The following is a 255,398-nucleotide window of genomic DNA, read 5'->3' as shown; positions in this document are numbered from 1 at the left end:
ACATAGCTTTTGTCTTGCCTTTATGGCCCAAATCCCCAGGGCCTCCACATTGAAAGGACTGTATAATAAACAGCCTCCCAACTCACTGTGTGCAGCTAGGCTATTACTAGAACCCAGACAAAGAGTGCAAACCCATGGACTCATCCTAAAGAGTCTTAACAGACTTATAGCACAATAAAAAAATAACAATAATAAAAAAAATACAGTAAATGTGAGGTGTGGAATTTCGGCTACAGTAGGAATTGCTAAGTTAATCACAGGTTTCAGACAGGATTCTTAAGCAATCCCCTATTTTGCCACTGGTTAGCACAAACATATTGTCCCACCCCAAACTCACACCATTGATCGTGCTGTTTGGGACACTCAAACAAACATTGTATTGATAGCACCACAGAGCAACTCTGTTTATATTTTTCAAGGAAATCAACCAAATGCCTTACTTGTCTATCCACATAAAGCTGGGATAGGAGGGAATACTTTAACATTGAAAAAATTACAATCATCACCTTCAAGCAATTTCAGATACTTTTTGTTTGTTTGTTTGTTATATTGAGATGGTCTAAAGTAAGAAAACAAAGTCTAATCTGTTCTTATGCTTTTCAGATTTTTTAATGCATTTGAGCTGAATCAATATTTAATCAGCCAAACTGTTGAAAATATTGCAAATCTAAGATGAGTTATCATGTTTTCACGCTGAAATATGATGTGAAAATTAACATTAAGTTAAATAAAACAACAAATCATTTACTAACAAATGCACAAGAGCCTGATCTATGCACACAGAAGTATGAGAAATATTTTTCAGACCAACTCTTCTGTATAATAAATGAGATAAATACTGTTTTAAAATCTTTCCCAGAATAAAACAATTCTATCTCCAGTAGCATATGCAATCTCCCGGCATGAAGCTAAGAGGATCTCTCTACAGACATGTCATAAGGCCTTAAAGTACTGACTATTGCAATATAGCCCCTCAGCATTTGTATCTTTATATGAGGCTTTTTATATATATATATATATATATACACTTGGCAACATACTACTAGTCTTCAGGTAGGCACACTTAATATTTATATGAGTTTGCTCACAAATGTATTTATCCCACATTTGCTAATGAAATCATGGCAGAGGTATGTGTGGAAACTACTGGATATGACAAACATGCCCTGGCACATTCTTTATTTTTTACAGGTTTTAAATGTAAATGTATTGCAAAATCATGGAGATATGAGCTATACAGCTATTCCCAGTAGGAAACATTAGCGTGTGTCCTCCATGGTGATTTTCCCCTCTCAATGTATGCAGTCCTCAGAGATGGCGGCACAACCTGGGTATTATGATTAAGACAATTTAATAAAGACCATATGCGGAATGGTTGTGGCATTTCAGGGAGAGTAGTTTAGAAAGATCATTAATAAAATCCCTGACAGAAAGAGAGAGGGGGGAGAGAGAGAGAGAGAGAGAGACACAACAACCTGATCTTGTATTTAAGTAAACATGAGCAAAGTAGACACCTCTTGACATAATATAAATTGAGCAATCATTTCACAGTTATAAATTTGGACATTTTGGGGTATTACTGTATGCAAAATTAACTGGAAAGATGCCAATGTTGAAACCTGAAACCCCCAGGTAAACGAGGAAATATAAATCAGGATTATCGCGGATACCCCAGATTACACTGTGTAACAGATTTTCAACATGTCTGGCTCATATCACAAACAGATGCTAAACATGTAAAAAGGAAAATCCCTACTGTAAGTACAGGATTGTATAACAACTACCTGCAGCAACAGTAATGACTAAAACAAACCTGCTCACATAATTAACTCAACAGCTGTGCAACACATTCAAAGAATGCCTGCTAGGATGTGGAAAAAGTTTTTAAAATGACCCCAGAGGAAAAGACCCTTGTAGGATTCACACACCAACTGAGGGAGGGGCTCCTATGGGAGTGTAATTAAATTACAGAGCTTGTGTATATTTCTCATTCATGTAGATCATTTGTATGATGATATTAAACCGAGAAGATCTCAGACCATATGTGTGATTAGTTCGATCACTTCCTGTGGCAGGCATTAATAAAGTTGCCATACACAGAGTCACTGGATCCTCTGAAATCAGTGGTGTAGAGTATTGTCTTTTTGCCTCTGGAATGATATACAATAGAAAGAAAAAAGTGTCCATCTAAATGTCCCTTTCAACAGTATCTTGGTACTGCATGCATAAACTATATATGTATATAAGAAAAAGGAGAAGGAAAGTAACAATCACACCACCAGAGAGGAAATCACTTTACTGGAATCATGCATTTGATGTCTTAATGATATTTTTGTTTTACCACAGTTTTATTGAATCTTATTTGTGACAAACTCAGAGATAAACTGGTTATAGTTAGAGAAACTGGTTGTGGTATCTAGTAAAGTTATTGGGGTGAGTCAGGCACAGCTGTTATTTATTTTTGAGAGACATATCCTTAGGAGTTAATGGCATTGTCAACTGCCATGGCCACCCCCATACAGACAATTTGATCTGATGCTCTCTGGTTGCTGTTTTAGAGCACTGAAGTTAAAGACCCTCTCAGTATACCACAGCAATTAGGATGCTGAATCTTGAGAGAAAAGACAAACCATGTCTTGTGACATGTCACAATAACTGTAAGAGCTGGCATGTACAAAATCATATGGCTTTTATTCACAGAGAAAAATAAACAAACCACCAAACAATGTTAACACGAAGTTTAATTCCTAATGCAAACCTGAACCTAATCATAAAGTCTAACTCCTTATCCAAACCCTAACCATGGTTTTAATAGGAAAATAACATGTGTACCACAGAAGGAAAACATAGAGGTCTGAAAAGAGATGAGGGTAGCATACATTTGTTTTGCATAAATATGTCATAAGTAACCAAATTTGTTAACAGACTCAAAATAGGTTCCTTTTTTAGTGCTGAATAGAAGGCTAGCGAAAATGTTATGCCTGTATTTTTATTTATTTGAAATTGTTTATTGGTTGGCCTTTATGGGACTAAAAGTCATACCTTTTCATCCAAGCCAAGTTACATGACATCTTACAATTTTGTTATGTTGTCATGAGACTATGTTGAAAAGACAGAAGGAAGTGTTGTACTTGTTTGAAAAGTGTCTATTCCATCTTTGTTTCGGAAGTATGTGAACACCGGTGTGATAATAGACGCTTTAACTTTTTTATTTAGGTTCAGTGTAGTGTTTCTGCCAGCAAACCAAATTTCACTGTTAGATAGTAAAATTGGACTTGATTAAGGGAGCTGGAAATGATGAGGTAATGGCACAAACCAGGTTTTATTAAAATAAAACACTTCTCTAGCACTATTCCTCACATTGGTTTTGATATTGCTTTCAGGATGTCTTGTTTGAAGCTGCAGCACAGCAGAGACTCTGATGAGGTACCCTCACTCACACTTCAAAAGGGCAAAGCAATGATGATGAACTAATGTCAATTTACCTGTAAGGCAGTACTCACTGGGTAATGACAGCTTTCGCCCTTTATGGGAGACAACGTTTACATAACTTAATGTGAAATAAATTAGAGAGTCTCATCTTTCTTCCTCAACTTAGCACATCAGCTATTTAAAAAAATACAACTTCAATAAAGAATGCTGAATCACCAGTGTCTGTAAACAAGTGTTCAATACATTTGTTTGTGAGAAATTTGATCAACCTCTTTTTTTACTTACCTGGAAATGTTTGAACTGATTTTATAGGAAATTGAATTCAACAGCACGATGGGCTGATAAGAAGGCCTCAGGCAGAGTTTAAACTTGTGTGCTGATGGTATGAAAAATCTTTGGGTTGTCCTTCAGCCATGAGCTTTAGTTTTATGTTTCTGCTCTCAAAGTGAAGACATCTTCTGGAAACTTTGCCAGAATACATTTAACTTCATCCAGAGCATGACTCACTTGAGTACCTGAGTATGTCAGTGTGTCAAGGGCTGATGGGCATTCTATAGGGGCTTATAGTAGAAATGACAGCTGGGAACTGAACAGTGAATCATCATATTGAATTATAATGTAGAGATGTTGGTTACACTATATTGCAGCATTGATGTTATTCTGTATTTACATACTTTAGAACTTTATTATTGTACCATGTAATATGCATAACTTTAACATGTTTTGTTATTTGGTATTGCCATTTGTTCGGTTATTTTGGTATTGTGTTATGTGGGCATATTCTATTGGTATGCATGCATTTGTGGCGATTCCAATAAATGTTTCAAATACAGTTTTCATGTGCTCTTATGAAATTCTGTTTCCCATGTTTTTGATTGTACCTAGGTGGTTTTTGTTTGCAAATTACTCACCGTATACTGTATGTAGCCCTCTTTGCCTTGGTCAGATCTTGTGTGCTTTCCGTTAAGAAGTGATCATCTCTAGGCACTATTCCCTTTGAAAACTTTACTATTCACTGTGAGAGTTTGGGAAGGCTGAAAGGTGTTGGACTCAGAAATTACAGTGATTCAAAACTCAAAGTTTTTTTTTATTGAAAATTCTGTTTTAAAATAAAGATCTTACTGTATGGGTATCATGATCATTCTCCCTTCAAATTGCACTTCAAAAGGAATCATTTATGCCATTTAGAACCCAGGGCTTGTCCTTTGTAAATTAAAAATACTGGTGCGTTCTTGTTCCATGGATTCTTGGTTTCCTTGAGAACGAGTGGAAAAATAAGATGTTCAAGCAAGCAATGCCTGCTGGTATGATGAGAACAAATGCCAGTACCTCAAGTGGAGTGCGTTAAAAACACATTGTCCAGAGCCACCATGCCACAAAATGCCTCCATCCTGGACTTGGCTGAATCTGCACAACAGCAGCAGCTTGTGAAATTTTTTTATAAATCCAGGAATGTCTATTTATTGATGTGTGTACTATGAGGGAGACATTTTAGATTAAAGAAAAGGAAAACAAAAGATAAAGCGGCAGCCTATATGTGGTGCAGAAGGTGAGAGATTCACTAAACTGTGAAATGTAGCCAACTACACCACCTAGGGACCCTCACCCAATAATTTTTTTTTAAGTAAAACGGGCACTCCAATGGTCACAGGTTTGTTATACCCAGTGATGACTGAGACGGTTTAAATAAAAGCTTCATACTAAAAGAAACAAAAACATCAGGAGTCACCAGTGAAACACTTAATACCTTTTAATTACCTGCAAACAGTTACACAGAACAAAATACGTTGCTTTGGAGCTGTTGACAACCCCCAGATAGGCAAGAGTACTAAAAAGGAAGGTCCCCAGACCAACCCAAAGAAAGAGGACCATGCCCTACACTCACTAGTGCCCCACTACACAACCAAATAAACTTGTATTCAAAAGTTGAATCTCACAACACACAATGACAGGAGAGGGGGCCAAAATACCCTCTAATAGCCTCCCTTGGGGCAGACCCACAGCACTCCCTAAAAAGAGATGGATATTAAGAGTGTGAATGAATATTTTCACATTACCGCCAAACTGCTCCATCAAAACAGCAGAAAATTGAGCACTATTTGGGCTGACAAAAACAGAAACACTTTAAAAAACAAAAAATCCCACCACACACACACACACTAATTACCTTTATACAACCAAATTCAAAACAAACAATTCCAAAAGAACCAAGCACGAGGAGAAAGCCAGCAATGCCCAGGCATCAAACACATCATGGCACGTTTGCATGGTCTGTTTTTATTGTCTGCGCAATCAACTTAATTAAAGACCAGCCGGTGACTGCAATGTTTGGGCATAAGGGGCAAACCATCCATGCTATCTGCCTAGGGAGGAGGGGGGTATATGTTAACACCTAAGTTTGGCTACATATACATCCAGGACCACTGGGACCAATAAGAGCCAGTGATGTAAACAAAAAATTAGTTCACCTTTAAATATTCATTCAAAAGTATCAGTCCTCTTGTGGAAAATGCTTCTGTTTTGCAATTTTCTCATTTAATGCAGTTTTTTCTTCATTACAAGTAACAATTTGACATTTCGGAAAAATAAACAAATAAATAAAAAATAACATGGATTTTAGAATTTCTTAGTATTTTGTATGTCTCCCTTTTGCTTCAATGATAGTGTGCACTCGAGCTGGCATCATACAGTTGTACCTCATAAAATTTCTTTGTTTTAAATTTATCAAAATACTAAAACATTCTGTTTATTTCCAGGTTTCAATTAGATTTTGAATCCTAGATTTCCAATGTGGACTTTTGAATAACACTTAATATAATAATCATTTAAATGAAATATGTTTAGATTTCTGTGTGCAGTTTTTAATATCATACATCTTGATCTTATTTAAACAGGCAAACATTGTGACGCCTACTATCACAAACAAGAACAAAGATGAGACATATCATCTTTCCACAAAGTAAGTTTTCCATTATAAATAAAACTAGCCAAACTATTAATCTGCAATAGAGGCTTGCAGAGATTTTAGAAGACTTTGGGACAACAACTGTTAAAATGGTTTGCTGAATTGTTTGTGTCATCCACGTGTGGCTGCTTTTCTTTAAAGTCTGAAGACCAGTTCATGTTGAAGTTCAAGTCCAGTTGATTCAATCCTTTTAACAATTCCAATAAAAAAAAACTAAAAAAGTCAAACACTGAATGAACAATGAAGCAATCTGGTTCACATAAGGCCCAAGGCAAAGCATTAGAGAATTAATTATAGTTGGATAAGTGTTAAGTGATTTGGATCAATGTTTGTACCAAAGTCCAAATCTTTCTGACAGTTACAGCTATAAATCATAAATATATACAGTATGTTCACATAAAAGTCTCCTCTGTTCTTCAAAGTAGCTGAAATGCTGAACAACTTGAATAAGACACATCCAGTGAAATATCACTTCAATAAGATATTTTTCTCCATGCAAGTAGATCCCCCTCTAATTTGATTCTCATTTCCATGCAAAGACGTCCTATTTAATCAGACTGCTAGATTGCAATCACAAGAGTGGCAGTTCACCCTTTCCTGAAAGGTCCTGTAAATGGACGTTCAGATCTGAGTAAGCATATTTGTGCAATGACCATCATCAGAGAGGCCTGCTCTAAATTCAGCTGCCATTACACACAACAGCTGGTTAATCAAGAAATATTACAGGATTGCCAGTGTTAAAATGGGAGATCTTGGCTGACCTAGTTATGGTCTTTATCTGCTGACCTTAACTGTCCCTCAGAAACTGTCCCACAAAACAAGGGTATGATAGTGTTAATATGCTTCATGCTTCTACTGACACCTTTAGGGAATAGTTAAACAAAAAAATAAAAATGCTGTCATTATTTTATTTACTCACTCTCATGTTGAGTAAACCCGTATGACATTCTTTCTGTTCCAGAACACGAAAGGATATATTTCAAGGAATTATGTCACAAGAGCCTATTTCCATACAATAGCAGTTGATAGTTACTTACTTTAAAGCTTAAAAAAGCACCTTAAAATCTCACAAAAGATGTCTTTATGACTCATGCGTCCTATTCCAAGTCTTGTGAATGTATACAATCAGTGTGATGAACCAACCAAATTTTTAAGTCATTATTCACTCTCAAATCAAATCATTGATCAACTCGTGTATACACCCCCATGTTGTCCAAACTTATATGACTTTCTTTCAAATCAAATATGGTGACACGTCAGTGTCATTAAACGTCATTGCTTCTTGTGTCTCATGACCAAACGTCATGACACAAGAACCACTGAGGTTTGATGGTATTGACCATACTTGAGTTGAAAGAAAGTCATATAAGTTTGGACAACATGGGGGTGAGTAAATTATGACAGAATTTAAATTTTGGGGTAAACTACTCCTTTGATCCTGGGATGGCAGTGTAATAGCAGTTTGAATACATTTTTGGAATATAAATGTGTTAGACTTACATGTTTGTTCAAACTAAAGTGTGCGACTTCACAAATAGTTTTTTCAGTAAACCATGCCTTGTCTAGAAGAGCAGTTACATTAGATTGTGTTTACCTTTGTCGTCCACAGTGTGCAGGGATGTTGATATTATCAGTAGATAAAAGCAATCAGTGCATGACATAGATGCATTCTGAGTTAATCTTGATTTGCTATCCAGAGAAGAATGACATTCAGCTGTCTCATTTCTTTGTTTACTTTAAGCAAATCTCCAAGAAGTAGGTTCCAAAGCATGCAAAAAAAAAAAAAATTGTTATAACTATCTACCAAAATTTGATTGATGATTTGCAGAGATTATTGTTGGCTTCATTATACTTTATTGATGTCCTTTCCTTCTAAAGTCCTTACAATACAATTCCCAATTCACATTACTGGAAATATCAGGACAGGCTGTTGAGAATACACTTAATAAGATAGGCCTTAAAGGTGCTGTAAGCATATATTTTGGAATACCAGGCCTAAAATGTCCCTACTACCTTATAGATGTTACTGTATTAGGTGTCCTGAGAAATCACACCTGTCTCTGTGACAGCCCTACACACAGTAAATAAAGTATTAAGAAGAGAGGGTAGAAAAATATTGGAAGTTTGAAAAGCAACTGAAATCAACAACATTTTGAATTGCCAAGAAGAATCTGACAACTACACTTAAGACCTGCAAGTAATTCCTACAGTAAAAGGAAACTAATCTTGTCAGGATCTTGCTGTGCAATTATACCAGTGCTGACATGTATCTGTATAGATGCACACATATTCCTATGTTACTCAAAATGTAATCCACTACAAATAGCTGATTACTTCTCAAGAATGTAATTAGATAACTGATAACTTCATCGAAAAATAGTTATATTACTAAATACTTTACTTTTAAGTTACTTTCTAAAACACTTTTCACAGTTTGTTTTTCCATGCAACAAAACCAAATTAATGTCTTTGCAGTATTTCCTCTTTAGTAAATAGTATTTGAGAAAAACTGTGTGTAACTTGTGTAATGTACTTACAAGTAATGGAACCACTTTACAATAAGGTTGTATTTTCTTTACATTAGTACATTACATGAACTAACAACGGACAGTTATTTTACAGCATCTGTTTATCTAGGTAAATGTTCATTTCAACATACTAATGAATTTTATTTATTAAAAGTTGCATACAATATTAGTTAATGCATTATCAACTTACAATGAAAATGTTATTTTCATAAATCGACATGGTAACATTTACAATAAGGTTTCATTTGTTAACATTAGTTAACAACATTAGGTAACATGAACTAACAATGAACAATACTTTTACAGCATTTATACATCTCAGTTAATGTTAATTTCAATACTTATACATTTTTAAAATCAAAAGTTGTATTTGTTAACATTAATTAATGCACAATGAGCTAACATGAACTAACAATGGACAATTGTATTTTAATTTACTGACAATAACAAAGATTAATTAATGCTGTAGAAATATATATCGTTAATTGTTTGTTCATGATCCCAAACTAATTTTAACGTACGGAACCATGTTGTAAAGTGTTACCATCAACATTTTCCAAGATTAATAAATGCTGTAAAAAGTGTTACCAAAGTATTTCACTTAACTGAAGGTCAGTAACTATGATCTGATTGCAAAAATTTTAAATGCAATGTGTTTCAATGTCAAGTAAAATGAAGAGTTGCCAGACCAAGTGCTGCTGGACCTGAACAATGCGAAGCTCCTCCAAGAGACTGACTTTCAGCCAAATCTGCGATAAACCATCACTGTTTTTCTGTGGACCGAGACACAGACTCTTAGACGGTGAGTTTTCCGAAGTACAAGAAGGTGTGTCAGTGAAAAACCTGCACATAAAACAGCTGCACAGAACAAGTTGTGATCAGAACCAAAGACAGACTTGAGACCAGTATATGCAGGCAGCACAAATACAGTCACGGATCTCTTTCAAACGAATGTCATTTGTTATGGGGGTACCCCTGTGACCAAAGACTGGTGTGTGAAGCGTGGGCTGTGGGAGATGAGGGCTGGTGTTAGTTCTGGGGTCTGATGGTGTTGGGTATAATTGAATAGAAATGAATGCATGCATATAATGGAAGTGTATGATTTGACTGAGTAATGTGTAATAAATGTGTAAAGTTGTGATGTGTACTGTTTGACAGGTATTAATGTATAAGTGCTGTATGTGTTGGGAAGACAGTATGTGGAGGGGGGAAGAATGTAGGCTGAAATGATTCATGAATGTTTTTATAATGTGTATAAAATATCCATAGCTATGATGCATACCACAACCATCAGGGAGTGGCAATTCAAACTCTGCAGTTATTATGCCTTTCATGACACATTATACACTGTGAAAAATTAAATATCATTTTATCCAACTTATGGACGTTTCTGAGTCACAGAAACTCAAAATGTGAATTACTTTGCTTACTTTTGTCTACATAAAAACACATTAGACCAACAATATTCCCCCAGATGTTGTCCCACTAGCAGAGTCGTTGAACAATGTCATTTTGAACAATTTTGTTGATTTGCAAGTTCCCAGCATGTAATGCAACATGAATAAATTATGTGGTTAGTGTTAAAGGCTTATTTTTTTTTTTTTGCTTTATTTATGCTGCTTTTTTTTTTTTTTTTTTTTTTTTTGTAGCCACTGTTAGTCAGTTGTTGTGTGGTGATGTAGGAGCTCATCTTTTAACTTAATGAGGTTTGTTGATTGTCACTGTTATCGAGGTTTGTGTGTTAAAGGTTGAGGTCTATTCTGTGTTTATATCAAACAATTTAATGTACTGCCTTGCCTTGAAAGACACATCTCTTCAGAGGCAAAGATCACCGTTATCTTCATATAAAAATCACTGAAATGGTAACACAATGAAAATTCTCATAATGCGAATTGATAGTTGACGGAACAATAAATTAGTAGTTCTCTCAACAAGCACTTTTGCATTTAGTGAACAAACAAATTCACATTGACTAAATACATATATGTTACTTAGGACAATTATTAAACAGTTGTTGAGAGAACCCAAAAATCTCACTGCATCATGTTGCTTTGAATTTTTAAGTTTGCTCAATTCTTTTTTTTTTTTTTACGGTGTATGTCAGAATAAAGCCATTGAAAATGAGGCTGTGAGGGATACACTTGCCAGCTACTTGCCCAGCTGATGACAGTTGGTATCAGAAGTGGGACTCAGCCACGCTTTCTTTGTGTAGCCCACTATGGCTTTCTTTAATGATGTCCTGATGACATATTCTCTCATAAATGTGAAATTCTGTTAATGTACCCTGTTACAGTAAGCAAAGCAGCATCAAAATATGTATAGATAATCTGGGATTTATAAGTCAAGCAGCTAACACAGCCATAATCTAATATTACTTTCTTCCTTTCATATTGTAAAGGGCACACCTATCGGTTCGGAGTGGAACTTCAATAAATTGCCCTTTGAAGGTCTCTGTGTTGTTCCGTCTTTTCTGAGTGCTGAAGTAAAGTAATTATTGTTAATTTACACTTTACATTTTGATTCTGTTATTAATTTATCTGACTCCAATATAAATTGACCTCTAATTTAGATTACAGCTCTAATTAACTTATGATCATTCTTTTAATTTGATATTTTTAAGTTATTGATTACTCTAAATCCTCTTCTATTCAATGACTTTTCGATCTTTGGAGTCTTATGCCAGCCGTTATTAAATTACGTAAACCTCCCAAAAAAGATAGCCAGTTCCGTTCTTAGTCAGCGGTTGTAGGGTTTACTAATATCGTCTGGTTTGGCTTGTCTCATAACCAGATGATATTGCCACTTAGTCACGTACATACAACTTGCTAAGACAGGCGGTGAGCAGTGACTGAGAGTCTTTATATGGCTTTCTCCTAACCGGATGTCCTGGGTGGTTGTCCTACCTGGTTGTCCTAGGTGGTTTCAATTTATTGGTCAGGTAGGATATAAAACATCGTTACAGAAATTCAAATCAAAGCCAATTTCACACATGATCAGAATAAACAAGCATTACTAAAAATAAGATAAGAATCAAGAGACCTACCTGACAATGAGAAAACTACATGCAACGGCAAGGCATGGGAGATCTGGCTTACAGATTCCCTGAGCTTCTTGCCAACTTTCCTTAAATACAGAGACAGAATAAACATTGTGTCCCAAATGGTATTATCCTTTGAACAATGAGAATTTGGGGGTGAATGGGTTCTTGACTTCCTGGGATTTAACCTTATTAACATACAGGAGATCATTTAAATTGTAGGTCAAGGAGGGGGATAGACCTCCAGAATAATACAGTATTTGGCAAAGACCTTATAACTTTGTCACCATTAGTTTTACCAACATGGGAAAGAGACCATTATACCAGTCTCACAGAGACCTACTTAAATTATATCAAACACATACAGTTGCATTCTTTGTTTTCATTGTTTTCTTTGTTACATTTTCACATATACATCTTGTGTGTGTGGACCTTGTGGGAGAGACAAGGGGGAGAGAGAACAGCTGGAGTTTGTGGGGGTAAGCTGGGTTTTTCACACAGTGATGTCTTTGTTTTCTCAGGTGCAGATCCTACTTGTGAGAAAGTTTGAGCGTTGTTTTTCCCAGAAGTCTTTCGTTGTTTCATGTGGCCGTGTGCTGGGTTACATTTCTCTTGGCACCTAGCCTTACAATATCACGATGAGTTCGGCATTAAGGACAGGAAGGTGTCTGATATATAGCTGTTAGGTTAGGGGTTTCCTCTATCATAGTACCTTATTTTGGGTGTGTTGGTGGTCTGATGACAGGACTCTTTGATGAAAATCTATAGCTGTTTACATCAGTGACTGCAGTTATCTGTCATTACAAGGTGTCGGGCCAATAGTTTTGTTTCTAAATGGAGGTACTTGGGGTGTTTTTGACCTGTTTACTCTAGCAGGTGAGGGGTTAAGTGAGTGCCATTTGGGTTAATGAGTGAATAATGGTAGGTTAAAAGGCTTTTTTTTCTCTATTATGAGGTAGATTCCACCACACTCAGCACAGCTTGTCTTGAAATGGTCTCTGCCTAAAGCATCATGAGCAGTCAGGGTTGGGGAGTAACGGAATACATGTAATGGGATTACGTATTTAAAATACAAAATATTAGTAACTGTATTTCACTGAGTTACAATTGAAATCATTGGTAATTAGAATACAGTTACATTCAAAAAGTATTTTGATTACTGAAGAGATTACTTTGCATTTTATTGTCATTTGTTTCATTTAATATTTAGTCCTTTCAGATGGAAAACATTTATACAAAGAAATTATGCGAGCCAAAGTGCATTTGAACAGCGGTGAAACACTTTCTTATGATGTGTTACATTCATACGAGCAGACTGAGAAGTAAGTTTGAAGTAAGTTTGGAGCAGAAGAAATAGAAATAAACATTGTGTAAATTGTCAGCTTTATGTTAAGTTAAAATGCTATTTCTAGCCATTTTTACATGCACGTTACGAGGCACGATCATATTTTTTTATCAAGAATATTCACGTTAGATCATAATTTCTTTTCTTCTAGTAAGACCTTTGATATTAGGGCAAAAATCGTATTCTTGATATGTATTGTTTTCCTGTAAAAATATTTAAAAATCCTTAAAACAAGATCAATTAGATTTATCTTGTTTTAGAAACAACACTGCATAAGATATTTAGGTTTTTCAGAGAATGTATTTTTAACGTGTATTTTGTCTTATTGAGTTTTTATAGTCAAAACAAGTGAAAAAATCTACCAGAAGTAATCCAAAGTATTTAGAATACATTACTGACCTTGAGTAATCTAATGGAATATGTGACAAATTACATTTTACAGCATGTATTCTGTAAACTGTAGTGGAATACATTTCAAAAGTAACCCTCCCAACCATGTGAGCATTATTGTTCAAAGTTCGGTATCTCTGTGATTTGTTTCTTTTTCCTTTTAAGAAATCGATATTTTTATTCAAGGTTGCCTTAAATTGACCAAAAACACAGAAAATATGACAATTATAATGTTGCAAATGACTATTTCTGTTTTGAATAAAACTACGGCATATTTTCTTCATCTACCTTTCTGTTGTTTAAAGAAACTGTAAGGACCTGTTAGCTGTCAGTTTTACAAAAGACTCTCTGATATACTAGATAAAGTTTGCTTTCTTCTTTCGAGACAGCAGCACATGGAATACCCTTAATCTCTCAAAAGAACAATAGAGTTTCTAGATGAAGTTAGTTCTTTTTTGGCCATTTTTTAAAACAAAATTGGACTTTAGATATGCAAGTGTACTTAATATGCAACTCAAGCAGAGAAAAACAATGTGTTGCAATTTCCTCTTCAAAAACTCTTCAATAACAATACCACATTAAAATGATTTCTTAAAGATAAGGCAACAATGTTTTCTTATAGTAAACTAGCTGCTGAAAATGTGGGATTTGACCCCATTTGAAGTGTGAATGACATTATTATTTCAAACAGTAATAATTTGAAACCTTATTAATATTTGGACAGTATTTTTGATTAAATAAAAGCTACCTTGGTGAGCACAACTATCACTTTATTTCAAATCCATAATGTCTGAACAATCCATAATGTCTGAACAGTATATAGTCCACTGTCACCATCTGCATGTCCAAGTCAAGTTCCAACACAGCAGCAATGAATCTGTAATATATTTTGCTATTAAAGAAATGTTTCTCCGAATTCAGTGAGCTAAACTCAGTCTTCTTTACCCACAGTCCCACTATGGGACAAAGGGAGAATAGAGAAAATGATTCAATACCTCTGTCGGAGCCAAACATTGTCAGGAGGTAAGTGCTGCATTGACAGTTCTAAGACAGCTGAACCTTTTTCACATTGCTGCTCCAGAGAATATCTTTCAACAGTATCTATTGAAATTCAGTTGGATCTTAGCAACACAAATATACAAATGTCCAAATGATTGTTGAATATCCACCAGATTACAGTCTAGTTTTGTGATTAAATGGGAATTTTCATCGTAAGAGTGCTTTCCTGTCACTTGTGGGAATGTATTACACAGAACTGCGAAACCACAGAGTTGTTCACACACTCTGCCATTCATGCCATACATTAAAACATTAGTTTGGGGTCAGACCAATTATTAAGTGAAATGAGTCTGTCCTGTGGTGTGTCTGACAGGACTAAACATCATTAAAATGTTTAAACTGCAGTCAAATTTTACAAGGAGCAGAGCGAAGAAAGTTATGTTTGAACACTTGCAGAGGTCTGACCACAGGGGTTAGTGCATGAAATAAACGTTTTAAATTGAATAGTCTCATGTAACCTTAATACATGACATCATTCATCTACTTCTGCAGGAAATGATTGATGCTAATTTCTTCTGTTAACTGCTAAGATTAATACTTTAAGAAAATAAACTGTTAAGGGCCCATTGTAGAGGAATAAAAGTATATGAAAATTTGGCAAAATATAACTCAAAAACATAATTGTGTGTATATAGGAAAATTAGAACATATTAAACTCTTTGAATCTTACAGTAAATTGTCTAATAATTTCCAGTAAGGCTCCAGAGGCTAGTGTAAATCAGTCCACTTAGAGTGTATGGTCTGGTGCCATCAGACTGAGAGAAGTCCAACAACTCAGTAAGTTCTCAACAAGTTTGGTCAAAGTATACAATGAAGTTATAACAGGTTTTGCTCAAAAGGAAAGTTCGGTTTATTTTTTATGTTTGTCGTTTTTGCAGATATTCCCCCCCCATAACAGCATAGTTACAGGGAACATTGCACTTGTACCCTCTCAAATACTTAATGCTCAGAAGGCAATAAAAGGAAAGGTGCCTACTAATAAACAACAACAACAGCAAAAAAAAACAACAAAAAAACAAAAACAAAAGTACAATTAAAAATCAGTATAAAAATCATATGCTGGGTTTGTGTCGATGTTTAAGTTCATGGAACTTCATTTTAATTTTTGCTGTTGCAAACTATATAAAATACAAACTTTTTTCAAAATAGTAAAAAAAAACAAAAAACAACTCAAAATTGAGAACATAGCAAAATTGTTCACACAGGATCAAATGACATATAAACATCATAAAAAAAAAGAAAGAAAAAAAAACAGCAACACAAAAACCTCTTTATATATCTCACTGACTGTAAATGGTAAAAGGCAGAGAATGCTTAAACTGTAAAGGACCATATTACTAGTCCATAGGAAATCTGCAAGTTGGTTTCCTTCGTATAAAATTGCATTTGCAATTTAAAATCAACAGTTCTAACAAAAACATTTTTTTTAAATTTATTTTTTTTTAAGAAATTACCCCAAAGAAATGAATTTCAATAGACAATTTACAATGATATATCACTGCTTCAGACAAACGTAGTCAATAAAGTGAGAGTGGTTAAGAAAGAGGAAGAATTGATTTAAACATACACAACAAAAGACACAGTACACAGCTCTAAAGTACTTCACAAAATAGACAGTTATCATCCCTTTAAGCAAGGCTTTGAATATGCCAAACATTCTTTACATGTATGAAGTACCTTTACAACATACTAAATAATGTAAACTGTGTGCTAAATTCACCCCCATATCAATGCAAGGCAACTTAAGACAAGCACCAGGCTAATAAATATGAAGTGTTTATGCATTTTAACCAATTAGAAAACACATACTAAACAAGATGCATCACACAGCACAAAAGCCAAAGTATTTGAACCAAGACCAAGCATTAATGCTAATTCATTAGTCATCAATAGTTTAGTGAGGTCAAGTTTGATTAGGTAAGTGCTACTTCTACCTTACTTAGTAATCTCAGTCTGAGATCCTAGCAGGAATCTGTTGGAAAACTCTTTGGATTCTTATATGTTTTGATTTATAAAGACAGACACCATATGAGTTTTATATGGTCAAAAGATTGGGGATCAACACAGCAAGTTCAGATAAATAACGTTTTTTTTTTTTTTTTTTTTAAATAAATAAAAAATTAGTCAGGCTAAACACGCTGATCCAGTAAGCTTTTCAAGTCATAAAGTCATCACAAAAACATGACCATACACTCAGGTAAGCTAAGACATTGTCCTGACCCAGCAAAAGGAACCTTAAACAGAACACTGATATTGCTAATTTAAACAGATATTGAAAAACATTTTTTTTTTGTTGTTGTTGCATAATATAAACTTCAATAACAAAATTAAGTTATTAATTACTTAGCAGGCTCTGAAGAGATAAATAGTTTCCTCCATTTTTGTTTGACGATGATAATGATATCCGGTATATTGGTGATCATGATGAAGTTAGTCCTCACACAAAATGGCTATATTTGTTTTCATAGTTTGCAGAGTAGGACTCAGCAAGACATGCCTTTATTGATGAAACTATGACCTTTAACTGAAACCTGAATGGTTAGATTAAAACTTTAGTTCTTTGTAATCTTTTCCAGTCTTGTCTTTCAACTCGTTAGGAAGAAAATCCTTTCAGAAGTTCTTGAAAATTTCCAGATCCTTAGCTGGTACTGGTGTGTCCTTCTTCCAATCATCCTCAGGATAGGTATCAAAGTTAGATGTGTCGCCTTCGTGAGATACCTTTGGAACTATAGGTGGCTGTCACAGGATATATTGGGAGTTATGAAAAAGGCTTCAGAGATCATGAAGGCAAAAACACAATACAGTGGCTCTAAAGAAGTATTTGGGCACTTTTGAACACTTAAGACACACTTACAAATGTATGAATTCCATTGGATTAATGGGCTTGGGCTATCAATCTTTAAAGTAAATGATAATTATTATTATTATATATATATATATATATATATATATATATATATATATATATATATAGACACACACACACACACACACACACACACTGTCGGCCAAAAGTTTGGAATAATGTACAGAGTTTGCTGTTTCGGAAGGAAATTGGTACTTTAATTCACCAAAGTGGCATTCAACTGATCACTAAGTATTGTCAGGACATTACTTGATGTAAAAAAACAGCACCATCACTATTTGAAAAAAGTCATTTTTGATCAAATCTAAACAGGCCCCATTTCCAGCAACCATCACTCCAACACCTTATCCTTGAGTAATCATGCTAAATTGCTTATTTGGTATTAGAAAATCACTTGCCATTATATCAAATACAACTGAAAGCTATTTGGTTCGTTAAATGAATCTTAACATTGTCTTTGTGTTTGTTTTTGAGTTGCCACAGTATGCAATAGACTGGCAGGTCTTAAGTTCAATATTAGGTCAATAATTGCAAAAAAGAAACAGTTTTCTCTAGAAACTCGACACTCAATCATTGTTTTGAGGAATGAAGGCTATACAATGCTTGAAATTGCCAAAAAACTGAAGATTTCATACAAAGGTGTACACTACAGTCTCCAAAGACAAAGGACAACTGGCTCTAATAAGGACAAAAAGAGATGCGGAAGGTCAGATATACAACTAAACAAGAGGATAAGTACATCAGAGTCTCTAGTTTGAGAAATAGACGCCTCACTGTCCTCAGCTGACAGCTTCATTGAATTCTACCCACTCAACACCAGTTTCATGTACAACAGTAAAGAGAAGACTCAGGGGTGCAGGCCTTATGGGAAGAATTGCAAAGAAAAAGCCACTTTTGAAACAGATTAACAAAAATAAATGGTTAGAGTGGGCAAAGAAACACAGACATTGGACAACAGATAACTGGAAAAGAGTGTTATGGATCTTAACCCCATTGAGCTTTTGTGGGATCAGCTAGACTGTAGGGTGCATGAGAAGAGCCCAACAAGACAGCCACATCTATGGCAAGTGCTACAGGAAGCATAGGGTGAAATGTCACCTGAGTATCTGGACAAACTGACAGCTGGAATGCCAAGGATCTGCAATGCTGTCATTGCTGCACATGGAGGATTTTTTGATGACAAAGTAGTTTTGAAGTAGTTTAAGAATTAACATGTAATTTTTCATGTTATTAATGTCCTGACTATACATTGTAATCAGTTGAATGCCACTTTGGTGAATAAAAGTACCAATTTCTTTCCATAAGAGCAAAATCTGTACAGTATTCCAAACTTTAGCCACCAGTGTATATATATATATATATATATATATATATATATATATATATATATATATATATATATATATATATACTCAGCAAAGAAAGAAACATCCCTTTTTCAGGACACTGTATTTTAAAGATAATTTTGTAAAAATCCAAATGACTAAACAGATCTTTATTGTAAAGGGGTTACACAATGTTTTCCATGATTGTTCAATGAACCATAAACAATTAATGAACATGCACCTGTGGAATGGTCGTTAAGACACTAACAGCTTAAAGACGGTACGCAATTAAGGTCACAGTTATAAAAACTTAGGACACTAAAGAGAGCTTTCTACTGACTCTGAAAAACACCAAAAGAAAGATGCCCAGGGTCCCTGCTCATCTGCGTGAATGTGCCTTAGGCATGCTGCATGGAGGCATGAGGACTGCAGATGTGACCAGGGCAATAATTTGCTATGTCCGTACTGTAAGACGCCTAAGATAGTGCTACAGGGAGACAGGAAGGACAGCTGATCGTCCTTGCAGTGGCTGACCACGTGTAATAACACCTGCACAGGATCGGTACATCCAAATATCACACCTGCGGGACAGGTACAGGATGGCAACAACAACTGCCCGAGTTACACCAGGAATGCACAATCCCTCCATCAGTGCTCAGACAGTCCGCAATAGGCTGAGAGAGGCTAGACTGAGGGCTTGTAGGCCTGTTGTATGGCAGGTCCTTACCAGACCTCACCGGTAACAACGTCGCCTATGGGAACAAACCCACCTTCACTGGACCGGACAGGACTGGCAAAAAGTGCTCTTTACTGAGAGTCGCGGTTTTGTTTCACCAGGGGTGATGGTCGGACTCGCGTTTATCGTCGAAGGAATGCGTGTTACATCGAGGCCTGTACTCTGGAGCGGGATTGATTTGGAGGTGGAGGGTCTGTCATGGCCTGGGGTGGTGTGTCAGCATCATCGGACTGCGCCTGTTGTCATTGCAGGCAATCTCAACGCTGTTAAGTTTTAGGGAAGACATCCTCCTCCCTCATGTGGTACCCTTCCTGCAGGCTCATCTTGACATGACCCTCCAGCATGACAATGCCACCAGCCCTACTGCTCGTTCTGTGCATGATTTCCTGCAAGACAGGAACGTCAGTGTTCTGCCATGGCCAGTGAAGAGCCCCGATGAGGGCTAGGGCCATTCCCCCCAGAAATGTCCGGGAACTTCAAGTGCCTTGGTGGAAGAGTGGGGTAACATCTCACAGCAAGAACTGGCAAATCTGGTGCAGTTCATGAGGAGGAGATGCACTGCAGTCCTTAATGAAGCTGGTGGCCACACCAGATACTGACTGTTACTTTTGATTTTGACCCCTCCTTTGTTCAGGGACACATTATTCCATTTCTGTTAGTCAAATGTCTGAGAAACTTGTTCAGTTTATGTCTTAGTTGTTGAATCTTTTTATGTTCATTCAAATATTTACACGTTAAATTAGCTGAAAATAAAAGCAGTTGAAAGTGAGAGGACGTTACTTTTTTGCTGAGTTTATATATAATACAAAATCTGTACATATTTTGAGTGGATTAAGTGTCCAAATACCTTTTTGGGGACACTGTACATGCTTCCTACTATCCAGCCAGCATAGATCTCTGGGAAACTATTCAATAGTAGACCTTGTGGAATGTTCTGGCTATATAATACCAATAGAAAACTATGTAAAATACTGAAAATGATCACATTTTAATAAGGCTTTGACACTGTTATTTGGCAATTAATACCTAGCTGAGTTCCTCTTTTTTAAAGTTCTTCTAATAATGAATCTTATGATAATGAAAAACATTATAAAATTAATTTTAATAGAGCATTTTCTAAAATTCTATGCAACATAACTATTGTGCTTACCTTGAGTCTTCTACATGGCACAGACTCCCAGTCTACTGACTTAAACCATCTGTGCTTTTTTACATCATCTGCTCCATTCTGGAAGAAACAAATTCACAAGAATGTGATGGATTATCACAGCTAAATGAAAAGAAAAGTAGAATGAGGGGCGTCAACTTCAGGAACACATTTTTATGACACAATCACCACAGATTTTGTACAGATTTTAAAACTTGAAATTGTGTTCCAAGAAATTGTGTTTTAATGAATAATGTCTATCAATACATATAATATGCATTATAAAATGAATAGTTTCAACTCTAAATTCTGACTGGATGTGCATTTTAAGCTGGCGCCACACCAGCAAATTCAAAAGAACTCTATTTTGGCTGAGGGTGTCACACATGCCGACTGTTTTGTTGAGATCTTGCTCTCTTCAGTCGGAGGTATGACACACTTGCCGATTAAGAATGGTGGAAGGGTGACAACCATACCAACTCAGAGCAACTCTATCTGCTTGATTGCCTTTCACATGGAGCTCACTGGAATAACAACAGGAGTACCACGTGAGCATTAACAATTGTAAAATAGTGATTTAGGAAGCGATTCATACCTGGTGAAATTGAGACTTGCCGTAGAACACATGTCCATATGCAGCTTTCAGTGAGTAAAGAAATTGCGTTCAATAAAAACAGACTGTTGTACCTCCGCTTTTTGATTTCATTATTCATTTTACTGTTGGATAAAAACCCTTGGTGACAGAATAACTACAGTTGTGCTCAAAAGTTTGCATACCCTTAGAGAATTGGTATTTTTAAAGAAAACATAAGTGAGCAGGCAAAACACATTTCTTTTATTTCTTATGGGATTCATATTCAACTGTAGGTTATAACAGAATGGCACAATCATAAAACAAAACATGGCAACTAAGAAAAAAAATGAAATGACCCTGTTCAGAAGTCTGCATACCCTTAGTTCTTAATACTGTGTATTGCCCCCTTTAGCATCAATGACAGCATAGTGTAATAGTTGTCTATGAGGCTCCAAATTCTTGCAGGTTGTATAGCCGCCCATTCGTCTTGGCAAAATGCCTCCAGGTCATGCAAAGTCTTTGGTCGTCTTGCATGAACCGCACGTTTGAGATCTCCCCAGAGTGGCTCGATGATATTAAGGTCAGGAGACTGTGATGGCCACTCCAGAAAATGTTTCTGCTGTAACCACTGGAGGGTCAACTTGGCCTTGTGCTTAGGGTCATCGTCGTGCTGAAAAGTAGCTTTCGTGCAGAAGAATGCAAATTATCTGCCAGTTTTTCTGATAACATGCTGCAATCATCTTGCCATCAATTTTCACAAGATTCCCTGTGCCTTTAGAGCTCACACATCCCCAAAACATCAGTGAGCCACCACCATGCTTCACAGTGGGGATGGTACTCTTTTCACTATAGGCCTTGTTGACCCCTCTCCAAACATAGCGCTTATGGTTGTGACCATAAAGCTCTATTTTGGTCTCGTCACTTCAAATTACAGTGTGCCAGAAGCTGTGAGGCATGTCAAGGTGTTGTCGGGCTTATTGTAACCGGGCTTTTTTGTGGCATTAGTGCAATAAAGGCTTCTTTCTGGCAACTCGACCATGCAGCTCATTTTTGTTCAAGTATTGTCGTATTGTGCTCCTTGAAACAACCACACCATCTTTTTCCAAAGCAGCCTGTATTTCTCCTGAGGTTACCTGTGGGTTTTTCTTTGTATCCTGAACAATTCTTCTGGCAGTTGTGGCTGAAATCTTTATTGGTCTACCTGACCTTGGCTTGGTATCAAGAGATCCCCAAATTTTCCACTTCTTAATAAGTGATTGAACAGTACTGACTGGCATTTTCAAGGCTTTGGATATCTTTTTATATCCTTTTCCATCTTTATAAAATTCCATTAGCTTGTTACGCAGGTCTTTTGACAGTTCTTTTCTGCTCCCCACGGCTCAGTATCTAGCCTGATCAGTGCATCCACGTGAGAGCTAACAAATTCATTGACTATATATACACAGACACTAACTGTAATTTAAGAAGCCACAGGTGTGGGAAATTAAACTTTAATTGCCATTTAAACCTGTGTGTGTCACCTTGTGTGTCTGTAACAAGGCCAAACATTCAAGGGTATGTAAACTTTTGACCAGGGCCATTTGGGTGATTTCTGTTATCATTATGATATAAAAAGGAGCCAAACAACTATGTGATAATAAATGGCTTCATATGATCACTATGGCAGTTTTTTTGCATGATCAGTCATATTTTCAAAATCAATGCCAAAATTTCACAATTTCTGCCAGGGTATGCAAAATTTTGAGCACAACTGTATGAATCAAAATCAGCATTTGTGATATGCAGCTCAGTGCGATGAAAATGTTCAGATCTGCTTGATGTCTTGTCAGTTCTTCAGTAAAAGAAAAAGCTCATTGGTCACTTGAAGAGAACACAATACCCCACCTTGACAACAGAATGATTTTTTTCTGTCACATTGGATTCTTTTTCCCCATTGCTGGAACCATTAACTCAGCAGGGAGTCCCAACGATCAAGTGATTAACGACCTCCAGCTGGCAGTCGCTAACGCATGCTTTGTCTCCCTCCGCCTAACCAGGGATTATGTTAAATGTAGCTCAAACCTGAAAGTCACTAGAAAAATAGGCCAGTGTGGTGCTGGCCAAAAGTAATTGTAAAATGACTATAAAACGCAGTTTGAGTGCTCGGTCTATACGTTGCTTGGCAACCGCAAACTCCAACAGTTGGGATAATTAAATACTTGTCAGATGAATTGTTTATTCTGATTATTATAACTTTAATAAATACCTGTTTATTGAGTGTCTTTTATTATATTGATGTTGCCATCATTTTATATAAGCAATAAGCCACATGATTGAGTTACAGTGATTTTACCACAGATACACACACACACACACACACACACACACACACACAAAAAGCTTTCACTAATGTCAGTTTTACTTAATCCTTCTATGTTCAAATTACTCTAAAATGTCATGTAACCAAGTGAACATAAAAAAAAGAAAAAAAAGTGTCTTGTCAGTTTACTTAATCCATTTGGGTTGGGGTAACATTTATATTTTTTGTTTGGTTAACTGTATCTGGGCAGAGGATTTCTAGTTCCCAGCATGCATTGCAGTGGACTTGGCTGCGAGAGTAAATGTCAAATTATTTTAAGTCTTTGTGCAAGATGAATATGAAGGGGGGTTAGATGTGACTTTACAGTACTGTAACATTTTTTTTTTATGTTGAGGTTTAGAAGAATTTCTGTTATGTTTTATTTTTGGGGGTTACCATCAAGATGAAGAGTGGAGTTTGAGCCTAGGTTGAGGACCAATACATTTTGAGTGTTATGTATTTAGCATGCTAACATTTTATGTCACTAGCCAGCATATCACTAAAAGAGTTTCATTTACATGTCACATTTTGTTGGGTTTGCTTGATTCAGTTAAGTTTCCTTTACTTGAATAGTACCATGCAATTTTAATTTAAGAAAACCCATTTCACACATGTGGAACCACTGTCCATGACTGAATCACGATTCATGATTGATTCAGCCAAATAGTTCTTTTTTGAGTTTAGGCAGTCCGATTAATAAGTCCTCTCGTGAGTTATTGCTTTATGACCCACTAGTTCAGGTACCTTTGAGAAAAGGTGTTTAAACAGTCATTTAAAACACTGTATTGTTTCTCTTTTTGTTTGTTATAGAGTAAGAATATAGGGTCTAGATAGATAGATAGGGTCTTATAGGGTATCACTGCTGACCTACTGAAGTCCTCTGCAAACCTCTGAGTTTGGGCCACACATTACACTTTGGGACTATGAGAGATACACAATCACTCAAGTGAAAAAACAGACATCTACACTTGTGAATGAGCGCTGTCAACAAGGCCTGGCCTTGCCTTGGAAACAGTGCAAACACAGCTGTTAGTGGGCTGCCTGCTTTTAAACTCTTTCTTTGTATGGAGTCAGTGGAGAATAAATCATTTTTAAAGCAAGAGAACGAAAGAGAAGTGCTAAATTAACAACATCCAGCTTGAGAACTCCACCCAAAAGTGACATCGTCTGAAAATGGCTTGCCATATTTTTCTCTGACTCTTAGTTATTTTGGAAAGAAAGAATCTGAACAAAAGGAAAATCACAAGAAATTTGATTCGATAAAATGTAAAAAAAAAAAAAAAAAAAAAAAAACAACAAATGGTACATTTTAAAACTCTTAGTACAAAACACCAAACTACCAGTACAGTAACCTAATGAAATTGCCTGATGACATTACAGTGAATTCATAATGTCTGTAATATCAACTAGGGATGTGCGGAACAACTAATCTCACTGACATTTAAATGAAAATTTGGAGTCCACTAGTCTAAAAAGACCCCAATCTCAGAAAACAGTTCAGAAAAATTGTTTATGCGTCCCATTTAAAATACCTAATCTATTACAAATTCGACGCTAGATTCTGCTGAAAAGGGGCATTTATCTGCGAAGTGCTCATCTTGCATTATGATAATTGTACATTAAGTATAGAACATGACACGCATTCACTTTAAGCGAATACAGGTTTATTTATTGAAAACAATTGAATGAAAAGTGCAGGACCAATAGAGCAACCCTAATAGCCTGTTCAAAGCAGAATTCACCAAGTAAAAATTACTTAACTTATTAAAGCAGTCAGGACATTGTTGAAAATAAATAACAGGTAAGCCAAATCTATGAGAGAAAAACAAAAATGCGCTGAAAAATTTGTGTTTCACGATGTGCAGTCGTGCATTAGCCATTGATCTAATATGACAGCTGTTCCGTAAAGAACGTTAACCAATAACAATTATGTTGTATGTAAAAAAAATAAAATAGCTATAGGATAGAAATAATAGGCCTGTGATGTAGCCTACAATAAACATAATGTATTCTAAACATCAATGTGCACACAGAATAAAAGATAGTTAAAACCCATTAAACAGTCGCACCTCATTGAAAATAGCCTTCTTAAAAAAAAAGATTAAAAAAATGTCATTCCTTGCCTAAAACAGTAATTTTCTAGGCTACTTAAAAGCATACATTTTTGATGAGCAAAATTAACACGTCGATATTGTCCGGTGAAAGACGGGACTTGACTCACCTGAGGCGACTCACAGAAGTGATTTCACAGCTACTTTGCTGAGTTTGCTTGTCTAGCAAAGAGGACATTTTCCTGCACGTGCCGCAAGTGAGAGAGCCTGAGGTGAAATTAAACTTTGTATCTGCTCCAGATATCCTCTTTTTTTTAAATGGTATTTGTATTATTAATTATATTTAAAATGTGTAACATTAATATGACAGTAATATAAAGTGCACCTGTTATGGTTTTTAAAAGTGCCTAATTTTGTTTTAAAGGTATCATACAACAGATTTACATGCATCCAAGGTCAAAAAACACTTTAATTTGCTCATAATTTGAATTGCAGCATTACCTTTTTTTCCCCGTGTCAAAAACGACTCCTTCAATGATCCGTTCTAAAGGATTCATTCTAAACTCCTCCTTTCAGAGAGCCTACTCTGCTCTGATTGGTCAGATGTCCCAGTCTGTTGTGATTGGTCTAACACTTACAGCGCGTGTCGGAAAGTAAATGGCCACTACCATATCCGAGTTTCAGCTTGTCTGAAAAACCACCATCGCAAGCACGACGGGAACAGGATGTTTCTCAGTGGTAAGTTTATATGTAGTTTGACAATAACGTTAGTTAGCAGGTTAGCAGAGGCTAACAGCTAACAGGCTAACATTGTGCACTGGCTGTACATGTAAACAGACCAGAGGCGGGTTTTTTGTTACCAAATTATGTAGGTTAGTACAGGAAGTAAGTCTGGAATTACTAAAGACTCGTTTCAGGTGTTCAGAATCGGTTCTTTCTTTTGGGTGCCAATAACTCCATTTATCGTGCACTTTGATTTTTGAAACTTTGCAGGCTTTTTTACATTCACAAACAGCTATATAACACACTACATGACTGGTAATATTTGAAAAACCATAATAGGTGCTCTTTAAGGGCAGCCTCTGTAAAAATATAAAGCCAAACGTAAATGTGTAAAAATGCTGAACAGCATAACAGGGAAAATTATTAAACGACTAGAATTTCCAGTGTTGACTAGCAGCATCAATTGCCTAGTCGACTAGTCTCTCACATCCCTAATATCAACCCAATTTGTAAATGTTTGATCAATGAAGACACACTGACCATGTTTACATGCACTTAAGAAAATGGTTTATTCCAGGGTTTTAGCAGAAATTGGCGTTATGAAACGTCATGTAAACAAGAACGCTGATTTCCTTATGCCATTTAAGGGATTAAGAGAAAGCAGTTTAACACACCTAGGTTTCTTTGTGCTCATGTAAACACATAAGCGGCATTCTGATGGGTATCTGAAGAGTGCGTGTGTGTGGAACAGACCGGCATATCAGACGTCATAGGATGGAGCCCAACAACATATCAACACAGCGGAAAGAATTAAACATTTCTGGGAGTACAGTGGGAAAATCACATACATTATAAACTTTATCCATTTATACACACAAATATAAAATAACAACTGTCTCTACCGTCCGCATATATGTGCAGGTACATTGGGGAATCCTGGAGTTTTTTGTAAGAGGAAAACGCCTAATACTGCATCGCAATGCAGCTGCAGGCCACGATAGTAAGTTAAGGAAACAAACACAGCAACACTTGAAAAAAGCCGCTTTCTGTTGTCCGTATGTAACCGTAGTGAGTGTGACACTGAACTGACATTCTCTTTCAATTCTTAGAGTACAGAGTATGCTGTCAATACTGCAAGTGGTACTGTAAGAATTGTGTACCAAGCACAAGTATGTATTACAGTACTCAGCCTAATCTGAAAAGGTAAACTGTCATTCCTGTACTTGGTACACAATTCTTAGAGTACAGAGTATGCTGTCAATACTGCAAGTGGTACTGTAAGAATTGTGTACCAAGTACAGGTATGTACACTGTAATGTCATTTACTGTACTGTCTCCTACTACTCTTACAGAATTGACAGTTTACCTTTTCAGATTAGGCTGAGTACTGTAATTACAGTTACATTAAGTCAGTTAGCAGACACTTTTAACCAAAGCGACTTAGGAAGTGAGAGAGACTTACACATTTGGCAAAGTCCTATAATTTAGCAGCCTCTGCTTTAGGCCTCCGTTTAGTGTATCACATAATGGAAAATGATAGCCCTGATGTCATTGGGCACAACAGTTCCCTGCCCTCTTCCTCCCTTCCTCTGATGCCCATCTCTTTGACTACTCTGATGGGCCTCCTGTATCCAAATTTATTGATAGGTTCCTCTCCCCAGCAGTCTATCCTGCTGTCACATTTATGTGTTTTGTTCTTGTTTTCATGTCTTTTCTTTTAAAGTTTAGTTCCTGTTCAGGTCATGTGGTTTCATGTCATGTGATTTCCTGTTTCCTCATGTGTTCCTGGTCATGTGATATCCTGTTCCCCTCCATGTTCATTTGTCTTGTTGTCATTGGTTCATGGATCATTGTCTTATTATTAGTTCAGTCTTGTGACTGGTTGTCTTGTTTACTTGTTACCCATGTCTGTGTATTTAAGCCCTCATGTTTGCCATTGTCTCTTGTCAGGTATTGTGTTAATGTAACATTGTTGGTGTAACGTCGTTTCTTGTCAAGTCAAGTCAGGTTTCGTCAAGTCTAGTCAAGTTCATGTTCATGTTCATGTTTTGTTCACGTTTGGATTTACTGTTTTTGGATTTCATGTTTGTATTAAACTGCACTTGGGTTCTTCACATCATCTCGTCTTCGTCTGCCTGTCATTGTTACTGCCAGCCATCGTTACACCTGCACTGTTTTTTTTGGATTTTCTCCCCAATTTGGCATGCCCAATTCCCAATGCACTCTAGGTCCTCATGGTGGTGTAGTGACTCACCTCAATCCAGGTGGCAGAGGACGAATCTCAGTTGCCTCCACGTCTGAGACAGTCAATCCACGCATCTTATCATGTGGCTTGAGCGTGTTACCGCGGAGTCCTAGTGCGTGCGGAGGCTTCACACTATTCCCCGCGGCATCCACGCACAACTCACCATGTGCCCCACTGAGAGCGAGAACCACATTATAGTGACCATGAGGAGTTTAACCCAATGTGACTCTTCCCACCCTAGCAACTGGGCCAATTGGTTGCTGAGGAAGCCTGACTGGAAATCCTGCACTATGTTGACAGATTGCAGATGCTCATAAACACACTCTGAATGTACTGTATATTGTACAAGCAATACTGTAAACAATAGTGGATATATATATATATATATATATATATATATATATATATATATATATATTATATATATAAATTGACAATATTGTAACACAAATTCATTGTTTAATTATCCTCTTTTGATGCTGATATGTTACAAACACAAATAATAATCAAACCAGTTCAAAATCTATAGATATATCAAATGATTCATAGATTAATCATTAAGATCAGTTGGCTGAAATGATAGTCAAATGTATTCAAATGAATGAGAACAGATGCAAATGAAAAGTTTGATGTTTGTAACATTATGAAAAGCAATTAATTTAAATGAAAAGATATATACATATATAGATAATACACTTATTTAGTGTGGTGAAAACATTACTTTGTGGTTTTTGTGAATTGTTCTTAGTCAATTGAAAATATGCTGAAATGTTTGAAAAAAAATGCATTTTGATGATTTGTTTTGATATTAGTACTGAGTTTTGAAGAATTACCATTTAATTATGAAAACAGTGCTAAAGGCATAAAAATACAACAACTGTAAGTGTATTTAGTGCTGCTCACTATTAAGAGTACTTGAATTCCTTAAAAGTTACATGTATGTTGCTCAGTTCATGAAATTAGTGTCACCTGGCAGTATTTATAATGGTAACACACAACGACAACAGGGATTTACTGATTATTTGATTCAACAGATTTTGGCATGGTACGATTATTATTCCAATGCACTTTAAAAATGTCATGACCTTTCCAAAACATCATGTGTTAACTTAAAAAACAATTTCTAAAATTAAATTTTGCCAGGATTTCAATGACTGTACAAACTCTTGACACCTATATGTGCTTGTTGAATATATAATAGAGAATATTTCATAGTTGGATATTTTAGAGCTTTCCACTATTTTCTTTTATCCAGACACAAGAGCATCAGGTTTCCAATTCCAAAAGCATTCAATGGGGTTCAAGTCTGGGCTTTGAGCAGACCAGCTAAGTTCTTCCACACCAGTCAACAAATGTGTTTATGGAGCTCACTTTGTGCACAGAAACATTGTGATGCTGGCACAGATATGGCCCATTGTACTGAAATGTTTGTCTAAGGAGACTGTATGGCTGTCTGCTTTATTTAATATGCACCTGTTCATAATGGGTTTAGCTGAAATACCTAAACCCATAAATTAAAACCCCTTTTTCCACATAATTTTAGCCATTTGGTGTAACTTCTGCTAACACCATGCTTACCTTCATGTTCCCGAGCCTTCTTGCCCGGTCAATCACCAGAAACTTCTTAATTAGGTCCCTAAAAAAAAAAAAATTAAAGGATTACTTTTTAGAACATCAATAGTGGACAGCGGGTCATTTGTTGAATCCTACATCCCTATAGTTCAAAAGCACCAAGAGTAATAGCGTTGAGTAAGTAGACACACTTCTGCCTGTAATCTGGGCAATGCTTCCAGTCCTACAGCCATTAGTGTGCTTAGCTGACATGCTTAGAAGAGTTCATTAGAGGGCATGTGTAAGTGTGTGTAAATGTGTATCTGGTAGAGCATTTCTCTTTAATCTTAATTGTGCATCCAGAGACAACTACAACCTGACACAAATTTGCTGAGGACATGATTTCACTGGACTTGGTGTGTCAGTGTATGTATGATATGGTCAAATATGGCATATGTCATTGGGTTGTGTTTTCTCTATCAAACTCACTTTACATAGAAATCCAGATGCCGCGGAAACTCCAGCTTTCCTGCAAGAATCTTCTGGTAGATGCTAAATGGATTATCATCAAAAAATGGTGGATACCTATGATAGAAAGACAACATAATACAGATTTGTAAGTTTTGTAAACATTTTGTTGGTTTACTGGAATTTAAGTGATGAATCCAATATCTCCAGGCCTTGAAAAAATAGGCCAACCAGAGAGAGACTAAAATATTCTTTCTGCTGACAAATACTTTTTTTTTTTTAAGGCCAAACAATAAATGTGTCAGAATGACACAGAGCAGGAAGATGCTTTTAAGATGTACACTGGTGTTCTCCATCTTCTTGACAGCTAAATGAATTCAATACAGTTCTGCAGCAATGCAGACTGGTTTGAATGGAGTGGAATGGCATGAGTAATATAATGGTAGTATGCCATTTTGAATCGAGCATACTGTATATTTGCACTGTTGTGCTGGGTAGCTCTGCTCACTGTGAAGTCTCATTGGCTTAAAATTCTGTTCCACATAACAGTACATTAAACATCTTCTGATTGGCTGTGCACTGCCATGCAGCAGTTTCGCGTTCAGTTCAGACAGACAAATTGCTTGTCACTGGAAACTTGTCGCATTGCAACTGGTTAAGACACAATGCAAGTGTGTTTCTCTATTCTTGTTTGTGTGAGCCCATGTGATCTCTAATGTCTGGTAGAGTGATTCTCCAGAGTGATTCTCCGGCACACGCTGTGAAAACCATTACACCTGCATTACAATCTTCCAGCTCAGTCCTGTTCTGACTGCACCAATGTATCATCAAACATTCTCTCTCTAAGCAATGAGCTAGTGTTTAATGCCAGTGTCTGACTGGCACATTGGAGAGCAACTAAATGTGAGCCATTAAAGTCTCATGAGAGAGCAGATCACTGAGAATGAAGGAACTTGAATGTCAACAGTGAAGACTGCTCTGCAGTAATTGACACAGAACAATCCATTAGTTCAGAGTCACACAACAGAGAAAGGATAAATGTGTGACAGCTTCCCGTCCTCTTCTTTCCCATCATTTAAAATTTGGTTGTATCCTAAACCAACCTCGTCCCATTTAATCCTTGATAACTATTATCAACTACTACTCTTATAATTATTCACTTACTCTCAAACTAGTTCACAAACCACCAGTGGTACGTGGAGTGCACCCAAAATTTACAATACAAAAACTGTAGCAATCTTATTTTTCATTGGCATCTTTATTTTTCCATGTTTTCAGATCTATATACAATTTTAATATAGTTTTGTGCGTCTAAGGCTCTAATGCATAGCCAACATTCTTCTGCAATGCTGTATGTAAACAGGTAAGGTGTTGACCATTTCAAGCTACTTGCTGGCGTGACAGCACTGATTCTGTAAACCACCACAATTTTATTCTGTTTGCCCTCAAAATGTGTGAGCAGCCTGTAGATTTAAACATTTCATGAAGGCAAGCTTAGAGAATGGCCTATTTTTGACTTTAACACTGGATTCAGCGTTTTGAGCATGGTATATCACCAGTCTGATAGAGAGGTTCTAAGTGCTTCTAGACAAACAGGAGAAGTTTTAAGATCAAATTCAAAATATATTTAGAATGTGATGAATTGGACAGCAAAATGTACATATTACCATGTGAAACTACACTGAAATCCTTTTTAAATGTTATCATTGTAGTGTATGTGTGTTTTTTAGATGCTGCTCTTGTAAAGGCCTGCAAAATGGCTAGTCAAGGGAATGATTCACAGCACCATGATTGAACTACAGGAATATTGTTAGCAATTAAAATATGGTATTGTGACACTCACAGTCCTTTAGCTTGCACAAGCTTTTGAATGAAAATTCTGTTGGGCCTCATGTATTCAGATAGAAGACAAAGGCAGGCCTAACAGTCGTAAAAGCCTGACCACACACTCCGTCATAAATCTTACTGATAAAAACCGCGCCAAAATCAAACAAAGGGAGTCCAAAAAAGACTACAAATCCCATGAAGCCTTGCTCAATAAAGGATCGAACTCTCAACTCCTATTGGATGAGGCACACAACAGAACGGCCCTCAACCATGACGTCATCAGAAGTAGAAATAACTCTGAGATGCTTCCGGGATTTGCTTCCAGCAACTTTGCTCGCCGTGCGTAGACGCAGCTCATCGCTGCTCTCAGGTGTAGCCTCGTTGCACAAGGAAGTAACGTCCGACTTGAAACTGTGGCTATACAATCTCCATTTCGCTGGACGAGTTGAGATTACTCTGTGTTCCACCGAACACTCTAACGGATCCGAAGGAGACCGCCGAGCAATCCACATCTTCATCCATTTGCCTGCAGAAGTGAAGAGAAAAGATTTCTCTTCCCTCTTCAATCAAGTCGACGTCGCTGATTTCTCCACCAGCCCGCCTAGAATCAGCAGCCGTACCGCCCGCCGAAAGAGCGAGGAAACGGCCTCCCGTCATCACCCGAGCCTCGAGGAACCGAGTCAGAGTTAAAGGATGGATGAACACACATTCTACCTGCGTCCTCATGCGATTCAAGTAAGAGATTTACGTCTGGGCAGAGATAGAATATTATAGTGTGTTATTCTTGTGTATCAAGGTTATTGCTTGTACAGTTTACGGACCGCTGAGTCCGCTCATTGCTGCTAATAATACTCAAGGTATTACTGTAATGCACAGTTATCACGAATGAGATCTGCTGTGTTAAAGTCCAACCACATTGGACTGTTGTGTATTTCCGCCATCGCGGGTGAGACCGACACTAAGTTTATCCATTAAAGAATCAAAGACCGCGGGACGTTTTACGAGCCGTCCACCGCATCTCTGAGTGATAAACTAACAGCTGCTTTCTCTCCCACGATCGCGAAACCGGCTTTGGTGCCGCCACTTTACTCTCTCTCCCTCTCGTGCTAACAACACACACACGCGACCCCTCACAAACATTTTTGGCTAGTGGATAAAGCTCAACTTTGTCCCTAAGTTATCGTACAAGCGGAAACACTCGGTAAACTGGCAGACGCCATTGACCGGTTTCTCTCTGCCCACATTCACTGCCATATTCTCTGGCCGGACTCCACGAGAGTCACATCCGCCATTTTGTGCGCGTCCCTCCTTACACACACATATACACACACACACACACACACACACCTTCCTCATGTGTTATAGGATTATTTTGGTTACCATATCTAATCATATCACTGTTTAGTTTGTAGTTGTAAGTCGGAAGTTTATTGACTGCATTGTATTGATTATTAATTGATATTACTGCATAAATAACCTTTGTTATATTTCAAAGAGAAGTGTTTTGGTTTGTTTGCATACACCTATGTCAAATGCTGACGGGATGTCAGTGCTCGGATTCAAGCCTTCATTGTTTTTTTCCGAAAATCGATATTCTTCGGATGTCGATTTTCCTAAGAGAACAATCTTATATTGAGACTGTTATACTATCTGGTTATTAGTCCCTGATTCCAGGGTGGTGCCCCGGCGATATTAATCCTTATTAATATTCTATTGATTTTTGATAATTGATAATTATCTTTGATTATTGTTGAATTTGAAGGATCAATAAACTAGTGTTAATTTTAATCAATGTATCATCGATGTTAAAAATTAATGATTATCTTTGATAATTGTTGATTTAAAGGATTAAAAAAAGCTAACATTGATTCAAATCAGTGTTCTATTGATTTTAATAATTAATAATTATCTTTGATAATTATTAATTATTGCTAATAACCAAACCCGCTCCTGAACGTAGCGCACTACATTTACTGGAGCCCCTTATGAGGTTTTAATGAGACAATTCAAAAAAGGAAAATTATGTCTTTATTTACTCAAATTCATGTTCCAAACCCATATGACTTCCCTTCTTCCACATAAATCAAAAGGTGATACTAGGCAGAATGTTAGCATCAGTCACCATTCAGATTCTCTGTATGGAAAAAAGATGCAAAGATGCCAATTTGATTGATGCTGAAAATAATTAAGAGGGAAATTGTTTTGTCTTGTTGGTACTTGGTGATCAAATTTTAAGAACCACTGAGTTAAGGCCTGAGTATACTTCGGTTATCTGCATTGCAGATTGCTCTACACAGAGTATACGTGATGCAAATTTTTTCATCAGCACAGACTGCGTGGCCCAGATTTTCTCGACCCGCAGACGTGGCCCTCATCTGTGCGCATCGTCAGCGCATGCGGCGGCCATTGACTGTACTAAAAGAGTATAACAAAGCAGCTGTAGTGGGCATGCTTCAAACATGTTCATATTTGCTCGCAGTCAGAAGAGTATACTCAGAAAGGCAATGTAGTCGGCCGGGCATGATCAGATCCAGAACGCAGAAAAATGAAGTCTACCCCGGCCTTTAAAGGAAATATGTGTCCTTTTCAGTTAAAGACCTCTAGATGTGGGGTCTGGGTAGCTCAGCGAGTATTGACGCTGACTACCACCCCTGGAGTCATGAGTTCGAATCCAGGGTGTGCTGAGCGACTCTAGCCAGGTCTCCTAAGCAACCAAATTGGCCTGGTTGCAAGGGAGGGTAGAGTCAAATGGGGTAACCTCCTCGTGGTCGCGATTAGTGGTTCTCGCTCTCAGTGGGGCTCATGATAAGTTGTGTGTGGATCGCGGAGAATAGCATGAGCCTCCACATGCGGTGAGTCTCTGCGGTGTCATGCACAGCGAGCCACATGATAAGATGCACGGATTGAGAAGCGGAGACAACTGAGACTTGTCCTCCGCCACCTGGATTGAGGTGAGTAACCACGCCACCACAAGGACCTAGTAAGTAGTGGGAATTGGGCATGCCAAATTGGGGAGAAAAGGGGATAAAAAAAATAAATAAAAAATACCTCTAGATGTGGCCTTCTGAAATATGTAAAATAATGTGGGTCCACATAATGGATTGAGCAGGAATGACAGTATTAACAGAGTGTGGAAACCATAAAGACAGAGACAAGGAGAAAAGCCAGAGAAAGAAATTTTGCTCAGCTATTCCTTCTCCTGGGTGATGGAAAAGAGAGATAAAGCAAATGTAAGAGAAACAGACAGAGAGAGAGAGAGAGAGCAAGAGAGACTTATTAGTGTTACTGTAAGTAGTGGCTGGTAACAGGGAAGAAGAAGAGAATTATGAAACTGAAACTTTTACATAACACAGGTGAGGCCAAGATTCCACTGAGAATGAGAAATAAGCAGGAGAAAACTATGAGGGGAATGGATTGGTATTCTCTAAAAAAAAAAAAAAAAAGTGGAATCTTATAACACCTTTTGTTTTAAAATGTTCTTGTGATTTTTGAAATAAAATAAAATCTCACTTCTTTTAATGACAGCATTTTTTTAAAGTAAATGAAACTGGTCTTCATAAAAACAAAATAATTAGAAAGCTAATTAGATAATTAGAATTGCTTCTTTTTTTAGTTAGTTGACAGTTATATAAACTTTGGTAGAATGGTTTACATCAAATTTACATGAATTTTGGAGCCAATCAAGGATGTGTTCCACGAAGAGTCTAGAGTGAGACTTCAGTTTCCTCCTAAATTCTCAGAGGAAACTTTGTCAGATGTTGATAAACACAACCTCTCTCTTTGTCTTTCATACACACATACACATGTATACCTAGCTATATAAATGCCATTTAGCCTTAATTGTTCTTGAATTATAAATAGAATAAACACTAACCTAATTCCTAACTCTACAATGCAACTTTTGGCATTTAAGTGTATTAAATCATTGTTTGCCCTCTTCATTGCCCCATTCCTTTAGAAGGCATCTCTAAAAGGAAGTTTTGTTTAGATTTCACCAATATAGTCAGAAACACACACATGTAAGACATCTGCTCACAACTGCACATGGTCACTACGCTGAGGTTGCAAAACCTTTTATTGTTAAGCCCAGTTGGAGTATTTTCATGAAACTCTTGCTAAATTTCCATGAGGCAGAGAGTCACAAGACCTTTGACACACGATGGACAAGCATGCAGACCAAGAGACCAGTGACTAAGCCATGTCTGTGTGTCTGTTTCTTGGAAAAAGAAGGGGGCCAGGTCTCTTTCTCTCTCTCTCTCTCTTACACATTTGCAGGAGCCAACACTTCAAAAGAGGTCTGGGATGAATGAGTAGGGTGTTCACTTTCCCTATCTGTCACTCACTCGACATTGTGTTGATGTAGTGACACTAGGGGTCACTCTTGGGAGCCTGAGACACCTCTGGTCTTTGATAAAAGGCCAATGAAAATTGGCGAGTGGTATGCAACCACTCATTCAGATTTTCTTTTTGGAGCCGAATGGTCGATGCTGACTGAGCTGAATTCCCATGGCTGTTCATTCACCTCTGCTGGATCTGACGGCGCATTTCAGTGGCTTCTCCTCCCTCTGCACTGGTGCACTGCAGAGAACGCCCCTGGGCACTTCGGCAGAATAAAAGATTATATTTCTCTAAAAGAGTGGCACACACGGAACGTCTTTTTAAAGACGCGTCTTTTTAAAGATGCCTTTCCGTTTGTGTGTTATTCCTGGTTGCGCTCGTTATCTCTTGCCCTCTGATGGCCACGATCACTGTCTTTCGTGTCTGGGCACTGCTCACACGGAGACAGCATTCGTGGATGGGTCATGTACTCATTGCGAGAACATGTCCATGGCAATGATGCGGTCGCGGCTTGCCTTCATAAAAAAGCGCTCCCGATGAATGTCACAACTTGTCCGTTGTCTCCTCCTCTGGAGTCAGCAGCACTCAAGTCGCTGCGAGCCACTCACATCCCGGGCGACCTCAACACTGCAGCGGATGCGCTGTCACGGCAGGATACCCTCAGGGGAGAGTGGAGACTCCACCCTCAGGTGGTCCAGCTGATTTGGAGTCGATTCGGGCAGGCACAAGTAGACCTGTTCGCCTCCCAAGAATCCTCCCACTGCCCACTCTGGTACGCCCTGACCGAGGCACCTCTCGGTATAGACGCGCTGGCACACAGCTGGCCCCTGGACTTCGCAAATATGTGTTTCCCCCAGTGAGCCTACTTGCACAGACTCTGTGCAAGGTCAGGGAGGACAAGGAGCAGGTCATCCTGATAGCACCCTACTGGCCCACCCAGACGTGGTTCTAATGGTAGACACGATCACTCAGGCTAGGGCCCCCTCTACGAGGCACCTGTATGCCTTTAAGTGGCGTCTGTTCGCCAAGTGGTGTTCTTCCCAACGGGAAGACCCCCAGAGATGCGCAGTCGGATCGGAGCTTTCCTTCCTGCAGGAGAGGTTGGAAGGGCGGCTGTCCCCCTCCACCTTGAAGGTATATGTAGCCACTATAGTGGCACACCACGACACAGTGGACGGTAAGTCCTTAGGGAAGCACGACCTGATCATCAGGTTCCTGAGAGGCGCCAGGAGGTTGAATCCCTTCAGACCACGCCTCGTTCCCTCATGGGACCTCTCTGTAGTTCTTCAGGGTCTACAGATAGCCCCCTTTGAGCCCTTGCAGTCAGCTGTGCTTAAGGCACTCTCTTTGAAGACTGCCCTCCTGACTGCGCTCACTTCCATCAAGAGGGTAGGAGACCTGCAAGCGTTCTCTGTCAGCAAAACGTGCCTGGAGTTCGGTCCGGGCTACTCTCACGTGATCCTGAGACCCCGACCGGACTATGTGCCCAAGGTTCCCACGACCCCTTTTAGGGACCAGGTGGTGAACCTGCAAGCGCTGCCTCAGGAGGAGGCAGACCCAGCCCTGACGTTGCTGTGTCCGGTGCACGCTTTACGCATCTATTTGGATCGCACGCAGAGCTTTAGAGTCTCTGAGCAGCTCTTTGTCTGCTTTGGTGGACAGCGGAAAGGAAGCACTGTTTCCAAGCAGAGGATCGCCCACTGGCTCATTGATGCCATAACTATGGCATATTACGCCCAGGACGTGCTGCCCCCGGTAGGGCTACAGGGGTGTAGCGGCCTCCTGGGCCTTGACCAGTGGCGCCTCTCTAACAGACATTTGCAGAGTAGCGGGCTGGGCAACACCCAACGCCTTTGCGAGGTTCTACAATCTCCGGGTGGAACCGGTTTCGTCCCGTGTAGTGGCACGCACAAGCAGGTAAGTCCGGGACAGCCGGCCGGTTGTATCGCTTGCGCATAGCGCCTTTCATCTCCCCTGAGCTGAAGACGTGCGCCATTGACTCCTAGTAGTGTTCACAAACTGTGTTCCCTGGTTGATTTCCTCCGAGCCCTGTGGCAGACGAGTTTGCAGAGAAACTCGCAGCCGGTTCATTACAGGTGCTAACTAAGCCCTGTACTGGGGTAGGTGCTCCGCATGTGGTGGTTCCCCGTAGGTAACCCCATGCAACGTATATCTTCCGCTAATTCGTTTCCCTGTTGGCAAACTGCGTCTTCATTGGGCCCCTCTGCCCCAGTCACCATGCTTGTAGTAACTCCTCCCCCATAGGGTAGGACCTAGGGTAGGGACTTCTCCACATGGCATACTTCCGACAAAGCTCGGCAAGACCATGTGACCTATTTCCACTTAAATACACCCCCCCCCCCCCCTGGCGGGGTGTGGTCTCCGCGGTGTCTTCCCCTTGGGAGGAACACCCCCCCGACTAGACCTGGTGGCCCCAGTCGGTTAATTCCCTTTTTTGGGGGGGAGAGGAAAAAAAAGGAGATAAGGGCCCACGACTGGGCTAGCCCGTCTCTATCTTTTGGGTAGTCGACTTGTCTCCAAAGGGTTGTTCGACACTCATAACAGTTTTGGGGGAGGTTACGTGTCAGCCTGGTGCGCTGGCTATGAGGCACACAGTGGTCTGCCCATCACACACCACCAGTTCAGGTAACACAGTTCAGCAAGTTGCGGTGTTTCATATAGGGACCCCTAGTGTCACTACATCAACACAACATCGAGTGAGTGAGAGATAGGGAACGTCCTGGTTACTTGCGTAACCTCCATTCTCTGATGAAGGGAACGAGACCAAGTGTCACTACATCAACACAACGTCTCGTTCCCTCCATTAGGGAATGGAGGTTACGCAAATAACCAGGACGTTTTCCTCCACTTGAGAGGATGTGAAAACTCTGGAGCAGATTTAGAGTAAGCAACAAGCTGGTGGGAGAATGCAGCAGCTTCTACGGTATATACACCACAGCATTCAGAAATACTCGAGGAGAAAAGTGTTTATTTTCACACTGGCTTTAGTCTTTTGGAGTGAATTTCCTCTGCAAGACAGCAGTTACAGTTAGAGTCCATTTTCAGTCTTTAGCTGTCCAGAAATTAGATTCATCTAGAAAATACAAATTCTCATCTATTTTGCCCTACAAAGCCGATACACAGTAACTATGCTAATACTGAAACTCTGTCTGCCATTCACATTAAACTTTGAAAATTAAAGTTTTCCAAAGTTTTTTTATTGCCCAGCCAAATGTGGATCAAAATAGTCTCACTCCACTTTCTTTCTGAATCTAAGCATAGTTGAGCCAAACCTGTCAGTCAAATGACAAATCATAGTTTAAAATACCCATTTTTAATTTTCACAAGATGCGTAGTCAAAGTTATTTGTCTTTGCAGGGTAGTATAAGCCCAATTTACAACAAATTTTGCATGCAATACTAGCACATATAGATGCCCACATGTGTTGCTAATGACAGTTTAATCTTCATATAATCTTTTTTGCAAACAAGATCTATTCCAAAAAACACATCCACCTACAGAGATACTGTAAATGCAGCAGATTATCGGTGTGCATATAAAAATGACAGTTTGTGTACACACCGAAGACAGGCTGCAAAGATAAATACCTAAGCAAATAAGGAAAAATATCAAGATAGCTCTGAAAGAGGCCATCTGCTGTAAAAAATGCTCAAGGACCTTTGGGCTCTTGGCACTAAACATATAATACTGCACTGCTGCCCCCTAGTGCAGTGTCTCTGACATTGTGTGATCTCGCCTGACCGCATGCCAATACAAGCACAGTCTGAGCCACACAGAATGGAATGGCAAATGCCTAGTGCCTTTTTTCCTTAATTTTTATAGTGCATCTATTTATCACTTGTTTTGGTCAAGTACTCCATAGCTGAATGTCAGTTCCATTACACTTGGAAAAAGTTGTCATAAAACAGGGAATTTAAAATACAGAGAAGCTCTTCATATGTTCACATTACACATGAAAGTCACATACACATATCGTGAAGTAGTTTTAACATGTGAAAATAGGATCACTGTTAGTCCATTTAACTGTTTAACAGGAGCTGACCATAGTGTTGTCTTACCCTGCTAGCATTTCAAAGATGAGCACACCCAGAGCCCACCAGTCCACTGCTCGCCCATGACCTTTACTCTGGATGACTTCTGGAGCCAAATACTCAGGAGTGCCACACAGTGTCCATGTCCTAGAGAGAGAGAGAGAGAGAGAGAAAAAAGTGAATGGCTGAAAGAGAAAGATAAAGAGCACTCCCAAAGCTTAAATATACAGCAGACATACAGTAGCCCCATAAAGTATTTGGACACCCATGTCATACTTACAAATGAATACAAATGCATATATTGTTGCATTATTTCTGGTCACAAAATGTATCATGGTCAAAAAAAATAAATAAATGCATTTTTACTGAATATTGATGGAGCAACATAATTTGTGTGAAAAGAAATAATAATGGAAGTTTGTTTTGATTAAAGTTCAGTTTTTAAAAAAAGGTGGTGAGGGAGCCTTTTACCTTTTTAAAGGCTCCCTCACTTGGGGTAAAAGGCCCCAAGGGGGTTTAAAGCGATACTGTGTAGATATAGGGGCAATAGTTATAGTGCAAAATTAGTCAACTAATGCAAATCATTGAGACAACAAGATGCTGTTTTTGAGTTACAAATTAGGATGAAAATAACTACTTCAGAAAAAGTCAACCATTTCCTGTTAATTTCAAACACATTTGGCATTTTATTACATCAAGTATTCTATTAGCAAACCAATCTCTATTATGATTGGATGAATCAATGTGAGGCCACTTTGAACATTTTTCATAACAAATCTATTCCAACCACAAAAAGTTATATAGGGGCCTTTAGCAACAGTTTTACTCCAAATAGCCCCTGCAACAGTTTTACCCCAAATACCATCCTTTCACTTATTGGACAATTATTGAGAAATGTTTGATTTAAAGACCTTAAACAAAATTGATAATGATAAATTAGTATTTTGACTCAAAAGAAATGTGTTAATTTCAGGGATTTTCATTAGCTACATAAATTTACAAAATACAAAATAAAAAAAATAAAAAAAGAGATCAAACTGTCTCAAAATCAACCTTTAGACATTTCATGCAAAGATCTCATGGATCAGGAACATTTAGCAGTGCATATTAACAAACAGGTGTTTAGGAAAGTGATGTGGTAGTTGTTGTTGCTATTTAGTGTTTTGGGAGAAAATAAAATCAATGAAGCCTTAAGCCCCATTGTCTCCTATATATATAGGTTCCCTGCCATCTTACATGTTTGAGATCTGCTGCCTGCTGGCAACTTTTGCTCTGTTTTCTCTCTCTTTCTGTTCAATAAACTACAGATGCAGTACACATGTGCTATCTTGTCAAGGGGAGAGGAGCTCCCCTATAAATCCACAGCAGATTTAGACCTGATCAGGGAAGTGGACATCTACAGTATGTGGCAACTGCTGTGTGGAATTCCAAAGTAACTAGGCACTCAGCATTTTCACTAGCCAAAATCCCCTGCCCCACAAAAAGTGATGAAAGTAAAGCTTGCTATACACTGTAGGATTTTTACAATCCTTTAGGATTGTTGCTTGTCAGACTGTACAATATGAATGCATTGATATCGCCATGGCACACTGTGCGACATTATGCCAGACTGTATGATACACATCGTAGCTGACTGTGGTCCCAATCGTCCTGATCAGTGAACGTGACTCACGTTATGGGAGCGTTGCAGAACAGAAATGAAACGGCGAGATTTGCCCCGGAGGAACATTTTTTTTTCTTTTTCTGAAAGTCAGGATATCAGCATTTCCGTTGCTCCGATACCACTCAATCACGAGCATAGGCTAACATATAAATAGAAAGATGGATTTTGTCAAACAGGCCTATAATAAGACAGCCTGATCACAAATACAGAAAATTACAGATGTTGAGAATGAACACGAGTGCAGGAGGTAGCCTACAGTAATAATTAGCTACCACAAGCAAAGACTCATTGTGGAAATAAAAAGACTTGTGGCCCAAAAAATGACAAACTTCTCTGTTCACATTGGGGAAAACAAAAAAGGTGGGTTATAGTACTCCTCTTTCTCCTCTTTTAGATTAGTAACCTATCGGCCACGCAAAATTTTGAAAACTCATATAGGCTGATAATAAATTGCACTTGCAAATTCTTTATGGATAATGCACAAGCAAGACATACAGTTGAAGTCAGAAGTTTACATACACTTAGGTTGAAGTCATTAAAGCTCATGTTTTAACCTCTCCACAGATTTCATATTAGCAAACTATAGTTTTGGCAAGTTGTTTAGGACATCTACTTTGTGCATGACATGAGTCATTTTTCCAACAATTGTTTACAGACAGATTGTTTCACTTTAAATTGACTAAATCACAATTCCAGTGGGTCAGAAGTTTACATTCACTAAGTTAACTGTGCCTTTAAGCAGCTTGGAAAATTCCAGAAAATGATGTCAAGCCTTTAGGCAATTAGCCAATTAGCTTCTGATAGGCTAACTGGAGTCAATTGGAGGTGTACCTGTAGATGTATTTTAAGGCCTGCCTTCAAACTCTGTGCCTCTTTGCTTGACATCATGGGAAAATCAAAAGAAGTCAGCCAAGACCTAAGAAAAAAAATTAGTGGACCTCCACAAGTCTGGTTCATCCTTGGGAGCAATTTTCAAACACCTGAAGGTACCACGTTCATCTGAACAAACAATAGTACGCAAGTATAAACACTATGGGACCACACAGTCATCATACCATTCAGGAAGAAGATGCATTCTGTCTCCTAGAGATGAACGTAATTTGGTGCGAAAAGTGCAAATCAATCCCAGAACAACAGCAAAGGACCTTGTGAAGATGCTGGAGGAAACAGGTAGACAAGTATCTATATCCACAGTAAAACGAGTCCTATATCAACATAACCTGAAAGGCTACTCAGCAAGGAAGAAGCCACTGCTCCAAAACCACCATAAAAAAGCCAGACTACAGTTTGCAAGTGCACATGGGGACAAAGATCTTACTTTCTGGAGAAATGTCCTCTGGTCTGATGAAACAAAAATGGAACTTTTTGGCCAAAATGACCATCGTTATGTTTGGAGGATAAAGGGTGAGGCTTGCAAGCCGAAGAACACCATCCCAACCATGAAGCATGGGGGTAGCAGCATCATGTTGTGGGGGTGCTTTGTTGCAGAAAGGACTGGTGCTCTTCACAAAATAGATGGCATCATGAGGAAGGAAAATTATGTGGATATATTGAAGCAAAATCTCAAGACATCAGCCATGAAGTTAAAGCTTGGTCGCAAATGGGTGTTCCAAATGGACAATGACCCCAAGCATACCTGAAGTCGTGGCAAAATGGCTTAAGGACATCAAAGTCAAGGTATTTGAGTGGCCTGACCTCAATCTGATGGAAAATTTGTGGGCAGAACTAAAAAAGTGTGTGCGAGCAAGGAGGCCTACAAATCTGACTCAGTTACACCAGTTCTGTCTGGAGGAATGAGCCAAAATTTGATTATTGTGAGAAGCTTGTGGAAGGCTACCCAAAACGTTTGACCCAAGTTAAAAAATTTAAAGGCATACTACCAAATAATTACAAATTGTATGTAAACGTCTGACCCACTGGGAATGTGATGAAAGAAATAAACTGAAATAAATCATTCTCTCTACTGTTATTCTGACATTTCACATTCTTAAAATAAAGTAGTGATCCTAACTGACTTAAGACAGGGAATGTTTTCTATTATTAAATGTCAGGAATTGTGAAAAACTGAGTTTAAATGTATTTGGCTAAGGTGTATACTTCTGACTCAACTGTAGATTTCTATAAATGTATCCAATTGTATCTGCTGATTTGGATTAAAACGTCCCATAAATACTTACCAATATAAATTGTTTTTAAATAAAATTGGAGTGGTGTGAATCTTAACTAAAGAAGTTTACAGACATTTAAATTAAATTTATTAAAAGTAAAATAGTAATTCAAGTTGTAAAGAAAATGCATGATAAATGTAAAGAAAAAACGTGTTAAGAAAATGCAATCATTTATTTTCATTTTGAAGCTCTGTATTTATTTAATTCAGGGAATAATGCTCTCATATTACTGTATTTTCTTAACACATAGTATTTTCTGTTATTTATTTATTAAACCTTTTGATATAAAATGAAAATAAATAGTTTTTTTGAGTAGAGTGATAACTGGGCACAAATGTTGCTATGGTGGGGTAAACGCGGAACAGGTTTCTTTCCAAGTGAATTGGGGTGTGAGATAGTAGTGGAATATCTCATCTGGCCGTTGTAATAGCAGTCACCCTATACGGCTGCGATGCTAAATTTCTGACACTGCCAGAACTTTGTCAGAGGCTAAAGACCATCGCAAAGGCTATTAATTGGCCGTTGGTGAACATGTCACACTGAACGTTGTAAAATTGCCGATTTTGCCCTACGACGACAGAAACCTTTTAGGATTCCTGAAATTTGTCTCAGGCGGCAGAATCGTGGCCAAAATCATACAGTTCGCTCTGGGCTTAACTGGAGACTGTAACTGCAAGCATTTTGTTTAGACATTTTATTTGAACAAGAATGATATGAGTTCAGCAAGACACAGGCTAATGATTTAAGTCATCGATTACAATATCTGAGAGCAAACATGACCAGTTAAAATGAGTACTGAACAGGAGGAAAACTTTGTAAATAATTTGTTGTCCACAGAAGTCCAGATTTTAACCCCTTTAACCATTCTAAATTGTACTTGCCTTAATGGAAATTTACCATTGTTCTTTCATTTTTGAACAGTGACATTTGAAATGATAAGGCCATAACCACAGATCAGACCATGGATGGCTCCACATTGCTGTAGCTAGGCAAATGTCAATACCCTTTCTAAAAAAAAAAAAAAAAAAAACTTTATATTTGTTATGAAAAACTAATAGCCAAAACACATTTAGAAGCCTTTAACTACAACTTTCACAGTTAATACTTCCATGGAGTACAAAAAGATATGCTAGGTAGATTAAACTCAGTCACCATTTACTTTCCTTGCAACTTTTTCCCCATAAATAAAAAAAAATACATGAATCTTTTTTCCATACATAGAAGAAAGTAAGCTCTAAGGGTTTGGATCAAGATCAAGGTGTCAATAATGAGAAAATTATTAACTATTAATAATAGTGATGCATCGCCCACTGTCAGTGCCGTTTGTAACGTAGGGGCTGTCTAGCAGTTTGTGAGGTTCGACATCCTCCACACAGCCCTTTAAAGTAGAACATTCTCTGCAGAACTGAAATAACATAAGTTTTGTGGTCTATGCCAGCTGCCGCTATATCGAGTGAAGCCTGACTGAACCACGCAAGTTTCGCTCTGCACTCTCCCAGAGCTCTGCCGATTTTATCTCTGAAGTATGCTGATGCAAACATTTCTTCAGCGGTTAGCACGAAAGCACGCTTCATTCGCCCCGCAAAGATGCGCGTGTCAGATATTAGAAGCATATTTACCTCTTATAAAGCACTGAATACAATTAAATATGCTTTGGCTGTGGCCACCCGCCAAAGTGGCTAGTATGAGTGACTGAGTTACCCGCCACTGCCGATTTTTACCTGCATTAGGCAGGTGGGTGGGTGTTAATGTCAAGCGCTGGCCATGTTGCTCTTGGCGTCTATTAAAGTTTTTTTCTCTCCCACACAATTTTGCTAATAAAACTAACCTCTTTGAGCCTATATCTTTGTCCTGGTCCATTTATGTTACATCTAGCTGCAGCTGGTTGTAACATAATATCCTGGACAAGCCCCCACTTATGTTACAAACAGATACAGCTAGATGTTGGCCAGACAAACAAAAACACAAACTCAAAATTGAAGATTCTGCAACTAAGTGAAAAGAGGGATATAAATACGGTAAGTGTTAAAAAAAGTAAAAAGTATTATTTCACTTTGTGGTTGTCAAATTTTAGTGGACATTGTTCATATTGATGTGATAAACTCCACCAAGTTTCCTCTGCTAGGACACTTGTGTGAACTTGAGAGGAACTTTATACATATACTTAACAAATTAATAAACATAAAATACATTAAAAAACAAAACAAATTGAAAGTTGGTTTAAAGTCATTGAAAAAGTTACTACAGAGAAAAGGTGTAGCATCACTTGTTTATAGATGCCACTTGGTTTGATATTTTGTTTCTCATTTAATGGAATTCATATACTTCCAAAAGGGGCCATGACATGAGGATTCAAATTTCCCTTGATCTTTTAACATAAGAGGTCAAAGTACTATAAAAACATGCTATAAGTTTCAGAACTCAAAACTTCCTCCTCACTGCATAAAGAGCATTTGTTGAAACCAAGCTGCAAAAACGACTCGCTCTCTACTTCCTCCACATTGTGCTGTCACACTGTGGTAGAAATGTGCATCTGACAGCCTCCACAACAACACATCAATGCCTACTTTACCTTATTACATTCATAGCCCCACCCAGCTGTTAACAATGAGATGGCAAGAAGAGAGCAGGTCAGTCATGAGCAGAGAGTCAGTCATAACAGTGGGCGTTTACTGTCAAGTCTTAAAGGAGAAGCAGCACCAAAACAGAGCATGTCAGACAGTGAGTCAGAATGAGGGTGGAAAATTATCATGTTCTACAAATATATGACTAATATTATAAGTGAACCTCACGGAACATATTAAAATAATTTAAAAAAAGCATGTCATGATCCCTTTAAGTGTCCAAAAGTATCTAAAAGTAGGCTATATATAAGACATACATCATAGAGGGGTGAAAGACTCTTGTACCACACAGTTGGACTCCCATCAGCAACTCAATTAACATGATACAAACATATAGCCCAGCTATATATTTAGCCCAGTACATATACATACAATATACAGTTCAGATACTGCTCTGACTGCTTAAATATAAAAACAGTGTCCACCTGACACTGGCAGCACAAAGTGGAGTGTAATTACAGTACACATTTTGACAGCTGGCTATCTTGACTGGATTGAATTGGCTGGTGTAAGGTAGAGACAGTATATCCACTTCAATCTATGGCTATTAGAGGCATAACAGTATAGAGCTAGAAGCCTGGGTGGGAGCCCACAACTCTGTGTTTTATTTGTAGCAGAGGGTTACTGATTACATGGAGTAGCAGCAGCTCTGTGGGGGTGAAATGACAGACTGGTGTTTGTTTGGGGCCACAGTGCTGGTCGATAAATGAGTCTGTTGACCTGTCCTTCAGCAAACCGCTGCCCTTTGCTTATCTGTCTGGACAGGGCTTGCTAATTTGAAACAGAATTATTGTATCAGTTACTATTGTCACGTGAACATCATTAAGGGGAGAATGAGAGATTGACGAAGAAGAGTTTACACTTTGTACAGTATACAAAAAGCACTTAAAGGAATGTTCCAGGTCCAATGCAAGTTAAGCTCAATTGAGAGCATTTGTGGCAAAATGCTGATTACCACAAAAATTAATTTCGACTCGTCCCTCCTTTTCTTTTTTTTTTTTGTGATTAAATTTTTTTATTGATTCTTCAAAGATAAAGAAAAACAAAACATATATACAATGAATCAACATTTAACTCCCACTACTACCCCTCCCCAATCAAGAACCCCACCCGACCCCAAACAAACATCCCAGTGGTCTTACATAAGTACACACACACACAGAGAATAAAAAAATAAATAAAAAATATAGAATAAAATAAAATATTTATATATGTACACACACACACACACACACATATATATAAATATATATATATATATATATATATATATATATATCACACACACACACACACACATATGCATACATACATACATATACATATATATATATATATATATATATATATATATATATACATAAACATATAATAAACACACAACTCTAAAACTATGCCTCTCACTCCACAGTCCCACTCCGAGACCCCCCCCCCCACACCACCAAAACATCAAATATCTACCCCATTTCCCATTAAAAGAATCCCATATTCCCAGCCATCTACATGTTACCTCTTCGAAGGCTGCCACCCTTCCCATCTCCCCGCACCACTCCCGAATTGAGGGTGCTCCCACCGACTTCCAACCCCTTAAAACAATCTGCCTGCCTATCATTGCACTGGTGAGGACCCAATCTTTTATGCATTTGTCACCTACGTCGATGACCGCCCCATCACGCAAAACACAGAGTCTGGGGGGAAAAAAAATCAGAATGCCCAACACGTCACACACAAAACTCTGTACTTTCAACCAAAATTCCTGAATTTCAGCGCACCACCAAAAAACATGGGCCATGTCTCCAACCTCCGATTGGCAATGCCAGCAGGTGGGTGTGTCTTTAAGACCAAGCCTATACAGTCTAGAGGGGGTCCAGTAGAATCTATGTAGAATCTTGAATTGTATAAGTTGCACCCTTGCATCTCTAGATATAAAACTGACGTTTTTTAGAATCCCAGCCCACACTCCATCCTCCAATACCAAATTAAAATCTTTCTCCCATAATCTCTTGATAGAGGTTAAAGCTCCATCCCCCAGACTGTGAACTAGCAGGGAGTAATACACTGATGTCTCATGACCTTTTCCAAAAGCCATAATCACCACTCCCAGAGTGTCTGCCGCTTTAGGGGGGTGTATGCTACTCCCAAAAATCTCAACACTCCAGTCTCATATACGTCACCGCGTGTAGCAACCCCCCTCACAATCCACTCTGACCAGCAGAAGGGGGACTTATCAATACATAATTTTGGGTTCAGCCATATGCTCGAGGCAGCATTCAAATAAATGTCCGAATTAAACACTCTGGACACTTTTGTCCATACCGATAGCAAATGCGAGATAACGGGGTGTAACTTAGCTTCTCCGGTTAGTTTGATAGAAAGGCTTTATAGGGGCAAGGACTTCCTGTTCAATAGAAAATCAGGGAGGGGCTCTTTCAGGTGGAAGCGACCAATGAGCCAAATATCTGAGACTGAATGCATAATAATAAAACAAAATCTTGGGAAGGCCTAGCCCACCTTTTTCAATCGGCCTATGTAATTTGTTGAAATGTAGTCTGGGACATTTACCATTCCAAATGAAGGACTTCGCTATGCTATCAAATTGCTTGAAATAAGAGAGGAGGACATCTACAGGGAGAGATTGTAGCAGGTAGTTGAATTCTGGAATACAGTTAATTTTAATAACATTAACCTTCCATCGATAAATGTAATGAAGCCCACCTGTCCACGTCGCTCAAACTTTTTTATTAAAGGGTCAAAATTAACTCTAAATCAGACAAATTTGCTGGGAATAAAATCCCTAAATACTTAATGCCCTGTTTGGGCCACTGGAAGGCGCCCAGCTGGAAGGCCATTAGTGGACAGTACGTTGTCAGAGCCAAAGCTTCGGATTTAAACCAACTGTCTTTGTATCCTGAGAACTTGGAAAAGGAATTAATAATTCTGTGGAGGCAAGGCATTGATCTTCTGCGTAAAGCAGAAGCTTATGCGCCACACCTCCCGCCATCACCCCTGGAAAATCATCTTCCTTTCTTATCGTGGTTGCTAATGGTTCCAAGGCAAGACAGAACAATAATGGGGAAAGAGGGCAACCCTGCCGAGTGCCCCTATTCAGAGTAAAATAATCTGAAATTAATCCATTTGATTGTACCGCTACTACAGGGTGTCCATAAAGTAACTTAATCCAACCAATAAATGTACTCCCGAGCCCATACATTTCCAAAATCTTAAAAAGATAATCCCATTCTACAATTTTCGGCATCAAGTGAGATGGCAGCGACCGGAGACTGATCATTCGCTACTGACCACATGATATTGATGAAATGCCTAATGTTATCCGAAGAGCTACGGCCTCGAATAAACCCCACCTGATCTATATGTATAAGAGATGTCATAACTTTACTTAATCGGTTAGCCATAATCTAGCTGAATCAGGGAAATTGGACGGTAACTTTTACACTCGCTTGGATCTTTGTCCTTTTTAAGAATCAGACTGATCCGTGCTTGTGTCATGGTTGGGGGAAGCTTTCAATTCTCTAATGATTCCGTTTAAGCTTCTAACAAAAGTGGAGCCAATTCTTTAGCATAAGATTTAAAAAATTCAGCAGCAAAACCATCTGGCCCCATAAGGCCTTAATTACCTCGTCAAGCTCCTCCAAATTTACTCAGAATTAAGAGAATTTCTTTGCTCAGTCGTCCATTTAGGGAGTTCTAATGGTTCCACAAATGTTCTAATATCTTCATCAGTAGACAAAGACATGGAACTATAAAGACCAAGATAGAATTCTTTAAAATCATTATATCAATGGCCGAGGTAAAAATTTCACCACCAGCAGATTTCACTGAGGGAATGGTAGAAAAAGACTCTCGCTGCTTTATATATCTAGCAAAAAGCTTCCCTGCTTTGTCCCCCGACTCAAAGTATAACTGTCTTGCCTTGAATAACCAAAACTCCACTTTCCGCGACAAAATAGTATTATATCTGTATTTCAATTGGCTCAATTCTCTGAGGCCATCAGACGACATTCGGTACTTGGGTTCAGAAGTCACCAAATATCTGCAAGACCTAAATTTTTACACATACTGTGAAGCGTCAATGTTGCTCTAGGGGGCTTACACACTTTTGCTTCACTATGATCAAGGACTGAGTCCATCAAAAGATTAAAGTCTCCTCCCAATATTATATCATGAGGGGTGCCAGCAGCTTGCAACATCCCTTCAAGATCAATAAAAAAGCCCTGATCATCAATGTTAGGTGTGTAAATATTAGCCAAAACCAACCTTTGCCCCTTAATTTCTGCTAAAACAATAATGATTCTCCCTAATTTATCTTTAATCTGTTTGGGAGATTTGAATTGTAGATGTTTACTTATCAATGTAATGACTCCCCTGCTCTTACTTGAGCCAGCACTAAAAAAAACACGCCCACCCATATTTTCCCAAAATTTTCAGCTTCCTGCGAGGAAAGATTTGTTTCTTGAAGAAACACTATCACATTTTTTATGCTTAAGAAATAACCTTCCTTCTTTTTATGGGGTGCCCCAACCCATTCACATTCCATGTGGAGAGAGACAATCCACTCATATTAACTTTTGACATATTGATATAATAGAAAACATAAATTGTATGTCAAAAACAAGATTATTCAGACCACATTCCAACATTAGTGTAACAATCAAACCCCAAACTCCCCCCCCAAACCAAACAAACAGAAAAACGTGCGCATTAACACCGCGCACGACAGCGCCAACTGGTGTCAATCCCTCTAAACTCAAAAGGTCCATGTATGGATTGCTCAAGTCTAGTGCTTCTGCACAAATTTGAGGCAAAATTACATAACAGAAAATACATTGTAAAACAAACTCCAGCCAATAGGCAGAATAAACACAAAGAATATGTAGATTCATTCACAGAACTGTCTCGAAGGTGTGTTCCTCCACAAAACAAATTCCAGCCGATATAAAGCCGTTCAGTTTCCTCGGACAGACAAACAAGTGTTCAGTGAGCCAGCTGTTTATGAGTGCAGCAGATGACGTAATCATTCCAATGTCCCGCGAAAATAGTCCACAAAACAAATTCCAGCCAACAGGAGGCATTAGCACAAAGAATGAACAGATTCATCCACAACTGTCCCGAAGCAGTGTTATTCCACAAAACAAACTTCAGCCGCTAGGCGGAACCAGCACAAAAAGAAACAAAACAGGCAACCCGGTTCCTCAGATGGTCAAGAGTCAAATTCACTCAGAGGCTGCATAAAAAAAATACACTATGACTTAGTCAGTCAACTTTATAAAAGACATCCTTTGTGTGGGCATGTAGATATTTTGCAGCCATCCTTAATATTCATTCTAAATCTGGTCGGGAACTTCAGTGTAAAAGCGATCTTCCGTCCATGCAAAAGTTTCTTGAAGGAAACAAACTCCAGCCACTAGGCGGAACCAACACAAACTGAAAAAAAACTTTGCGGCCATCCTTCGTATCTATTCTCAGTTTGGCCGGAAACATCAGTACAAAAGCGATCTTCCGTTGATGTAAGAGTTTCTTACATTCTTTGAATTGATCGTGTTTCTCTAGTCGAATTCGCAAAGTCCAGGAACAAGAAAATATTGTGATTCTCCCAAGAAAGCTTTCCTTTGCTCCTCGCCTCGTGCAACGAGATCTTTATCGGATGATCTCAGAAATTTGGCCAGAACCGATCGGGGCCTGTCTCCCTCAGCGGATCTCCGAGCTCGCTTGATTTCCAACTTGTGGCCTGTTATGTCGAGAAGACTCGGGAGGAGCTCGTTTAGGAATTTCACCATATCTCTGCCTTCCTCATACTCAGGAATTCCAACAATCCATATGTTATTTCGTCGGCTCCTATTTTCCAAATATTCCAGTTTTTCCAAAATGCTTTCCACCTCTATTTTGGTCGCTGGCGGATTAATGGATAATTCCCTTTCCGATGACTCCAGATAATCTATCCGTTTCTCAACATCTGCGAGAGAATTTTGTTTCCATCGCCGTAATCGATCGACGTATTACAGCGAGATCTTCCAAGTCAGCAACAACCTTCGTCAGCATCACAGACATGTTGGACAGCTGACACTGGATTTCTCCTGCTGCACAATTCGAATCTCACCAGATTATAACATGAAAATAATAAAAACTAGCAAAGTGCACAGAGCTCGCCGTTTACAAGTCTGCTCCTTGCATGGGGTCACGTGACCCCCCCTCCCGTCCCTCCTTTTCTTAAGAAACTAAAATCTGGGTTACAGTGAACCACTTACAATGGAAGCGAATGGGGGCCATTTTTGAACGTTAAAATACTCACTTTTTCAAAAGTATAGCCACAAGACAAAGGATATGTGTGTAAACATGATTTTAGTGTGATAAAATCGCTTACTACCCTTTTCTGTGTAAAGTTATAGCCAGTTTTACAACTTTGTTACCATGACGATGTAGTCACTAAAATGACTGAACCTAAATCACTAAAATGATTGTAAAAATTACAATTTAAACAACTTTACAGCTCAAATAATACAGAAGAAGTGCTTTTATCAAATTATAAGCTTCACATTTCTGTGTTTAAACCCTTGGCCACAAAATTGGCCACATTCACTTCCATTGTAAGTGCCTCACTGCAACCTCGATTGTTTTGTTTATTATTTTCTTTTTTAGAAAAGGAGGGACAGTCGAAATTATTTTTATGGTAATCAACATTATGCCACAAATAATATCGATTGAGCTTAACTTGTATTGAACCCAGAACATTCCTTTAAGTGAGAGGAAAAAAAAAAGAAAAAAAAAAAACTGGCTTTTACAGAATACTTCTGCTAAGAATATCTATATATGAATATAGATATTCAGATAGCTTGTGATTTCTGTGAAAGCTGGCTGTGTAGTGCAGACAGGTGCATGCTGTAAACAGTATTATGGTCCTCCTTTGAACATGTTAATAGTCCATAAGTCATTCAGGGCAGAGACTAACGATTTGACACTCCAAATCTTGATATACAGGCACCCTTTATACCGGGAATCCTAACTGATGGGTAAATTCTTCAAGTTTTCTTGTTGGGGAGGGGTGTCAAAATCAAATCAGCTAAGCGGGGTACCTCAGGGGTCAGTGCTTGGCCCCCTCCTCTTCTCGATACATATAACATCATTAGGACATACTACTGCTGATACTATCACAGTATTACCAGTGGCGCCTGCAGCTGTACGGCTGTACACACTGTGCGTACCATGAGCACTCCGACTGACCTGAGAAACATTTTCTCTCTGAATATTTCAATCATGAAGTGTGCTAAGTATTTCTGTTGGAGAATGAATAATTCTTTTGAGTTGGTTCTTTTCAGTGAATTGGTCAAACAGGCTTGCAAAACGGTCTGAATCTATTTGTGATTCAGAGCGCTCTCTCACTGAATCATTTGGAACGGTTTCCCACACAATAAAACAGTATTGGGATATTTACAAACACAGAACAAACAGTGCTGGATAAAGTGGAAATTTTCCTACAATCAACTAAAACAAAAGGCTGTCTTTTTGAGAGGTAAGTTTGAGAAACATCAGCTAGTGCTGTGTCATGTGAACAAGGGGCTGTTCAAACTGAACGTCTTTTTGCACCACTCGTGCTGTTTTTCAATCGTTTTCCACATAAATATTCCCTAGATGTCTTTTGACAACTGTGCCACATTTCACTGTGTTTTTAGCATCTCTCACGGGAGCGCTGCATTAAATGGTGTGTCAAGTTAAAAAGAACTGCTTCAACTGATAAAAACTCGTCTCGAGATACCTGCGTTCTGCTCTATTTTTTGTGGTGTGATTTGCTTTTTTTAGTGCGAGAACGCGTTTGTTCTGAATGGTTACTGAAAGAAATGCTTTTAAAGCCAATAGTTACATAAACGCTACTCATATTCGGGGTAAAAAAATGCTTCTCTCAAAGTCACCAGAATTGAATGCTTTGGTGGTGTTTTTGCAAAAATGTTCTCCCGGGGGAGCATGCCCCGGAACTCCCTAGATATAAAGTTGTATAAGCCAGATTTCTGTGCGTAGCCTCAGATGCAATCCTGCAGGCGTCCATGAATACTACCATGGTGACAGTGAACTTGCCGGAACAGGTTGCCTGCCTTCTCGCTTACCTTATTTCTCTTCACTTTCTTCGTTTCTCGCTTTTGTGCTCAACTGACAGGTTTTAGCTCTTTGCTTTGGAATGGAGATGATTAGCCTTCACTGTGTTACCTGGAGGCTCTCAGTACCAGTCTATCAGTGTACAGCATTACAATGAACTGCGAGGGAGGTTTAGGCCCAAAACATACTCTATTCTAGCATATGAACAACACGGACACTTTTAGCAACGCAAAATCAATTTCATGCATCCATATAAAGACCAAAAAATCAGGACACACACAAATAAATGTCTTTTTGTAGGCTTATGTGGTCCAATAGTTTTATTTTATCAACATGAACATAATATTAATAATAATAATGTTTATTTTATATAGCGCCTTTCTACAAACTCAAGGTAATTTTACAAATAGCAAAAAACAAAACAAAAAAAAAAAAACAGAGCAAATCAACTAAGAGTCAGAGTAACATAGGGCAAAGGTGGGTTTTGAAATCATGTATGCTGTTGAGGTCATGGAGGGATTGTGGGATAGAATTCCATAATGTTGGAGCAGTAGTGCTAAAAGCCCTGCCACCCAGTGATGTTAGCTTATAACGTGGGATAAGTAGTCAGAAGACCTGAGTGAGCGAGATGGTGTGTAGGGATGAATAAGATCTTTGATGTAAGGAGGGGAAAGACCACGTAGAGCTTTAAATTTAGTGAGGAGTAATTTATACTGAATGCGGTAAGAGACAGGTAGCCAGTGCAGTCTATGTAAAATGCGGGTGATGTGAGAGGATTTCTTGGAATAAGTGAGAACCAGAGCTGCAGAATTCTGAATGTATTGCAGTTTATTGATTGTTTTGACTGTTTACATCAGTTTTGTCAGTGTTAAGTTTGAGAAAATTATTGGTCATCCAGGTATTGATGTCATTGATACATGCAGATAAGGAGCTTGTGGGTAAGGGAGCAGTGGGTTTTGAACTGATATAAAGATGTGTGTCATCAGCATACAGTGAAAGCTGAGTCTGTGCCGGTGGATGATGAAGAGCAGTGAACTAAGAACAGAACCCTGAGGGACGCCTTGAGGAACAGGAGCTGTAGTAGATTTTGACTGACGAATAATCAAATCAAAATCACTTTTATTGTCACACAACCTTATGCACAAGTGCAACAGTGGGTGAAAGTCTTGGGTGCAGTTCCGAGCAACACAGCAGTCACGACAGTGATAAGACATATACCAATTTACAATAAACATCAGATTTACACAACACAATTTACATATCTAATATACACATAATTACACAACACAATAATAATAGGCTTTGCAGTTGTGGGCGGTGCTATTGCTGTACCAGGCAGTGATGCAGCCAGTCAGGATGCTTTCTACAGTGCTGGTGTAGAACCGTGTGAGGATGTGGTGGTTCATTCCAAACTTCCTCAGCCATCTCAGGAAGAAGAGGCGCTGATGAGCCTTCTTCTCAACGGCCTCACTGTGGAGGACCATGTGAGTTCCTCTGTGATGTGGACAGCGAGGAACTTGAAGCTGCTGACTCTCTCCACCAGTGCACCATTGATGGTGATGGGGCTGTGTTCTCTGTCTTCTGAAGTCCACCACAAGCTCCTTGGTCTTGCTGACGTTGAGGGAGAAGTTGTGCTCCAGACACCAGCGTGTCAGAGTGTGCACCTCCTCTCTGTAGGATGTTTCATCATTGTCAGTGATCAGACCTACCACTGTCGTATCATCAGCAAACGTAATGATGGCACTGGAGCTGTGTGTTGTCACACAGTCATGTGTGTACAGGGAATACAGGAGTGGGCTGAGAACACAGCCCTGTGGGGCTCCAGTGTTGAGGGTCAGTGATGAGATTTTGCTGCCTATTCTAACCACCTGGCATCTGCTTGACAGGAAGTCCAGGATCCAGCTGCACAGCGAGCTGTTTAAGCCCAGAGCCCGGAGTTTCTCATCAAGCTTGGAGGGCACTATGGTGTTGAATGCTGAGCTGTAGTCTACAAACAGCATACAGTTCCTTGAGTGCCCGGTCTGTGCCGGCTTGTGGCGGGATGTACACAGCAGTGATAATGCCCACTGTGAATTCCCTCGGTAGCCAGAATGGTCGACACAGAAGCATGAGAAATTCCAGATCAGGAGAGCAGAAAGACTTGATAGAATGTACATTCCTCTGATCACAACAGGATTTGTTGATCATAAAACATATACCACCACCTCTGCTTTTACCTGAGAGGTCTTTCGCTCTGTCCGCTCGGTGCACGGAGAACCCCGTGGGTTCGATGGCTTAATCTGGAATCTCCGCAGACATCCAAGTTTCTGTAAGGCAGATAATGCAGCAGTCCCTCGTCTCACATTGGAAAGAGATCCATGCTCTCAGCTCGCAGAGCTTTTTGTCCAGAGACTGAACATTTGCCAGTAGAATACTGGGTAGCGGGGGTCAATTTACGTGACGTCTTACTCTGATGAGAACGCCAGCTCTATTTCCCCTTTTCCTTCTGCATTTCCGTGGCCGGACAGCCCAGACAAAGGGCTCTGCTGGCGTGTTTGTAAACAGTGGGTCGGCATTGAGGAATTGGAAGTCCGATTTTCGGTGTGCAATTGCAGAACCAATGTCCAAAATTGTTTCTCTATCATATACAATAAGGCAGACAACATCCAAGACAAAAAAACATAAGAAACTGTAAACAAAACAAACAAAAAACTGCAATGTTGTGTCGGAGCTCGCAACGCAGCTGCCATACACGGCGCCATCTTGAGTCCGAAAAAAAAAAAAAAATACAAAAAATGTAGTGTTGACGGTCAGAGGGATGAGAATTGAACCAGGATAGTACAGTGCTAGAAATGCCAATAGCAGTGAGGCGAGAAATGAGGATGCTGTGTGAGATTGTGGCAAATGCAGAACTGAAATCTAAGAGAACAAGAATAGTGAGCGCACCAGTGTCTGTGGCCATTAGAAGATCATTAACGACTCTAATGAGTGCTTTCTCTGTGCTATGGAGTGGACAGAAACCAGATTGAAAATACTCAGAGATTGTGTGAGGCCAGATAGGATTTTAGCTGAAAGGCAACCACTTTTCCAACAGTTTGGACAGAAAAGGGAGATTTGAAATAGGACAGTAATTTTTAAGGTCAGAGGGGTCTAGGCCGTTTTTGTATTTTTTTTAAACTGGGGTGACAGCTGCAGGTTTTAGTTCTAGAGGGACAATACCAGTACTAAGAAGTCTATTGATGAAGAGGGAAACAGGCACCAAAATGGCAGACAGACAATGTTTAAGCAGTGCGGTGGGGGCCAGGTATAACTGACAGGAAGTAGAATTTGATTTCTTGATTAACTCTGTAATTGCAGGTGGGATAGCAGGGGCAAAGTCAGAAAATGTGCCAATCATGAGGTTAGTGAGGAAATCCTGTGGTGCATCTGGAAATACAATTGGAGGGAAACGTCATTACAGTGAATTAATTTTATTTTGAAAGAAGTGAAGAAATGACTGACAGAGCTCAGCAGAATCGGAAATAACAGACACAGGTGGGTTGGTGAGTTTGTTAACAGTGGAAAAGAGTGTTTTGGATCTGGAAGTGGCATTATTGATAAGGGAACAAAAATATGCAGCGCATGCAGCATTTAATGCAGGTTTGTATACCTGAGAGAGATGTTCAGGTGTAAACCAGGGAGACGAGTGAGTGGAGGGGTCAAGTCTACTCTTAAGAGGGGCATGTAAATCAAGGGCATTAGAAATTGATGTATTGTATCTAGTGAGGATGTCAGTGGGACAGGTAAGTTCAGTAATATCTGTAAGGTATGAGGTTTGCACTGATGCTGGATCAATAGATTTAAAGTTGCAGTAGGTTATAATGGATTTCTGGCATGACCTGGGGAGAGGGGTTTCACAACTTAATTCAATGAATGAATGAATGTTCGATCAAAAGAACTGGACGAAGTTGCAACAAACCTCTTAATCTAATGTTAATAAAACCCATTGTAATAATTGTAAGGGTATCATCACTAAGGGTTTTCTTAGCCTTAGATTAAAGGGTTTCTTGCAAAAGGGCCCTGGTCCTTTAAAATTCGACCTATAGGCAAAAACTGCTGTTCCTTGTTCTGGGTCTAGGGTTCTTCACTTTCCTTCCTCTCCAGGCTACCACTGACCTTATCAATACTACAATAAGAAAATAGAAATCAATTTATAGCAGGGCTGCACGATAATGGTTAAAATGATGATCACGATTATTGTGCTCAAAACTGAAATCACAATTATTAATCATGATTATTCCGTCATTTGAGATATTTTTTTTTATTACACGGCTGCCCGGTTTGAAAAAAAAAAAAAAAAAAAAAAAAAAAGAATTTGCCACTGCTATATCAATTCTTTTAAAAAAAAATATCATAATTTATTAAACAGCAGCTCTCATGTTGAACAAGGTGTTAAAATTACAAACTAGTGAATGATTGCTCATGCATTTCTGCCAATCTAAGAGTTACTCTGTAGGGTGTTCACACTTAAGTCCTTATTAAAAGATTTAAAAAAATATATTATTATTGCGAATACTATTATTTGTTTAGAAACTTGTAACAGCCAAACATATTTGGAATCACCCAAAAGACCAACTGAAGTAAATCTGGAGCACTTTAAATATAACGCGGTTAGCACACGTTAGCGACTCACACGAACTGAACTCAGTGCACAGCTGTTGTGTATATAACATGCAATCAGAGCATGTGATGGAATTCATGTTTATCAAGCACAGAACCACACTGAGACCACCGAAACTCTGCATTAGTATGTGTAAAACACTACAGAACAAAGTGGCGCACAGTAGACAGTTATCCTTAAATGTGTGTCATCTTGGACTTACAGTGACACCAAGTGGTGTGGATGCAGCATCATTCAAAATCAATAGTTTTCAGTTACAGATGCCATTGTAGAAATTCACTATTCAATACAAGTAAAATTTAATCTATAATTTAATCCAAGAGTGAAAGTGTCCAATAAAACGGTTACTGAGATTAACGAGCAGTATTCAGCTGGTCATGTGATTCTAAAATGGCAGCCCCTGTGAGGGCGCCCCTGCCGCATGTAGAATAAAATTAAAGTCCTCATCGCATGTGAGTGGTCATGATTTTATACATATGTTTCAAATTACAATTAATTTCTTTAGGACATAAAACTTTTTTTAATAGGGAAAAAATTACTGAGTGCACTTTTAATTAACTGCGAGAGGCAGAAACCGTGATCGCGGTTAAAATACAATTAATTGTGCAGCCCTAATTTATAATAAGAACAAAGCAAAGGTTTAGCTGACCTTAAATCATCTTAAGATTTCTCCTTCTAGTATTTCTAAGATGACTGGCAATAAAAAAAAGTGTTTCCAAGTGAGGTCATTTTTATAAACTACTGTATTACATAGTTTAAGTTACTTTACCAAATGGTGGCCAATACATAAAAAGCATGTACTGCATTAAAAAAAAAAAAAAAAGAAAATCCACTGAAATGTTTGCCATTTGCGCAATTAGCAGCCCACTACATAGCGAGTAAATCACTGCCATATGCGACTAAATTTCACACTAAGCGACTAAAATATGTATTTTATTAGCCACTGGTGAGTAAATATTGAGATTTTTACTCGCCAGAGATTGAGGTGTGTTGTGACGAAGAAGAACTTGAGCCCCGCAATCTTTTTACTGAAAACGTCAATTAAGAAGCTGGAATCAGCCTCATTTTTTAAAGCGTGTTGTGTCTCGTGATCATGCGCCCTGAAGGAAATTGACCTTATTTGGTTGCAGTGGGTCTAGATCTGTCATGATCGTGCATTCACCATCGCATTTAACGACGTCAACTCCGATTTTGGTAAAACCTTTCCCCGGACTGTTTTCACAACATATACCGTTTTAAAGCATGAACTAGTAACCTGTTGGACGTCTGTTAGAAGGTAAAAGTGTTGCAAAACTGGAGAACTTGTAGATTTGAATTTGAGTACGCGTACAATAAATATTTGTACAAGCAAGTCATACACATTATACAAGTAAAAGTTTCCTTTTGCTTTGTTCCCATTTTCATTTTATGTCTCATTTAATATTCTTCTGTTATTTACAGTCAGGTGGTGATCAAACACATAAAAAGAAAAATTATTTCTAATCATACATTGCATGGATGAGGGGAAAACAACTGTGCAACTTCTCTCCCGTTAATGTGTGCAGCGCGCATTCAGCTGTAAACACCTCGAGGAGCAGCCATTCTATTAAAGATGCAGTACCAATTTAGTGCTTGTTAGACATATAAACATGTAAGTAGATTCCAGGGGGGATGTAAGGGAGGTAACACAATAATCCCAATAATCAAAACAAGCAAGTACAACCCCCCCCCCAATATTTATACCATGATCAATGGAAACATGTAAATTCTTCATACTGCAACCCCGCCCCATGTTCAAGCCAAATCTACGCCCTTGCATATAAATGTAAACTCAATGTAAATAGCACAAGTACATATAAACAAACTGTTACAAAATGTAGTAAGTGTAATAAATGTGCAAATTCATAAATATTTAAAAGGCACAATCATCTTTTTAATATCCTTAAATATCTTTAGTTTTCAGTTGCATTATGCTTATATGTTGTTAAAATTCTGGCAAGTTAAAAAAAATAAACATTTACTAGCCCAGTGGTTCCCAACCCTGTTCCTGGAGGCCCCCCAACACAGCATATTTTGTATATCTCCCTTTTCTGACACACCCAGTTCAGGTCTTGGAGTCTCCAATAACGAGCTGATGAGTTGAATCAGGTGTGTTTGATTAGGGAGATTTGTAAAATGTGTAGTGTTGGGGGACCTCCAGGAACAGGGTTGGGAATCACTGTACTAGCCAATGGCGATAAAGGGTTGATTAGACACATGCTTTCAACTTACCACCAAATTTAAGATGGAAGACGTCCTGAGAATTTCTTGTTTTTTTTTTTTTAATGGACATCTTTAAAAATCTGGATCTCGCAGTAGATAATTTAGAGTATCTGTTTCAGGCTCCTTTCATTGTGAAAAAGACACAAAGCTCAAAGGACATACACTGGCGGCCAAAGGTTTGGAATAATGTACAGATTTTGCTGTTTTGGAAGGAAATTGGTACTTTAATTCACCAAAGTGGCAAAAAACAGCACCATCACTATTTGAAAAGTCATTTTTGATCAAATCTAGACAGGCCCCATTTCCAGCAGCCATCACTCCATCATGCTAAAATGATATTTTGGTACTAGAAAATCACTTGCCATTACATCAAACACAGCTGAAAGCTATTTGGTTCGTTAAATTAAGCTTAACATTGTCTTTGTGTTTGTTTTGACTTGCCACAGTTTGCAACAGACTGGCATGTCTTAAGGTCAATATTAGGTCAAAAATGGCAAAAAAGAAACAGCTTTCTCTAGAAACTCATCAGTCAATCATTGGAATGAAGGCTATACAATGCTTGAAATTGCCAAAAAACTGAAGATTTCATACAAAGGTGTACACTACAGTACAAGGACAGAAGGCCAGATGTACAACTAAACAAGAGGATAAGTACATGAGAGTCTCTATTTTGAGAAATAGATGCCTCACATGTTCTCAGCTGACAGCTTCATTGAATTCTACCTGCTCAACACCAGTTTCATGTACAACACTACAGAGAAGACTCAGGGGTGCAGGCCTTATGGGAAGAATTGCAAAGAAAAAGCCACTTTTGAAACAGAAAATCTAAAAGAAAATGTTAGAGTGGGCAAAGAAACAGATAATTGGAAAAGTGTTATGGATCTTAACCCCGTTGAGTTTTTGTGGGATAAGCTAGACTGTAAGGTGTGTGAGAGTGCCTGACAAGACATCCACATCTATGGCAAGTGCTACAGGAAGCATGGGGTGAAACGTCACCTAAGTATCTGGACAAACTGACAGCTAGAATGCCAAGGATCTGCAAAGCTGTCATTGCTGCTCGTGGTGGATATTTTGATGAGAACTCTTTGAAGTAGTTTAAGAAGTTCTGAATTTTTTTTTTTCAAATTGTAATATTAATTTTTCACGCTATTAATGTCCTGACTATACATTGTGATCAGTTGAATGCCAATTTTTTTTTTTTTTTTTTTTGCAATCCTTACACTTTTACATGCAACAGAAAAGTCTGCTTGGAGTCTGAAAACATCTGCCACCAAGACAGTTTAAGCATCAGTTCAGGAGAAGGCCTATTTGAGTTTATCTCCAGCTTTGAGGGTGCACAAAGAATACTCTTCTGTCAGAGTCTCTGGCTTTTGCTCTCAAGGCCCAACACTATGTTATGGAACAGTTTGAGAATGATCTGCAGGAATAGGAGTGGCCTCCACTTTACTGCACCTTTCTTCACTGTGGCCATTGCCCCTAAACATCTCCCACCTAACTTGTGGCCAGTAGTGCCTATCCAGTAAAAGAAAGTAACTCCGGGCAGCCAGAGCTTAGTAGTCTGTTAATGGCAAGGACTACACTTAGCCAATGAGTTGGGATGTGGCACAGCAAAAATGTCAAAAAAAAAAAAACATGTGCTTCAGTGCCATTGAAATTAGAGCTGTGTTCAAAATATAGATAAAATGATACACTGTCATGTTCTCCTTGCCGATGAGCATATCGATGCAGCTGTGTCCGTATCCGTATTCTATGAAAGGGAAACAATCTTTTAAATATTAGAGTTGTTACAAGGTTAAAAATACACTCTTTTCTACTTTTATTTGTCATTTATCTTTCATAATAACAATGTACCTTAGAATGTCTACAATGAAAATGCATGACAGTGTCATTAATACAGCAATGTTTTTAATTAATTCAAGCTGCGTTTTAATGTGCAAGCTCGTAATTGTGTTTCAGGTTAAGTAATAAGTGTCCCAATGTTTAGTAGATGACCCATGCCAGTGCCCAAATTAGTGTTCACGATATACTGATTCACAACATTGGGTGTTAGGGAACGGATTGAGACACACCCTTCACCTTACCTGTTGCACACTAAACATGATTTGATTTTGAGTCAGAATATTTTAAACTATAGTAAGGGTAGCACAAAAAACTATAAAAGCAGACAGAAAGGGTTAATAAAAGTAATTTGCTTTTTGTTAACATAATTATTTATTTATTTTCTTATCTTTATGGACCTTATTGTGTTTTGAAGGTGCAAAATGATACAGTTTACTGTAAACAACTGTTATACTAATTTATACCTAGGATAAATTCAGTTCAAAATTAACATTTATCGCGATATGTAATGTATCGTGGCCTCTGTATCGTGATGCGTATCGTGATGTTGATGATACTCAGCAGTGGAAATGATGTTTTGTTGATGAGGACGCTTTTCTGATGGACTTGCTTGACTTCTGAATGCCATAGTTGCCACTGTTGACATTTTCATTGACTGCGCAGCATGACGTACATGACTAGCTTGTGTAAACAGATCTTTTGTGCCAGGGTATCACTGATCACATCTGTCTGGTCATAAAAATCTAGAATGTAGTTTTGTATACTCAGGCATGCTGAACTTAACAGGAAAAGGGGAGAAAGGGGAATATGCAAGACATTATGGAAAGGTAAGGGCCACCTAGCTCATAAAGGCCAGTTTCAAAGTCACAAGTTGTGGTTCTTTTTATATACTCTGGCTTTCTGTTTGCCATTTTAATGGTGCTTAAAGGGATAGTGATACCATGGTGTTTATACTTGTGTACTATTGTTTATACAGATGAATGTGGTACCTTCAGGTGTTTGGAAATTGCTCCCAAGGATGAACCAGACTTGTGGAGGTCCACAATTTGTTTTCTGAGGTATTGGCTGATTTCTTTTGATTTTCCCATGATGTCAAGCAAAGAGGCACTGGGTTTGAAGGTAGGCCTTAAAATACATCCACAGGTACACCTCCAATTCAGTACACCTCCTATCAGAAGTTAATTGGCTAATTGTCTAAAGGCCTGACAACATTTTCTGGAATTTTCCAAGCTGCTTAAAGGCACAGTTAACTTAGTGTATGTAAACTTCTGACCCACTGTAATTGTGATATAATCAATTAAAAGTGAAACAATCTGTCTGTAAACAATAGTTGGAAAAATTACTCGTGTCATACACAAAGTAGATGCCCTAAATGACTTGCCAAAACTATAGTTTGCTAATATGAAATCTGTGGAGTGGTTAAAAAATGAGTTTTAATGACTTCAACCTAAGTGTATGTAAACTTCTGACTTCAACTGTGTTTATGAAAAAAAAAAAAAAAAAAAAATACATATAATGATTTAAATAATATTCATATTTTTGCTAAAGTTTATGACGTCATTATGGAGTTAATTAACAGAGGTTCGGGAGGAGCATGTTAATTTTAATCTGACAAATCACAGCCCACGAGCAGGAGTATATAAGCTGCTGCTTACCTGTTTCTTGTGACAACTCTCCTGACATGAGAAACTCTCCTGACATGAGAATCTTTCCAGAATTTGGCCCCGACCTTTTCCCCACGAACAAACCCAGGCAGACGGATCATAGGATGGAACTTCCCTGCAAAGCATTCGGCTTCACCAGAATAGCTCTTCCATCCAAAAAATCTCATTATTCAACAGAAGCTGCCATAGCAGCTCTTTGTTTTTAGCAGTATTGAGGGCTACCACGTTAAGTGTTTTTATATATATATATATATATATTTTTTTTTTATTATTATTTATTTTTTGTCTGTATTTCTATGCTCCATTCGATGAAGCAGTTTATAGTGTGAAGTTGCTGCCGCAAACTGGCTGCTCCTGCACTTAAAAATGTGAAACCGCTCTCTGTGACTGCTCATGTGTTCTCTTATCTAAACTTTCCACCCAGAAAACAGTGCCAGCTGCCTCCATGAACGGGCACCGTTCCAGCTTCATGCCATTAGAGTTCCATTTTTTGAAAGTGAGAGAAACAAAGATTAATAACTATTGGGGGCCTGGGTAGCTCAGTGGTAAAATACGCTGGCTACCACCCCTGGAGTTTGCTAGTTCGAATCCCAGGGCGTGCTGAGTGACTCCAGCCAGGTCTCCTAAGCAACCAAATTGGCCCGGTTGCTAGGGAGGGTAGAGTCACATGGGGTAACCTCCTCGTGGTCGCTATAATGTAGTTTGTTCTCGGTGGGGCGCATGGTGAATTGAGCGTGGTTGCCGCGGTGGATGGCGTGAAGCCTCCACACGCGCTATGTCTCCGTGGCACCGCGCTCAACAAGCCACGTGATAAGATGTGTGGGTTGACTGTCTCAGACGCAGAGGCAACTGGGATTCATCCTCCGCCACCCGGACTGAGGCAAATCACTATGCGACCACAAGGACTTTGAGCGCATTGGGAATTGGGCATTCCAAATTGGGAGGAAAAGTAAAAAAATAAAAAATAAAAGATTAATAACTATTCAATCCAACCACCATTTCAACCCCAGCATGTTTGATCAGGTTCTGCTGCACAGGTGATGCCTCATTACCTTGCCGCAGCTTGTTTAGGGGGCGTGCTCTATTCAGCGATCGTTCCTCATCTTCAAACATGAATATCACGATTTTTTTCTCCCTCCAAAGTACCCTTCGGAGCGTGATTTATTTAATTCTGAACACAGGGGCATCATGCAACACAGAACTCCTTTCAATCGACCGATAATCTAATGACAAATTCTTTTCAAACCAACACAGACATTTTAACGCAAGCTTGCTGCCACGTAGCACTGGCTCTGACCATTCCACAGCACACTACAGTTATACATGGCCTCTGTCCGAACAGACACGAGCCGAATTCGGCTCCGCAAAAGGCGGATCATGCGCCGCGTCCCAACTCTTTCATAAACATCCCGCAACGTGTCTCACTTGCTCTCAGCATTATTGACGTATATTGTAAAGCAGGGGGCAGTCATACTCCTAAGGAGTGAATGACCACAAGTGTATCCTTCAGTAATGATTGGAAGTCCATTTCTCCTGCATATCTGCATGCAGTACAGAGCCAAAGCTCTTATTTCTCAGATAATTTTATGCTGTTTTTTCACATTGTTTATTAAGACGTACTGTATTTCCCAGCACATTTCTCCTGCATTTCTGTATGCAGTGCAGAGCTGCAACGCATTTCTAGATAATTCACACCTATTGCTATGCGATGCATTTCCTGTGCAAGATGTATATTGTACTACAGGTGACAGTTATACTCTTAAGGAACGAATGGCCTAAAGTGAATCTTTCAATGATGATTGCAAGTCCATGCATATCTGTATGCAGTACAGAGTCAAAGCTCTTATTTCTCAGATCATTTTATGCTATTTTTTTCACAATGTTTATGAAGATGTACTGTAATCCCTCGCACATTTTTTTCTAAAGTTTCACCTAAATATGATTCTTTCATCTTTTCTACAGCAATGCCTGAAACTGCACCTTCCGCAGGGTCTCACCAATATTACTTCCAGCAGGTCTCTGCGAGAGCCCATTTAAATTCTTATAACAGGATTGTACGCAGGTTTACCTCTCACGTTCTCTATCTAGGTGTCTTTCCAAGACTTCACCATTACCTACTGAGGAGCCAAATATGGCAACCATTTTAGTTAAGAAAGCACAAATGCAGTGCTTCTGCCTTCGGCTAAAAACATCCCTAAGCAGCACAAAATGTGCTGTCCATGTGCCACAACTGAGGTGTCTTTTGGGTCATAAAACAAACTCCCACCACACCACAAAGCAACGCAAACGTGCTGTACAGGTGCCGCAACTGCGGTGTCCTTCGGACCACGCGACAAACTCCCACCACACCACAAAGCAGTGCAAATGTGTTTTCCAGGTGCCGCAATTGCAGAACATTTCAGGCCGTACCACTAAATCTCCCACAACACCGCAATCATGTTTCCTGTTTCCTCTTATTAAAATTCTAGGGGCACAGCTCATAAATGTATACCCATCACAAACCGCAATTCAGCAAGGTTCTTCCATTCCATTCTAATGCAGCGTGGGCCCTCCCGTTCGAAAGCTATGCAGGTTTCCCATCGAATCGCAGTGTGGGCTGTCTCGTTCGAATGCAGTGTGTTCCTCAGCGCAGTGGTCGCAGGCTCTCCCGTTCAAATCACAGGGTGGGCTCTCCCATTCGAATGCAGTGTGAGATTTCATGCCATTCATTCCGTGGGCTCTCCCGTCCGAAACGCAGTATAAGCTCTCCTGTTCGAGTGCAGTGGTGGTGCAGTAATCTTACGAGCCTTTTAGCTTTTCCCGTTAACCTTGGCATTTCCTTTGCTCATGGTCAAAATGAGCTCAACACACAACAAGGTGTGCCTAAATGTGATAAACCATGTGTGCCCTATTTGATACTGTAGCCACAGTGCCCCACCAGATAATGTGCTTGCAGCGCCCACCCACGCTCGATACTGCCACAGCATTGACCGCATACTCTCGATTATGCCACAGCATCACCCCTTTCGCATTTTGATATTGCCGCAGCAGTGCCCTGCCATGACAAACGTAATAAAGTTGTATTCTTAACTAACCTTTTGCTTCCCTCAAAGCTGCATATAAACGTAATTGACACATTTTCCATAACTAACCTTCTGCTTCCCTTACAGACGTATATAAAGGTAATAAATTGACATATTCCTAACTAACCATTTGCTCCCCCTACAGGTAAGTACAAACTAACCTTTGCTTACCTTACAGGTGTTGATGAATCTAATGAAGAGCAACAGTGCCCCACCCATACCAAATGTGTGTACACGGTTGTTAATATTTTCTCCACAGGCGATTTCAATGTCTAAGTTCCATACTTTCATAGAAGTGCATCTACAGCAACAGAAACACAGCAGTGCTCCCACAGAAGCTCCTTCACTATGACCCCAAATACTCAATCCACTGCCGTAGCAGAGGTTTAAACTCCACTCCTGCAGGAGCACCCCCCCCCCCTTTTTTTTCTTTTTTTTTTTTTTACTATTCCATCTCCTCTACTCCACTGCCACAGCACTGCCTTAACTCAGGAGGCCCACTTTACTCTACTGCCACAGCAGTGTTTTACCATGCTTCTGCCGAAGGCTTTTTGTCTTTGCTTCTCAGCTAGCATTACAGGAGATAGCGGTCACCACCTCCTCTTCTCAAAGCACCATATTTCCCTATCTATGGGTAGTCTATTGAGTGAGGCTACCTCTGCAAACAAGCCCCATTCCTCTAGCTCTTATTTTCCCAGTTTGATTGCTTGCTGGGCTTACCCGTTCGAATGCCGTGAGCGCTCTCTCTCTATAGAGCAGTCTCCCGTTCGAATCGCAGTGTGAGCCCTCCCTTTTGAACACAGCATGACCAACTAGTGCTCACATTCCCTGTTCGATTGCTTGCTGGGCTTACCCGTTCGAATGCCGTGAGTGCTCTCTCTCTCTCTATAGAGCAGTCTCTTGTTCGAATCACAGCGTAGCCCTCTCGACCAGCCATCGTACAAGAACGCACCTTCAACCAAATACTTAAAGCACTCCCTCTATACAGATTTTGGGGGGAAGAACAATTCAGAAGCATCTGCCGAGCCAATTTACTGAATAGAATTGTTGCTGGCTTGCTGTCCTAAATACCTTCCCTACCATAGTCATGGTACTGTTCTTTCATCTTAACGCCTTTTTGGGGGTAATCAGGACTCGAGTTGAGTCTCGAGCTCCGAGCCCTCCAGTATATGGACAGCAAGCCAAATATGTTTACTGCTTCAACACAAGATTACATTAACATACGAACTACTGAAACATTGGTCTGTCGTGTCGCCAACCAATCACTACATTGCTGATCATGGTTTCAAGTATCGATACCCCTTGTCAGTAAACTCAGTGCAATTATCTCAGACAACTCTATCCAGATATACTAATCAAATCCGCTCATGAGTTTGAAGAACATAATTAGCTAGAGAGGAATTATCACGATTAGAATATCTGGAATATGTCATATCATCACAGATGTATTAAGTAAAGTAAGAAGAATGGGCCACAGACTACATGCTAATGGGAACAACATGGATCCGATCCTGTTAAAAGAGACAGCTTATACCAGACAGTCTTTTCCCAGTTTTTGAATATTCAGACGTTCTGCTAGACATTTAAGTTGGAGGCGCGGCTTTGTTGTTCAGGAGACGCAGGCGAGGAAGACAAGCCGGTGCGCTGGTCAAACTCCGTCGGCGGGGCTTTCGAACAACGCTGCCGAGCATTCATCTTGCGAATCTCCGCACTCTTCCTAACAAAACGGACGAACTACATCTCCTCACCCGCACAAACAAGGAGTTTTCAACCTCTGCTGCCTTGTGCTTCACAGAAACCTGGCTGAGTGAAGCCATTCCAGACAGCGCATTTCATCTGCCGGGCTTCCAGCTGTTCAGAGCGGATCGCATCGCAGAGTTAATGGGGAAAACGAGAGGCAGTGGAACATGCTTTTACATCAATGAAAGTTGGTTTACAGATGTAACAACGTTAAAGAGGATGTGCTGTCCTAATTTGGAAGCGCTCTTTATTAACTGTAAGCCTTTCTACTCGCCGCGGGAGTTTTCCTCGTTTATTCTGGTGAGTGTGTATATCGCGCCAAACGCGTTTCAATGCGGCGCTGCAACAGCTGGCTGATGAAATCACAGACACGGAACAACGATACCCGGACTCAGTTATTATTATTCTTGGGGATTTTAACAAAGCAAATCTCACACGTGAACTGCCCAAATACAAACATTACAGCATACAGCACATTACATGCCCCACCAGAGACAGGAACATACTGGATCATTGCTACACAAAAATAAAGGATGCATTTCGCTCTGTCCCTAGAGAAGCTTTGGGACTTTCTGATCACTGTCTGGTTCATCTTCTTCCAACCTACAGGCAGAAATTAAAATCAACCAAGCCAATAGTAAGGACGGTAAAGAGATGGACCAATGAAGCAGAGTGGAAACTACAAGCCTGCTTCGATTGCACGGATTGGAGTGTTTTTGTGGCTGCAGCCACAAACCTGGACGAGCTCACAGATACTGTTACATCATATATCAGTTTCTGTGAGGATATGTGCATTCCTACTAGGACTATTTAAAGTTCATCAACGGCAAACCGTGGTTTGCAGAGCTCAGGCAGCTTCGTCAGGCCAAAGAGGATGCTTACAGGGGTGAGGATAAAGTCTTGTACAATCAGGCCAGGAACACACTGAACTAGGAAACCAGAGTTGCTAAAAGAAGATACTCAGAGAAGCTGAAAAACAAGTTTTCAGCTAATGACCCTTCATCAGTGTGGAGTGGCATGAAACAACTCACAAATTACAGGACTCCTACCCCCAACCCTGTGGTGGACCAACAACTGGCTGACGACCTGAATGTGTTCTACTGCAGATTTGAAAGGCCCAATCTCACACCCCACACCCACTCTGACCTTCACTTCACACAAACACCAACACCTCCTGCAACCCCCCTCCTGCTACTCAACCTGCACTTAAGATCTGTGAAGATGATGTGAGCCACGTCTTTAGGAAACAAAAGACGAGGAAAGCTTCAGGCCCAGATGGCGTCTCACCAGTGTGTCTTCGATCCTGTGCTAACCAGCTGGCCCCCATCTTCACACAGATCTTAACTAGATCACTGGAGCAGTGTGAAGTCCCATGCTGCTTCAAACGCTCAATCATTATCGCTGTCCCAAAGAAACTTTACAGGACTTAATGACTACAGACCTGTCGCCCTGATGTCTGTGGTCATGAAATCATTTGAGAGACTGGTTTTGGCCCACCTGAAGAACATCACTGGACCCTTTCTAGATCCCCTTCAATTTGCTTATTGAGCAAACAGGTCTGTGGATGATGCAGTCAACATGGGATTGCATTATATCCTGCAACATCTGGACAGACCAGGGACATATGCAAGGATCCTTTTTGTGGACTTCAGTTTGGCTTTCAACACCATCATCCCAGCTATACTCCAGAATAAATTACACCAACTCTCTGTTCCCATGTCTATCTGTCAGTGGATTACCAGCTTTCTGATGGACAGGCAGCAGCTTGTGAGACAGGGGAAACTCACTTCCAGCACCTGTACAATCAGCACTGGTGCCCCCCAGGGATGTGTGCTCTCCTCACTACTCTTCTCCCTCTACACCAACGACTGTATCGCCAAGGACCCCTCTGTCAAGCTCCTGAAGTTTGCAGACGACAACACTGTCATCGGCCTCATCCAAGATGACGATGAGTCTGCATACAGAAGGGAGGTTAAACAGCTGGCTGTCTGGTGCAGTCAAAACAACCTTGTGCTGAACATGCTCAAAACGGTGGAGATAATTGTGGACTTTAGGAGGAACACCCCAACACTGACCCCCCTCACCATTCTAAACAGCACTGTGGCAGCAGTGGAGTCATTCAGGTTCCTGGGCACTACCATCTCACAGGACCTGAAGTGGGAGACACACATAGACTCCATTGTGAAAAAGGCCCAGCAGAGGTTGTACTTCCTTCGCCAGTTGAGGAAGTTCAACCTGCCACAGGCTCTACTGATACAGTTCTACTCAGCGGTCATTGAGTCTGTCCTCTGCACTTCAGTAACTATCTGGTTTGGTTCAGCTACAAAATCAGACATCAGAAGACTACAAAGGACAATTCGGGCTGCTGAGAGGATTATTGGTTGCTCCCTGCCTCCCCCAAGAACTATACACTTCCAGAGTGAGGAAAAAGGCTGGAAAAATCACTCTGGACCCCACTCATCCTGCCCATTACCTTTTTGAACTGTTACCTTCTGGCCAACGCTTCAGAGCTCTGAGCACCAGAACCGTCAGGCACAGGAACAGTGTTTTACCTCAGGCTATCCATCTCATGAACAGTTAAATTGCCCCATTGAGCAATAACTATGTGCAATACACAGTTTAGTTGTTTTTTTTATATTTATCCAACATATCCAACCTGTTCTGCCATTTCATTCCTTTGCACTGTACATAACAGATAACAGATTTGTATTAGATTGCACTACATATGTGTATAACTATTTTTAATTTTTTATTATTATCTATGTCTTGCTGCTGTTTTTGTATTGTTTTTGTATCGTTGTACACTTGAAGCTCCTATCACCAAAACATATTCCTTGTATGTGTAAGCATACTTGGCAATAAAGCTGATTCTGATTCTAATTCTGATTGAGATCATAGTGAACAACTGATGAGTCACTTAATAATATGCTTGTGTGCGTGGCTGAGTATGTGTCTGCACAGGAGCATGACTTAAAGCGATAGTTCACCCAAAAATGACAATTCTCTCATCATTTACTCACCATCATGCTATGACATTTTTTCTTCAGCAGAAAACAAAGATTTTTAGAAGAAAATAGCCCAAAGTATCCTTCGATATTGACGCGGAACGCAAGCCTTTCAAAGTATACTCCATTTGACAGTGCGTGAATACACAGACGGTTGGCACATGCGCACTACGACTGTTGTTGTTTTGACCTTCATCTCCTGTTATTTACCGGCGATTACATCTTCTTCTAGCATTTCTTCATGACAATAACGGCTCAAATGTGAGTATCACCACCTTGTGGATCCACTAATTCCCGCAAATACTTACAGGCGCATGCGCATTCTGCTAGATACGACGTTAGAAAAATCAGACTGCACGCGTTCAGTGCTCGCATACTCTGCTGATGACGAGATTTGCGTCACGTGTCCTGTACGCGAACGCTCAGCGTTTGCTTTTGACTGAAGTATACTTTGGGCATATCTCAACTCTGTAGGTCCATGCAATGCAAGTGAATGGTGATCAGAATATCACAAAGGATACAGACGTAATCCATAAGACTCCAGTGGTTAAATCCATATCTTCGGAAGCAACATAATAGATGTGGGTGAGAAACAGATACAAATTTAAGTCCTTTTTAACTCTAAATTTCCACTTTCACTTTTACATCTCAAAGTCACATGTGGTGCCTGTTTAGGTTCACTTTTACATCTGAAAGTGAAAGTGGAGATTAAGAAAAAAACAGGATTTAAATATTGTTCTGTTTCTCACACCTATTGTATTGTTTTGAAAATATGGATTTAAACATTTGAGTCTTATGGATTACTGCTGTTTCCTTTGTGATTTTTTTGGAGTTACAAAAGGTCTGATCACCATTCACTTGTGTTGTATGGACCTACAGAGCTGAGATATTCTTCTAAAAATCTTCTTTTGTGTTCTGCTGAAGAAAGTAAGCCACAAATCTGGGATGGCATGAGGGTGAGCAAATGATGAGAGAATTTTCATGTCTGGGTGAACTATATCTTTAAAAATGGTATCTGTGTGTTTTATAAGAATTCGGAACACTTGTCTCTACCTATCAAAATGAGGGCATCCCTTAGATTTATTTTGTTATTATGTAATTTAACTACAGACTAAACCAAACCCTACTCACACACACATACAAACACATGTCTTTGATGTGACACTGCTGTAACAAGTGCAAAACATCTTAAAATTCATTACCATACTTCCAAAAAGGGCCTTTAAGATGTCAACATTGTTGTGATGGTGACTTTTCTCTTAATTCCCCTTTGTGTTTTTTTTTTTTTTTTTGTGATTGGCCACTCAAAGCCTTTCCACCACTGTCTGACATGTTCCCTCCCTCGCCCCCAAACACGACCACAATAAGCAATTCATCAGTAACACTGACAGAATAATGAGCCCTCATGTTTACCAGACACTGAGAAGAGGATAAAAGAAAAATGAGAAGAGATGGTAAGTAAGATAAACCGTAAAATATACGTAAAAAATTTGTAATATATTTAAAAAGACAATACATGTAGTTTTACAGTAAAATGTTGTAAAAATTAAATTTTTTAGATGCAAAAGTATAATTTTCCCATATAATTAACAGTTAAAATTTATATTATGTTTAACAAGAGAGTACATGTACTTTTTACGGTAAATTATTGTTAAAATTACAGTAAAAAAACAGTAATCGTGCGCTCCCAGAATTCCCTGCTTGACCAATTACATTTCATTATATTTTATGAGAATAGTTATGTTTCCTCTTATTTTGAATATCAGTTATGTACTTTGGGGTGTTCTGTGTTATATTTAATGTAGTTTAGTTGATGTTTATTGCATAATTTTGAATTCACATGTGTTACCCTGTTGGTGTTAAGTGGTGTTTGTGTGAGTGACACTGAGCACTGTTTCTACATGTTTATTGGTCATTGCTCCTAGAAGGGCAACTATTGATGATTAATGTCATCATTCTGTAATTACTTCGGTGATTAACAATACATAATTAAGTGAAAAGCAGATTTTTCCATTTCAGAAGACTAATATATTAGGCTTATCATTTAATAATAAACTATGGTACTGCACCTTAAAATATACCGTAAAAACAACAGTTTTAAACTGTAAAATGCACAGGTTGTTCTGTAAAGTTGTTTACATTTTTACTGTATTTTTTTCATAATTATTCTGGCAACCACAGCTGCCAGTGTTTTTTTTTCTTTTTTTTTTTAAACGACAGAATTTTTTTTACAGTGTAGGACCAGATTTCTAAACCTATGCTCTGTCCTCAACTTACACAATACAGGCTCTTTAAATGGCCATTGATCAATGCAATCAGCTGACAGCCCTGTCCATAAAACTAAATACAGTTACAGCCACCAGGTGGCACTGTTGCCACATGGCAATCGGTGTTGTCATTCACTGCTCAGACTGAAAAAAGCCAAAGCTGTTGCTTGCAAGGACAGTTGTCTTCTCAGTTGCACTGGAGGCAATTGTATTGCTTTCAGTTTCTATATGTGGGTCACTTGCACATTAGAGTCAGACCCCCCTCGTTCCTGCGCCCCTTCCTCGTGCAGAGTGACCGAATCGCAACTCATTCCGTTCACACATCTGAGGGGTGAAGCCTAGCTCTGAAACAGCACCGCAAATCTCTGCACTGCAGATGGATACATGCACATACAAACACACAAGTACACACCCAAACTCCCAATTGTTCTTTTTTATTTGAATGAAACTTTCAGGATGCACTACCAAAGGGGTTTTCGATTTCAGCAAGGTTATTCTTAAATTGGTCCATGCCTGTCTCATTCTGAATTATTAACGGCAGAGTGATAGATGCTCTGGGGCCAAACAGAGGTGCTTTTTTTTGTTGGACAGCCTTAATACCTGCAGAGAAGCAATTCTTAATGTCTTTTGTAGTTGAAGTGATACGGTACACAGTATGAAAGGAGAGTAAATTAAGGAATTTATTCAGTATTTCTAAGGATTGAGAATGGCATGTGGCAGTTTGGTTCGCAACACTTTCTTCATCTTCATTAAGGGGATATTTAAAACTGGTCACTTGCCAGGCTTGCAAGTCTGATGGCTTACAAAAACAAATTAATTTGACAATACAAAACACTAGGAATGTTAAAACATCATGGAACTAAAGGAAAAATCTACAGCATGCCTAATCCTAAAATAAACTTTTATTGTCAAGGACGCACACCTCAGATGACTGCTGCTCTGCTCTCTCTCCTCCCGGTTTATGCACTTAAAAAGAACTTCAAAAGATTTCAAATCATCAACAGACCGGTCTAAGAGTGTCTTGGGAACTGAGAGAAAATTTGAACGTACTAGGGCATCAGCTGAGAAGACATCAACCAACAGCAAAAATCGTGATACCAGCAGTGGAATTTCATAATGCGTTGAGTGCATATGTAGTGTACTAAAATACAGTGGCCCCAAAACTTATTTGAACACTTAAATCACGCTAAAAAATGTATGACTGTCAGAGCTGTGGTGCAGAATGTAGTGCGCTTGCTCCTGACACATATAAGAGCTCATGGGGACCCAGGTTCGACTTTGACCTGGGTCATGTTCAGAATCGATCCCCTCTCTATTCCCCACTTTATTGTCTGCATCTAGCCTATATCATACTGTACCAAGTGGCACAAGCACACTTTAAGCAAAACATTTTACGAAAAACAAGCTTGTTCGATTTAAAAAGAAAAAATGAAAAAATGATGTAAAAAAAAAAAAATGGAAGGTTTTCTGGTTGTCCAAAGATAATGGGAAATTTCAGGCCAAATCCACACTAATACGTTTTCAATTGAAAACGCATCTCTTTCTCTATATTTTGGCATTCCGTCCCCACTGACATGGCATTTTTGTCAGCGAAAATTGAGCTTTTTGAAAACGCTCTCCCAAGTGGATAAATTTGAATACGGAATCTTCGCATTGAAGTGTGGACTGGGAAAATGGATATATTGTATCTGATAACGATGGCATATTTGTTGTCATGTGACGCAATCATGTGATCCATTCAACCAAAACAATCAAGATGGTGGCACGTGATATAGCGGCGCTTTTGTGCCTGATGTTCACTTTGATAGCGTCATTAAAGATAAATGTTACTTTGTACAACATTTACATTCCATTCCTTCAAAGGCAACGTGAAGTTTACTCGGAATTGACCCTTCGCTAAGCTGTGCCCCCCTTGGTTATGGTCACTTGCTCTAACAAGCTCTACAGAACTCCCACTGGAATGAATGGGAGATTGCCGTGAATGACATGGTTTTTGGCTAAATATTCTCATAAATGGAATGGATAATATTTTTCCATGGGCTGGTATGAAGAGTGACATTAACTACGTTTCCATCCAAGGGTTTTTTTTTTTGCGACAAAAAGTGTATCGATATAGCTGATGGTAACATCAAATCACAAAATTTCACAAGTGTCGACATAATGTTTTTCTGTTTAACTCAAGCGCATAAACTCTATGTTGATACTTCAAATGTTGCGAAAAACTGGTTTGGAAACACTTTTTGTCAAGAAAATTGTCAACACAATTGACAATACCCCAATCGCTAGCCTGTGTTAATTATGACAACAAGGTATACATCCTTGAATGCCAGTTTATTGTACATTGCGGCAGGGTGGAGGGCGGGGCTGGGTCGTGATTCCACACACCCGGCCCCTAATTAGACTCATTAAGCCCGAGAGGGATAAGGCCGACCGGAGACGGCAGTGCGAGAGAGAGAGTTACGGACAGCTGTCCAACACCTGTGTGTGTGTTTGTCTTTTTGATTAAGTTTATCATTAAATATTATTTATATTGTTAAGCCGGTTCTCGCCTCCTCCTTTCCATTTACCGTGTTACACTGGTGCCGAAACCCGGGAAGGAGGAGGGATGCACCGTAGTAGAGTCCTCGCCACTACCATCCACCCCAACGGAGCAGCCGCGCCATCCTCCGGGGGACGGAGAAGCCCGGCCGCCTGAGAGCAGAGGAATGGCCACCGACCGCAAGGGGAGGAGGGGCTACTAACCGACCACCTGGAGCGGTCAGGGCCGCTGCCAGGGGCGGAGGAGACCCCTACCAGCCGCTGAAACGTGGTGGGGTCTGAGACCGCCGACCGCGAGTGGGGAGGGGCTCCTGGCCAACCGCCTGGAACGGGAGAACCACTGCCAGGGGCCGGAGGACTGCCTCCGATCCACCTGGGGAGGCGCGGCTGTCGTCCACTAGAGGGTGGAGGAGTGGCCGAGGACCAGGCTACAGCGTATCGGAGAACCGGTGAGTAAATTATTTTGTATTTTCTCTCCTCTCTCCCGCTGCCGCTCCACGTTGGCCTTTCCCTCTCTTTTAAAATATTATTATATTTCAAGTTGGTATAATCACTGTTACGGTGTAAGTACTGTGTTTTTGTTTTTTGTTTTCCTTCCCCTTGTCCCTTCCCAGTTCCAGGAAGATGGGGATGACCTGCCAGCAGAAGGGACCGGAAGGGCAATTTATATTGTTAAGCCGGTTCTAGCCTCCTTCTTCCTGGGTTTCGGCACCAGTGTAACGGGGTAAATGGAAAGGACGCGGCGAGAACCGGCTTAACAATATAAATAATATTTAATGATAAACTTAACCAAAAAGACAAACACACACACAGGTGTCGGACAGCTGTCCGCAACTCTCTCTCTCTCACACTGCCGTCTCCGGTCAGCCTTATCCCTCTCGGGCTTAATAGCCTAATTAGGGGCCGGGTGTGTGGAATCACGACCCGGCCCCGCCCTCCGCCCTGCCACTTACGTGAAGCATTACTCGCACTGTTATGGATTGGTCTTAACAGCATACCTGCACAGATGTGATGCTGCAAACACACCTGTGTCATGATACTTCCAGGAGTGCCAACACAAATATCTCGTACCATGCACCTGTCAATATCGACAAGTGCACGGAGAACAAATGAATGGCCACTCTTTGCGATTAATTTAATCACGGTAGCCATCCGTTTATTTATTAAAGTTGCTTTTCCACACCATTCAAAATAATAGACGGCAGTCATGGAATTAGCCCACAATACAAAAAACATATCATTTCTGTGCACAAAGATGTTTTAAATTAAAAATAAATATACAATACTAGGAGAAAAGCTTCAGTGTGCTTTTTTGGAACACTAACAGCCCAATTCAAATTAGCTTACTTTTTTGCTGGCAAATTCCCTGTATTAAATTAAATAAATTACCAAACTAATAAAGCATTAAATTAAAAATAAATAAATTACCAAACGAAAACATAATATTGTTAGGCTTATATAATTGCCTTTTATTTGCATGAACTTAAATTAGCCTTACCCTGTTCTGTAGATGAAAAAATTCGGCTGAATGACATTCTCAGAATGTTCTATACTTTTTTCAAGACTAGAAAAAACTGTTTGTCCACTGCTGAGTTCACTTTCAGGAAACTAGAACTTAAACATTTTAAAACTTTTAAATATTTTAAATCTAACCCTCGTTACCTCAGATTGCATTTGCTGAGCTATTTTTTACCATATTAATTTATTTCATTATAAAACTAAAATTTAATTAAAAAAAAAACGTTTTTGAAATTGATGACTTGGACCAAATAATAAAGAAAAGCAGCCAATAAGTGCCCAATATAGATGGGAACTCCTTCAATACTGTTTAAAAATCATCCCAGGGTGATACCTCAAGAAGTTGGTTGAGAAAATGTCAAGAGTACATGTCTGCAAATTCTAGGCAAAGGGTGACTACTTTGAAGATGCTAAAATATAACCCAGTTTTGATTTATTTTGGATTTTGTTTAGTCACAGCACAATTCCCATAGTTCCATTAATGTTATTCCATAGTCTTGATGACTTTACAATTATTATAAAATGTGAAAAAAAAAAAAAAATTATAATAAAGAATAAGTGTTTCAAAACTTTTGACCGGTAGTGTATGCAGGACATAATGCAGTTGTGATGGGAACGCTTTAGATTAGATGATTGTTCAAAATAGCCTATTGAATATCAGGAATGTAACATATATATAAACCCTGATATTACACGGCATACATTTTTATTTAATAGCTGTGCACATTGTATATACACATCGATGGATGTTCCTTATACTAAGACCGAAATTTTCCCCCACTACTTCACTTTCGGGTCGGAACCGGTGGCAACCTGCTATACGTGCAACATCAGGAGGACCATTACAGTCCTATCAGAAGGGCAACTGCTCCCTTTAGATTGCAATTCCTCGTCTTCTGATTGCATTTATTTGTGAAATTAAAATGACAGTAAGCTGGCTAATTTCAATGAATTGTCTCAATACTCTCCTCATTTTACAAAGACTTCAGTGGAAAACAAAATAGGGACATCTGGGAGGCGAAAGGTACACAATTAGCGATATCATCATGGTTACCTGTGTAACCTCCGTTCCCTGATGGTGGAAACGAGACGTTGTGTTGATGTAGTGACACTAGGTTTACTCTTGGGAGCCCGAGACACCTCTGGTCTTTGATAAAAGGCCAATGAAAATTGGCGAGTGGTATTTGCATGCCACTCGCCCAAACATATGGTATAAAAGGAGCTATGCAACCACTCATTCAGGTTTTATGCTGAGGAGCCAAGACAAGGTCCGGCCATTTCAGCGGGTAGTTCAGCGTTGTGGCAGAAGGGACACAACGTCTCGTTCCCTCCATCAGGGAATGGAGGTTACGCAAGTAATCATGACATTCCCTATCTGTCACACACTCGACGTTGTGTTGATGTAGTGACACTAGGGGTCCCTATACAAAATGCCACAACTGGCTGAACTGTGTTATGTAAACTGGCGGTGTGTGATGGGCAGACAACTGTGTGACTTGTAGCCAGCGCACCAGGCCGACATGTAACCTCCCTCAACATAGTTATGAGTGTCGAACGGCTCTTTGGGGACAAGTCGACTACCCAAAAGATAGAGAGAGGCTAGCTCAGTCGTGGCCTCTTTTCCCCTTCTTTTTTTTCCCACTCCCTAAAAAAAAGGGGGATTATCCAACTGGGCCGACCAGGTCTAGTCAGGGGGTGTCCCTCCCAAGGGAAGGACACCGCGGAGACAACACCTCGCCCAGAGAGAGGGGGGATATTTAAGTGGAAAATACGTCACATGGTCTTGCCAATCATGTGGAGAAGTCTCATGGTAGATCCTACCCAATGGGGGAGGAGTTACTACAAACATGGAGACTGTGGCAGAGGGGGCCCTGCCCAAGGAAGATGCAGTTTGTCAACAGGGAAACAAATTAGCGGAAGATATACATTGCATAGGGTTACCTTACTGGGAACCGCCACATGCGGAGCACCTACCCCAGAATAGGGCTCTTAGTTAGCATGTGTACTGGGCTGGCAGCGAGTCTCTCCGAAGACTCGACTGCCACAGGGCTCGGAGGAAGTCAACCAGGCAACATAGTTTGTGAACACTACTGGGAGTTAATGGTGCACGTCTTCAGCTAAGAGGAGGTGAAAGGCGATATGTGCAAGCGATACACCTGGCCAGCTATCCCGGGCTTATCCACTTGTATTGCGTGCCACAACCCGGGACAAAACAGGTTCCACACGGAGGTTGTAGAACCTGGCAAAGGTGTTGGGTGTTGCCCAGCCCACTGCTCTGCAAATGTCTGTTAGAGAGGCACCCCTGGCCAGGGTCCAGGAGGCCGCTACACCCCTGGTAGAATGGGCTCGTAGCCCTACCGGGGGCGGCACGTCCTGGGCGTGATATGCCATAGCTATGACGTCAATGAGCCAGTGGGCGATCCTCTGCTTGGAGACAGCGCTTCCTTTCCGCTGTGCACCGAAGCAGACAAAGAGCGGCTCAGAGATCCTAAAGCTCTGTGTGCGATCCAAATAGATGCGTAAAGCGTGCACCGGACACAGCAACGACAGGGCTGGGTCTGCCTCATCCTGGGGCAGCGCTCGCAGGTTCACCACCTGGTCCCTAAAAGGGGTCGTGGGAACCTTGGGCACATAGACCGGTCGGGGTCTCAAGATCACGTGAGAGTAGCCCGGACCAAACTCCAGGCACGTTTTGCTGACAGTAAATGCTTGCATGTCTCCTACTTCTTGATGGAAGTGAGCGCAGTCAAGAGGGCAGTCTTCAAGGAGAGTGCCTTAAGCTCAGCTGACTGCAAAGGCTCAAAGGGGGCTCTCTGTAGACCCTGAAGAACTACAGAGAGGTCCCATGTGGGAACGAGGCGTGGTCTGGAGGGGTTCAGCCTCCTGGCACCTCTCAGGAACCTGATGATCAGGAGGTGCTTCCCTAAGGACTTACCGTCCACTGTGTCGTGGTGTGCTGCTATAGCAGCAATGTACACCTTCAAGGTGGAAGGGGACAGCCGCCCTTCCAACCTCTCCCGCAGGAAGGAAAGCACCGATCCGACTGTGCATCTCTGGGGGTCTTCCTGTCGGGAAGAACACCACTTAGTGAACAGATGCCACTTAAAGGCATACAGGCGCCTTGTAGAGGGGGCCCTAGCCTGAGTGATCGTGTCTACCACCGCGGGTGGTAGACCGCTTAGGTCTTCAGCGTCCTGTCCAGGGGCCAGACATGGAGATTCCAGAGGTCTGTTCACGGGTGCCAGATGGTGTCCCGTCCCTGAGAAAGAAGGTCCTTCCTCAGGGGAATTCACCGGGGAGGGGGGGGGGGGGCTGTCGCCGAGGAGTGTGAGGTCCGAGAACCACGTCTGGGTGGGCCAGTAGGGTGCTATCAGGATGACCTGCTCCTTGTCCTCCCTGACCTTGCACAGAGTCTGTGCAAGTAGGCTCACTGGGGGAAACACATATATGTGCAGGCCAGGGGGCCAGCTGTGTGCCAGCGCGTCTATGCCGAGAGGTGCCTCGGTCAGGGCGTACCAGTGCGGGCAGTGGGAGGATTCTTGGGAGGCGAACAGGTCTACCTGTGCCCGTCCGAATCGACTCCAGATCAGCTGGACCACCTGAGGGTGGAGTCTCCACTCTCCCCTGAGGGTAACCTGCTGTGACAGCGCGTCCGCTGCAGTGTTGAGGTCGCCCGGGATGTGAGTGGCTCGCAGCGACTTGAGGTGCTGCTGACTCCAGAGGAGGAGACGGCGGGCGAGTTGTGACATACAACAAGAGCGCAGACCGCCTTGGCGGTTGAAATATGCTACCGTTGCGGTGTTGTCTGTCCAAACTTACACGTGCTTGCCCTGGATCAACGGCCAGAACCTCCGCAGGGCGAGCAGAATTGCCAGCAACTCGAGGTAGTTGATGTGCCAACGCAGCCACGGGCCAGTCCATAAGCCGGTGGCTGCGTGCCCGTTGCAAACGGCACCCCAGGCCGTTTTGGAGGCTTCTGTCGTGACCACGACGTGCCTGGAGACCTGCTCTAGGGGAATGCCTGCCCGTAGAAACGTGAAGTCGGTCCAATGGCTGAAGAGGCGGTGACAGATTGGCGTGATGGCCATGCGATATGTCCCGCGGTGCCATGCCCATCTCGGGACTCGAGTCTGAAACCAGTGCTGAAGCGGTCTCATATGCATCAACCCCAGCGGGGTGGCCACCGCTATGGATGCCATATGCCCCAGGAGCCTCTGAAAGAGTTTCAGTGGAACCGCTGTTTTCTGTTTGAACGCCTTCAAACAGGTCAGCACCGACTGTGCACACTCATTCATGAGGTGCGTCATCAACGAGACTGAGTCTAATTCCAAACCGAGAAAAGAGATGCTCTGAACCGGGAGGAGCTTGCTCTTTTCCCAGTTGGCCCGAAGCCCTAGTCAGCTGAGGTGCGAGAGCACCAGGTCCCTGTGTGCACACAACACATCCCGAGAGTGAGCTATGATTAGCCAACAGTCGGGATAGTTGAGGATGCGAATGCCCACTTCCCTTAGCGGGGCAAGGGCTGCCTCTGCGACCTTCGTGAAGACGCGAGGGAACAAGGACAGACCGAAAGGGAGGACCTTGTACTGATACGCCCGACCCTCGAATGCAAACCACAGGAAGGGTCTGTGTCGAGGTAGAATCGAGACGTGGAAGTACGCGTCCTTCAGGTCTACCGCCGCGAACCAATCTTGATGCCAGACGCTCGCTATAGTGTGTCTTTGCGTCAACATCTAGGACAGGAGTCTGTGTAAAGCCTAGTTCAGTACTCGCAGGTCCAAGATTGGCCGCAACCACCGCCTTTTTTTGGTACAATGAAGTAGGGGCTGTAAAACCCCTTCTTCATCTCTGCTGGAGGGACAATCTTGTCAGACGTACTGGCGGGTGGGGCCTCGCGGCGGGGCGGAGCCTGAGGTGACACACCATGTCATGGCCGTGCTGAGATCAGGGACATCAAAGTACTTATATGGCTCCTTGTGACCACCCCCGAACAGCCTGGGACGGGGGAGGAAGAGGGCTGTCACATCGGGGGCGGATTTGTGCCACAGCTGGGCGCTCAGGGGCGGAGAGACCGCCGCTGGAGCGCCAAACCTGCCAAATAGAGTGGTGGACGGTGGTCGTGATGATGGCCGTGCACACCGGATATGTGACCCAGGGAATAAAGAAACCACTCTTGCTGAATTCCTGGGTACTGCAGCCACTTGGGCATGCAGCGCAATTAAATGCAAAGGGAACAAAAGATTCTCCTCCCGGCCCTCGACCGGGGAATGGAGTGATCTGCTAACCAGCTCCAGAACAGTGGGTTTCGTCGTCCCTTGGTCGCCAATCTTAGGGGCGCTTCGAAGCCTTTCGCGGGTTCTTGGCGGCCGCGAGACGGGTGGTGTCTGCTTGGGGGACACCCTTGGTGACGAGCAGACAGGGTGCAGGATGTGCCGGATAACCTCCGTCTGCTGCTTCACCACTGAGAACTGCTGGGCAAAGTCCTCGGTGTCGCCGGACTGGCCAACTTGGGAAATGGGGGCAGCAAGGAACCGTGCCTTGTCGGCCTCTCCCATCTCGACCAGGTTGAGCCAAAGGTGGTGCTCCTGGACCACCAAGGTGGACATCGCCCACCCGAGAGACCGCGTTGTGATCTTCGTCGCCCGGAGAGCGAGGTCGGTTGCCTAGCGCAGCTCCTGCATCAATCCCGGGGCGGAACTACCCTCATGCAGTTCCTTAAGGGCCTTGGCAGACTTAAAGGAGAGCCATGGCATGCAGGGCGGAGGCGGCTTGTCCAGCGGCACCATAGGCCTTGTCCGTCAGAGACGACGTAAACCTACAGACCTTGGACGGGAGCTTTGGGCACCCTCGCCAGGTGGCGGCGCTCTGCGGGCATAGGTGCACCGCGAGTGCCTTTATCCACCGGGGGGATTGCCGAATAGCCCTTGGCTACCCCACCATCGAGGGTAGTGAGGGCGGGGAAGCTGAAAGATCGGGACCGGGCAGTAAAAAGTGCCTCCCATGACCTTGACAGCTCTTCATGCACTTCTGGGAAGAAAGGAACGGGGGCGGGGCGTGGCTTTGAGCGGCGCCGCGAGCCCAGGAACCAATCATCGAGCCGCGAGGGTTCAGGGGAGAGTGGAGGGTTCCACTCTAGCCCGACGCTCGCGGCTGCCCGGGAAAGCATGTCGTCATCTCCGTGTCAGCCTGTGACTGGGCGACCGCACCCGAAGGGAGGAGCCCAGCTGAGGCTTCCGTGTCCAACTGGACGAGCCCGCTCGCCGATGCTGCACTCGAAAGCTCATCACTTTCGCGGGCTCCGAATAAGAAGTCGAACTCGCCGTGAGACGAGCCGGCGGACTCATCCGGAAGCCCGATCGGGGCAGACGAGCGTGCTGGGGAATGGGAGGTCCGTGGGGGGATACCCGGCGGAGGTGGTCCCATTGGGTTCCCCAAATCGCCCCCAGTACTAGCCACGCTGGCCTCATACCCGTGGGTAGAAGGACCGAGGCAGGGAGCCTCTGGGGTGGCTTGCTTTCTTACGAAGGTAAGCCGGGACCGCATCGTTGCCATGGACATGTTCTCGCAATGAGTACATGACCCATCCACGAATGCTATCTCCACGTGAGCAGTGCCCAGACACGAAAGACAGTGATCGTGACTGTCAGAAGGCGAGAGATAATGAGCGCAACCAGGAATAACACACAAAGGAAAGGCATCTTTAAAAAGACGTTCCGTGTGTGCCGCTCTTTTAGAGATATATACTCTTTTAGAGAAATATACTCTTTTAGAGAATTATTCTCTTTTATTTGGTGATTAACAGTCGTGGGAATTCAGCTCAGTGAGCATGACCGTTTGGCTCCGAAGAGAAAATCTGAATGAGTGGTTGCATACCAGTTCCTTTTACACCTGTATGTTCGGGGGAGTGGTATGCAATTTTCATTGGCCTTTTATCAAAGACCAGAGGTGTCTCGGGCTCCCAAGAGTGACCCCTAGTGTCACAACATCGACACAACGTCGAGTGAGTGACAGATAGGGAAACACATTTCTGTATGGAAACGGTTTAAGGGCAGGTTCCTTTTGCGATAAACCAAAACTTATGCGACAAAGTGATTTTTTTTAAGCGCACACCATTTTATCAATAAAAGCCAATTTGAATGGAAACAGGCAGAAGACGGCAAATTTCGCAAACTTTTTTTTAACCATTTTCACTTTGTCGATAACAAAACAACGCAAAAAGTGGATGGAAACTAGGTTATTTTAATACATACTTATCTGAAGTTTTCTATTAGTGATATTATCGGCCGATATTAGTCTTTCACCGATATATCGGTAACGGCGTATATGTTTACCGATATGCGCAGATATTAAAACTTTTTTCAGAATATATAATGCAGAAAACAATGCTTTATAATTGGTGTCATTACGTAGTTTGTCCAGCAGAGCGTGCTCCGACTCCACTGTTTACAGAGCTGACGGTGGCTCTGCAGACAGGGCGGAGTTCAGCAGTGTCTTCGCGGTAAGTTACTAAATAGTTTGTGAAATAAATACTGGAAAGTTAATAAACAATGACCCCATCATTATCCCTTTTCAATATAACTAATATAACGTTAACCCTGTCCCTGACAACCATGTCACTCATGTCCGTTTGCTGTTAGCCAGCTATAGTTGCAACTGAGCAGACAACGGTGCAGTGGTGGCTTGTGTCTGTTGAGTGTTGATTTCACGCTACGCTGTTACCTAGTTGGTGAGATGCAATGCTGGTCCATCTTTTACTCTCCGTGACAACGAGCTTATAGCTAACTAGCTAACCACGCAGCTACTTTCATTGCTTGTCAGCTGAGTGGAAGCTAATGTGTAAACATGTATTCACCACACTGTTTTGTTTAGGATTCAAAGTTTGGTACCCCCTTCAACCGAACAATTCCAGTCGTTGCATTTATAAAATGTAATATTTAGAAGTCTGGTTTTCCACCGTTGAAAGTTTCCCCTGAACTTGTATAGCAGAATACGGTGTAACACCGCTGCCACTGTTTTTCTCTTGTCTCGGCAGGTGTAAATGCTTCTTGTGTTACAACCTGCCCCTAATTGACTGGCAGTATTAAAATTGTCAGCATTTAAACAGTACTGATGTTTATTTAGCTATTTATTTTATTTTTATTTATTTAAATGGTCAGTATTTGACTGATACTAAACAGTACTGATGTTTATTTAGCTATTTATTTTATTTTTATTTATCCTTTATTTTAATGGTCAGCATTTGACTGAAACTAAACATACAGTATTGATGTTTAACTATTTATTTTATTTTTATTTATTCTTTATTTTAATGGTCAGCATTTGACTGATACTAAACAGTACTGATGTTTATGTTATTTTTATTTATCCTTTATTTTAATGGTCAGCATTTGACTGATACTAAACAGTACTGATGTTTATTTAGCTATTTATTTTATTTTTATTTATTCTTTATTTTAATGGTCAGCAATCGACTGATACTAAACAGTACTGATGTTTATTTAGCTATTTATTTTGAATTTATTCTTTATTTTAATGGTCAGCATTTGACTGATACTAAACATACAGTACTGATGTTTTTTAAGCTATTTATTGTATTTTTATTTATTCTTTATTTAAATGGTCAGCAACTGACTGATACTGAACATATAGTACTGATGTGTTTTAAGCTATTTATTGTATTTTTTATTTATTCTTTATTTTCTCAGTGGTCATTTCTAGAATTTGTTGACAATGTATAATAATAATGTCAAAAATTCTTTGATAAAAATATTTGTTTAAGAATGCAGCCTTATGAGTACCTTTGCATAATCATATCAAAGCAAATTTGGTGAACAATCCACACAGAAAAGTTCTGTTTTCATTCCAGCTCAAAAATTAACTATATCGGCCACCATATCAGCAATCAGTGAATTTTCCCCCTCTAAAATCGGTATCGGTCTCAAAAATCCCATATTGGTCGGGCTCTATTTTCTATTAAAGAAACTGTTAAATTACACAGTAATTGTATTGGAAACTGTGGAGACTGTGAATCAGAATCAAGGCAAATGATTATTACAGTCACTTGAAAAGAGAAAAACTTCATTTAATAGTGATTACACATCACTAACATTAGCGTAACATTTCATAACACTCATTTTGATGCTGTGAACTGTTTATTTACTATCGCTTTTACTATGACTTGAATCAACACATAAATTAATTAACGTTCAGTTATTAGCATTAATTTACCCTGGAGCAAATGTAGGTGTCGTTGCAGATGTTATATGTTCATTTGGGAATGAGGGCTGACATGCTCTTCTCTAGATTCTTTTAAAGATAATTTTTTTAAAAGAAAGAAAAACACTACAAGTATCCTCTCTGGGTAACTCGTGCAACTATTACAAATGACCCAGCAACAACGTGTTTTAAATTTTTTGGATTATTTTGAAAAAATCCCACTTAAAAGTACTCAAACACACATTACTTCCATAATGTGGCTGTCACTGAAAAATAGCAAATGCATGTCAGAGTAATGACGGCAGGGCAACCGTTGCTAAAACAGGATTGGTCAGAAGCGCTTTTAAGGCGGGGCTTAGTGAAGGGTCAATTGGTATCCGGCGAACATGGGGACAACTGTGTTTCAGACTGTACATGCAACGGCGATTATTGCATGCGCAGTAAGGGAATTTAAGCATTTTCATACGTTTCAGCGTGGATGAGCAACTTTTGGAATGAACTAAACCTGTGGTTGCTCTGCAAAGACACCTTACACATTATGTAAAGGCGATTAAAAACATACACATCATATTCTGAAATGCATAACATATGATCATGCATTTGTTTTCGTATCTCGTTTCACTTCTCGCGTGTACTCTGTTGTGAAACGTAATTTGGAGTCCAGGCAGAGTCGTCAGGGATTCGTCAATAGTGAAATGTTTGGTAATGTGTTCACCCCTGTCGCCGATTCCTCGCGTAATTTGAAAACCCTACGACTTCCATGACAAGACAGACAGTTGTGTAATATGAATGGTACCACAATCCGACGTCTTTGAAAGTCGTGTTGTGTGTAGGAGGCATTAAGTGTATGTGCATGCATGTGTTTAAGACAACTACACAAATATTGTTTGTGCAGCTAACCAATTGCCAACGTACCGTTCTGAGAGCTTTTTAGCAAAGCCAAAATCTGTCAGGCAAATGTGTCCCTCACTGTCCAGCAGTATATTCTCTGGTTTCAGGTCTCTGTAGACGATTTCTTTGGAGTGAAGGTACTCAATGGCACACACAATTTCCGCTGAATAAAAGAGTCCGGTGTTGTTATTGAATTTTCCTCTGCTGCGTAAATAGCTGAAGAGTTCACCGCCATTCACATATTCCATCAGCATGTACAGGAAGCGATCATCATGGTGTGTCCAGAACCTAAGAAAGGTCTCCATTATAAAATAACTCTTGATTTGATTGTACAATGGTATAATGGCCATGTATGTCCAATATCACTATTACATATGGTGGATAATGATCAGCTAATGTACCCGATCTGAGTTCGATGAGACCCATCAAACTGTTAATTTAAAATGTAAAAAATGAACAGGCACTCACAGACACGCTCTAGTGTCTGTTCATATCGAACATGTTTTTGAATTTTTTTATTTTTTTTGCAACCTGGTCTCACTGTGAAAACGTGACTATATACATTTTTGCAAAACTTGTTAAATGTGTCTCCAGGTATAATTCCCTGCAGTTTCCAGGAGAAATGAACACTAGAGGTGCTACAACAACTGTGTTTTATTCACTTTCACTCAAATCATGACTTAAATGGCTGATTATGACTTTCTAAATGTTACTTATTACCTGCTATTTTATGATATCGACACACTTTTACTCAAACATATCTTTTGAAAAACAATATATTTTAATGCTTTTATTTAGGGGTGGGTAAACATATTGTTTTTCCGATGCATCGCAATCTTCATTTGAACGATCTCGATTCTTAAATCCCAAGATCGATCTTTCATTAAATGTGCAACCCTCTACTACAATGAGAGAAAATCACTCGCATTTGCAAATCAACCAAATTCTGCGCTATGCGACTAAAGTGAATATATTTGGCAACTGGCTGGTAAATGTTTACATTTCACTCACCAGTAATTATGTAGTTTAGTCATGAAGTGTTCAGCAGAGAGATCCTTTCACAGCGCGTTGAGAGTAAAAATTGTTCCGGTTAATGTGTTCAAGGACGAGATCCACGCAACCCATTTGTCATTGAAAACGTCCTGGTTACTTGTGTAACCTCCATTCCCTGATGGAGGTAACAAGACGTTGTGTCGATGTAGTGACGCTAGGGGTCACTCTTGGGAGCCCGAGACACCTCTGGTCTTTGATAAAAGGCCACTGAAAATTGCCGAGTGGTATTTGCATACCACTCCCCCGTACATACGGGTATAAAAGGAGCTGGTATGCAACCACTCATTCAGGTTTTATGCTGAGGAGCCGAGACAAGGTCCCGGCCATTTCAGCAGGTAGTTCAGCATTGTGGCAGGAGGGACACAAAGTCTCGTTCCCTCCATCAGGGAACAGACGTTACGCAAGTAACCAGAACATTCCATATCTGTCACTCACTCGACGTTGTGTCGATGTAGTGACACTAGGGGTCCCTATACAAAAACGCCACAACTGGCTGAACTGTGTTATGTGAACTGCCTGTGTGTGACGGGCAGACCACTATGTGCCTCGTAGCCAGCGCACCAGGCCAACACGAAACCTCCCCCTACACAGTTATGAGTGTCGAATGGCCCTTTGGGGACAAGTCAACTACCCAGAAGATAGAGACAGGCTAGCCCAGTCGTGGCCTCTTACCCCCTTTTTTTACCACTCCCTAAAAAAAAGGGGGATTAACCGACTGCCACCAGGTCTAGTCAGGGGGGGTGTCCCTCCCAAGGGGAAGACTCCGCGGCGTATTTAAGTGGAAATACGTCACATGGTCTTGCCGAGCTATGTCAGAAATATGCCATGTGGGGGAGTCCCAAGGTAGGTCCTGCCCTACGGGGGAGGAGTTACTACAAGCATGGTGACTGGGGCAGAGGAGCCTCTGCCCAAGGAAGACGCAGTTTACCAACAGGGAAAAGAATTAGCGGAAGATATACGTCACATGGGGTTACCTACAGGGAACCACCACATGCGGAGCACCTACCTCAGTACAGAGCTTAGTTAACACGTGTACTGAGCCGACAGCGAGTTTCTCCGCCATCTCGTCTGCCACAGGGCTCGGAGGAAATCAACCAGGGAACACAGTTTGTGAACACTACTGGGAGTTAACGGCACACGTCTTAAGCTTAAGGCCCTATGCGCAAGCGATACACCCGGCCGGCTGTCCCGGACTTACCTGCTTGTGTAGCCACTACATGGGACAAAACCTGTTCCACCCGGAGATTGTAGAACCTCGCAAAGGTGTTGGGTGTTGCCCAGCCCGCTGCTCTGCAAATGTCTGTTAGAGAGGCGCCCCTGGTCAAGGCCCAGGAGGCCACTACACCCCTGGTAGAATGGGCCCATAGCCCTACCGGGGGCGGCACTTCCTGGGCGTGATATGCCATAGTTATGGCGTCAATGAGCCAGTGGGCGATCCTCTGCTTGGAGACAGCGCTTCCTTTCCGCTGTGCACCAAAGCAGACAAAGAGCTGCTCAGAGTCTCTAAAACTCTGCGTGCAATCCAAATAGATGCGTAAAGCGTGCACTGGACACAGCAACGTCAGGGCTGGGTCTGCCTCCTCCTGAGGCAGTGCTTGCAGGTTCACCACCTGGTCCCTAAAAGGGGTCGTGGGAACCTTGGGCACACAGCCCGGTCGGGGTCTCAGGATCACGTGAGAGTAACCCAGACTGAACTCCAGGCACGTTTCGCTGACAGAGAACGCTTGCAGGTCTCCTACCCTCTTGATGGAAGTGAGCGCAGTCAGGAGGGCAGTCTTCAAGGAGAGTGCCTTAAGCTCAGCTGACTGCAAAGGCTCAAAGGGGGCTCTCTGTAGACCCTGAAGAACTACAGAGAGGTCCCATGAGGGAACGAGGCACGGTCTGAAGAGATTCAACCTCCTGGCGCCTCTCAGGAACCTGATGATCAGGTCGTGCTTCCCTAAGGACTTACCGTCCACTGTGTCATGGTGTACCGCTATAGCGGCTACATAAACCTTCAAGGTGGAAGGGGACAGCCGCCCTTCCAACCTCTCCTGCAGGAAGGAAAGCACCAATCCGACTGCGCATCTCTGGGGGTCTTCGCGTCGGGAAGAACACCACTTAGTGAACAGACGCCACTTAAAGGCATACAGGCGCCTTGTAGAGGGGGCCCTAGATTGAATGATCGTGTCTACCACTTAGGTCTTCCACATCCCATCCAGGGGCCAGATATGGAGATTCCAGAGGTCTGGTCGCGGGTGCCAGATGGTGCCCCGTCCCTGAGAAAGAAGGTCCTTCCTCAGGGGAATTTTCCGGGGTGGGCTGTCGCGAGGAGCGTGAGGTCCAAGAACCACGTCTGGGTGGGCCAGTAGGGTACTACCAGGATGACCTGCTCCTCATCCTCCCTGACCTTGCACAGGGTCTGTGCAAGTAGGCTCACTGGGGGGAAACGCATATTTGCAAAGTCCAGGGGGCCAGCTGTGTGCCAGCACCTCTATACCGATAGGTGCCACGATCAGGGCATACCAGAGCGGGCAGTGGGAGGAACGCCTGCCCGTAGAAACGTCCAAGGGCTGAAGAGGCGGTGACAGATTGGCGTGATGGCCATGCGATGTGTCCCGCGGCGCCATGCCTATCTCGGACTCGAGTCTGAAACCAGTGCTGAAGCCTTCTCATATGCATCAACCCGAGTGGAGTGGCCACCGCTGAGGATGCCATATGCCCCAGGAGCCTCCGAAAGAGTTTCAGTGGAACCGCTGTTTTCTGTTTGAACGCCTTCAAACAGGTCAGCACCAACTGTGCGCACTTGTTCGTGATGCGCGCCATCAATGAGACTGAGTCCAACACCAAACTGAGAAAAGAGATGCTCTGAACCGGGTGGAGCTTGCTCTTTTCCCAGTTGACCCGAAGCCCTAGTCAGCTGAGGTGCAAGAGCACCAGGTCCCTGTGTGGACAGCATATCCCGAGAGTGGGCTAGGATTAGCCAATCGTCAAGATAGTTGAGAATGCGAATGCCCATTTCCCTTAACGGGGCAAGAGCTGCCTCTGCGACCTTCGTGAGGACGCGAGGGGACAAAGACAGACTGAAAGGGAGGACCATGTACTGATACGCCCGACCCTCGAATACAAACCGCAGGAAGGGTCTGTGTCGAGGTAGAATCGAGACGTGGAAGTACCCGTCCTTCAGGTCTACCGCCGCGAACCAGAATGCGTTTTTGCATCAGCATCTTGAACGGGAGTCTGTGTAAAGCCCAATTCAGTACTCGCAGGTCCAAGATTGGTCGCAACCCACCGCCTTTTTTCGGTACAATGAAGTAGGGCCTGTAAAACTCCTTCTTCATCTCGGCCGGAGGGACAGGCTCTATCGCATCCTTCCGTAGGAGGGTAGCGGTCTCCACGTGCAAGGTAGCAGCGTTCTCGCCCTTCACCGAGGAGTGGATGCTGCTGAACCTGGGCGGACGTCTGGCGAACTGAATCATGTAGCCGAGTCGGACGGTCCGGATCAGCCATCATGACGGATTGGAAAGCGCAAGCCACGCATCAAAGCTCAGAGTGAGGGGGACCAAGGGGACAATCTCATCAGACGTACCGGCAGGTGGGGCCTCGCGGCGGGGCGGAGTTCGAGATGCCACGCCATGTTGTGGCCATGCTGAGTTCAGGGACATCGAAGTACTTACCTGGCTCCTTGTGACCACCCCCGGAACAGCCTGGGATGGGGGAGGAAGAGGCCTGTTCTCGTGACACGTGGAGACTGTCACATCGGGGGCGGATTTGTGCCACAGCTGGGCGCACAGGGGCGGGGAGACCGCCGCTGGAGTGGCAAACCTGCAAGGATGGAAAGGTGGACGGTGGTCGTGATGATGGCCATGCACACCGGGGACGTGACCCAGGGAACGAGGAAACCGTTCTTTTGCTGAACTGTTGGGTACCGCAGCCACTTAGGCATGCGGCGAAATTAAATGAAAAAGCAACAAAAGATTCTCCTCCTGGCCCTCCACTGGGGGATGGAGTGGTCTGCTTACCAGCTCCAAGGTGGGTTTCATTGTCCCTGGTTCACCCGTCTCAGGGGCACTTCGAAGCCTTCCGAGGGTTCTTGGTGGCCGGCCGTGAGACGGGTGGCATCTGCTTCCTGCAGTGGGCTCCACGCCGGGGCCGGGCCGAAGGGGCGGGCTGCGGTGGAGCCGGTGCAGTCACTGCAGGGGGACGCCCTTGGTGACGAGCAGGCAGGGTGTGGGATCTTGAGCCGCGCCGGGGCAGGATGTGCCGGATAGCCTCCATTTGCTGCGACTTTACCCAGCAGTTCTCAACGGTGTCGCCGAATAGGCCAACCTGGGAAATGGGGGCAGCAAGGAACCGTGCCTTGTCGGCCTCACCCGTCTTGACCAGGTTGAGCCAAAGGTGGCGCTCCTGGACCACTAAGGTGGACATCGCCCCCCGAGAGACCGCGCCGTGACCTTCGTTGCCCGGAGAGCGAGGTCGGTCGCCTAGCGCAGCTCCTGCATCAAATCTGGGGCGGAACTGCCCTCGTGCAGTTCCTTTAGCGCCTTGGCTTGGTGGACTTGCAGGAGAGCCATGGCGTGCAGGCTTGTCCAGCGGCACTGTAGGCTTTGGCCGTCAGGGACGACATGAACCTACAGGCCTTGGACGGGAGCTTTGGGTGTCTGCGCCAGGTGGCGGCGCTCTGCGGGCATAGGTGCACCGCGAGTGTCTTATCCACCGGGGAATCACCGAATAGCCCCTGGCTGCCCTGCCATCAAGGGTAGTGAAGGCGGGGGAGCTGAAGGATCGGGACCGGGAAGTAAAAGGTACTTCCCATGATTTTGTCAGCTCCTCATGCACTTCCGGGAAGAAAAGGACTGGAGTGGGGTGTGGCTGCTTTGAGCTTACGAAAGCAAGCCGCGACTGCAACGTTGCCATGGTCATGTTCTCGCAGTGAGTACATGATCCATCCACAAACGCTGTCTCCGCGTGGGTCTCACCCAGACACGAAAGACAGCGATTGTGACCATCAGAAGTTGTGAGGTAACGACCGCAACCAGGAATAACTCACAAACGGAAAGGCATCTTTAAAAAGATGCGTCTTTAAAAAGACGTTCCGTGTGTGCCGCTCTTTTAGAGAAATATACTCTTTTAGGAAAATATACTCTCTTTTTTCTGCCAAAGCGCCCAGGGGCGTTCTCTGCAGTGCACCATTGCAGAGGAGGGAGAAGCTGCTGAAATGCGCCGTCAGATGCAGCAGAGGTGAATGAACATTAAGCTCAGTAAACATCGACCGTCCGGCTCCGAAGAGAAAATCTGAATGAGTGGTTGCATACCAGCTCCTTTTATACCCGTATGTCTGGGGGAGTGGTATGCAAATACCACTCACCAATTTTTATTGGCCTTTTATCAAAGATCAGAGGTGTCTCTGGCTCCCAAGAGTGACCCCTAGTGTCACTACATCGACACAATGTCGAGTGAGTGACAGATAGGGAACTGTCTCTTTTAATACCCTTTCTGTTCTTTACAGTCAGTTGTTGATCAGAAATAACTACAAAAAAAAACAAAACATTTAATTCTAATCATGCATCGCACAGACGAGGTAAAGCCATTCGAGTCCTCTTTAGTTAACACGTATTCAAGAAATCAATGTAAATACTTGTAAATAGTACAAATTATGCAATAAACAAAAATAATATATGAAATATAATATCTTATTTATTGATTGAATGCTTTTATTTGTACATTTAAATGTGACCAAAAAAAAAATAAAAATAAAATATAATTAGTAAAATTAATATTTTCCCAATGAACCTAGTTAAAAGTCCCCTGTATAATTAACAGCATTAGCTGGGAGATAATTTATTTTATATGTAAGCAAAAGGGACATTATAAATGAAATAAACCTAAATTAATCGATATTGAATCTAATCGAAATCAGAATCGAATTGAATAGGGCGTTGGACTTAGAGTTGGAGGACCACAGTTCAAGTCCAGCAATGAACTCAATTTGACACGTGACATTACAGAGTCATAGAAGCAGCACGAAATGAGGTGTTTCTTCAGAAAATTTGCTTTTTCATTTCACTTCTGCATTTTAAAACACTAATTGTTAGATTTAGGCATTGACAAGGTAAGGATGTATTTTTTAAATGTCTCATTTATATTGTAAACATTATTGGTTAGGTTCAGGCAAAAGTATTAGGTTAGGATGTGTTTTAAATTTTTAAAAATCCAAAATTCACCTTAAACTGCGTCTGAATACGACACCATTTTACTTGCTTTTGGCGCCCCCAGATGGACATTTCACTGAAAACCTGCAGCCAAACGTGTTATACAGCACTTCAATTTTGAATTGCAAAAATGTTGTCATGTTCATGTAAATTTCATTATAGCAGGCTGTTTTTTTTTGTTTGTTTTTTTTTTTTTGGTAAAAAACGCACTGGGCATACATTTTAGACTGTTGTGCTTTATATTTTATATTTTTTGTTTGTTTGTTTTTTCAGCATTTTGCAGAGGACTGCCACATTTTTGAACACTGACTGTGTTAAGTTCAAAAGAACTTACATTTTTAAAAACGCATCTCAAGACACCTGCTTTCTGTTCCACAAAGATTCAACATTATAAAGAAGTTCAGGTTGCAAAGAGGGCTTCATTTGACTGTTAATCTTGATTCCAGATTGTTCTTCAATGAGCAAAGTTTCTGCGCTTGATAAATGGTAAGCCAATGTTTGTTTGTTTTGTTTTTTCTGCTTTGGTGTGTGCGGTCTGCTGTGCCTTGATAAAACTGTGTATGTTTACTGTTACTATAGTTCATTCATGAATCTTGCCCACAGTGTTTAAAGAATGCAGCCTACTGCAACAAATTTAGTTGTTTGGAGTAGAAATTATAAAGAGAGTGAGTGATTTTGGGTTCAAATAGGTTTTGGGCTTAAAATTTGACGATACCGGTCGGGTCACACAGGTCTCAGGTACAGACCAGATTCAGGATTCAACTTGCCCGTGCAGACATCTAACAGTGGATAAGCTATGCATTAAAAGACTTACATTAAAAAGCATTTTACGCAAACATACAGTAATTAGGAACTGTAGAATAAAATATATAATTAGACTAGGTTATGGTCATAATGTCCATAATCATGGTTCATAGTATTGAAATGTAGTATAATTCAGTGGTCTGAAGTGATTTAAAAGATCACAAAGCATTTTATAATGACTTTGATATTTTAGTTTAAATATTTTAGCTTATGTTCATTAGCCTACTGTGTTCTATAAGCTTTATGTTAATGTCGTTGTGTGTTCACTCACAGTCTGACGAGGAAAGGATGGTTCACCTCTGTCAAAACCTCTTTCTCATTATGGACATGTTGCTCCTGCTTTAGACGGATTACGTCAAGGATCTTCATCACCTTCAGAGCAAAGAAACCTCTTGTCTTTTTGTCCTTCACCAAAAAAACCCTTCCAAATGTTCCTGTACCTGAAACAGTGGGGAATGAGGAGAGTGAAATTGGCTACTATCATGCAAAACTTAACCTAAACTTAACATAATTCTGACTAAGCTAAAGCCTAACAGAATCCAACAACAAATACATAATATATATATATATATATATATATACAGGTGCATCTCAATAAATTAGAATGTCGTGGAAAAGTTCATTTATTTCAGTAATTCAACGCAAATTGTGAAACTCGTGTATTAAATAAATTCAATGCACACAGACTGAAGTAGTTTAAGTCTTTGGTTCTTTTAATTGTGTTGATTTTGGCTCACATTTAACAAAAACCCACCAATTCACTATCTCAAAAAATTAGAATATGGTGACATGCCAATCAGCTAATCAACTCAAAACACCTGCAAAGGTTTCCTGAGCCTTCAAAATGGTCTCTCAGTTTGCTTCACTAGGCTACACAATCATGGGGAAGACTGCTGATCTGACAGTTGTCCAGAAGACAATCATTGACATCCTTCACAAGGAGGGTAAGCCACAAACATTCATTGCCAAAGAAGCTGGCTGTGCACAGAGTGCTGTATCCAAGCATGTTAACAGAAAGTTGAGTGGAAGGAAAAAGTGTGGAAGAAAAAGATGCACAACCAACCGAGAGAACTGCAGCCTTATGAGGATTGTCAAGCAAAATCGATTCAAGAATTTGGGTGAACTTCACAAGAAATGGACTGAGGCTGGGGTCAAGGCATCAACCACACACAGACATGTCAAGGAATTTGGCTACAGTTGTCGTATTCCTCTTGTTAAGCCACTCCTGAACCACAGACAACGTCAGAGGCGTCTTACCTGGGCTAAGGAGAAGAAAAACTGGACTGTTGCCCAGTGGTCCAAAGTCCTCTTTTCAGATGAGAGCAAGTTTTGTATTTCATTTGGAAACCAAGGTCCTAGAGTCTGGAGGAAGGGTGGAGAAGCTCATAGCCCAAGTTGCTTGAAGTCCAGTGTTAAGTTTCCACAGTCTGTGATGATTTGGGGTGCAATGTCATCTGCTGGTGTTGGTCCATTGTGTTTTTTGAAAACCAAAGTCACTGCACCCGTTTACCAAGAAATTTTGGAGCACTTCATGCTTCCTTCTGCTGACCAGCTTTTTAAAGATGCTGATTTCATTTTCCAGCAGGATTTGGCACCTGCCCACACTGCCAAAAGCACCAAAAGTTGGTTAAATGACCATGGTGTTGGTGTGCTTGACTGGCCAGCAAACTCACCAGACCTGAGCCCCATTGAGAATCTATGGGGTATTGTCAAGAGTAAAATGAGAAACAAGAGACCAATTAATGCAGATGAGCTGAAGGCCACTGTCAAAGAAACCTGGGCTTCCATACCACCTCAGCAGTGCCACAAACTGTTCACCTCCATGCCACGCCGAATTGAGGCAGTAATTAAAGCAAAAGGAGCCCCTACCAAGTATTGAGTACATATACAGTAAATGAACATACTTTCCAGAAGGCCAACAATTCACTAAAAATGTTTTTTTTATTGGTCTTATGATGTATTCTAATTTTTTGAGATAGTGAATTGGTGGGTTTTTGTTAAATGTGAGCAAAATCATCACAATTAAAAGAACCAAAGACTTAAACTACTTCAGTCTGTGTGCACTGAATTTATTTAATACACGAGTTTCACAATTTGAGTTGAATTACTGAAATAAATGAACTTTTCCACGACATTCTAATTTATTGAGATGCACCTGTATATATATATATATATATATATATTTCACTTCTTGAAACGTCACTAATGTTTATCCTCACTTTCTGTGGCTTAAATTGGCATATATACATTTCCAGGAGGTACAAGCTTGACTCGACAGCATAAAAACTGATTGTGTGAAGCATGCTTACTCATTACGTGTGACGCATAATAAACACAGGAGCAGATTTACTGTATGGAGGATGGAGACTTCACTCACAAGCGGTGAGTCAGATGTGGGAGAGATATTGACAAGCTTCCATATCTTGCATATCACATCACTCAAAAACACTCACTCACGGTCATCTGAACCAGTGTCAAAAGCGAAACTGCATGAGAGAGACTCTGCGTGTGCGTGATTGAGACTGAACCGAAACTGAGATTTTAAACTTCAGCAAATTAACTTTCAGCACACAACACGTTTTATATCTGTGTATATATAGTATCTAATAATGCCTTGGCAATGAACATTTAAGGTTAACTTATGTACATATTTAAATAATTAAAATAAATAATGACTGACCAATTTCTGGCAAGTTCTTATAGACAAAGTATAAAGTAAATATATTTATGACAATTTATCTCGATCAATCACAGAAAACTGTGCAATTTAATTAGTTAAAAAATGTAATTGATTCACAGCCCTAGTTAGAACTAAATTTTCTCAGAACTAACTTCAATTTCCTTTTAACCATTGGGTCCAAAGTTCATTTTTAGTGGACGTATAAAGTCAGTTTCCCTCAAGTTCACATAGATGACCTAGAGCAGTGTTTCCCAAATTGGGTTCGAGAGAGAGCGTAGAGGTTGCTTACGAAAAATTTCCGTCATTTACAGATTTTTAAAAACATTGATGGATAATTTAAAATGTTGTCCGTCATTTGACAAATAAAAAACAAAAAACAAGAAAGAACACATTTCAAGGGTCCGTGTACTTTTGCGTCCATTCTTTTTTACTTTTTAAACCCAAAAATGAAAAACTAAAAATGTGTTTTCTTCTTTATTGGTTTTAACACTGATTAATATAATAAGCAGATACAAACTCATTTTCTGTTTAAAAAGGAATAAAGAGAAAGGGGGAAATGGCTCAATTTTCATTTTCTTTCCTTGTTTAAAAAATGTATTTACAGCTTGAATATTAGATACACACATGTGAGCAGCACTGAAACGTCCCTTTTATCTGAATGGTGAACCTGCCCCATCTTCTGTACTTCCTTAATCCTATCAGCCAGAATTAGAGTTGAGATTGCTCTGTAAATTTTGTCTCAGTTTTTATTAAATATTGTCCCAAACCATCACTAACTGTAAACTATGTATGAATCTTCGTTTGTGTTCTGTTGAAGAACGAAAGTCATGCACATCTGGGATGGCATGAAGATGAGTAAATGATGAGAGAATTTTCATTTTTGGGTGAACTATCCCTTTAATGGTATCATTTAGGTGATCGCCTACAATTTAAAAAACTTAATACACAGGTCAATGCATAATTTCCTTTAAAAAAAAAAAAAAAAAGAAGAAGAAAAAGGTGTAATTTCCTATATTTCAAGTAAGGGGTGCATGTCCCCTCATCCCAGACTATAACAGTTGCTTCAGTGAAAAGACATTTTTAATTACTGAAGATGTAAATATTAACTATACCATATCAAGATATCAAATTTACATACACAAATGGAATAACATACGTTTATACAATTTATAAAGTTTTTTTTTTTTTTTTTTTTTTTTTTTTAATGTTACCACTGTGATTGTAGTGCATTCTCTGATTGGGGTAGAAATGCCAATGGTAAATAAAATAAAATGTATAAATATTATAAGAAAAGAACAATAGAGGTTATAAAAGGTAAACATTACTTAAAATATCAGTGGGTACTTCAAGTAATTCATTTAGGTTAAAGGGGTTCGGCTGACAAAACATTTTTGGGAACCCCTGACCTAGAGTTATCACATCTTTTGTTTAATCATTTAAAACATATCAATTTTCTTTTAGTGAAATGTTATGCTTTAAAAGAGTGCTTGTGCCCTCTTAAGCCTTTGCTCATGTCAATTCCTGTTCCTAGTCTTAATGAAACCATCAAATCTGTAAATTCTTTAGTTACATCGATCTCTTTCTCCCCCTTCTAAAATACTGAGACTACAGAAGCATGTTTGTATTTTGTTTACATAGAGCTCTGTTCACTGCATATGAATGGTGCTCAGAGCAGGGAGAGTAAAACTAAGTATTTTGTATCCTAATACATGGGGACACAAGCTTTTCTTAGTAATAGATCTTAAACTACACACATACGGTCAATGACGACGGAGGGAACTCTCCAAAAGGGAGCATGGCACCTTGAACCACCCACAAAATTATAGGCAACTCAGTTTCACAAGAGCACTGTTGCAAGCCTGACAGGTCAATACCTACAGAAGACATTTAGCGGGCTATTTGGACAAATACATCCTCATACTAAATGCTGAACTAATCCTCTACGATAGCCGAAATATAAAACAACAAAAAACTAATTGACAGACATGCCCTGTAATGTATATGTAAGGAGTTGCCATTCTCTGCGGGTACTATTAGCACTTGGGTGGAGCGGCGGAAAACCACAGTCATAGAGTAGCATTTGTAAAGGGGCGTGAAGTGGATCAAAGAGCCATGAGAGACAGCAAAGAGGCTTTTGTTTTATTTGTTTAACTTGTTTACACCAGTATCTACTGTAGCACTGACAACTTGAGATCAGATCAACCATAATGGATGGCAATACCGTGTGCAAACAGGGTCAAAGACACCAGATACACAAACAAAAAGAAAAAAAAAAGAAAAAAAAGACAAAGTGAAGAAATGAAAAGTTGTGACTGAATGCAATGTCATAACAATAATTTAAGGAACAAGTCAAGAAACCTGAACTCTTTCAGAGGATCATATAGCCTGCTATTAAAGGGCTCTCTATCGACATCTAATTTTGATCCCCTTTTCTCCCCAATTTGGAATGCCCAATTCCCACTACTTAGTAGGACCTTGTGGTGCCGCGGTTACTCACCTCAATCCGGGTGCGTAACAAGTCTCAGTTGCCTCCGGTTCTGAGACAGTCAATCCGCGCATATTATCACGTGGCTCGTTGTGCATGACACCATGGAGACTCACTGTGGAGGCTCATGCTACCCTCTGCGATCCACATACAACTTACCACGGGCCCCATTGAGAGCGAGAACCACTAATCACAACCACAAGGAGGTTACCCCATGTGACTCTACCCTCCCTAGCAACCGGGCCAATTTGGTTGATTAGGAGACCTGGCTGGAGTCACTCAGCACACCCTGGATTTGAACTTGTGACTCCAGGGGTGGTAGTCAGCGTCAATACTTGCTGAGCTACCCAGGCCCCCCTCTATCGACATCTGTATATGAAATATAAAACTGCAACTTCCAGAGGAACATGATTTTATTTTGTTTTTTACATCAGTTGTGGTTTGGTAACTTCGGCAATTGGCAGTGCTCTTCTGTGCAGGTGAATTTGATGGTTTGAGATATATCCATGGTTGCCTGTGATAACCATATCAAAGCTGATCTGACTAGCTACACCAAAGTAAGAAAAATAGGAAAAAGGTGCATACAGTATCTGCCGCCGGAGCTTCTTTTCTCTGTTTACGGACATGACATAAACACACAAAGACAAATGACTGAATCTTAAAATGTCCTGCCAAATCAATCCAGACAACTCTAAATGTAAATTATTTCATTGGAACTTATTGTAGGGTTAACCAGAGACTATTTAGCAGAGACAGGCCACTTTTATTAAAATGAATGGGAGAAATTGGAACGCCCAACCAAGGAGCACTAGTGACCAACAGTCAATTGATGTAGAAAGGAAAGAGCCAATCACCTTTTAGATAAAGACATCGCCTGTCAATCAACTCGAGAACGTGCATGTGCATTAGTTATACAAGCCGGGAAAAGTGCGATTTTTACCATAATCTGAAGGAAGCACAATTTATGATACCAGCATTGTGAGATTTTACTGCTGATTTGAAATATGTTCTTTTATCATAATCTTGACCAACCGTTTTGGAGATTTCTGTGTTTCCCCATTCAAGTAGATAGGAGCTGCACTGTAATGACTGGAAATAGCCTCCCAAGAGCGTTCCAAAGAAGGCCGACAGTGGACTGACTTGTTAGAAAGACTTTGGCTTAACATAGTGGCTCGGGGTAAAAGCACAGTCAAATTGAACTTTGAACGGCATAATTCTGCATGTAAAATGTAGTCATCTCAAAGGAAATTAGTGCAATCGGGAATTTCACCTCATTGACTTGGCAAAGAATTTCTCTACGACAATAGTGTGTTGGCAATAACTTATGTTAAGGCAGTGCTTTATACATAGCTAAACTAAATATTCACAGTGTATGAGGAAATCATTTTGGCAGTGAGATTCTTTATAACTTCACTCTCCCAGACTGTAAAGTGCTACATAAATAAGATGGTTCTTGTCAAGTAGTTTTTGTTTCAAACTCGCTTAACATCTGCCCAATCCTTCAACTGCCAAGAATTTTGTTCATATTCTAACAATAAAAATTAACTCTCAGAAATCCTCCATAGTGCTCCTTTAGGTAACAACATTTTTTTTTTTTTTTTCTCAAAGAAATGAGAATAGATAAAATTGTCTAAGCTAAACATTTGACTATTGTACATTTTATCAAACAAAGCTTTGCTCACAGTTTTACTGGGGTTGTTTCTGATGACCCACATTTCCTCATAGTTCCATTATATTGTGACGCATTATTGTACTCGGATCATGGAGACACCTAGAGCTATGACACTGACACAAGAACTGAAATGGAATGTTGCCATTTAACACGTTTACCTCACACAAGGCATCTTTGTTTAGGCACCACTGTGTTGACATGGTTACACAAGCATAGCAGAAAACAAATCCCTTCACTGTCAGAGGGGAGGAAGAGGGATTAGTAATATGTGAAGTAAGACTTGTGATGACACATTATTAGTTCCTGTCTCCCATTACAGGGAAATCTTATTCAGCTGGCTATGAATCAAAAACTTTAAGTTAAAGTTTATTTTGCAATAATAACTGGCACACTGAACATTATCATGCTTTTTACAAGTCTACTTAACAAATAAGCAAATAAATGGGCATGTAAAATTGATTCAATTTAAATTATTTTGTTACATGAGTAGGGAGTCCATAATGCATCACGAGACATGAAACATTTTAAGGCAGGTAAGGAGATTGGTTGCTAGACAACGTTCAAATATGCAGTTTAGTGCAGTTTAGAGACTATTTAGCAAAGACGGACCACTTCAATTAAAATGAATGGGGGAAATTGGAAAGGTCAGCAGATGTAGGAAAGGAAGTTCTGCCTTACTTACAAAAGAGCCAATCACCTTTTAGATACAGACATCGCATGTCAGTAAACTAAAAAAATGTGCATGCACATTAGCTTGACTAGCCGAGAAAAATAGCGTTTTTTTTAGAGTAATCTGAGGTAAAGAAGCACAATTAATGATACCTGTGTTGTCAGATCTCACTGCTGATTTGAAATATGTCCTTTGATCGTAATCTTGGCCAGCCATTTGGAGATTTCAGTGTTCCCCCATTCAAGTAGATTGGAGATGCACTTTCATGACTGGAAATAGCTGCCCGAAGAGAATTCCAAAGATGGCTATGGAGTGACCTGACTTGCCTAAAAATACTTTGTTAGTGGTCATTATAGAAAAATACTGTTTTTGGAAGCAGAATGCCATGATTGACCAATCAGAATCAAGTATTCAAGAGAGTCATGTCTAACATCATGTCTAAAGAGTCACACTTGTTTTGGGTGGTGGATGACCCTTTACCTAGGTTTGAGAATACCCTTACTTACCAATAGGTTTGCCACCCTTCCTGTAAAATACGGGATAGGCCTTTTTCACACTCCGGGTTTTGGAATGTGGAAGTAAACGTTTGCAGGGTAAACTTCGACATCGGTGAATGGGAGTGAATGGGAGATCACAGCAAATATTTTTTTCACTTACCCATATGCTCCAAGACCAAAAGAAAAAAAATCCACTATTACGTTTGAATGACTTTCCAGAAGAGGAAAAAAATAGAGAGCGGTGGATTTAGATGGGAGAAGATGCCAAATTTACTGTCACTCTCTCAGCAACTGTAATAGAAACCCCCTCGCAGCTGTGGTAATTCGTTTTTTAAAACCAGTTCCAGGGTAATATAACACAAAGCATAATGTTAAATAAATTTCCCCTCAATATTTAAAAAATGTATAATATAAAAAACAAAACTGCGAGATTAATGCTGATAAATAAGGCGGAAACCCGTAATCACAGTCTGTGAAAAATGTCTATTGTCCCGTTTTTAAAGATGAAAAGTTGCATCCTCGTATTCAATAGGGGATGCAATTTGTCCCGTATTTTAAGACGGTCAGAAGGTGTCACGGAGAAATTGTTCAAGATCGTTAATTCAACCTTGATATTTGTTGTAAATCGTTGTAAATTGTGGGCAAGGGACCATCTAAAAAGTCCACACATTGTGCTAAAATGTCCTAATACTGTTGCGGGTGTTATAAGGGACTGTCTCAAAAGTCCACACAAGCGAAATCTGCCATCGCAACAAACACAACTTTAGAGAAAGTGTCCTTTATTCTACAGCTCCAAAAGTAGCAACCCTACTTTCCAATTACCTGTCTTAACCATTATCAGGCCATGATTTTGAGACACTGCAAAATGACCTCATTTTGAATAATTTAATCTTAATGGTAAAGCTATACATTTTTAGCTAATGAGATTTTTCATTACTTTATAGATTGCCAAACTACCCTGACATTGTTTAAAAACAATACTATTTTTTGCTGTCTACATGTTCATTTGATATATCCAATAAAGTGTCTCAAATGGTGGTCTTTCATCAAGTCTGAAACCACAGGTTCTTGCCCAAGGCTGTGTGGTTAGCAGCTGTCTCTTGTTTATTACAGAATTTAGGACTGCACTTTAAGTTTGATAAGCTTTTCTTCACTTTGGAGTTTACTCACTAAAACCACTCTTTCGAGAGGCAGTAAAGGTTTTATTTAAAAAGCTGAATGTCATGTCTCAGTATAGCACCACATTTTCATCCCTCCACTACAAAACCTGTGTTCCCTATCTGTCACTCACTCGATGTTGTGTCAATGTAGTGACACTAGGGGTCACTCTTGGGAGCCTGAGACACCTAGAGTGGTCTTTGATAAAAGGCCAATGAAAATTGGCGAGTGGTATTTGCATGCCACTCCCCTGGACATACGGGTATAAAAGGAGCTGGTATGCAACCACTCATTCAGATTTTCACTTCGGAGCTGAATGGTCATGCTCACTGAGATGAATACTACTGTTCATTCACCTCTGCTGGATCTGACGCCGCATTTCAGCGGCTTCTCCCCCCTCTGCACTGGTGCACTGCAGAGAATGCCCCTGGATGCTTCGGCAGAAATAAAAGAGTATATTTCTCTAAAAGAGTATATTTCTCTAAAAGAGCGGCACACACGGAATGTCTTTTTAAAGATGCTTTTCTGATTGTGTGTTATTCCTGGTTGTGCATGTTATCTCTCACCTTCTGATGGTCACAATCACTGTCTTTCGTGTCTGGGCACTGCTCACGCGGAGACAGTGTTCGTGGATGGTCATGTTCTCATTGCGAGGATATGTCCATGGCAACGTTGCGGTCGCGGCTTGCCTTCGTAAGAAAGCAAGCCACCCCAGAGGTTCCCTGCCTCGGTCCTTTTACCCACGGGTATGAGGCCAGCGCGGCTAGCACTGGGGGCGATTTGGGGACCCCAATGGGACCGCCTCCGCCGGGTATCGCCCCGCAGACCTCCCATTCCCCAGCACACTCGTCTGCCCCGATCGGGCTTCCGGATGAGTCCGCCGGCTCGTCTCACGGCGAGTTCGACCTCTTATTCGGAGCCCGCGAAAATGATGAGCTCTCAAGCGCAGCATCGGAGAGCGGGCTCGTCCAGTTGGAAGCCGCAGCTGGGCTCCTCCCTTTGGGGTCGATTGCCCAGTCACAGGCTGACGCGGAGATGACGACATGCTTTCCCGGGCAGCCGCGAGCGTCGGCTAGAGTGGAACTCACTGCTCTTCCCTGAACCCTCGCGGCTCGGTGATTGGTTCCTGGGCTCGCGGCGCCGCTCAAAGCCACGCCCCGCCCCCGTTCCTTTCTTCCTGGAAGTGCATGAAGAGCTGAAAAGATCGCGGGAGGCACTTTCTACTGCCCGGTCCCGATCTTTTCAGCTTCCCCGCCCTCACTACCCTCGATGTTGGGGCGGCCAAGGGCTATTCGGCAATCCCCCGGTGCACCTATGCCCGCAGAGCGCCGCCACCTGGCGTGGGTGCCCAAAGCCCCCGTCCAAGGCCTGTAGGTTTACGTCGTCTCTGACGGCCTATGGTGCCGCTGGACAAGCCGCCTCCGCCTTGCACGCAGTGGCTCTCCTGCAAGTCCGCCAAGGCGCTAAAGGAACTGCACGAGGGTAGTTCCGCCCTGGGATTGATGCAGGAACTGCGCTCGGCGACGGACCTCACTCTCCGAGCGACGGAGGTCACGGCGCGGTCTCTCGGGCGGACGATGGCCACACTAGTCGTCCAGGAGCGCCACCTTTGGCTCAACCTGGATGAGATGGGTGAGGCCAACAAGACACGATTCCTTGCTGCCCCCATTTCCCAGGCAGGCCTATTCGGCGACACCATCGAGGACTTTGCCCAGCAGTTTTTGATGGTAGAGCAGTAGATGGATGCTAGCCGGCATATCCTGCCCTGGCGCGGCTCAAGATCCCACACCCAGTCTACTCATCGCCAAGGGCATCCCCCTGCGGTGACTGCACCGGCTCCGCCGCAGCCCGCCCCTTTGGCCCAGCCCCGGCGTGGAGCCCACCGCAGGAAGCAGACGCCACCCGTCTCGCGGCCGCCCAGAACCCGTGAAAGGCTTCAAAGCGCCCTTGAGATGGGCGACCTAGGGACAACGAAACCCGCTGCTCTGGAGCTGGTTAGCAGATCTCCATCTTTTTGTTACCTTTTGCATTTAATTGCGCTGCATGCCCAAGTGGCTGCAGTACTCCAGAGTTCAGCAAGAGCAGTTTCCTTGTTCCCTGGGTCATGTATCCGGTGTGCACGGCGTCATCACGACCACCGTCCACCACTCTATTTGGCATGTTTGGCACTCCAGCGGCGGTTTCCCGCCCCTGAGCGCCCAGCTGTGGCACAAATCCGCCCCCAATGTGACAGTCTCCACGGGTCACAAGGACAGGCCTCTTCCTCCCCCGTCCCAGGCTGTTTTGGGGGTGGTCACAAGGAGCCAGGTAAGTGCTTCGATGTCCTTAGACTCAACACGGCCACGACGTGGTGTGGCACCTCGAGCTCTGCCCCGCCGCGAGGCCCCACCCGCTGGTACGTCCGATGACATTGTCCCTTTGGTCCCCCTTGCGCGGAACTTGGACGCATGGCTTGTGCTTTCCAATCCGTCGCGAGGGCTGGTCCGGACCGCCTGACTCGGCTGCGCGATTCACTTCGCCGGGCGTCCGCCCAGGTTCAGCGGTGTCCACTTCACCTTGGTGAAGGACGAAAATGCTGCTATCTTGTGCGGAGATCACTACCCTCCTACGGAAGGGCACGATAGAACCTGTCCCTCCAGCTGAGATGAAGAAGGGGTTTTTCAACCCCTACTTCATTGTACCGAAAAAAGGCAGTGGGTTGTGACCAATCTTGGACCTGTGAGTTCTGAACTAGGCTTTACACAGACTCCCGTTCAAGATGCTGATGCAAAAACGCATTCTGGCGAGCGTCCGGCATCAAGATTGGTTCGCGGCGGTAGACCTGAAGTCTTGATCCTTCCTCGACACAGGCCCTTCCTGCGGTTTGTGTCCGAGAGTCAGGCGTATCAGTACAAAGTCCTCCCTTTCGGCCTGTCCCTGTCTCCTCGTGTCTTTTTGAAGGTCGCAGAGGTTGCCCTTGCCCCGTTAAGGGAGGTGGGCATTCGCGTTCTCAACTATCTTGACGACTGGCTAATCCTAGCTCATTCTCGAGACATGATGCATGGTGCTCTCACACCTCAGCCGACTAGGGCTTCGGGTCAACTAGGAAAAGAGCAAGCTCCTCCTGGTTCAGAGCATCTCTTTTCTCGGTTTGGAGTTGGACTCAGTCTCCTTGACGGCATGCCTTATGAACGAGCGCGCCCAGTCGGTGCTGGCCTGTTTGAAGGCGTTCAAACAGAAAACAGCGGTCCCACTGAAACTTTTTCAGAGGCTCTTGGAGCATATGGCATCCTCGGCGGTGGCCACCCCGCTCGGGTTGATGCATATGAGGCCGCTTCAGCATTGGCTCCAGACTCGAGTCCCGAGATGGGCATGGCGCTACGGGACACGTCGCGTGGTCATCACGCCGGTCTGTAACCGTCTTTTCAGCCCTTGGACCGACCTCTCGTTTCTACGGGCAGGTGTTCCTCTAGAACTGGTCTCCAGGCATGTCGTGGTCACGACAGATGCCTCCAAAACGGGCTGGGGTGCTGTTTGCAATGGGCATGCAGCCACCGGCCTCTGGACGGGTCCGCGACTGCATTGGCACATCAACTGCCTCGAGTTGTTGGCAATTCTGCTCGCCCTGCGGAGGTTTCGGCCGTTGACCCAGGGCAAGCACGTGTTAGTTCAGACAGACAACACGACAACGGTAGCATATGTCAACCGCCAAGGCGGTTTGCGCTCTCGTTGTATGTCACAACTCGCCCGCCGTCTCCTCCTCTGGAGTCAGCAGCACTTCAAGTCGCTGCAAGCCACTCACATCCAGGGTAACCTCAACACTACAGCAGATGCGCTGTCATGACAGGTTACCTCAGAGGAGAGTGGAGACTCCACCCTCAGGTGGTCCAGCTGATTTGGAGTCGATTCGACAGGCACAGGTGCACCTGTTCGCCTCCCAAGAATCCTCCCCACTGCCCGCTCTGGTACGCCCTGACCGAGGCCCCCCTCGGCATAGACGCACTGGCACACAGCTGGCCCCCTGGCATGCGCAAATATGCATTTCCCCCAGTGAGCCTGCTTGCACAGACCCTGTGCAAGGTCAGGGAGGATGAGAAGCAGGTCATCCTGCGGTGGTAGACACGATCACTCAGGCTAGGGCCCCCTCTGCAAGGCGCCTATATGCCTTTAAGTGGCGTCTGTTTGCTAAGTGGTGTTCTTCCCGTCGGGAAGACCCCAGAGATGCGCAGTCGGATCAGTGCTTTCCTCCCTTCAGGAGAGGTTGGAAGGGAGGCTGTCCCCTTCCACCTTGAAGGTGTATGTTGCCGCCATAGCAGCACACCACAACGCAGTCGACGGTAAGTCCTTAGGGAAGCACGACTTGATCATCAGGTTCCTAAGAGGTGCCAGGAGGCTGAATCCCTCCAGACCGCGCCACGTTCCCTCATCGGACCTCTCTGTAGTTCTTCAGGGTCTACAGAGAGCCCCCTTTGAGCCTTTGCAGTCAGCCAAGCTTAAGGCACTCTCCTTGAAGACTGCCCTCCTGACTGCAGCCCTGTCGTCGCTGTGTCCGGTGCGCGCTTTACGCATCTATTTGGATCACACGCAGAGCTTTAGAATCTCTGAGCAGCTCTTTGTCTGCTTTGGTGCACAGCAGAAAGGAAGCGCTGTCTCCAAGCAGAGGATCGGCCACTGGCTCATTGATGCCATAACTATGGCATATGTCGCCTAGGACATGCCGCCCCCGGTAGGGCTACAAGCCCATTCTACCAGGGGTGTAGCGGCTTCCTGGGCCTTGGCCAGGGGTGCCTCTCTAACAGACATTTGCAGAGCAGTGGGCAACACCTGTGCAAGGTTCTACAACCTCCGGGTGGAACCAGATTTGTCCCAGGTAGTGGCACGCAACACAAGTGGATAAGCCCGGGATAGCTGGCCGGGTGTATCGCTTGCACATAGCGCCTTCCACCTCCCTTGGAGCTGAAGACGTGCGCCATTAATTCCCAGTAGTGTTCACAAATTTTGTTCCCTGGTTGACTTCCTCCGAGCCCTGTGGCAGTCGAGTTTTCGGAGAGACTCATTGCTGGCCCAGTACACGCACTAAGAGCCCTGTTCTGGGGTAGGTGCTCCACATGTGGAGGTTCCCTGTAAGGCTAACCCCATGCGATATAAATCTTCTGCTAGTTCGTTTCCCTGCTGGCAAACTGCGTCTTCCTTGGGCAGAACCCTTCTGCCCCAGTCTCCATGTTTGTAGTAGCTCCTCCCCCATTGGGCAGGATCTACCTTGAAGGCTCTCCACATGGTTGGAAAGACCATGTGACGTATTCTTCCACTTAAATATCCCCCCCTCTCTTTGGGCGAGGTGTGGTCTCCGCGGTATCTTCCCCTTGGGAGGGACACCCCCCGACTAGACCTGGCGGCCCAGTCGGATAATCCCTCTTCTTTTTTAGGGAGTGGAAAAAAAGAAGGGGAAAAGAGGCCACGACTGGGTAAAGCCTGGGTTAAGCATCTTTTGGGTAGTTGACTTGTCCCCACAAAGGGCCGTTCGACACTCATAAATATGTTGGGGAAGGTTACGTGTCGACCTGGTGTGCTGGCTATGAGGCACGCAGTAGTCTGCCCACCACACACTGCCAGTTCACGTAACAGTTCAGCCAATTGTGGCATTTCGTATAGGGACCCCTAGTGTCACTACATCGACACAACGTCGAGTGAGTGACAGATAGGGAACGTCATGGTTACTTGTGTAACCTCCGTTCCCTGATGGAGGGAACGAGACGTTGTGTCCCTCCTGCCACAATGCTGAACTATCAGCTGAAATGGCCGGACCTTATATCGGCTCCTCAGCATAAAACCTGAATGAGTGGTTGCATACCAGCTCCTTTTATACCCGTATGTCCGGGGGAGTGGCATGCAAATACCACTCGGCAATTTTCATCGGCCTTTTATCAAAGACCAGAGGTGTCTCAGGCTCCAAAGAGTGACCCCTAGTGTCACTACATTGACACAACGTCTCGTTCCCTCCATCAGGGAATGGAGGTTACACAAGTAACCATGACGTTTTCATAATATGCTTCATTTGCATCTGACTTATATTTTTGGGCAGGGACAACCTTCACTGAGATTCATTTAGCCTTGTGGTAACACTGAATGCCTTCAAATTGGTAGAAAATGTTTCAATAAGTATTTGCTCCTATTCAACAAAAGAAAGCTTGGGCTCTATAATCCACATTCAGTCCCTCTTCTGCCATAAATCAAATCAGATCAAAACACAAGAAAAGTTCTGAAGATGATTTTCCTAATTTAATGACAAAGAGCACTGAGATAGGAGCTTAAACCATTCATCACAGGCAGTAAATCTCTACCAACCCACACAAAATGTTCAGCAAACTGGATTATTTATGCTGGACCTAATGCTATAGTATACACTTCAGATCCTCCATATCCATTTGTAAACAGGAGATCTCCTCTCAAAATCCTATGAGAATTTTTTCCCCCCCTAAACCACAAAGCAATTTCCTTGTACAGGCTATAGTGATTTATTAATTTCAGTAAATCAAAGATATGAGAAGATCCTTGTTTCTGGGAAACAGCACTCATGTATGCATGCATAAAAAAATAAAAACTCTGTGGCTGCTCTGATCATTATGCTAGAATAAAGGATTTATTCTTGCCTCAGTATATTAATATTATTCATTATCCCTGTGGTTCATAACACATGTAAATGTAGACATAACCACACCTTGGCTACTGGATATTATTTTGGGGGAGGCTACAACACCCTGTACGTGTTGTAGCCAGTCTCTCTAACATGGCAAAATAGTTGACCTTTTAGACAAGATGTGTTTATGGATTTCATTTTCACTTCACCCTGTCATCAAAACACATGTCTACAATAAAACTCACACTTAAATTATGAAAAGTTATCATGGTTTTCCTACATTAACTATATTATTAACTATGATATTTTGGCAGATATGTTGTAAAACTATTTGAAGATTTAGGGAATCCGTAATTAATTGTTACAAATAGAGCCTAAGTGTGGATGCATATATGCAAACCTTAGTGTTTGTGTGATGATGAGCAAGCCCACATGAAAATGTACAGATTTCTGCAGAATTGGAATGCTAGTCTTTCATAAAATTATAAACATCCCTCATACCTTACATGTTTCTTTTTTCAGTATTTTGGCTAATTTAATAATGCTTTTAGCTAACAATGACCATGTTTACATGCACTTAAGAAAACGGGTTGATCCAGGTTTTTTGCAGAAAGCGGCATTTTGAAACGTCATGTAAACAAGAACACAGATTTCCTAATGAATGATTTCTTAATGAATTAAGAAAAAGCGGTTTAACACACCTGGGTTTCTCCTGGAGAATGCAGCTTATTGTGGCCATGTAAACACATACAGCCTAGTGTACACTACATGACTCAAGCTCATCTCCTTTGATGTTTTGAGTCGGCGACTGGTCTGTGACAAGAAGTCTCAGATCTCATGACAAACTGTCTTGTTGTGTGCGCACTCCTGCAACATGCTGAGACTAGTCCCAAATGCTACGACAGTGTAGCAAAGCTCATTGTTCGGGGCAATGGAGGAGTCAGGAGACAACAAAGCAGGTTCAAGATCAGTTCTTTAATTTGCTGTTTTTCACACAACACACACACAACGGTAACCGTCGTTATAAACATGAAGGGATAATATTTCTCAGAAGCTCTGTCTGTGGTAGCTTTCTGGTCACTCTCTCTCCCCCTCTGATGCTCTGGCGTGCCTTTTAAGTCTCCCTCCGCTATTCACTATAATGAGAGACAGGTGTTAGAGATAATTATGAGCCAGGTGACGAGCCTTACCGCTCTCCCTCTCCCGCAGACCGACACATGACCACGCCCCCCATGCCACAGACAGTTTTCAAAACAGCTTGATATCTAGACATTTTGTCATCAGGTGTGCGCAATGTCCCAATAAGTGAGAGACCAACAATGAGCCAAAGCCAATGAAATACAGAAAAAGTGCAAGATGAACACTAGAAGCTTAGTTACAGGTACTGCACTAAAATAACTCAGAATTCTGCTCTAAACATCATGTTTGCAAATAAGTAAGAGAAACTGTGCCATTTTTTAGTGCTTTCTCTCATCTTTTACTTTTTTGTGCTTTATTATCATTCAATAATACAAAGTCGTAATGACTGATGTGTGTCCTTATGAAATCAGAGACTCTCTCCTTGAAATTCGAACACAAGTGGTCAAAAGAGATGCCCAGGTGTATCAGTGATGTGTCTTGCTTGTACATTTGTGATCGGATCACCCAAAACACATCTTAATACCAGTTTACACATGGTCAGGGAAGAATGGTCATGTAGTTGATACACTACAGTCCTGTAGAGTGTGCCCCAGCACGGCAGAAAATAAGACTGTGAGGTTGCAGGGCGCAGACTGCAAGTCAAGTAGTGTTCACCTGGCTTAAGTGGTGCTCTAACAGGTTTTTGAGGAGTGCGCAAAATGCATTCACTGATTTTGAGTCTTAAGCAGCTTTCTCGCAATAAATGGCTTTCTGGTGTCCATGTAAATGTGGTCAGTATAAGTGTATTATTCTTGGCTAAGTTTACCACATTTTACATGTTTGAATCTATTCAGCATAATTCCACAGAATACGCCTAAAAATCAGAGCAAAAATGCAGGAAAAAGTCAGCAGAATAATTTTAATTTGAATTTAGGTGTACACATAAACACATTTTAAACTCTAGAGAAGCTTGATAATATACAAAACTAACAACAGGAAAGGTTTCAATGCCACTGGACTGAGCATGACCTTTACTGTTGTCAGCATGCTCTAGCTTGCTCTAAACAGGAATCCAAAATGGCAAGTTTATTCTTGTGAAACTGAAACCACTCAAGGTTGTAAGAAAGTCATCTGACTAACTATACCACATGCACAAACTATGCCACAATCAAAAGACAATAATGAAAAATATTTTGACTGCTGACTATGTAAGTCCAGAGAACTCTGGCTAGGGACAGGTTATTATATTTTTTTAATTTTGCATTTAGTTTTTCATAGAGACTTTTTTTTTAATTTGTCCTTTCTTTTATTATTATTTTTTTACTTATTTGTCCTTTCAATTTAGTTATTGCTTGATTTTATATATATATATATATATATATATATATATATATATGTGTATATATATATATATATATATATATATATATATATATATATATATATATATATATATATATAATATTTTTTTTTTTATTATTTTTTTTTTTTAGTATATTTAGTTTTTTTATTTTAGGGCTGCCAAAGTCTTATAATGTTTAATACTGTTTCAATGGGGCTAAAGGCCCCCTTGGGTAAAAGACACATTTGATTTGATTTTCTCCCAAAACACTAAATAGCAACAAAAACTGCCACAGGACTTTCCTAAACACATGTTTGTCACTCTGCACTGCAAAATTTTCCTGATCCATGAGATCACAGCGTGTTATGTCTAAAGGTTGATTTTGAGGCTATTTTATCTAATTTTTAATCATTTTTAAGATATTGCAAATTTATGTAGCTAATGAAAATCCCTGAAATTTTCATATTTATTTTGAGACAAAATATTTGTTATTTTCAGTTTGTTCAAGGTGCTTAAATCAAACGTTTATTTTTTTGTTTTTTTTCAATAACTGTCCAACACGTGAAAGGATAGTATTTGGGGTGAAAAGCCCCCGAGGTTAAAGGTCCCTATAAAACACATTGTTTTTTCTAAAGTGAGGCGAACAGATTTGTTATGAACAATGTTCAAAATGGGCTCACATTGACTGATCCAATCACAGTGGAAATTAATTTGTTTATAGAATACTTGAGATGTTATGAAATGACAAATGTGATTGAAATAAACAAATGGGCACCCTTTGTAAGAGATGTTATTTTGAATAAGAATTATTAGTGCCAAAGCACTGAAAGTGCAGAGGCCCTATTATTTTTCAAAGGATTATTATTATTAATATAGCTGCAAGCAGCGATGACGGGCCCAAGCGCCATGGGTCCATTTCCACTACAAGGTGGAGACAAGCATTTGGCATTTGACATCATTATAAACAATTCTGAAGCAATTTGGGTAAATATAAGAGGACTATTTTAAAGTCTGTTGTAAGAGCCACACTTCCTGCTGCCAGGTGGTGGCGTTATGACCGTGACCCAAAATAGTCACATCCATGTGATTAGCACCAAGACTAAACATACATTTGATCTAAATCACACATTGCACACAGAAGATAAGAGACACTTCCTGTTTCCCATTTTTCACCATTAATTGAATGCCTCACCATGGCACACCATTCGATATATCAAAAATCTTTTCACAATTTAGCATTTTTAATGTATTGCCATAATATTTTCTAAATGTGGTGACAGTCTCATGAATCCCCTAGGAGGAGTATTTAAAAGTTCAGAGACTGCCATATTTAAAAAATCCAAAATGGCCAACTTCCTGTTGGGCGGAGCTAATAACTATAATAATGAAAGTTGTCCGGCTTGATGAGAATTATATATGTATCAATTTTGGTGACTGTGGGTGAAAATGGGGGTGCTACAGAGGCCGTCTTATATGCCGATTTTAAAGGGGGCATAACAAAACAAGCAGAGTCCAGTCAAGTCGAGCCATACCGTGCAGTGGAAAAGCCCCATTAATCTATACAACAGTTTCTATATTATCCCAAATAACTTTTAATTTATGTGTTTCAATGTATTTTGTCCTAATCAGCCTTCCGTAGTGAAAAAGCACCCTCACGCTCGCGCTCCCCATCCTTCCTCTCTGCTCTCACACAAAGTCTAACACACGGACACTCACACATGCTCGGGAGCAAAGTCATTGCACCCCTGTGACTCAGTGGTGTTGTAAACAGTTGTTTAGCAATGGAAAAGCTATATACAAGAACACCAACACTCGCTGCTGTTGAGAAGTATACTTAAACTTACATCTTGGTTATCTGAAGCAGTGTTATTGCTGACAAGAGCCACATCAAACACAGATAATTCCACAAATGTTCTCTCCGTTTTCTTTCTCTCTCACACAAACACACACACACACGCACACTACCTTGTTATTCCAATGCTGAAAGGCAGCGCAAACCTCTGTGCTAGTTCTAAATTATTGAAAAAAAATATATAAATACTCAGCTGTGCGTCGTGGCCACATTACCACCTCGGGTGTGCATTATTTGTGGGTTATGGCCGCATTACCACCTCGGGGTGTGCATTATTTTTGCATTGTGGCCGCATAACCACCTCAGGGTGTACATTATTTTTCAATAATTCAACCGTCTGTCATCTATTTTCCTTTTCAGTTAACAGAAATGTTTCCATTTAGTTTTTGTAATATAAGCACTAGTGGAGGGAATTTTTAACATGCTGAAACTTGTACAAAATGTTTGTGTACCAATTCAGACCTGACCAGGTTGTTTTCCAGAACTGATTTGCTTTCCTCCTCACCCTGAGGCCTTTAAACAATGAGCTGTCCTTTCGGTTTCACACGGACCAACTAAAAGAGGCAGATAACGTCAACAAATCTACTAATAAATCAGGCCTTAAGAAGAATAGCTGGACTAACTTTATATGTAATGTGGATCACCATGATTAGGTCATAAACTCGTATTCAAGATGTATGGAACGGAACACTGCCATCACTTTGGGCTAAACATCGCCAGTGCTAATCTGAACTGACAAAGTGGTGTTTTTCAATGTCACCTTGGTCCTGTTGTTTATGATATAGGTTGTTCTCTTAGTCAAGATGTTTGTTATGTGGCATGAGCAATAACCCTCTCAGTTTCTGCCTGAAATCACATGGTGCTAAAGAGAACCAGAAAGAGACTGATGCACATAAAGAAAAAAAAAACATGCTGTTGCCATGCAATTCAAGAAACATAATAGGGCCTGTCTTAAAATATAAAATGATACATTTTGTACATTATATTCACTCACCGGCCACTTTATTAGGTACACCTGTACATCTACTTATTCATGCGATTATCTAATCAGCCAATTGTGTGGCAGCAGTGTAATGTATAAAATCATTGAGATATGGGTCAGGAGCTTCAGTTAATGTTCACATCAACCATCAGAATGGGGAAAAATGTGATATCAGTGATTTAGACCGTGGCATGATTGTTGGTGCCAGGCGGGCAGGATTGAGTATTTCTGTAACTGCTGATCTCCTGGGATCTGCACGTGCAACATTCTCTAGAGTGTATAGAGAATGGTGTGAAAAACAAAAAACAACCAGTGAGCGGCAGTTCTGTGAACGAAACTGCCTTGTTGACGAGAGAGGTCAATGGAGAATGGCCAGACTGGTTCGAGCTGACAGAAAGGCTATGGTAGACTTGCCACGATATCATAATTTTCACACCATGCGGTGTGTATGTTGTTGTAAAGTTGTAAACCAACTAGTCAACTAGTTGTAAACCAACTAACACCGGTATTACTGCTGATTGGATGCTAAGTGGTACTATGGAGTAATTTTCGTTAAGCAATAGCCTACACAATAACGCAAGGTAGCTTGATTTCAAATTTTTAACTTTATTTTTTTTTTAATTTTAACTACAAATTCTAAAGAAACTGAAAAAATGAAGCAATCAAATTGTGCTGTTCAACTTTATGAAAGATGGCTTTTCAACAGTTGTGAAGGGCAACATTTCTTTGACAAAGAACCTTCATCCATGCATTGTCTCCATCATGGGCTACTGGTCAGGCAAATACATCACTTATTGTGGGTTGTTGAGGGCTTAATGTTGACGTTTTGTTACCTTTCCTCCAAGGACCCAGTTTAGCTGCTTCAGAAGGGTAATGAATTTGTGTGAATAAATTCATTTTGTTCCCTCCTATGGACCGATATGCAAGAAATATGTTCACAATATAGTGTATATATATATATATATATATATATATATATATATATATACACACACACACACAGTTGAAGTCAGAAGTTTACATACACTTAGGTTGAAGTCATTAAAACTAATTTTTTAACCACTCCACAGATTTCATATTAGCAAAATATAGTTTTGGAAAGTCGTTTAGGACATCTACTTTGTGCATGACATGAGTAATATTTCCAACTATTGTTTCCAGACAGATTGTTTCACTTTTAATTGACTACATCACAATTCCAGTGGGTAAGAAGTTTACATTCACTATGTTAACTGTGCCTTTAAGCAGCTTGGAAAATTCCAGAAAATTATGTCAAGTCTAATTTAGCTTCTGATAGGCTGATTGGAGTCAACTGGAGGTGTACCTGTGGATGTATTTTAAGGCCTACCTTCAAACTCAGTGCCTCTTTGCTTGACATCATAGGAAAATCAAAAGAAATCAGCCAAGACCTCAGAAAAAAATTGTGGACCTCCACAAGTCTGGTTCATCCTTGGGAGTAAACAGCAAAGGACCTTGTGAAGATGCTGGAGGAAACAGGTAGACAAGTATCTATATCCACATTATAACGAGTCCTATATCGACATAACCTGAAAGGCTGCTCAGCAAGGAAGAAGCCACTGCTCCAAAACCACCATAAAAAAGCCAGACTACAGTTTGCAAGTGCACATGGGGACAAAGATCTTACTTTTTGGAGAAATGTCCTCTGGTCTGATGAAACAAAAATTGAACTGTTTGGCCATAATGACCATTGTTATGTTTGGAGGAAAAAAGGTGAGGCTTGCAAGCCGAAGAACACCACCCCAACCGTGAAGCATGGGTTTGGCAGCATCGTGTAGTGGGGGTGCTTTGCTGCAGGAGGGACTGGTGTACTTCACAAAATAGATGGCATCATGAGGAAGGAAAATTATGTGGATATATTGAAGCAACATCTTAAGACATCAGCCAGGAAGTTAAAGCTCGGTTACAAATGGGTCTTCCAAATGGACAATGACCCCAAGTATACCTCCAAAGTTGTAGCAAAATGGCTTAAGGACAACAAAGTCAAGGTATTCGAGTGGCCATCACAAAGCCCTGACCTCGACAGACAATTTGTGAGCAGAACTGAAAAAGCGTGTGCGAGCAAGGAGGCCTACAAACCTGAAGCTTGTGGAAGGCTACCCAAAACATTTGACCCAAGTTAAACAAAGTGTATGTAAACTTCTGACTCACTGGGAATGTGATGGAAGAAATAAATGCTGAAATAAATAATTCTCTCTACTATTATTCTGACATTTCACATTCTTAAAATAAAGTAGTGTTCCTAACTTACCTAAGACAGGGAATGTTTTCTACGATTTAGGGGCCGGTTATATGACAACGTTTTCAACTAAAAACGGAAAACTTTTTATGCGTTTTGGCTGTTCGTTTACACGACAACGGCATTTTGGGGCCTGAAAACGCAAACTTTTGAAAACGGGTTTCAAAGTGCAAGTTTATGAAAACGATGACGTCATGCACATGCGTATTACGTGTTTAGTCTATAGGCATGAACTTCGAAAACTTTGTCCTTACCTCCAGGGTGAACAGACCAACATGAGATCACCAGTTGGAGTCCTTAAAAAGGTGGCGTGCTTTATAGTCCGGAGTCACTTGTAGTAATAAAGCAACCTCATCGTCCGTCCAGACAAAATTGCTCTGTTTTCGCCATCTTCATTGTTTGTATTCACTAGTAATGAGTCGTTCATGAAAGATTCATTCATTTTGAACGAATCTTTTATGTGACTCAGTAGAACGAGTAGTCTCAGAGAGTGATTCATTAATTTTATGTTGGCCGCGCATGTGCATTGCGCAACCTCCGTTCGTTTGTTACGTGAAAATATAGGCATATAGGCACTGTACAGGAAACAGAAATTATTAGTTCACCTTTCAACACTTTTGGTCAGAGTCGTTCATTCTATTGTCACGTGACAGCCGTATACGCTATGCACATACGGCTGTCATGAGACAAAATAACAAACGACTCGGACAAGAGTCCAGAGGTGAAATAATCTTTCTGTTTCTCATAATTTGTCCTTGGCTGCATTATCATTTTTTACTTATTGGGACTATAATCAAAGTTTGCATAAGTAGATGTGTTGGGGGGTTTTGGCTATTGAAAATGTAAAATTTTAATTTAATTCTGCTCAAATGATGAAATGACTTGAATAAAGATTCGTTCATTTTGCTGAACGAGACTCAAAATTCAAGTCAGTAAAATGATCCGATCTTCCCATCACTAGTATTCACTGCTCTGTGTAGTGTTTCTTTACAAAGTGACATCGCCAACTACTGGCCTGGCATCCATAATACAGTGTTTTTAGTTGTTTTCGCAGATCCGTGTGAACGGGGATCGTTTTGACAACATTGTCGTCTGTATGCGTAACTTTTCAAAAACGCAAAGGAAAAACGTTTCGGTTTTTATTACATCGTTGTCGTGTAAACGTACCCTAAATGTCAGGAATTGTGAAAAACTGAGTTTAAATGTATTTGGCTAAGGTGTATGTAAACTTCTGACTTCAACTGTTTATATATATATATATATATATATATATATATATATATATATATATATATATATACACACAGTTGAAGTTTAGTTCCGGTCCTCGAATCTGATTGGACGAGAGTAGTTCCATGAGTACTGATGGTCTCGCACCATCAGCACTCGGACGCTTCACTGTGTGTATCACTCCACTTGTGTTCGTGCCGTTCTAAATTAAAGTGTAAGAGCAGTCAGGGCTCCAGACTAAAAAGAGCCAAATGGCTGTTTATAGTAGCCAAATCATAGATCTTCTCAATTTAGATTGCTGTTCAGAAACAAGATAGGAAGCCGAAGAAAAGGAAGTCAGCTGATAACCCATTCATCCATGGTTTAATAAAAAGAACACTACCGGTCAAAAGTTTTGAAACACTTACTCATTCTTTATTATATATATATCTTTTTTTTTTTCACATTTTAGAATGATTGTAAAGTCATCAAAACTATGGAATAACATAAATGGAACTATGGGAATTATGTTGTGACTAAACAAAATCCAAAATAAATCAAAACTGGGTTATATTTTAGCATCTTCAAAGTAGTCACCCTTTGCCTAGAATTTGCAGACATGTACTCTTGACATTTTCTCAACAAACTTCTTGAGGTATCACCCAGGGATGCTTTTTAAACAGTATTGAAGTTCCCATCTAAGTCATCAATTTAAAAAACTTTTATTTTTATTTTTTTATTACATTTTAGTTTTATAATGAAATAAATTAATATGGTAGCACAATTATATTTTTGTCTACGATATATATATATATATATATATATATATATATATATATATATATATATATATATATATATATATATATATAAAACATTTTAATTGTTTTAAAATATTGCCTTAGTCTTTCTTTACTGTTACCGGATGGCCCCAGACACAGAGACTACAAGAGTGCAAATTGAATGAAATCCCAGATGCAGTTTATTGTGCTACTCCAATCACAATCAATAATTACCAGAAGAAAAAAGTGGTACACAATACGGAACTTTTAATTATAAAGAAGCCCGAAATATACATGGGACTCTTAATTTGAAATGTCTGTACTACTAGTGGTGAGCTCACTGACGGTTGATTCACTGAAAAAGTGAGTCTGATTCAAACTGCTAACCTGAGCTCCTGAGTTCAAACCTGCAGTTCTTTTCGGGTGATTCATGAAAAAGATCCAGTTCAAAAGAGTCATTTGTTCACTCTCTCGCTCTGGTTTGTTGTTGAGTGCAATGCAGCGATCTCATCAGAAACAAAACTGTGAAAAGCGGCTCGAGACATACTGGTGGCATGCGCTCTAAAGATGTTTTCAATAACTCACAAGATGATATCTGATGAAACCGCATATGAACGCAAACAACCTGGCTGTCACCAGTGGCGACTAGATTTTAAATTATTGTTGCAATCAATTATTTTTGGTGCATATGCAACCATTTTAGTTGCAGTCTGGAGCCCTGGCAGTGCAGATGTGTTAAGAGCTATCTGTCTCTTTGCATTTAATTTTGTGACATTACATATTTTAGCCAGCAGGTGGAGGAAAAAGACAATTTTTGTGTGTAATATGAGCCAGTTGGTGACACGGAGTCAGCGTCAGTCAACGTTTACATACAACAGCACTCTGCTCGTATTACTACTACACTACTAAAGCTAGGAAATAGGCTCATCACAGCTGAGAGACACAAGGGACTGATTAATTACACAAACTCAAGGCGCTTACCTCTTACCGGAGTAAGAGAGAGAGAAAATACAGTTCAAAATGGCGGCGGAGATTGCGGTAGTGAAAGACTCTTGCACACCAGCTACCTCCACTGAGAAAATAGGATGAATTATCTTCAGACAACTGACTAACAGACTACAGCATCATCAACAAGTGATCGCACTCTCTCTCTTTCTCTCTCTCTCTCACACACACACACACACATCCTTGTTTCTCCAATAACACGTTAGAAACAGCCTGAGCCATGATACTAGTTCTAAAGTGACGTTTTTAAGAGGCTTGGATGCATAATTTGGTTTGAACCAGCAATGGCAGATTCTTACTCGTTGCGTAAGAAAGCAGTTCCATGCACAAATGCGTTTTTTATGACTTTCCTACTTTTTTTTTAATTTACTTGTTCATTGAACTGTTGTATATAAGTAATATCACACTCGCAACCGTGCTATATGGCCCTATATCAGCACTGCTGATGTAAGGCCATATCGCACTCTTGCTCGTGTGATATTGCTTATGTATATATATATATATATATATATATATATATATATATATATATATATATATATATATATATATGTTTATTTATTTATTTATAATTTGATGCCATATCAGCAGCAATGGCTATATTCATGGCAAAAAAAAAAGAGTATTTCAACTGAAACATTGTTTACAATAATTTAACAATTTTGTCTTAAAAACAATCACTATACAAAAATATACATATATAACAATAATAACAATAGTCATAATAACAATTATATAGAATATTTCAGTTTAATATATGATAGAAATTCTAAAATTATTCCAGGAGAAACCTTTTTAAAAATATCCATTAATATATTTTCTGAATAAAAAAGTTGTCTAATATCATTTAGAAATGGACATTCTATTAAAATATGTTTTACCTTAAAGCATTTCTTACATGAATCACAAACAGGTTTCTCTTCCCCTTTCAATTAGTATGAATGAGTGAGTCTTGAGTGACCAATTCGACATCTCGTATATACGACCTGGTCATATCTATTTTCAAAATAATAACAAACTCCTTGATTTAGTACTGGGTTCACCTCATGTAGTTTGTTATACATATACATTCATTCCAAACCATTTGCCATTTGTTGTGAATGTACAGATTCAATATGGGTTTAACGTCAGATGCTGGTATATTACATTCTGTCATTTCCAACTGAAGTGCTTCCTTAGCCGCTTTATCTGCCTGTTCACTGCCAGCCAATCCCACTATATATATATATATATATATATATATATATATATATATATATATATATATACTATATATACATACATACACTATATGGCCAAAAGTTTGTGGACACCCCCTTCTAATTAACATTTGGTTACTCCATTAAATCCAGTAAAGAAAAATCTTAATGTTTCTTTATGTAATGGCTTGGGCTTTGTGTGCTTCCAAATTTGTGGCAACTGTTTGGGGATAGCCCTTTTCTGTTCCAGAATGACAATGCCCCTGTGAACAAAGTGAGGTCCATAAAGAAATGGTTTACTGTGTCTGGCGTGGAAGAAATTGACTGGCCTGCACAAAGCCCAGACCTGAACCCCACTGATCACTTTTGGGGTGAACTGGAACAGCAACTGTAAGTCAGGCCCCATCGACCAACATCAGTTCCTAACCTCACTGATAGCCTTGTGTCTGAATGAGAGCAAATCCCTGCAGCCATGTTACTACATACAGCATAGTGGAAAGCCTTCCCAAAAGAGTGGAATCTGTTATTACAGCAAAGGGGGAAATTTATGCCTTAAGTTTTGAAATCAAATGTTCATCAAGCACATATGGTGTCCACAAACTTTTGGCCATATAGTGTGTGTATATATATATTATATAGTGCTGTGAAAACAGATTTCTTCTGTTTTTGTGTATATCTCATCCTAAATTTTTTAATCTATGAAACTGCATTCATAATGGGGTTCAGCTGGACTAGACACACCCAGGCCCGATTACTGCCAGCCCTGTTCAATCAAATCAACACCTATATAGAACTTTTTCAGCAGCATGAAGTTGGCTAAAAGGTCATACCCAGTAGCACACTAGTCCAAGGTTGAAAGAAAGTCCAGAAATGAAGGTGACTGAAATACATCAGTCTGGGAAGGGTTACAAAGCTATTTCAAAGGCTCTGGGACTCCAAAGAACCACAGTGAGAGCCATTATCTCCAAATGGAGAAAACTTGGCACAGTAGTGAACCTTCCCAGAAGTAGCTGACCTTCCAAAATTCCTCCAAGAGCACAGCGACAACTCATCCAGGAAGTAAAAAAAAAAGCCAAGGGCAACACCCAAGGAACTGCAGGCCTCTCTCACATCAATAAAGGTCACTGTTCATGACTCCACTATCAGAAAGACAATGGCCAAAAATGCCATCCATGGAAGAGTGGCGAGGCGAAAACCACTGCTAACCCTGAAGAACATTAATGCTCGTCTGAATTTTGCCAAAACACACCTTAATGATACTTAAACCTTTTTGGGAGAATGTTCTGTGGACTGATGAGTCAAAAGTGGAACTGTTTGGAAGACAGGAGTCCCGTTACATCTGGCGTAAATCAAACACAGAGTTCCACAAAAAGAACATCATACCTACGGTCAAGCATGGTGGTGGTAGTGTGATGGTGTGGGGATGCTTTGCTGCTTCAGGGCCAGGGCGACTTGCAATAATTGAGGGAACCATGAATTCTGCTCTCCACCAGAAAATCTTAAAGGAGAACATCTGGTCATCAGTCCGTGAGCTGAAGCTCTAGCTAGGGCTGCGCGATTTTTCAGATTTTTCCGATTAATCTGAATTTGCGTTTTAATACGATTTTGTATTTTTTTTTTTAATCGAGAAGTCGAAATTTTGCAAAGAAATATTGCAAACACTAAAGTTAGATATGTTGTAAATCTACCAAAGGCTGAATAAGGAAGAGAAAAATAATTCATAGCACTTGTGTTAATGCCGCTCCCGATCTGATTAGCTGCACGTGTGTGGCGCGCTCCAAATGAACGTGACAGGTTAACAACACAGAGACTGATATAAAAGACAGTGGTAATATTCCCAGTAGAATTGTACACAGTGTGATTGTAGCTCAGCTTCATCCATTATGCAGGTATACACCGGCTTAAGACCATAACTGGCCTCGGCATGCGCATGTTGATGAACGGTCTCCTTTCTTTTCACCCATAAAAAGGGTTAGTTATGTGACAGTTATGGGTGCTTCATTTCAAATCATGGAGAGGCTATATATGGGAGAATCAAACGTCCGCCGCTCCTTTTGCCATGATTCAGATAGATCGCTAATTATTGCTTTCTTCTGTGACATGCTTCAGGTGTACTGCATCTATAGCCAACATTTGGCGAGCGATCATTTTGACAAACTTTGCTAGTTGAATTGTAATGATAAATAATTTCATATTGCTGCACTGCTCCGTGTGATCCGCTAGAGAGCGCGTCTCTATCTGCAGAGGTTTATGAATATATACACAAATTGTTTGATATACAATGAGTACTTTCTAGATAAACTTGATAATTTATAGATAATGATTTATAGATAACTTTCTAGATAGACTTGGTTTAGATCAAATTAATACCTACACTGGCAAAGAATTACTTTTCAGTTTTCTTATTCTATTATTTCTGAACATCTGGGTTTATTAGATTTTAACTGATTTTACATTTACACTCTGTCGACAACTTCCCCCTTAGATTACTCTGATGGCACCGTCTCGATTGCTCCGACCACAGTTTGCTTTTTTTTGCTTTTTTCTCTTGCACTTTAAATTATTTTAATCTTTCTTACTTCTCACCATGGTTACTATCAACTACGACAGACATACTCTTATCTCTATTGGTCTACAACTTACTCACCCATCATTTTTAACACCAGACCCATGCTGGCCAAGTGAGATTGTAAGAAGGACAAAGGACGTGACCGAAACGGCGGCCCCGAGGGAAACGAGCCGGCGTCAGGAACAGACTGAGGACTCGCGCTCACCGCACTCCTTTGTCTAGTATTCTGCTAGCCAACGTTCAGTCACTGGAGAACAAGCTGGATGACCTCAGGGCCAGGGTTAAGTTCCAAAGGGACCTTAGAAACTGCAACCTCCTCTGCTTCACTGAGACATGGCTGAACCCAGCGATTCCGGACCACGCCATCCAGCCGGCCGAGTTCTTTTTGGTTTATCGCATGGACAGAACAATGGAGTCAGGGAAGTCAAGGGGAGGTGGTGTATGTCTGATGGTTAACAACAGCTGGTGGGACAGCACGTGCATTGTTCCTCTCACACGTTCCTGCACACCCAACCTGGAGCTTCTGACCATCAAATGTCTCCCTTTCTACCTTCCTCGAGAATTCACCTCGATCATGGTAAGTGCCATTTATATACCACCTCAGGCGAACACGGACACTGCCTTATGTGAACTACATGAGTCTCTCGTTGTTCATCAGACTCATCACTGTGGCGCTGCGCTCATTGTGATGGGGGACTTTAACAGCGCCAACCTAAAACGCGCAGCGCCAAACTTCCACCAACACATTACCTGCCCTACTAGAGGCAACAGGACTCTAGATCATTGTTACACCCCATTTAAAGAAAGCTACAAAGCAAAGTCTCTACCACCGTTTGGGAAATCGGACCATGTTGCCATCTTCCTCATACCCAAATACAAACAAAGGCTGAAACAAGAAGCTCCGGTTCAGAGGGAGGTCACGCGCTGGACTTACCAATCAGTGGCCACTCTGCAAGACGCTCTAGATGACGTAGATTGGGACATGTTCCGGCGCAGCTCTGATGACATCAACGTGTTTATGGAAGCAGTCATGGGACTGATTGGGAAACTGGTAGATGATACAGTCTGCAAAACCACCATCAGGATGTTTCCCAACCAGAAGCCGTGGGTGGATAAATCCATCTGCAACGCTCTATCATCCCGCACCGCTGCCTATAAAGCGGGGCTCATCACCGCAGAGCGGTGAGGGAGGCAAAGTGGCGCTACAGGAAGAAATTGGGAGTCACAGTTTCAACAGGTGGCTCTAGAAGCCTGTGGCAGGGACTGAGAACAATAACGGACTATAAAACACCATCCCGCAAAATCGCGAACGCTGATGCTTCTCTCGCAGACGAGCTGAACACTTTTACGCTCGCTTCGAGGCTGCAGTTTACTGCGCTAACGGTGCTGACGGCGCCAATAATGATAACGGCTGCTTGTATGCAGAGAGCATTAACGCTGGAAACGCATTCACCATCACAGAGTGCGACGTGAGAAAGGCTTTCTGGTGAGTGAACATCAGGAAGGCAGCAGGACCAGATGGAATATCAGGTCAGGTCCTCAGAGCCTGCACTGACCAGCTAGCACTGGTATTCACAGAGATATTCAACCTCTCCCTGGAACAGTCAGTAATTCCAACCTGCTTTAAACAGTCCGTTATTGTTCCTGTCCCGAAGAAACCCCAACCTTCCTGCCTTAATGACTATCGTCCTGTAGCACTGACCTCAATTGTGATGAAGTGCTTTGAAAGACTGGTCAAAGACTTCATCACCTCCTCACTACCTGACACCCTGGATCTCTTACAGTTCACTTACCGTCCAAATCGCTCAACAGACGATGCCATCACACATCTCCTCCACACAGTCCTAGATCATCTGGACAAGAGGAAGGGAAATTATGTTAAAATGCTGTTTGTTGATTACAGTTCAGCTTTTAATACTATAATTCCCTCTAAACTCACCAGTTGGAGGACCTAGGATTTAGCCCATCTCTGCGTCAGTGGATCTCCAACTTCCTGACTGACAAGCAGTAATGGTGGTCAGACATGTCTCACCCAACCCCCCCCACCCCCACCCCCACTGGAGCCCCCCCAGGGTTGTGATCTAAGCCCCCTGCTGTACTCATTGTACACTTATGACTGTGTGGCCACTTCCAACTCCATCACCATTGTCAAGTTTGCTGACAACACTGTTGTGGTGGGCCTGATCTCTGATAGCGACGAGAGGGCCTATCTGCAGGAGATCAAAGGCCCGGGGGACTGGTGCCAGGAGAACAACCTCCTTTTGAATATCAGCAAGACAAAGGAGCTGATAGTGGACTTCAGCACAAAGCAGGCGAGGAACTACCACCCCATTATGATCAACGGGGCCACAATATAGAGAGTGGACAGTTTCCGTTATCTCAGCATACACATCTCACACGATCTTTCATGGACCTGCCACATTAACACCATGGTGAAGAAGGCCCGTCAGCGTCTTTACCATCTCAGGCGCTTAAAGGACTTTAAACTGCCCTCTATGGTGCTAAAAAACATTTACACCTGCATTATTGAGAGCATCCTGACAAGAAACATCAAAGCCTGGTTTGGAAACTGTACAAAACAAGATAGACTGGCTCTACAAAGAGTGGTGCGATCAGCTGAGCGCATCACCCACATCAAACTCCCTGACCTGCAGTCCATCTACAACAAACAATGCTGGACCAAAGCCAGGAAGATCATGAAAGACCTCAGCCATCCTAATAATGGACTCTTCTCTTTGTTGTGGTCAGGGAAACGCTTCCGCTCCCTGATGGCCAAAATGGAGAGAATGAGAAGGAGCTTCTTTCCACAGGCCATCTGTGTCCTGAACCAAGGACAACACCAGGACTAGGTTCACTATTCAACACCACACACTTGAAGCAATATACACTCTACGTTATCATATTATTATATATCATTATTATACATCTACGACATCACCTCTATAACATTAGCCTGTTGCAGGTCAACATACTGCACAATTGCACTTTACCTTGCACATGTACATATTGCCAGTCAACTGTTGCTGCTATCACCTCTACATCTGTCATTATGCACTTTTTCATACGCATACTTTGTACATACAGTATATTTCTTCTTTCTCCTATTTTATTGTGTATTTTAATTGTTTTTTTTTTACTTCTATTTCTACTCCTTATCTATCTATCTATCTATCTATCTATCTATCTATCTATATATATATATATATATATATATATATATATATATATATATTTTATCGTAAACTGTAAAACTGTGGGGAGAAAAGTCGTACCAAGAATTTCACTACATGTCGTACTGTGTATGGTTATGTATGTGACCAATAAAACTTGAAACTTGAAACTGTGGTGCATTTGTAAATTTTTCTTGCACACCTTTGTTTCCTATAATGAAAATAACTTGGATTACTCTAACCAGGTTGCCTTGCATTCTAATAAAGAACACAATTTGAATCATGTTGGATTACATTTAAAAGTTGAAAAAATCTAATCGTGAATCGTCCATAAGTTTGATAAAAATCTAGCAATTTTTTTTATTTTATTTTATTTTTTGCCATATTGCTCAGCCCTAGCTCTAGCGCAACTGGATTAAGCAGCAAGACAATGACCCAAAGCACAGGAGTAAGTCCACCTCTGAATGGCTCAAAAGAAACAAAATGAAAGTTTTGGAGTGGCCTAGTCAAAGTCCTTACTTGAACCCCATTGAGATGCTGTAGCAGGACCTTAAACAGGCAGTTCATGCTCGAAAACCCTCCAATGTGGCTGAACTAAAGCAGTTCTGCAAATAAGAGTGGGCAAAAATTCCACCACAGCATTGTGAAAGACTGATCTCCAGTTATCGGAAGTGTTTGGTTGCAGTTGTTGCTGCTGCTAAAGGTGGCACAACCAGCTAATAGGTTTAAGGGGGCAGTTCGTTTTTCACAAGGGTGATATAGGTGTTGGATAACTTTTTATTGCTTCAATAAAAATATATATATATTTGAAAACTGTATTTTGTGTTTACTCAGATTGCCTTGGTGTTATGTTATATCTCGTTTGAAGATCTAAAACAATTTAGTATGAACAATACACAAAAATAAAATAAATCAGGCACTAAAATTCACAGCACTAATATATACACACATGTTGGTGCAGCTAACATTATGAGGACTCTCCATAGACATAATGACTTTTATACTGTATGAACTATAGATTCTATCCCCTAACACTAACCCTACCCCTAAACCTAACCCTCACAAAAAAACGTTCTGCATTTTTACATTTTCAATAAAACATTGTTTAGTATGTTTTTTAAGCGATTTGAATTAGGGGACACTAGTCCTCATAAACTACATTTATAGCATAATACCCTTATAATTACCAGTTTGTAACCTAAAAAAAAGTCCTCCTAAACCACTTAAACCTGCCCGCACACACTATTCACTAGCATTAAAGGGAGTACAAGGGAAGGTGTGTAATTAAACTAATTAAAATGTGTTAGAGCTGTGAGTAAACTGAGGTCTTCTGGGGCATGACAGAGAGGAAGAACAAATTACCATCATATTTAGCACTCTGATTGGATGAAACTTTAAATACAACAAAAGAACTATCATAAATGACAAATTAGCAATAGGAAATTACACATTAATTTTACCATTAGTATTGTGCAGTAATAAGTGAAATTCTGCACAATGATTTAATCAACAGATGACATACTTTTATACATATAACAATTAAAGCAGTGTGTAAAATGTTACATGGGTTTTGTTTTAAAGAGAATTTGGGCAGCTGAGCATGTTGACTTTCCGTCTCCATTCTTTTAAGAACTGTTAGTTTAGAGCAGGGGTCGGCAACCTATAGCACTGGCAGGCCAGCAAGGACGAGAGAGGAGTAGACTATTTTATTTATATGAAGTTCTGCACCTGCATTCCAATCTACATCCTGGTGGAATCCTTCCTCATGATCACGAAGCGTGTTTTCATGAGCTGAATGAGAGGCAAAACAAAAAATTAAAATGTTACGAGACTACAGTATACCAAACAGCCATTCGCGCATCACGAGCCGGCAGCGCTTCACTTTCGGTTAATGACACGCCCGCTTGGCTTCGGTCAGGCTGCGCGGATGACAGCCTACATTCCGTATTTAATTTGTTTCTTTTTTGTTTCAGAACAACACATGATGTAATAAGGAAAACACCACTATTAACCCTTGAGATTTCCAACCCAGCATACAGGTACAACCTCCTTAAACCATGGTCACACTCAGAATTACATTAAAATATTAAAAGAGAAAACATAAACCCACATAGTGGGGTTCAAAAATCTTTTCAAGTCTTTTCAAAATATAAATTAAACCTGGAAATAAAGTTTTAGGATTTTGCAGGTGCGATTCACTGAAAAGGCTAAATAGTTAATCGGCTTGTGATGTGCAAATGGTTTGCACGTGTAGCTCGAGTCTCGTCACACTTTAATAGTGTTTAGTCTCCCATTCAGCTGATGAAAACACGCTGGGTGATAATGAAGGATTGCATCATGTAGACTGGAATGCAGGTGCGAAAAACAATAAATGGTAAGCCTTAAATCAACAACTTCTGTAAACCTTGAAATACCACAGAATTTAGGGTTCCGAGTGGCACAACGGGGGTGTACACATTTAGGATCATTTGAAAATATAAACCAAGAACATTTGGGGACTTGTGAATCTCATTTATTCGCTGAAACACTGTTTTCATTTTATCTAGAAGGACCTACTTACCAACAGTTGCAATAGTGTCCAGGTCGTCTAGACTATAGGTCCTGTGGGTGGTCAGGGATGCGGCCCCTGCGGTTAACGTGGGAATGCCTGCGACTGTCCTGCCACTATCCCGACCAGAACTGCTTTCATTATTTATTCCAGCTTTACCTTTTGTTGTTGCCATCTTCTTGTGTGTGTTTTCCTATTTCTAGCCACAGTTATGGCCTCTTCTAGATATAAAGTCCAGTCTCTTCCCTTTTGGAAAACGCGCTGTTGAAAATATGCACATTGATCTGTTTCGGTCGAGTTAACGTCTCCTTTGTTCGCACAAACGAGACTGTGACCCTCCGTTACCCATCACCTGATAACCAGATATTTGTCAGATCAGAAAAGGTCAGTAAACAGCATGTCATTAACATATTAAGCGATTCATGTCAATGGAAATGTCAATTGTCTACTTTATTACGGCCGTCCCGGTGCGACTATTGCACGTTAACAAAGAGAGGAGTGGACAGGATTCAAACTTCAGTCTTACGAATCCAGGAGGATTTCCGGTCGAATTTTTCAGAAGCAATGGCACAGCCTGGAGGTTGTATGCTGGTCCTCTCATGTAGATTTACCAGATATGAGAGGCATTTAAATGATTAACTACCCCCTTCCGTCTCCATCTAGAAACCTGAACCCATTTCCCCTCAAAACATAGCTCAGCGGCAAGGAAGCAGGGAAACGCTTGAAAACTGACAGACAGCGACTTCGACCAATCATATGCAGCGCACTTGCTGACATGACCAATCGAGCGACAGAAAAGGCGGAGCATTCCTTGACTGACAGCTCGTGGGCTTGTATTTTCCCTGTGGTTCGTAGCACATGTATACAGAATACAGGATGGGGGTAGGAGACACAAGATATATTTATAAATGTAATTTTCACTTCCCAGTGTCATCAAATCAACATTAACTCTTTATGAAAAAAATATTTGTCAAAATTCTGAAATAGAAAGCATAGTTAGTCTGATGTAACCATGTTTGAGAAGCCATCTGTGGTTTTACATGGTTTGATTACAAATACTACAGTTAAGTATGTTTACTGTGCAATAACTATGTGCATAAATGCATCACTAATACTGTTAATCTTAGATTTACATAAGATCTAATAAACAGTTGCTGTGTCTATGAGATGAAGTCAATGTACCCAAATGCTACTGAATAAAATGTTGTGTTAGAGAGCTGACATTAGATTGTGCAGTCTTTCATTTGAGCTGTTTTTGTACAGCATTAAAGGTGCACTTCTAATGAACAGTAATTTTGAAACATGCTTTTAAAATCATGAGCACTAACATGAGATGATGACTCCAGTCATATCAGTACCCTTATAGAAAGCTGTTTTATTCTACATGGAGACCCAGCAAACATGAGACGTCAGCCAGACGTGTAGATCATGTCTATATTGCGTCAGTCGGTCCAAGACCATATCTGTATGTCTGCACGATGTGCAAATCAGGTTCAGTATCTGGACGTCTGACTACGACCCCTCTTGGACGTAGATATGATGTTCAACTTTTGAACGTCTGGCTAGGAATTTTTTGGGATGTCTGTGGATGTGCAGGACAGGTGCAGAAAATCGACATATATATATATATATTCAGTTCAGAAGTAGCAATGTCAGTTGCGGTGTAGTACAGCATAAAATTCATATTTCTGTTATTGTGAATTATTTGATGCTTTTTCAGTTGTTCTTGATATGCTACAACAGGCAACTATACAACGCCGTCCGAAATAATCATTAGCAAATGTGATAAACTTTTACTGCAGTTGTGTGTTTGTCCAATGTTGCTGTATTATAGCTGTCTATGGCGGATGCGCTTGTGCATGCGCTGCTCAGAGTATAGGTGACGCGTGAACTCTAAGCCCTCCCCTCAGACGCTGATGACAATGAGGCACACCTGAGGAAAGCAGTTAATCTCTGTGATTATTCAGGTAAGTGTGTACATCATTTTAAAATACACTCTTTTTCATGTAATAACACGTTAAACTGTGTTTACTTTGAGTTTTGTTTCAAATAAGTCATTTATTGCAGAGAAATGTCAAGTTCTGTGAAGTTTTGATTTTTTTTTTTTCGTTAAATTGAATATGACTCAGCAATTTTCAAATTACACACGCATAAAAAGACGTCATAAAAACTTTCATTCTGGCTCCTCAGGGGACGTCTTTTTAACGTGCAGCAAAGACGTCCAAAAGATGTCTTTTGGACGTATCTTTGCTCAGTGGGGAGGGTCCCATCATGGGGGCAGCCATGTTAAGATCACATGACCAGCCAAATACAATGCACTTAATCTCAGTTACCGCTCTGTTATTGCACATTTTAACTCATGAATTAAATTAATGATGGCTGACTGTGAATAATGAATGTATACAATGAAATTGGTAACTGAAAACGATTGCGTTTGAATAATGCTGCATCCACGGCAGAAGGTGGCTCAGTAGTCCAAGATGACATAAAAAAATAAAATAAAATACTTGGTGACTTCATAAATAATTTAAAAAAAAAGACTCCTAGTATCCTTTAGAACTTAGTGCCATATAGCCATCCAATGTTAATATAATTTGTTGTCCATCTATCTATCTGTCTGTCTGTCTGTCCGTCCATCCATCTGTCCGTTTGAAGAAAACCCCAAGACACATTCACTCATGTGCTCTTATACAATACACAGTTAAGGACAGCTGCGACCCACACACTCCAGGGCTGGGACACACCTCAAGTGCCTATTTATGCACTTTGATCTCTGTGACCTGCCTATGGGAGATCAAAGCCAGTTTACAAGCACCATAATAAACTTGTTCCTTAGACTTTTAAAATGTGACATTTAATATCCAAAGCATTTTAACAAACTTAAAGGCTTTTTTCTGTTACATAAAACCTGTCTCTCTACCCTCTCTCAAGCAACCACAAGCCTGTATATGAGCCTCAAAACAGTGTGTTATTTCCACTGGATTCTAAAAAGCCTGCTACACAACTATTCCTCTCCAGATGAAAGTGGAACGTGTCTTGAGCTTAAAGGCTCATAATCTACTAATCGTAGTTTGCAGTATACCTGATACGTGTATTTTTTAACCTAACGATGATTGAGCCCTTTCCTTGTAGCAAGTAATGCAATGTCATATCATTCAGCAGTCATTGGGAGAGGAAATAGACTGTTGGCTTGCATGGTTAACTTGCATGTTTAGCTTTAAGAGGCTGCCAGTCTGACTACATATCATATTCACTGACAGGGTAACAGCCACTGCCATCACAAATGCCCTTGGAACACTGCATTTCTGAGTAGTATTACAGTCAGCTCTAGTGCATACAATGTCAGGTTGAACATTTAGATGTGAACAGGCATTCTGTAAAACTGCTGCAACATACATGGCAGGTAGTTGTTGTAATCTGACATGTGCATACTGATAGAAAATGGCACAACAAGCCTTTGTTGCAGGCCATTTTGTAAACTTACATAATGCATGAGTCGGTTGTCCATCATTGAAAAATCTGTATTTATGACAGACTTAAGCAGTTCTGGGACAAAGGATCCCCCAAATCTTAGCATATTTAATATGCATGTGTAGTGGAGTTGGGGGGGGTGGGGGGTGCAGTGGTAGAGGATAGAGGTGTAGCACCAGCAGAGGGGGGAGGATGCTGCTGATCCTAATATTTTAGGGAAAACTAATAGATAAGCTGACGATGCCACCCTGTAATTAACAGGGAAATACTAACCCAATCACAAATAGAAAAGGGCACACAGGTTCGTTGTTTCAAAACAAAAGGGCAGGAGACATGGATACCAAAGTACAAAAATATTTTATTTATTATAACTGTAAGGCTGGCACCAGGATGTCTACACCCAAAAGGCGCCATTTCCGGTAAAAGTCAAAGAACTCTGCGAGAATCAATGTCATAGAACTCTCTCACAAAAGCTGAAATCTACTCCTGTATATCACCACGTGTGATAAATTGCAGATCGCCTTTGCATTGTTTTACAAAGCTGAAATCTTCACCTGAATATCACCACAGTGTGATAAATTGCAAATCACCTTGCTGCCCCCTCTTCTCTCTCCCCCTTCTCCCCTTCAACAGCTCTGGACCAACACAAAGACACAAGATTTATATGTAAAATATAACAAATACCATGAAAACAAAGAATGCAACTGTATGTGTTTGATATCATTTAAGAGGTCTCTGTGCGACTGGTATAGTGGTCTCTTTCCCATGTTGATAAAACTAATGGTAATAAAGTTATAAGGTCTTTGCCAAATACTGCATAATTCTGGAGGTCTATCCCCCTCCTTGACCTACACTTTAAATGATCTCCTGTATGTTAACAAGGTTAAACCCCAGGAAGTCAGGAACCCATTCACCCCCAAATTCTCATTGTTCAAAGGATAATACATTTGGTACACAATGTTTATTCTGTCTGGGTATTTAAGGAAAGTTGGCATGAAGTTCTGGGAATCTGTATACAGATCTCCCATGCTGTACCGCTGCATGTAGTTTTGTCAGGTATGTTTCTTTGACTTGTCTTTTATTTTTAGTAATGCTTGTTTATTCTGATCATGTGAAATTGGCTTTGATTTGAATTTCTGCAACAATGTTTTATATCCTACCTGACAAATAAATTGTTATTATTTGATTTATTCTGAATTCCTCTGAAATCATTACTGGAGCTTTAATATAGGAGGAAGCCATTTAAAGACTCTCAGTTTGAATTTAAACCACTCAGGACAACCAGGTAGGACAAGAAGCTTGGGCAGTCTGTAAGCAGATCTCCCATGCTGTACCGTTGCATGTAGTTTATATTTGTCGGGGAATCTGTAAGCCAGATCTCCCATGCCTTGCCGTTGCATGTAGCTTTCCAAGTGTCAGGTATGTCTCTAGATTCTTATCTTATTTTTAGTAATGCTTGTTTATTCTGATCATGTGAAATTGGCTTTGATTTGAATTTCTGCAACAATGTTTTATATCGTACCTGACAAATAAATTGTTATTATTTGATTTATTCTGAATTCCTCTGAAATCATTTATATCATTACTAGAGCTTTAATATAGGAGGAAGCCATTTAAAGACTCTCAGTTTGAATTTCATTAAAAACCACTCAGGACAACCAGGTAGGACAACCACCTAGGACAACCGGGTAGGATTTGAATTTCATTAGACCAGGGTAGACCATACTGGAGCTTTAATATAGGAGAAACCACTCAGGACAACCAGGTAGGACAACCACCTAGGACAACCGGGTAGGATTTGAATTTCATTAGACCAGGATAGACCATACTGGAGCTTTAATATAGGAGAAACCACTCAGGAGAACCAGGTAGGACAACCACCTAGGACATCCAGGTAGGAGAAAGCCATTTAAAGACTCTGTCACTGCTCACTGCCCGTCTTAGCAAGTTGTATGTACGTGACTAAGCGGCAATATCATCTGGTTAGGAGACAAGCCAAACCAGACGATATTAGTTAACCCTACAACCGCTGACTAAGAATGGAACTGGCTATCCTTTTCGGGAGGTTTACGTAATTTAATAACGGCCGGCATAAGACTCCAAAGATCAAAAAGATGATGAATAGAAGAGGATTTAGAGTAATCAATAACCTAAAAATTTTAAATTAAAAGAATAATCAGAAAAGGAGTCGGATAAAATGAATAATGGAATCAATTTGTAAAGTGTAAATTAACAATAATTGCTTTACTTCAGCGCTCAGAAAAGAGAGAACAATGCAGAGACCTTCAAGGGCCATCATTAGATGAGTCAGATGGGCACTGCACATTCATTCCATCAGTGTATTAAAATTATAATGAGCACAGCAATTAGTTGCGTGGTTCGTCTTAGGCTTCACACACACACACACACACACACACACACACACACACATGCATGAAGCAGCATATACACTTGCTGAACACAGAGGGCTGAGGCTTAACAGGAGCAGGTAGGCTAGCGGAGTGCAGCGATCCCCAGATAAAAAGACACTTCACCCACAAGTGTACACTCTCACTCACACAAGCACCCAGGTGAATCAGGACTACCACCATTTAGCGGGGAACAGCTACACTGGGCCCTCAGCTCCTGAGAACACACAAGAGAAAATTAACAAAATAGTCACATAATAAACACAACAAACAAAAAACCTTCAAGAGTTTTAACACACAAAGCAAAAATTGTTAGTGTGAAGGGCAGGGGAGGGCTGATGAAGAATCACCCTGCTAAGATCAACTTCACACAAACAATAACAAAATAAAATGGTTTCAATTGAAACAAAATAACACTATTTCCAAACTCTAATGACAATCTTGTTTGCTCAAGACATACACATACAGAGATAATGATCACACTTCTCTCTGTGAGTCCCAAAACAGCACTTCTGTAGCCAGAGTTGTAAATGTCAACATGCCAAAAACCAAAATGTAAAATCAAAAAACAAACAGAACAAAAACAAAACAAAGAAAAACAAAATAGTAAAACAAAACAGTACAACAAAACCAGAGTGTCAGAGTTCACCCCTGCAGCTTCAATGCAGACAGACACATTCTGGTGAGCAGTTTATTTCACCAAGTGTTGGAGCTACAGCCATAATTACGGCCGTGAATATACAGGCGGTATACATTGTGGAACAGGCAGACTGGAGGAAGGCAGCAGTCGGCCAGCGGAGCTCGAAACGAGCCTCACACAAACAAACGCTTTGGAGCGGATGTGTCCGATACCGGAAAGGGGGCGGTCATTAGACGGTGACGCGTGTCTAGGCGGCACGTAGCCACCCTAATATACCCCACAAATGCAGCCTAATGGTGGGTTGTGCTGTTCCCTTACGACTCGGTACACTTGACATTTCGTGCTAACACATATTGGGAGTGTCCTTCCACACGGATTTAGCGCTGCGAGCCACGAAAATCACTGCACAGGCCATTGGCAAGTCAATGAGCAACCTGGTGTTTTTGGATCTTCACATTTGGCTGACCCTCACGGAAATGCGTGACGCGGGAAAAGCCGCTCTATTTGATGCTCCGGTGTCTCCAGCTGGCCTTTTCGGAGGCTCTGTGAATAGAATTTCACAGCGCTACGTCACGACTCAGCAACACTTACAGGCTGAGACATTTGGGGTGAGACGCTGCCCTTCTGGCCGTTCTGTCAGCTGGTGGCCCATCCTACCTGGGGGGAGAGATGAGGGGAGGCATGGGGAGAGGGAAAGGATGAGCAGAGACAGAGAGAGAGAGAGAGTGAGAGGAGAGAGAGAGATGAACATGTTCATCGGCTCCCGGACGCGCTGTCGCCCGGTCCTCAACCGCTCCTCTGCCCTCTGGCGGATGCCAGCTCGTGCCTCCTCCGGGGGACAGTAGCGAGTCCTCCAGCCCCTGGCAGAAGGAACCGCTCCTCCCCTACTCGGCGGCCGGCAGTGACAACTCCATCCCCAGGCAGACAGCTGAGGCTGCTCCCCTGGTGGATGGTAGCGGCGAGGACTCCACGACAATGCATCACTCCTCCCTCCCAGGTTTCAGCACCACTGTAACAGTATAAGGATGGGCAAGGAGGAGGGGGGAACCGGCTGAACGGTCAACTTAAAGTTTTAATATCTTAAAACCAACATAAACAAACATGCAGCGCGGCCGCGTGCGTCTCTCTCTCTCTCTCGAACCGGTGCCTCTGGCCGCCCCTTATCTCGTTCTCCCGTTGATCAGCTGATTCAGAGCTGGCCTTGCTCCATCACGGCCCGGCCATGCCCTCCTCCTCATCACAACATGCAATAAAGTTTGTACATTATGCACAACTGCTTCCCAACGGTGGGCGGCACATTATATCATATATGAACATACAAAGATTATAAAAAGAGTACAGTGCTCAGTCACGTGATGGCATACGAGGAGCAGACGTGTAAACATCAAGCTCTGTGCATGTTGCTTGTTTTTAATTATTTTATATCATAAACCGGTGAGATTCGATACATCCTGCTACATATTTGTTCTTTGAAGTCAACATGGCAAAGGATTCAAAATCATCGGGCTCTGGAGATATTAAAAGACACTTACGTGCTCAAGCTGAAACCTCTGACAGGCCCGCAGACCAGGGACTCGGTTTGGATGATGCTGTGGGAGAAATCCAGCAGCAACTGGCGAGCATGTCTGTGATGCTGACGAAAGTTGTTGCTGACTTAGAAGATCTTGCTATAATATGTCGATCGATTACTGCGATGGAAATTAAATTCTCTGAGTTTTTTACAAGAATCGGGGACGTCGAGAGACGGATTGATTATCTGGAATCATCGGAGAGGGAATTAGCTGCTAATCCGCTAGTGACCAAAGTAGATTTGGAACGTGTTTTGGAAAAACTGGAGGATTTGGAGAATTGTAATCAGCGAAACAACGTCCAAATTGTTGGAATTCCTGAGCATGAAGAAGGCAGAGATATGGTGAAATTCCTAGACGAGCTCTTTCCGAGTGTGCTCGACATAACAGGCCATAAGATGGAAATCGAGTGAGCTCACAGAGTCCCGGCTCGCAGATCAGCTGAGGGAGACAGGCCCCGATCAATTCTGGCCAAATATCTGAGATCATCCAATAAAGATCTTGTGTTATGCGAGGCGAGGAGCAAAGGACAGATTTCTTGGAAAAACTACAGCATTTTCTTGTTCCCAGACTTTGCGAATTCGACAAGAGAGAAGCATGATCGATTCAAGGAACGCAAGAAACTCTTACATCAACGGAAGATTGCTTTTGCACTGATGATTCTGGCCAAACTGAGAATAGATACTAAGGATGGCCGCAAAATATTTACATGCCCACAACAAGCATTGTCTTTCATAGAGACAATGGGGTGAGTAAACAATTTGATGTTTCTTATGTGGCCCCCAAGTGAGCTGTCTCGCTGAGCATACACTCTACTATCTGAGGAAGTTGGGTGCCTTTTTTGTTTCTCTTTGTGCTGGTTCCGCCTAGCGGCTGGAGTTTCTTTTGTGGAATAACAGTTGTGGGTGAAACTGCTCGTTCTTTGTGCTTATGCCTCCTATTGGATGGAGTTTGTTTTGTGGAGTATTTCTTGCAGGACATTGGAAGGATTAGGGCATCTGCTGCACTTATGAAACAGCCGGCTCACTGAACATTCGTTTGACTGTCCAAGGAAATGGAACGGCTTTTGTGTGTGTGTGTTGGTTCCGCTAGCGGCTGGAATTTGTTTTGTGGAAGAACACACCTTCAAGAATTCATCTACATGTTCTTTGTGTTTATTCTGCCTATTGGTTGGAGTTTGTTTTATAGATTATTTTCTGTTATGTAATTCTGTCTCACAAAATGTTTACAGAAGCACCGGACTTGAGCAATCTGACAGCAAAGTTGTCGCGGGGACTCTCTTAGGCGTACATGGACTTTTTGAGTTTAGAGGGATGGACGCTGGTTGGCGCTGTCGTGCGTGGGGTTAATGCACACGTTTTTCTTTTTTCTGCTTTTCTCTTTTGTTCTGGGGGTTTGACTGTTGCACTAATGTTGGAATGTGGCCTTTATAATTTAATTTTTGACACAATCTATTTTTTCTAATATGTAAAAATGTCAAATGTTAATATGAGTGGATTATCTCTCTCCACATGGAATGTGAATGGGTTGGGGGACCCCATAAAAAGAAGAATTCTTTTCTTAAACTTAAGAATTATGATATAGTGTTTCTTCAAGAAACACATATTTCCTCGCAGGAAACTGAAAAATTTGGGAAGATATGGGGTGGACATGTTTTCTGTAGTGCTGGCTCAAGTAAGAGCAGGGGAGTCATTTCATTGATAAATAAGCATCTACAATTCAAATGTCTCAAACAGATTAAATATAAATTAGGAAGAGTTATTATTGTTTTAGCAGGAATTCAGGGGCAAAGGTTGATTTTGGCTAATATTTACTCACGTAATGCTGATGATCAGGGCTTTTTTATAGATCTTGAAGGAATGTTGCAAAACCGCTGGCACCACTCACAATATAATATTGGGAGGAGACTTTAATCTATTGATGGACTCAGTCCTGGAACATAGTGAAGCAAAAGTGTGTAAGCCCCCTAGAGCAACACTGACGCATCACAGGATGTGTAAATATCTTGGTCTTACAGATATTTGGAGACTTTTGAACCCATCTGGTAGGGACTATACATTTTTTTCATTAGTCCATAAGATTTATTCTAAAATAGATTTTTTTTATATATCTAAGTCCCTCATTTCATCTGTTGTGGATTGCTCAACTGGAAACATCTTAGTCTCAGATCATGCCCTGGTGAGTTTAGAGGTGTTGCCACATACGGAGAAAAAGAAATCATATAGTTGCCACTTGAATGTATCCCTTTTGCAAGGGAATACATTATTCCTTTTGCATTTCCAACAAATGTTAAAGGCTGAAATCAATGTTTATATGGATGCCAACTAGTCCACAGTATCCTCTGTGGGTGTGGCTTGGGAGGCACTTAAGGCGGTTCTTAGGGGTCAGATCATATATTATGCCTCATTCATCAAAAAATCAAAAGCATATTAAAAGTGGCGAGGAAGAGCTGAAGCACTGAATGTTGTCTGATGGCCTCAGAGAATTGACCTGATTGAAATACAGATATAATACTATTTTGTCGCAGAAGGTGGAGTTTTTGCTATTCAGGGCAAGACAGTTATACTTTGAGTCAGGGGACAAAGCAGGGAAGCTTTTGGCTAGATATATAAAGCAGAGAGAGTCTTTTTCTATCAATCCCTCAGTGAAATCTGTTGGTGGTAAGATATTTACCTCGGCCATTGATATTAATAATGCTTTTAAAGAATTCTATCTTGATCTCTATAGTTAATTTTGTGGAACCATTAGAACTCCCTAAACTGACGACGGAACAAAACAATTCTCTTGATTCTGAGATAACCTTGGAGGAACTTAGTGAGGTAATTAAGGCCTTGCCTACAAGCAAGTCTCCGGGGCTGGATGGCTTTGCCACTGAGTTTTTTAGATCTTATGCTACAGAACTGGTTCCACTTTTGTTAGAAGTTTATACAGAATCATTAAAGAATGGAAAGCTTCCGCCAACCATGAAAAAAGGACAAAGATCCAAGCGAGTGTAAGAGTTACCATCCAATTTCCCTGATCCAGCTAGATATTAAAATTTTTTCAAAAATTTTGGCTAACCAATTAAAGTTATGACATCTCTTATATATACAGATCAAGTGGGGTTTATTCAGGGCTGCAGCTCTTCTGATAACATTAAGCATCTCATCAATATTATGTGGAAAAATACAGGTTCGGGAATACTTTTATTGGATGGTTTAATTTATTTTATAGACACCCGGTAGCAGCAGTACAAACAAATGGATTAATTTCAGATTATTTTAATCTGGATAGGGGCACACGGCAGGGTTGCCCTCTTTCCCCATTCTGTCTTGCCCTGGAACCATTGGCAGCCGTGATAAGAAGGGAAGATGATTTTCCAGGGGTGGTGGCGGGAGGTGTGGCACAGAAGCTATTGCTTTACACAGATTATATTTTATTATTTGTCTCAGACCCCACTAGACCTATGCCTTGCCTCCACAGAATTATTAATTCCTTTTCTAAGTTCTCAGGATACAGAGTCAGTTGGTCTAAATCCGAAGCTTCGTCTCTGACAGCGTACTGCCCAGTAACGGCTTTAGTTAGAGTTAATTTTGATCTCTTAATATAAAGGTTTTTGAGCAATGTGGGCAGGTGGGCTTCATTATATTTATCTATGATTGGGAAGGTTAATGTTATTAAAATGAACTGTATTCCAAAATTTCACTACCTGTTACAATCTCTCCCTGTAGATGTCCCCCTCTCTTATTTCAAGCAATTTGATAGCATAGCGAAGTCCTTCATCTGGAATGGTAAATGTCCTAGATTACATTTCAATAAGTTACATAGGCCGATTGACAAAGGCGGTCTAGGCCTACCCAAGATTTTGTTTTATTATTATGCGTTCAGTCTCAGACATTTGGCTCATTGGTCGCTTACACCTGAGAGAGAGCCCCACCCTGGTTTTGTATTGAACAGGAATTTCTTGCCCCTATTTCACTACTGCAAAGCCCTTCTATCAAACTAATCTGAGAAGTTAAGTTACACCCCGTTATCTTGCATTTGCACTCGGTATGGACAAAAGTGTCCAGAGTGTTTAATTCGGACATTTATTTAAATGTTGCCTCGAGCATATGGCTGAACCCTAAATTATGTATTAATAAGTCCCCTTTCTGTTGGTCAGAGTGGAGTGTGAGGGGGGTTACTACACTCGGTGTCCTATATGAGAGTGGAGTATTGAGGTCTTTTGAAAATTTGGTTCAACATTTTGGGATTCCCAGATATCAATTCTTTAGGTATTTACAGCTGCGCCACCTGCTCTGCACTGTTTTTGGGAGTAGCACACACCCCCCTAAAGTGGCACATACTATGGGAGAGGTGATTACAGCTTTTGAAAAAGGTCATGAGGCATCAGTGTATTACTCCCTGCTAATTCAGAGTCTGGTGGATGGAGCTTTAACTTCTCTCAAGAGATTATGGGAGAAATATTTAAACTTGGTATTGGAGGAGGGAGTGTGGGCTAGGATTCTAAAAAATGTCAAGTCACATCTAGAGATGCAAGGTTGCGCCTTATGCAATTTAACATTTTACATAGATTTTATTGGACCCCCTCTAAATTGTATAGGCTTGGTCTTAAAGAATTTTGATTGAAGGTGCAGAGTTTTGTATGTGATGTCAAGTCATATTTATTTGTATAGCGCCTTTCACAACATACATCATTTCAAAGCAGCTTTACAGAAGATCAGGCATTAACAGAAGATAAATCTGTAATATCTATAATGTCTTAGAGTCATCATTGTGTAGTTTGATAAAATACAATTGTGAATTGTGTTTAAAAATAAGTAATTAAATAATAATTGTATTTTTAACCCCAGTGAGCAAGCCGAAGGCGACTGTGGCATAGGAGAAAAATAACCTTGGGAGAAACCAGACTCACTGTGGGGGCCAGTTCCCCTCTGGCTAACATCGTGAATATAATGCCAATATTACTTATGTATAGTGCAAGTCATGGTTTAAAATTATTAAACTAAGTAAGTGTTAAGGGTCAGTGTTTAAAACAAAGATTTTGTATGAACTGTAAGATTAATGACTAATGTCTTTGAAGTCCATCCTGGATTAACTGCAGACGTTCACATAGATGCAATTGTCCTTGTTAATTGGCTGATGAAGGGTTTTGTTGGCAATTAATTGATAGACTATGTATTCCATTTCAAGAGTGTAGTCCATCATTAGACCGAGGTGATGCAGGCAGAGATCAGTTAGGTGCATCACAGTTCAACCTGGCCGGTAATTTCGGTGAGGTCTATCCTAAATCCAAGGTTCAGGCAATGGCATATGAAGTATCCCATGTCTTATGGTTGGAGTTGGCATCAGTTCATCCTCTGAAGTCCATCGTAATAGGCTGAAGTGATGTTTGGCTGGCACGGGCTGCTGTTAGTCTTCATCACACATCGAAACGTAGCAGTGGAGTCCAGCATGAAGCAGGAATGGAGCTGGATCCAGACAGTTCTGGTGACCTCAGGATAGGAGTCCCGAGGTTGAGACAGGGAAACAAATAAAATAATATTAGCATAGATGCCATTCAATTTATTACAGAGTTATAGATCATGATCACTGTTTCTGGTTCTGGCAGACCTAACTATAACAGCCTAATTGTGAGCTGAAGGATAAATTAGGTGTATGCCTAGCTAAATAGATGAGTCTTTAGTCTAGACTTAAACTGAGTGAGTGTGTCTGCATCTCGAACAGTGTTAGGGAGACTATTCCATAGTTTAGGAGCCAAATATGAAAAGGATCTACCTCCTTTTGTGGATTTTGATATTCTAGGAACAGGCCAGAATTTTGCGATCGTAATGAACATGATGGAATAAAGCGTGGTAGAAGGTCACTTAAGTACTGCGGAGCTAGACCATTCAAAGCTTTGTACGTAGTTAACAGAATTTTAAAATTAATACGAAATTTAACAGGTAGCCAATGTAACGATGATAAAATGGGGCTAATATGATCATATTTCTTGGTTCTCGTCAGCACTCTGGCTGCTGCATTTTGAACCAATTGAAGTTTATTTATTGATCTTGCTGGACATCCTCCCAGTAATGCATTACAATAATCTAGTCTTGAGGTCATGAACGCATGAATTAGTTTTACGGCATCAGCAACAGAGAGCATGTGTCGTAATTTAGCAATATTTCTTAGGTGGAAGAATGCTGTTCTACAAACATTGGTAATTTGATTTTCAAAGGACAGATTGGTATCAAATATAACACCTAAGTTCTTCGCTGTTGAAGACGATGTAACAGTACATCCATCGAGAGTCAAGTTATATTTTAGCGGCTTATTTTTAGAGGTTTTTGGTCCAATAATTAGTACCTCTGCATATACATGGAGAAAAGCAGAGGCCCTAAAACTGATCCCTGTGGCACTCCATACTTTTGTTTGGTTTGACAATTCCTCGTTTACATAGACAAAGTGGTAGCAGTCTGTTAAATAGAACCTAAACCATGCTAATGCAACTCCACAAAAGCCAACATAATTCTTTAGCCTATTCAAGAGAATGTTGTGATCTATTGTGTCGAATGCAGCACTAAGATCTAAAAGCACTAGAAGTGAAATGCAGCAGCAAACAGATGATAAGAGTAAGTCATTTGTCACTCTGATAAGTGCAGTCTCTGTACTGTGATGAGGCCTAAATCCTGACTGAAATTGTTCATATATACTATTTCTCTGTAGAAATGAACATATTTGGGAGGATACTACCTTTTCTAGTATTTTCGACATAAACGGGAGATTTGAAATCGGTCTATAATTAGCTAGTTCTCCAGGATCAAGTTGTGGCTTCTTAATAAGCGGTTTGATAACTGCCATTTTAAAGTTTCTGGGACATGTCCTAAGGATAGCGAGGAGTTAATAATATTAAGAAGAGGTTCTGAGATTACAGGGAATACCTCTTTTAAGAGCTTGGTTGGTATTGGATATAACAAACATGCTGTGACTTTTGATGTTTCGATAGGTCATGAAGAGCTAGCAAAACTTATGACAGCGAAGGATTGAAGTTGCATTTGAGGAAAATTATGAGACACTGTTTTCTGAGGTACTGTGACAGATGATTGCATAATTCCAATTTTATTTCTGATTATTTAAATTTTATCAGTAAATAAATTCATGAAGTCTGTAATGATGAGTCAACTGAGTTGATATTCATGTGCAGCTTTAATAACAGTAAACATAGTAACAGAGACAGGCAGGGGTCAATCACCAGCAACAGTAATATTAAAGGCAATTCAGAGGACAGCCATGAGACCAGGGATACCAGAACAGGTCTTGTGGACGGCCAGGAGATCAAGGGAGCCAGAGCAGACCAGGCAGACAGCCATGAGACCAGGGATACCAGAGCAGGTCAGGTGGACAGCCAGGAGTCCCAGAAGACCAGAGCGGATCAGGTGGCATGCCAGGAGACCCAGGAGGCTATCTCAAGTAAGTAGTAGGGACTGGATCAAAAGATCTGGTTGACGACCACAGAGTTGAAACAGGGTCAGGAGGCCTGGGTGGTGACCCCAGATTGGAGACTGGAGCCACGGAGGACTCTGAGGGTGGAGCCATGGTAGGCGGAGCTGTAGAAGTCTCTAGAGGCAAAACCATGGAAGGCTGAGCCATGGCAGGTTCGAGGGGCAAAGTTGTAGAAGGCGGGGCCATGGCAGTCGGAGCCGTAGGAGGCTCAAGGGGCGAAGCCATGGAAGGCAGAGCCATGGGAGATTTGAGGGGCAGAGCCATGGATGACAGAACCGTGGTAGGCTCGAGACTAAGAGTCCAGGATGACTGGGAAATGACCTCAGTGGTCACAAACATGAGCAGAGATTCGGGAACGACCTCTGTGATCGTGGGCATGGACAGAGACTCAGGAACGACCTCTGTGGTTGTGGGCATGGACTGAGACTCGGGAACGACCTATGTGGTCGTGGGTGTAGACAGAGACTCGGGTATGACCTCTGTGGTCGTGGGCATGGACTGAGACTTGGGAACGACCTCTGTGGCCGTGGGCGTATACAGAAACTCGGGAACGACCTCAGTGGTCGTGTGCATAGGCAGAGACTCGGAGACAACCTCTGTGGTCATAAACCTGGGCAGAAAACTGGAAACGATCTCTATGGTCGTGTACATGGGCAGAGAATTCCAACAATTCAGACGTTGTTTCGCCGGTTATGATTCTCAATGTCTTCCAACTTTTCCCAAACACGCTCCAAGTCCGTTTTGGTCGCTAGTAGGTTAGCAGCTAATTCTCTCTCCGATGACTCCAGATAATCGATCTGTTTCTCAATGTCCCCCACTCTTGTAACCAACTCAAAGAATTTAGTCTCCATGGCAGTGATCAAACGACATATTACAACAAGATCCTCCAAGTCAGGGGGCCTGTGTAGTTCAGCGAGTATTGATGCTGACTACCACCCCTGGAGTCACAAGTTCGAATCCAGGGTGTGCTGAGTGACTCCAGCCAGGTCTCCTAAGCAATCAAATTGGCCTGGTTGCTAGGGAGGGTAGAGTCACATGAGATAACCTCCACATGGTCGCGATTAATGGTTCTCGATATCAATGGGGCATGTGGTAAGTTGTGTGTGGATTGCAGAGAGTAGCATGAGCCTCCACATGCTGGGAGTCTCCGTGGTGTCATGCTAAGCGGAGGCAACTGAGACTTGTCCTCAGCCACCCGGAAGTTAGTTACCGTGCCACCATGAGGACCTACTAAGTAGTGGGAATTGGGCATTCCAAATTGGGGAGAAAAGTGGATAAAAAAAAAGATCCTCCAAGTCAGCAACGTCCTTCGCCAGCATTGCTGACATGCTCGACAGTTGATGCTGAATCTCTCCCACCGCACCGTCCAAACTGAGTCCCCGGTCTGTGGCCCTGTCAGGGGTATCAGCTTGAGCACGTAAGTGTCTTTTAATGTCTCCAGAGCCCGAGGATTTTGAATTCTTTGACATATTGTCTTTATAGAATAGTTATGGAACAGGGTGTATCGAATCTCACTGGACACAAAAAGTATTAAAAACTAGCAAAGTGCGCAGAGCTCGCTGTTTACATGTCCGACCCTTGCATGGTGCCACGCGACTCCTGATCGAGCACAATTTGTGGTCCGACCACACAATATGCCAGTGTTGCGTGCACTGACTGCGACACACACAGCAGGATTTACAGCCTTTATTTTCTCATTCTGGAGAAGGACGGCGGGCTTCGGCCCATTCTAGTTCTGAGATGCGTGAATTGCGCACTTGCAACGCACCAATTCAAAATTTTAACTCGGAAACAGATCTCATCGCACATCCGTTTTCAGGACTGATTTGCATCAATAGATCTGAAGGATGCATGTACCAACTGTACCACATTACAGGTGGCTTTTTATATTCACGTTCAAGGGAACTGCGTATCTGTCACAGTCTGTCTCCATCATGTTCTTCAATGACTCTTATTTTGAAGTTTTCCTCTGCACTACATTTCCCAGAATTCACTGCCCTAATCACTACCATCTGTTCATCGTCATCCTCACCTGCCTTCCTTTCCCTCATTAGTTTTCTGTGTATAAATACCCTCTAGTTCCCCTTCTGTCACTCACTCGACGTTGTGTCGATGTAGTGACACTAGGGGTCGCTCTTGAGAGCCCCGATCACCTCAGATCTTTGAGAAAAGGCCATTGAGAATTTGCGAGTGGAATTTGCATGCCACTCCCCTGGACATACGGGTATAAAAGGGAGCTGGAATGCAGGATTCATTCAGATTTTTTCTTCAGAGCCGAGCGGTTGTAGTATCAGCGAGCTGAATACTACTGCTGTTCCATTCACCTCTCAAGAAGCGTATGCTGTTGGATATACACCGCATTTCCAGGGGCTTTCTCTCCTTCTGCACGACGAGTGCAGATTTCGCCCCTGGGCGCTTCGACAGTGCTAAAAGAGTGTATATTCCTGCTAAAGAGTATATTTTCTCTATTAGAGCACACACATTGACGTCGAACATCTTTTTAAAGACACATCTTTTTAAAGATGCCTTTCCATCTTTGTGTGATTCCTTTATGCGGTCGTTATCTCTCCGCCTCTGACGGCCACGGGCGCTGCCTCACGTGTCTGGGCAGCGATCACACTGAGGCAGCATCTGTGGATGGTTCATGTTCTCATTGCGAGGATATGACCATGGCAACGTTGCAGTCGTGGCTTTCCTTCTTCCGAAGGAAAGCCACTCTAGCCGCCCCCGGCTAGAGAGCAAGCTCTCCCCGGTTCAGAGCATCTCTTTTCTTGGCATGGAGTTAGACTCGGTCTCAATGATAGCGCGCCTCACAAGCGAGCACACGCAGTTGGTGCTGAACTGCCTGAAGTCATTCAGTCGGAGGACAGCGGTTCCACTGAAACACTTTCAGAGGCTCCTGGGGCATATGGCTTCCTCAGCGGCAGTTACGCTGCTCAGGTTGATGCATATGAGACCGCTTCAGCACTGGCTTCAGACTTGAGTCCCGAGATGGGCATGGCGCCGTGGCACACATCATGTAGCTGTCATGCCGGCTTTGCCGCCACTTATTCAGCCCTTGGACAGACCTTGCGTTTCTACGAGCAGGAGTTCCCCTACAACAAGTGTCCAGACGTGTAGTGGTCACCACAGATGCTTCCAAACTGGGCTGGGGCACCGTGTGCAACGGGCACGCAGTCGCCGGTTCCTGGTCAGGACTGCGACTGGGTTGGCACATCAACTGCCTAGAGTTGCTGGTTGTACTACTCGCCCTGCGGAGACTATTGCCATTGATCCAGGGCAAGCATGTGTTGGTCCGGTCTGACAAAACAGCGACAGTAGCATATATAAATCACCAAGGTGGCGTACGCTCTCATCGCATGTCACAACTCGCCCGCCATCTCCTCCTTTGGAGTCAGCAGAGACTAAGGTCTCTGCGGGCCACTCATATCCCGGGCAGCCTCAACGCCACAGTGAACAGGCTGTCGCATCAGGCAATGCTCAGCGGAGAGAGGAGACTCCACCCCCAGGTGGTCAAGCTGATTTGGAGTCGATCCAGCAAAGCACAGGTAGACCTGTTCACTTCCTGGGAATCCTCCCACTGCCCACTCTGGTATTCCCTGACGGGAGCCCCCCTTGGGACAGATGCGCTGGCACACAGCTGGCCCCAGGGGCTGCACGCATTTCCCCCAGTGAGCCTTCTTGCACAGACCCTGTGCAAAGTCAGGGAGGATGAGGAACGATTCACCCTCATGGCCTCATACAGCTCCACTCATACTTGGTTCTCGGACCTCACGCTCCTCGCGTCAGCACCTCCCTGGCGGATTCCCCTGAGGAAGGACCTTCTTTCTCAGGAACGGGGCACCCTCTGGCATCCATGCCCAGACCTCTGGAATCTCCATGTCTGGCCCCTGGACTGGACATAGAAGATCTAAGTGGTCTACCACCAGCAGTCGTAGACACGATCACTCAAGCCAGAGCTCCCTCTACCAGGCAGCTTTATGCCCTAAAGTGGAGCTTATTTGTGAATTGGTGTTCTTCCCAAGCCGAAGACCCCCAGAGATACGCAGTCAGGTCAGTGCTCTCATTTCTGCAGGAGAGGCTGGAGGAGCGGCTGTCCACGACACAGTCAAAGTCCCTTGGACAGCACGACCTGATCATCAGGTTCCTCAAAGGTGCCCGGAGGCTTAATCCTTCCAGGCCATGCCTCTTCTCCTCATGGGAGCTCACCGTGGTCCTCCTGGGCCTTCGGAGAGCCCCATTTGAGCCGCTAGAGTCAGTTGAGCTGAAAGCCCTCTCCTTAAAGACGGCCCTCCTGATTGCGCTCACCTCCATCAAGAGGGTGGGGGACCTGCAAGCGTTCTCTGTCAGCGACACTTGCCTGGAGTTCGGTCCGGCAGATTCTCACATGATCCTGAGACCCCGACCGGGCTATGTGCCCAAGGTTCCCACAACCCCCTTCAGGAATCAGGTGGTGAACCTGCAAGCACTGCCCCGGGAGAAGGCAGACCCAGCCCTGTTGTTTCTGTGTCCGGTGCATGCTTTACACACCTACTTGGATCGCACGCAGAGCTTTAGATGCTCTGAGCAGCTCTTTGTCTGCTTTGGTGGACAGCGGAAAGGGAACGCCATATCCAAACAGAGGCTTGCCCACTGGATCGTGGACGCCATTGCATTGGCCTACCAGACCCAGGCCGTGCCCGCCCCCTTGTGGGTTTGAGCACAATCTACAAGGAGTGTGGCGTCCTCGTGGGTACTGGCCAATGGCACCTCTCTAGCAGACATCTGCAGAGCAGCAGGCTGGGCAACACCCAATACTTTCGCAAGATTTTACAATCTCCGGGTTGAGCTGGTTTCATCCCGTGTTCTTTCAGGTGCGAACAGGTAGAGTTCGGTAATACGGAACAGCTGGCTAGGTGTTGTGGAATATTTTTTATCAAGTTAAATATAAATTAATCAAATATAATCAATATAAATATAGCCATTTTTGTCTACAATTATTTCTAATAAGTTAAGCATGGATTTTTTCTGTGTATGTGTGTAGAAGCTTGAGTAAGGGAGGCCCCTCAAAATGGAATGTGGTCACATATGGTACTCATATAAGGTAATCTTGAGTCTCATGTTTTGACACTAGAGGAAATATAGGATAAGGCCTTGTAGAGAGATGGAAAGGGGCCTCCCAAATAGTTTCATGTTCTCTAACAGTCAGAAGACATAGAACAAAATGTATGGGGTGTATTGGTCACGCCCTATGTAAATGTGTATGTAGGCATGCTTGAATAAAGAAAGTCAGTTACTCTGCAGACTGACTCGGCTTTGCTATCTCTGATAATAAAGTCTATCTTCTGGCATCAAAACCTTAAGACTTTGAGAGTGATTCTTCACAGAGGTGGCAGAAGCCACAACAGTGTATCGCTTGCGAATAGCGCCTTTCCCTTCCCCTGAGGTGAAAACGTGTGCTTTTACCCCCAGTCGAATTCACGAAGTCGTGGACCCTGGATGTCCTTCCTCCCTAGTCCTATGGTTCGCAAACTCGGCGAAGGAGTTCGCAGCCAGCCCCACTACGAGGTCTAATATGCTCTGTAACGGGACAGGTGCTCCACAGGTGCCAATTACTCCGGTAACCCCTGTGATGTATATTCCGCGGTACGGTCTCCCTGTCGGCGGACCCGCGTCTCCCTTGGGCAGAGCTCTCTCTGTTCCCAGTCGCTGTGTTTGTAGAGTTCCCCCCCTTTTTTTCTTGGCGGGACCTACCACCGCACCTCTTCCATGTGCGGCTGCTGAGCCCATATGTCATATTGCCACATGTTGACCTCCCCTTTTGGGCAGAATGTGGTCTCCGCGGGGTCTTTTCCCCCTGAAAGAATAGGAAAGGAAAAGAACACCTTCACTTATGCGTATGATAGTGTTAGATGGCCCCAGCAGAATCTAATACTCTGTGGAGAGAAAACATAGAGAGAGGTGGCTGGCGCGGCCTGCTCCCATGCTAGTTACATCGCTTCCCCCCCTCAGGGATATGGGGAACTACATGACGTCTTTTGGGGCATTGGGGGAGGTTACGTGCAGTCTGATGCACCTGCTATTACACTCGCAGCAGCTTGCTTGCACCTGCATCGGCAGTTCACGTAACACGGTTCAGCTGTTGTGGCATTTTTCCATAGTGACACCTAGTGTCACTACATCGACACAACGTCGAGTGAGTGACAGAAGGGGAATGTCTCGGTTACAGTCGTAACCTCCGTTCCCTAATGGAGGGAACGAGATGTTGTGTCCTTCTTGCCACAACGCTGTACTAGCCGCTGAAATGGCCGGGACCGTGTCTCGGCTCCTCAGCACAAAACCTGAATGTATCCTGCATTCCAGCTCCCTTTCATACCTGTATGTCCGGAAGAGTGGCATGCAAATTCCACTCGTCAATTCTCATTGGCCTTTTCTCAAAGATCTGAGGTGATCGGGGCTCTCAAGTGCGACCCCTAGTGTCACTACATCGACACGTCTCTTTCCCTCTATCAGGGAACGGAGGTTATGACAGTAACCGAGATGTTTTGTTCAGTCATTTGTCAGTCCTTGAAGTGTTATGTTGTGTGTAGGGCTTTACTGGTTGTTTAGATCAGTGTTACTATCAGAAATAATTAATAATTATTTCTGTAGTTATTAATTAATATTTAAATTAATTAATTGGATCTAACTCATTAAAACCTCATATGGGACTCCAGTAAATGCAGTGTGCTACGTTTAGGAGCAAGTTTGGTTATTAGCAATTATCAAATAATTATTAATTATTAAAATCAATAGAACATTGATGAGAATCAATGTTAGCTTTTTTTAATCCTTTAAATCAACAATTATCAAAGATAATCGTTAATTGTTAACATCGATGAAACATTAATTAAAATTAACATTAGCTTATTGATCATTCAAATTCAATCAAAGATAATTATCAATTATCAAAAATCAATAGAATATTAATAAGGATTAACATTGACGGGCACCACCCTAGAATTAGGGACTAATAACCAAATCGTAAAACAGTCTCAATATTAGATTGTTTTCTTAGGAAAATCGGCATCCGAAGAATATCGATTTTCGGGAAAAAAACAATGAATGAAGGTTTGAATCCGAGCACTGACATCTCGTCAGCATGACACAGGCGTATGCAAAACAAACCAAAACACTTCTCTTTGTAATATAAACAAAAGTTTATTTATGCAGTAATATCAATTAATAATTAATACAATGCAGTCAATAAACTTCCGACTTACAACTACAAACTAAACAGTGATATGATTAGATATGGAAATAAAAATAATCCTATAACACATAAGGTGTGTGTGTGACTGTGTGTGTGTGTGTGTGTGTGTGTGTGTGTGTCAGTATGGTTAGTGAGAGAGAGAGAGAGAGAGAGAGATTATCAAGTGACAGCCCGAAAGCTGATTTCGCGATAGCTGGAGAGAAAACAGCTGTGTTCATCACTCAGAGACGCGGTTTTATGAGCGGGGCTCGTAAAAGTCCTGCGTTATTTGACTCTAATGGATGAACTCAGTTTCTGTCTCACCCGCGATGGTGAAAATGCACAACAATCCAATTTGGTTGGACCACAATACAGCAAACAAATTCGTGATAATTAATACCCTGAGTATTAATAATGAGCGGACATGGCGATCCGTAAACTGTACAAGCAAAAACCTTGAAACACAAGAATAACACGCTATAATATTCTATCTCTGCCCAGACATAAACCTCTTACTTGAATCGCATGAGGACACAGGTAGAATGTGTTTTCCTCCGTCCTTTAACTTTGACCCGGTTTCTTGAGGCTCGTGTGATGACAGGAGGCCGTTTCCTCGCGCTGTCAGCGGGCGGTATGGCTGTTGATTGTCGGCGGGCGGTACGGCTGTTGATTCTCGGCGGGCTGGCGGAGAACTCAGAAATGTCGACTTGATTGAAGATGGAAGAGAAATCTTTAATCTCTTCACTTCTGTAGGCCAACGGATGAAGATGCGAATTGCTCGGCGGTCTCCTTCGGATCCGTTAGAGTGTTCGGTTGAACACAGAGTAATCTCAACTCGTCCAGCGAGATGGAGATTGTATGGCTACAGTTTCAAGTCGGACATTACTTCCTTAAGCCACGAGTTTGCACCGAAGAGCAGCAAAAAGCTACGTCTGTATTTGGTGAACTAAGTCGCTGGAAGCGAATTCTTTTAGCATTTCAGAATTATTTGAACTCCTGATGATGTCATGTTTGAGGGACGTTCTGTTGTGTGCCTCATCCAATAGGAGTTGAGAGCTCGATCCTTTAGTGAGCAAGGCTTCCTGGATTTGTAGTCTGTTTTGGATTCCCTTTGATTTTGGCACGATTTTTATCAGTAAAATTTACGACATGGAATGTGTGGGGGCTGAGTTAGGTTTTACGACTGTTAGGCCTGCCTTTGTCCTCTATCTGAGTACATGTGGCCCAACATGTGTTTATGAAGTGTTTCCTTGTTTTGTTACTTTGTGATGTTTAGCTTTATCATTGTTCCTCTCCAGCATTTGTTCCACTCCAGCGTTTATAATTAAAAGATTGAAAGATTCTGCTCCAGCGTCTCCTCTCTTCCTCTTCCACTCCAGACACCAACGTTACAGTATCAGTTTAAAGTCCTTCATTTCAGTCTGTCTCTGGCTCCCCGCACTTTCACGAAATGTAATGAGCGGCGCTCGTCCCATTGAAAATGAATGGTGTGTGTGTTTTTAATTGCCTCAGCGATTGGTTATTACTAGCTAATCAGAGGCACTACTGAGCGAACACAGAGACCTGCTGCTTTGCCATATGGAAAATCTGGTCTAATGTCAACTGGGCGAAAAGCACACTTTTCCCCAGTCAGTATATCTCCTTTTTAGGTGTTCATGCGTGCGCACTTCATGAACGAGTGCGTACAGACCATTCTTCGGTGTCTGTTTCAGTTCAAACTGAAAAAATATTACCACTGAAGTCATTTCATTTTCATGTACATCGTGGTAACTTGCCACTGTCTGGCTACTCTAGCACCATGGACAGCGCCAGCCTACTACCAACAGGGTGTTATGCTGGGTCAAGTTTCAGAAAGAAAGTGCTGACCACAAATGCATCCAACACAGGTTGGGGTGCGGTGTGTAATGGACGCCCGCTGTGACATGTCAACCGCCTAGAGCCACTGATTGTCATTCTAGCTTTGAGAGCTTTTCATTCTGATATTGTGAATCACCACATTCTGATTCGTTCGGACAACACAACAGTTGTGGCCTTTATATATATATATATATATATATATGCCATGTCGCGCTGGCCCACGTATGGCCTACGAAGCGCAAATATGCGCTTCCGCCGGTGCGCCGCCTCCATTCTGTCATCAGCAAAGTTCGAGTGCACATGGAAACAGTTCTGTTAATTGTGTCGAAATGGCCCAATCAGTCCTGGTTTCTGGAGCTGGTAGAAATACTGGACGGGCCTTCATGGGATATACCACTGAAGAAAGATATTCTCTCTCAAACACAAGGCACGGTTTGGCATCCCCAGCCAGAGCTACGAAGCCTACACTTGTGGCCTTTGAACGGAGCACGCTAAACGCGCCAGAACTGACACATTCAGTCATGAACACCATTTTACAAGCCAGAGCGCCATCCACGAGACGCCTCTACACGATAAAATGGAATGTGTTCACTGATAGGTGTCTTTCACATGACAAAGACGCAGTAAATGGCCCCATACATAAAATTTGCATATTTCTTTAAGAGCGATTAGATGCAGGACTCACTTCATCAATGCTCAAAGTTTATGTGGCGTCTTTATCTGATTTGCCCAGTTGGTGTTAAAGCACACTCAAGTAGAGGCATGGCCTCCTCATGGGCATGACGAATGGTGTGTCTTTACAAGACATATGTTTTGCAGCAGGATAGTCTTCTCAAAACACTTTCGCAAGGTTTTACAACCTAGACGTAATGTCTCGCTCTTCACAAGTCCTCGCTGTTTAGAGCACTTGCTATTTCGTTTGCCAAACATATACTTATGCCCCTCCCCTTAAGTATGGGCTCCCCATCCTTTTACACAACCACCTGCATTCAGGCCAACATGAAGTTCACTCACTTGCGGCATACTCATGTTGGACGCGGTCACGCGGGACTGCGGCGTCATGTTTCCTCTCTGGAAGTTTATGTTGTGTAGTGCGGCGTGATGGAATTCTGTTCCCCCATATGCGTTAGCATGCAATATCAAGTGTACTGAGTCATAAGGGAACGTCTCGGTTACATATGTAACCTCGGTTCCCTGAGACAAAAGGAACAAGACATTGCGCTGGCTGCACTACAAGACTCAAGATGAGGTGTGAGCAATGCACTCCTTGTCCCTCAGTCAGAAAATTCTGAGGAATGCTGTTTGTGCACCTGCTTTTACAGCAGACAGCTTCATGTCTAAAAAGGCAGGGCTCAAACACCATTGCCAATATTATTACACTGAATCACCCTTATTGAAACTTATCAAGAATTTAAATTTTGATGTCTTTATTATGTTATGCATCCTTTTCTGCTAAGTAAGTAGGAATTGATAAGAGGGCAGTCCCAATATTTGAATGCATTCAAATGATCTCATGACGTGAACTGTATCACACACTTTGAATTTGTTTATCTCATATTGAAGCTAAAATAAGTAAGTCAGTTATAGGATATAAAGGCAAATGAGTCTATTTAACAACCATTTGAATAAACTCAACTATGTTTTACAATGTGCTTGAGAATACACTCTTACAGTAGTTCATACAGAGGCAAAAAACATAGTGTCAAGGTTTGGTCGGTAAACACGGGCCAGGTAGACTTTTCTGGTAGATGCTGTAATTACACCATACTGTTGCCAAAAAAGCATCTTTCTCTATTCTGTCTGTATTCAAAAGTATGCGTGTATTCAATGTTTTTTTTTTTTTTTTCAAGCAACATAAAAAGCACAAATATTTTATGATGCTATAGTAGATGTTTGGAGGGCACTTAATAGTGTAAAAAGAACTCTGTCTGACATTTCTCTGTCTGGTGTTCAGGATAGTTGCAAGTTAATGATGTGTGCGCATTTTTGTGTTGCCATCAATCAAACAGAGTTATCATGATGTAATTTTCCTGTGACTACAAAGTGATCAGTCACATGGCATATAAGTCTGCCATGTTCTGTACCCAGAACTGAGAGCCCTTCAGCAAAGATGTCATGAAGTCAAGGGTCAGCCAAGCAACTGCTGTTAAAGAAAAATTCTGGGTTCAACTGTGGATTTGTGGCATAATGTTGATTATCATAAAATGTATTTTGACTCGTCCCTCCTTTAAAAAAAAAAGCACATATTTGGGTTACAGTAAAGCACTTACAAAGGAAGTGAATGGGGCCAATCCGTAAATGTTAAAATACTCACTGTTTCAAAAGTATAGCCACAAGACGTAAACAATATATGTTTTAAAATGATTTTATTGAGATAAAATCGCTTACTAAACTTTTCTGTGTAAAGTTGTATCCAATTTTACAACTTCGTTGCCACGACAATGTAAAGCTATAAACCCTGTGTGGTGAGCGGGGTGGGGCCGAGCGACGACGGTGCAGAGCGAGGCCGGGATGGACACCTGGGGAGAATTATCTCGCCCAGCTCTTGGTGATTGCGGTGTTGGCGGGTGAGAGATAAAGCCGCAACTAGAGCTGCAGTCGGGAAAGACACAGAGAGAGAGAGAGAGAGAGACAACGAAGCTGTGTGTGCGTGGTTTAGAGCTGCTGCTGAAAAGCAAAGCGACTGCGTGGACAGTGACCTGAAAAGCCACTAGGCTGTGTGATGTTGAAAAGCAATGTGTGAATGGGAAGACACTAGAAAGTGTGAAAATATACTGTATGTCATACATTTGGATGTGCACTCAGCTTCCGCTTCCTTCTTCCCGGACGAGCAGAGGTCTTTCACAGTGGTGCCAAAACCCGGGACTTTGGAGGAAGACCCATGTTGTCCTGGAGACCTCGTTGCTGGCTCAAGAACGTGACGCTGAGGATACACAATCTGGTGGTACTGGAGCAGTTCGTCAGCAGGCAACCAAAAGGGACAGCTGAGCGAGTCCAGTGCCATTGCCCGGCGTCGCTGACGGAGGTGTTCCAGCTGGCTGAGGAGCAGGTGGGCGGCGTGTTCGGGAGCCGATGGGTTTTTTTTTCCTTTCTCCTTTCTCTCTCTCTCTCTCTCTCTCGCTCTCTCCTTCTCTTGCTCCTCCCTCCCCCTCTCCTTTCCCTAGAGCTGTTCCTGTTTCCCAGAGGTGGGGAAAACCATCCGGCATAGGGCAGCAGTTCCTCTCAAGAAATGGGGGGGAGTAAGGCACAGGCTGGAGAGCTCCCCGGCCTGAGTCGGGTGATGGGGGTATGTGGCGAGCGGGGCGGGGCTGAGCGATGACGGTGTGGAGAGAGGCCGGGATGGAAACCTGGGGCGAATTATCTCGCCCAGCTGTTGGTGATTGCAGTGTTGGCGGGCGAGGGTAAAGCTGCAACCAGAGCTGCAGTCAGGAGAGACACAGAGAGAGAGACACAACGAAGCTGTGTGTGCATGGTTGAGAGCTGCTGCTGAAAAGCAGAGTGACTGCGTGGTCAGTGAGCTGAAAAACCACTAGTGTGTGTGATGCTGAAAAGCAATGTGTGAAAATAAATGTTGTACGTTTGGATGTGCACCCGGCTTCTGCTTCCTTCTTCCCAAACAAGCAGAGGTCTTTCTCAAACTGTAATCCCAGTAAATAATGATTTAAACAACTTTACAGCACAATTAATCTAAGTGCTTTTATAAAATTATAAGCACATTGGGGTGGCCATGTGACATTGCCATGTGACGCTGTGAACATTAATCATTATGTCAAGCTAAAATACAATTTCTATTTCTTATATAAACACTCTTACCAGAAGCTATTATATTTTATAATGAATTCATCAAGAAAATCCACGTAAGATAATTTTTTCTCTCTCCAGTAAGACCTTTGATATTAGTGTAAAGATGTACTGCAAAAATCTTACTCTTATTGAGAAATTTTGTATTGTTTTTCTGTAAAAATATTGAATAAAGCCTTGAAATAAATTTACTTGAGAAGCTACTCTGCACAAGATATTTAGGCTTTTTCAGAGAATATATTTTTAAAATAAGTGTATTTTGGTTTATTGTACTGACAGATTTTTTGCACATTATTAACTTCTTTATAGTCAAAACAGGTGAAAAAATCTGCCTGTGCTGAAGAAGTAATCCAAAGTGTCAAAATGATTACGTTACTGACCTTGAGTAATCTAACAGAACATGTTACAAATTTCATTTTACAGCATGTATTCTGTAATCTCTAGTGGAATACATTTAAAAAGTAACCCTCCCAACCATGATGACATCCTCCCAACCATGAATGACACAAATGCTGTCGAATGAGCTTAACTTGTATTGAATCCAGAATATTAATTTATGATGAATGGGAATGCTAATGGATAGCTTAGATATGTAAATAGAATGGATATATAGATTCTCCATGGTATCATAGACCTCTTTGGGCAAAACTATCTTCAGTTGAATGGATAAGTCGAGCAAGAGAAATAAATGCACAAATGCAATGTTTATTTCCTGTTTGTGAACCACAGTTTCCAAATGCCAGAATGACATACAGTAGTGTTAGGCACTCCAGTCTTATAAAAATTAGCAGGTCGGGCCAATAACTCTACTGTCTGGGTTGCCATTCATAGCAGGGAAACAAGTGTTGAAGATGACCAGCTGCTTCAACTCCAGTGGGAAGAGGGAAATTGTAAACGGACTCCCCATGAAGGCAACATTCCCAGTTATATCAGCCTACCCCTAATTTCTAAATTTACAGTCTGACCCACCCTCCACCCAGAGTCAAATCTCAGTCATAGACCTCATGCATCATGACCTGAACTATTTTAAAATGCAGACAGAAATGTTTGCTGCAGATGTATATGTAGATTTGTATATTTAAGCACCATCTGTAAGGAAAAATCCCATGGCTGTCAACCCACTGGAGAATCTCTGACCAGTCTTTATTCTACACCTCCACAACAGCTGGCTCCCATCTGTAGGAACAGGTGATTTAGAGACTTCTGTTGCTTTTTATGGAGTAGCCAGTGAGCCAGTGTTTGTGTATTGCATGTGGTTTGCTCTGAATAAATCGAGATCCAACCATCCATATGGGATGACAGTTGTTAGAATCAAAGTCAACATGATCTTTCAGCCTCTGTCTAAAGATCTATCACTACACTCTCAGTCTCAACATTTGTTCAGTTATCTCCCTGGAACATGCATACTGTACAGCAACATACAACAACAACACAAAATGCTATTTTCAGCACAAATCCCTTGTGGTTCCACATATTATGTTTTGCTGTGGCAAATCCTCACACAGACTCTTCAGAGAGCGTAAATGTCTGTCAATATCATAAAGTACATCCCTGATCCTTCAGCCATCTGCTTCAGTACCTCATCATCTAATTCACCGACTGTGTAATTTCTCATTTAGTGGCTGCTACCAGATGAATGAAAGTGTGTCTACATATCCCTTTGTTGATGTCTCTTGTACTGACCATCTGTTCAATGGTTAGGTTCCCCCTAGCAGGTGTTTTGGTTACTGCAGTAAGATGTTTTCCATTTTGTCCTCAATTTGAGAAGGTAGAGAAAGAAAGAGCCAACATTAAATGAGTGATCTTTTACTCTAACAAGTAACTATATTTTATATTCTGCTATATATATATATATATATATATATATGCTATATTGTATATTCTGTATACCATATTTTATATATAACCCACTCCCCATATTTTATTTTATTTTATCCTCCAACACTTTATTTTAATGTGTCCTTGTTACACATATTACATGTATTTACTATAGTAATAACAGTCAATTGTGCGTAATAACAAAAAACTAACCCTAAACCAAACACTTACCCTAAACCTATTGTAAGTACATGTTGTTAATTATTAATAATCAGTAATTACTTGTGTAATTACACTGTAACAAGGACACATTAAAATAAAGTGTAACCCCTATTTCTTTATTCACCTCTTTATTTCATATTCTGCTGTACAGAAGATAGTAAACAAACATAATCCTTCTTGCCACAAGCAGCCGCAGTAAAACTGTGAATTCTCACTCATTCAACAAAAAATGGTTGAATGTCAGCCTTTTTCATAAATGGAAATCTTCCTGAAAAGCAAGACAGGAATACATTGTGAACATTCAAAATTTGATTTGTTTGCCCTACTGAAAAAAAACAACAACGCATTTAATTAACGGTTTTAACCCGTGTTATAATTAGGTAGTGGTAGACTAACATAGAGTGGTTCAACTAAATCCCCTCTCATAAGCATAATGAAATGTAAATGTGTTTATATTGTTGTTATTGCACTCACAATATTTTATATTCTATATTATATTCTATATTTTATCTTTTATACTATGTTTATATATAAATTACTCCCCTTTTTATCCTACTGTATAATTCTTTATGTACCTCACCATATTTATTTTGTGTATTGCCTATTTCTGTCCCTTTAGTACTGTATACGCTTTGGCAATAGTGTAAATGCTGACAATCATACCTAAAAAGGTTTGTTGAGGATGACTCTCTGAAAGAACTGAGAGAGAGTGATGGAGAGAAGGAAAGCTATAAAGACAGAAATGGAAGATACTAAAGAAAAAAGGAGGCAAAGTGAAGATAAAAATGCTACAATCGGTCTTAAAAAATACAATGCCTTATTTGATTTAAAAAAATAAATAAATAAATGTTTTTCGAAAACCGGAAAATGTTTTGTCCAAACTGACTGAGAGCTTGCAAAAAACTTTACACCATTACTCCAATGAAACTTCCATTCGCTTTGCTTCCATACTTACAAGGATGGCACACTCCATATTGTGAAACTACAAAAAAAAAAAAAAAAAAAAACCACACACACACACACACACACACACACAAACATTCAAATAAGATATTTATAAATCTGCAGAAACCCGCACACAAAATTGTTCATGCAATCCAATTATCAGCGGTGAACTGAACTGAAGGGATTAGATTTTGTGATGCTTTGTTCATCAACAGAACAAAAGAAATGAACAAAGCTCTGTGACTGATGTTGATTAGAAATCATGCCCAAAGAGAAAAGTCACAGATTGCATTCTGCATGTTTTATAGGCACTTGCTCTGTCTGCTAGTACAGGGAATACCAAAAGACCAACCAGAGAGGGAGCACCACCCTGAGAAACAGAGAGAGAGAGAGAGAGGGGAAGGAGGAAAAAATAAAGAAATCTCTTGCAGGCATGATTAGAAATCATTGCTGATAGTGAGTAGGATTTATGAGTGTACAGATTGTGTCATTCTATTGTTGATGCAGTGGAGGCGATCAGGGAAGGGAGGCTGTTGTTTTAAAAATTATATGAATGTAAAACTCAAGGCACCAGTGCCACCCATAGTAAGAAGAAAGCAGTGATTGCACTCAAATGTGCTGACCATTTTATTTTCTCTATGAAAGCTGCCATTTTCCTTTCCCTCCCATTGGGCACCTCTGTATAAAAGCCTCATTTTGTTGCTGCCCATGTCCTTATAGCTCTACCTCTGTTATTCAATATAATTCATACTGCCGGTGTGTGGGAAGGCACCTCTGCTCTTTGCATTACACCATTGATAAAAATGGGACAACAGGATAGCCCAGAAAAACTAAATTTTCTGAATGTGCAGTTTGCCTTGTGGGTCTGCTACTTGCACAGCCTTATTCACATTACACACACACATAAGCCTCTGTTTCTTACTGACACACACCAGAGTCAGGGGTGTGATGGACACTAATGGTGAAACAGGATGTCACGTAAAGTCTTTGCCTGGTCAAAGACAGGCTGTCAGATAGAGAATAATATATCATGGGTTCTTTTCAGCAACAGTGAAGTGGAAGATCTTTGTAACTGTTGGAATTGGATTTTATATGGACTCTTTTTGTCCATATCCCTCAAAGGAAAATAGATTTCATAATTAGATATTAGATTTAGAATTTTTAAAAGAATAGTTCATCCAAAAATAAAAATTCTGCCATAATTCACTCACCTTCAACATTCCAACTTCTTGAGGAGCTGGCTTACTTTGACTGGCTACTTTGACTATGTGCAGTCAGAAGAACAATTTATCTCATCAACGATTTTGAACAATATTAGCTAAATTAATAAATAATAGACAATGTATTAACCCCTGAAACAAACACTTAAAAAGCAACAGTTCTACATGTTTTGCCTTAGATTCTTAGGAACCCTCTTAGGAACTATAACAGGATATTTCACTTTAATAAAGAACACCTTCCAGTGCATCGAGTGCAGTACATCTACACTGAGTCTCCCAAAAGAGAACCACCCATGAGCGGCTCTTGGGACGGTCTTGTTCCTCAAAGTGCTACATTGCAGGCCATCACTCCAGACTGGTCGTGCTGATAAGCTCTGAGGCCTGATGGGAAATACAGTCCTCCAGGCTTTATCAATTTCAAACAGAGAACTTCATGCTCCATAACTTTTCAGCCCTTCAGATAAGCAGCAGCTTTTCTGAAACATCATGAATGACATTGAAGAACCCAGAACCACTCCAGCGAGGTTAGAGAGATATGTGTACCAAGCATGGCCTGAAGATTAAAATGGCCAACAGTGCATTGAATTTAACCACAGACATTTTGTAGCAAGAGAGGAAGAAAAACCTTGATTCAAATAGATATCTGTTACCAGAGTTGGACATGATGCATAAAGGAAATTTCACCCTTATCATATCATATCTGTTGCAAGAAAGTTGTAAGATACATTTTGAATGTCAAGACACTAAATATACATTACAGAAATGAATCAGTGTGTAATAAGGTAATGATATTGTGACATATCCACAACAATAAGCTGATCACTTTCAAAATTCAGCTTATTTTAAAAATCCAACAACACAAGAAAAACGTGTTTATATGAAATTTTAAATTGAGTTATTCTCTTGTTTTTAATATTAAATCGTAAACATGCAGGTGTAACCCAGATGTAAAATCAGAGTAAATAGTATTCTAAGTTATAAGCTTAAAACTAACTAGAGTGCATATTTAACTAAAATATGTGAGGAAACTAAAGACAAGTAACTAGAAACAGAATGAAAACCAAAGAGTCAGAAAAATATGCAAAATTTTATATTTATTATTAATACTTGCAAATATATGTAAAACATATTGCAGAAAAACTTGACCAATAAGAGTTTGGATCAGTGCTGCCAATCTTGCTGTAGCCACTGTCTCCACCCTAGAGTTAACGCAGACAGACACAGAACAGATGAAGAAGCGAAGAGCAACGAGATGCCGATCAACTGCACTGTTAGGAATTTATAGCAGCAAAAGTCTGAAAAATAGAAGAGATTAGTTTAATCTTAAACTAAAGCTCTAGAAAAAGAGAAAAATACTTACCTGAGAGTGAATCTTGATGTCTGATCGAGATAAAGCAGAGTGATGAAGCAAAGTCATTTATTTCACTGTTCATCTGGATAAAACCTGGAAGAAAATAAGTTTAGTTAATTATCTAGGAAATAGGGGTCACGTGACGCCATGCAAGTAGCAGACGTGTGAGCGACGAGCTCTGCACACTTAGCTAAATGTTTTATTATTTTCTTGTTATAATCTGGTGAAATTTGATACACCCAGAGAAACAAGGCTTCCACCTGCTGGTCACAACAGGTGGTGATCTTATTTTTAAAGGAATAATTAGAAAATCATGTGTTGCACTTGAAATTTGACTTGATATGGATGTACATGGGCATGCACAAAATGCTTATTTTCACAAAAGTCATCTTTTTGTGTTAAGTCAGGTCTTTGCTATTACAATATGTAACAAAAAAACACTCTTTTAGGCCCAAGAGGTATTTAAGATTGAAAGTAAAAATGGATTTAAATATTGATGTTTCTCACCCACAACTATCATATCACTTTTGAAGACATGGAATAAACCACTGGAGTCTTATGAGTTACTTTTATGCTGCCTTTATGTGCTTTTAGGAGCTTCAAAGTTCTGGTCACCTTTCACTTGCATTGTATGGACCTACAGAGTTGAAATGTGCTTCAAAAGTCTTTGTGTTCAGCAGAAGAAAGAATTACTCTTTGAGGCAAAACATGGCAAAGAAGTCAAAATCCTCAGCCTCTGGAGACATTAAAAGACACTTACGTGTTCAGGATGAAGGCCCCGACATGCCTACAGACTGGGGACTCGATTTAGATGGCGCGGTGGGAGAGGAGATCCAGCGTCAGTTGTCCAACATGTCGGTGATGTTGACGAAGGTTCTTGCTGACTTGGAGGATCTCGCTGTAATATGTCGATCGATTACGGTGATGGAAATAAAATTCTCTGAGATAGTTACAAGAGTGACTGATGTTGGGAGACGAATCAATTTTCTGGAATCTTCAGAGAGGGAATTAACCGCTAATCTGCCCGTGACCAAAGTTGATTTGGAACATCTCCTTGAAAAGCTTGAAGATCTTGAGAATAGAAGCCGCAGGAATAACGTTCGAATTGTTGGAATTCCTGAGCATGAGGAGGGCAGAGATATGGTGAAATTCCTAGATGAGCTTTTCCCAAGTCTGCTCGACATAACAGGCCACAAACTGGAAATCGAGCGAGCTCACAGAGTCCCGGCTCACAGATATGCTGAGGGAGACAGGCCCCGATCGATTCTGGCCAGATTTCTGAGATCATCCGATAAAGATCTGGTGTTGCGCCAGGCGAGGAGCAAAGGGAAGCTTTCTTGGAAGAACCATAATATTTTCTTGTTCCCAGACTTTACGAGTTCGACAAGAGAGAAACGCAATTGGTTCAAGGAATGTAAGAAACTCTTACACCAGCGAAAGATCACTTTTGCTCTGATATTCCCGGCCAAACTGAGAATAGAAACGAAGGACGGTCGCAAAGTATTTACATGTCCCAATCAGGCAATGTCTTTTATTGAATAAATGGGTGAGTAAACTGCGTTGGCTCCGCCGAGCGGCTGGAGCTTGTTTTGTGAATAACACTTTTCCTTAAAGAAACTTTTGCATTGATGAAAGATTACATTTGCATTGAAGTTCCCGGCCAGTTTGAGAGTGGACACTACGGATGACCGCAAAATATCTACATGCTCACACAAAGGATGTCTTTTATAAAGTTGACGGATTGTGTAAGTCATGGTATTTACATTTATGCGGCCTCCGAGTGAACTGACTCGACCATCCAGGGAGCAGGGATGCCGGTTTTGTTTCTTTTTGCCTTGGTTCCACCTAGCGGCTGGAGCTTGTTCTATTGAATAACACTCCTTTGGAATAGCTGTGGATTAATCTTTTCGTTCTTCGTGCTTATTCCTCCTGCTGGCTGGAGTTTGTTTTGATGAGTATTTTTACAGGACACTGGAATGACCACGTCATCCGCTGAACTCATAACAGCTGGCTCACTAAACATTCATTTGTCTGTCCAAGGAATCTGAACGGTTTTATATCAGCTGGAATTTGTTTTGTGGAAGATGTGGCCGCTCTCAGGAGCTCAGTGAATTCCAGCATGGTACTGTGATAGGATGCCATCTGTGCAACAAGTCCAGTCATGAAATTTCCTCGCTACTAAATATTCCACAGTCAACTGTCAGTGGTATTATAACAAAGTGGAAGTGATTGGGAATGACAGCAACTCAGCCATGAAGTGGTAGGCCATGTAAAATGACAGAGCGGGGTCAGCGGATAGTGCGCAGAGGTCGCCAACTTTCTGCAGAGTCAATCGCTACAAACCTCCAAATTTCATGTGGCCTTCAGATTAGCTCAAGAACAGTGCGTAGAGAGCTTCATGGAATGGGTTTCCATGGCTGAGCAACTGCATCCAAGCCATACATCACCAAGTGCAATGCAAAGCGTCGGATGCAGTGGTGTAAAGCACGCCGCCACTGGACTCTAGAGCAGTGGAGACGTGTTCTCTGGAGTGACGAATCACGCTTCTCCATCTGGCAATCTGATGGATGAGTCTGGGTTTGGCGGTTGCCAGGAGAACGGTACTTGTCTGACTGCATTGTGCCAACTGTGAAGTTTGGTGGAGGGGGGATTATGGTGTGGGGTTGTTTTTTAGGAGCTGGGCTTGGCCCCTTAGTTCCAGTGAAAGGAACTCTGAATGCTTCAGCATACCAAGATATTTTGGACAATTCCATGCTCCCAACTTTGTGGGAACAGTTTGGGGATGGCCCCTTCCTGTTCCAACATGACTGCGCACCAGTGCACAAAGCAAGGTCCATAAAGACATGGATGAGCGAGTTTGGTGTGGAAGAACTTGACTGGCCTGCACAGAGTCCTGACTTCAACCCGATAGAGCACCTTTGGGATGAATTAGAGCGAAGACTGCGAGCCAGGCCTTCTCGTCCAACATCAGTGTCTGACCTCACAAATGCGCTTCTGGAAAAATGGTCAAAAATTCCCATAAACACACTCCTAAACCTTGTGGAAAGCCTTCCCAGAAGAGTTGAAGCTGTTATAGCTGCAGAGGGTGGGCCGACGTCATATTAAACCCTATGGATTAAGAATGGGATGTCACTTAAGTTCATATGCGTCTAAAGGCAGATGAGCGAATACTTTTGGCAATATAGTGTATTATATATATCCGGGGCCTGACGACTTTGCTGCTGAGTTTTTCAAATCATATGCTACAGAACTGGCTCCACTTTTGTTAGAAGTTTATACTGAATCATTAAAGAATGGAAAGCTTCCGCCAACCATGACACAAGCCCGGATCAGTCTGATTCTTAAAAAGGACAAAGATCCAAGCGAGTGTAAAAGTTACCATCCAATTTCCCTGATCCAGCTAGATGTAAAAATTTTGTCAAAAATTCTGGCTAACCGATTAAGTAAGGTTATGACATCTCTTATACATATAGATCAGGTGGGTTTTATTCGGGGCCGTAGCTCTTCTGATAACATTAGGCGTTTCATCAATATCATGTGGTCAGTAGCGAATGATCAATCTCCGGTCGCTGCCATCTCACTTGACGCCAAAAAGGCATTTGATATGGTAGAATGGGATTATCTTTTTAAGATTTTGGTAATGTATGGGTTCAGGAGTACATTTATTGGTTGGATTAAGTTACTTTATAGACACCCTGTAGTAGCGGTACAAACAAATGGATTAATTTCAGATTATTTTACTCTGGATAGGGGCACTCAGCAGGGTTGCCCTCTTTCCCCATTATTGTTCTGTCTTGCCCTGGAACCATTAGCAGCCGCGATAAGAAGGAAGGATGATTTTCCAGGGGTGATTGCGGAAGGTGTGGCGCATAAGCTTCTGCTTCACGCAGATGATATTTTATTATTCATCTCCGACCCCACTAGATCTATGCCTTGCCTCCATAGAATTATTAATTCCTTTTCCAAGTTCTTAGGATATAAAGTCAACTGGTCTAAATCCGAAGCTTTGGCTTTGACAGTGTACTGTCCAGTAATGGCCTTCTAGCTGGGCGCCTTCCAGTGGCCCAAACAGGGCATTAAGTATTTGGGAATTTTATTCCCAGCAAATTTGTCTGATTTAGTTAGAGTTAATTTTGATTCCTTAATAAAACGTTTTTCGAATTATGTGGACAGGTGGGCTTCATTACACTTATTGATGATTGGGAAGGTTAATGTAATTAAAATGAATTGTATTCCAGAATTCAACTACTTGTTACAATCTCTACCTATAGATGTCCCCCTCTCTTATTTCAGGCAATTTGATAGCATAGCGAAGTCCTTCATTTGGAATGGTAAGTGTGCCAGGTTACATTTTAATAAGTTACATAGACCGATGGACAAAGGTGGGTTAGGCTTACCCAAGATTCTGTTTTATTATTATGCATTCGGTCTCAGACATTTGGCTCATTGGTCGCTTCCACCTGAAAGAGCCCCTCCCTGGTTTTGCATTGAACAATAATTTCTTGCCCCTATTTTGCCATTGCAAAGCCTTTCCATCAAACTAACCAGAGAAGTTAAATCACACCCCGTTATTTCACATTTGCACTCAGTATGGACAAAAGTGTCCAGAGTGTTTAATTCAGATATTTATCTAAATGTTGCCTTGAGCCTATGGCTAAACCCCAAACTATGCATTAATAAGTCCCCTTTTTGTTGGTCTGAGTGGATTGTGAGGAGGGTTAATACACTCTGTGATCTTTATGAGAGTGGTGTGATGAGATCCTTTGAAACTTTGGTTCAATATTTTGGGATCCCCAGATCTCAAAGTTTTTTTAGGTATCTTCAGCTACGACACTTGCTCTGTACTATTTTTGGGAATAGCATACACCCCCCTAGAGTGGCAGATACTCTGGGAGAGGTGATTTCTACTTTTGGAAAAGGTCATGAGGCATCAGTGTATTACTCATTAATTCAGAGTCTGGGGGACGGAGTCTCAACCACTCTCAAGAGATTATGGGAGAAAGATTTAAACCTGGAATTGGAGGAGGGAGAATGGGCTAGGATTTAAAAAAAACATAAAAATTGCATCTAGAGATGCAAGGGTGCGCCTTATAAAATTAAAGATTTTACATTGGTTCTATTGGACCCCCTCTAAATTGTATAGGCTTGGTCTTAAAGACACACCCACCTGCTGGAGATGCCAATCAGATTATGGAGATTTAAACCCTGTCTTTTGGGGGTGTGTGGAAATTCAAAAGTTTTGGTTAAAGGTGCAGAGTCTGGTATGCGAGGTGTTAGGTATTCAGGTATTATTCTGCCCCAGACTCTGTATCTTGGGTGATGGGGCGGTCATTGACATTGTAAGTAGACACATAAAGAATTGGGTCTTAACCAGTGTCATGATCGCCAGGCAGATCATTTTGAGGGGCTGGAGGTTGGCTGGAGCACCCTCCTTTTAGGAGTGGTGCTCAGAGATGGGAAGGGTGGCGGCCTTTGAGGAAGTTACTTTCAGAGGAACGGGGAGGTATAAAGTGTTTGTGGAGAAATGGGTCAGGTATTTGTCATTTGTGGATGTGTGATTATTGTTGTTGTGTTTTTTTATTTTTTATTTTATTTATTTATGTATTTTTTATGTATTTTTTTGTGTGTGTGCATGTGTGTCTATGTCATTTAAGACCACTGTTATGTTGCTGGGGTTAGGGTGGGATTGGGAGGGGGAGGAGTAATAGTTGGGGTTAAGTTTGATTCTATGTATATACGTTTTGTTCTATGAGGTACATTTATGTGAATCAATAAAAATTGTTAATCAGAAATTATCGAGGAAATCTGTAAGTTTAATCTTTTATTCTAAATATAAATGAGAATCAGAAATGTAAACTTGTTTGAGTAAACTTAGTTGAGAAACTGTGTTGTGTAAATGCTACCATGAGGCATAGTATTTAGAGTTAAAGCTAATGAATGTATTAGGAGTTAAGAAAAGTGAAATAATTGTCTGAAATGTTTGGAAAATGTTTCTGTGAATGTTTTCCTGCTTTGTGCAGGCCAGTTTTTGTATATATGTGTTTTGTTCGAGTTGGACCACGTTTTCAACAAGGATAGTGAACATTTCATGGTGGATATTTCTGCACAAAGTTTATGGAAAGTTTGATGGTGAGCCAAAAACCCAAGAGTCTTATCTGAACTGTGAATATCTTCAGTTCGTGGATTTCCGAATAATCTTCAATTCAACTCTACTTTGAATTCATTTGACAATGAAAAGGTTGAGCTATTTGTTAGTCTGTACATTTATTGAATGCTATTTAGTACATATGGTAATTCAGTTGATTGATTATTGTTTGTTTAATTGTATAATTGTTTATTTGAATTGTATAGGTAATTAATAGGTAACTGTAATTTTATTTGTTTGGTTTCAATTACATTTTATTGAGTTTATTTGGGGTAAAGAGTTACAAAAGTGTTAAATTTGATAATAGATTAGGAATTAAAATCGATAAACATTTTATTAGCTTCAAATAAACTTAATAGGCGTAATTAGATTAAATTAACAATTTGAAGGAAAGAACATTGAATTTAAATATCAAATTGTATTTATTGTATTTTATCTAAGATGTATTTGTTGTATTGTTTATTGTTTTATCTGTGATGTTTGTGTTATTCAAATTATTCAATATAAATCAGTTATTTCACTAAAGTCAGCTGTTAAGTGTGTATGTGTGCCTTTTGCCTCCTTCACGTACCTGGTTATCTTCTGATTGGCCCAAACTCTTTGCCGCCCCGGGTGCCATCACACTTGCTACCCATACTACATGCATGCCATCTGCTACACATGCACACACCACGAGCACACATATGCCACCAAAATTCTGGGAAAGGTGTTTACATGTAGAGCGAAATTGTGGTAATGGACAAAAATTTGGATGTGCCAATTTTTTTTTTTTTTTTTTGCTTAAACCTTACCCCAGTAAAAATAAATAAATAAATAAATAAATAAAAACTGTTTAAGATGTTTACATAATCCTAGATATTATTAGCTTTTAAAGCAAAATCTGTGTAAGATTGTGGATATTAACATGCTCAATGTGTACAATAATGTCATTATCTTTACCAAAACTAATTTTTCTCACAGCATCTCCACTTTCGGAAACATTATCTGTCCTTTCATTAATTTAGCTGTAATTACCCTAATTAAGCAGTAGCAATCAGGCAACAGACACTGATGAACCTGACATCCATGTCCTCAAGAAGGGAAAGGACAAATGTTTCAGATTAACAAGGGAGCCTGTTGGGGGAAACAGAAAAGGCTGCAGGCTGCAGACTGCATTGGAATGGATATGCCATTTCTTTCATATTTTTCATTTATGTTCTTAGTACCAACTATTAATCGAAATTGGCTTTGCTAATATGTGTTTGTGTCTGGTACAAAGAACAACTGAGAATTTTAAGTCATAAACATATTGCTTAAGGGCTTTTGTTAAACCTATGAAAGGGAGTGAGAGAGAGAGAGAGTGAAATGTTGAGTCACTTTTCTTCAGAAAACATATACCATGCAGGATAACGTGAAATGAAGAATTATTGTAAATTCTAGTCTTCAATGTAGAGGACCAGTGCAAAGATTGGCCACATCGTTTTTGCTGGTTGGTGCTAGTTTGATGGTGGTCTAGTTGGTCACCCAGCATAGCCACGGCCAATTAAAGCAATGTTCCTGTCCCTGTAAGAAAGAATTCTTGAAAAAAAATCATTCTATTCAGCCACATCTTATATGACACTTCACTAATAAAGAAAATGTTAAGAAATGCCTTCCCACAGATTTGAGGGAAATGGTCCACAGTACTGGTCTGTGATTTATTTCTTTATTTTATTAAATATATATATATATATATATATATATATATATATATATATATATATATATATATATAATCTTTCTCACATTTGGATTATCAACAAGAGCAAAACGCAAAACTGGAGTATTATGAAGACACATACCATATAACTTGGAGAAATAGAAATGTTTTATTATGCATTATGTTTTTTACTGCAGCTAACCCAAATACCAACCTTAAAATCTTTTAAAGAAAATAGAAGGAGTTGCAGTTCTCAATTAAATTAATGTAGCTAGTTCGCTTACGTGTCAGGTAGTAAAAGTTTAGTATTGTGTAATTCATGGGTATTCCATTTTTATGTAACTACAGAGCATGAAGGGGTGGAATAGTAGCCTAAATGAAAAATATGAAGATTAATGGCAGTAAAATTTCAGAAATTTCAGTAAAAAGACAAAAATGGTGAAATGGAAATGAAATGAGGTACAATGAAATATGAAAATGTAACACAGGAATGAAATACGTTACAGGCTACTGTCAAAAGAAAACACAAACAAGGCATTAGCCTACCCCTATGCTTCAACACATACTTAATACAAGCGTAAACATGCTTATGCACTTATGCACTCACAGTATTTTATGCATTTAACACATGCTTAAATTACTCAAAGCATTTTATGCATTTTTAACCAGGCTTAAAGGACATGTATTGCAGTTTCAACAATACCACTCATATTTTCACATATAACACATATTACACTTATTTGGAAAACACTCTGGGCTATAAATAATTAAATAAGATATGATTAATACTAAATTTACATACCCAGTTCTTTGCATGTATGCCAAATGTGGTCAAACTCCACAAATGCAATCCATATGCATTCTTCAAAAATAACCCATTACAAACACAAAATTTTAACAGATGACTCGTGAACACATATTTTATGCAATTTAACAGCGTTTTGTGTAGAATTTTATATTTAGCCAAAGAATTATCAACCGATGAGCAAAACCGGGATCACTCTTGCACAATGTCCACTTTCACGTCTCTACACAAGAGAGTACTGGAAAGCAAGTTGCAAAACTCAACAAAATGTCTCCACTTGGCTACATTCTCCCTGCTAAAAGTCATTGTCCCCAATGACTTAATACATATTTTTCACTTTTTTTAACAGCTTCTCTAAAAAACACACTACCCAGGCTTGTTAACACCTGAGAGAAGACTTCAGGACTGAGTGAAACAGCATTGCATGCTGATTTTGGCTCATGAAATGGGTTTGAGTGTATGCCAGTATTGGATCTTTTAGTTCTTCTTGGTGCTGGTATAGGCTTTTTCATCTCTGGTTCAGACACTCTAGGAGACGTGCCAGTGTCAGACTCAACTCTCCCTGGACCATACACTCTAGGAGCTGTTTCACTGCTAGACTCAACTCTCTCTGGTACCGAACCTTGTTGTTCAATGTTCCCTGAAATCAGTACAGGTTCACCTATAAGGGTGAACCTACGCAAAAATAACCTATAAGAGATAGCCCACTTGAGAGCCAGTAGCTCAAGTTTCATGCTATTGTAATTTCCGTCATTCCTTTTTGCTTTACAAAGTCTCCTACTGGCATAAACTATGACTCTCCTACTCTTACCCTGCTGCTGGTATTAGACAGCACCCAGGCCTTCACTGCTTGCATTAGTCTCCAATGTGAAAGAAGATTGAAATCTGCATACCCTTACACAGGAGCAGAAGTAAGCTTCTCCTTCATCAGCTCAAACGCCGATTGGCACTCCGATGACAACAAAGCACTAGATTCTCTCTTTGTGGCACCAAACTGCTTGATACACAGGTTCACTAAATCATGGAGGGGGCCGGCAATCTAGAAAAACTCAATGAACTTTCTGTAGTAAATACAGAACCCTAAAAGCCTTATTGCTTAATTGTACTGGGAATTTTCCATTGCTTGACCACTTCAACTTTTCCCGGATCAGTACCAATACCTCGAGCTGAGTTCTGATGACCTAAGAAAGTTACTTCTTGCTGCAAGAAATCACACTTTTAAGGCTTAACTTTGAGACCTGTTGCGTTTAGTCTGTTAAAGACTACTTCCAGTCTCTACAAGTGCTCAGGGTAGTGGGCAAGTACACTAGTATGTCATCAAGGTACACTAGCATGATCTGAAAAATTAGATCACCCATGAAAGCCTGCATAAGACATTGAAATCGAGAATACTCAAAGATACCAAATTGTGTCCTAAATGCAGTCTTATGCCTGTCTCGCTCGTGGACAGCAACCTGATGATATCCACTAGCTTAATCAATGGAAGCTTTCATCTATCCTAGGCAAAGGAAACACATCTCACTTGGTCTTTGAGTTCAACTGCCTGTAATCGACACAAAGCCTGAGCCATCCGTTTTCCTAACTAGCACAATAGGTGAAGCATAAGCACTAGTGCTTTCTTGGATCACTGCTTTCTTAAGGAGCTTGGTGATATCTCTGACTTCCTTATACTGAGTGGTTGGGATACACCTATAAGGCTGGGCCACCGGTACATCATCCACCACATGAATCTCATGCTGCAATTTGTCTAAAACTGAGGTTTTCATCCTTGAGCACAAAAACATCAGAGTACTTCATCAACAAATCACTCAGCTCTGTCTGCTGTTCAGGAGTACCACCAATGTGTAGCTTGTTGAGAAACTCTTTGGAGCTGTCCTCTAATAACTGACTGTCTTTTGTGTTTACACTGATCTCTTCAATATCAGCAGAAATTCTCTGAAATCTCACCTCACACATCTCATTGGACTTCACACTCTTTACACAAGACTGAGTAGCAAGTCTGGTTCTGGCCTGTAACCAGATATCTTCTGGGGAGAGGTTCACAACCTGTACAGGAAACAACAGTTTCTATGAAGACACAAGAGAGGGAACAACAATCAGACTGCCAGGTAAGGGTGTGTTCACTGTTTCTAACAGGAAGTCACATGAACCATCATTTAACATGCTCTTTGCTCACTTGAACATTACCATTGTAACTGATGAAGCAGATATGTGTACAATGTCTTTTCCAGCTACTTGGACTACGCTTCACTTCTCTAGACTGCTGGCACTCTGCATCTGCTGAAATGCTTCCCTCCAGTCAGACTGCAACACTCCACCTAGGGTAGTATCAAACCCTGCATGAACCAGTTGTCTACATCTGCTAATGATGTTCATGCCAATGAGGGCTGGTACAGCAGAAGAGTTTTGTGAGTCTCTGACTACTAGAAAACCACACTCTGGTAGGGTGACACCCATGGTTTCAACCTCTAACTCAAGATAACCTAGGTAAGGTATGTCTAATCTTTAGATTAGCGACAGGACATTTTCCCAAAGCTCGTTGGAGTGTTCGGTCACGACAAGTATTGATATTGGCTGAGCCTATGGACTGCTCTTGCACTGCCTGGCTCACAGCAAGCGAGGGTGCAAGTTTCCATGCTGCACTGATGATTTAGTATTCTCTGTGACTGTCTGTTTTTCTTCACACACCTCTTAGCTATGTTTCCTACACCATTACTCTGGAAACATATTAGCTGGCCATCATCTGTAAACCTTGGCTGAATCTTGGCTTTACTATGAGCTATAGGTTCTGACTTAGTGCACTTCAAAGTGAGTTTCTCAACAGCTTGTATTAGCTCTCCTATAGCTTTTCCTTGTACTACTACAATTTTTAAACTTCTTCAAGAGTAGTGGGTTTTTTCACAGGTACACAAACAGCAGAGCACTGAGCTTCTGCTGTCTCAGTCACAACACTTCTGTTGCTGAGTACATTTGTGACACAAGACATAGGATCTTCTTGAGACCACATAAGGGCTTGTCTCTCACAAGCTTACAAAGCTCCCTTCTAAGGCATTTGTCCCTATTTCTCTCAATGAATTGATCTCTGATTTCCTAATTCACATTTGATATTGCATTTGATGATTGTTTCAGGATAGAACTCAGAATTTGAGACAAAGCCTGAGAGTATGAAAATCCTCACCTTCCATTTGTTTACGGCTATAGAATGTTTGCAAGAACTGAGACACATTACACTTTTCTCGAAAAGCTTCTCTCAGGTAAACAAAGATGTCACATGGTCACCATGGTTCATTCCCCATCCCTAATCTGACCTCTTCTAAGGCTGCATAGAGGTCTGCAACCTGACCCAGCCCGACGGGATCCGAGAACCCGATGGGTTTCGGTGCCGGGTTCGGGTCAGTTTTTCAAGTTGGACTTCGGGTTGGGTGCAGGTTTGTAATTAATGAAAAAATAAACAGGCTTACCGAACTTGTTTCAAGCACACGCTCTCCCTCACAGACACGCGCGAACGGACGAGTTAGGGACCGTTCACACCGAATGTGTTTTTGCACACATCTCTTCTGTTTTCCCATTGTTTAAATACATGCTGGACGAATGTTTTTGACATTTGCACTGCGTCTCGCTTTTTCTTCAGCGTCTTGTGCAGGACCAGCATATTTTAAACACCATGTCAAGTTAAAAAAAACTTAAAATTGTCAAAAACGCATGTTGAGACACCTGTGCTCTGTTTAATTCTTTGCGCTGCGTCTAGATTGTTTTTAGCACAGTTGTCACAAAGATTCAACATTCTAAACAAGTTCAGGCTGCATAGAGGGGACTGTTGCATTGTTTCATATCATTCCAGATTATTCTGCACCAGGTGAAGTTTCAGCGCATAAACGGTAAAGCAATGTTTTTTTCACTTCTGCTCTAGTGTACTAAGATGCTGCCATGCCTTGTTAAAACTGTGTATGTTTACTGTTTCAGTACTGTTACAAATGTTGTCTATATGCTTACATAAAATATAGCCTATTGCAACAGTACTTGTTAGGAGAAGAAATTAGATAGTAAGCAATTTCGGGTTCGGGTCGGGTTCGGCTTAAAATCTGACGGTATCGTTCAGGCTGGGCCACACGGTCTCAGGTACGGGTTGGGTTCGGGTTTCATTTTAAGGCCCGTGTGACCTCTAAGGCTGCACACTTAAGGAGGGAGAGTACAAGATCTAACTGATCCTCTGTGGTCTGATTTCTAGCATGTAACACCCTGTCTACTTCGTCAATGAACTCATCAACATGTCTCCCATCTTTGCTGACATCACCACTAAATGGTTGAATGTAATGCTCTCTTGGCACATATACATAAGACCTGGTTTGCTCTCTACTCAAATTGGCGATAGCTGCCATGGTCTTATCATGCTTTCTGTTGAGTTCTTGGATCTGTCCCTGAACATCATGCATACTACTACCTGCACCATGCTCATCAGTGTTTTGTAATACTGGACTATCATCATCAGATTGTGACATTTTGAAATGTTCGAATTATCTCAGTTAAACTCAGTAAAAAACAATGGCAAGTTTGAATATGCACAAGTGTTCGAGATTTTAGAGCTACGGTTTTGTTTGAGGTGGTTAGCATGAAATGTCCTTGAACACTGAACTGAATATTTCATTGCAGAATCACAATATGTCTGTTAAATGATATTTTCTAATAATATTTGACCACAATGTTTAAGCTAATTATTTACAGTAATTTAACAATAATCTCTATGATGTTGTCTGTATAACCCTTTGTTTCATTATTTGAATGAACTGTCACTTTGTTGCATGGTGTTCCGTTATTGTAGAAGCATAGATTTAAGATTTACCACCCAGTTACATCATTTAAAAACAAACTGTAAGTTAACATATTACTTGTTGGTCGGAAAGTACATCCTGTCTAAGTAGGTGGTTCTTGGCCAGAATAAACCAATTCACCCAACAAACAAAAACATATGGGATAATTTAATGATTAATATTTAGTACCACAGAATATGTGCAAGTCTCATACCAGACCTTTACGGAGATGCATTTGTGCACTGGTGCAAGGCAGGAATAATTGTGACTATACTGAGCCACAATGGCCAAGTGAGTATGTGGCAGCGGGGGCATGGTCAAGCATCTCTCCGGAGAGAGAGAAAGCGGTAAGGGCGCTTACACCTGAGTTAAATTATGTCTAACACCTGTCTCTAATTTCAGTGAGCACGGGGAGAGCGGCATAAATAGAGCCACACCGCAGGTAGAAGGGAGAGAGAGCCTGGGCATCAGAGACCCGATTGTCGTACTGAAGAGATTATTGCAAAGTTGAGCGCTTTGTTTTGTGAAGTAGCTTGTGTATTTTTTAGACTGATTCATTGAACAATGGAAAGTCCTGCGAGTGTGTATTTGCCACAGAGAGGAAAATAAAACATTTACCTGAACCAGGAAATCTGCTTCTCGCCTCCTCCTTCCACTGAGAAGTATTACACTGGTGCCGAAACCCAGGATTGAAGTTTGGTTGAAGATGGATGGAAGTCGTCCCGTAGAGTCCTCCCAGTTGGCGGAGATCCTCCAAGCCCTCGCTGGCCTACATCAGAACCACCAGCAAACACTGCTTGAGCTCCGGCAAGATCAAGATTGCCAGTTTGTCGAGCTTCTACGCGCTCAAACCGAGGACCGGCAGGCGATCCGGAGCCTCCTCAGCCAGGAGGCATCCCCAGCCACGACCCCGGACACTCACACGCCGCTACCCCCACCCGCATTACAGAAAATGGGGGAGGCGGACGACCCCGAAGCCTTCCTGGATTTGTTTGAGCGGACCGCCGAGATCTGGGGCTGGCCGCTCGGCCAATGGGCGGCCCTGACTTATCCCACTGTTGTCCAGGGAAGCCCAGCTCGTGGCTCAACAACTGCCAGTGACAAACCTCCTGGCCTACGGAGATTTAAAGAGAGCCATCCTGCAACGGGTTGGTCGCACTCCGGAGGAAAGTCGTCAACTCTTCCGGAGCTTGAAGTTAAGGAGAGCTCCGACCACCCATTTGCCTTCGCCCAGCGGCTCCGTGATGCCTGCCGAAGATGGTTGCTAGCGGGGGACCGTGACGTTGACGGAATTATCGACCAGGTGGTACTGGAGCAATTAACACATCGACTGCCAAAAGGGACGGCGGAGTGGGTCCAGTGCCACTGCCCGGCATCGCTGGAGGAAGCCGTATAGCTTGCGGAGGACCACATGGCGGCGATCCCGAGGGCGGAAGAGCACTCCTACACTCTCTCTCCTCCCTCTGTTTCATCCCCCTCCCCTCTCTCCTCTTGTTTTGCTCTCTCTCCAGGTCCCGTTCCTGCCCCACGCAGACGAGGAGGACTTCAGCCCCTGAAACCAGTTCCCCGGGTGTTGGAGGCGACACCTACCCCTATACCAATGCCCTGCTGCTCTCCCCCTCAGGGAGGGTGCCTGTCTATGCAAGTGCGGGCGAAGCACCTGGGCCAGCCTGCTGGAGGTGTGGAGACCTGGGCCACTTCCGGGATCAGTGCCCTCTGATGGAGCTGGGGACGGTGGTGCGGGTTTCTGACCTCCCACAGGCTGCCCCCGACCGGGCCGGAGCGTACCGGATACCGGTAAGTGTCAAGGGGGGTACTCACCAAGCGTTGGTGGACACCGGGTGTAATCAAACCACTATCCACCAATGCTTGGTTCAACCCGAGGCATTGGTCACAACTAAAACGGTGAAGGTGAAATGTGTACACGGGGATATTCACAAGTATCCGGTTGACTCTCACTATTAAATTCCAGGGGAAAAAGCATAGAGTGGAGGCTGCGGTTAGTTCCCGCCTCACCCATCCACTGATTTTGGGGACTGATTGGCCTGATTTTAGAGTTTTATTAAAGGGAATTTGTGCGGATGGGTCCTGTACGAAGTTAGTGTAATGTACGATGCTCTGGCAGGGGAGGCGGAACCGGGGCCGTCCTCGACAGCTCCACGTCATAATGACAAGAGAGGGGGGGAGGCTGCAGCCCCTCCCCTTCTCAGGGAATTCCCTGAGGGGGATTTCCCTTTGGAGCAGTCGTGAGATGAAACCCTCAAACACGCCTTCGACCAAGTGAGAGTCATCGATGGTCAACGACTCCAGCCGGACATCGCCCTTTCATACCCCTATTTTGCGATTATAAATGAGCGGTTGTATAGAGTGACACAGGACACTCAAACTAAAGAGGATACAACCCAACTTTTGATTCCAAGGAGCCGTCGGGAAATGGTATTCCAGGCGGCTCATTATAATCCCATGGTGGTTCACTTAGGAGAAAGGAAAACACTGAACCGTCTAATAGCCCGTTTCTATTGGCCGGCATTGACGGAGATGTCCGCAGGTAGTGTGCGGCATGCCGCGAATGTCAACTGGTTAACCCACCAGCCACACCAAAAGCACCATTGCGCCCTCTCCCTTTGATCGAGGTCCCCTTTGAGAGAATTGGAATGGACCTCGTCGGGCCATTAGAACGGTCAGCACACGGACATCGCTTTGTATTAGTCCTGGTGGACTATGCAACGCGATATCCAGAAGCAGTGCCTCTTCGCAACATCTCAGCACGCAGTGTTGTGGAGGCACTCTTCAAAATAATCTCCCGGTTGGGGATTCCGAAAGAAATCCTCACCGATCAGGGCACAACGTTTATGTCATGGACACTACGCGAACTGTACGAGTTGTGAAATATTAAGTCAATTCGCACCAGCATATACCATCCTCAAACGGATGGCCTGGTGGAACGATTTAATAAAACCCTCAAGAACATGATTCGTAAGTTCGTGCACGACGATGCTAGAAACTGGGATAAATGGCTCGACCCCCTGTTATTTGCAGTACGAGAGGTCCCACAAGCCTCCACTGGCTTCTCCCCATTCGAGCTGCTGTATGGGCAATGCCCACGCGGTGTGCTTGATGTATTGTGAGAGGCCTGGGAGGAGGGACCTTCAAACAGCAAAAACGAAATTCAATACGTTCTTGATCTTAGAGCAAAACTCCACAATTTGGGGCAGCTAACACAGGAGAATTTGCTCCAAGCTCAAGAACGACAGCGCCGACTGTATGACAGGGGAACTCAGCTAAGAGAATTTGCACCGGGAGATAAAGTGCTTGTATTGCTTCCCACATCGAGCTCTAAATTACTCGCCAAGTGGCAAGGACCCTTTGAGGTCACACGACGAGTGGGAGATCTCGATTATGAGGTTAAACGAACCGATAGAGGGGACACACGTCAAATATACCACCTCAATCTCCTGAAATTGTGGAGGGAGGCGGTCCCGGTGACGTTGGCTACGGTAGTTCCCGAGAAGGCGGAGCTCGGACCGGAGGTGAGTTAAAAAAATAAACAGTTCACCCCGGTCACTTGCGGAGACCACCTCTCACCAAGTCAACTCGCGGAGGTTGCTAGGTTGCAACAGGAGTTTGCGGACGTGTTCTCCCCTCTACCGGGACGTACAAACCTCATCCATCACCACATCGAGACCGAGACGGGGGTAGTGGTACGTAGCCGCCCCTATCAATTACCCGAACACAAGAAGAAAATCGTTCGGGAAGAATTGGATGCAATGCTCGATATGGGGGTAATAGAAGAATCCCACAGCGATTGGTCCAACCCAGTTGTTCTAGTGCCTAAGAGCGACGGGTCTGTGCGATTCTGTGTGGATTATAGAATAGTCAACGTGGTGTCTAAATTTGACGCATATCCAGTGCCTCGCGTTGATGAGTTGCTCGATCGGTTGGGCACTGCTCGATTTTGTTCGACATTGGATTTGACGAAGGGTTATTGGCAGATCCCCTTGACACCAATTTCCCGTGAAAAAACAGCCTTCTCCACACCGTTTGGATTACACCAATTTGTGACACTTCCGTTCGGTTTGTTTGGAGCCCCGGCTACGTTTCAGCGTCTCATGGACCGAATCCTCAGACCGCATTCAGCTTACGCTGCTGCCTATTTAAATGACATCATCATTTATAGCAATGATTGGCAGCGACACATGCAACATCTGAGGGCGGTTTTGAGATCGCTGCGCCGAGCGGGACTCACAGCGAACCCAAAGAAGTGCGCGATTGGACGGGTGGAGGTACGGTATCTGGGGTTCCACTTGGGCCACAGGCAGGTGTGTCCTCAAATTGACAAGACAGCGGCGATTGCGACATGCCCGAGACCCAAGACCAGAAAGGGGGTGAGACAGTTCCTGGGGCTGGCTGGCTATTATAGAAGGTTCGTGCCTAATTATTAGGATGTCACCAACCTGCTGACTGATCTCACTAAAAAGGGAGCTCCAGACCCGGTCCAGTGGACGGAGCAGTGTCAGCGGGCGTTCACGCAAGTTAAAGCTGCACTTTGCGGGGGGCCGCTTTTACATTCACCTGACTTCTCTCTCCCTTTTGTTTTACAGACAGATGCTTCAGACAGAGGTCTGGGGGACGTACTCTCGATGGTGGTGGAGGGGGAGGAGCGCCCGGTGTTGTACATTAGCTTTAAGCTCTCCTTGAGGGAAACTAAGTACAGCACCGTAGAAAAGGAGTGTCTCGCCATCAAGTGGGCGGACCTCACTCTCTGATACTACCTGTTGGGGCCGGCCTTCACCCTCTGTTCCGATCACGCCCCACTCCAGTGGCTCCACCGCATGAAAGATACCAATGCCCGGATCACCCGTTGGTACCTGGCTCTTCAGCCGTTTAAGTTCAAGGAGGTCCACAGGCTGGGGGTGCAGATGGCTGTCGCCGACTTCCTTTCCAGGAATGGGGGGGAGTGGTAGGCAGGCCGGATGCCGCCCCGGCCTGAGTCGGGCGGTGGGGATATGTGGCAGCGGGGGTGTGGTTAAGCATCTCTCCGGAGAGAGAGAAAGCGGTAAGGGCGCTTACATCTGAGTTAAATTATGTCTAACACCTGTCTCTAATTTCAGTGAGCACGGGGAGAGCGGCATAAATAGAGCCACACCGCAGGTAGAAGGGAGAGAGAGCCTGGGCATCAGAGACCCGATTGTCGTACTGAAGAGTTTATTGCAAAGTTGAGCGCTTTGTTTTGTGAAGTAGTTTGTGTATTTTTTAGACTGATTCATTGAACAATGGAAAGTCCTGCGAGTGTGTATCTGCCACAAAGAGGAAAATAAAACATTTACCTGAACCAGGAAATCTGCTTCTCGCCTCCTCCTTCCACTGAGAAGTATTACAGAGTATTTTTCTTGTGTTCTATGAGTATTTGACAACATTGTGACTGAAACTATTGCAAATGAAACCTTGATAATATGCAATTATTGATTCTGTGCAGTTGAGAAACCAGATAATATTTGTTTCCAGGAATGAGCAGAGAGGCCATATACCTGTTTTGATTTATTGTTCATTTCCGAGATCAATCAATATTATGAAATTGAATTTTCCTCATTTGTTTGGTAAAAGGGTGTGTTATCTGAGCAAAAAGCTTTCTAAGGAGCTGCAGTTTTGTGTGAAAACAATCTCAGTTCCTTGCAAAGTAATGAGTCATCCAATTAGCAGAGAGCCCCATCAGTGCTAAGATCTCTCCAGACATAGGTTTTCCCTGTCTGCTATGCTGTGTTTTCTAAAAGCACAAAATCACACCATCGATTGCTCTTCAGAGAGGCCGTTTTGGTGTAATGATGTGATTATATTGCTTGTGCCATTTCTCATTTTTTTTTTCCCTCCAGTAAATGGATCCAAACAGAGACAAGAACCCGTCTGATGGCAGCAGGCAGATAAAGATATCCAAGCTTCCTGAGAGAACAGTGCTAATCCACGGGAAAAGTGCTCAACGCATGAAGCTGTCAAAAAGCGAAGGTGAGATGAGATGAGAGCGATACGAGGAGCAAGTGAGATATGAGAGTGACTTCCCCAATCCTTGCTCTGGCTGTCTCACTGACCATGCGAGTGTTACCAGAGGGTGCAGAAGATGCAAGGAGCCCACTTACACTGCTGTTGATTGAGCTCCAGAGTTGATGAAGGGAGGTAAGCATTAAGTCATGCTCAGCTGTCAATTGTAGACGTTTTAAGAAATCATGTCTGGATTCTCTGGTTGTGTTTGATGTTGAACATCCCTGGTACCCAGAGTCATCAATGAGCAATTCCACAAGACTAGTTTAAAGATAAATAGTTCTTGCTCATATATGTCTGCATTGCCCCTCCATTTCCATGTGCCTGGCTCTCACTCTACTGAACTCTCCTTCTCTTATTAGTGTATTTCTCTCTCTCTCTCTCTCTCTTTCTCTCTCTCTCTCTCTGACACTTTCTTCTATTATTACTTTCACGCCTGTAATGAAATTACATGATATTATTGGGTTTTCTTGCACACTTCTCTCTCACACACACACAAACACACACACACACACACACACTCCCTTTATCTCTCAAGTCTCTTACACCTCGCAGCTGTTTCTGACAGTTTGTGCTCATTTTGGCTGTGTGTAAGGGGCAGCCATGTAAGGGGGTGGCCACGCATAATTAGGCCTCTCATAACCACCACTGTATTGCAGCTAAACATAGAAATCCCTCTGGCCTTGACAGAGCCTTTTGTGAACCAATGAAACATTTATTATTTTGGCCAGCTGGGGGCAATGTGGCTCTTCCCTGATTATAAAACACACTGGCTTGCCATTCATGTCCTTTCCATTCATGCTTGGCGGTGAATTGAAAAACACCAGAGAAACGATATAAAAAAACCCCATCAAAAATGGCTTTTGGTCCATGCCCAGTCCAAGGAAAGGTTTATACAGGTCTGAAGACAGCACAAATATTGGCAAATTTAACTTTCAAGGCTATTTATAGATATTTTATCCACAATTAATCTCCGTACGCCAGCAAATCTTATGTGTGACCGGCGAGTACACACACACCCACCGGTACTTCACCGTAAACATCTCTCATTCAGAAGTTACAAATGTGTTTGTGTTGTTTTCTGGTCTGATTAAGTCACAGTATTTAAAATCGTCTGTGATGATCCTATCTGTATGAATGTAGGAGCTGCTTTTAACTCCTGAAGAAAGTTTTAGTAGCATCCCACAGTGCAGCACACTGAATGTACATGGAATATTGTTCACAAACATGGCAGCATTGGCATATAGTGATGTCACATGAAACAGGTCAATACGCATATTACGCAGTCAGCGTAGGGCACCAACACTCTAGAGGGTCACCATCTCACCCTTGGGAGGCACCAGAAACTCCACCGGCTGCCTTTACTCGAACGTTATGCATTATTCAAGGACCCGGTAGCAGTCGCGGAACACCCCCCCACCTCTGGAAGCACATTCGTACCGCACCCCCCGGATCACGATCACGAAGCTCTGCGTAGGGCATTAATTTGACCAGCAGAGGCCCTGCAGATACCAGCCCTGTTACTTTGGTATCAGTACGAAATTAATGCTTTGGCTACAAATAAATTGCCTCAGATTATGAAAATCACACAGAAAAGGACTTAAATAACTGCATAAAGTCTTGCAGCTGCAAATTCTGCAAATAAAATGATGCACAACAGAGCTTCAGAGTATAAATGAAAACATTAATAAAAAAAATTGGATTACCTGTGGCACAAGGCTGCTACGGCTGAATCACAGTGTGCTGATATTCAGTACACTTGTTTTTGTGATATTGCTTACATGTAATAATTATTGTAATAATAACAATTATTATTATTATAAATAATAATGATAATAATACTAAAACCATTTATTATTAAATTATTGTTATTAGTAGTATTATTGCTATTACTTTGAATATAAAAAAATTCTTTATAATGGTAATATTTTTCTGTTGTAATGTCTTCAATTTCACGCATCCAGATAAACAGGGCTTTTATTTTGGTGGAAATTCTATTTTGATGGCCCTTTGATTTCTCCTGTCTGGTAGTTTTTAATAAGGTCCACATTTCATTGAAAATCAGTGAATTCTGTCCTAGTGCATAACTTTTTCCAAGTAGCTCCTTCGTTTTATTCTGCCTGCCTGTCTGCACCATATAAAATTTAAATTAGCTGCCTGCCCATAAAAATAATAAAAAAGTGTCTTTTACTGCTAGAAACCAAAAAAAGGGGGTTTGCTCATACACTAAACACACCGCATTATGTGCATCACGTGCAATCTGTTTGTGTATGTGTGTGTGAAGAATGACAGAGAGCAGAGTGGCACCTCTCATTCCTTCTGAAGCGTGCAGCGTATGTAGACTGAATATAATTTCATTAAATTACATCCTTCCGCTGTTTAATGATCACACTTGGCCATATCAAGATTTGAATTTGATTAATTGTCAAATTGTCATTAATTTCATGAAAAAATCCAATACAAATAAAAACTCACATCCAGTAAAATTTTGCTAATAGCACCATACTGTTGTATGGTGGCGAAATTAGAAACAATATGATATCATACCATTATAAATTGTTTGGTATTGTGATATTTTGTTAGTACCGGTATATCGCGCAACCCTGGCCTAGATTTAGTGCATGCTTGCATGAAAATATATAAACTTCATGGCCATGCCCACTTACTTTACAAGTAAGATGTATCGCATAGCACTGCGCTTAAGACGTAGTGCTCTACAAATAGGGCAGATGAACAACTATGAAATACTGTACTTGATGAACTTCTGAGTGCACACACATTTGTCACTTTACCCTGACTAAATGTAATGCTGCTGAAATGAGTTTAGCTTTGTTAGACCAACATGATCAAACAAAAAAATCAATGTGTTGCTTCCGATTGTTCATATACCCTCAAATCGAACCCATTCTGAAAAATTATTGACAAGTTCCAAATTACACTTCCAGCTTTGGCCACTGGGGGTAGTTCTTCGAATTTCAGTAAGCACAGACCAATTTCAGCAGCTGAACTTTCTACCTTCTCAGTGGTCTGGCAGAGGGGCACCTTGACTGCCAAATCAGATGACCCCATGTGAACTACTGACTTTAACTGGAAAACTAGTAAATCAAGCAGAATTCTTTGAAAAATTAACTGCACTGAATTCACCAGTCATGATCAAAAGGCAATTAGCACTGATCACAGGATTTTCAAATGTAACTGCTGCAATCAACTGCACTCATGTAATAAAGGCACCAGCAGAGCATGAATTCAATTTGACAGAAATCATTTTAATTCCATCAGTTTGCAATTAATCACAAACGGCTTTGACTAGTGCCATCACAAGGTAGCGTAAGTTTGTGTAACAGAATGCAAGTTCAAGCTGTGTGTGGGGAGGCTTCACGGTACAAAGCCTGCAGTAAAGTGTTATGCGATTTTACCTGCAGCCTATTTGGCTGACCGCATATAATCTTTTATTCATTCAGCTCTTATGTGACAGTGGGTACCCACTCAAAATCTGGCTGCTCACATCAATCAAAAATCTCCAGAGAGCAAGAGAGAAGACATTGTGATTGCTACATTGCTGCATATGGTTTGTGGTAGAATAGGCAACTGGTGTGTTGAAAACCTGATGGTATTGTTTGGACTCACAGTGCAAACACAGTGGACATTGCAATGTCAATTTTAAAGTCAAATACTGTATTAAAAGTAAAAGGAGAAGTTTTTGATTTTCCTGAGGTGGGCACACACACTAGGCTTTGCCTGTGTCATATTTCTGAGTTACATGCATGCTATTGAAACCCAACCAGTGGTGGACTGGCCACTGGGAGCACTGGGAGCTTTCCCAGTGGGCCGCTGGATAATGTGGGCCAGCCGACTGCTACGCTTTGGTGCAAACGTTCTAAACCATTTATTTGTCTTGTTGGCGGGACTAGCGTGTGTAGCGCAAAAAAGAATGGGACATCCTTTTACTTTCTACTTCCAGTGTAGACAGCTTCACTGATTATACTGGGACCTATTTGCTTTCGACGTAATGCAGCGCTCCACTCGCATCCGGTGCAGACAGGGTGTGATCCGTTCTGTCATAGATACCTTCAAACAGTGCTGTGGGAATGATTCTTAAAATAATTTTTCATGGATGATAAAGGTGATGAAAGAAAGGGTGGGGCTGAAAAGCTAAGAGAAAAAAAAGTTTAAGGCATTAGAAGCAGACCGCAGGGCTCTAGCATTACAGCCAATGACAGCGAGGATGTCATAACCCCTATTGGAGTCCATTGTTTTCTTCCTAAAACGGGCACCTTGTTTTAATATTTATCTTTCACTTTATGACATAATTTAAGATTTTGATGATACACTGTTTAAATGTTTAAATAATGTTAATTTGCTAAATTTCAATGAATATATACACTGCCGTTCAGTACTTTGGGGTCACTTGACTGAAATGTTTCTCGTGATCTTAAAAACCTTTTGATCTGAAGACGTATGCTTAAATGTTTGAAATTAGTTTTGTAGACAAAAATATAATTGTGCCAACATATTAATTTATTTAATTACAAAAATAAAATTGTATTTTAAAAAAACGTTTTTGAAATGGATGAGATGGACCGAATAATAAAGAAAATCAGCTAATAAGTGCCCAGCATAGATGGAAACTCCTTCAATACTGTTTAAAAAGCATCCCAAAGTGATACCTCAAGAAGTTGGTTGAGAAAATCCCAAGTGTACATTTCTGCAAATTCTAAGCAAAGGGTGGCTACTTTGAAGATGCTAAAATATAACATAGTTTTAATTTATTTTGGATTTTTTTTTTTCAATAGTTCTGATGACTATACTATTATTCTAAAATGTGAAGGAAAAAATTGTCATAAAGAATGAGTAAGTGACCCCAAACTTTTGAATGGCAGTGTACAAATGAACCTAAATGTAACTAACTATAACTAACCCATGTTTATGAAAGAAACTTTATTTTGCTAGCAACTTTTGTAGCTATGATTGTTGCAGACAGGGTCAGCACATCTCACATAAGAAGTTTTTGACCATGGCATTTGGGCAGATTTTACAGTTATATTTATGGGATTGCAACCATTTACATTTATGCATTTGGCAGATGCTTTTAACCAAAGCAACTTACAGTGCATTCAGGGTATACATTTTATCAGTTTGTGTGTTCCCTGGGAATTGAACCCAGGATCTTGCTGTTGCTAGTGCCACGCGCTACCTGTTGAGCTACCAGTAGCCTACAGTATAAGTTTGGGTGCCCTAATTCTTTCAAATTTTTCTAAAATGTGGAAAATGGTACAAGTAATCAAAACTGTGAAATAACACAAACTGAAGTACAGGAACTGTCCAGTGGCCAACAGATGTTACACAAATCAAAACTTCATCTTATATTTTACATTCTTTAAAGCTGCACATTCTTGGCATTCTCTCAATCATGTTAATGAGGTAGCCACCTGGAATTCTTTTCTAATAGTTTTGAAGGGGTTCCTAAATAAACTGAGCACTTGCTGGCCACAGGTATGATTTATAAGACTAATTTCAAGCATTTAAGCCTTTAGATTATTAAGATCTTTCGCATCATGAGAAACATTCATTCATCCAGGTGTGTCCAAACTTCTATATGAACTGTATATGTGAGGCTGTGCTATATTATGAAAATAGTCACAGCTTAAGGTTGTTTGCCATGATGCACAATGCTATATACTGTATATATTAGTTTATATATATGGTGAATACAGGTAAAGTGGGACGACTGTTGACACTTCTTAGGCGCAACACTGATCAGAGTCTGTGCACCACAATTTTAGTCCACACATTATAAAGAGAGCAGCAAAAAACTATATTAATCTGTTTGCCCTCAAAGTAACCTTTTAAAGTAGACCTTGATTCCCTGAAGGCTAGCCTAAAGAGAGGCCTGCTTTTGACTTACAAACACTTGATCCAGCTCTCAATTTTGAGCATGGTATCAATAATGTAACCAGTCTGACAGAGCACATAGCGTGTCTAGACAGATGATAGAAGTTTTAAGATGAAATTCCAAAATGTATTTAGCATTAATGTGTTTGAATTAGATTGCAAAATGTACATATTAACCAGTGCAATTATATATACAGTAGACATGTTATTATTGTAGTATGTGTGTTTTCTGGTTGGGTCCTTCCTCAGATCTACAGAGGGCTAGTCAATGGACTGATGAGTTTCTTGCAACATCGTGATGTATCTTCACTACATGAATATTGATATAAATCAAATGGCAGTATGACACTCACAAATTGTACTCAAAGTGACGATTTGTTAATTGGAAAATAATAATAATAATAATTGATGCGTCAAAATTGTTGTGAATATGTGGAACTTGGAAGTTCTGATTTGGTAAAAAGTTCTACTAAGCCTAAAAAAAAGAAGAAAAAGATTTCATTTTCAATGAAAGGGGTGGGTGGAAATGTGAAGAATGCATGACAGAGTGGTGTAGTACATGTCTGAGGACTATGTGCCAGGAGAACATTGTCTATTTACTAGACACTGTGCTACTGTGATACACACAGTAGCTAGGTGAACATGTGTTTCTGTCATTGCTGTTACATCTTGTATCTTTATCCAGGACCATATCTATCTATTTCATCCTTTTTGAATTTCCAACACTTCATTGACCATCAACTTTAAGACATTTCTGGTCATATCTGTATCTATGTAGTGTTCCAAAGCAGCTGTGATGACAGACATTTTCACTGCTGCCCTTCTGCATTCTTTTGTTAGTAACTCTCAAAGAGCAGGAGAAATATATATATATATATATATATATATATATATATATATATATATATATATATATATATATTTATTTATTTACGCCTGCAAGTAAAACCTCGATTTCACAGTGCATTGGATTTCCTTCTTGACTTGTCCTTGGTTCTTCCATTCTATCTGGAAACATATTTAATGATAAAGATAACATACATTTGATCATGAATAATCAAAAAAAGGTTTTAACAATCATTCATGGTTACTTTCCCATGAGGCCCGATGTCTAGAAGTTCTGAAAGGCCTGCCAAATGTCTCATAAAATAGAATTACTTGAAAAGGCATCAATGTCGAAAACAAATCAAATAAAAAAGTTGTAGATGTATACAGGGAATAAATTCTTGAGCAAGACCTGTGATTTTACAGTATATAATGGTTTATGTTTGTCAGGAATAGGAGTGTTGAAGTGAAAATACTACTGTGCTTGAAGGCAAGTGCCCTATTTTGCCGCTGTGACCTTGTGGGCTCACTGGCTCTCTGACAGGCCCTCTGAGGAGATTTCTGCTCGTTAGGTGAGAGGTTGGTCATGTCCCCACAAGCTCCACCTGACTTCCCTCCAAACAATGGCAATCTGCTTCCCTCTGAATGAGCTGTAAGGGAGAATTATGACAGCTATATGGGTGTGATGACTGCAATAGCAATGCACAAAAGTACTGTACATTAATACAATTCCTAGACTATGTACAAGGCAATCTGTCTATCTTCATAATTTATCTTCATAAAAGAAGATTTTACCATAATATATATATTTTCACTATATATTTATATATATTATATTTTTTTTTTCCACTGCAAAAAACAGGCTTTATTGAGATGACAGCCCATTCCAGGATAATGTAAAATTACACTGAGGTCTGATGTGGAACACATGTAGACTCAATTATTATCAAAGCAAGCTTCTTTTGAGGCAATTATCGGTCATATCTTAATGAATTAACGAATGCAGAATAATATAACTATGGGGCCTTTCGTCTCTCTGTTAGTGTATTTAAACCAGTCTCTATAGTCAAAGCCGTTTGTTAATAAAGCTTTAAACTTATGGGGAATATTATGCAAAAATTCCCACTTTCCCCACATTCCCACAGTCATACAGACTGGGCCTATTAAACAATTATCATAGCTATGGTGGTAATCATTATGAGAGACTAAAGAGATTAAAGAATAACATGAGAAAGCCAGTGAGAAAGAGTGTTAAAAAAACAAAACAAAACAATTCCACCAATTGAGGTGATATTGTAGAGCTAGCAAAATGTTGTGTGCACATAAACAACCCTTACTACATTCCAAACACAATGAAATTACTTTCTAATGGCATATTATAATAATGCTAATTATACAACAATTAGTTCCTTTCCTCTAATATGATTTGACAAATGGCATCCCAAAAGTGCTATGGCAAGCCGTTTTAGCTTTTATTCATTCGCAGGATATGAATTGTTGATATCAACAACTAAATTTTCACTAGATAAAATTCTAATTCTTGATATCAAGAATGTCATTTTCACTAGTGGAAATGCCAATTATTGATAGAAATAATTACATTTCCACTAGTAAAAACGTGAATTCTTGATATAAAAAAATGTCATCATCACTCTTTTTTGTTATTAACAATTTTTACTGATTCCAATGACAATTCAAACAAACATAACAGGAAACATGGAATCACATTACATGAACCTAAACCCTTCCCTCCGAACATTACCCCCACCATCCGACACAAATACACATCCCAGTGGCCCGACATCAAACCAACAATGACACACAAATAAACAATAAATCAACAGAAAGTATTTAGAAAAAAAACAATAAATAAATAAATAAAAATAAATAAAAAAACAATAAGAATGCACACACACATTCAGTATTGCCCATATCCCTCCACTGTCTCCCCCGAGAGCCCTCCACAAAATCCGAATACCTACCCCATTTTTGATTAAATAATCCTGTGTTGCCCAGCCTTCTACAAACCATCCCCTCAAAAGCCACCACCCTTCCCAACTCCGTGCACCATTCCATAAACTAGAGCGCTTCAGCTGATTTCCATCCCCTAAGAATGACCTGCCTTCCGATCATGACACCAGCCAGGACCCAACTCTTCATAAACCCATCCCCTATATCAATGACCATCCCATCACCTAGAACACAGAGCCTGGGGGAAAATGAAACCCGAGCACCCAACACATCACAAATAAAATTCTGAACCCTCAACAAATAATTCTTGAATCTTTACATGGGTTGTGTCCCCATCTTCTGATTGGCATCGCCATGTTGGGCCTCATGTATTCAGATAGAAGACAAAGGCAGGCCTAACACAAGTCGTAAAACCTAACTCAGCCCCCACACATTCCATGTCGTAAATTTTACTGATAAAAATCGCGCCAAAATCAAACAAAGGGAGTCCAAAACAGACTACAAATCCATGAAGCCTTGCTCACTAAAGGATCGAACTCTTAACTCCTATTGGATGAGGCACACAACAGAACGTCCCTCAAACATGACATCATCAGGAGTTAAAATACCTCTGAAATGTTTCGTGAGTTGCTTCCAGCGACTTTACTTGCAGTGTGTGGACGCAGTTCAACACTGCTCTCACATGCAACCTCGTGGCACAAGGAAGTAATGTCCGACTTGAAACTGTAGCCATACAATCTCCATCTTGCTGGACGAGTTGAGATTACTCTGTGTTCAACCAAACACTCTAACGGATCCGAAGGAGACCGCCGAGCAATTCGCATCTTCATCCGTTTGCCTACAGAAGTGAAGAGATTAAAGATTTCTCTTCCATCTTCAATCAAGTCGATATTTCTGAGTTCTCTGCCAGCCCGCCGAGATTCAACAGCCGTACCGCCCGCCGACAGAGCGAGGAAACGGCCTCCCGTCATCACACGAGCCTCAAGGAACCGGGTCAAAGTTAAAGGACGGAGGAAAACACATTCTACCTGTGTCCTCATGCGATTCAAATGAGAGGTTACGTCTGGGCAGAGATAGAATATTATAGTGTGTTATTCTTGTGTTTCAAGGTTATTGCTTGTACAGTTTACGGACCGCCATGTCCGCTCATTATTAATACTCAGGGTATTAATTATCACAAATTTGTTTTGCTGTATTGTGGTCCAACCAAATTGGATTGTTGTGCATTTTCGCCATCGCGGGTGAGACAGAAACTGAGTTCATCCATTAGAGTCAAATAACGCAGGACTTTTACGAGCCCCGCTCGTAAAACCGCGTCTCTGAGTGATGAACACAGCTGCTTTCTCTCCAGCTATCGCAAAATCTGTTTTCGGGCTGTCACTTAATAATCTCTCTCTCTCTCTCTCTATCTATCTCTCACTAACCACACTGACACACACACACACACACTGTCACACACACACCTTATGTGTTATAGGATTATTTTTATTTCCATATCTAATCATGTCACTGTTTAGTTTGTAGTTGTAAGTCGGAAGTTTATTGACTGCATTGTATTAATTATTAATTGATATTACTGCATAAATAAACTTTTGTTTATATTACAAAGAGAAGTGTTTTGGTTTGTTTTGCATACGCCTGTGTCATGCTGACGGGATGTCAGTGCTCGTATTCAAACCTTCATTCGTTGATTTGTTTCCCGAAAATCGATATTCTTCGGATGTCGATTTTCCTAAGAAAACAATCTAATATTGAGACTGTTTTAATATTTGGTTACTAGTCCCTGATTCCAGGGTGGTGCCCCGTCAGTGTTAATCCTTATTAATATTCTATTGATTTTTGATAATTGATAATTATCTTTGATGATTGTTGAATTTGAATGATCGATAAGCTAGTGTTAATTTTAATTAATGTTTCATCGATGTTAACAATTGACGATTATCTTTGATAATTGTTGATTTTAAAGGATTAAAAAAGCTAACATTGATTCTCATCAATGTTCTATTGATTTTAATAATTAATAATTATCTTTGATAATTATTAATTATTGCTAATAACCATACTTGCTCCTAAACATAGCACACTACATTTACTGGAGCCCCATATGAGGTTTTAATGAGTTAGATCCAATTAATTAATTTAAATATTAATTAATAACTACAGAAATAATTATAAATTATTAATTATTTATTAATTATATAAGTATTAATTATTTCTGATAGTAACACTGATCTAAACAACCGGTAAAGCCCTACAGCCAGCAGGTAGGTGTGTCTTTGAGACCAAGTCTATACAATCTAGAGGGGGTCCAATAGAATCAATGTAAAATCTTAATTTGCATCAGACGCACCCTTGCATCTCTAGATGTAGACTTGATGTTTTTTAGAATCCTAGCCCACACTCCCTCCTCCAATACCAAGTTTAAATCTTTCTCCCATAATCTCTTGAGAGAAGTTGAAGCTCTGTCCCCCAGACTCTGAATTAACAGGGAATAATACACTGATGCCTCATGACCTTTTCCAAAGGCAGTAATCACCACTTCCAGAGTATCTTTCCTGATATCAATAATTACATTGTTACTAGTAAAATGTTCATTCTTGATATCAGCAATTGAATTACAGCTTGTGTAAATGGTAATTTTTGATATCAGTAAATGAGTTTCAACATGTTACATTGGGTATTTCTGATATCTGGAAATGAATTTCAGATATCAATAATTTGGAGTGTAATAAATGATATCTAAAAAGACTTTCTTATTAGTAACAATTACATTACAGGTATCAGAAATTAAAATGGTCACTAGTGAAAACCGAATTACTGATATCAAAAATGAGCATTTTTTTTAGTTGGAATTCAATTGTTGATATCAAAAATTGGCATTTACACTTGTAGAAATTACATTATTGATATCAAAAATTATATTTTTACTAGTAAGAAAAGAATTGTTGATATGTGAAATTGGAATTTCAACTAGTAAGAAACTAATTTTTGATATCAATAATTGCATTTTGAATAGGAGTGAAGGAGATATCGGTGTGAAAAGTTACTAGTGAACATTCAATTATAGATATCAAAAATGATGGTTTTTACTAATTGAAATCCCATTTTTGATATCAAGAATGTGATTTCTGGAAGGAGTCACATGACGCCATGCGAGGAATGGACGTGTGAACGATGAGCTCTGCCGCTTTGCTAGTTTTTAATCATTTTTATGTCATAAACCGGTGAGATTTGATACAACCTGCTACATATCTGTTCTTTGAAGTCAACATGGCAAAGAATTCAAAATCCTCAGGCTCTGGAGATGTTAAAAGACACTTACGTGCTCAAGCTGATACCTCGGATAGACCTGAGGACCAGGGACTCGGTTTGGATGGTGTGGCGGGAGAAATTCCACTGGCGAGCACGTCTGTGATGCTGATGAAGGTTGTTGCTGACTTAGAGGATCTTGCTGTAATACGTCGATCGATTACTGCGATGGAGAAAAAATTCTCTGAGTTGGTTACAAGAATCAGGGATGTCGAGAGACGGATCGATTATCTAGAGTCATCGGAGAGGGAATTAGCTGCTAATATGCTAGCGACAAAAGTAGATTTGGAACGTGTTTTGGAAAAACTGGAAGACCTTGAGAATCATAGCCAGCGAAACAATGTCCGAATTGTTGGAATTCCTGAGCATGAAGAAGGTCGAATTATGGTGAAATTCCTAGATGACCTCTTCCTGAGTCTGCTCGACATAACAGGCCACAAGCTGGAAATCGAGCGAGCTCACAGAGTCTTGGCTCGCAGATCAGCTGAGGGAGAGAGGCCCCGATCAATTCTGGCCAAATTTCTGAGATCATCCGATAAATATCTCATGTTGCACGAGGCGAGGAGCAAAGGAAAGCTTTCTTGGAAAAATCACAGCATTTTCTTGTTCCCAGACTTTGCGAATTCGACAAGAGAGAAATGTGATCGATTCAAGGAATGTAAGAAACCCTTACATCAACGGAAGATCGTTTTTGCACTGAGGTTTCTGGCCAAACTGAGAATAGATACTAAGGATGGCTGAAAAATATTTACATGCCCACAACAAGCATTGTCTTTCATAGAGACAATGTGATGAGTAAGCCATTTGGTGATTTTCATTTGACCCCGTGTGAATTGACTCACTGAGCATAAACTCGACTGTCAGAAAAAGCTGGGTGCCTTTTTTTTTTTGTGTTGGTTCAGCCTAGCGGCTGGAGTTTGTTTTGTGTAGTAACACTCCTTCAAGAATCTCTTGCATCGACTGAGGATCGCTTTTGCACTGATGTTTCCGGAAAAATTGAGAATAGATACTAAGGATGGCCGCAAAATATTTACATGCCCACAACAAGTGAAGTTTTTCATAAAATCGGTGGACTGAGAATGTCATAGTGTGTTTCTCACATTGCCTCCAAGTGAGCTTGTCTCGCTGAACATTTGACCATCCGAGGAAACTGGACACCTGTTATGTTTCTTTTTGTGCTGGTTCTGCCTGGCGGCTGGAGTTTGTTTTGTGGAATAACACTCCTTGGGGACAGTTGTGGATGAATCTGCTCGTTCTTTGTGCTTATGCCTCCTATTGGCTGGAGTTTGTTTTGTGGATTATTTTTTGCAGGACATTGGAAGGATTAAGTCATCTGCGGCACTTATGAAACAGCTGGCTCACTGAACATTCATTTGACTGTCCGAAGAAACTGAATGGGAAATGATTATTTATTTATTTATTTATTTTTTATTTTTTTGTGCTGGTTCCGATAGAGGCTGGAGCTTGTTTTGCAAAGGAACACACCTTCGATACAGTATTGTGAATGAATCTACATGTTCTTTGTGTTTATTCTGCCTATTGATGGGAGTTTGTTTTATAGATTATTTTCTGTTATGCAAGGGAAGTTAGGTGGTTCGAGGGATCGAGCCCCATTGATTTAAATTGTCATTGGACCCAAAGTTGGTGTGATGGAACGTATCCCTTACGTGAACACCCACTTGGCCACTAGTTTGGTGGCCATCTGTCACTTTGCCATTACTTTGGGGTAAGTTTCATTTTCCTCCTTACCTTGCCGTATGGACACCTCTAGGGGCGCTCTCGAGTAGTCATGGTCACTTCGGGGAGTGCCCACGAGCCACCTACTGCCCACGGGGCATTTAGTAATGTAAACAGCGTCCACAGAGCCTCTTTTTGTCCACCTTACCACTAGTCCTTCCTGTGTCCACGAACTCACTTCCTGTGTCCCCCTTACCCACTATTCTTCAAAATGGGCTTCCTGTTGTCCACAAACTCACTTTCTGTATCCCTCTTACCCACTATTGTTACTCATAGTCTTCCTTCCGTCCACAGAACCACTATAGCACCTGATAGCATACATCGCCCTAATTCGTGCCGGGCAGCGCCCAGGCATCCCACGTGACCCCTGTAAGTGTGTTTTTAGGTGTTCCTGACACAAATTATTTTTTTTTACATTTTTTAATCCATTTCCTCATGGGGCACACGGCGGGGGCACACGGCGGGGGCCCACTGTGCCCGCCCAGAGTCCTTTAAAGATGTTTTCTGACGTTCGTCCAAAACTTCACCGAAATCGTTGGCACTCTCAGTATGTCTTCAAGAGGCCCACGAGGGGTCACTATGTGAAATTTGTGGTCTCTTGGACCTCTGGGCACACTGCCAGGGCACAAAGTTTGAAGTCTGAATGACTTCGTTAAGTGCTTAATTGGCTGACTTGTGAATGAAAAGTGACAGTTATTTTTCTATAATATTTTTCTTGATTTTTTAAAAGTACTTACCAAACTCTGAGGGATACAGCTTTTTAACAAGTTGTTTCTAAGGGCCCTACGATGAAGCATTTGAAGCCCCCAGGTCTTAGCACCAAATTTAAGGCTGTCCACGAAACACCTATGGATTTGCATTGGTTTAATGGTCAAGTGGGACATCTAGAAAAGGGGGTTCCAAAGGCCACATGACCTTGAAATTTGAGATCCTCGACCGTCAGGGGCCCCCAAATCAGGTTCTAGAATTTGGAAGTCATAGGTGCTTGCTAAGTATTAAAGCCTCTGATGAATGTACTGATGCACATGGGCCTACAGGGCAGGCTGTCTCATTGATTCCTATGAAAAGCAGGGAGATCTATTGCAAATAATGAAAAATTATTTTTTTTCATTCTAGGCTTTAGTCCTCTTAGTATGTTTATAAGGGCACTTGACATGTCAGCGTGTGAAATTTGGGGTCTCTGGGCACGCTGCCAGGGCGCATCCCAGGAGCAATATATTCCATTCATTTCTATCTGTGTTTTGTGGACACCCCTCAGAAAGCTCCAAATGACTCCAATTTGAAATATATAGCTTCTAAGGGGCCCCTTAGTAAGTGTGCAAAGTTTGAAGTCTGAATGACTTCGTTAAGTGCTAAATTGGCTGACTTGTGAATTAAAAGTGACAGTTATTTTTCTATGATATTTTTCTTGTTTTTTTTTAAAGTACTTCCCAAACTCTGAGGGACACGGCTTTTTAATATGTTGTTTCTAAGAGCCCTATGATGAAGCATTCAAAGCCCTCAGGTCTTAGCACCAGATTTAAGGCTGTCCACGAAACACCTATGGAATTGCATTGGTTTAATGGTCAAGTGGGATGTCTAGAAAAGGGGGTTCCGAAGGCCACAGGACCTTGAAATTTGAGATCCTCGACTGTCAAGGGCCCCTGAATCGGGCCACAAAATTTGGGGGTATCTAGATCCTTCCTGAGCATTAGTCCAAACCCTACCCTAGTTGTCTCTAATCTAATTCAAGAGGCTCTGTCAAGCTGTGAGTGCAAGAGGCCTGTGTGTGAGAATCTTGCATAAACTGTAAAAAAGTATTTTCCTCTTTTCTAGAGCCTTGTGGTCTCTATATGTCTTTCGAGGGATATCTGGCTACCACTGTGTGAAATTTGGGGGCTGCAGGACCTTTCTAGAAAAGTCCCACCTGCAATTTATTCCATTCATTTCTATAGGTGGTTCATGGACACCCCTCAGAAAGCTCAAAATTACTCCAATTTGAAATCTATAGCTTCTCAGGAGGGCCTTAGACAGTGTGCAAAGTTTAAAGTCTGAATGAATTCGATAAGTGCTTAATAAGCTGACATGTGCACCTAAAATGACTAATAATATTTTTCCATCATATTTTTCTTGATTTTTTTTTTTAATGCTTCTCAATCAGTGAGAGACACAGATTTTTAATAGGTTGTTTATGAGAGCACAAAGATTAAGTATTTGAAGCCTCTAGGTCTTAGCATCAAATTTAAGGTTATTTTCACCAGGTCACACAGGAAGTGCCCACCAATTTATTTGAATGGTGAAAAATACATGGTTTGTGGACAGTCATTTTTAGCTAATTATACATTTTAAAGAGTTGTAAGTTGCATAAATGGGTTCCATTGAGTATGTTGAGTGATATACTTGATGTTTGATTGATAATATTACATGCAAATAGCAAGAAAAGCTTTCAAAATGACGGTCCACAAACCATGTATTTGCCACCATTCAAATAAATTGCACGTGAGCACTTCCTGTGTTTTTGCTAAGTCATGCAGGAAGTGCCACGTGCAATGTATTTGAATGGTGAAAAATACATGTTTCATGGACAGTCATTTTTTAGCTAATTATAAATTTTAAAGAGTTGTAAGTTGCATAAAGGGGTTCCATTGACTATGTTGAGTGATATACTTGATGTTTGATTGATAATATTACATGCAAATAGCAAGAAAAGCTTTCAAAATGACGGCCCACAAACCATGTATTTGCCACCATTCAAATAAATTGCACTAGGGCACTTCCTGTGTTTTTGCTAAGTCATGCAGGAAGTGCCCACATACAATACATGGTTCGTGGACAGTCATTTTTAGCTAATCATACATTTTAAAGAGTTGTAAATTGCATGAAGGGGTTCCATTGACTATGTTGAGTGATATACTTGATGTTTGATTGATAATATTACATGCAAATAGCAAGAAAAGCTTTCAAAATGATGGTCCACAAACCATGTATTTGCCACCATTCAAATAAATTGCACTAGGGCACTTCCTGTGTTTTTGCTAAGTCATGCAGGAAGTGCCCACATACAATTTATTTGAATGGTGAAAAATACATGGTTCGTGGACAATCATTTTAATGCAAATTATACATTATTTTGAGCTGTAAGATGCATAAGTGGATTCCATTGAGTATGTTGAGTGCTATACAGGGTGTTTTATTGATAATATTTCATTGACATGCCACTAAAGTCATATAAATAAAAAGTGTGGCAATTTTTCCTCAAAAAATTCTAAGTCCAAAAGGAAGGTCCCATCTGCAGCTTATTTAATGGATGCACATAAACTGAAAAAAAATGGAAAAAAAAACTGACAGGGCAGACAGATAGATAGATAAATAGATAGATACATACATACATACATACATACATACATACATAGTTGACATATTGAGAATTGCACTGTGCAAAAGTGCTAAAAAGTGCATGTTTTAGCACAAAATAATAGACAGTTTCAATTTTTTTGTGTGAAATTATCTGACTTTCTCTGATTCTTTCAAAATTCACACCATAGATAGATGAGACTGAGAAGAGCACAACAGTTCCAGATTCAACTTCCTAGTTAATTCTAGAGCTGAGATATGCAGATCCCAGTTACAATTTATACCATTCAAAATTTTAGATGGTTCGTGGACAGTCGAATTTTGAGGTGTTGAAGGGTGTATGCTGTTCAGGGGGTGTCATACAGTCACCTAAATGTGATATTCAGTGAATTAATCTATCCCACACATTAAAATCAGATGTCCACCAAGTGATTATTTCAGGCAATGCAAATAAATTGCCTGTGGGCCATCCCACTTACAATCTATCTAATGGGCTAAAATTGGTATTTCGTGGACATCATTTTTATAACTCCAAGATTAAATGTATGACTCAAAATCACATTTAGGAGACTTTATGATGCCCCCTGAACAAAATACACTCATCAAAAACTCAAAATTTTACTGTTCACGAACCACCTAAAATTTTGGATTGATAAATTGTACGTGGGATCAGCATATCTCAGCTCTGGATTTAGCTGGGAAGTTGAAATTGGTACTTCTGTGCTCATCTCAGTCGCCTCTATCTTTGGTGTGAATTTCGAGAGGAGAAAGTCAAAAATTTTGTCTCAGGATTAATACATCTATACAATAAACAGAAAATGGACAATTAGTATGTTGGTGGACTTAGGGGATAATAGACCTATACAATAAATTGAAAATGGACATTAAGTATGTTGGTGGACACAGGGGAAATAGACCAATACAATAAATTGAAAAAGGACATTTAGTGTGTTGGTGGTCTTAGGGGTAATACACCTATACAATAAATTCGAAATGGACATTTAGTATGTTGATGGACACAGGGGTAATAGACCAATACAATAAATTGAAAATGGACATTTAGTATGTTGGTGGACTAAGGGTTAATACACAAATACAATAAATTGGAAATGGACATTTAGTATGTTGGTTGACATAGGGGTAATAGACCAATACAATAAATTGAGAATGGACATTTGGTATGTTGGTGGACTTAAGGTTAATACACTTATACAATAAACTGAAAAAGGACATTTAGTATGTTGGCTGACACAGGAGTAATAGAGCAATACAATAAATAGAAAATGGATATTTACCATGTTGACTGACACAGGGGTAATAGACCAATAAAATAAACTGAAAATGGACATTTAGTATATTGGAGGACTTATGGTTAATACACCTATACAATAAATTGGAATTGGGCATTTAGTATGTTGGTGGACTTAGGGTTAATACACCTATACAATAAATTGGAAATGGACATTTAGTATGTTGATGTAAACAGGGGTAATAGACCAATACAATAAATTGAAAATGGACATTTAGTATGTTGGTGAACTTAGGGTTAATACACCTATACAATAAATTGGAAATGGACATTTAGTATGTTGGTAGACTTAGGATTAATAGACCTATTGAATAAATGGAAAATGGACATTTAGTATGTTGGGTGAAACAGGGGTAATACACCTATACAATAAATTGGAAATGGAGATTTAGTATGTTGATGTAAACAGGGGTAATAGACCAATACAATCAATTGAAAATGGACATTTAGTATGTTGGTGGACTTAGGGTTAATAGACCTATAGAATAAATGGAAAATGGATATTTAGTATGTTGGTTGAAACAGGGGTAATACACCTATACAATAAATTGGAAATTGACAATTAGTATGTTGTTGGACTTAGGGTTAAAACACCAATACAATGAATTGGAAATGTACATTTAGTATGTTGGTGGACACAGGGGTAATAGACCAATACAGTAAATTGAAAATGGACATTTAATATGTTGGTGGATTTAGCATTAATTCACCTATACAATAAATTTTAAATGGTCATTTAGCATGTTGGTTGAATTAGGGTTAATACACCTATACAATAAATTGGAAATGGACATTTAGTATGTTGGTGGACTTAGGGTTAATACACCAATACAATAAATTGGAAATAGAGATTTAGAATGTTGGTGGTCTTAGGGTTAATACACCAATACAATAAATTGGAAATGGACATTTACTATGTTGTCGACACAGTGGTAATACACCTACACAATAAATTGGAAATGGACATTTAGTATGTTGCTGGACTTCGGGGTAATAGACCAATATGATCAAAGGAAAATGGATAGTTAGTTTGTTTGGTGGACTAGGGTTAATACACCTATACAATAAATTGGAAATGGTCATTCAGTATGTTGGTGGACTTAGGGTTAATACACCTATACAATAAATTGGAAATGTACATTAGTATGTTGGTGGACTTAGGGTTAATACACCTATACAATAAATTGAAAATGGACATTTAGTATGTTAATGGACACAGGGGAAATAGACCAAAACATTAAATTGAAAAAGGACATTTAGTATGTTGGTGGACTAACGGTTAATACACCTATACAATAAATTGGAAATGTACATTTAGTATGTTGGTGGACTTAGGGTTAATACACCTATACAATAAATGGAAATAGACATTTAGTATGTTGGTTGAGACAGGGGTAATACACCTATACAATAAATTGGAAATTGACATTTAGTATGTTGGTGGACATAGGGATAATAGACGAATACAATAAATTGGAAATGGACATTTAGTATGTTGGTTGATACAGGGGTAATAGGCTAATACAATAAATTGAAAATGGACATTTAGTATGTTGGTGGACATAGGGTTATTACACCTATACATTAAATGGAAAATAGACATTTAGTATGTTGGTTGAGACAGGGGTAATACACCTATACAATAAATTGGAAATTAACATTTAGTATGTTGATGGACTTAGGGGTAATAGACCAATACTATAAAATAAAAATGGATATTTAGAATGTTTGGTGGACTAGCGTTAATAGACCTATACAATAAATTGGAAATGGTCATTTAGTATGTTGGTGGACATAGGGGTAATAGACCAATACAATATATTGAAAATGGACATTTAGTATGTTGGTGGACACAGTGGAAATAATACAATACAATTAATTGAAAAAGGACATTTATTACGTTGGTTAACTTAGGGTTAATACACCTATACAATAAACTGGAAATGGACATTCAGTATTTTGGTTGACACAGGAGTAATAGACCAATACAATAAATTGAAAATGGACATTTAGGATGTTTGTGGACTTAGGGTTATTACACTTATACAATAAATTGGAAATGGACATTTAGTATGTAGGTGGACACAGGGGTAATAGACTAATACAATCAATTGAAAATGGACATTTAGGATGTTTGTGGACTTAGGGTTAATACACTTATACAATAAACTGGAAATGGACATTTAGTATGTTGCTGCACTTAGGGGTAATAGACCAATATGATACATTGAATATGGATATTTAGTATGTTTGGTGGACTAGGGTTAATACACATATACAATTAATTTGAAATGGACATTTAGTATTTTGGTTGACACAGGAGTAATAGCCCAATACAATAAATTGAAAAGGGACATTTAGTATGTTGTTGGACACAGGGTTAATTGACCAATACAATAAACTGAAAATGGACATTTAGTATGTTGCTGGACACAGGGGAAATAGACCAATACAATAAATTGAAAAAGGACATTTAGTATGTTGGTGGGCTTAGGGTTAATACACCTATTCAATAAATTGAAAATGGACATTTAGTATGTTGGTGGACTTAGGGGTAATACAACTATACAATAAATTGGAAATGGACATTTAGTATGTTGATGGACACAGGGGTAATAGACCAATACAATAAATTGAAAATGGACATTTAGAATGTTGGTGGATTAAGGGTTAATACACAAAAACAATAAATTGGAAATGGACATTTAGTATGTTGGTTGACATAGGGGTAATAGACCAATACAGTAAATTGAGAATGGACATTTGTTATGTTGTTGGACTTAAGGTTAATACACTTATACAATAAACTGAAAAAGGACATTTAGTATGTTGGTGGACTTAGGGTTAATAGACCTATAGAATAAACTGGAAATGGACATTTAGTATGTTGATGGACACAGGTGTAATAGACCAATACAATAAATTGAAAATGGACATTTAGTATATTGGAGGACTTACGGTTAATACACCTATACAATAAATTGGAATTGGGCATTTAGTATGTTGGTGGACTTAGGGTTAATACACCTATACAATTAATTGGAAATGGACATTTAGTATTTTGGTTGACACAGGAGTAATAGAGCAATACAATAAATTGAAAATGGACATTTAGTATGTTGGTGGACTTAGGGTTAATACACTTATACAATAATTTTGGAAATGGACATTTAGTATGTTGCTGGACTTAGGGGTAATAGACCAATATGATAAACTGAACATGGATATTTAGTATGTTGGTGGACTTAGGGTTAATACACTTATACAATAATTTTGGAAATGGACATTTAGTATGTTGCTGGACTTAGGGGTAATACAACTATACAATAAATTGGAAATGGACATTTAGTATGTTGATGTAAACAGGGGTAATAGACTAATACAATAAATTGAAAATGGACATTTAGTATGTTGATGTAAACAGGGGTAATAAACTAATACAATAAATTGAAAATGGACATTTAGTATGTTATTGGACACAGGGGAAATAGACCAAAACATTAAATTGAAAAAGGACATTTAGTATGTTGATGGACTTATGGTTAATACTCCTATACAATAAATTGGAAATGTACATTTAGTATGTTGGTGGACTTAGGGTTAATACACCTATACAATAAATGGAAAATAGACATTTAGTATGTTGGTTGAGACAGGGGTAATACACCTATACAATAAATTGGAAGTGGACACTAAGTATGTTGGTAGACTTAGGATTAATTCACATATACAATAAATTTTAAATGGTCATTTAGCATGTTGGTTGACATAGGGTTAATACACCTATGCAAAAAATTGGAAATGGACATTTAGTATGTTGGTGGACTTAGGGTTAATACACCAATACAATAAATTGAAAATGGACATTTAGTATGTTGATGGACACAGGGGTAATAGACCAATGCAATAATTTGAAAATGGACATTTAGTATGTTGGTTGACACAGGAGTAATAAACTAATACAATAAATTGAAAATGGACATTTAGTATGTTGGTTGACACAGGAGTAATAAACTAATACAATAAATTGAAAATGGACATTTAGTATATTGTTGTACACAGGGTTAATTGACCAATACAATAAATTCAAAAAGGACATTTAGTATGTTGGTGGACTTAGGGTTAATACACCTATACAATAAATTGGAAATGGACATTTAGTATGTTGATGTAAACAGGGGTAATAGACTAATACAATAAATTGGAAATGGACATTTAGTAAGTTGTTGGACTTAGGGTTAATAGACCTATAGAATATATGGAAAATGGACATTTAGTATGTTGATGTAAACAGGGGTAATAGACTAATACAATAAATTGGAAATGGACATTTAGTAAGTTGTTGGACTTAGGGTTAAAACACCAATACATTCAATTGGAAATGGACATTTAGTATGTTGGTGGACATAGGGGTAATACACATATAGAATAAATTGGAAGTGGACACTAAGTATGTTGGTAGACTTAGGATTAATTCACATATACAATAAATTTTAAATGGTCATTTAGCATGTTGGTTGACTTAGGGTTAATACACCTATGCAAAAAATTGGAAATGGACATTTAGTATGTTGGTGGACTTAGGGTTAATACACCAATACAATAAATTGAAAATGGACATTTAGTATGTTGATGGACACAGGGGTAATAGACCAATGCAATAATTTGAAAATGGACATTTAGTATGTTGGTTGACACAGGAGTAATAGACCAATACAATGAATTGAAATTGGACATTTAGTATGTAGGTGAACACAGGGGTAATTGACAAAACACAATAAATTGAAAATGGACATTTAGGATGTTGATGGACTTAGGGTTAATACACTTATACAATAATTTTGGAAATGGACATTTATTATGTTGCTGGACTTAGGGGTAATAGACCAATATGATAAACTGAATATGGATATTTAGTATGTTTGGTGGACTAGGGTTAATACACATATACAATTAATTTGAAATGGACATTTAGTATTTTGGTTGACACAGGAGTAATAACCTAATACAATAAATTGAAAATGGACATTTAGTATATTGTTGTACACAGGGTAAATTGACCAATACAATAAATTCAAAAAGGACATTTAGTATGTTGGTGGACACAGGGGAAATAGACCAATAAAATAAATTGAAAAAGACATTTAGTATGTTGATGTAAACAGGGGTAATAGACTAATACAATAAATTGGAAATGGACATTTAGTAAGTTGTTGGACTTAGGGTTAATAGACCTATAGAATATATGGAAAATGGACATTTAGTATGTTGATGTAAACAGGGGTAATAGACTAATACAATAAATTGGAAATGGACATTTAGTAATTTGTTGGACTTAGGGTTAAAACACCAATACATTCAATTGGAAATGGACATTTAGTATGTTGGTGGACATAGGGGTAATACACATATAGAATAAATTGGAAGTGGACACTAAGTATGTTGGTAGACTTAGGATTAATTCACATATACAATAAATTTTAAATGGTCATTTAGCATGTTGGTTGACTTAGGGTTAATACACCTATGCAAAAAATTGAAAATGGACATTTAGTATGTTGATGGACACAGGGGTAATAGACGAATACAATAATTTGAAAATGGACATTTAGTATATTGTTGGACTTAGGGTTAATACACCAATGCAATAAATTGGAAATAGACATTTAGAATGTTGGTGGACTTAGGGTTAATACACCAATACAATACATTGGAAATGGACATTTACTATGTTGACGACACAGCGGTAATACAGTATACAATAAATTGGAAATGGACATTTAGTATGTTGCTGGACTTAGCGGTAACAGACCAATATGATCAATTGAAAATGGATAGTTAGTATGTTTGGTGGACTAGGGTTAATACACCTATACAATAAATTGGAAATGGTCATTCAGTATGTTGGTGGACTTAGGGATAATAGACGAATACAATAAATTGAAAATGGACATTTAGTATGTTGGTGGACTTAGGGGTAATACAACTATACAATAAATTGGAAATGGACATTTAGTATGTTGATGGACACAGGGGTAATAGACCAATACAATAAATTGAAAATGGACATTTAGAATGTTGGTGGATTAAGGGTTAATACACAAAAACAATAAATTGGAAATGGACATTTAGTATGTTGGTTGACATAGGGGTAATAGACCAATACAGTAAATTGAGAATGGACATTTGTTATGTTAGTGGACTTAATGTTAATACACTTATACAATAAACTGAAAAAGGACATTTAGTATGTTGGTGGACTTAGGGTTAATAGACCTATAGAATAAATTGGAAATGGACATTTAGTATGTTGATGGACACAGGGGTAATAGACCAATACAATAAATTGAAAATGGACATTTAGTATATTGGAGGACTTACGGTTAATACACCTATACAATAAATTGGAATTGGGCATTTAGTATGTTGGTGGACTTAGGGTTAATACACCTATACAATTAATTGGAAATGGACATTTAGTATTTTGGTTGACACAGGAGTAATAGAGCAATACAATAAATTGGAATTGGGCATTTAGTATGTTGGTGGACTTAGGGTTAATACACATATACAATAATTTTGGAAATGGACATTTAGTATGTTGCTGGACTTAGGTGTAATAGACCAATATGATAAACTGAACATGGATATTTAGTATGTTGGTGGACTTAGGGTTAATACACCTATACAATAAATTGGAAATGGACATTTAGTATGTTGGTGGACTTAGGGGTAATAGACCAATATGATAAACTGAACACGGATATTTAGTATGTTGGTGGACTTAGGGTTAATACACTTATACAATAATTTTGGAAATGGACATTTAGTATGTTGCTGGACTTAGGGGTAATAGACCAATATGATAAACTGAACACGGATATTTAGTATGTTGGTGGACTTAGGGTTAATACACTTATACAATAATTTTGGAAATTGACATTTAGTATGTTGCTGGACTTAGGGGTAATACAACTATACAATAAATTGGAAATGGACATTTAGTATGTTGATGGACACAGGGGTAATAGACCAATACAATAAATTGAAAATGGACATTTAGAATGTTGGTGGATTAAGGGTTAATACACAAAAACAATAAATTGGAAATGGACATTTAGTATGTTGGTTGACATAGGGGTAATAGACCAATACAGTAAATTGAGAATGGACATTTGTTATGTTAGTGGACTTAAGGTTAATACACTTATGCAATAAACTGAAAAAGGACATTTAGTATGTTGGTGGACTTAGGGTTAATAGACCTATAGAATAAATTGGAAATGGACATTTAGTATGTTGATGGACACAGGTGTAATAGACCAATACAATAAATTGAAAATGGACATTTAGTATATTGGAGGACTTACGGTTAATACACCTATACAATAAATTGGAATTGGGCATTTAGTATGTTGGTGGACTTAGGGTTAATACACCTATACAATTAATTGGAAATGGACATTTAGTATTTTGGTTGACACAGGAGTAATAGAGCAATACAATAAATTGAAAATGGACATTTAGTATGTTGGTGGACTTAGGGTTAATACACTTATACAATAATTTTGGAAATGGACATTTAGTATGTTGCTGGACTTAGGGGTAATAGACCAATATGATAAACTGAACACGGATATTTAGTATGTTGGTGGACTTAGGGTTAATACACTTATACAATAATTTTGGAAATGGACATTTAGTATGTTGCTGGACTTAGGGGTAATAGACCAATATGATAAACTGAACACGGATATTTAGTATGTTGGTGGACTTAGGGTTAATACACTTATACAATAATTTTGGAAATGGACATTTAGTATGTTGCTGGACTTAGGGGTAATACAACTATACAATAAATTGGAAATGGACATTTAGTATGTTGATGGACACAGGGGTAATAGACCAATACAATAAATTGAAAATGGACATTTAGAATGTTGGTGGATTAAGGGTTAATACACAAAAACAATAAATTGGAAATGGACATTTAGTATGTTGGTTGACATAGGGGTAATAGACCAATACAGTAAATTGAGAATGGACATTTGTTATGTTAGTGGACTTAAGGTTAATACACTTATGCAATAAACTGAAAAAGGACATTTAGTATGTTGGTGGACTTAGGGTTAATAGACCTATAGAATAAATTGGAAATGGACATTTAGTATGTGGATGGACACAGGTGTAATAGACCAATACAATAAATTGAAAATGGACATTTAGTATATTGGAGGATTTACGGTTAATACACCTATACAATAAATTGGAATTGGGCATTTAGTATGTTGGTGGACTTAGGTGTAATAGACCAATATGATAAACTGAACATGGATATTTAGTATGTTGGTGGACTTAGGGTTAATACACCTATACAATAAATTGGAAATGGACATTTAGTATGTTGGTGGACTTTGGCTTAATACACCTATAGAATAAATTGGAAATGGACATTTAGTATGTTGGTTAACACAGGGGTAATAGATCAATTCAATAAATTGAAAATGTACATTTAGTATGTTGGTTGACTTAGTGTTAATAAACCTATGCAATAAATTGGAAATGGACATTTAGTATGTTGCAGGACTTAGTGTTAATACACCAATACAATAATTTGGAAATGGACTTTAAGTATCTTGGTGGACTTAGGGTTAATACACCTTTGCAAAAAAATGGAAATTGATATTTAGAATGTTGGTGGACCTAGGGTTAATACACAAATACTATAAATTGGAAATGGACATTTAGTATGTTGCTGGTCTTAGGGGTAATAGACCAATACGATTAATTAAAAATTGATATTTAGTATGTTTTTTGGACTAGGGTTAATACACCTATGAAATAATTTGAAAATGGACATTTAGTATGTTGGTGGACTTAGGGTTAATACACCAATACAGTGAATTGGAAATGGACATTTATTATGTTGTGGATACAGCAGTATTACACCTATAAAATAAATTGGAAATGGACATTTAGTATGTTGCGGGACCTAGGGGTAATAGACCAATATGATGAATTGAAAATGATATTTAGTATGTTTTGTGGACTAGGGTTAATACACCTATACATTAAATTGGAATTGGACATTTAGTATGTTGGTGGACTTTGGGTTAATAACACCTATACAATAAATTGGAAATGGACATTTAGTATGTTGGTGGACTTAGGGTTAATACACCCATAAACAATAAATTGGAAATGGACATTTAGTATGTTGGTGGACTTAGGGTTAATACACCTATACAATAAATTGGAAATGGACATTTAGTATATTGGTGGACTTAGGGTTAATACACCAAACAATAAATAGGAAATTGATATTAACTATTTTGTGGAAAAAGTGGTAATACACATATACAGTAAATTGGAAATGGACATTTAGTATGTTGCTGATCTTAGGGGTAATAGACCAATATGATAAATTGAAAACGGATATTTAATATGTTTGGTGGACTAGTGTTAATAAATATATACAATAAATTGGAAATGGTCATTTAGTATGTTGGTGGACTTAGGGGGTAATATACCTATACAATAAATTGAAAATAGAAATTTAGTATGTTGGTGGACACATGGGAAATAGACCAATACAACAAATTGAAAATTGACATTTAGTATGTTGGTGGACTTAGGGTTAATACACCTATGCAATAAATTGGAAATGGACATTTAGAATGTTGGTGGACTTAGGGTTATTACACCTATGCAATAAAATGGAAATGGACATTTAGAATGTTGGTGAACTTAGGGTTAATACACCAATGCAATAAATTGGAAATGGACATTTATTATGTGGGATGACACAGGGGTAAGAGACAAATACAATTATTTGATTATGGACATTTAGTATGTTGGTTTACTTAGGTGTAATAGATCAATACGATAAATTAAAAATGGACATTAATAGGGTTAATACACCTGTACAATAAATTGTAAAATGACATTTAGTGTGTTGGTTGACAAAGGGGTAATAGACCTATACAATAATTGAAAATGAACATTTAGTATGTTGATGGACACAGGGGTAATAGACCTATACAATAAATTGAAAATGGACATATAGTATCTTGGTGGACTTAGGATTAATACACCAATACAATAAATTGGAAATGGACATTTAGTATATTGGTGGACTTAGGATTAATACACCAATACAATAAATTGGAAATGGACATTTAGAATGTTGGTGGACTTAGGGTTAATGCACCAATACAATAAATTGGAAATGGACATTTAGTATGTTGGTGGACTTAGGGTTAATACACCTATGCAATAAATTGGAAATGGACATTTAGAATTTTGGTGGACTTAGGGTTAATACACCTATGCAATAAATTGGAAATGGACATTTAGTATGTTGGTGGACTTTGGGTTAATACACCAATACAATAAATAGGATATGGATATTAAATATTTTCTGGACAAAGTGGTAATACACATATACAGTAATTTGGAAATGGACATTTAGTGTGTTGGTTTACACAGTTCTAATAGACCAATACAATAAATTGAAAAAGGACTTTTAGTATGTTGATGGACTTAGGATTAATACACCAATACAATAAATTGGAAATGTACATTTAGTATGTTGGTGGACTTAGGGTTAATACACCTATGCAATAAATTGAAAATGGACATTTAGAATTTTGGTGGACTTAGGGTTAATAGACCATTATGATAAATTAAAAATGGACATTAATATGTTTGGTGGACTAGGGTTAATACACCTATGCAATAAATTGGAAATGGACATTTAGTATGTTAGTTGACACAGGGTTAATATACCAGTACAATAAATTGAAAATGGACATTTACTATGTTGGTGGACTTAGGGGTAATAGACCAATTCAATATATTGAAAATGGACATTTAGTATGTTGGTGGACTTATGGTTAATACACCAATGCAATAAATTGGAAATGGACATTTAGAATGTTGGTTGACACAGGGGTAATAGATCTATACAAAAATTGGAAATGGACATTTAGAATGTTGTTGGACTTAGGGTTAATACACCATTACAATAAATTGGAAATAGACATTTAGTATATTGGTGGACTTAGGGTTAGTAGACCAATATGATAAATTGAGAATGGACATTTAGTATGTTGGCTGACACAGGAGTAATAGAGCAATATAATAAATTGGAAATGGACATTTAGAATGTTGGTGGATTTAGGGTTAATACACCAATACAATAAATTGGAAATGGACATTTAGTATGTTGGTGGACTTAGGTTTAATACACCTATACAACAAATTGGAAATGGACATTTAATATATTGGTGGACTTAGGGTTACTACACCTATGCAATAAATTGGAAATGGACATTTAGAATGTTGGTGAACTTAGGGTTACTACACCAATACAATAAACTGGAAATGGAAATTTAGAATGTTGGTGGACTTCGGGTTAATACACCTATGTAATAAATTGGAAATGGACGTTTAGAATGTTGGTGGACTTAGGGTTAATACACCATTACAATAAATTGGAAATGGACATTTAGAATGTTGGTGGACTTAGGGTTATTACACCTATGCAATAAAATGGAAATGGACATTTAGAATGTTGGTGAACTTAGGGTTAATACACCAATGCAATAAATTGGAAATGGACATTTATTATGTGGGATGACACAGGGGTAAGAGACAAATACAATTATTTGATTATGGACATTTAGTATGTTGGTTTACTTAGGTGTAATAGACCAATACGATAAATTAAAAATGGACGTTAATATATTTGGTGGACTAGGGTTAATACACCTGTACAATAAATTGTAAAATGACATTTAGTGTGTTGGTTGACAAAGGGGTAATAGACCTATACAATAATTGAAAATGAACATTTAGTATGTTGATGGACACAGGGGTAATAGACCTATACAATAAATTGAAAATGGACATATAGTATCTTTGTGGACTTAGGTTTAATACACCTATACAACAAATTGGAAATGATCATTTAGTATGTTGGTGGACTTAGGGTTAATACACCTATGCAATAAATTGGAAATGGACATTTAGAATGTTGGTGGACTTAGGGTTAATACACCAATACAATAAATTGGAAATGGACATTTAGAATTTTGGTGGACTTAGGGTTAATACACCTATGCAATAAATTGGAAATGGTCATTTAGTATGTTGGTGGACTTAGGGTTAATACACCAATACAATAAATAGATATGGATATTAACTATTTTCTGGACAAAGTGGTAATACACATATACAGTAATTTGGAAATGGACATTTAGTGTGTTGGTTTACACAGTTCTAATAGACCAATACAATGAATTGAAAAAGGACTTTTAGTATGTTGATGGACTTAGGGTTAATACACCAATACAATAAATTGGAAATGGACATTTAGTATGTTGTTGGACTTAGGGTTAATTCACCTATACAATAAAATGGAAATGGACATTTAGTATATTGGTGGACTTAGGGTTAATACACCAATACAATAAATTGGAAATGGACATTTAGTATGTTGGTGGACTTAGGGGTAATGACCAATATGTTAAATTGAAAATGGACATTTAGTATGTTTGGTTGACTAGGGTTAATACACCTATATAATACATTGGAAATGGACATTTAGTATGTTGGTTGACACAGAGGAAATAAACCTATACAATACATTTAAAATGAACATTTAGTATATTGGTGGACTTAGGTTTAATACACTTATACAATAAATTGGAAATGGACATTTAGTATGTTGATGGACTTATTGTTAATACACCTATGCAATAAATTGAAAATGGACATTTAGTATGGTGGTGGTTACAGTGTGTCAGAGTGTGCACCTTCTCTCTGTAGGCTATTTCATCATTGTCAGTGTTTAGATCTACCATCGTCTTATCACAAGTGAACTTAATTGCTACTGCACCCACTTGCAAGTTATAAATATTTTAACGTGGTCAAAGGGGACAAATAATTTGTCCTTGGATAGACCCACTTTCTCCCAAACACACACATAGGGTTCTCAGACCAACAGTGATAAAGTTGTTCAATTTAGTGTGTAAATGGACAAATAGTTGTTTTGTGGTCAGCCCCGTCCCCTACTGGATACACTCCAGGGGTCCGTGGTCCCCCAGGGACAATGTCTTGTAATATAGTGGGAAGGTGGACAAATAGTGTGTTCTTGGTCAGCCCCGCCCCCTCCCGGACACGCCCCCATGTTGGCCAATCAAAGGCTCGCTTCCATGTGCTCTTCCCCAAAATAACTGGTAAGGGGCCATTTAGTGGCTCTGTGGGTCGTGGGGTGATCCTTGGCACCCCAAGGAGGAAGTGATGCAATATTGTGGGTATTTGTACTTATAGGGTTTTCGTGGTCAGCCCCCACCTTCCCCCAAAAAAGAGCCCACCTGTGGTTTATTTGAATGGAGAGGTATCCCATTGTAATAAGCCTGCAGTGGGACGTGGTGGCGCCACCCAGTGGTCGGCAGCAAAACTGCAAGAAAAACGGTCAGTTTTTGAACGCTCGTAGTTTGGTCACCGTAGGGCGCAGCCACTCGGGGACACCTCTGGTTGTCTTCGGGGGACCCACTGGTCGATGTGGAGTTGCGCTTCGCGTCAACAAAAATCATCTAGAGGCCGGCGCGCAACGTCCATGAACCAACAGCCACGGAGCTACCGAATAAGCGCTCCGAGGACCTCCTGGCCTTACTACTTCCCTACTGTAAGGAACTAGGGCAGCAGTGAGGGAATCATGGTCAGGGCCCTTTCCAGCTAAGTTGGGACCCTTTATTAAGAGGTTTGATAAGGCTTACCCAACCCATCGTAAGGTTATATGCCATTATTGTAAAAAGCCAGGACACATAAAATCAGGATGTCCTGTACTCTTGAAAAAGGAGTCTAGTAAGCCGTTGTATTAATTGCATCAATACTGAGTGTAGAGTGTGAGTCAAATCATCCAGTAACACCAGAGGTGTATAAAGAGTTTGTGTCTGGTGGGGCTGTAGCTATCTCTACTGAGGAGAAGGCTGTGCCTGTGACCATATTAAGCGATACAGGTGCTGCTTTGTCCTTACTACTTGAGGGTATGTTACATTTGCCTAACTCCACTTTAGCGGGAGCATCTGCCTTAGTTAAGGGGTTAGGGTGAATTTAGTTCAGTCCCTCTGCACAATGTACATTTGAGCTCCAATGTGATGAATCGGCTTGTAACTGTGGAGGTAGTTCCCTTGTTGCCTGTTGATGGGATTCATTTTTTGCTGGGAAATGATGTGGCTGGTTCCCAAGTCTCTCTGACTCCTATTGTTCAGCAGGAACCCTGTGAGATGCCAGAAATGGCAGAGTTAGAGGCAGAGTACCCAGAGGTGATCTCTGCCTGTGTGGTGACTAGATCAAAAGCTTGTGTAGCTGAGAGTGAGGCCTCAACAGTACAAGACCTTCCAGGTGAGTCCCCAGATAGATTTTGGCCCAGCTAACTGGGGGTGCTGTTTTCAAGGGAGGCACTTGTGGCAGAACAGATGTAGGATCCTTCTTTGGTTCCATTAAGAGTAATTGCTACAAGTTTTGAGGAAAGTCAAGATGCAGCTGAGAGGTTTTTCTTGCAGGATGACATTCTGATGAGAAAATGGTGGCCATCTGAGCGGCCGGCTTCTGAAAACTGGACAGTGGTAACTCAGATAGTGCTACCTCAGAGTTTTAGATTGAAGGTTAGGGTTAGACAAATGAAAATTCTGTTTCATGCAGATATTAATATTTGAAATACCAGGAAAAACCAAAACATATTCCACAGTTAATGTAGCCTACAAATTCAGCTTCATCTGGTAAATAATAATAATAATAATAATAATAATAATAATAATAATAATATATTTTTAAATAATTGTATATTATTATTATTATTATTAGGCTATTATTATGAAAAGGCATGTACAAGGCATATTTTATTTTATAGAAACTATAAATGTAAGAGTAATACTTAACTAAATGAAACGCACTTCCAGTTTAAGCCCCACCCACACCACTATCCGAATACAGAAATAGATACAGATAATTTTGTCATATGAACAGATACAAATACAGATAATGGCTCCGCTGCACACCCCTAATTAATACAATCCTAATTAAGACTCATTGCAGTTCTAAACAGAAGACAAAACTTGCCATCCTTTTAAAATAAAGAACTCAAAACAGTTTGCTGGGTAAAGAGTAGTTAGCACCTCTTAAAGGAATATTCCGGGTTCAATATAAGTTAAGCTCATTCGACAGCATTTGTGGCATAATATTGATTACCACAAATTTATTTTGACTTGGCCCTCCTTTTCTTTAAATAAACTGAAAATCTGCGTTACAGTTGTAGCTGATGGGCTTCAAATAACCACACTGAACACAATAGTATTTTGGGGTTTATCTGATGGCCGTTTTTGATAAAAAATAAATAAATAAAAAAATAAATTAAAAAAAAACAGCGGTCAATGGGGCCAAATTGTGATTAAGAATAAAAGTAAATGATGAATTACAAAAAAAAAAAAAATGTAAATATGGTAATGGAATATGGTTATGAAATAAGATAATGAAATACAACAAATGAAATAGGATAGAGGCTAATGTCAAAAGAAAATACAAAAGGCATTAGTCTACCCATATGCTTCAGCATACGTCACTTTAATACGTGCTTATAACATTAAAAGCATTTTATGCATTTAAGTACTTGCTGTGGAGCAGGATGTGGTCATGTGTCTGTCATTGGTGAGGGAGGAAGCGGTAAGGGCCATCACCTGGTGATTATTGATACATAACACCTGTGTCTCATTACAGTGACGATGGAGATGGGAGAGAGACAGACCAGTGACGTTGTGTGTGCCTACTGGAAAGTGGGACGTTTACGTGAAACTGAAAAGATAGAGCCATGTTTGTAGAAATGAAAAGCCAAAGACAGTGTTTGTGAAACTGAAAAGCCATTAAAGGTTGACTTATCTGGACTGCCACCCTGCTTCCCGTTTTCTTCCTTATTGTTGGAACCTTTTCATTTGCTTAAATATTCACAGTATTTTATGCCTTAAACACATACTTAAATCACTCAAAGCATTTTATGTATTTCTAACCAGGCTTTAAGGACATGTACAACAGTTTAAAACAATAAAATTCTCATTACACATGCTATCATTACACATGTTTTTCACATATTACACGTATTACAATTATTGACTAAACTGGAAAACACTCTGGGCTATAAATCATCAAATAAGGTATGAGTAATTCTAAATTTACATACCCAGTTCCTTGCATGTGCACCAAACTTGGTCAAACTTCACACATAAATAACCAAATCTTAAATAATCTAAAACAAACACTTGATTTTAACATATGACTCTTGTGAACACATATTTAATGCAATTTAACAACATTTTGTGTAGATTTTTATATTTACCCAACCGATGAACAAAACTGGGGGCTCTACTGCACAACATATGCACAACGTATGTCATTGTCCCTGATAACTTAATACATATTTTTTACTTCTTTAACAGCTTCTGTAAAGAACACACTGCCCAGGCTTGTTAACACCTGAGAGAAGACTTCAGGACTGAGTGAAACAGAATTGCATGCTGAATTTGGCTCATGAAATGGGTTTGTGTGTGCGCCAGCATTGGCTCTTTTAGTTTTCTTGGTGCTGATACAGGCTTTTGCATCTCTAGTTCAGACATTCTAGGAGCCGTGCCAGTGTCCAGCTCAACCCTCGCTGGACCAGACACTCTAAGATCAGTGTCATTGCTAGACTCATCTCTCTATGGTACTGAACCTTGTTGTTCAGTGTTCCCTGAAATCATGATTTCAGGGAACTTTGAACAACGGCTGACACAGGGTTTTCAGGGTTCACATTCTCTGTCTCTTGCAGACTAGGATATGCAACCTCTTCTAAATCAACATAATCAGCGTCAGAATGCACAACATCAACCTGCTCAGAAACAGATTCTCCCCTTGATTGTGGTGTTGTGGGAGAACGGGTTTCATTCATCTCTGGCTCAGGAACAGAGTTAACACAAGGGCGCAAGTCAAATCTATGGACTCTCTTTATAGGACCACCCTCAAGGGGCTCAATAGTATGTGTGGTACCTTGCATTTCTATGATCCTGTATACAGTAGGACCCCATGAATCCTGTATTTTGTTCCTACCCAAAGGTCTGTGATGCAAGTATACCTGCTGACCAACATCAATCACAGGGCAATAGACCTTGTCATAAAAAAGTGGCAAGTCTCGAGGTTTCCGGTTTGGGCGATAGCAAGATGGCAGCGTGAGAACGAGTTGCTCCTGACATAGTGACGAAAAGGGCCTAAACGAATAATATTACTCGAATTTATTTTATTTAATTGACTCGGAAAAGTCTTGGGCCATGACAAAAGACAGACAAAATAAAGCTAAAGGTAAGAAAACTGTACAGAACACTGAAAGCGCCTCTGAGGCTAATGACACCGAATCGCTAGCTAATCATAGCGAGGAAGAAGGGGACATGGAAGTTGACTTGGAGACGATATTCTGAGAAATAAAAGAGTTCCATAAAGACAACAAGAAACAGTTTCATGAGCTCAATGAGGGCAAATCAACAGGGCAAATCAAAGACTTGATGAAATGGAGGAACAGATAACAACAATGGAGGACCAAATGCAGGTTACGGATGAGGTGATGACAGAGATGATAAAACTTTACGGCCAACTCGAAGCAAGGCTAATTGATCAGGAAGGGCGTGACAGGCACAACAACATAAGAATCTACTCCGTACCCGTAGGATCTGAGAAAAACCACCCATCAATGATGGCCTTCATTGAACAGTTGCTAACAGAAAATGTACAACTCCATACAGATATGAATCTGCAGATTAAGAGAGCCCACAGAGCTCTTACTCCTCTACCATCTCCTGGATCAGCACCGTGGTCTATCATTGTGAGATTTCTAGACTATAGAACAAAAGAAGAAATCATTAAAACTGCGTGGCAAAACAACAGATTTGTTTGGAAGAACAAGCAAATAAACTTCAATCATGACTATGCATCAGGAGTGTTAAAAAAGCGAAGAGAATACACAGAAGTAAAGAAGATCTTAAAAGAAAAGGGGATACGCTTCCAAACTCCCTTTCCTGCCAGAATGAGGGTCTTCTACGAAGGCGGTGTATGCATGTACAATTCTTCTATAGAAGCGACATGAGACACAGACAATGCTGAGAGGGGATTACCTGTTGCCGTAGTGAAGCAGCCGGAAGCACTGATGGAGAAAATCCAGAGGATGACTTGGTCTACGAGCGATCAAAGAGGAAGAAGCAGTAGCAAAAGAAGTGAACGTAGGAGACGAACAGATCAGTCCATTTTAGAGAAACTAAAGCAATTCAGATGTGAATCCGTGGAGGATGATTAATTTCTTGGCTGGAACGCACTCAGTGAATTGTTTTGCTGGTATTTTCCTTTATATATAAACACGAGTTCACAACATGGACTGATTTTCTTCATTCTTTTATTATATAGACTTGGGTACATTTAGTTGAGTGACTGATTTGCCGGCACTTGTTTTTTTGTTATGAGAACTCAGATTCATGCAATGCAGTAATTTAGTTTTTCTCCTTTGATTTAAAGACTCGGATACACTCAGTGGACTGAATTTTTGTGTCATTAATTTGTCTGTTAAATTTAGATAATAGGATTGGGAGCACTGCGAAACTCATTAGCCAGAAGAGATGAGTGACTATCACAGTAAGGTGATCTTGGAGGGCCCTCTTGTGGTGAAAAGAGGGATACTCTCCTTAAAATGGACTTTCCCAAACACAGTAAGGGTTACTTTTAGAACCTCACTTCTGGAAGTCCTAAAAGTTTGGATTCAGATTCTTACAATGTTCTTTATGTTACAGTATGTTTTTTGTTCTACTTTTTATTGTTTTGTGGCTGTTGTTCATTGCAGCCAAGAGGATGTAGCAACGAAAATGGGTATTGGAAAGGAAGTACAGGTATTAAGTGCAATTTTGAGATGGAGACCAATATGCAGAGACTGAGAGTTATCTCTTTCAGTGTTAATGGTGTATTAAACCCTCAAAAACAGACAAAAATACTCTCTAAATTAAGAAAAGAAAAGACTCATATAGCCCTTATACAAGAGACACATTTAAATGAAACTGAGCATTTGAAACTTAAACAAGGGGGATTTAAATATTTATTTTCAGCTTCTTGTAAATCTGGTCACAGACGGGGAGTTGCGATTCTTATATCAAATCAAGTAACTTATGAGTATTTGTCAGAAAGGAAAGATAAAGAAGGTAGATTTGTCCTTATTAAAGGGAGAATAAATGGGTTTTTAGTAACTATAATCAACATCTATACCCCTCCTGGAAGTCAATAGTCTTTTTTCAGGCAAATATTTAATATGACATCTACAGAATCCGAGGACATACTTATATGTGGAGGTGACATGAATATTCACTTGTCAAAACAGGACTATTCAGGGAAAAATCATATACCTCAACACCGGGTGAGCAAGAAAGTTAATATCATGTTAAGAGAAAGTGGTATCATTGATATTTGGAGAAATTTGTATCCAACTGGATGAGACTATACACACTTTTCAGCTCCCCATTCAACGCACAGTCGAACTGATTACTTCTTTACTTTTCTTAAATATAGACACAAAATCTACTCATATGACACTGGAACAATTGATAGATCATGCACCTATAGTAATGACAGTAAATATCAATGACAATATAAGATCAACCCTTTAGAAGCTGAACTCAAGTATACAAAATAACCCTTATGTGAAAGAAAATCTTAAATCTGAGATTGAATCTTACTTTAAAGAAAATGATAATGGAGAAGTATCACCAACAGTTTTATGGGATGTCTTTAAAGCAGTCTTAAAAGGGAAAATTATTGCTCATACTGCTTTACTAAAGAAAATGAGACAAGGGAAAATTGAAAATTTGCAAACACAACTGAAAGAGGCACAAAGGGTTCATAAAAGAACAAATGATCCTGGTGAAAAACAGAGAATTCAAAAATTACAGAAAGAGTTAGATGGCATGTTAACAGATGAAATTCAACATAAGCTAATATTCCTGAGACAGAACTATTATGAATCAGGAAATAAACCTATGAGACTCTTAGCATATAAACTAAGAAAACAAAAAGCAGACTCAACAGTCTATAAAATAAGAAACCCTCAAACCAAGATCAAACGTTATAAATTGAAAGAAATACAGCAGAGTTTTGAAATTTATTATAGAACTTTATATTCACAACCAACAATGCAAAATGAACAGCATATAAAAAAATTCTTAATTCATTAAACCTGCCAAAAGTCAATGAAGAGCAGAATGCTAGCTTAACGAAAGAAATTACAGAAACGGAAATGAATAAATCATAAACAAGACTAAAATCTAACAAAAGCTCAGGTACAGATGGATACACATCTGAATGGTACAAAGGCTTTTGAGAACAGATAGTCCCAAGACTCCAAAATGCATGTAACTGGGCTCTCCAAAAGGGGGAGATTCCCCCTTCCTGGAGGGAAGCTACAATTACAATTATTCCTAAAGACACAAAAGATAAATTAGAGTGTAAAAATGATCGTCCAATTTCGGTTTTAAACATAGATTATAAAATATACACATAAATTTTGGCTAAAAGATTTGAGAGTATATTGCCTAACCTTATTAATTTACACCAAACAGGGTTTATTCGTCAAAGACAGACACAAGATAGCATTAGACATACACTATACATCCTATGGCATATTCAGCATCATAAGATAAAATCTATGTTTCTGGGACTAGATGCAGAAAAAGCTTTTGACACAGTTAGATGGCTGTATCTCTATAAGGTATTAGAAAAGTTTGGTTTTCATAGTACTATTATTAAAGCCTTCCAGGCACTATACAATAAACCAACAGCTAGATTTAAAGTCAATGGAAATCTTTCACAAGTGTTTATTTTAGAAAGATCATGTAGGCAGGGATGTCCATGTTCCACTCTTTTATTTGCTTTATTTTTAGAGCCGCTAAGCCAATATATAAAACAAAATACAAATATTAAGGGAATAGACATAAATGGAGAAGAACAGAAATTATCGCTTTTCACAGATGATATATTAGTTTTTTTTAGGACAACCAAACAAATCATTAGAAGTCCTGATGGAAACATTAGATTTTTTTGGAGAAATATCTGGCTATAAATTAAATGTACAAAAAACCCAGGTCTTAACTTTTAATTGTCAACCATCTAGTTATTTGAGGGAAAATTTTAAGTTTAAATGGGGAGAGGATTATTTGAAATATTTAGGGGTTCATATACCCAAAGATATATCACGCTTATTCGATGTAAATTACAAGCCACTGCATTCTAAAAAGAAATCAGATTTGGCTAGATGGAATCTTCTACTATATCTAGGATTATATTGTAGAATTGAATCAATTAAGATGAATATACTTCCACGATTTTTGTATCTTTTCCAAACACTTCTGATAGCGATAAGTAAACAACATTTTACTGAATGGGATAGGTTGATATCACGATTTATATGGCAAGGGAAAAAAAACAAGAATAAAATTCAAGACACTACAATTACAGAAAGAAAAAGGTGGCTTTGCCTTGCCATGTTTAGAGGAGTATTATTATGAACTTTGTTATGTCCAGATTCCAGATCCAGATGGAAAGAAATAGAAAATGCTAACCTTAAAAGACCTCCAATACAAGCTATAATGGCAGATGATCATTTGACCAAAATATATATAAAGGAATTAAATCCATGGACTAGTAACTTATTAAATATAAGATATAATTAAAAAAAATAATTTGATAGAATTGGTATCAATATTGAGATGGCCCACTTACGATTCAACATTTGCTCCAAATACTATAGATGGTAGCATTAAAGCTTGGACTAAATGAGGCCTCACAGCATACTGTACTTTTTTTACATAAAGGAAAAGTGTTGGATTTTGAGACACTCAAATGTGAATAATTGTTATGTAATCAAGATTTTCATAGGTACTTACAAATAAGACATAATGGACTCAAGAAGGCGCCGAGTATGGCTGCTGCATTGCGAGCTCTGACACAACATAGTAATGTTTTGTTTGTTTTGTTCACAATTCTTATGTTTTTTGTCTTGGATGTTGTCTGCCTTATTGTCTACGACAGACAAACACTTTTGGACATTGGTTCAGCAATCTCACACCATAAACCGGACTTCACATTCCTCAATGCCGACCCGCTGTTTACAAACACGCAAGCGGAGCCCTTTGTCTGGGCAGCACGGCCGCGGAAACGCAGGAGGAAAAAGGGAAACAGAGCCGGCGTTCTCATCAGAGTAAGACGCCACGCAAATCGACCCCCGCTACCCACTATTCTACTGGCAAATGTTCAGTCTCTGGATAACAAGCTCTGCGAGCTGAAAGCGCGGATCTCTTTCCAACGAGATACAAGGGACTGCTGCATTATCTAACAGAAACTTGGATGTCTGCAGAGATTACAGACTCAGCCATTGAACCCATGGGGTTCTCCGTGCACCGAGCGGACAGAGCGAAAGACCTCTCAGGTAAAAGCAGAGGTGGTGGTGTATGTTTTATGATCAACAAATCCTGGTGTGATCAGAGGAACGTAGATTCTATCAAGTCTTTCTGCTCTCCTGATCTGGAATTTCTTATGCTTCTGTGTCGACCATTCTGGCTACCGAGGGAATTCACAGTGGTCATTATCACTGCTGTGTACATCCCCCCACAAGCCGACACAGACCGGGCACTCAAGGAACTGTATGGGATTATAAGTGAGTAGGAAACCACGCACCCTGAGGCCGCGTTCATTGTGACCGGGGACTTTAATAAAGCCAGTTTATAATCAGTCTCACCAAAATATCACCAGCACATTAGTTTCAACACACGAGGGGACCGGGTTTTGGACCATTGCTACTCTCTGTTCCGGGATGGCTACAAATCCCTCCCCCGCCCACCATTTGGCAAATCGGACCACTCTTCCATTCTGCTTCTGCCCGCTTACAGGCAGAAATTGAAACAGGAAGCACCCACCCTCAGAACGATCCAGTGCTGGTTGGACCAATCAGATTCTACGCTACAAGACTGTTTTGATCACACGGACTGGGAGATGTTCCGGTCCACCTCTGATGATGACATCGAGCTTTACGCTGATAGCGTAATGTGTTTCATCAGAACGTGCGTAGAGGACGTTGTTCCGACCAGAACTGTACGAATCTATCCGAATCAGAAACCTTGGATCAATAGCGATGTTGTACTTAACGTGTTGCACTTAATGTGCGTACCTCCGCTTTTAATTCCGGGAACGTGGAGGAGCATAAACAAGCCAGTTATGCCCTCCGAACCGCAAAACGCCAGTACAGGAGTAAGATTGAAGGACAGTTTAACACCACCAACTCTAGAAGCATGTGGCAGGGAATTAACATCATCACGGACTTTAAAGGGAATAAAAACTCCGCCATGAACACCGCTGCCTCTCTACCGGATGAGCTAAATACTTTTTATGCTCGTTTCGAGGGAAATAACACCGCCCTCGCGGAGAGAGCTCTCACGGCTGAAGCTACAGAGGTTAGTTCACTCTCCGTCTCTGTAGCGGATGTAACACGATCCTTCCGACGGGTGAATATCCGCAAAGCCGCTGGCCCAGACGGCATTCCTGGCTGTGTCATCAGAGCGTGCGCGAACCAGCTGGCTGGTGTTTTTACGGACATTTTCAACCTTTCCCTCTCTTTGTCTGTAGTCCCCACATGCTTTAAAACATCCACCATTATGCCTGTTCCAAAACGATCAAAAATAACTTGTTTAAATGACTGGCGTCCTGTTGCTCTGACCCCCATCATCAGCAAATGTTTTGAGAGACTAATCAGAGATTACATCTGCTCTGTATTGCCACTCTCCAGAAACTGAGAGTGCAGTTTGCTTACTGCAACAACCGCTCCACTGATGATGCCATTGCATCTACAATACACACTGCTCTCTCCCACCTGGAAAAAAAGAACACTTATGTGAGAATGCTGTTTGTAGACTACAGCTCAGCATTCAACACCATAGTGCCCTCCAAGCTAGATGAGAAACTCCGGGCTCTGGGCTTAAACAGCTCGCTGTGCAGCTGGATCCTGGACTTCCTGTCAAGCAGACGCCAGGTGGTTAGAATAGGCAGCAACATCTCCTCATCACTGACCCTCAAAACTGGAGCCCCGCAGGGCTGTGTTCTCAGCCCACTACTGTATTCCTTGTACACACATGACTGTGTGGCAACACATAGCTCCAATGCCATCATTAAGTTTGCTGATGACACGACGGTGGTAGGTCTGATCACTGACAATGATGAAACAGCCTACAGAGAGGAGGTACACACTCTGACACACTGGTGTCAGGAGCACAACATCTCCCTCAACGTCAGTAAAACAAAGGAGCTTGTGGTGGACTTCAGAAGAAAACACAGAGAACACAGTCCCATCACCATCAATGGAGCACCAGTTGAGAGAGTCAGCAGCTTCAAGTTCCTGGGTGTCCACATCACTGAGGAACTCACATGGTCCATCCACACTGAAGTCGTTGTGAAGAAGGCTCATCAGCGCCTCTTCTTCCTGAGATGGCTGAGGAAGTTTGGAATGAACCGCCACATCCTCACACGGTTCTACACCTGCACTGTGGAGAGCATCCTGACTGGCTGTATCTCCGCCTGGTACGGCAATAGCACCGCCCACAACCGCAAAGCACTGCAAAGTGTGGTGCGAACTGTCAGACACATCATCGGAGGTGAGCTTCCTTCCCTCCAGGAAATATATACAAGGCGGTGTGTGAAAAAAGCTCGGAGGATCATCAGAGACTCCAGCCACCCGAGCCATGGGCTGTTCTCACTGCTACCATCAGGTAGGCGGTATCGCAGCATCAGGACCCGCACCAGCCGACTCCATGATAGCTTCTTCCCCCAAGCAATCAGACTTCTGAACTCTTGATCTCCCACGATCAAAATACATCAGCACTGCACTTTATTACCCTTACTCTTATATCTCACACCGGACTGTCATAAATTATATTATTATTATTATATTATGTTCTCTCTTAACAACTGACTATCAACCGACAGCCTGAATGTCAATACAGTACAATACTGTACATTCTATATTTATATACTTTTTTATATAATTTTATTTTTATTGAATAATGTGTATCTATATAGTGCGTATTGTATACTGTACAGTGTATGTTATTATTTGTATACTGTTGAGTGTAATTATGTGTATAACAGATGTTTAAATTGTGTTGTGTTAATTTGATGTTATTGTAAATTGGTATAGGTCTCATCACTGTCACGACTGCTATGTTGATCGGAACTGCACCCAAGAATTTCACACACCATTGCACTTGTGTATATGGCTGTGACAATAAAGTGATTTGATTTGATTCTGATTTGATTTGATAAAATTTATAATATTATTAGGGACTATAATGAAAAGGTAAACAATAGTATTATTACAATGTTTATTTCAATATATAAAGCGGGTGACATGACTAAAATAATTACAAAATTATATAAAAGTCTACAAGACAGTAAATTAGAAAATACCCATTATATTCAAAATAAATGGGAAACGGAGGGAAATTTTGAAATCATAGAGGAAGATCGGAAAAGTATTCTTAAATCACAGTGGAAGACAACACATTCCTCAATCTGGAGAGAATTTGGTTGGAAAAATATCACTAGATTTTTCCTCACCCCTGAGCAGAATAGATATCAAAGCAAAAATGCAATCTGCTGGAGAATGTGCAGCTTGAATGAAGCCAATCATAGCCATATATTCTGGGAATGCTCTAAAGTTCAGAAATATTGGCAAGAAATCCATAAGAGTTTAGAGAGTATATTCAAGGTACCCATCCAGTGTAGTTTTTTAACTCTATACTTTGGTCTTACAAATCCTAAATTAGAAGACAAATCTGAAAAATATTTGATAAGGATTCTGTTGATAGCTTGCAAAAAAGCTATAACAAGAAAATGGATACAACCTGAAATACCGGAAATTAATGATGGGCTGGGAATAGTGTACAAAATGGAGTATTTTTGGAGTCAAATACACCATCCTCCGGTTCCTTTTGTATATAGTTGAGGAAGGAAAAAAAGGGGGGGGGAGGAGGAGGTAAAAAAAAAAGGTGATATAAAAAGCTTGGTTAAGATGCACCTTTGACACTTTTTGATCCACTACTCCACATCATAATACATGCCAACCAGAAGCATCGTTGCCTCAACAGGTTAAGTATGCGCTCAATGCCCTGATGTCCCATACTTTCATGAATACTTTCAAGGACATGTTCTTTTAGATATGAGGGTGAGAGCAGCTGTTGACATTCACCACAATGTTGGTCATTCACAATGTGATTAAGCAAGCCATCCAGCTCTCTAACACACTTCCGCTCCTTTATCAGTGACAGTACTTTGATAGACCAGATCTCTCACGAGTTGAGGGCTTTTGTTTACATTCCCAAAAGGTTCTGAAAGAACTGAGAGTAGCATCTTTCAATTGAAAATCCTTCAGTTCAGCTGTTGTATAACCTGTCAGAGGAGGCATACTTCAAGGAAGTACTTCCTTGAAGTTACTGCCTTCTTCTCTCCACACTCTAAAGCACGAATCAGCCTAACCCTACAGCACTTTTTACCAGCCACCACTAAGTCAGGCTCTAAGGCTGTTCCTTTGTTTATTATATTGCAGATGGCAATACAGTCATCATTTTCTGCATCCTCAGGAGTGGCAGGCTCCCCTGCTGATGGCTGCCTAGAGAGGGCATCAACAGCTGCATTATGTCGTCCTGGGCGGTATTTCACCTTAAAATCAAAGAGAGCTAATTGAGCGATCCATCTTTGCTCAATTGCACCAAGCTAGGCCGTTTTTAGATGGCTCAGAGGGTTGTTATCTGTTATAACCACAAACTTGGAACCCAGCAGATAACCACATAATTTTTCATAGACAGCCCACTTGAGGGCCAGTAGCTCAAGCTCCATGCTACTGTAATTTCTGTCATTCCTTTCTGCTTTACGAAGTCTCCTACTGGCATAAGCTATGACTCACCTGCACTCACCCTGCTGCTGAAATAAGACAGCACCCAGGCTTTCACTGCTCGCATCAGTCTCCAATGTGAAAGGAAGATTGAAATCTGCATACTGTAGGGCTTTACCGGTTGTTTAGATCAGTGTTACTATCAGAAATAATTAATAATTATTTCTGTAGTTATTAATTAATCTTTAAATTAATTAATTGGATCTAACTCATTAAAACCTCATATGGGGCTCCAGTAAATGTAGTGTGCTACATTTAGGAGCAAGTTTGGTTATTAGCAATAATTAATAATATCAAAGATAATTACTGATTATTAAAATCAATAGAACATTGATGAGAATCAATGTTAGCTTTTTTAATCCTTTAAAATCAACAATTATCAAAGATAATCATTAATTGTTAACATCGATGAAACATTCATTAAAATTAACACTAGCTTATTGATCATTCAAATTCAACAACCATCAAAGATAATTATCAATTATCAAAAATCAATAGAATATTAATAAGGATTAACATTGATGGGGCACCACCCTAGAATTAGGGACTAATAACCAAATAGTAAAACAGTCTCAATATTAGATTGTTTTCTTAGGAAAATTGACATCTGAAGAATATCGATTTTCGGGGAAAAAAAACAATGAATGAAGGTTTGAATCCGAGCACTGACATCCCGTCAGCATGACACAGGTGTATGCAAAACAAACCAAAACACTTCTCTTTGTAATATAAACAAAAATTTACTTATGCAGTAATATCAATTAATAATTAATACAATGCAGTCAATAAACTTCTGACTTACAACTACAAACTAAACAGTGATATGATTAGATATGGAAATAAAATAATCCTATAACACATAAGGTGTGTGTGTGACAGTGTGTGTGTGTGTGTGTCAGTGTGGTTAGTGAGAGAGAGAGAGAGACGAGAGAGAGAGAGAGAGAGAGAGAGAGAGAGATTATTAAGTGACAGCCCGAAAGCTGATTTCGCAATAGCTGGAGATAAAGCAGCCGCGTTCATCACTCAGAGACGCGGTTTTACGAGCGGGGCTCGTAAAAGTCCTGTGTTATTTGACTCTAATAGATGAACTCAGTTTCTGTCTCACCCCCGAAGGCGAAATTGCACAACAATCCAATTTGGTTGGACCACAATACAGCAAAACAAATTAGTGATAATTAATACCCTGAGTATTAATAATGAGCGGACACGGTGGTCCGTAAACTGTACAAGCAAAAACCTTGAAACACAAGAATAACACGCTATAATATTCTATCTCTGCCCAGACGTAACCTCTTACTTGAATCGCATGAGGACACAGGTAGAATGTGTTTTCCTCCGTCCTTTAACTTTGATCCGGTTCCTTGAGGCTCGGGTGATGACGGGAGGCCGTTTCCTCACACTGTCGGCGGACGGTACGGCTGTTGATTCTCGGTGGGCTGGCAGAGATCTCAGAAATGTCGACTTGATTGAAGATGGAAGAGAAATCGTAGGCAAACGGATGAAGATGCGAATTGCTCGGTGGTCTCCTTTGGATCCATTAGAGTGTTTGGTTGAACACAGAGTAATCTCAACTCATCCAGCGAGATGGAGATTGTATGGCTACAGTTTCAAGTCAGACATTACTCCCTTGTGCCACGAGGTTGCACTGGAGAGCAGCAAAAGCTACGTCTTTATTCGGTGAACGAAGTCGCTGGAAGCAATTCTGGAAGCATTTCAGAATTATTTGAACTCCTGATGTTGTCATGTTTGAGGGACGTTCTGTTGTGTGCCTCATCCAATAGGAGTTGAGAGCTCAATCCTTTAGAGGGCAAGGCTTCATGGATCTGTAGTCTGTTTTGGACTCCCTTTGTTTGATTTTGGCGCGATTTTTATCAGTAAAATTTACGACTTAGAAGGTGGGGGCTTGAGTTATGTTTTTATGACTGTTAGGCCTGCCTTTGTCTTCTATCTGAACACATGAGGCCCAACAATACCCTAACACAGGAGCAGAAGTAAATCTTCTCTTTCAGCTGCTCAAACGCTAATTGGCACTCTGATGACCACGAAGCATTAAACTCTCCCTTTGTGGCGCCAAACTGCTTGATACACAGGTTCACTAAATCATGAAGGGGCCAGCAATTCTAGACAAATCTTCAATGGGTGTCACGTGACGGCATGCGAGGAGAGGACATGTACGCGACGAGCTCTGCGCACTTTGCTAGTTTTTAGTTATTTTTGTGTTATAATCCGATGAGATTTGATACACCCTGCTACATATTTGCTCTTTGAAGTCAATATGTCAAAAAATTAAAAATCCTCGGGCTCTGGAGATATTAAAAGACACTTACGTGCTCAAGCTGAAACCTCTGATGGGCCTGCGGACCAGGGACCTAGTTTGAATAGTGCAGCGGGGGAAATCCAGCATCAACTGTCCAACATGTTTGTGATGCTGATGAAAGTTGTTGCTGACAGAAGATCTCGCTGTAATACGTCGATCGATTACGGCGATGGAATCAAAATTCTCTGAGTTGGTTACAAGAGTGGCAGTTGTTGAGAAGCAGATTGATTATCTGGAGTCATCAGAGAGGGAATTATCTGATAATCCACTGGCAACCAAAGTTGATTTGGAACACATTCTTGAAAAACTTGAAGATCTTGAGAATAGGAATTACAGGAATAACATCCGAATTGTTGGAATTCCTGAGCATGAGGAGGGCAGAGATATGGCAAAATTCCTAGATGAGCTCTTCCCAAGTTTGCTCGACATAACAGGCCATAAGCTGGAAATCGAGCGAGCTCACAGGGTTCCAGCTCGTAGATCGGCTGAGGGAGACAGGCCTCGATCAATTTTGACCAAATTCCTGAGATCATCTGATAAAGATCTTGCATTATGCGAGGCGAGGAGCAAAGGAAAGCTTTCTTGGAAGAATCACAACATTTTCTTGTTCCCAGACTTTGCGAATTCGACAAGAGAGAAATGTGTTCAACATCAATGGAAGATTGCTTTTGCACTGATGTTCCCGGCCAAACTGAGTATAAATATGAAGGATGGCCGCAAAGTATTTTTATGCCCCAAGCAAGCACTGTCCTTGGACATTGGAGTGAGTAAGCCATTTGGTGTTTCTCATGTGAGTGGATTGACTTGCTGCACTTACTCTTGGCTGTCTTAGGAAGCTGGGCAATATTTTGTTTCTTTTTGTGTTGTTTCTGACTAGCGGCTGGAGTTTGTTTTGTGGAGTAACACTCCGTCAAGAAACGTTTGCACTGACGGAAGATCGCTTTTACACTGAAGTTCCCGGCCAGTGATAAGGATGACCACAAAATATCTACATGCCTACAACAAGTGATGTCTTTTAAAGAGTTGATGGACTGAGGAAATCATAGAGCACTTCTTATGTGGCCTCTGAATCAACTCGACTCATTAAATATATACTTGATCGTCCAAGAACAGGGATGCCTGTTTTGTTTCTTTTTGTGCTGGTTTGTGCTGGAGTTTGTTTTGTGGAGGAACATACCTTCGGGACAGCTGTGGATGAATCTGCTTGTTCTTTGTGCTTATGCCTTCTATTGGCTGGAGTTTGTGTTACAAAGTATTTTCTGTTATGTAATTTTGCCTCACAAAATTTGTATAGAAGCACCGGACTTGAGCAATCCAACAGCAAAATTGTCGCAGGGGTTCTCATAGGAGTGCATGGACTCTTTGAGTTTAGAGGTATTGACGCCGGTTGGCACTGTCGTGTGCGGGGTTAATGCGCACGTTTTCCTTTTTTCTGTTTGTTTTGTTCGGGGGGAAGTTTGGGGTTTTATTGTTGCAGTAATGTTGAAATGTGGTCTTGATAATTTTTTTTTTCACAGACAATTTTTTTTTTCTATTATATCAAAATGTCAGATGTTAATATGAGTGGATTGTCTCTCTTCACATGGAATGTGAATGGGTTGGGGCACCCCATAAAAAGAAGGAAGGTTATTTATCTTCTTAAACATAAGAAATATGATATAGTGTTTCTTCAAGAAACTCATCTTTCCCTGCAGGAAGCTGAAAAATTTGGAAAGATATGGGGTGGACGTGTTTTCTTCAGTGCTGGCTCAAGTAAAAGCAGGGGAGTCATTATATTGATAAATAAACATCTACAATTCAAATTTCTCAAACAGATTAATGATAAATTAGGAAGAGTCATTATTGTTTTAGCTGAAATTCAGGTGGAAAGGTTGATTTTGGCTAATATTTACGCACCTAATGCTGAAGATCAGGGCTTTTTTATAGATCTTGAAGGGATGTTGCAAACCATTGACACCCCTCATGATATAATATTGGGAGGAGACTTTAATCTATTGATGAACTCAGTCCTTGATCATAGTGAAGCAAAAGTGTGTAAGCCCCGTAGAGCAACATTCACGCTTCACAGGGTGTGTAAAAATCTTGGTCTTACAGGTATTTGGAGACTTTTGAACCCATCTGGGAGGGACTATACATTTTTTTCATCAGTCCATAAGATTTATTTTAGAATAGATTTTTTTTTATATATATCTAAATCCCTCATTTTGTCTGTTGTTGAGTGCTCATTTGGAAACATTTTAGTCTCAGATCACGGCCTGGTGTGTTTAGAGGTGTTGCAACATATGGAGAAAAAGAAATCATATAGTTGCCGCTTTAACGTATCCCTTTTGCAAAATCCTGATTTCCAACAAACGTTGAAGGCTGAAATCAATGTCTATATGGAGACCAACTGGTCCTCAGTATCCTCTGTGGGCATGGCTTGGGAGGCACTTAAGGCGGTTCTTAGGGGTTGGATCATACACTATGCCTCATTCATCAAAAAATCCAAAGCTCAAGAACTCGTGGAGTTGGAAGGAAATATTAAAAGGGCCGAGGCAGAGCTGAAGCGCTGAATGTCATCTGATGGCCTCAGAGAATTGACCCGATTGAAATACAGATATAATACTATTTTGTCATGGAAGGTGGAGTTTTGGTTATTCAGGGCAAGAAAGTCATACTTTGAGTCCGGGGACAAAGCAGGGAAGCTTTTGGCTAGATATATAAAACAGAGAGAGTATTTTTCTACCATTCCCTCAGTGAAATCTGCTGGTGGTGAAATATTTACCATGGCCATTGATATTAATAATAACTAATAATAAGGAGTTCCACGTCTTCTTCTACTGATGAAGATATTAGAAACTTTGTGGAACCATTAGAACTCCCTAAATTGGCGACTGAGCAAAAACATTCTCTGATTCTGAGATAAACTTGGAGGAGCTTGACGAGGTAATTAAGGCCTTACCTTACAGGCAAGGCTCTGGGGCCAGATGGCTTTGCCACTGAATTTTTTAGATCTTGTGCTACAGAACTGGCTCCACTTTTGTTAGAAGTTTATACAGAATCATTAAAGAATGGAAAGCTTCCTCCAACCATGACACAAGCCCAGATCAGTCTGATTCTTAAAAAGACAAAGATCCAAGCGAGTGTAAAAGTTACCGTCCAATTTCCCTGATCCAGCTAGATGTAAAAATTGTGTCAAAAATTCTGGCTAACTGATTAAGTAAAGTTATGACATCTCTTATACATATAGATCAGGTGGGGTTTATTCGGGGCCATAGCTCTTCTGATAATATTAGGCGTTTCATCAATATCATGTGGTCAGTGGCGAATGATCAGACTCCGGTCGCTGCCATCTCCCTTGACACCGAAAATGCATTTGATATGGTAGAATGGGATTATCTTTTTAAGATTTTGGAAATATATGGGTTCGGAAATACTTTTATTGGATAGATTAAGTTACTTTATAGACACCCTGTAGCGGCTGTACAAACAAATGGATTAATTTCAGATTATTTTACTCTGGATAGGGGCACCCGGCAAGGTTGCACTCTTTCCCCACTATTGTTCTGTCTTGTCCTGGAACCATTATCAGCCACGATAAGAAAGGAGGATGATTTTCCAGGAGTGATGGTGGGAGGTGTGGTGCATAAGCTTTTGCTTTACACAGATGACATTTTATTATTAGTCTCTGACCCTACTAGATCTATGCCTTGCCTCCACAGAATTATCAAATGCTTTTCTAAATTTTTGGGATACAGAGTTAACTGGTCTAAATCCGAAGCATTGGCTCTGACAGCGTACTGCCCAGTAACGGCTTTTCATCCAGGCGCCTTTCAATGGCCCAAACAGGGCATTAAGTATTTGGTATTTTATTCCCAGCAAATTTATGTGATTTAGTCAGAGTTAATATTGACCCTTTAATAAAAAGGTTTTTGAGCGATGTGGGCAGGTGGGCTTCATTACATTTATCGATGATTGGGAAGGTTTATGTTATTAAAATAAATTGTATTCCAAAATTTAACTACCTGCTACAATCTCTCCCTGTAGATGTCCCCCTCTCTTATTTCAAACAATTTGATAGCATAGTGATGTCTTTTATTTAGAATGGTAAGCGTCCCAGGTTACATTTCAATAAGTTACACAGGCCGATTGACAAAGGTGGGCTAGGCCTACCCAAGATTTTGTTTATTATTATGCATTCGGTCTTAGACATTTGGCTCATTCCACCTGAGAGGGCCCCTCCCTGGTTTCGTATTGAACAAGAAGTCCTTGCCCCTATTTCACCATTGCAAAGCCTTTCGATCAAACTAACTGGAGATGTCACACCCCGTTATCTCGCATTTGCACGTGGTTTGGACAAAAGTGTCCAGAGTGTTTAATTCGGACATTTATTTAAATGTTGCCTAAAGCATATGGCCCTAAATTACATATTAATCCCCTTTCTGTTGGTCAGAGTGGATTGGGTGGGGGGTTACTACACTTGGTGACCTATATGAGAGTGGAGTACTGAGATCTTTTGATAATTTGGTTCAACATTTTAAGATTCCTAGATTCCTAGATCCCAGTTCTTTAGTTTTTTACAGCTGCACAATCTGCTCTGTACTACACCCCCCTAAAGCAGCAGATACTCTGGAAATGGTGATTACTGCTTATGGGAAAGGAAATAAAGCATCTGTGTATTACTCACTGTTAATTCAGAGTCTGGGGGATGGAGCTTCGTCTTTAAGATTTAAACTTGATATTGGAGGAGGGAGTGTGGGCTAGGATCCTAAAAAGCATCAGGTCTGCATCTAGAGATGCAAGGGTCCGTCTGATGCAATTTAAGATTGTGCATCGGTTCTACTGGACCCCCTCTAGATTGTATAGTGCTTGGTCTTAAAGTCTCACCCACCTGCTGCCGATGCCAGTCAGAAAACGGGGACACAACCCATGTTTTTTGGGGTTGTGATAAGATTCAGGAATTTTGGTTGAGGGTCCAGGGCATTTTGTGTGACATACTGGACACTCAGTTTTCATTTTGCCCCAGACTGTGTATTTTGGGTGATGGAGGGGTCCTGAATATAAGAGATAAATACATAAAAAGCTGGGTTGTAACCAGCATGATGACTGGCAGACAGCTAATCCTTAGGGGATGGAAGTCAACTGATGCACCCTCAATTCGTGAGTCGTGCATCGAGTTGGGTAAAGTGGCAGCTTTTGAGGAGATGACTTCCAGATGGCTGGGGAACCTGGCAATTTATGGCAGAAAATGGGGCAGTAATTTGTCTCATTTGAAATGGTCCTAGTGAGGGGGAGTGGAGGGAGACAATCTTTGTTTTTTTAATTATTATTTTTAATATATGTTGAACATTGTCTTTTTTATGTACTTACATATTTCTATTTTGATTGTTATAAAGGGTTATAAGTTGATTCCGAATGCATAATCTTGTGGTTAAATTAATTTTTGTCTGTGTTGGAATCAATAAAAAAAAATTAATAACAAAAGAAAAACCCTCAATGAACTTTCTATAGAACCATAAGAATGAGCGTAATTCCTTAATTGTACTGGGAATTTTCTATTGCTTGACCGCTTCAACTTTAGCTTGATCAGTTCCAATCCCCCGAGCTGAGATCTGATGACCTAAAAAAGTTACTTCTTGCTGAAAGAAATGACACTTTTCAGGCTTAACTTTGAGTCCTGTTTCTTTTAGTCTGTTAAAAATTACTTCCAGTCTCTGCAAGTGCTCAGGGAAAGTGATCGAGTACACTACTATGTCATCAAGGTACACTAGCGTGATCTGAAAAATTAGATTACCCATTGCAAGCCTGCACAAAACTTTGAAACATTGAAGGTCCATTGCAAACCCCAAAGGGCATCCATGAATGCTCAAAGATCCCAAATGGAGTCGTGAATGCAGTCTTATGCTTGTCTCGCTTGTGGACAGCAACCTGATTATATCCACTAGCTAAATCAATGGAAGAAAAGAACTTTTCTCCTTGTAGTACATCAAAGCTTTCATCTATCCTAGGCTGAGGAAACACGTCTCGCTTCGTCTTTGACTTCAGCTCCCTGTAATCGACACAAAGCCTGAGACTGCCATCAGTTTTCCTACCTAGCATGATAGGTGAAGCATAAGCACTAGTGCTTTCTTGGATCACTCCTTTATTAAGGAGCTTGGTGATATGTTCTCTGACTTCCCTATACCGAGTGGATGGGATATGCCTATAAGGCTGGGCCATGGTACATCATCCACTATGTGAATCTCATGTTGCACTTTGTCTGTAAAACCGAGTTCTTCATCCTCAAGCGCAAAAACATCTAGTACTTCATCAACAAATCACTCAGCTCTTCCTGCTGTTCAGGAGTACCACCAATGTGTAGCTTAAGAAAGTCTTTGGAGCTATCCTCCAATAACTGACTGTCTTTTGTATTTACAGTGATCTCTTCAATATCAGCTGAAATTCTCTGAAATCTCACCTCACACGTCTCACTGGACTTCACACTCTCGACATGAGACAGAGTACCAAGTCTGGTTCTGGCCTGTAACCAGATATCTTCTGGGGAGAGGTTCATAACCTGGACAGGAAACAACAGTTTCTCTGAAGACACAAGAGAGGGAACAACAAATCAGACCACCAGTTATGGGGGTGTTCACTAGTTCTAACATGAAGTCACATGAACCATCATGTAACATATTCTTTGCTCCCTTGACCATTACCGTTGTAACTGATGAAGCAGGTATGTGTTCCATGTCTTTTCCAGCTACTCGGACTACGCTTCGCTTCTCTAGACTGCTGGCACTCTGCATCTGCTGAAATGCCTCCATCCAATCAGACTGCAACTCTCCACCAAGGGTAGTATCAAACTCTGCATGAACCAGTTGTCTTCATCTGCTAATGATGTTCATGCCAATGAGGGCTGATACAGCAGAAGAGTTTTGTGAGTCTCTGACTACTAGAAAACCACACTCTGGTATGGTAATACCCATGGTTTCAACCTCCAACTCAAGATAATGCAGGTAAGGTATGCCTAAATCATTGGCAGCTGTAATCTTCAGCCAACCTGCTGTGGACGGCATATCTTCATCCTCCCCAGACAGGTGTTCTCTTAAGAAACTCTCAGAAATGGTACTGACTAGGCTTCCTGTATCAAGTAAACAAGAGGCAATTACTCCACTAATCTTTAGATTAGCGACAGGACATTTTCCCAGAGCATGCTGGAGTAGTCGGTCACGACAAGTATCGACATTGGCTGAGCCTATGGACTGCCCTCGCACTGCCTGACTCACGTCAAGCAAGGGTGCAAGTTTCCGTGCTGCACTGATGATTTAGAATTCTCTGTGACAGTCTGTTTGTTTTTCTTCACACACCTCTTAGCTATGTGTCCTACACATTACACCAGAAACATATTGGCTGAACATCATCTGTAAACCTTGGCTGCATCTTGGGTTTACAATGAGCCACAGATTCTGACTTAGTGCATTTTAAAGTGAGTTTCTCGACAGCTTGTGTTAGCTCTTCTATAGCTTTTCCTTGTTCTGCTACAATTTTTTAAACTTCTTCAAGCGTAGCAGGGTTTTTCTCAGGTATACCAATAGCAGCACACTGAGCTTCTGCTCTCTCAGACACAACACTTCTGTTGCTGACTAATTTTGTGACACGAGATTTTGGATCTTCTAGAGACCACATAAGGGCTTCATCTCACACTTAAAGTGTTGACTGTGGCTTGTCTCTCACAAGCTTATGAAGCTCCCTTCTAAGGCCTGTGTCCCTAATCCCCTCAATTAATTTATCTCAGATTACCAAATTCACATTTGATATTGCATTTGATTATTGTTTCAGGATAGAACTCAGAATTTGAGACAAAGCATGAGAGTAAGCACGAACATCCTCGCCTTCCATTTGTTTACGGCTATAGAATGTTTGTAATAACAGAATTTTCCCGAAAAGCTTCTCTCAGGTACACAAAGAGGTCACATGGTCGCTTTGGTTCATTTCCCATCTGTAATCTGACCTCTTCTAAGGCTGCACCCTTTAAGAGGGAGAGTATGAGGTCTAACTGGTCCTCTGTGGTCTGATTTCTAGCATGTAACACCCTCTCTACTTCAATAAACTCATCAAGATGTCTCCCATCTTTGCTGAAATCACCACTATATGGTTGGATGTGACGTTCTCTTGACACATATACATAAGACCTGGTTGGCTCTTTACTCAAATTGGCAACAGCTGCCATGGTCTCATTATGCTTTATGTTGAGTTCTTGAATCTGTCCCTGAACATCATGCAAACTGCTACCTGTACCATGTTCATCATCAATGTTTGATAGTACTGGAATATCATCATCAGATTGTGACATTTTGAAATGTTCAAATTATCTCAGTTGGACTCAGTAAAAAATGGTGTCAGTTCACTTGTGGGCAAAATAAAAAGTCTCTTTTTAGTGCAAAATGTTTTACAGTTTGTTTGTTTTTGTTTTTTTCTGGAGCAAGAAGATATGTTGCCAAATGTCTGTATAATACTTTTAAGTTCTCTTGTAGGCAGTCACTTGATAGGAGTCTCATCAAACATTACCCCCATGGAATCAGTGGAAATCAGGTGCTCCCTCTCTCTCTCGTCCTGCTGTCTCATCACCTTGCCATGTGGCTGACGTCTGTTCATGGACAACTGCACCAAGGAAGACAGCCTCCACTCTGTGTTCCACAGGCACCTATCTTCACCTCTAACGTATTTAAAAAAAGAACAAAAAATTGACCTATTGGCTCCCAATAGTCAGATACCCCACTCCTGGTACCAAAACTGTAGCCAGTGGGCTGCAAATAACCACACTGGACACAAAAATATATTTTGGGGTTTATCTGGTGGCTGTTTTTTTTATTTAGAACTCTTAAAAAGACTCTTGTGAATACATATTTAATACAATTTAACAACATTTTGTGTATCATTTTATATTTCCCCAAATAAATCTTAACCGATGAACAAAACCGGGACATGAGGGACAAGCCTAAATTATTTTTTGTGGTAATCAACATTATGCCACAAATACTGTTGATTGAGCTCAACTTGTATTTAACCCAGAATATTCCTTTAAATCGGCAAGACTTCAGGTGTGACTGGTTAGTTTCCAGCCACGTCAAACTGGCAGCTTCACACAGGAAAAACAAAATCAAAGGAGCAGGGACACGTAACAGTCACCTGCCATCAATGGTTTACTTACATTTCAAATTATATGTGTAGAATAAAGAAATGGAAATTGTCCATTTAAAAGAAACTGTGAATCTCCCTTTATTTTCTATTTGTCTCTTGATGTTACTTACAGATGACCATGAATTTACAGATCTCATGCAGTTGATCGTTTCTCTTGGCCCACTCACCCAAAAAGTTCCTGGCTATGCTACTTCTTGAAGTACCTTCATGTTTTTGTGGGTTCGTAGTCAGTGCAGCTTCAGCTGCTGCAACAGACCAAGTGCCTAACAAAACAACACTTACTGTGAACTGGCAGCACAGAATGAGTAAGAACATAAACCAACAATTAAAAAATAGTGCAGATGGAATGTGTCCTGTGTGAACAGCCCCTAAGTTTACCTTGGACGGACAGATTAACAAACTCATTACAGAAATAATTTACTATGGACAGTGATAGGACTATTTTCAGTGTTGGAAATAAAAGAAACAGAATGTTGACTTCCAAAGCCACTTTTGTGATGTCTGTTCAGTGCTTATAATAATGCCACAATAATGTAATGTCTTTGAATTATCTTCAAAATTACTATAAATTGGTATGCGATTAAATTTAATTCATAATCAGAATATCATATAATTAATTCAGCTAAAATGTAAATTAAAATTCCAGCTGAAGCCTGAAGTGTTGTTGAGGTAAAATGTCCAGGGTGGTGCCAAAAGCAAGTGTCAACAGAAATGCATATTTTATTAACCAAAAGTCCCTACCCAAACCCCAACCCTAAATCTAACCGTCAGTGGAGAGAAACGTCATGGTTACTGGTGTAACCTCCGTTCCCTGATGGAGGGAACGAGACGTTGGTGTCGATGTAGTGACACTAGGGGTCGCTCTTGGGAGCCCGAGACACCTCTGGTCTTTGATAAAAGGCCAATGAAAATTGCCGAGTGGTATTTGCATGCCACTCCCCCGAACGTACGGGTATAAAAGGAGCTGGTATGCAACCACTCATTCAGGTTTTACGCTGAGGAGCCGATATAAGGTCCGGCCATTTCAGCGGGTAGTTCAGCGTTGTGGCAGGAGGGACCAACGTCTCGTTCCCTCCATCAGTGAACGGAGGTTACACCAGTAACCACGACGTTCCCTATCTGTCACTCACTCGACGTTGGTGTCGATGTAGTGACACTAGGTGTCCCTATACAAAACGCCACAAGGCTGAACTGTGTTACGTGAACTGGCGGTGTGTGTTGGGCAGACTTGCTGTGTGCCTCATAGCCAGCACACCAGGTCGACACGTAACCTCCCCCAACACAGTTATGAGTGTCGAACGGCCCTTTTTGGGGACAAGTCGACTACCCAAAGATAGAGACAGGCTTAACCCAGTCGTGGCCTCTTTTCCCCTTCTCTTTTTCCACTCCCTAAAAAAGAAGGGGGATTATCCGACTGGGCCGCCAGGTCTAGTCGGGGGGTGTCCCTCCCAAGGGGAAGACACCGCGGAGACCACACCTCGCCCAAAGAGGGGGGGATATTTAAGTGGAAGAATATGTCACATGGTCTTTCCAACCATGTGGAGAGCCTTCAAAGTAGATCCTGCCCAATGGGGGGAGTTACTACAAACATGGAGACTGGGGCAGAGGGGCTCTGCCCAAGGAAGACGCAGTTTGCCAGCAGGGAAACGAATTAGTGGAAGATATAGATCGCATGGGGTTAGCCTTACAGGGAACCGCCACATGCGGAGCACCTACCCCAGAACCAGACTATTAGTTAGCGTGTGTACTGGGCCGGCAGCGAGTCTCTCCGAAAACTCGACTGCCGCAGGGCTCGGAGGAAGTCAACCAGGGAACAAATTTTGTGAACACTACTGGGAATTAACAGCGCACATCTTCAGCTCAAAAGGAGGTGGAAGGCGCTATTTGCAAGCGATACACCCAGCCAGCTATCCCAGGCTTATCCGCTTGTTGCGTGCCACTACCTGGGACGAAACCGGTTCCACCCGGAGGTTGTAGAACCTTGCAAAGGTGTTGGGTGTTGCCCAGCCCGCTGCTCTGCAAATGTCTGTTAGAGAGGCACCCCTGGCCAAGGCCCAAGAAGCCACTACACCACGGGTAGAATGGGCTCGTAGCCCTACCGGGGGTGGCATGTTTTGGGCGAGATATGCCATAGTTATGGCGTCAACGAGCCAGTGGGCGATCCTCTGCTTGGAGACAGCGCTTCCTTTCCGCTGTGCACCAAAAGCAGACAAAGAGCTGCTCAGAGATTCTAAAGCTCTGCGTGCGATCCAAATAGATGCGTAAAGCACGCACCGGACACAGCGACGACAGGGCTGGGTCTGCCTCCTCCTGGGGCAGCACTTGCAGGTTCACCACCTAGTCCCTAAAGGGGTGGTGGGAACCTTGGGCACATAGCCCGGTCAGGGTCTCAAGATCACGTGAGAGTAACCTAGACTGAACTCCAGGCATGTTTAGCTGACAGAGAACGCTTGCAGGTCACCTATCCTCTTGATGGAAGTGAGCGCAGTCAGGAGGGCAGTCTTCAAGGAGAGTGCCTTAGGCTCGGCTGACTGCAAAGGCTCAAAGGGGGCTCTATGTAGACCCTGAGAACTGCAGAGGTCCGCTGAGGGAACAAGGCACGGCCTGGAGGGATTCAGCCTCCTGGCGCCTCTTAGGAACCTGATGATCAGATCACGCTTCCCTAAGGACTTACCGTCGACTGCGTCATGGTGTGCTGCTATGGCAGCAATGTACACCTTCAAGGTGGAAGGGGACAGCCTCCCTTCCAACCTCTCTTGCAGGAAGGAAAGCACTGATCTGACTGCGCATCTCTGGGGGTCTTCCCGATGGGAAGAATACCACTTAGCGAACAGACACCACTTAAAGGCATACAGGCGCCTCGTAGAGGGAGCCCTAGCCTGAGTGAACATGTCTACCATCGCAGGTGGGAGACAGCTTAGGTCTTCTGCGTCCCATCCAGGGGCCAGACATGGAGATTCCAGAGGTCTGGGCGTGGGTGCCGGATGGTGCCCCTTCCCTGAGAAAGAAGGTCCTTCCTCAGGGGAATTTGCCCGGGGGAGCTGTCGCGAGGAGCGTGAGGTCCGAGCACCATGTCTGGGTGGGCCAGTAGGGTGCTTACCAGGATGACCTTCTCCTCCAGGGTCTGTGCAAGCAGGCTCACTGGGGGAAAATGCATATTTGCAAATGCCAGGGGACCAGCTGTGTGCCAGTGCGTCTATGCCGAAGAAGGCCTCGGTCAGGGTGTACCAGAGCAGGCAGTGGGGAGGATTCTTGGGAGGTGAACAGGTGCACCTGTGCCTGTCGAATCGACTCCAAACCAGCTGGACCACCTGAAGGTGGAGTCTCCACTCTCCCTTGAGGGTAACCTGTTGTGACGGCACGTCTGCCGAAGTGTTGAGGTTGCCGGGGATGTGAGTGGCTTGCAGCGACTTGAGGTGCTGCTGACTCCGTTGGAGGAGACGGCGGGCAAGTTGTGACATACAGCAGGAGCGCAGATCGCCTTGGCGGTTGACATATGCTACCGCTGCCATGCTGTCTGTCCGAACTAGCACGTGCTTGCCCTGGATCAACGGCCGGAACCTCCGCAGGGCGAGCAGAACTGCCAGTAACTCGAGGCAGTTGATGTGCCAATGCAGCCAGGGACCCGTCCAGAGGCCGGCGGCTGCATGCCCGTTGCCAACAGCGCCCCAGCCCATTTTGGAGGCGTCTGACGTGACCACGATGCGCCTGGAGACCAGTTCTAGGGGAACACCTGCTCGTAGAAACGAGAGGTCGGTCCAAGAGCTGAAAAGACGGTGACAGACCGACGTAATGGCCACGCAGTGTGTCCCATGGCGCCATGCCCATCTCGGGACTCGAGTGTGGAGCCAGTGCTGAAGCGGCCTCATATGCATCAACCCGAGCGGGGTGGCCACCGCCGAGGATGCCATATGCCCCAGGAGCCTCTGGAACCGCTGTTTTCTGTTTGAACGCCTTCAAACAGGCCAGCACCGACTGGGCACGCTCGTTCGTAAGGCGCGCCGTCAAGGAGACTGAGTCCAACTCCAAACTGAGAAAAGAGATGCTCTGAACCGGGAGGAGCTTGCTCTTTCCCCAGTTGACCCGAAGCCCTAGTCGGCTGAGTTGTGACAGCACCAGGTCCCTGTGTGCGCATAACACGTCTCAAGAGTGAGCTAAGATTAGCCAGTCGTCAAGATAGTTGAGAATGCGAATGCCCACCTCCCTTAACGGGGTAAGGGCAGCCTCTGCGATCTTCGTAAAGACGCGAGGAGACAGGGACAGGCCGAAAGGGAGGACTTTGTACTGATACGCCTGACCCTCGAACGCGAACCGCAGGAAGGGTCTGTGTCGAGGAAGGATCGAGACGTGAAAGTACGCATCCTTCGTGTCTACCGCCGCGAATCAATCTTGATGCCGGACGCTCGCTAGAATGCGTCTTTGCGTCAGCATCTTGAATGGGAGTCTGTGTAAAGCCCGGTTCAGTACTCGCCGGTCCAAGATTGGCCGCAACCCACCGCCTTTTTTCGGTACAATGAAGTAGGGGCTGTAAAACCCTTTCTTCATCTCTGCTGGAGGGACAGGTTCTATCGCGTCCTTCCGTAGGAGGGTAGCGATCTCCGCGCAAGGTAGCAGCGTTTTCGTCTTTCACCAAGGTGAAGTGGACACCGCTGAACCTGGGCAGATGCCCGGTGAAGTGAATCACACAGCTGAGTCGGACGGTCCGGACCAGCCCTCGTGATGGATTGGAAGGCGCAAGCCATGCGTCCAAGTTCCACGCAAGGGGGACCAAAGGGACAACGTCATCGGATGTACCGGCAGGTGGGGCCTCGCGGCGGGGTGGAGCTCAAGGTGCTACACCATGTCGTGGCTGTGCTGAGTCCGAGGACATCGAAGCACTTACCTGGCTCCTTGTGACCACCCCCGGAACAGCCTGGGACGGGGGAGGAAGAGGCCTGTCCTCGTGACCCGTGGAGACTGTCACATCGGGGGCGGATTTGTGCCACAGCTGGGCGCTCAGGGCGGGAGACCGCTGCTGGAGCGCCAACCTGCCAAATGGAGTGGTGGACGGTGGTCATGATGCCAGCCGTACACACCGGATACGTGACCCAGGGAACAAGGAAGCCACTCTTGCTGAGCTCTTGAGTACTGCAGCCACTTGGGCATGCAGAGCAATTAAATGCAAAAGGTAACAAAAAGATGAAGATCTGCTTACCAGCTACAGAGCTGTTCGTTCTGGGTCGCCCGTCTCAAGGGCGCTTTGAAGCCTTTCACGGGTTCTGGGCGGCCGCGAGACGGGTGGCGTCTGCTTCCTGCGGTGGGCTCCACGCCGGGGCCAGGCCGAAGGGGCGGGCCCTTGGCGATGAGTAGATGGGGTGCGGGATCTTGAGCCGTGCCGGTGCAGGATATGCTGGCTAGCATCCATCTACTGCTCTACCATCGAGAACTGCTGGGCAAAGTCCTCAATGGTGTCGCCGAATAGGCCCGCCTGGGAAATGGGGGCAGTAAGGAATCGTGTCTTGTCGGCCTCACCCATCTCGACCAGGTTGAGCCAAAGGTGGCGCTGCTGGACCACTAGTGTGGCCATCGTCCGCCTGAGAGACCACGCCGTGACCTCCGTCGCTCGGAGAGCGAGGTCGGTCGCCGAGCGCAGTTCCTGCATCAATCCCGGGGGTGGAACTATCCTCGTGCAGTTCCTTTAGCGCCTTGGCGGACTTGCGGAGGCGGCTTGTCCAGCGGCACCGTAGGCCTTGGCCGTCAGAGACGACGTAAACCTACAGGCCTTGGACGGGGGCTTTGGGCACCCGCGCCAGATGGCGGCGCTCTGCGGGCATAGGTGCACCGCGAGCGCCTTTATCCACCGGGGGATTGCCGAATAACCCTTGGCTGCCCCACTGTCGAGGGTAGTGAGAGCGGGGAAGCTGAAAAGATCGGGACTGGGCAGTAAAAAGTGCCTCCCGCGACCTTGTCAGCTCTTCATGCACTTCCAGGAAGAAAGGAACGGGGTGGGGCGTGGCTTTGAGCGGCGCCACAAGCCCAGGAACCAATCACCGAGCCGTGAGGGTTCAGGGAAGAGCGGTGAAATCCACTCTAACCGACGCTCGTGGCTGCCCGGGAAAGCATGTCGTCATCTCCGCATCAGCCTGTGACTGGGCGATTGACCCGAAGGGAGGAGCCCAGCTGAGGCTTCCGACTGGACGAGCCCGCTCTCCAATGCTGCGCTCGAGAGCTCATCACTTTCGCGGCCTCCGAATAAGAGGACGAACTCACCGTGAGACGAGCCGGGGGACTCACCCGGAAGCCCGATCGGGGCAGACGAGCGTGCTGGGGAGTGGGAGGTCCGCGGGGGGATACCTGGTGGAGGTGGTCCCATTGGGGTCCCCAAATCGCTCCCAGTGCTAGCCGTGCTGGCCTCAAACCCATGGGTAAAAGGACCGAGGCGGGAGCCTCTGGGGTGGCTCGCTTTCTTACGAAGGCGAGCCGCGACCGCAACGTTGCCATGGACATATTCTCGCAATGAGAACATGACCATCCACGAACGCTGTCTCCGCGTGAGCAGTGCCTAGACACGAAAGACAGTGATCGTGACCGTAAGAAGGCGAGAGATAACGAGCACAACCAGGAATAACACACAATCGGAAAAGCATCTTTAAAAAGACGTTCCATGTGTGCGCTCTTTTAGAGAAATATATACTCTTTTAGAGGGGAAAAATGCTCTTTCAGAAAATATACTCTCTAGTTTTTCTGCCGAAGCGCCCAGGGGCATTCTCTGCAGTGCACCAGTGCAGAGGAGGGAGAAGCCGCTGAAATGCGCCGTCAGATCCAGCAGAGGTGAATGAACAGTAGCATTCAGCTCAGTGAGCGTGACCGTTCGGCTCCGAAGAGAAAATCTGAATGAGTGGTTGCATACCAGCTCCTTTTATACCCGTATGTTCAGGGGAGTGGCATGCAAATACCACTCGCCAATTTTCATTGGCCTTTTATCAAAGACCAGAGGTGTCTCGGGCTCCCAAGAGTGACCCCTAGTGTCACTACATCGACACCAACGTCGAGTGAGTGACAGATAGGGAAATGCAATTTTAGAGCAAAAATGAAACCTCTAGATAGTGCCCACCATTGTTTATGTGAATGCGATTGCTTCCTGGTCTCCATGGGACCAGAACCTGTATCTCAGAGATAGCATGCATGCTATCAGTAGCGTCACAAGGAAAGATGAACATGTCTGAATTGATGGTAAAAAAAAAATGCCTGATGGAGATGTCGCTTGTTAATAATTTCAGCAGAATATGGTCGAATTCAGGGTACATGAACATTCAGGAACTGCATATCAATGTGAACACATTGAAATTGTTTGATCTCATGAAATGGTTCATTTCCCATTAAACTTCTCAGTGTTATGAAAGTCCAATGCTCTGCAGTATACAGAGAAGTGTTGAAAATTACCTCTGTCATCAGCATGTAGAATATTCATTTCTCAGGAAGAAGGAAATTACACATCTTCACACTAAAGATGGAATTATTGAAGATGTTCTACTAGTTCTGTCACAACAGTGCTTCCAAACCTTCAGTTCTCTCATATTTCCTCTCTCTAATACTATGATTCTTTTATAGTCTGTCTAACTCTTTTCCTGTCTCTTACAAACACAGAGCTTCAGAGCTGTCTTACTCTCCATCTATTGAGAAAAACCCTGCAGCATCCAATTAAGAAGACCGCAGAAAGACAGAGAACGTCCCAAAGAAGAAAAGGTCGAATCCTTGGGGTATCTTAAGCCTATGGCATCCCTCCTGTTCTCTTCATCTCTAAATGATTGATAAGAGTAAAAAAAGAGCATGAAGTGATGTCGCCTCAAGATGTGGGCTGATGTCCTACCCTTCTGACGGATGGCCTATGTAGACTTTAACAGCATTAGGCAAAATTAAACACTTCACATCTCCAACTTTGGCACCGTAAAGTAATATCAGAGTGACTTTTCTTTACTTTCTTATAACTGTATAGCTTGATGATGGAGGGAGATGAAACTTAATTATATTGTGAAGTCGAGAGAAAGGTTGTTTTATTTGATGAAAACATAATTTTTGGAATTTCCTGTAGTGCTTTGATCCATTTCAGAGACACCAAGAATATGTCATGAAGGGAACTTGAGAATAAGAGAGTGATAAACTTCTGGAGAGCTAAAAATTCCTGTGCCTTCATAATTTGACCTCTGAACACTCTGGTGTAATACTGAGGTAACAAAACACTTATTGACTGAGCTCTGGGATTAAATTTGGAACAAGAGGCAATTAACTTTTTATAGGAAACAAATTGAGATATTTTGCTTCAGCTTTGGATTGGGTGACTCAAAGACCACTAAACTGTCTGGGTTGTTATAACCTTAAAGCTTTGTTGATTCCATACCAGGGATTTCCAGTGTTAATGTTCTTAATGTGTTTTTTAAGGTATCAGAAGTAAAGCTTTGGGCTTTGGACTTAAATCATTGTGCAAAGTCCTTTACAGGTGGCTAGATGTCAGCATAAATCTTTAATCTGCAAACACAGGTCTTCATGCTCCATTTGACCTGTCATCATCTGAGTCTGAGGGGAAGATGATGTTACTCTGGCCTAATAATGAAGAGGCAGACAGGGCAAATCTGACAGTTTAGCAGTTTTGTCTTTTGCTTTTCGTCCATTAGAACAAAATGATTTTCCATTAACACTCTTGACACACAAACTCAATAATACACAGAAGCAGCACAGGGAGGCAGACAGACCCTGTGTAATTGGCTGAATATGAAGTAATAGCCCACTGCAAGACAGGGGTAAACAGGAGTGAACATTGTTATTTTGCAGTAAAGTGGAGTCTTTTTCATTCAAGAAAATCTATCATTTTCAGATAAATTAACACAGCAATTTCCCTGACTGCCTGAGTCAAGGTTAATGTGAGTAATTGAAATTTGCAAAAGATGGAAACAGTCAACAAATACTGCACTTTCAGTTCTCTGATTTAGAATCAAGACAGAAAGAAAGAAAAAGAGATGCTCCAGCCTTTTAGAACTCAGTGTTAGAACTGCCACAGATTTAAAATTAAAAGTTGGACTGCCAATGACACAAAATCACTGAAGATAAGCATTGTATCCCCCTACTCATAACTCTCTCCTCCCAATATTTATCCTGCTCCAAGTAGAAGCTGCTTTCTCCTAAAATCATCCTTAATCCAAATCCCAAATTTAACTAATATTAGAAAAATCTCAGATGACAGTAAAAGGATAATTTCTGCAAACACGTGTCTCCCACTTGAGGCACAAGTTAAAAGGGGTAACAAGATTGTAGTGTCTGTTTTTTCTGAAACATGGGGTTTACTCTGATGTTCAAAATTAAAAGCCTAAAATAATTTGCTCGCCCTCATGTTATTTCAAACCCCTATGGCTTTCTTTCTTATGAAAAGCTACACAGAAGAAGATGCTAGACAGAATGATAGCCTCAGTCACTATTCACTTTTTTATGTGGAAAATAGAAAAGTTGCAATGAAAGTGAATGGTGACTAAGGCAGTCACTTTGACTAAAGGCCTTTGCACACCAAAGGCTTCACGATTATGAGAGTCCAATCAACGATGAATGGCCCTTTCAGATTAAAAGTTGGTCTGCCCATCATGGATGAGAAATAGTAGTACTTGCCAAGTTTGCAAAACGTCAAGCAATCAAGTTCTCTAGCAAGAAGATCGAGAAAAGAAAACGTCATGGTTACTGGTGTAACCTCCGTTCCCTGATGGAGGGAACGAGACATTGGTGTCGATGTAGTGACACTAGGGGTCACTCTTGGGAGCCCGAGACACCTCTGGTCTTTGATAAAAGGCCAATGAAAATTGGCGAGTGGTATTTGCATGCCACTCCCCCGGACATACGGATATAAAAGGAGCTGGTATGCAAACACTCATTCAGGTTTTACGCTGAGGAGCCGATATAAGGTCCGGCCATTTCAGCGGGAAGTTCAGCGTTGTGGCAGGAGGGACCAACGTCTCGTTCCCTCCATCAGGGAACGGAGGTTACACCAGTAACCATGACATTCCCTATCTGTCACTCACTCGACGTTGGTGTCGATGTAGTGACACTAGGGGTCCCTATACAAAAAGCCACAAGGCTGAACTGTGTTATGTGAACTGGCAGTGTGTGGTGGGCAGACTTGCTGTGTGCCCCATAGCCAGCACACCAGGTCGACACGTAACCTCCCCCGACACAGTTATGTGTCGAACGGCCCTTTTTGGGGACAAGTCGACTACCCAAAGATAGAAACAGGCTTAACCCAGTCGTGGCCTCTTTTCCCCTTCTCTTTTTCTACTCCCTAAAAAGAAGGGGGATTATCCGACTGGGCCTCCAGGTCTAGTTGGGGGGTGTCCCTCCCAAGGGGAAGACACCGCGGAGACCACACCTCGCCCAAAGAGAGGGGGATATTTCAGTGGAAAAATATGTCACATGGTCTTTCCAACAATGTGGAGAGCCTTCAAGGTAGATCCTGCCCAATGGGGGAGGAGTTACAACAAACATGGAGACTGGGACAGAGGGGCTCCGCCCAAGGAAGACGCACTTTGCCAGCAGGGAAACAAACTAGCGGAGGATATAGATCGCAAGGGGTTTAGCCTTACAGGGAACCACCACATGTGGAGCACCTACCCCAGAACAGGGCTCTTAGTTAGCACATGTACTGGGCCGGCAGTGAGTCTCTCCGAAAATTCGACTGCCACAGGGCTCGGAGGAAGTCAACCAGGGAACAAATTTTGTGAACACTACTGGGAATTAATGGCACACGTCTTCAGCTCAAAAGGAGGTGGAAGGCGCTATGTGCAAGCGATACACCCGGCCAGCTATCCTGGGCTTATCCGCTTGTATTGTGTGCCACTACCTGGGACGAAACCGGTTTCACCCGGAGGTTGTAAAACCTTGCAAAGGTGTTGGGTGTTGCCCAGCCCGCTGCTCTGTAAATGTCTGTTAGAGAGGCACCTCTGGCCAGGGCCCAAGAAGCCGCTACACCATGGGTAGAATGGGCTCGTAGCCCTACCGGG

General features: G+C 41.0%; 1 protein-coding gene across 5 annotated transcripts; it reads right to left on the bottom strand.

The window, feature by feature from the left end:
• Nucleotides 1-15,589: 15,589 nt before the first annotated feature.
• On the bottom strand, nt 15,590-134,950 carry LOC127445362 (cAMP-dependent protein kinase catalytic subunit PRKX-like). 5 transcript variants are annotated; one of them, XR_007897981.1, is made up of 9 exons: nt 134,048-134,949; nt 98,495-98,663; nt 90,200-90,463; nt 41,025-41,144; nt 30,802-30,897; nt 30,340-30,397; nt 21,426-21,469; nt 20,834-20,911; nt 17,349-17,492 (listed from the first exon to the last, which is right to left on the bottom strand). XR_007897981.1 is itself a non-coding variant. In XM_051705394.1 (8 exons), exons 1-8 carry the CDS (start codon nt 134,208-134,210, stop codon nt 17,367-17,369), a joined length of 1,074 nt encoding a protein of 357 aa, XP_051561354.1. In that variant the 5' UTR covers nt 134,211-134,945; the 3' UTR covers nt 15,590-17,366. The 5 variants fall into 5 exon arrangements, 2 of the variants coding, with proteins under 2 accessions (XP_051561354.1, XP_051561355.1); XR_007897979.1 differs by lacking the exon at nt 21,426-21,469 and adding an exon at nt 20,531-20,621 and having other exon boundaries at nt 17,367-17,492; nt 134,048-134,948; XR_007897980.1 differs by lacking the exons at nt 17,349-17,492; nt 21,426-21,469 and adding exons at nt 19,042-20,426; nt 20,531-20,621.
• Between the last annotated feature and the right edge of the window lie 120,448 nt (nt 134,951-255,398).

The sequence above is a fragment of the Myxocyprinus asiaticus genome, chromosome 8, assembly GCF_019703515.2.
Source record: "Myxocyprinus asiaticus isolate MX2 ecotype Aquarium Trade chromosome 8, UBuf_Myxa_2, whole genome shotgun sequence".
Lineage (NCBI taxonomy): Eukaryota > Metazoa > Chordata > Actinopteri > Cypriniformes > Catostomidae > Myxocyprinus > Myxocyprinus asiaticus.
This window is presented reverse-complemented; position numbering and strand designations above follow the sequence as displayed.

Excerpts from the sequence above, each read along its gene's own strand:
- LOC127445362 (XM_051705394.1), bottom strand. The coding sequence starts at position 134,210 with ATGGCAACAACAAAAGGTAAAGCTGGAATAAATAATGAAAGCAGTTCT. Across the intron at positions 98,664-134,047 it reads GGACACTATTGCAACTGTTG|GTACAGGAACATTTGGAAGG; the intron begins GTAAGTAGGTCC and ends CCACTGTTTCAG. Across the intron at positions 30,398-30,801 it reads CATCTGGATTTCTATGTAAA|GGACCTAATTAAGAAGTTTC; the intron begins GTGAGTTTGATA and ends TTTTTTTTTTAG.